Raw genomic sequence first — 222,845 nt, 5'->3', positions numbered from 1 at the left:
ACCGCATTGGTACTCGCCAACAGAGGTCTCTTGCAACGGCCTCAGTCTGTGGAACAGGATGCGGGAGAGAATTTTGTACACGGTATTGAGAAGAGTCATGCCCGGATAATTGCTACAGTCCAAGCGATTACCTTTTTTGTAGATCGGGCATATGAGACCCTCCAACCAGTCCGAGGGCAATTCTTCATCAGACCACACTCTCAGCATGGTCCGATGGATGGCACGATACAGCTGTTCGCTCCCGACTTTGAAGAGTTCGGCGGGAATGCCGTCCTTCCCGGCTGCCTTGCAGTTTCCCAGCACTTTTACTGCTTTCTTCACCTCGTCCATGGATGGTGGATCCACAGCTTGACCATCATTCTCAATAGTCATCCTGCTTCTTTCGACTCTACTGTTTCCCTCGCCGTTCAACAGCACACTGAAGTGTTCCTTCCAACGCCTGGCCACCTCTGTTTTATCGGTTATCAGGTTACCCTCCCTATTGTTGCACATGACAGGGGCTGACACGTTTCGATTCCTGGTTCCGTTGACCTTCTTGTAAAAGTCCTCGCATCGTGCCTGGAGAAGCAACTTTCCGCCTCCGCGAGTATACGCTCCCAATGCTGTCGTTTCTTCCGGCGATGGAGTCTCTTTTCAGCGGCTCTAGCATCTCGATATTTACCCATGCTCTGACGAATCACAGGCGTTGCCAACATGTGATCCCTGGCGCTTTTCTTCTCCTCCGTCACTCGCTGGCACTCAGCGTCAAACCACTCATTGGACGAAGCTGCCGCAGTTGTACTCAACACTTCTCGCGCTGTAGTGCTGATCGAACTGTGGATGTGCCTCCACTGTTCATTCAGGTTCCCTTCAACTCTTTATTCAATCCGTTCATCAGCCTTCTGTGAGTACTCTGCAGCCACTCCTTCAGTTGATAACCGCTGAATGTTCAACTGCATCCTCCTAGTTGCCTTGGATTTCAACACGTTGGGCAGCCGGGCACGGATTTTGGCTACTACGAGATAGTGATCCGAGTTAACGTTCGGTCCTCTGAACGACCTACGTAACGTTTGAAAAGTGCCGTCCATCAATCAGAACGTGGTCAATTTGAGAGCAAAGCTCTCCATTCGGGTGCATCCAGGTGTGCTTACGTATGTTCCGGCGTGCAAAATAAGTGCTACAGATAGCCATCCCCCTAGCTGCAACGAAATTAACAAGCCTCAGGCCATTGTAGTTCGTAGTAGAGTGGAAGCTTTCCCTACCAGTTACGGGGCGGAAGAAGTCTTCCTGCCCGACATTGCATTTGCATCTCCGATAACAATCTTTATATCGTGTCCGGGGCACTCATTGTATGTCTTTTCCAGGAGCTCATATAACTCCTCTTTTACGTCATCGGGTTTCTCGTTGGTCGGTGAGTACACATTTATTAGGCTGTAGTTGAAGAATTTGCCCTTAATTCTCAACACGCATATACGGTCACTGATCGGCCTCCATCTAATGACACGCTTCATCTGTTTTCCAATTAGCACGAAACCGACTCCTCTTTCTGCTTTCACGCCGCCGCTATAGTAGATGTGGTACTTAAATGAAGTGTCCGCAATAGGATCTACTGCTCGGAATTCGCGTTCTCCCGATTTCGGCCACCGCACCTCTTGGATAGCTGCAACCTCCACATTCACCTTCCGCAGCTCTCTAGCCAGGATACTTGCGCGTGCCGGTTCGAGTAGAGTCCGTACATTCCAAGTACCGAGTTTCGTTCGCCTAGTTCCGTTTCGTATTTATATTTGGATTGTTCGTAGTATTTAATATTCGGTATGCTGCCTGACTAGGGCTGCGATACCTAGTCTCGCGACGGAGATCTTTGATATAGCTGGCGAGACACCGCGTTTCATGATTCAGCCGCCCACTCCGGATCAGACGCTGTTGTACGCCGCCCCTAACATGGGGAAACAGCCGCGTATGTTCCCCCTTCCCAGTTAGCATACGACCATAGTTTCCACCGGGGGTTGGCTACCCGATCTCCGCTAAGGTTACTCGTATTCCGGTCGGCACCACGTGGAGGTTGGGATAGGAGTTGCTGGACAGAGGACCTGCGGATTGAACGAATCCAAAAACGAATCGTCCGTATTGTACTACGTAAGCTTCCTTGGCGTGATCCCACTAACCTACCTCCGTAACCAGATAGCTGCCTTTTGATTGGTATTGATACTCTCGAGCATCGCAGGAGATTGCATCAAGCTTGCATTTATAGCTAAAGGACTCTGTGGAGAAATCGAATCACCGAAGCTTTTGTCTCTCGTGAACGTTTGAGCTTCATAACGCGCTCTGCGTTCAATTGGATTTCGAAGACCCCATACCATTGTACATCATTTGGCTATATCTACGGCTACGTATCGCAAGTCGACATGTGCAGGGACTACGATGAGCACCTGTACGGTGATGTAGCAGAGGACGGAGACAAAGTGGCAGTAGACTTTGTTGTACGAACGGATGATGACAGAATTCCAGCGAGGTTTCTAGGAGGTTAAAGAGAAGATCGGGCGGCTAAAAAACAACTAAGCAGCTGGAGCTAACCAACTCTCCAGCTTGGGCGCTGCACTATGTTATTACCAAATTTAGGAAGAGGAGGTAGAACCGGAGAAGTAGATGAAGGGTACATGAGAGAAACAGGTTCCAGAGAAAACAGGATCAACATCTCACCACGAAACGAACTCAGATTAGCGGTGATGGAATCGAGGTGGTAGACGAGTTCATGTACCTGGGTTTACTGGTAACTGACAACGACAACGAAACCCAATGAGAAATATGAAGGTGCGGACGAAGGAAAATATCATCATCATAGTAGGAGCCAGCCACAACCTATGCAACTTGAGGAAAAAACAAGTTTTGTATGTATTTTCCAGCATAACTCTTGAATGCATGAACCGATTTCTACCAAGCAGTTCCTTTCACAAAGGAGGTGGTCATAGATTTATTTATGAGGTGGAGGGACAACCCCTGGAGAAGGAAGGGGTAAAAAAATCATGATTTTTGGTGCCTTATGGACTTTTTTCAACTAGTTCGATGACTTTCGGGCACTTGGTTATGTTTGGAAGCTAGAAGTTGATTTCCGGAGACCGAAACATGGTATCTGAGGCCATTTTCAAATCTAATATGGCGACTTTCGATTTCTGAGAAGTAGTATTAGTAGAAAACATTCATAAATCCCCCAAAAAGTTATATTTTCGGAACAAGGATGACGCTTAGATACCGGAAATCTGTGACATTTTGAAATTTAAGATGGCGACTTCCGATTCCTGGAAATCTGTGAAAATGGATTATTTACTGCAATATGCATATTTTCGGAATCAAGATGACATTTAAAGATCAAATATTGATGTTCGACGCTTTTTTCAATTCCAAGATGGTGATTTTCGGTTTCATGAAAGCTTGTTAAATTTGAAGGTAATGCTAAAATACTTTTCTATATGGATATTTTCGGAGCTTATACGGCGTAAAGGTCCATTCGTGACCTCCGGTTTGGGCAACGCTGTGTTAAACATCACTGATGAATCCAAATTCTAGAACCGGGGCTACACCCAGATGTCTGATGTCATTATGCAATCCAAGATGGCGTCTGCCGGCATCTAAGAGCTTCTGAAATCTATTTATATATAAATGGTGAGGTGAAATTTTTTTAGGAAAAGTAACTGATGTGGATGGAACGGGAGATGTGGGATGGCTGATTTGGAATAGAAAGTGCTTTTTGAATAAATAGTTGGTAGGGCATAGGATTGTGTTGAAGAATGGTATAAGCACAGACAAACAGACGTACCTCTTCGATGAAAAATCCTGAAAAATCTTCGTCCTTATTCGAAGCGTTGCACTCATGCGCCACCATGTGAGCTTATTGCCTACTAACTTATTCTCGTAAAACGGTTTTTGTGTTTGCTAATAGGTGCGTATGCTTGCTTAAATCAACACCTGTGACCTAGCTGACGGTTTTTGTCTTTGATAATGAATATGCACGCTAGCTTATAACGACACTATCGGCATTACAGCCCACTAAACAAAATTTCAAATTAATCGTTATTTTTCTGGTCGATGAAACCGTCATCGAGTGGCACGTCTGTTAGTCTGTGGTATAAGTGTTGATGAAATCAATGCGTTAAGGTTGAGTGACCTAGTAGAAGAGAGAGAAAATAAGAAAAATAGAGAGTTAGAGGGATAAAGAAACAGAGAAATAGAAATGAAAAATCAGAAAAAGAAAAAGGAAAGAAAAGCACAGAAAAAGAAATCAGAAACAACAGCGAAGTAGAGAAAGCGATATTGTGTTAGAATTGAAATGAAAATGATTGAAAATTTGGGAAAAAGAAACTACCAAAAAGATGAAAATGAATTTGTTGGGTAATTATTCGCTAGAGATAAAATTCTTTCACGTTTTAATTCTCAACATATCTCGTGACTCGATCAATAGGGACAAGTTTCGAGTTCAACCAGCCCTCAGTAATTTCTAGGCCACCAAACAACAAGAATCACGAGCAAGATTGGGTGTTCAGCTAGTCATTAAAAAAACCACAGAAACAAACGTTTTTGAACTTCTCAATTTTTTTCTTATTTCAATACTTACAAGCCCTAACGTGGAATAATACATTTTTGATTGAAAACTTCTATTGAGAAAAATTCAATACTGTCAGTTATCAGCAGAATTTAGAGCAGTCCTTGTTTTAAAAAACCCTCTTAAGGCCAAAATGGTATTCAAGCCAAAAACTTCCGACTTCGAGCCAACATTTCGAACTTTTAAAGGCACAAGACTCGGTAACAGTTAGTGCGTTACCTGTGAAAACGCTATTTCATGTTTGCTGCGGTAAAGCGAACATAAAATAGCGTTTGCACAGGAAACGCCATATCTATTTCCGAGTCTTGTGCTTCTGAAAATTCAAAGTGATGGCTCGAAGTTGGCCATTTGTTGCTTCAACACCGTTTCAATTATACAAGTCGCTGTCAAATAACGATTTTTCGGACGAATGTTCTTCAAATTCGCCCACTCTAAACTGGAGGTAGTAGTCAACATGCGGGAGGAAAGACTTCACTCTCGTTGTGCAGCTTATCTTCATCTTCTCTTCTCGGGGTGGAAGCATGTTTGCATATACATATATGTCCCCCCAATAACATCATACTCACTTTCGTTCTCTCTCTCTCTCTACCGTACGCCGTGACTCTCTCACCATGCTCTCGCTGGTGATGCGTTTGGGGATCTCTGAGCGTATTGGTGTGACTCCATCAAATCGTGTCGGCTGACGCCGTTGTCTTCGTCAAATCTGCACTCCAATCGCTCAGTCCGAGTAAGAGAGTTGGGGATTTCAGAGTGAAAAAGTCTTGCGAAATGATCACGTCTATCAATTAGCCAAAGTACCGTATCGCGTTCGGTAGTGGTTCGCTGCTGCAGATCTGCTGTGCTTGTGATGTGTTGTGTGCTGGTTGTGTGGCCTAGAGAGGTTTGCTGCTGTCGAAGAAAGGGTCAAACTGTGTGAACTGTGGATGCTGGAAGCTTAGTGAAGTAGTTCCGGTGGAAGCCCATCACGGGGGGCATTCTCGGCACCAAAAGTCGCAACCAGTAGCTGCTCATCTAGCGGGAGACCTTTTTCGGTTGGCCCTCACACCTGAGGACTTTTCCCTTCTCGTGATTTATCTAGGCCACACCAATATTTCGCTCTCGCGGGTATCGTGTGCTCCGATGAAACGCTCGGTCGCTCGGTGCAGGAATACAACCCCAAAAATCCAGCGAGTAACAGAAGCTCGTGTCATTTAGTAGATAGGGTAAGAAGGCTGCGGTTGTTCAGTGTTCTGTTCTCGGATTTGTTATGGTTGATTGACAGTGTTAAATTGGCAGGATGGAATAAGTGAAGTGGATTCACAAGCGTTTCATCATTTCTTTGAATCGACATCAAATAGCTTGGATTTTTGCAGTAAACTGCTGTGCATAGCAATTGTCCAATAAAGTGCTTATTCCGAGATATTGTGTTGTTGTTCTGTGCAGTCATAATCGTTCTGTTGGATTTTGTCTTACCTACACACCGAGCACATCAAGATAAAAGAAAACAACCCTCAGTGCGGATTAATAACGTAGCAAATGATTTAAACTGGTTCACTGTATTAAAAAAAAAACACTTTGTCAAATATGGCCCACCGTGTGTAAAATTCTGTGGATAAAGTTACATGTTGTTGCATAAAGGCTAAAAGAGTGTTAACCACACGCACCTAGCGTCGAGGTGTGATGCAGTTTGCTCACAGTGTCGCGTTCTGCACAGTTCTGCGACTCTACCATTCGTAGAATTACACCTAGAATATGATATAGGTTGAAATCACTTGACCCGGACGTAAACACTGCACACAGCGAAACAAAAATTGGAGAGACAGCGAGAGAGCGAGAAAAGGAGGCAAACGTGGTAAGAATCGAAAAATGAACAAACAAAAGTAGTATATACAGTCATGGAGAAAATGAATACACTTGTAGTTTTGGTTAATTTTTCATATTTTGGGCACTGATTTCAGTTGTTATATGATGTTATGTTACATCATTACGATCTGCAGACACTCTCTTTCAGAGAGGAACGGAGAAATAACTGGAATTTTCCTGTGTCGGTAATTCTGAAAATTTTTTGCGTGAGTTAGTGCTTTTTAAGGTGGCGATAAAAATAAATACACTATTGAAATATATATACAAAACATTCCAAATAAGCTTTGCTTCTCTACATATAGTTAGCAAAGTGACCTTTTGCGTTACAAAACTCACTTTCAATGTTTTGTGGCGTGTACTTTGTTTTGTTAAATCATGTTCAATCTTCGTGGTATGATTACCACCAGTTTTTCACGAGTAGAAGCTGGGCTAGCATTTAACGCTGCCTGTACATCGTTCCATAAGTCAGTTTCATTCTATAGATGATGCTTTGCAACGTAGAACTTAACAATCTTCCATAGATTTTTGATACGGGTAAAGTTAGGAGTCTATGCTGGCCAATCCAACAATTTTATATTTTCCTCTGAAAACCATCTTCAAGTTTTCAATGCTGCATGTTTAGGATCGTTACCCTCCAATGGAGAGGCATGTTTTCTTTGGCATACGGAAGCATCACGCTACGTAAAATATCTACATAGTCATCAGGATTCATAGTCTATGTTATAAAATGAATGGGTTTCACACCAGCATCAAAAAACTGCACCACATCATTTTATGGTCACTTCCAAATTTGACTATTTTCTTGGTTAATTTTGCGTTGAAGACAATATTTACCGATCTTCCCACCAGCTGCTGACCGTTTGGACCTAAAAGGTTAAATTTCGACTCATCCTACCAAGACACGATGTGCCATTTAGTTGCCCCCTAGTCTAAGGACTTTTTAGAAAATTCAGTTCTTGCCAAGATGTGTCGCTTTTGAAGAAGAGTTAAGTTTCCTGTGTAACTAGGTGGTCGATTTTGCTTCCGTATGCCGAAGAAAATATGCCACTTTGCTGGATCTTTAGGCAGTATAACCATCCTAAACATACAGTAATGAAAACACGAAGATGATTTTCAAACGAAAATATAAAATTATTAGTTTGGCCAGCGCAGTCTCTTAATTTAAATTCATTTAGAAATTCTATGGAAGATTGTGAAAGTCTGGGTTGCAAAGCATCATCTAAAGAATGAAACAGACTTATGGAACGTCGTACAGGCAGCGTAAAATGCAAGCCCACCTTCTACTCGTGAAAAACTGGTGGTAAACATACCACGAAGATCGAATATGGTTTTACAAAACAAAGGACAAGCCACAAAATATTGAAATCGAGTTTTGTAACATAAAAGGTCACTTTGCTAACGATCTGTAGATAAATAAAGCTTATTTGAAATGTTTTGTATAAAGTTTTTAATAGTGTATTTATTTTTTTCATCACCTTAAAAAGCACTAATTTACGCAAAAAATTTTCGGAATCACCGACACAGAAAAATTCCAGTTATTTCTCCGTTCCTCTCTGAAAGAGAGTGTCTGCAGATCGTAATGATGTAACATAACATCATATAACAACTGAAATTAGTGCCCAAAATATGGAAAATTAACCAAAACTGCAAGTGTATTTATTATTTTCTCCATGACTGTATAAGCGCTAATCTGCGGGTATTTTAAAATCCGCTTATACTCTCTCGGGCACACGGCTAGATGCTGGTTAATGGTCTTGGTTAAATGGCCAAGATAAATCAATAAGTATATATTATATTTTTATCATCAGAATTCTGCATGCAGTTGTGTCCAACAGGATGATACCTACTAACGTAAATGCACAAAGATGTTGTTATGAATTCTTCATGGTATTAAACTAACATAACGTGATTTTACAAATCCAGTTTTTTCTCTACGTCAGCGAATCCAAAGGTTACACTGTTTTGCACTTTTTAAAGTAGTTTTCCTATGATTACAAAAAATGTGTTATGTGATATTAAAAAATACTGTGAAAGTGTAATCCAATTTCGATTGTTTTCTTCCGATGTAATTAGTTGGAATTCATGCGGAATCCGACTGAATTCACCTAATAGTGTGAACGCCCAGTGTTTAACACTGATTGTTCTTCTTACGCGAACAAAAACTGTGATTGCACTTGTCAGAATTGAATCTATTTCAGCGATCTTGTTGTTGAAACAAGTAACGTTTTAAAATCAAATTATGCCCCTACACTTTATTACAGCGATTGATCGAAATGTAAATTAAATTCCCATCAACTCTCTTCGTAAATATTCTCTCCGTTAGCTGAATGACTGGCACCAGTCAATGTATTCGTTCGTATGCACGGCAGAATACGTGCCAGCTGGTAGCGGCCCTGCACAAATCGCGAACGTTGTTTGGGTATGGATTAATCACACCGTGGCAAAAACACTTTCTGGTTGTAGATAGGCTTTGCGTTCTCTGTTCGCCGGAGAGCCGCTAAAGCTGTTGTTGTATGTTTTATTTTTGTTTTAATGTACATCTTTTTTCCGCTGGCAGAATGTCATAAACTTCAGTCGGCAGTACTGCAGCGACTTTGTCTGGTATTGGTTTTTTGGCAGCATGATTCATTGTACTCAAGTTACTATGCAGATCGATGACGTGAAGTTATGATCGCACAGCCTGACTGAACACTGCTGCATGATTTCATTAGAGGACACACCAGGTTTGAAACGTGCCTGGATTACATGATGTTTGGTAAAGCAATGACATTTAGGAGACTCTAAAATTGATACTCGGGCTTTGAAAATCGAATTCGATTTTTTTTTTAAGAAGCAAGGTTCCGGCTGACAGCTTCAACGCATCTTAATGACTGATGGTATGCTGAGCACTGTTTCACACTCCTTAGTCGCACATATCAACCATCTTTCGCTGATGGGTACATTTATAGTTTGAACAGTTTGGACATTGTCACCTAGCGTGAAGTTTTTCGCCATGTCCCCGACAGCCTGCGGTTGGTAAGTTGACGCAGAATTATTAATATACATTTTTATGGCAGACTTTTATGCGCTTGTCCTAAATGAATAATGTGCTTGGTCTGGGAGACGTTTGTTGGCTTAAGGGTTCTTGGTGTATATTAAGATTCCATGCGAGAAAAAAAACACAGCTGTCGCAATAAATGTCTTCATTTCTAATCTTTACTAGTCTAATTAAGGTGAAACTGTGTGTGCCGACTTAGAGCCACCATTTTGAATTTTCAGAAGCACAAGACTCGGAAAAGGATAATGCGTTCCCTGTGGAAACGCTGTTTTATGTTTGCTTCACCGCAGCAATATTGACGAATTTCAAATCCGTTTGGTTTCCATAAAGCGATCAGTCTGTGCTTTCAAAATGCCTTGTACCCGGTTACAAGAAAGCAAAATGTTTGTTTTTTTCCTCTTACTCTGTTTACGGATCGTGATGTGATTTAAAGGTTCATTCAAAGATTTTGAAATCATCAATCTTTGCATACTGTATGATGGAGAAAAAAACACCTGGCAGCTTCTTGATATATTTTTTCTCTACTTCGTATGGGATGAACTTGAAAAATTGGAGTTGAAAGAAACTAAGAACATGTGAAAAATATACGACATCATGTATTGTTACTTGACTGGAGAAAAATTTCATTGCTTTTCAAGTAACAAATTTGTTACAAAATGGAGAATTTTTCGATATTGCTTTTAAAGTAAAAATAAGTCTATAATTCTTATTAGTTTTAAGTTATAGTTAACAAGTTGAGCAAAGTTTTTTTTTACAGTTTTGCATAAATGTAACCATTAGGTACAGATTCTTTGAAAGATATAAGTGAATTTTTGCGTGAGAATCTACTTATTCAACATTATTATCTACCCGCTCTCTGCATTCTTAAATCTTTGGAAGTAGAAACATGTTTGGCTGCCATGGCGCATAAGCTGTGGAAATGCTACATGAACACTACGTTGATCGAGCGCTTATAAAACCAAGAAGAAGCATTGTTTTCTGTCAACACTCCCAATGTTCCGGTGTCAGTAGGATTTCCATCTGAAGTAACCTGGTGTAACGAATTTATACACTCAGCTGCATCAAGCAAACAATATCAAGTAGCTATGATCTACAACGTGTTTCAGAGGTTACTTTTGATGGGAATCTGACTGCGACGCCGGTGCACTGGTAGGGGTACTGGGGGTAAGCCCGGCCCCCTACGGAAAATGATTCTTTAGCAGCACTTGATGGCGAATATTGCTATTTTTCTTTCACAAAATCATTACCCAGATTGTTTTCTACAAGATATGAAGGTTTTCAGTGATTTTAAACTGTTATTTTACAAGGAATAGTGAAGTTTTGAAACTAAGATAAAAATGACGTTTAGCAATCAGTGCGGGTGAAACCGGCACCCCTTGGGGGTAACACCGGCACCTAAGTTTGTTCATGAATTAACTCGAATTAACTGAACCAATTTGAATTCGGAAACCGCCGAATGGCAAATCTTACATTTCTGTATGTTACTGTTGAATTTGGTTCTTGTCGGTAAGCTGGTTCTGGGCAGATTACCGGAACAAGTTCCGGGGAACATTATGTATAAACAATGAAACAATTTGATACTCGGCAAGCCTATCATGTGGCACTTTAAATCATATTATTAACTAGTTTCATTGAAGTCAGTATCACATTGACCACACCGGGAAAGCCGACAGTTTTGTGACTTGATTCAGTACATTTGGCACCTCTAATAACCCTTGGAATCATTCATAAATCACAGAAAAGCTTGAGTGCATGGTTCTAAGTCGATTAATTAATTTATTTATTAGCGAGACATCGGTAATAGATGAGAAATATGTGTCAGTAACATCCAACTAGCCTCAGACCATGTCGGGCTCACCCCACTCACTGGGTGATGGTGTTACCCCGACAGCACACATTTTATTTAAAAGAGTATTTCTACAAATTTATCGCTTCAATTTACCTCAGATCGAATTCCTGTGATTGCTAACAATACAGGCAAGAAATTGTAGAGTAACGAAAAATTATTTTAGTCTTTTCAAATGAATGAAAGCTTAAGTTCCACTCACGAAAAACTACATCCGTTTACGCATCAGCTGCAGTAGCGTATGTTTTGTCTATTATTTTGACGTTTGACGTTTCACGGTGGCTTCGATGTGTCTTAAAATGTCTAAAATATTAAATACCAACACTTCACATATTCCAAAACACAGTTAATTAGCGTTTTCTAGTAAAATCCTAAGGGTGACGGTCTTACCCTTAGTGCCGGGCTTACCCCCAGTACCCCTACTGTTGCTAAAAAAAATGTTTTCAGCATTTGATAAGACACACTCAACTTTGAACAGATATAGAATTTATTTTGAACATCCTACTTTTTTGATGTCTTCGGCAAAGTTGTTAGGCATCGAAAAACCTACCATTTGAAGTCATGATACGTATGGTTCAGGCCATTTTCAGCTCCTTAGAATGGACAATTTAAAAAAGTTGGTTTTTTCATACAAATCTTAATACAAATTTAAAATGCGATGCACCAAGCGAAGACATAACCAATCGATTTCCGAAAAATTTAGGATTGTCTTGGTTCTGGCTTTCTACTATAAAGTTTCGTTTTTTTTTTCATATAACGACACCTCACTCTAATGAATACATACCAATTAATTCTAGTTCTATTCATTTTGTTGAATAAGAGAATATTTTCAACGGATCCTAGTCTTAGTTTCCACGACCGACTTTTTGTGACTGAGGCGAAAACAACAACAAATTATCAGGTGATGAGAGTCTACCGACATTCATTGGAAGGAGTTATGCTCATAAGTGCAGGGATTTCGCACAGAAGGTATGCAGAGAGATGTTTACGTTCACTAAACTTCAATAACTAAACTATTACAAGTTATTGACATACGCTAGAAACCAATAAAAAGTATAGACTGGCCTATAATACTTGTTGGCCTATAATGCTGGGATGACTGTATATTATAATGTTTTAATTTGGTATTTAATAAGATGAGTAGAGGGAAAAATTCTCGAGTTCCCGTAAATCGTTATTAAAGTTTTGATAGGCTGAATTAACCACTGTCGAAGATAAAAAAACACTGAGAATAGTTGATGAAATGCTATTGCAAAATCCAACAAAAATCATCATAGATTTAGGAATATATCGATTGTGTTTCCGGGTAAATTGAAAAAGCTTGAACAGTTCCATGCTCAATATTAACATAATCTCAATAATATTTATACACCACCCGCAATAAGTTTGAAATCACTCTATTAAGTATTCCAACGCTCAGGTTAAATATTGCAGCACTCCCTAACGTTTGTTTAAAAAAATTGACTTTTTCGACTGGTGATAAAAAAAAACTAAGACAAATTATTGAGTTTGATGAATTTGCCATGGAAGGTAATTATATTAACTTACTTGCAAAAAAATCTGGCGGCCTTCCGGCGTTAAACTGGAACATTCGCCATTGAGAATGAAAATATGGGTGTGGGCATGTTTTTGAATTCTTTTTATGATTTGTTTAAAAATTCCTCTCCAGTTTTAGAAACGAATTTGTTGGAGTAGATCTTCCCTTTCAGGTTTGCCCTAGAATTCGCGAACGCAGCTGAGGGACGTTGGGCGGGTTCACCAACTTAGGTACCACATCGATATCTCCTCCAAAGATGGTTTTGAGTAGTGACCCGACGCCAGATCCGGCCAGAGCACCGCGTCTTCACCTTTATGGTATTTTCTGATGACTGTCTTCCGGTAGACACTCCGTAGTATAAAATATCCCTGTTCGAGGGCAGTCCGGGGCGAAAGAAGAGCGGCTTTGACATCCCCTTCTCGCTGATTGTCAGCCACAGCAGCACCTTTTTGAGGAACTTGGTCTATGAAATGAACTTTACCTCGGAGCTCACTTCCTTCGTAGGGGAAGTACAATACGAAGTGCCCTGCCAGTCGTTGCCTACCAGGGTGAGATAGCTCTCGTCGTCCATCACAACCGCCACGTCGCGATTTGCCGAGAAAGTCGACTTGACCATCTTATTCAGCCGCTTCCGCTGCATCATTGCCTGCAGCTCCGAGACCAGTGGACGAAACTGCCGTTTGCTGACATGTATGTTCAAGTTAGCTAGGTACTTTTTCACTATTTCGCCGACCTCGCGGCCAAGCCCACGCAGCGATGTAGTCACTTTTCCCTCGGGCTTATTCTTCAGCAACCTTTGTAGCTTCTTGTTGCTAAGAGTTGTTGGCCGTCCAGAACTGGGCTTTCTTTCGATGTTCTGATTGTTGTCCAATAGTGCCAAGATATTGTAGATGCCGGAACAGGCGTATTCAGCTCCCATAAAATGCCGCGCGATGCAAACTGTTTCCAAAGCTGCAAAAACGTGATCGAAATTATTTTGACCCAAACAACTTGATTTTAGAGCCACAATGTCTTCAGTAAAGTTGTTCCATTAATTATTCTCCATGTTAAAGAAGTTACAGTTTTATGATTAATCCACTTAACAGTGTAAAGCGAATTTTCCTTTTTTCATTTTTGCTTATAAAAATTCATCGTGTTCGGCAGAGTTGTAGCACATTTCATATCCGCCTATTTAAATGGACTTATGTGGAGCTTTCTACAGATTGCCACTAAAAATAAGTTTTTTGATATAACTTTTAGAAGTGATTTCCTACAATTCTTCAATGTTCTACAATGTTGTTTGCTATAATAAAAAAAAAAACAATGTCTGCGAAAAAAGTTTCTTTTTATCTCACATATTTCTCTGGTTAAACAAAGCATTAATTTAATAACAGATATCTTCAAAATTTGCAATTATCTGCAGACTAAACCATTTCTATATGAAAGTATAACTAAAACATCATTCAATCCAAATATAGACATTTGTTTCTCGCTGTCTCCTGTGTTTATATCTGTAAGTGAATTGGTGTACTAATTTAATAGAAATCCTCAATAACTAAATAATTATAAGAGATAAAAATAAGCTTTCTTTAGTGAACTAGTGTGTTTTATTGTACTGAAAAACATTGTGGAACATTGAAAATTTTTAGAAACTCATTATAAAAAGTTATATAGAATATGATTTTGAGGGGCATTCCAAGGGAAACTTCACAATAGTCCATTAAAATTGGTAGATAGAAATATGGTGTCTTCGACAAAGTTTCTTCTTACAATATGTCCTAAAACTTTATTCAGTAAAGTGGATTTTATATGCAAAAATGAGAAAAATAAAATTCGTTTCTCTCTTTTGGGTACAATAATCACAAAATTCTAACTTTCATAACATGAAAAATAATTACCAAAACAACTTTGCTGAAGACACTATGGCTCCAAAATAATTTTTTTGAGTAAAAAGTAATTGGTGTGAATTAGTGCATTATTTAAATAGAAATCATCAATAACTATAAAAATATGCTAAAAAATAAAATTCCTTCGCAGACATTGTTTTATTATAGCAAATAATATATCAGAACATTGAAAAATTGTAGAAAATCACTACTAAAAGTTATATTGAAAAACTGATTTTTAGTGGCAATCTGTAGCAAACTCCACATAAGTCCATTTAAATAGGCAGATAGAAGTATGGTGTCTTTGACAAAGTTGTTTCTTATAAAATGTGCTACAACTTTGCCGAACACGATGAATTTTTATAAGCAAAAGTGAAAAAAGTAAATTTCGGATTAATCACAAAACTGTAACTTCTATAACATGGAGAATAATGAATGGAACAATTTTACTGAAGACATTGTAACTCTAAAATCAAGATTTTGGGGTCAAAATAATTTCGATCACGTTTTCGCAGCTTTGGAAACAGTGTGCGATGTCCGTTGTCGACGTAATGGGGTACGGTTTTTTGAACGCATACACTTCTGAACGAAGTAGCCTCACTGTTTTTACCATTACGCTTAGAATTCGAGTTGTCAATTTTTTTCTGCTGACTCATGAGTTACTATGATTGATGCTGCATAGGTAGTTACGTCATTGCATGTGAAGGTAAAAACATGAAAAATCGGTTATTTTGTACGTTACTTTAAACGTTGAAAAGTTTAGAATCACACAGAATAGGTAAATAGATATGTTGTGTTTTCGACGACCTAGAAAGTCACGGTCTTCAGTAAATTGTTCGTGAAGTCAAAAGTTTCTGTTTGGTGGACAGCTTAGACGATCTTGAGAAGAAGGGACATTGACAAACATGCAGTGATCAAAGTACTTCAAACTGCATGCTCACTAGTACCTTTCTGCGGCTGAATTTTCGCAGACTTGTTGCAGACCACAAGTCTTTGACCTCTTGAATAACTTTGCTGAAGACCACAACTCTCTTGGTTGTCGGAAGTATAAGATAGGATTTCATATAACTGCTCATTATGGGTACTGTTAAATTTTTCTGTGTGCTGCCATATTCAATGTTTCAATACTCAGTGAAGTGATTCCAAACTTACGGTGGGTAGTGTACATAAAATTTCCAAGTGCTTAAGCTTTTCCATATTGTTCGACTAGAAAAATTTTATAAAATGTTCCAAATTTTGCCAAAATGAAAAAGCTACTCGATCGATTATGGAGGTACTTGTTGTCTCAAACAAACATGTTAGAGCTTTCCTGTCCTAACTTTATTGGTTGATTGTATTATGTAAACCAGATTTTTGTGTTCAAAACTTGTGTAAAAACGTCACAATTCCGAACTAAGATTTCGGTCTGATGATTGAATAATGTTATTTTTCTAGTAAGCATTTATTTCTTTGTATAATCCAATTTTTATGCATTTGTTTTCTAATTAAAAAAGTTTAAATTAGTTTTGAGTTCTCGAAAAGCCATCGATTGACAACTTTTCTCAATCTTTCTTGTTATTACCCCGGGCTGAGTTTCCCAGAGCAAAAGAAATGGAAAATACTGGCGCTTGAGCTTGAGCTTGAGCGTGAACGACAGCACATTTCGTAGTTGCTTCTACGTCATGGATCTGAGCTAGTGAAGTATCATAAAAAACGACCTTACGATGGCTAATTTGAGATTTATTTACCACCTTCAACGTGCCACAATTCAGTAGCTTCCGCTTTTGTATATATCAACTAGCTGAATGAACCCGGCCTTGCTCGTGTAAAAATTTCTGCTGTTTCTATAATTTTCTATATTTCCATATATTTTTTCCAACCCATCATTTCAAATAATATTTCTATTTTAGTTATAAACTTACTTATATACCACCTTTTTCGTTGATTAACAATCGATGCGGAGGCATTCCAGCTAGGTCGAATAAGTTCAAAAATTCCGTTGGAAAATAGATTGCCTCATCAGCATCTTCAACGGTATCGATTAACCTACAATAAACTCAAATTAGACTGAAATTGCATAATCACCTCTGATAGTTAAAATTATTGCTTGCTATGTCTTCTCGTTCTACTTTTTTGTGTAAACAATATCAATATTATCCTTATAGTTGAACATCAGTCTTCATAAATTAATTAACAATTTGGAGATACGGGAACTATCTCAACATTTTCCTCAAGTTTTGAATAACTTCCAATGCAGAAACACAGCCCTCATTATACCAAACGTTCGAACACAAATTTTCGGTTTTGGGGAGTCAGCTCTGACCTATGAACCTAATATCAGGGAGTATTTGAATATTTTTCTGCTTGAATTTGAAAATAGCTTTGGACACCCGTTGTCATTTTCTGAACATAGTTCTCTTTCTAGAAATATTGACATTATTTAACCATTTTACTCAGTTTTACACAGTTCGACAGAAAGCAGAAATCGCGGAGTTGATTCCAAAATAACGTTCCAATATTACGTCCAAGCCTTCTTCTGTATTCTAGTAGCCTTTCCAGTAAATGTAATCCGCCATGTACGATTTAAAAAATTGCGCCGGACATGAATATTTGGATTCTGGACGTCATCTTGATATCGAAAATATACATAATGCAGAGCATATATTCGTTTTTCACAAAATTCTGAAACCGAATGAATTTTGAATTTAAAAAATGTCGTTGGACTTTTATTTCTGGTTTCTAGAGGGCATCCTGGTTCCGAAAATACCAATGTTTGGAGGTTTGTAAACATTTTCTACAATTGTATACAGCTTCCCAGAAACCAAATGTTGCCATCTCTGTTTTGGAAAAACATCGGACATCATATTCCGGTCCCTAGACATCATCTTCTGGCCATGACCGACCGAGGGCATGAAAGTTATCGCACCTTTTCAAAAAGCTCCCATAGGGCACTAAAAAACCTGACTTTCTTATAAATTAAGACCCCCTCCCTCTTTGATAGCTGCCCCTTTCTCTTTTCGACATCATGTTCCGGTCTCTAGAAATCAATTTTAGATCTCAAGACATGACCAACGGCCTGAAAACTATCGTATTCATTCAAAAAGTTCCCATAATGCATGAAAATACTTGTTTTCCTGACTAATTAAGATTCCCTCCTCCTTTGGGGGTTGCTCCTTCCTCTTCCCAATATTCCTATGACCATTTCCTCTGTACAAAGAACACGTATGCCAACTTTTTCAAACATATTTTCTATCCAAAACGCTAGATTTGACTCTCCGTTATTAAATTATGCGAGAAATATGTCAAGTAATCGTTCCAAAAACGGATCAAAGCAGGTTGGTTGTTTTAAAACACTTCTCTAGAAACATCATGCCGATTCCGAAAATATCAAGTATTGCCAAGTATATAATTCCATTATTAATTTTCGCAGATTTCCAGAAACCGGAAGTCGGCAACCCAAGTTTCAAAGTATCGTCAGACACCGATAACCGGCTCTTAAGATTCATTTTTGCTCCGAAAATACCAACATTGAGGGGGGTTTGTGAGCGTTTTCCACAGTTTTAAATGGCTTCCTAGAAACCGGAAGTCGCCATCTCGAATTGAAAATGGCATCGAACATCATGTTTCGGTCCCTAGACGTCAACTTCTGGCCTTCAAATATGACCAAGAGCCCGAAAATCATCAAATTTCAATGAAAGGTTTCCATTATGTATGCAAATTTATTACTTTTGACCCTCTACTTCTTTAAGGGTGACCCCTCCCCCTATCCAATATATCTATGACCACTTCCTTTGTACAAAGAACACGTATGCCAAGTTTGGTTAAAATCGGTTCAGGCCTTTGAGAGTTATGATGGAACATACATACATACATACATACAAAACTTCTCTTTTATACAAATAGAAGAAGATAGATAGAAGAAGAAGATAGAAGATAGAAGATAACGGCACCAGCTACGTCGTTACGGTCAGTTGAAGAAGGATAAAAGCAAGTGCTATAATCATTGTTGCCAGAGACCGAGTTTGCATCTGCATCTCTAACGACCATAGCGGAAAGTAAGGTTACATTGTCACCATGATAAGTGATGGTGTTTTAAACTTTTATCCTTCCCTCTACACGTGCTTATATATAGACGCTACTGCTTTTCTTTACCGAGCCTCGTTAGTTATCCTGTCAAGGCAATTATATCTGCCTGAAAGGTACTCTATTCATTCAACTGAGTGTAATTTTTTTCTGGAGTTTAGCGTGAGGGAAGGGTCAAGATCGAAGGGAGCCTGAGAATAAACCCATGCGTAAGGGTCCCTCTCACATTGAACGGTCTGGTTCTACAAAGATTCGAGCTTATGAGCAATCGCTTGAGGCTAAAAGCTCCCCTACAGAAAATGTGAAAAATGCTGGATCTGAAAAAGTTTTTGTTAGAAAACGTTTTTTATTTTAAGAGTAAGGAAGCTTGATTTACAAGCTCACTGAAAACATTTTTACTCGTAATCAAAATAGTGCAGTGATACAGTTTAGTGTGAAGAAGATAATTCAATGCAAATAACAATAAAATCAATATAACCAACGACCTTTACCTGAAGCCTGTGCTGTATTGAAAATATTTAAGTGCACCTGCTTCGTGAGATAACCCTTTGGAGGTCAAATTAAAGCTTAGCGAAATTGTGCACGAGTTTCATAGAATCGATGTTGAAATTACAATCTTCATGATTTAGGTTTTGTTTGATCCCTGGAATACCTCATTCAAAGATTGTAAGTCATTTTCTAAAATATCATTTTCCAGTCTACTACCTAAAAACACCCGGACCCATAGAGGGTTACCTTTCCGTCGCTATCATCTACAAATCAGTAATTAGCAGACTGGATTTGTTGCTGACGCATTCTTCTTCGCTCGGCTCTCGCTTCATTTTAACTGAACTATGTATATTCAAATGACGCTCTTTAGGAAAACACACACCCGACATGGTCGCAGCTGTGTTGTACACGTTCTGTCAATGGAAAGGAGAATCACGGCTCTTCCTAGCGTGTGTTCTATGCGTATCGGTTTACTACATACCCACATGTCGGCAAACCTATGCTGTCTTATACCTCCGGCTAGTACAGGGATCAGAAATAGATTCATTCATCAAGTGGTAGGTAAATAGCCAAGTAAACAATACTGCTTCTCGATTCGAGTGGCTGGCGAGCCCGTTTCGTTTACCCACCACACAGTCCGAGTGTGTTTCGTGTGACAAGCATGCCACTACTACCACACCACGCGGGGGACCTGTCACTATACCTAGCTACCACTAATCCAACTCAATTTTGACTCAACCACTTGAGCGGCTCTCTCAGCTTTCGCTTTCGGAACAAAAATCGGTGCGATGAGAGGCAGCGGTCCCGATTAAGGTATCAATCATGAAAGCGTTGTTTATTGCTGCGGAAATAGGTGTTTACTGTATCGAAACGCATTGGAGGATTTTCGTTTACTATCGTATCACTGTGAGATCTTTTATGGCCACACATTGTTTTGGTTTTCTTTCGAAACAACTTATTTTATCCTCATAGTCTTATGTTTCAAAACACTTTAAATGAGTGTAAAATTTAATCCTCTGGGTGCTGTTCGGTCTCTGGTTGCACTATTCAAGCATTTTCTAGGAGTTTGAAATTGCTTTCGATCAATCGATTGAATGATTTTTTGCTTCGCAAACCTTCAAGTGATTTTCTCCGTAGTGGGTTGAGTGTGAAATGTGTTGCATTGGGAAATTCTTGTACTGGCATTCAAATGGGCTGGTAAGAAGCGTTTACAACGCTATAACGATTGCAATGATAGTGTTATCTAGTAATATGAAAGTATGCTTCTCGTATCTTATCTATCTAAAGCAGTTATACATTTGAATATTTCATCCTGCATGAATGTTGAATCCAAAGTGACTAGAATGAAATGAAAAATAGTGCCATGAAACATCAAACCAACAAAATCATCATAAACGGAAACCATCAGTCTCACTTTGGCAAAAGCACTTTTCCAGTTAGCTTCATGGAAAAGCAATTCAAGTTGAAATAAATTTTCAACGATTGATAATCGAGTATGTATGGCGAAGCTGGCAGTTATTTTTTATTTTATCAACTTGAGCGCGTTACCCGTTTACCCCGTGCTACATATGTGCTCTGAAACGACGAAACCCGTAGGATGGTTGGGATTCAGTTTCACAAATGGCAAACAGTGGCTGCTGTGATTTCACATACGTGTTTGTGTTTGCTGGCGTCGGCGGGCGTCTGGACCTGGATGCTAGTCGAGTTGATAAATTAGCGCGCATTAGCGCTAATTACTGGTTCATATATTAAAAGCATAATCCATGCACGGTTTTGTTGTCGGTTTAGAAAAACAAGGTATAAATCAACTGGTGAATAATAGATTTTATTCTGGTGAAATATGGATGATAAGAGCGTGTTTTGATTCAACATTTCGTGATCATTGAAATCACATTCCAACTCTCCTCGGTGTTAGAACGGTTATGACCGTGTTGAATTTTTCATCGGTCCCGGAACAGAGTACACTTGAAAAATCGTAGACTTCCCATGAGGTAATTTTTCCAACACGTGAAGCACACCAATGTGGGACTTCTAATCATCATCTTTTTACAGCTTCCACCAGAAAACCTTCACAATCAAATCAGAATTGTAGATACGTAGTGCTATCTGGATCGCAGGGATAATTTCGCGTTTCAGAATAATCCGAACCAGGATCTGAAGTGCTCGGTTCATTCTGTATGTGATACAGCATACTGCTGGCGCATTTATTTATTCGGGCATTTTCTCCTACAATAGTGACTCTCACGTGACTTGAATTGCTTCCGCTTTTCCGCGCTCGCGCATCCCAGCCAGGCTGCGGGTTAGGTGTATACTACGTCCTCGCCCAACATATCTTATCCTGGCTGCATGAAATTGATTTTTCATTCCCGTTTTCTTCATCTGGTTGGGGACGCTCGGCGTCACTGTGGATGAAATTCAAACTTATCACATCGCAACTTTCGTTCCGTTGTTGTTGGTGATTTCACCAGAGAGCGAGAGTCTGGGGAGCTTGTCTGTTGCTTAGCGGTTAGGAATTTATTCGAGTCACTGCGGCGGTAGCCGTGCGCTCTTGCATGCACGACAAATACCTTTGCATTCATTGTAGATTGCTCCTGTGCCAAAAAAGCTGAATATCGCTTCCTGAATACCTACATTCATCATTCTAATGGACGGTCAAAGATAGATCTAACGCTGAAAAGGGGTGTGATAAGGATATATTCAAACGTATCATGTCCATGCAGTTTAATTAGGTAAATTTTTATTACTAATAGATTCATATCTTAGAAGGGAATGCTCCGAAATACGTGAGTTTCTCGAGCGGAAAACTTGAAAAAATTCACAGGAGGGTTGTGTGCAAAGCCACGACCGCAAGGATGAAGTAGAATACTTTTACAAGAAAGAAAACCCGGCTGCTTGCGTGTCAGTCATTTTTTAATTTGTTGTTCAATTCAATATCGGATAAGATACCGATCTCATCTTGGCGTTATCACTGACAGTGCGAATAAAGTATTCCTTGTGATGAAATAAACTTGAAAAGCTGATTTAACACTCAAAACTAGACGGCTCATGTGTTGTCAAAATGAGTCAACTTTTCATTGAATGCATTTACTAGTGCCCGCTATCGCACAGAGACTGCATTTCACTAAAGTGCCTCACTGCATCAGCTGCTATCGGTGCTACACCCGCTGCAACTGCTACGCTATCCGTAGCCATGCTAATGTTTTGGCCGCTATACGCTGCTTTTGGTATCCGCTGTCCCTGCATCAGCTAGCCCAGCTGCTATCGATGTTGAAATCCGCTGCAACTAGTGCACTATCTATTGCTATGCCACAGCTGTGGCCGCTATCCGCCTGGTATCTTGCTGCTGCACTGCTACTGCTGCTGCTAAGGGAAGACTGCTGTTGTCGCTGTCTAGAACTATTATGAGCGGCTTCGACTGAAACAGGCTCTTATATAGGGATGAAAAACCTATCGATAGTAGTAGGAAATCATCGATAACTATCGATAGCCATTTCAGTCGATAATTCCCATCCTTAGGGCATCTTCAGCGGTGGTCTATTTTTGAAACAACTTTATACTAGATTTACACCAGCGAAACCTGAATAGAACCAGCTAATATAGACCAACTTTTCGTTCTCCGCACCGGTGTTGTATATCTTGTTGTTTTAAACCGCTGACATCTGTCACACTGTCAACAACTTAATACCCCATGCTATCAGTTAATGAGACTTAAAAAACACACAATATTCAACAAACGGAAATTCGATAATTTTTACGCACAATAAACGATTACTTTGGCAAGACACTTTATATCCACAAGACTTTATGGATTTGACGGTTTGACCCGAGCGTCAGTGAAATTTCTCAGGATAGATCGGTATGATCGAAAATTTCTGCCACAAATAGGGTTTCGGAGGATAGTGAAAAATATTTAATCGCGTAGATGTTCATCTTCCGTTTTCGTCTCATCAATTCACAGTGGTTTAAAATAGCAATGTCGCGAACTTAATTCTATAGTGCCTAAGTGCTTTACTTTAGAACTGTAGGGGAGACTGGGGAGACTTGATCCCGTTTTCTTAATTTCATTATATTTGTAAGAAAACACATTCAAAATATGTTTCTGTTGCGGATTTGGATGAACCATACTAGTGTCTGATTACCATAAAAAAAAAAACTCTTAGTTATAATGCTTTAGAAAGCAGTATCAGGGATTTTTGTAAAACATGCATAAATGAAAAAAATTTCAGACTAGGGGAGACTTGATCCCTCATTTGGGTACATGTTGTTTTTCGCCTAATGTTGATGTAAAATTTAAGGAATCGTTCGTTTATTATGTAAACACTCAAGGGTCATTTTATTTCACAGACAATTTATTGCTACTGAAATGCTGTTGGTTAAAAATGTTTCTAAAATATGTTGTTAAATGGTTAAAAAAGCTATTTTAAAAAATTATTCGGAGTTGTCAAAAAAATTAAAGTTTGCGACATGCCGTTTTATTATTCTGCTGTTTCTCCTTAGGTTTCTTCCTCTGCTTTGCCTTGAATTCTTGTTCGATTTTTACTCGAACCGGAGTGTCCGTCAGGATCTCAGTCTCCCCACGCCTTCTGCCTTTCCTGGTATTTTTGCGGGGTGAAGCTTTGGGAAATTGTTTAATTTCTTCTGGTGTTTTGATTCCACTCGGAAAAGGTTAGAGGTAATCTGAGGGTTCTTGTTCGATGATCGGAATTGATATTTGAGCAAGAGCAAAACCTACTGGAACATGTTGAAGCCGGCATTTTTTTCGGAAGCTTGGGTGTTTCGATTTTTGGTACACGTCGCGTTCTGGACTGCTTAGCGCCAGTGGAATCAGCAGATGATTGTTCTGCGGAAGCATTCCCTGCTTGTTGATCAAGTGAAACGTTTATGGTTGATGGATGCTCGACACCTGCATCATAAACTGCTGCTTCGATACTCGATAAAGGGTCACTGTTGACTTCGGCACAAAGGGATCATGTCTCCACGAATTTGAAGGATCGAGTCAACCCAAAAGAACTAGTTTAGCAAACTTATTTTTTGAATAGTTTTCTATGGGAAATCGGTTTAAACATTACAAACTCTTTTAGTTTACATGTCTATCAATCTTATGTTTATGAATTTCATATTTAAGGGGTGATCATAGATGATTCATTTGGAATCTTAAGTTTGAAAAAAAAATCTCTGGAGGTGCTTGGACTCGATTTTTGTTTTAATCTAGTATATTTTAGATCCTGAATTTTCTATACCAATTTTTTATAACAGGAATACTGTTTCATGTAAAATAACACATTTCTCTAGTATATTTGAACAACATATGTTATTTCACCAGTGAGATACCATGAGGGGATCAAGTCTCCCCAGTCTCCCCTAGTGTCTTCGAAGCAATTGTGTGTATTGAAATTGCCCATATGATGGTGCTATGCAACAATAGCCATAGCCTACTATGCAAAAAATAGAATTTCTAACTTTTTTGTTTCTGCATGAAACTAAAAGTTGTCTTCGGCAAAGTTGTAGATAATTTCATTACAAACAACTTTGCTAACAAAACTTTTGTTCTATATACTGTAGATTTTGAAATAACTTAAGTTTCGTATGACTATGTCCGTAAAATCTGTTTTTTGCTCCTAACTTTTTGGTTTGATTTTTTTTATCAACACACTGTTTCGGAGAATTTTAGGCCTCATCATGCTTTAAAAATTCTATGAAGACACTATGCTAAAATTCCTTTTGGTTTAAAGGCTAGAAGCAATATTAACAAAAATTTACCCTATTTTCAACTGTGGATTAGAGAAAAAGGGGGACGCCCGGAAGTACACACTCACCGCCATTTTGAAGCTTCAGGTTAGTACTATGGAATGGGGAAAAAGTTACTCGTCCGACTCGTCACAATTTTGAGAAAGAGCGTTAAATGTTTTCCTTCAGCGGAACGAGATATCTTCATAGTAACACAATTTTGGACATTGTGTGTATGTATATATGATTGCATATGTAAGTGTGTGTCTCTATGGACGTATGTGTGTGAATGTATGTGTGGACATATTCGTGTAGGTGAGTATAGATATCTATAAGTAAGAATATCGTTATATGTTTTGCATTATTCAGAATGCTGTAGAAAACCTGTCGAAAATTTCACTACCGAAGTAGTCCGATAACCTGCTGCAATTTTCATTGAAAGGTATAATCATATTCTCTGATATCATACGTGAGTTTAAAAGCAAAAAGCAAATTGGTATTAGTCTCTATCTCCTGCTTATTAGTTTTCACTACCGCTTGCTGACGATACACACACTGCATGGCTTTTTGCGATATCACAACCAATCACCCAGATTTATTACATAATCCTAGCAGTATTTAGAAGTTATAATCTGAATACGAATCATACATACACTCATTTTTCACACATATACAATTATAGAGCCACACACTTACATACGCAATCATATATACACACACTCAATGTCCAAAACCGTATTACTATGAAGATATCTCGTTCCGCTAAAGGAAAAGTACGCAAAATTACGAAAATGTTGAACGCTCTTTCTCAAAATTGTGACGAGTCGGACGAGTAACTTTTTCGCCATTTCATAGTACTAGCCTGAAGCTTCAAAATGGCGGTGAGTTTGTACTTTCTTGGTTTGGGTTTTGAGGATATTGGGTGGCATTGCGCAGCTCGATTCGAACGATTTTAGCTACTTTCGAGTAGATCACATACTGCCAGTTATGCTTCAAGCTTAAAAGGAGCAGTCATTGTCATTTGTCTTGCGGCTCATCCAACCCGCAAAGTCGAAAAATACGAAAAACGAAACATAACGCCCGCCAGCGATCATTTAGTTTTGTTCGAGTTACTCGAAACGGAATGCGCAATGTCACCCCAGCATTTTGGACGTTTTTAGTTCAGTGTCTTCGAGGAACATTTTTCTGGCCTCTTAAGTTCTCCTTTAGTCCCAATACAATTAAGGCGATTAACAAATAGCCAACATATTTGTCATCCTGGTGGCTGATGGCTGCAAACCAAGTAGTTGAACCTACGGTAATGGTCTTTCAGAATTCCCCCTTTTGCTGGTCGGTTTCCTTGAAGCCAAAAACGACAAACCTGTTCATATTTTTCTTCAGAAAAGCCACAAAAATGAATTGTGAATTGTCATAAAAAATCTTTGTTTTGTTTATTCCCCAACACTCGCAAAACGCAAAGCCAAAAATGAGGTATTCAAATAAAATATGACATTTTACCCACCTATTGGCAGCGTACAAAGGGTTTTAGAACGATCTATTTTTTGTTCCAAAAAGTGGCAAAAATAGACCAAAACGTATACCAGTTTCAATTTTTTTCAATTTAGATCTGGTATAAAACAAAATTTACACCACCGGTGCAGCAGTGAATTTGAGTTTGTTCCAAAAAAATAGGACAAAACAACGATTTGGACCACCGCTGAAGATGCCCTTACTCTTATACAGACAAAAAGCAAATTTGAAATGGCAAGGTCTATTATTCTGTCGACCGTGCTTGGGAAGCAATCATATTAACGACTTATCAGATCAGTCGAATTTTGCGCTTCAACAAGGATTGACCATTCTCAATAATATAGTTGCTTGTCATGATTTGGACTTGATAGTTTTTGAATTTTAATTATGCGAAAAACTTATTTTCATGCTGATAATGAAAGCTTTTCGGATGTTGTGCTCATGACTGAAGGAAAAGATAATTCAGTACGTTCTGAGACACGGAGATGAAGCCAAATATATATCTGTTCCAAATTTCTTGAAAGTGTAAATTGATTTAAGAGAAAATATTAACTCTTCAATTAGGTTTTTATTTCATCCTGAAAAGGACAATTTGTTGTTTAATTCAATGTCTGATAAGATGCCGATCACATCTTTGCGTTTTCACTGGCAGTGGAAATAAAATATTCCTTGGGGGAAAATAAACACCGGAAAGCTTTCCAGAACGTTCTCTTTATTGGATGCATTTGCTAGTGTGTCTGCTATCGCTCAGAGACAGCATTTCACTAAAATGCCACACTGAATCAGCTGGCCCTGCTTATATTGATGCTGAGACCAACGTCAACCGCTGCACTATCCCCGTTGTCACAGTACTGGACGCTTCCGTTGCCATAGGTATCCGCTGCCCTGCATCACCTGGTCCTGTTAACGATGCTGAGACGCGCCCCGCTATCCGTCGCCATACCACAGCTGTGGTCGTTATCCGCTGCACTGCTACTGCTGCTGTATCCACTGCTGCTGTTAAGGGAGGACTGCTCTCGTTGCAGCAGTGTTGCCACATTTCCATCTGAACTGGAAGCAGAAAACTCTTTTTTATCTGTACTTTTTCCGGAAAAAAATCTGTACCAAAATCTGTACCACTGGTCCATAATTGTTATTTTGTAAATTTAAAAAAAAACAACTTCAACGATGTTTGTTCATTATTTTCAGAAAACTATGACTACATTAACTCTTTCAATATTAATTCTGATCAACTAGCTCGATTGTCAATAAAAGTTTCGCACACTTAAGAATGGCTCTCGAGCTCGGTAATGAAACACTGCCTATATTTCGGATATTTTGTGCCAATATTTCAGTTAAGTTGAACCGAGATTAACGAAATCATGTAATAGCTGCCATTTTAACCGAGTAGTGTCATTCTCGGCAGCAAATTACCGAGATTTGGCAGTAAATTCTTAGTGTGTTGATTGCAAGATCGCATTTATTGTATTGTTGCAGAGTCTGTTAAAAAGTATTGTCTAATCTTTTCAACTATTTAAAAAATCAGTACTTATCTGTACTTTTTCTCGAAAATCTGTGCGGTACAGAATCTGTACCGAAAAACCCGAGAAAATCTGTGCATTTCCAGATAAATCTGTACAGTTGGCAACAGTGCGCTGCAGTCTAGAATTATAATGAGCGGCTTCGAGTGAAACAGGCTTTTATATAGGCCAAATTGCACATTTCAAATGACGAGGTCTATGATTCTGTCGACCGTGCTTGGGAAGCAATAACGACCAATATCCAATATAACGACCAATCAGAGGCCGAATTTTTCGTTTTGACAAGGCTTGACTTTTTTCAATAGTACAATAGTTTGAATAATAAAATAAAATTATCTTCATTTGGGAAGAATCTTAGAAGATTTTCCAATCTATTGCTGCAAGAACGAAGGAAATCCATCGAATACTAACCGATTTATTAGCATTTGAAATTGGACATTTTTTTCACTTTTCGGTTTTAGATTTTCATTTTACATCCCTATGTAGCCAAACTTCCTGAGAGAAGTATCCTACTTCAAAATATATATATATCGACGTTAGATGAGCTGAAATTCAGTAAAAACCTGCCAAAAGTAACGTAGATCCCGATTTATCGAGTCTACAGCATTGAATCACGACTGACCTCACGTTGTTGTCTATTAGAGTTGTCACTAGCTTGAAGGGAAATCCACCTTAGATTGATTTTAAAAGTCAAACGAAACTGACTGTGCGTGAAATGAATGTGAGAAAAATCGTTCGAATCGTTTCAGCAGTATATCTATCCCAACTACTTACCCGCAACGGCAGTCTGTATGCTTTATCATTATGTTTCTGATCTGATTCGTTTGGATTTAATTATTAACAATAACAATTAAACCCGTATCTCGGCACAGCAACACCACCACCGACAATGTTGGTGAACACGGCATGAAATTTATAACTACTTCAACAGATTGCTTTCAAATAATCTCCGCTGTTTGATTATTTCTGCTGCTTTCAAGCCAAGCAGTTCCGAGTAGGTACGTAAATAGTTGGAGGCAATTTTGTGATTAAAATCAAATATCACTGTGCTTCAGGGCGGAACAGCAGCCCTGCCTTTCTCGGAATGATTCGTAAATGAGCTTTATCTGTACGGTTCGGTGGAGAGGCAATCAAGCAGCGAGTAAGCGTTTTTAAACGCAGCACAAAGTTATATTTTGGAGCTGAGTCGTGGTGGGTACTTGAATTTAAACATGTCGCTGTCTACCAGGATAAGCGCTTGCTCAATAAAATTTTTAATATCATTTTTTCTAGAAATGAAAAAGGCTGCGTTTCGCAGAAACTTGTTTATCTGATTTTTTTTTCCAAACCCTGCCAGTTCAGCTCGAATATTAAGGAATTTTCTAACTAGACCATTACGAATAACCGGCTTCTAGCGCCGGGGTTGGTGCGCTCGGGACTTGTCGAGTACCGCAGTATCTAATTGTGCGGCGATCCTTGTACGCACCCATGTTATGCACCAGGTAGTTCGAAACATGCTTCGAAGGTTTTCGTGGGAAAATTTGCCGATTGTAGCGGCAAACAGTGCTCTGTTTGCCGCACCGCAAGTAAATCAACTGCCCAAATTGGTGGACACATAGTACAGCTCGGACCGAGAGTCAATCCGAACTGGTTTTTACTACTGGAGTGCTACGCTCAGATTCCATCTTTGGCAGCGTGATTGATGAGATGACGGATTGGATGAGTTCGGTGGAAAGGTTGATCAATTAGATTTCGTAATCTCGTGCGGAGTTCTTTGTGTAGAAATATTGCTATTGGCAGTCTGCCCTTGGCTGGATTTGGTTTCGCCTAGAGCGGAGGAAAAACAATTAGTCGTGTGTTGGTCTCGTGGGAAAAATGGGAAAAAGTACCAAGTATCATGAACTTATTCTTATACGATTTTTATAGAAATTTAACATTTATTGTTTACAATCGATCTAAAGTAGATTATATTTCATTTTAATTTTTTGCAGATTATTGGCTTGAAGAAATGTAACTTTCTAATATGGTAGATTATTTACGAACGCATAACAACAACGGTGCAGCATTTTGAAGGCAATATCGTTCCCAGTCCTAGTGAATAATAAGCTGATGATGAATAAATTATTCCCTCTAAGGTCAGCTTAGAACCACCGTTCACCAGTGCGAGGAGTATTATGAAATCGAACACCCAGTAGTTCTAATTAGGGCGGTGATTGATGCACTGAAATGAAAACCAGCTTTTCAACTGAGTGAGTGCCACAAAATATTGAAAATTTAAGCCTGGTGGTTTCGAGCGCAAACATGGCTTCGCCATCGACGTTGAATACCGAGACCGCCGGCAAACAGCAGCAATCGCCACGCAGTGCAGCCGCGCTGAGTGCGGTTATTCCGACGGCCGTCAAGCTCGGAACAATGGAGGTTCCGAAGTCACTGCAGGACGGCGAAAAATTCCTCAAATGGGATGAGGTAAGTGCAAGTATCTTTATTACCTAATTGTATACTAATTTGTATGCGGGGTTTAAATTGCCATACGAGAAAAGTTACACTTCAGTTAATTTTACGTTTATTACGTTATGTTTACTGTGGTTATCGATGTGAACAACATGAGTGACAATGGAATCGAAATAGCTCTCAGGCTCGTGATCGTTTTAAATATAGTGTCCGCAAATATAGGCTCCTGCAGGCGCTTGAAATAGTTTAATCTCTGTGGACCCATGATGCACAGAGCCGCCCTTTTATTTACTGGGCCGGGAGAGAAGGGAGAACATAAATATAGAAAGAGTAAGTGCTCTTCAAAGCTCGCAGCAGATGCTTCTGAATAACCTATACAGCTGAGTTATTCAGCCAGCACACAGTTGCTATAGCAATTCTCGTACTTACTTTCATCCATTCTTCGATCCAGCGAAGCCACTAACTTTTCATATATGCATAGTAGATTCCTCGTACGATTATACATTCTTAACGTTCGTTGTACTACTTTGTTGATACAACATATCTTTTATTCACGACCAGCGTGGTGGGAGAAAGCTGAAAGTTCCGATCCTCTTGTCGTTTCCTTTTTCCGCTCCACTTGCGGTTGACGGTCCAGACAAACGTTACCAACTGTGTGTTTGAACGAAACCGGGATAGGCAGATTAGCTGCGTTGTGTGGAAGATTCATTCGGCCTTGGCAGGATGTTTCACGTTCAGGATTTTCTTGTTTGTTCGTACTTTGTGTCCCTTTAAAATCCGCTTACACATACACTGTGAAATAAAAACAAGAACGAAATCAGATCAGGAGAGAAAAAAACGCTTTTCCGTATTTTTTCCTACCTTTTCTACCTTTTTAGATCTTGGTTTTGTCACTGTCACCAATAATTACAACGAGAGGACAACTTTGTCGCTATTATTTGTTTCTTACTTATTTCGCTGCCATGAGGTTGTCGTTGTTTCTTCCACTGAAAAGAAGGTATCTAGTATCAGCACTTAATTCTGGCGAAGGAATGAAAAGAAAATGTACTATTTGCAACGATTGGTTACATCGAATGTTTGTCTGTCAGTTGGAATTAAAATATTCAACTCTCTTTGTTTAATTATTTTTATCTGACCATCAGCGATCTAAATAAAATAATTAGTGTGTGTGGAAAGGGTGAAGCTCATTGGAGGTGGTTTTTAATCGACGAATCTTTGAAAAAACTGATGGGCTGCGTATTGTGTTGATTGAAATTTAACCTGGATCTCGACCTCAAAAATCTAGTTGATGCATAAAATCCTATTGCAGATAAAAAATCTGGAGCATTAAACTCGGTTGAGATCAGTTTTGCTATGAACACAGTGACACACTTCTTCGTTGTCGAACGATCCAGTGCACAGTACAATGCCTTCATCTTTCGTCTTGATTAAGAATAATCGCTGCATCGTGAATATATATACTAAGGTCGCTTTTTACGCGGCTTTTTTACGCGGATTCCGGAATTTACGCGGTTTTTTTCACGCGAATTCCGGAATTTACGCGGTTTTTTTACGCGGATTCCGGAATTTACGCGGTATTTTTTTTTTGCGCGGATTTCGGTTTCCCTTCACTCGGAATGCAGAATGAACGCTTGTTTTTTTACGCGGATTCCGGAATTTACGCGGTTTTTTTTACACGGTTTTTTCTTACGCGACATGTATCGCCCGCGTAAAAAGCGACTTTAGTGTATTGAAAACCAAGCTTAGGAAAATGACTGGAGAGCGACACTATACTGACGACTTTTCTCTCTCTTCACTCTACAGCCTCATGCATGAGCTATTCATGAGAGCTCACATACAGCTACAGCTTAAACAAGGCAAAGAAACTGTCTTGTGTTGCGTACGACAGCTCATTCTTGCGCATGTATTTTGTTCGTTCGGACATAACAGCCTAGTTTGCTCATTTTGAGGATGTCCTGTTCCTGTTGACAGCCTGCTGATCGGCTGCGGCTGTCGTCGACTTGCATTTTTTCGTTTCTCCTTTATCACAGGCCGGTGGCATATTGAATACAAAGCAAACCGTTTCCATTGTTGATATTATTCCCCACGTAGGTAAAAACGTGCTTCGCACCATCTCTCTTTCATTCTTTCATCGGCCTTACTGTCGTGATCATAATCACCTGACATTCCACTCGGATTCGTGTTGAAGGATGTCGGAAGATTACAGGCTGTCATTCGCGACAGCTTGGAAATACCAACAGACATATGAAGATGAAAAATAACAGTCCGTATGGAGTTGCATGTGTGCTGTCGTCAGTTGCTGTCGGACTGTTCACCGAACGTGTGGGGAGCAGAGAGAGCTGTGCAATACAATGAGAGGCGGATCAGTTGAAAATTTACTGTCATTGTCTTGTAGTCATTTTCATAACACTGTTGAAAACAACAATGGGCCCAATTTACTTACCTGTGGTACACCTGATAGGATCTTAAATTAATTCATAACCATTCTGCAAAAGAGGCAGCTGCACGATTGAGCTGGAATTTAGCATGTAATCTGTTTTCGAGAAGAACAGGCAATTTCCTTTGGCACCCTACTGTTCATGTCATGCGTTAAAAAACAATTCGAATGTTGTTTCCAAATTGACCATTGACTGAACTATGTAACAGTTTACTTAAACAGCATGTGTGTTGTACGCTAAGCGGCATCGCAAATGAAAGCAGAAAAACACTTTTCTTTTTACGTTATTCTCCCCTATTCTCTCTTTTTGATTTTCCCACGCGCTCATATCTCTATTACAACGCAACTCGTGTTGAGAATGAGTGAAGTAAGTGAAATCAATATTTTTCTAATCCCGTCTTGCTACATAAAAGTCATTGATCTCACAACCAGTGCTGATAAAAGTCATTTTCCCCAGCAAAATTCTTCGAAAATTACAGCCAATCATTTTCAATTTTCACTTCCAATGATCGCAGCACTCTTTCAGATACACTAGGTTTTTGTCCTAGTAAGGTGCTGTTATACTCAGATGAAATAGATCGGGCGCATCGTTCACGGTTACGGATTGAAATTTGATGACAAATCCAACCAAATGATCTTCACTTCAAAGCGAAAAAGAAAAACAAATAGTTCACTCAACCAAAATGAACCTGATAAACTGATTTTGTTGTCTTGCTTCCATCACATGAAATATAATAATTGACACCTTTCACTTCACTTCCATGCAAAAAGCGGGAAGGGAGAACTCTGATAAGATTGTAAAAAAATAACGTTTATGGATGCTTTTTTTCACTTTCACTCAAGAGTGTCAACAAATATCATTCCTGCTCACAACTTTTCTTTCTTTAAATTTATGTTCTCAAAATTCACATTTTATTATCAAAATAGGTTGAATTTCTAAAATCAAATTTGCAAAAATTCACTAATTTAACTCTGCTTCCTAATCTTTTTGAAAAGCATTAGATAGACATCTTCATGAAAAGGTTCCCTTCTTGAGCAAAGTTGTTTAGAAGGTCAAAGAGCTTTAGTTGGTGCACAGTTTGTATCGATATTCAGCCGCTAGTGTACATATAGTTTTGAATACAGTAATCACCCGATTTTATCACCCTCCTGATGCTGTTTGGGGTTATAAATGAGAAAAGTGAGAAAATCAGGATTTTATTACTATTACTACTTCCGATTGAAGATGTCAAAAACGCATTTTCATGTAGTAAAATACGTGATCAATCATCCACAAAAAAAAAAGATTTAGAGAATTCACTTTTTTATCAGATCAGGTCTCCAGCAAAGTTTTAGATTACTGTGCCACAAATAAAAAAAACCTAAATTAATCCACCTAGCGGTCAGATCCAGCCTTTCTCATTCAAACTTATTATTTGTAAAAGTAGATTTACATGAACGCTTCAATCCAATAAATGTGTATTCACTTTTTGGGTTCTAAAATAAAGATGTTGTAACTGAAGTATAAAATATGAAATTTGACGTAATGTAAATGCTCAAGAAATAGCGAAATAAAAGAAATGACTCTTAATTTCGAACAATTCAATCACGAGCGATACCGGGAACATTCAAATAGTACGATACCACATTTAAATTATATTGAGGCCACATGTATTGATCAAAGCAGGTATAGTTTCAAATAGCCTTTGAATTTCTTTTCTTTCCATAACTTTTGAACCACATATCAAATTGTTATGAAGTTTGTTATTTGTAAGTTTGAGAGATGACTCGTTCATATGACACTAGTTATGTTCAAATAAGTCGTGTAATCTTTGAGATAATAGACTTTCGTTGTTTTATTAACAATTTAATACATAATGGTTGCTTGGTTCGATTATAATTGAACCACATATTCAAGCTATATAAAATTCAAAATTTATTGAAATCGGTTGTGTGGTTTCTGAGATATTGATGTTCGTTTTACATTTTTCAACATAACCTCTAAAATAAAAATCCAATTACATTGAAATTTTATAGTCTTATGGGGCAACTAGAACTTTCGTTTGCATATAATTTCATTAAAATCGGTCCAGCCATCTCTGAGAAAAGTGAGTGAAAATAAAAATCTGCACATACACACACACCCACACCCACACACACACACACACCCAACCACACCCACCCACCCACACTCTCTCTCTCTCTCACACACACACACCCACATACACACATACACACACACACACACATACATACATACATACAGAAAATGCTCAGCTCGGCTCTTTGCAGCACTTTCATATCTTCGGTTTTGCAAGTGATGCTATACCTTTCCAGAAGAAAGACAAAAAGTTGAAAAAACTAATAATTAGGAGTAAAATATTCGTGCTGAAGAAATAGCGAAATGAAAGAAAAGACTTTGAATTTCGTACACTTCAATCACGAGCAATACCGGAAACGTACGAATAGCACAATACCAAATTTAAATTTTGTTGAGGCCATATGTTTTGATCAAAGCAGTTACAGTTTTAAAAAGTCTTCGAATTTCGTTTCTTTTCATAACTTTTGAACCACATAACAAATTGCTATGAAATTTTTTACTTGTGAGTTTGAGAGTCAACCCGTTCAAATGACACTAGCTATGTTTAAATAAGTCGTGTGATCTTTGAGATAATAGACTTTCGTTGTTTTTATAATTTATTACATAACGGTTGGAATAAAAATATGATTATAGTCAAATAAAATGGGAATCTATAGGAAAGCCAAACTTTTCATTTGACACTAAGATTGTTGAATTTAGTCCAGCCGTTTTTGGCAAAACGAGTGAATTTGAAAAGTCACCGGAACATGTTTCTTTCCATAACGTGGTTCAACGTGTTAAATCACTATAAAATTCATCAAATAACCTTAAACTAGCCCGTTTATTTGATACCAATATTGTTCAAATCGGTTGTGTACTTTCTGAGATAATGAAGTTTCGTGACTTTCATATTTTGATACATTACAGACAAAGTAACAGACCGATTACATTGAAATTCAATAGGGTGTTATGAGGCAGCTAGACCTTTCATTTGACACTAATTTCGTGGAAATCGGTTCAGCCATCTCGGAGAAAAGTGAGTGAGTTTAAGTAGTCTTCGGAATATGTTTCTTTTCAAAGCTGGATTTCACATTTTTAAACATAACAGGCAAAGTAATAGTTCGATTGCAAAAAAAATCAATAAAGTCTTATGGGGTAATTAGACCTTCCAAATGACACTGATTTTGTGGAAATCGGTTCAGCCATCTCAGAGAAACATGAGTGAGATTAAACACTCTCCAGAACACGTTTCTTTAAATAACTTCTGAACCACACGTTCAATTTTCATGAAACTCAAAAGTTAAGGGTTTTTTAAGTAGTTCGTTCATTTAAAACCAATTTTGTTCAAATCGGTTGAGTAGTTTCTGAGATATTGATGTTTCGTGATTTTCACATTTTTAAACATAACCTCTAAACTAAAAATCCGATTGCAATGAAATTCAATAGGGTCTTATGGGGCAACTAGACCTCTCATTGGCAATTAATTTCATGAAGATCGGTCCAGCCATCTCTGAGAAAATCGAGTGAGATTGGGAGAGCGTTACATACACACACACACTCACACATACAGAAAATGCTCAGCTCGTCAAACTAAGTCGATTGATATACGAGATTCGACCCTTCGGAGCACTTTTATACCTTTGGTTTTTCCAGTGATTGCTATACCTTTCTAGGAGAAAGGCAAAAATGCAAGAACTTATGAAGTGACCTAGTGTAGGTTATAGGTCTTGTTGTGTGCAACATTCGCTCATACTAGAAATTTTCCAAACACCCCCAAAATCTGAAGTTATGATCAAAATACGGTTTTTGCTGGGGTCCGCATATAATATTCTTCAACTCAGTCATTTATCAACCGATTTTCAATGGCTAAGCAGTTTTTGAAAGGGAACAAATAGGGCTTTCAAAATATATACAGTTTTTTACTAGTATCAATAGTATATGTTGAGTTATTTGAGTTTAAATCTAATTTTTTAGATATTTCCACGCAATTTTTCAAATTAATTTGAAATTTGCCGTCTATTTTTGTAAGAAACATACCACAAATATACTATAATTTAAAAAGTATATTCAATTCCGAATCAAATGAAAGTAGATTGGGGAAATCGGTTGATATTTGGCTAAGTTATATATTTTTTAGGAAAACCAGAATTTTTGGCTTCTATCGCACAATTATTTCACGGTGCTACAAATGATGCGAAAATGCATGAACTTTTGATGTGACTTAGTGTGGGTTGTAGCTTTAGTCAATTGTTACTTGCGCGTTTACTTGAAGTTTTTCAAATTCCCCGAAAATTATAAGTTATGGTCAAAACCATGTTTTTTACCTTAGCTCACATTGTTATGTTTAATACGGTTATTTTTCAACCGATTTTTTATATTTTGGCTGTTTTGAAAAGGCGTTTTCATTTGAAACATTAAACATTTCTAAAAATGGTTTTGACCATAACCATAACTTATAATAACTTATAATTTTCGGGATATTTGAAAAACTTCAAGTAAATGCGCAAGTAACATTTGACTAAAGCTACAACCCACACTGAGTCACATCAAAAGTTCTTGCATTTTTTTATCATTTGTAGCACCGTGAAATAAATGTGCGATAGAAGCCAAAAATATTGGTTTTCTTTATAAAATATACAATTTAGCCAAATATCAACCGATTTTCACAAAACTACTTTCATTTGATTCGAAATTGAATAAACTTTCGAAATTATAGTGTATTTGTTGTATGTTTCTCACAAAAATAGACGGCAAATTTAAAATTAAATTGAAAAACTGCGTGAAAAAGCCTATAAAATTAGATATAAACTCAAATAACTTAACGTGTTTTATTAATATTAGAACAAACCTGTATATATTTTGAAAGCTCTATTTGTCCTCTTCCTAAAACTGATTTAGTATTGAAAATCGGTTGACAAATGACTGAGTTAAAAAATATTATATGCGCTGAGGTCCAAAAAACCGTATTTTGACCATAACTTCAGATTTTGGGGGTGTTTGGAAAATTTCTAGTATGAATGTTACACTTCGAATATTACACTCAACAAAACCTACAACCTACACTAGGTCACTTCAGAAGTTCTTGCATTTTTTTTTCATTTGTAGCACAGTGTTTTATACGCCTCCATCAGCATGCGGGAAATTTGTAATGTTATGATATGAACTTTTGAACTATTGAAAAATGTCGAGACATATTTTGAGCTCAGATTTCGGCCAATGAGAACTGAAAAGAAGGCCAATATAGGTATTTTCGGAACCGAGGATTTATCTAGAGACGGGAAAACAACCCAATATATCAAGATAACTTTCTCCGGTTTCTGAACAACCTTCTAAAATGACTCAATGCCACCCAATATAAATATTTCTCAAACCAAAATAGTACTAGGACCGGAAATCAAATCTAGACACCATTTGAAATCCAATATGGCGATTTATGGTTTTAGAAAATTATCAAATAACACCCATTATGGTTATTTCGGAAACCATCAAATAGCCTGAAATGACCGAATTCCACCCAATATGAATATTTTTGGAATAGAGATAATGTTCAGAGACATAAAATCAACGTTAGACATCTTTTTGAAATCCAAAACTTTCGGATTCCGAAAATTACCAAATACTAAATTGTTTGGTTATTTTGAAGATCGAAATAACCAGCGGCCGAAATCCGACTTCACAGATCATTTTAAAATCCACCATGATGACTTAAGGTTTCCGAAAAACAACCTGTAATAACCGAACATTACATAAATTGGATATTTGAGCGGGGGCCTAGTGTGGTTGGTAACGTCTCCGCCAACCACGCTCGACGCCTGGGTTCGAATCCCACCACCGACATAGGTGTCGATGGTTGTGAGGTGGCGTGATCCACTCACAACCAACCCAACTGGTCTAGATTCAATCCTAGCCGACACCGGGAGATTTTCTGAGGCGAAAAATCTCTGGGATCACGCCTTCCATCGCATGAGGAAGTAAAGCCGTTGGCGCCGGTCCGTTAAAAACGGGTCGTGAGTTAGGGTCCTGGGTGTGGAGTCGCCTCCCTGGGCGTCGGTGATTGGCCACAACAGTGGCGGAAATAGACCGACGGAAAATAAGCGAGAATAAAAAAAATGGATATTTCTGTAATCAACTGATCTGTAATCACCTCAAGACACCCTTTCGGAAATCCAAAATCCGGTTTCCAGAAATCACCAAATATCAACCAAAATGGCTTTTTCTTTAATCGAGATGATGCACACAGGCCAAAAATTAACCCCTGACGACATTTTTTAATCCGAAATGGCAACTTCCGGCTATGGAAAAAGACCAAGAATACTCATTTCAAAATCGAGATGATGCCCGGATACCGGAGAATGAATCCAGAGATCCGGCTTTCGGGAAACAGCTTTCAATGGCCAAACGCCACCCAATATCGGTGTTTTGGAGATCAAAATGTTGTCCAGAGACCAAAAATCAAATCCAGACGCCATTTGAAAATCCAATTTGCCGATTTCCGGTTCTTGGAAAAGGTCAAATACCACCCAATATGGGTATTTCCGTAATGAATATCATACAAGGGAGCCAAAAGTTTACACTAAATGCCATTTTGAAGTTCGAAGTGGCAACTTCCGGTTGCTGGAAATCAGCCAAAAATTGTTATTCCGGAATCGAAATGATGCTCACAGACGGTAAATCAAATCCAAACCCCATTTTTAAATCCAAGATGATGACTTCCGGTTGCTGGAATACAGCTAAAAATGACCAAATACCAAAGAGTATGGTTATTTCTAAAATCAAAATGATGTTCAGAGTCCAGGATTCAATTTCATTCCCTAAATCCAAGGTAGCAATTTCTAGTTTCTGAGGCCAGAACAGCCATAAATGGTCAAATATCATGAAATTTTTCCAAACCGCAAAGATATACAAAGGTCGGAAATCGACCCCAGAAGGAATTTTAAATCTTTTCAGGGCCACCACACAATTTCTAGAGAGTTATTTTATAAGTTTTTGGAGTGAGAAGTGGGTTTCGAACTTAATTTTGATGATCATTCTCAAATGAAATAATGCATGTAATGTGACAAACAGCATTATGTTGAGGTAGTTATCGAAATGGATGGATACCCTTTTCTTAGCAAAACAAATACACTTTACAAATTATTTTGAATCAAAATAACAGATTTCAAATTGTTTACGTTTGGCACCTGGGTCCTTTTGCACGTGTTGCTTGACTGAAGATTAGCACAATACTTCAGCTATTCCTAGCCAAAATAATAAACTCAGTATCAGAACGTTCCTTCAAGCTTCTAACTTGTTTATCTATTGCTATTTTCTCGAATGTACTCGTTAGATTTTTGTTAGGAATTGGAACATCGTAAAAACATAATTCGGAAAAACAGATTTTTGGGCAGAATACATATATGGTAATATTAATATTATTTGATATTATGTATGTTAAAAGAGATATGCGGTTGCCGTCGTAAACTTAATGGCGCAGCAACGCGGGCCGGGAATCAGCTAGTACCCTATAAAATGAGTATTTTCGGAATCGGAATGATGTCCAAAGACCAAATACATATTGATATCCCAGTCGCCTACGGGAAAACTCCCGAGTCGGCTGGGGGTACCCACACAAGGTTAAAAAGTCATAATTTTTCATTTCATTTTCACTTTTGTAGACTAGTATAATCATTCACTGTTCATTGGCTTAGAACTAAAGTTCAATGTTAGTAAATTTCAGGGTCTTATTGCTAGAAAAATCAATAGTCGATTAAGACACTTAATCAGTTTGAAAAGTAAGTTCTTTTCGAAGGGCAGTTATTGCGGTCAATTTTTTCCCTCAAAATCAACTCAACTTAATTGCCGAAATGCCAGAAGCCAGAAGCTGCAATTAAGCCAGAAGCCATTGATACAAATTTTAATTGCTTTGGTTGAATGGCAGAGGTCATTGTCATTGTTGTTATTTTTTTCACAAACTTTAAATATGCAAAAAATGGAGTGAGTTTTCACTTTCGAATATCAAGCCCTCAATACAGTAGAATGAAATAATTGAGTGCGCCGTTGGCTCGGTAAGCCAGAACGAATTTCGATCGGAATTTATCGCTCGATCTACTTTGAACTTTTTCCGCTTCATATTTCACGTCATTTCGAACCGGGAAACGTATCCACCATTGACAGCTTATTGTAAACCATTCTTTTTCTCCAGCCGACTGGTTTGCACACAAAGTGGAACCAATAAACACACTTTACGAATTACAATGCTCAGCAGCAAATGCTCGCAGGCGGTAGGAATGTTCTCATGAATATAGCAAAAATAGAAAACCACTGTATTGTACTACAAGATTAATTCCCTCCTGGAGATTATATAAGCGCGGGAAGAACTACGAATAAACAACCGACATATATTTTTTTAGTTTTTACTATTGCTTCTCCAAGTCTACCGGGACCGGTACCTGGTTGAAACCGGAAAAAAAAAAAACAGAAAACCACAGCAAACGTTCCATCATCATTCGAATGCAATGTTTTCATCGTTCAATGCAGACCGTGCACGCGGATAAAGTTTCTCCATCGATGAAAATCCGCACACTGATTAATTGTGCTCCAATAAAGTACTCTTAGTTAGTCTTAGTTTGGTTCCATGCATCGCATCGGTGTGCAAATGATGCGCGTAAAAGCAAATTATATAACTATTGAGCTAGAGCGACACGCAGATTAAGTTTCGGAAATCGGATCGAACTACTGCGGTTATTGGAAATCCGACAGTTGACAAAGTCCGTTGCCTATTCGAGTCGATAAAGGTACGCTCGCTACCTGGAGGTATTCAAACGTGCGGCAAAAAGTTTGCGAACTCGTCCGGTATAAGCCGGACATGTTATCCCAACATAAACTATGTAAAGCATAACTAAGCTTCTGCAAAGTATAACACTGTTGTTTAAATCAATATAATGGGGCAAAAACTTTTAGTTTAGACCGCATTGAAATGTACCGTGGAGTACTTTTGATTACAAACAGACCTTTTCATGTACATGTTCCGTTTTGACTCGAAATTTTAATCTCAAAATAATATGCCTTTTTCAATATTATTTCTAAAGGTATCAGACAAAAATGCGGCATCATCGAGTTGTTATCCAGGAATTAAAAATTGTTGAAAATAATTTCATCGGAACTTGTTTGCAAAAAAAAAACGTTTTATAACAAACCAATAGAATGTGCTTCTGAACTAAAGTTTTCAAAACCAAGTAAGTAAGCCGCTTGCAGACAACAGTGCTGTCACAAAGATCGGCGCCGGAGCCGTCAGTTGGTAGCCGTATTTCGGATAATTGAAAACTGCGGTCGGTTGCATCAGACAGAACGAATAGAATTTCACACTCACTCGCTTCAGTCATTTTTATTTTGCACTTGACGTTATTTATAGTGGTGTAGTTGTACCGCACATCATATTGTTCATATTGTTCATATGTAAAATCGGTGCAGCGTGTGATGACTTTGGATTGATGCTTCAAGTCACGCATGACAAAAACAATCCCAAAGCTGTTCCGTTACATGTGGTTGTTGATTTCAACTATCAGTTGTCGCGGGGTGTTGATGGAAAAAATACTCTTCCAGTTTAGGTAGTTTTTTTTTGGAAAGATGGATAATTTTTCATTTTTTAGTTTAGTTCTTTTCATTTTTAAACCTAAATTGAAAATAAATTAAAAATGGTTGCATTTAAAATGTTAAAAGCCTTGTGAATTATCACGGTAGAAAAAATTGTCACTGCGATAATCGCTTTCCTTGGCTTTTGACGTTGCTTAACTAACTGTCTAAATACATTCTTGAACAAACAACTCAAACGAGTAATTTCTATTGCCCGAATATCAACTTAGGACCCAAATAACTAATGGTAAAAGGTCCAAAAAAATCGACTTTCTTTTTCAAAGTTTTAAACTACAGCCTTTCTATTACATACTGTTATCTTGGTGCTTTTATTGACCAAAACACGACAAATGCATTATTTGTTCATACAAAAGATGCGTTACAGCTGAGACGTTTTCCAGACTTTAAAGCTAATTAAAAGGTCCGATAATATAGCACAATATTCATGGGGATTAACACCATGCAACTTTTGCTTGTGCGTTCCAAGAATGTTGCTGTATAATTTGAAGTGATAATTAACATAAAATAAGTGAAATGTGATGTAATATGTGTGAAACGAGTTGTGCTGAAAAGCAGCAAAAAAATATAAGAAATTATTCTTAATTTTGAACCCGAGTTACGTCGAGTTACGTCGGGAACGTTTAATTAGCATGGTATATTTTTGCATAAAGAATGAAATAAAAGAACAAGAAAATAAAGAAATATTAGGCAGATAATTTTTCAATAAATATTTTAAAAATGTATAACTTTCGGATCAATGCGAACTTATCTTACTGACGGTGAATGTACCCGCGTGAACTCAATAGAGCGAAGATTGTTTTAAGTTTCATGGATGTACATAAATCTATTAAATTAAATTGTTTCATTTTATGACTAGGTACTTGTCTAACTGCGAGCTTAAAGCTATTTGTATAGGATGAATGCAGCAGCCTTCTATTTAGAACTTCCTTGGTGGCTTTTCCTTCATTCAACACAAACGGTGTTTATAATATGCATAACCAATCTAGCGTTTTGAAAGGATGCCTCCTGCAATAACCCAGCACGATCCGGCCTTCTGCAAGAGAGCAATCTGTTTGTCCAGAGTATTCATGCATTGGTGAATAGTGCTGCTAGGCGGGGTTGCTGCTACCTACTGGTAAAGGCATTTTGCCTTTGGCTCTGGCCGCATGTTTCGTATCTGCAGTTTGATGAACGTCTCTATGTTTTTCTGCTTCTCACCTTTTCCTTTCGAGTATAAGCTTTAGTTGCACAAACTGATCACATCTGGAGCCGTGCAATCTATGCAAACACTTGAGAAGTACAACTACCGGTAGACAGATTTTAAATGGCAATGGAATATGTACAGTTGTTCGAGTCAATTGCAGTATGCAAAGAGAAAAATCGAATGAAATTTTTCCTCTGATAGAATAACTGCTCCTATATTCATCTCATCACGCGTTTTTGATCAATTTATCGTCAAATTTAACCATATTTTCAACGTTAAACTTTCAGCCACTTGAGAAAATCAAGAAGCAAATAGATTTACTTTCAAAAATTAGTAGAAATTTGACGGTAAATTGGACAAATGAGAGAAATAAGATGAATATAGGTGCACCAAGCTGTTTAGATGAATAATGGAGCGATTACCCTACAACTTGTCTGACGGTTTGTATTTATCATTGTGATCTAGAACAACTGATTCCGATACGTTTATAAATTGCTTGAGAAATTTGTTGATATAATTTACCTTATTTCGATTTTTGTTTTGTTTTATTGTCTTCATACCGGTGAAAAAAAAAACGGTGAAAGCCTTATACAATTCATGGAATGCTAAGTAATCCAATCCGGTGTTTATTGTGAACATCGAGCCTTATGTGCTGACAGAATTTCATCTACCTTTTACATTTTATTGTTCCACTAGTGATAGCAGTTACAGCCGAGATTGGATGCGAGTAGCAATGGGAGCGTTTCCCAGTTGGGGGTTCTCTCTGGTGGAGCTACTTGTTATCACAACGTTGTCGTTCCGTTCTGCATCCAAGCTATGCAGTCCAGTATGGTTCATTGATGGATGCACTTTTCAATTCTCCGCCGAGACGGGCATCCTTGATTGTGCCGTCCGTATCTGCGCTGCTGTGTTTGACCGATAAGCTCCAGCTGGTCGATGCGTAGCACATATTCGTCCCTTCACTCTTGTGTGTGTTCTGGTTGCTTGCGTCACACAAGCTAAACTTATGTGTGAAATATGAATGGAATTCAGATTAAAAATCGACTATCGTTTGCTGTTGCTCATGTCTATGTGTTCAGTTTTGGTCTATATGTTTACCATTGCTGTCAAGTTTTCAAAAAGTTCTAATACGGTTTTGGTAATTGAATATTTATAAAATTATTAAAAAGCAAAATACTGCTCAATTTAAGCTCTGTAACATTTGATTTCGTATCTCCAAACAAAATAGCAAATCAAGTTGTACACTTTGTATCCTCTCAATAAAAATAATCCTGATGAGAAATTCATTCGACCAAGCGGTGAATGATACGGCGGATTTGCTTCTACTTTGTGTAACATGACGCGGGAAGTCGGTGTAAATGGATGCCCATTTTGCAGCCCCCGTCTCGGTCCGTACATAATCCGGACCGTCCATTTGTACTGTTAGGTCTCTTACCTGGTAGTGAACTTCACTGAAATGGATAGCAGAGGCGCGCGTTGTTCGACCTGAACCCACCGACACGTTTCAATGAATCCGTGTTTTGCGGTCCGGTCCGGTGTGTGCGTGTGTGTGTTCGGAGAAAAAAAAGGATGCACATTAGAAGTTTGTGGTGTTTACCTAAGGCAAATGTTTTTCGCACGTGTTGATAGAGAGTGTTTTTCCTGGTAACAGTTTTGTTTACAGAATGGTTTTAGCCAGTACTGTGGACACGTTTAAGAAGTAATTTTGTACATTTCTGATCTGTTTCGATCGTTTGCAGTTTCATTATATAAAAGATTTATTTTGTTTTTGTGTTATAGTTTACTAATTAGAAGAAAGGAAAAATACGAGTATAAGTGTTCAGAATTCCACCTGAATTTATGCTTTATTCTTTTGGTTTCACGACTCTTTGCATTACATCTGAGTACAGGCGTTTTGATGCTTCGTAGCCTTCTAGTCCAGGGGATGCCATTCCGGCTGATAGATAAATATATATTGTAGCATACTTTTCGACAAGCTCCCACTGACATCCAACTCAGTGTTTCCTAGTCTACTGAACGCCTATTCCGAAACGGTAGAGTGAATAATGAATTATCATTGAACAGCTCGTTTATCGTTGCTTTGACCTTATGTCCGTAGAATAAAAGCTACGATGAAGCATGCCAAGAGCCTTCAATTCTGCTGTGGACAATGGTGTGACCTGGTGCCTTCCGACCGCTGTTGATAGCTTTCTGTTGTTTTATTTTAATCAATCAGAAGTTCGGTTGGTTGGGATTGGTCACACATCGTACGGTGTCCGTGGGACAGCCAAGGATTTCTGCACCTAGTTGAGACACACCTCTCCAGATGGACTAGTTCGATATCATCCCACATCGGTGACAGTGAATGCTTTTTGGGTGGACGAGTTCAGTTTGTGCTGAATGATAATGGAAAGCGAAAGAACCGAGAAGAGAATTAGGAAACGGCATGTGTGTCCATTACCCTGCATTAGCTCGAAAGTGCTTCGAAATTTCGTCCTTGATTTTTGTTGAATACCTCGGAATATATGTATGCTGAGTGGTGATTTTAGTATCGATATTGCATGAAACAAAACTTCCACCTTAGTATCTGATTATCTAATTGAGTTGTTATAATTTTTTGTTCGTTGTTTTTTTTTGGAATTTTCCGTTAGTGAAGAGTAATTTCTGGCAATCACGCATTACATACACTTTGTTTAAAATATTGTAAATTTTCAATTGCATGGAAAAGTTCAAGAGGTCATTTATAAGACAGGATCGCAAAGTTAATATAGAACTATGACAGCCTGACTTGTATCAATGTATTTTGTGTCAATAAGTTGGTTAATTTTATATTTGAAAGTAAAACTCATTTTTACTACTACAAATAAAAATATAAGGTCGTCTTCAAAAGTTGTTGGTTCTAGTTTTTACAAAGCTAGGAATTAACCGAATTCCAACGAAAGCCAATTCCAACACTTCTGCAGTAAGATACTCCAGTAAATCTGCCTTATCGACAGGTCCTCCAGCACCAACGCGTATAATTTCCATTACGCAGCAGACGATGAATTCGAATTACCGTGATTTAACACCTTGCACGAGATGAACAACCAGACAATATAACTTGCAATCCGATTAAACGATTAAACTGCTACCTGTATGATAAAAACCCATGTGATTGTTTTAAATACCTACGGAGATAACTAAAGCCACAGCGTGGCTTGCACAGTGTAGGTGATAGAATGAGGGTATTTGAAAAAAAAGACGGGCTGTAGATATGGTAGGGAACCTATTTTAAGCAGTTTATGCATTTTTCCGAAAAACGAATCGAAATACTCATAATTTTCTCTTTCTTTTTTCTCTATCAGTACTTATTTTTAGATTATTAAACTGATTTAGCAAACTTTAACAATGGACAATTGAAGTTCCCAATCGAGGGACACTAATTCAATCACCACGAATCTTTTGACAAGATGAAAAGATGGCACCAAAGACAAGCAGCAAAGAAGCCTAGTTCAGACTAAAAGTTAAAACTATGTAAATTGGAATTGAGTTTTTTTTTTCCTGTGTGGACTCATCACTGCTACCAGAGAATAGATCTATTGTGATATTGCCCAGGTGTTTTCTGTACTCCGCACTTCATATTATTAGCAGTATCACCATTGAAGTAAGTGATACGCTTATCATTCATGTGTAAGTTTTACCTCTCTGTTTCAAACTTACTGCTGTACTATACCGAGCCTTTGTCCATCCTAACAATATCGCCTAGTTACAATTCCCTCGAGAGAACTTTCATGCGTTACTCATACCAGTTTTATTATGTTAGGGACTTATTTTTGTCAGAAGGAGAGTTAACAGGGATACTGTAGAATTCAGATTGAAGAAAGAGTACGTGGTGGGGAGCCTGAGAATAAACCCATGCTAAAAGTCCTTTGACAACCAAATGGCCTGGGATTCTACTAAGATTCGGACCCAAGACCATCCGCTTACCAAAGTGAACTCTGTAACCTTGCGACTACGGAGCTCCCCTTGAGTTGTTTAGTAATACGTAACACAGAGAAAATCACCTGTTTTATACAACGGAACAATCCGGGATAGTATCTTAAAAATTAAGTTAAAACAAATACTTTTGAACATAACAAGAAAACGAGAATCATCCAGAAAATTAACAGACTTGTGGGTGTCACTATTGCGACAACATAGCAAAGCACCTCGGAATCTCCTATTTGAAGTTGTAAAACAGCGTGGTTGGAACTGAATTGGAAAAGAGAATTGTTTCAATAATACCTCTTTTTATCACTATTAGCATCCTTTTTGGTGAGTGGAAGAAAAAACAATAACCACTTCAATTAAATAATTTCAAGGCGCTAAAAAGTGCCATTGTTGTGTCACAAGCAATGTCGCGAAGCCAACTTTGTTGATATCTGGAAAAAGTTAAATCCACATCTTCTTTCCGCTAAATCATCTTCTTGCAACACAGAACTGTTGTTGGGCACTCGAGTGAGCATAACAACACCAACACATTGTTTAGAAAGTCAAATCGTTCGCTTACTTTAGTGTCGTCTGTGTTGAGGAAAAAAGCTAGTGATTGGTTGTTTTGTTTGATTCAGACTCAGATTAAGAGTTTCGTCTGATGTTTGGCCTTGCTTTCAGCTCTGATCGGTCGAAATATACGTTTGACAAGGCTCTATATTATTCAACAGTACAATAGTCAACATCACGAAATCACAATTTTTCGCATATTGGTAAGAACGACGGAAATTCGTTAAAAAAAGACAGAGTTTTAAGCATTTAAAAGTGGACCAACACTTCCGCAGCAAGGTACATTGCAGTCCTTTCGATAGGTGCTCCTGTACCAGCCCGCATATTTCACGGGTGCAGGCCGAGGCTTAGGATTGGCTGTGCGTCTTCTTCAATGATAACCACCTAGGTACGTGGTAGAAAAGTAATCATGAGAAATACGTAGAATAAATGTGACTGGAATCGATTTTAAAATATATACCCGAATCGCACGAAAAACAGTGGACGAATGAATCATGATGAGATGAAATAAACCTCTGCTAGTGTCTCAAATACTAGAGAACTAACGCAACAACTAGGCGGGGCTATGTACACGGTTTTTCAAAGAATAAAAATGAACGTTGCGCGCGAAGAGGGTTAGTTTTCTATCAATTGTTCAACCGTCAACAAACTCGTTATTTAGATGGCATCAAGAACACAAGTGGGCTGCGGACAAGTAAAAGAGCGGCCAACTTGGTACTATTGCTGTTACTAGGAAAAGGTCCGAAGCTAAGGCCTTTACAAAATACACTAGCTCTAAATGAATTGTGTCGTTCTTCCTGTCAAGTACGTGTACTCGCGTGAACAAAGCAACAATAACAACAACATATCGTTTACAAAGTCGAAACGTTTGATACTTTAGTGTCGGCTGTGCTGGAGAAATGTTTGGATTGCATCTTTGCGGGTACGCGATTCGTTGATCTATCATTCAATTGGTTGTGAATTTTAACTTCTTTACTATGAAAAAATGCTTGAAAAATTGTTTTCATAACATAGAGAAATTTTTTTTCTATCCAACGAGATACCAATGACCACAATCTGTTTATTGGAAACAGAGTTGTGAGCATTTGAAATCTTTCATTCTACCGTTTCACTTTATTTTCAATATGCCAGAATGGCACCCTATTAAAGTAAGGCTTATTCTACGTCAAAAAAATAACTGTTCATTACATATTATACCCTGTAATTCAGAAGTTTTTTCGGTCTTTTGAATTGTTTAAGCCATGGAAATAAATCTACGAGAATGTGACCATATCTATAACTTCTCTTTGTACAAAATATTAGTTTTTCACGTAAAAACTATGTCAACATTCCGTGGCAGGGGTGCAAACTGAAATTCCGAAAACATCGTTTTTCAACGTATTCCCTTAATTTCTGCAGCAATCTATTGTAGAATCAGTAACGCGTCTACTAAAATGCGAACAAGTGTGATTAAAAATAAAGTGTGACTATTAAAAATGTAGGGCTTTGTTTTGAATGCAGGGTTCGACCAATAACAGTGGAAAACAATGTCATATACCACCTGAACCCCAGACGCCATTTTGAAGTTCACGATGGTGATTTTCGGTTCATGTAAGTCATGGAAGTGGCCATAAATGACCAAATACTTTATTGTCTCACATGTCATTATGCTTTATGTTGTCATTTTTTTTTTGTTCATTACTTTGGCTTTTTGTTCATTACTTTGGCTGGTCTTTCACTAATCACGGAGTGCAACTAGGGGCATTCTACCTAAACTAAGCTAAGCTATAACTTTGGCTGGTTTTTCACTACTTTCCTAATGAATTACTATTGGGATTGGTTGGATATTATATACAGTCGAAACCAGAAGATTTTTGTTAGAGTGCGATAGCGGGAGAGAACGATAGAAAAAGAGAAAGATAGATACAGAAAGATGCAGAGAGTTAGAGAGAGAGTTAAAGAGAGAGATAGAGGGAGAGTTAAAGAGAGAGATAGAGAGAGAGTTATAGAGAGAGAGATAGAGAGAGAGAAAGAGAGAGAGACAGAGAAAGAGAGAGAGAGATAAAGAAAGAGAGAGAAATAGAGAGAAATAGAGAAAGAGGTAGAGAGAGATAAGAGAGATAAAGAGTGAGATAAAAGAGAGATAAGAGAGAGATAAGAGAGATACAAGAGAGAGATAAAAGAAAGATAAGAGAGAGATAAGAGAGACATAAGAGAGAAATAAGAGAGAGATAAGAGAGAGATGAGAGAGAGATAAGAGAGAGATAAGAGAAAGATAAGAGTGAGGTAAAAGAGAGATAGTGAGAGATAGAGAGAGAGATAGAGAACGATAGAGAGAGGCTGCGTATGAATACTCTCATTTCTCTTTGAGCGATTTTGTTGTTAAGTCCAAAATTTATTTATCACTTCAAAGTTTCCGTACAAAAAATAAAACAAATTCGACTCAAAATTTGTGTTTATTTAAATTTTCCTGTTTAACAAAACTCTTTAGGGTATATTCTATGCGAAGAGTTTTTATTTCCCTGCAGCTTGGTTGTATACACCTTACCGTTTACAAATGAAACTTTTGAAAATCCACCTAGCTCTTTTAATGATTGTATGTTTATGAGCATGCAACGTGCTTCATATGACGGAAGAGAAAATGATGTCTAGCCTATTTTAAGAGCATACAAAAAAAGTAGGAGGGTGGTATTCAAGACACGACCGCATGACGTTGGACTACGGTATTCTTATATTCCATTAAAACAAATAATAGAGAGAATTGCAACTCTAGTATTTGCTGCAATTTTATCTAACAGTGCATTTCTGGATGCTGAGACGTTAAAACGTTATAAATAATAATATATACTAAAAGAATGGATATCTTTTATTTAATCGCTGTCATTTCATACATATTCGAATCAACCCTTTGTTTGCTGCACTACCAAGACAATCATTTAATTGAGCGAATTGGTAAAATTTTCCTATCTAGGCAAAATGCAAACTTTACGAAACTATCTGAAATTGGAGCCCAGAACGATTCAACCGAAAATTTTAAATTTGAAAATTGTTTGACATTTAATCGATAAAACTCATGCTAGGTTAGTTCCAGCCCAGCATATAACTTCATGTATTTGAAAAAAAAAACGTTTGGTTCAATAACTCAATATAGCAAGAGCTAAATCACACGTTTTTCGGTAGTTGTTATCAAGGTTTGGGCGAGTGACAGGAAAATATCTTAACTTCTTCAGTTGTGATTTAGAGCATTTCTAATTGTTTTGTTATTTTTCACGATAGCGACAAGTTTGTTTCTTTCTCTGTGTGCGAGAAACAAAATCAAAACCGCGCACCGAGAAACAAAAACGAAAATTTAATGAATGCTCATTGAGAAAACTTGCAACTCTTTTTACCAATAACTTATGATACTCAAAAGAACCCGTTTTGATCTAAATCAAATTTCTGGTAAATAAGTGTTGATCATTCATAGGTAGTAATTTTTCCTCGATGAATAAAGACTGGCTGAAGAAGTTAGAATCGCTGCTGTAAAATCAAATTCACAACGGTGTTCGTTAAGACGTTTTAATATTTTCAATGACAATAATAATCTTCGATAAACACCCGCTATAGTTATTCACACACATGCTATAACTATCTAAACACGCGTTAAAACTATTCATACACACGCTGTAGCTATAGCTATCCATACACACGCTATTCCTTTCCATACATCCGATACAACTATCTAAACACACGCATAAGTTATCCAACCATGTGCTATTACTATCCATACATACGCTATAACTAATCATTACACACGCAGCAGCTATCCACACACAAGCTATAACTATCCGTACACACGCTGAAGATATACACGCAATAGCCATAATATGCTACACATGCTAGTGTCTTACACACGCTATAGCTAGCCATACACACGCAACAGCGCCATCCCTATCATCGCAAATGTCATAGCAATACAGATGCACATACGCTATATGTGCACACTGCACACACACCCAACGTTTTCACCCAACGATATCTGAATTGGATTACCGCTGGTGGGGTCAAACTCAGATCGAAGGAGCACCGAACTGAATGAAGAAATGCAGCTTCCCACTACCTCCGCCGCTGCTGCCTGATACCACCGCTCTGGTTATGCTGCAGCTCAGTTTGGCCGCTGGAATCAGCCACCGCTGCTGATTATACAAGACCGGCCTGGTGGCCTTTCACTTGTTAACTGAGACTGCTATGAGTCGACACAGGCTATTATATAGCCCAAAGCAAAAATCCATCCGCGAACAAACAAGAAGCGAGCTTGTGATTGGTTGAATGTGCACGCCTTTTAACACAACTTTTAACTAGTTAAGTATCGAAAACATATTTAAATTATTATATGACAATCTTGCGCAATATTTCCCCTATCAATCAAGCCATTGGTGTTTAGAATCTGTTCAGTGGTAATGATAAAAGAAGCATTTTAAAACGGTGTTGAAACACCTGTTGCAGCTACCGAAAGCGAGCTCGTTATTGGTTGAAAGCTGTGAGACTGTTTACAAAGTCAGATCGGTTGTATCCGTTAGTGTCGACTGTGCTTGTGAAGAGAGGTGGTGATTGGTTGCTCGGTATGATTTAGACAATCGATGTGATTTATCAATTTTTCAATAGTGTATCTCGAACAATAGGTTATTTTTGTTACATGAATTCAACCGTAAAAGAATTTCTGATCGGTTGATGCCAAAACCTCGAAATTCTGAAAAGAAATGACTGATATATAAGCGCTCAAAACCTGACCACTTTTCCCTGGTTTTCCCCGGTTGAATTACTAGATTTTCATATTCAGGTGCCTAACTTCGATATAGACGTTAGTCCAACGTCAAAAAATTGCGTAACCATACAGTACTGCTGTATTTCAGTATTTAGCTTATATAGACTATATATAGGGTTACAATGGTATGAGGATTCCGAAAGTTGTAACAAAAGCGTTTTATAAAGTCTATCATGTTATAAGCTTTGTAAATTATTGTGTAATGTTCAATGAACTAACGTTTGGAATCTAAGACAATCCCTAAATCCTCAACTTTTATAATTTGCTCAAGTTTGATTTCCTAATCATATTGTAGTGTTTCATGTTGTTGTTTTTTGACAGAATAATATTAGGTTCTCTAAGTTGGTCTCGAGGTTCGATGCTGGCCTAACAAGCCAGTTGTCGTAGGTTCGAGTCTTGGCTCGGGAGAGACTGTTAGTGTCAGTAGGATCGTAGCGCTAGCCCCGTAATTTTCCAGTACACTAAACAGTTGGTAGTGAAGTCTGTGTATAATAAACAGAAGGTCAAGTTCCGAATCGGATTGTAGCCTCAAGGCTTTGCTTTTTTTAATATTAGGTTGAAATTTTTTACATTTAACTCTAGTAATCTTTTTCTACACCATGTGTAGAAAATGTGTTTTACATTCTGGAATGCATTGATGTTTTCTTTATTTCTGATTTCCAAAACGAACTTCATATCGTCGGGATATATAAACACTTTTAGTTATTTGAGATTAGAAAAAATGTCGTTAACGTACAATATAAAAAAGGAGAGGTCCTAAGTAAGAGCCTTGGAGAACACCAGAAGTAAAAAGAATCGGATTTGAGATTTGTCTGCAAAACTTAACTATTTGTTGGCGATTGTTTAAATATGATTCAAGCCGTTTCAGGAGTTCTGGTTCAAGCCCAATTTTTTACAATTTAAAGAGTAGCATTGATACAAGCAAATGCTTTGCTAAAGTCTGCGTAAAGAGCTTCTACGTGGTTTCCATTATCAATTTAAATGAATTATTTATAAATTCAAGTAGATTGGTCGATGTTGAATGGCCCTTGATGAAGCCATGTTAATTCTCAGTTATTCGGTTTTTAATTTGGAGAAATTATTTTCCGTTAACAATTGCTTCGAGTAGTTTAGGAGTGCAAGAAAATATGTCTATTCTACGATAATCACGTATGTCGGATTTCCGGCCAGTTTCGAATATGGTTACTAGAAATGAGCTCCTTTATTTTTTCGGGAAGCATTCATATTCCAATGGTATCCATACACCAGTGGTTTCTGAGGTACAATATTTGAAATACAGAGAAAACGTATACCCTTGTAATGAATTACTCATCAGCCTAATTATTTTTACGCGAAAAAGTATGAATGATAAACACAGTGTTCATTATATGACAGTATCTTTCGCAGAAGTTTTTTTTCAATTTTTTTTAATTTGGATCTTATTCGTAAAAAAAAGAACCAAGCTAAAAGCAACATCGTATTTGTGCAGTACACGAGGGTTGTTTGAGAGTAAATGAGTGAAAGATTACACTCAATACTGTAGTTAGCTTTCGTAGTTTTTCATTGCATGGCAATAGAACTTATACGGTAATTTAACAAAAAACGGCTGTTACAAATGTCACGTAAATTTACAACCAACCAAACTGCCCATATTGAAATGCGTGCCCGCTCTAGCTTATCGTTTGCTCAAGTGCTCATTTGAAGTTCCCAAGATATAAATTTTTCCTTCTAAACGGAGGGATATTTTCAAAACATTCATCCTTCTGAAGCCAATCATTGCGGAAATATCATACTGCTAAGTATAGCACTTTGCGTCATTCGTTGCACGGCGCTGAATAGGATCATTTACAAAGCAGTCTCACAGCTATTAGCACTGTCGGAAATGGATGGTAATTAATTTACCAGTGCATAGTACCTCTGTACACTGCTCTTCTAGAGAGTGGTCAGACTGCACTGCTGGGCGTAGTCGGTGCAGTTTGCCATACAACCGTGGCGCGAAATTTACGATCGATCAAACTGGCAACTCACATAAACCCGACTAAGTTCCTTTGATTGCTCCCGAACTGTTTCGTAGAGCATTTACGCCAAGTGATTGGTAGTAGATATAGTGGCGCACCAGCTAGGAAAACGGCTGACTTTCTGATCGGTACTTGATGACTCCGTACAGGGTGTCACAGCGATCAAGAAGATATGTTTTATGGGGCAAGCATGAACGTAAATCACGAGTCACCCTTCTTCGCTCCTGGCGTGCTGCACCCGATTAATTTTGGAACACACTCGCACGGAAGGAGCGTGGGTTGAATGAAAACGTGCAATCGTGATCTTCTCGCGCACTGGCTGGCCAACGGTGCCAGTGGCGTGGCGGCGGTGGTGGTCGTAAAGATATTATTTGTTTGTAAACTAATTTCCTTTCTAGAAGCGACCGGCTGTCCGTCAGGTGCTGCTTCTGTTGGTGCGATTGGTCGGCATCAAACTGTTTAGCCAATCAGCAAATTTGGTTTAGAAAATGGCAAGTGGGTATTTCTGGGAAATTTTCCTCTAAACTATAGGCAGGCTGTTTGATCATCCCATGATTTCAGCAAGGTACATCTCCATAAACCTTGACGGTTTCTCGGCGACTGACGAACTAATGGTTAGGAAAAATAAACTAGAAGCGCCAGACGGGTGGGATTGGATCGCCGCCAGCCCCGTTTGGTGTAGTTACTGTAATTTCGCAGATATGTTTTCTCTAGCGTCGTTGATTAAATTATGAATTTGAATTCAGATGACGGCAGCTGCTAGGAAGCAATTTCTCAAATGGGTCAGAATCAGCTATGAATATGTGTTACAGAAATTCAGAAAATATGGGCTAGCCATTAATTTTACTTAAGTAATTGGTTGGGAGGATTCAATATATTTATTAGGCTATTTTGCTCTCAGTTTCAATCAATGCGATTACATTGGTTGCATTTTACAGTATTTTGCTCGACAAATAACAAATAACTTGTGGCAGTAGGTTAACCTATTAGTCAAAGTGCATTTAGTGTAACTGGATTGTTTTTGCTTTGCAAATAATAAATTCATAGTTGCGACTCAATATCGTTAAGTGAGTCAGGTAATTTGAAAATAATTGACGTTTCGAGCCAGTCAATATCGAAATCAATTAAAAACTGTTAGCACCAATTTTGTGCAGTCTTGCAATGAATATGTACTTTTCGCTCTCTCATTCCCAGCACAAGTGGCTTGTTTTCACACTTTCGTTACGACTACTCAAAACAATTTGCGACCGAGGCATAACCAACCGGTAACTACACAGTTGAGTAGTAAATATGCGGGAAAAGCGGCTCAAGGTTAAGTAAAATATTCGACTTAATTCACGCTAATTAGATTCATTTTGAAAAACGGGAGCAGCATCAGCAAGAAACGCCCAAGACATGATACTGTTGTGTATGATTTTTCAACCTGCTAACAGAGCAATTTTACTCAACAGCGAAATTCAATTTATAGTGAATAATGGAAATAATATTTATCTTCCGTTAAGTGGAAGTAATTTCATTCGATCCGTTTATTTTAATACTATATCCAGCAGCTTCATCAGATTAGCATTTGATCATAGGCATTGAAGAAATTGATAAATTACATTCACATTATCATACAGCGATTCAAGCGTCCTTGGGTCGAACCAAATTTGTGGTCGCATTTGTATTTATTTCTGTGTAATTATGCTAAATCGGCGGCAGTCGACTCAGACTAATGGTTAGTATCCATAATTTCTGTCTGAAATTGATTGTAATTTTTCTTTCCGGTACATTCTGCGTCAGCTTCAAAGCGTGTTGTTTTGAATGAAACATTCGGCGTCGGTTTTTCAGCGTGTTTTTTTTTCGGCAGCCGCAACGAGAATCAATTCGACTCTGATCGGTTGGGAGAATACGGGTCCTGGCTCCCCGACTGTTGAATTATAAATGAGTACCGAACATTTCGAATACTTTTACACCAACGATAGCCAGCGAAAAAAAAAATAATGGTAATGGAAAATTGTTGTAGAAACTCGAATTAAAACATGGAACAACCGATGGTGGAAGTTGTCACTTGTCACGCGCTTTGTGGCTCACAGTGGAGTCGTTTTCTAGCGGGGATTTTTTTTCATCAAAGCCGTGTTTGCGCGTATTGTAAAATTGAAATTTTTCGATCTTTTCAGTTTATGCATTTAATGGGGATTCGAGAAAGGCATGACCGAAATCGGTCGTACAAATTTTCGCTCGCGTGTTATATAGGAAGAAAACTGCTTTAATGTTGTGCGTGTTCGTTATAAATGTTATCGCGAAGTGCGTTTATTTTTTTTAAATTTACAAGTGTTTTTTGGAAGAGTTTGCGGCTTGTTGTGTTATGTTTGTTGCGAAACATCCACCAATTGAGTGTACTAATGCCGTAAACATCGATTGACAAAATGGCTGCAATAGCATATAGAGTGGTACTACGCCACCGTCGCTTGCAGCTGGTTTTAGTTTGCTTCTCATCACTTTGTGTTGTGTGTGTAGAAAGAGTTGAACAAGTTGGAAAATTGAACGTCGAGAGATGATGACAAATTCATATACCTAGTTTTCGGGAGAAAAATTGGACGAAACGGGAATCGAGTGTAGTGAAATCGATTTAGTGCGTTATATCGGTGAAATTATGATTGTTCTAGCGGAATTGGTTAAATTGTTCAGAAAACTTTAGATTGTGTTATTGTCTCGTGGCTCTTTGTTTCGCAGTTTCGTGGTGGTGGTGGGCATATCTGGATAGTGTGTATCAAATTACCGGGACTGCTGCTCGCACTGGCCCAACGATTCACAGATGTGAAGGGAATTGGAAGATAAGTATCGGTGTTTGTGTTCTTTTACATGCAATCTGAAGTAGAAGTGGGCAAAACAGTTTTTTACCGAAAGCGGCTCTGAACCGGTCACTCACCGTCTCAAAAAACGCCTCATAGTTAACAATTATTCGCGAGATTGATGGATCGTGCTGTTTCGGTAAACTTCGGTCTCGGGCGAACCATCCGTTTTAGCGCGCAAAGAACCGTGGTTCATTTTCTTGAGCCGTTCGATCAATCGCTCGAGCTCGGCTTACCGAAATGTACTATTTTCCGTAATGAGCGCGTGCTAAAAATCTTTGAACGTGATAAGCAGAACGTTAGTAAATATGAATGAGCCAGAATCGGTCAGTTAAATATTCCGCTCCACTTACATATCGATTGTCTAACTATATAGTCAAATATTTATTTACCGCGCGCGAGATTAGGAAATATATGATCGTTACCGTTTTGCAATTTATGATTTTTCTAGCTTTTGCGCAAGTATTGTTACAAATAAACTTTTCTCTCAGTTCACCATATTGTAATCTTATAGGTGGAAATGAAACTAGCTCATGTATACTCGGATTGTGATTGATTTGGCCCTTTGTAAATAAACACTGTTTGTATTATGTATGGTTGTATATTTGCATTTTTCAAATTATAAGGCTTTGAATGCATGCAACTCTGCCAGTTTTCATACTTAATAGGTGTCACAGGTTACTCATCGTATCAACGGACTCGTTCAAGCGCTATATAGAAATTGTATATTTTATGATACAAACCACGCACACGTGTACGTGGCCCCAACAACATACTTATTGCTTGTTGGTTTAACTCGATTCCATGAACGAAATTATAAATTTTGTATTTCTTCCAAGTAAACCACACACATTTTTCCATGGTCTTTCGTGTTTTAATCGGTCTCAAATCATGAAATAGTTTTTTTTAAATAGACGAACAGTATACGAGAAATTTATTAGGCATAAAACCAGATGTGCTGGTGACCAAATATCTGGATACTCCGCGTCGATACCATCCATGAGATCGTATTTTCTACAGATTGATCATCAACGCGTAATAGTTGTTGGTAGCCAAAAGGGTCACTTCAACACAACATAGGAGTGGAGGGGCATTAACGTGGATACAACTTTCGTGATTCGTAGCTTTAGTAACATTATATAGTTGACTAATATAAATCAATGAATACGTTTCGGTTTCACGGTTACATACGGTTACAGTTACATTATGACCTCGTAAGGAGATGTCCGAACATTTGAGTTGTCTTAATTCAATTGTAGGTCCGGGATCAACTCAATTATAGGTCCAGTGTGCGTTTTTCAGTGTTACATCATCAAACAGAATGAGTTCGGAACCCGTTTTAATTTTCGCGGTGAATATAATTATTTCATAGGCTCGATATTAGTTGTTATGAACCCGGTGCTAGAAATCAGCGCATCGTTTACCAAAACGAACCCAGCTGCAAACCCTTCCCTCACCTCCAACATCCCAGTGATTTCTCGTGGAAGTGCAGAGGTGTTCTCGGCTTCCAACAAAGCGAGTATCACGTCAACATGTTCCTATACATACTCCTTCTTTGACCTGCATTCGGATGCGGCCGGCGCTGGTATTGCCTTATATAGAGATTAAGGTCACCAGTTTTAACACATTGAGGATGGATGTTAATCCCAAACATCATCCGCTGGTTCTCTGTGTTATTACAGCTGATCTGGCAATAACGGAGTAGCAACCGCGGGCGGTCAATCATGCTCATGCTCATGCTCATGCTTTTCAGTTTATGCATGCAAATTCTCAAAATATACACAAAATCGTTGCCCAGCAATTTAAGTATATTAAATAATTGTCATTTTTAATTTGACTGAAACCTTGCATAGATGTTCTTTTTACTTATAGCACAAAATGATGGAGACATCATTTTGTGTCATCTTGTGCTAGTAGTAATTTGTTTAGTAACAGCTAATTTATGAAGATGGCTTGTTTGAGGCCGTATTGATGATCAAACATTGTTTGTTTGATTGCTAAATAGTCATTTTGTCCTTCTGAAGAAAATAATTTAAATTGAGGAAAAAGTAGGAGGGTGGTATTCAAGACACGACCGCATGACGTTGGACTACGGTATTCTTATATTCCATTAAAACAAATAATAGAGAGAATTGCAACTCTAGTATTTGCTGCAATTTTATCTAACAGTGCATTTCTGGATGCTGAGACGTTAAAACGTTATAAATAATAATATATACTAAAAGAATGGATATCTTTTATTTAATCGCTGTCATTTCATACATATTCGAATCAACCCTTTGTTTGCTGCACTACCAAGACAATCATTTAATTGAGCGAATTGGTAAAATTTTCCTATCTAGGCAAAATGCAAACTTTACGAAACTATCTGAAATTGGAGCCCAGAACGATTCAACCGAAAATTTTAAATTTGAAAATTGTTTGACATTTAATCGATAAAACTCATGCTAGGTTAGTTCCAGCCCAGCATATAACTTCATGTATTTGAAAAAAAAACGTTTGGTTCAATAACTCAATATAGCAAGAGCTAAATCACACGTTTTTCGGTAGTTGTTATCAAGGTTTGGGCGAGTGACAGGAAAATATCTTAACTTCTTCAGTTGTGATTTAGAGCATTTCTAATTGTTTTGTTATTTTTCACGATAGCGACAAGTTTGTTTCTTTCTCTGTGTGCGAGAAACAAAATCAAAACCGCGCACCGAGAAACAAAAACGAAAATTTAATGAATGCTCATTGAGAAAACTTGCAACTCTTTTTACCAATAACTTATGATACTCAAAAGAACCCGTTTTGATCTAAATCAAATTTCTGGTAAATAAGTGTTGATCATTCATAGGTAGTAATTTTTCCTCGATGAATAAAGACTGGCTGAAGAAGTTAGAATCGCTGCTGTAAAATCAAATTCACAACGGTGTTCGTTAAGACGTTTTAATATTTTCAATGACAATAATAATCTTCGATAAACACCCGCTATAGTTATTCACACACATGCTATAACTATCTAAACACGCGTTAAAACTATTCATACACACGCTGTAGCTATAGCTATCCATACACACGCTATTCCTTTCCATACATCCGATACAACTATCTAAACACACGCATAAGTTATCCAACCATGTGCTATTACTATCCATACATACGCTATAACTAATCATTACACACGCAGCAGCTATCCACACACAAGCTATAACTATCCGTACACACGCTGAAGATATACACGCAATAGCCATAATATGCTACACATGCTAGTGTCTTACACACGCTATAGCTAGCCATACACACGCAACAGCGCCATCCCTATCATCGCAAATGTCATAGCAATACAGATGCACATACGCTATATGTGCACACTGCACACACACCCAACGTTTTCACCCAACGATATCTGAATTGGATTACCGCTGGTGGGGTCAAACTCAGATCGAAGGAGCACCGAACTGAATGAAGAAATGCAGCTTCCCACTACCTCCGCCGCTGCTGCCTGATACCACCGCTCTGGTTATGCTGCAGCTCAGTTTGGCCGCTGGAATCAGCCACCGCTGCTGATTATACAAGACCGGCCTGGTGGCCTTTCACTTGTTAACTGAGACTGCTATGAGTCGACACAGGCTATTATATAGCCCAAAGCAAAAATCCATCCGCGAACAAACAAGAAGCGAGCTTGTGATTGGTTGAATGTGCACGCCTTTTAACACAACTTTTAACTAGTTAAGTATCGAAAACATATTTAAATTATTATATGACAATCTTGCGCAATATTTCCCCTATCAATCAAGCCATTGGTGTTTAGAATCTGTTCAGTGGTAATGATAAAAGAAGCATTTTAAAACGGTGTTGAAACACCTGTTGCAGCTACCGAAAGCGAGCTCGTTATTGGTTGAAAGCTGTGAGACTGTTTACAAAGTCAGATCGGTTGTATCCGTTAGTGTCGACTGTGCTTGTGAAGAGAGGTGGTGATTGGTTGCTCGGTATGATTTAGACAATCGATGTGATTTATCAATTTTTCAATAGTGTATCTCGAACAATAGGTTATTTTTGTTACATGAATTCAACCGTAAAAGAATTTCTGATCGGTTGATGCCAAAACCTCGAAATTCTGAAAAGAAATGACTGATATATAAGCGCTCAAAACCTGACCACTTTTCCCTGGTTTTCCCCGGTTGAATTACTAGATTTTCATATTCAGGTGCCTAACTTCGATATAGACGTTAGTCCAACGTCAAAAAAAAGCCAAAAAAAGCTACCCAAACAATGGGCACGAAGAAACAAAAACTAAAAAGTAAAATTTTTGTGCTTGATTGGAGTGAAGTCCTCGGGAAAGGTGTAGATTGTTTTGTCCTTCTAAAATTAATGTGCACTGTTATTCAATCAACCCAATGACATTTCCATCATTTGGAAAAAAGTCTATACATAAATCAAAACAAAAACAGAAGATAAATAAACTTTTTTGAAAAGTGGCATGAAACGAGATAAAATTTTCGAGGAATCATCAACTTTACCAACAAATGTAAATTATTAGTCGCGCAACTAAGCCCTCACTCGCTAGAAATTGGCGGCTGGAGTGCTTCGATAGTTAAGTAAAATTACGAAAATGCTGCTCTAACCGTCTTTTAGTGACGGTAATTTCGATATTGACTACTGTCTGCGTTAAATGAGACAATGAAATGTTATTTCAAACGCAGGAACAGCTTGCTTCGGTCATTTTCAAGCGACTGCATGCTTTGGGTTCTATATGATTTAAGTTCAAGGGACAATGAGCGTCGTTCTTCCAACTGCTCTAGTGGCGAAAAAGAAAACATTTTCTTCAACACATCGTGACGGGTGATTGGAAAATTGGATTCGGAACAGCAACCCAAAGTAAAGGAAGTATTCGAGACTGCCCGGTCATGCTTCTGCGTCGTCCGAAAACAAAAAAACGTTTTCGTGCGATTTATTAAAAGTGATTCAAATGTTGATTATAGCCAAAAAGTGTCTTCGAAAAAGTTTCAAGATAATCAAAAACACATCTTTTGATGTAGAAATATGTGTTATCAATCCACCTAAATGTGAGATAGAAAATTTATCTTATCATCAGATTTAAACAGACGCGTGGTGTGCTCGGGAAAATTTTAGATAAGTTTAAAACAAGAAAGTTTGTCGAAGACACCTTGTTTCTATTTCTCGTGTAACATTTTTTTTTACGAAGCGGCAATAAAAATCCCAATTATTGTAAGCACAGATGTTTCTGGATTTTGGAACCTTCTACCATTACCATTACTTTTATGCAAACATTAATGCATAAATTAATGATAGTTTAATGTAAAATCTAAGGATATTTATTTTATTGTATGGACCAGCCACAACAAATAATTACGTAATTGAGTGATGGATGAGGTTAAAATACCCGTATAATTTTTATTTCAGGGAAACGAAAAAAGCCAAGTTCAGTATAAACATTTTTGGATGGCTGATAACTTTTTGAATTCGGAAAAATCTAATAAAAAGCTATAACGAAAATTTTGCTTTTTAGTGCTGAACAAAACGGTGTCCCAAAACTTCTTGGTTTGAGATCATTTAATGTTTTGCCGAAGACATCAAGCGTCTATCTCAGTCTAATGAAAAAGTAAATTTTCTTAGTCACTTTTAGTTATATTGATCACCCATTACCCATCCCTATCACATCAAAAGATGCGTGTTTGAATATATTGAAACTAAATATGACACTGGTTGAAAAAAAGCGCTGCCCTAAAGCTCGAAATAGCTGCCCTAGAAAGATTATAGCTTTTTAATCATTCCTGCGAATTTTGGTGCTCCTAGCCATTATCAAAACGCGTCAACTTACGTGAGAGTTCGCATAATAATTGCTAGCTGGGTTTGTCGCTTCAACGTTACGTTTACGAAAAAAACTCATTCAGATCCCTAAAAAAATTTTAGTGGCTTGGAGCACCGAAATTCACAGCAATGGCTAAACACCTAAAATCTTATTTTTTTTCTAGTTTAAGCCTTAGGGCCACATCTGTGTTGATCAGTGTAATCGACATTCGAATCACTATTTATTTATTTGCACAAAACTGGCAAAATAAAATACTGCGAACGCCTACAATATGAGCAGAGGCATGAAAAATTGATTTTGCTGCATGACAACGCTTGGCCTCGTACTGCTAAAGTCATTGAAACTTACATTGAAACGCTCAAATGGGAAGTCGTAGTTGCGTACCTAATACGAAGCAAAATATTTTCGAATACGTTTGATAATACATCAAGATTTGGGTTTAACTGATTCAATGAACACTATAAAATTGGAGTTAAAAACAAGTGAAGAAACGAAAAAAAAATCTAAGAATCGAATTAAGCGGAAACTTATTGAAAGACTTGAAACGATGTAAGAGTAACCACAATAAATACAATATACAGTAAAAATGTGATTTTTGATTGATTTATGTAATTAACAAATAATTAGCAGAAAATTGTTTTTAATTTAAATCAACAAAAATGGAATCAAAGCGGTAATTTTTTTTTTCGAATATCAAAAAAATCATAGTGTCATGAAATCCTGATTTCCCTAATTGTTGGGGTTTCAATTCTTGTGACCTAAATAACCTAAATTTCCTGAATATTTTTGGTTATCCAATTATTCATTTTTAACTTTTCGTTTATGTTAATAGTTTTTTTTGTTTTTTTACTCAATTATATCATTGACTTCACTGTCTCAGAGCTTCATTTTTCAATTATTTAGGTTTTAAATACTCGGTTTTATGGGAATAAGTTACCAGTTTTTTCGAATTTTTGGTGCATCGAATATAGTGCTAAACACAGATGGGGACCTAAAGCTAAAGTGGAAAAAACAAATGAAAGAATAATTTCGAACGATAACCGGGCGCCTACTTTCACTGATGAGTCGGTGGAGACGCTAGGTTAATCATTCGACGGTGTTTTAAAGCTCGATAGTAATATGTATTCGAGTTAGAAACTTTCTCCTACAAAATTGTGCAATAAGATGAAGTTTACATTTTCCTGTAAAGACACATTAGGGTGACCCAAATTTTTAATGAAATCCAGTATCTAAGTTTCTCACCTTTGCAGATAGATTTAAACGATGTTCTACAATGTTGTACCCCATCAAAAGTATGTAAGTAGTAAAAAAATCGGGCCTTAAGCTCAAACTGGAAAAAATAAAAGATTATTGCTTTTTAACAATTCCTGTGAATTTGAAACATCGTCTAACTCTATCTGCAATGATAAGAAAGCTAGATGCTGGATTCCATCGAAAATTTGGGTCACTCTAATTTGTGATTACCTAAAAATATGCGCTCCATCATATCGCACAATTTTATAGAAGGAAATTTCTCGCTAGAATATTACTATCGAGCTCTAGGACGCTGTCGAATGATTACCCTAGCGGTTCATCAGTAAAAGTAGACACGTGGTTATCGTTCGCTTTGCCGTTTGACGCGTTTTCGAAATGGCTAGAGGCACCAAAATTCAGAGGAATGGTTGAATATCCATAATTCTTTGTTTTCCCCATTTTGAATTTTAGGCCCGCGCCTGTGTTGATCAGTATATTCGAAGCACCGAAAACTCGAAAAACTGTAATCTTAGTCCTTAAAACTGAATATTTGAAGCCTTAATATCTGAAAAATAAAGCTCTGAAATAGTAGAGAAAATGTTATAACTAAGTAATCTGAAAACTGAACTCCAAAAAAAAAGCTACTAGAAAAACGGAAGGTGGAAAATGAACAATTGGATAAGGCGACATCCATAAATTACGTAACGCTCATAGGGGGAAGAGGTGGTATCCTTGAGCGTTACGATTTGTTACATAGGGGAGGGGGGAGGTAAGATCAGCGCTATGTAACAAAAAATCTCTGGAAGACTAACCAAAAATATTCAGGAAAATTGTAGGTCATTTAGATCTAAAGAATTGAACAATCAACTAACTATTGGGGAAATTAGGAATCCAGAACCCTACGACACAAAACAAAAAAGAACAGGATTTTTTTCTTTTTATATTTGAAAAAGAAATCACCTCTTTGATTCTCTTGTAGTTAATTTGAATTTGAAACATTTTTTCTGTCTATTATTCGTAAATTAAATAAATTTATTATTTATCATATCACATTTTCACAGTTTATTGTGTTTGTAGTGGTTACTCTTTCATCGTTTTAAACCTTTAATTATGTCTCTGCTCAATCTATTCGGTTTTATATTTTTTTGTTTCTTCACTTGTTTGTAACTCAACTTTTGTAGCGCTTATTTTGTCAACTTAACCTAAAACTTTTTCAATGTGTTATCAAAAGTATTTGAAAATACTGTGCTTCGCGCAACTACGAACTTCCATTTGAGCGATTTTATGTAAGTTAAAGCGGCTTTAGCAGTATTTGGCCGAGCGTTGTCATGCAGTAGAATCACTTTTTCATGCCTCTGCTCGTAATGTGACCATTCACAGAACTTCATTTTGCCGTTTTGTGAAATTAATTAAATAGCGATTCGAATGTTGATTAAAGGGTGTTACGGTCCAAATTTGGCCAAACAAAAATGAGTGTAAATCGAGCATTTTTTTATTGAATATTAAAACATGATTTTTTATTAAGTTCAATTCGTACCGAATAAGGAAAAAATGTTAAGCTTCCTTTTTAGCGAATGCGAATTGCCGAACTTGACTCCTTATATCAAGTACTGTACAGCCGTTTTGTTCGCCGCAGAACTTCAACTAGGCTTGAGCTGCATCTCGTTGACAACTGGCTTTTGTTTCTTCTTGAGGTGCCGCTTAAAGATAGCCCAGCACTTTTCTATAAGGCGGAGCTCTGGTTTATTAGGAGGGTTAATATGTATGTGGATGTTGTTCGTGGCATACCACTCCATGACGTTTTTTGTACTGGCAAGATCCGACCAAAACAGAACGGAACAACTGTGGTGCTTGAGCAAAGCCAACAGACGTTTTTTTTTCAGGCACTCCTGCATATAAATTCTTCAAGACTTCCATAAGTGTTCCCGTAAGTAAACGTAGACCTCGGTGAGCAATTTCTCTGCGGCCAAGGGCAACTTTGAGCTTCAGGTCAACATTTTTTTTCGCTTGAGTAATCTTTCATATTTTTCCAATTCGAGTTTTAGGCCAAAAAATTCATTTTTTAAGACTCTGGGTTAATTTTCTGAAAGGGCGTAAGTTCTGTAATAAGTTTTATCCAAAGCATTGTAACTCTAAAACCTTTGGAAAACTGCCTGAGAATGAATTGGAATACTAGTATTTTCTAAACAAACTTGAAGCTATCACAAAACTTAAGTTCAGGGTTGAGAAATAAAAGACAAATTTGTGTTGAAGGTTACATATCTGAAAAAAAAATCAATTACAGCATTTTTTAAAATAAAATTACATTTGAGTTTTGAAAATTTCTCCTCCCATGGAAAATACTCCGTTTGCTAAGTCAAACAGGGGAAGCACTCCTTTATTCATCTCACCACCCACATCCATTTCATCGCGCTTATTTGTCCAATTTGTCATCAAATTTTTACTATTTTTCAATGTAAAAGTAATTAAAATTTTACCTTTGATTTAGTCGAGTGATTTTACCTTGAAAAAAAAATTGTAAAATTTGAAGATAAATTTGACTAATAAGAGCGATGAAATGAATATGGGTGTTGAGTTGAATATTGGAGCTGTTCCCCTACGCATGAAAAGTTTCATTCAAATCAATAATTTGGCATGGTTTTGTTCAACAATAGAATATTCAATAAAAATAAATTATTAGGTTCCGGAAGAATTCGTACCCTACTGCCAGAAACGGAAGAAACATAGCTTTTCGTGTTTTTATTTGAATTTGGTGAACTCAACTGAGACATAATCGTACATTGAACATTCTTGTTCTGTATACAGTTTCGACTCAGTAAATTATATTCGAGAGATAAATTAAACCGAAAAGAAAACCGTAATTCTCAATTTGCACATCACCACAACCCGGTTCAATCACGATTTGATTGAGCAGAACAGGAGATATTAATAACTTCAACCTAATTGCGATGTTGTGACTCGTCCACTTTCAGCAGGTCTTTACCCTGGTACAGTAGAGGGATTCACAAAGACGCGTTATCTCTGCGCAAATGGCCTATTAACAGTTTAGTATCTTGTTATCTTTATCACTATCTGGTTGGTGTCATCTACCTGTTGTTTATAAAAAGCATCCTGTACAATTTGCTGACCATAGCAGACATCTCCGGGTTTTCTGCGAATTAAATACTAATTATAGTAAGGTTAGATTGATGTAACTGCAACTGTAGTTAAAAAATGTAATCTGTTATTTTATGGAATTTTCACCTCTTTCTGAGGCCGTTTCAGGTGAAAAAGAAACAAAGAGGTTTTTTATAATGCAATAAAACTTCGCCTCGTTCTTTGTTTCATATTTTCGATTTTTCTTTCATACCGTTATGACTATTTGTTCTCTCAGTATTCACCCCGAAACGCATGAAAACTGACAAACACGGACGCGTATACTTTCACACGAAAAAAAAAAAAAACATTGGACGTACAAATGGGGATCGATAAGTGATTACATTGAAGCCATAGCTGTAACTCATTATGCTTTCGGAGAAAAATATTTACGTTGTAAACATACATGCCAACAGTAATATTCGTATTAATAATACACTGTTACATTTGTAACAAACGGAGCCTTGACTTTTAATTAATGATCGTGTTAATGACAACTTCGACTGATTAACAAATGTGTCGAAACCTTTTGTGCGGGGTCTGTGGTGCACATGCATTTACAGGAAAGATAATAGCTTTTGTAGTTTGATGTTTCGTGAATTATTGTATACAACCATGCGACCCCATAAGCCTGCGTCCCATGGAGGCGCGCTCTGGTTTGTAAATTAATGTGAGTTTGCTCATGCAGAAACGACCTTTTGAACTGATTCATATGACTCAAAAAGCTTGGTTTAAAAGTTTGTATCAAGAGAAATAAACCATCTCAAAACTTCAGTCCTGAAAATTTGGAAACTTCACTAGAATCAGCAGCTAAAATTCTTAACTAGCAGAGAAACAATCTGGTCAGGCATCATTTTACGACTATCATCTATAACACTTCGTCACAGAAGCGCTAATGAAATTTTGCCACATGCGCAGGACAACTACATTTCCGATGGCTTCCGGTGGCTCAGAATAGAATAGCTATTAAATTTCGACCGACACGGGGCAAGGCGAGCAGAGCTATCGAAGATTGTTGCAAAAGCTTTTGATTCAACGAGCTGTCAGGTTTTATCTGCAGGAGGGAGGTTGTCACAGCCAATAATTTATTTTATCTATTGGATCCTTCCAACATCTTGGCTACACACCGAAAGGGGTGTTCCGAAGGATGAGGAAAGATTTATGACAAGTTTTGTCGCATTCTCCAACGAAAGACAAATAAATATGTTGATCCCGTAGGCTTTTATCGCATTACAAGGACCGAAAACTTCATTCTTTGGTAAATAGGAAAACTAGTATCCCATGTGTGTGGGATGTGTTTGCAATCCATTAAAGACCTTCGACGTGTTTTTTTTAAACGTTTATTTATATTTTATATCGTTGGGATAAAAACGCAACACAAATAAGTAAAAATCAATAATTGGCAGATTCGAACCACAAAACAAAAGAAATGCTCAATAATTCATGTCCAGTTTAATGATATTCGAATCGCCAGATACCCGGTTTAAAACGCTTCGTTTCATTCATGACTCGTGTGTAACCGATTCTATCTACACGTGAACACGCGGATTCAGCTCCCGTTTTGTGGAAACATATGTCTCTAACCATCCGTGTTCCGTAGTCGTGTTAGGCTCCTCCGAGGGGCTTCCCACCATGAACAACGGTTTTCAATGTTAAATATTCATATTTGTGGCGGAAGCTCTCGGTTGTATGCTCTTTTCACGCACGCACCGCTGAATCCGTGGCTGATATGAATATTCCGCGTGCATCCGTCATTGCATGCAATCGGCAGTAAGTTGGATGCACGGACAGTCGACTGTGCCGAGGATTAATAGCGAGTTTGGGCCAACGATATGCATAATACACACCTAGTGTGGGTTGAGTAGGGCCTCTGCATCGGAACTTTGCAGAGAGATACGAGTTTGATGAGGTCTATGGTTCTGCGGTGCAGTTTATAACGGTAGTCCCGGGTGTGCTGCGTTCGTTGCATTATGATGCGACGAAGTGGATTGATTAGATTAGGCTTCTGAAATGTGCAGCATAATTTGTGAAATTGCGTAAGCCGTATTGGTTGCTGTGTTTGCTATTTGTTGAGAATTTCATTCATTTGGCCAAATATTGAGCTACAGTAATGATATTGTTTTGTTGTTTACCAGGAGTGTAATTCAAATTTACTGTTTGTTTTATACCCTATCTGTTTTTGTGTTGGCTGAACAATAAAATATTGCATCATTCAAAAGAGGTTGTTGGACATGCGTTAAGTCTAGTAGAGACATAATATTGGACACGTTCTGGGGAAAAATAAAAATAAATTCTCGAGCTCAAGCTAAATGTATAACCTTTTCTGTATTACTTGCATAAATTTGAATTTTATTCCAGGAACTTTCATACAGAAGTTCAAGGTATGTTTTTAACCAAAAGTAAGTGGAAATCACTTTACTTAAGTAAATTAGAATAAGATTAAATATTTTGGCAGATCGAGACAAAACTACATTTTCCCACGGCTGTGAATTACGATTGCACCAAGATTACGATTATTTCAAACATATCTTTCCAGTAGGAAGAGATCCTTCCACTGATAAAAATATAAACAAGTCTCATTCATATATAATAAAACAAAGTCTTACAAATTCGTCAATTTGCTTTGAAATACTGCAGTCTTTCAGTACGGTTAACCAGTCAAATTTCTCCGAGTTTATTGTTGAATGTTAATTGAGCCGGTTGGTAAAACACAAGCACTAAATTGGATAACTGCCATTAGTTTACATTCTGAATGCGGTTGTCGTGAAATAGCTTCTCTTCACAGCCACTGCCTGTCTAAATTTCTTTCCGCAAGGGTGTCTACCTTGTATCTTGCCTCCCCTCCCTCCAGTGTGATCACATTCCAATTGTTAGTAATCTAGTTTAGAGATGAACTGAAATACAGTCGAATAAAGGAGCAACTTTTCCACCTCTGAGTGGTTTTGATATCCAGCACAAGTGCATACATAGATATCAGTATGTGTGTGTGTGTAAAAATTTGTGCAGTTTTCCTTGCCTACCTTGGGTACTACTTGGCTTGGTTTCATCCTCATACCGTTGGTGAAGGTAGAATATTTTCATCGAATACTGTGAGTAGGAGAATTTTGTTGGCTACGAAAATAGATTTCTCATGCGAAAAGCAACTAAATCTCATTTTAATACCAAAGTTTGGAACATTTGAACTAAAGAGAGTTGTTTTTTATTTCAACAAAACAAAAATTCTTTAAAATTTTATTTTTTTTGAATCTTTGTTTTCAAAAAAATCCAAAAACTTCTTGTTAAAGGGATGAACCTTCCTAAACTACCACCCCAACAGAAGACTACTTTTGTCCATCGCTCCATGGAGGTAGATGCGGGTCAGCTGTCAGCCATCTGGTCCGGTGGGTTTATGAATATTAAACATGTCTTTGGTATTACGGTTTGCAGCCCGTTTTGTTGTTCCTATCGCTCCGCAGGATACAGTTTGACATGGCTTCGGACAAAATAGCACTTAGAAATTTATTCGCAATGCACACCACACCAAAGCGGCTCTACTGTACGTTGGTTCCGAGACGGGAAGAAATATATCTCACTTTGCTCATCGGACCCTGCTTTATTATTCAAATCACATTCCGCATAGAGTATCCGTTGTCTTCCTGTGAAGGTACGAAGAATGACATAGTGTTTAGTGAAAGAGCTGACTGTCGTACAACAAATGCACCTAACATTATTGGCTCGAAACGGTACATTGAAGATGTTACCGAAGACGTGTGAGCTAGATTTTTCTAGACTAATGGATTACATGAATGGGACAAATGAGCTATCGATTAAGTCATAAATTAAATGATTTGTGTGACTACTTTGAATCTACAATAAGTATCTTGCCATTCGAACTACGTTGAAAACTAAAAATACTATTCCAAAACCAATGAAATGCGTAAATTGTTGTATATTTACCTAAAATGCATCATAAATCCCGCCAGTTGGCAGTGAGTTGCCCCATAATAAGCTTATTAAATTAATCGAGGCGAAGCAAACAGATTGGAAGCAGCGTCCAACTTTTTTTCTAGTGAATTATTTCTGTTTACGTTTCGCCGATCTTTTACCGACATTGCGATGGAAAACAAATAAATTCGCTCCCCGCCGTATGCGATCATATTAATAAACAGAATCGGCCGCCGGTGGTCAATCACTCAGTTGATTGACGACCCCGAGTCGGTTCGGTTCGAATCGATCATGAACGAAACCATTTCGGCTAGATTGAAATGTACACGCATTGCTGGCTCTTAAAATGGGGTGAAAAACCTGCATCTGAGTGGCTATTTGACCGGGAGCGCCATTTATGGAAGGTCTTTACTCTTTACACCATTCATCAATCTCATCAAATGCGGTATACCGAAGAAAGCAACGAAACGATCTGTATTACTGATGTGTGTTCGCAGTGGTAGTAGCAGCTGGTGCGTTTGTAATTTTTTATGTCTCTAGCAAGCAATCATACCACGCAAGGGAAGGATGCGGACGCTGCGGGAGTTACTTGAGGTAGGTAAGGCGCGCGCCTGGTCGGCCATTCATGCAGCAATATGCTCCGCTTAGAGTGCTACAGAGAACACTGAAAGGCTTTCCCGAGGTCAAATCACGAATGGATGCAGAGTGGCGAAGCTGAGCTGAGCTATCGTTTCGTCGTCATGTCGGCTGCCATACGGCATGAGGAATATTAAATTAATTGAGCTAAGTAAGTTTGCCATCTCCGGTCTGTGCCACTCGGTCAGTCATCCGTACTTTCCAGCGCGGTCGGTTATGGCATCTTGAACCATTCAAGTAATTAACCGACAACCGAGCAAATGAACCAGACTATATCGGTTCGGTTGCTTAGCTGCTGAGTGTAATTGATTTGTGGACACTTCTCTTGATTGATGACTATCATCAAATGATTAGGTGTTCCCTGGTTAGTTATTGTTAATTCAATGACGATTCAATTGAAGCGTGTTGGAGTATGATTTGCAAGTGATATTAGATGCATTTTAATACGCGAAACTTTTGCTTAGTTGGATTCTCAATACAGGAAAAACAAAGATGTTTTTATTCACTTGTAAAATCGTTCAAGAGGCAAAAAACATTTCTTCGAGAGCATAGCTACAGAGGAATTTGATTTTGTTTTCAAAGTCTTCAAAGATGTTGTCTGTGTGTAGAGCTGGTGCTACCGATGTGATTTCGACTTTTACCCCGTGAAAGAGTCGTAACTGAACAACCAACTTCCATTTTAGAGTCTACTTTTTCCATTTTTACGCTAGGGAAATGAGTCAACTGCATAAACATGTATGGGAATATCCGACCTTGAAATTTCCTCTGTTTTCTTCACTAGTAAAAAAATAGTACGAGGGTGGTATCCAAGACACGACCGCATGTTTGACGTAGGACTACGATAGTTTTATATTTCATTTAGAGAATTCAGACTTTGTTCGATTTGACCACGTTTCACTTTCGACACGGTTCGACTTTGGCACACATTAGCCAAAAACGATCGGTTATGTTTAATCATAATTTATAATTTTCTTGTTTTGCTTTCAACCAATTTAAACTCATCAACCACCAAAAGAATGCCATTTTGTTCATTATGTTGCCGCAACCGAAACCAAAATAGACATGATCAAAGGAGCACTTAATACCGTGCTATACCTCTAATTACTCGGAAGGGTCATATCAAGTGTCTAGGTCGTTGAAAGCTTCATGCGGACCTGTCCCCGGTGCGTTCCGGATACTTTCAGATTATTGAGCTTAAATCCATCAAGCGACACCTCTAACAACTTACAATCCCAAAACTAGTTCATTGATGGCCACATATTGTTGAGGTCATATGCCACCAGAAAGTCATAAGAAGAAAAGCGTTTACTTTCAACATGGTCCGATATTGACAACTGAAAAAATTCTGATTATTTATTTAAGGACATCTATTTGAGAAGAAAAAAATACTGTTTTCAACATTGATGAATACCTTTCATCCTAATGCTTGTATTCATATGTTTAGTAATAGTTTCTTGCAGATGCTGATGTAATATTTTTGTAATTGAAAAATACGAATATGAATGTTAAAAACCTAACGTCAAGATGCATATAATTTGGGTTTTTTCTATACCACAACCGCGTAATGCAACTAGGATTGTCAAATTGAATTAAATTTATTTAACTGGAAACATATAACCATCAGTACAGCTTAAACGAGCTATCTGAACTATCTGTTTAAAAATCTTTACGAAGCATATTGGTTTGCTATTGTCTTTTAAATAGCCTATAGTTGGTCATTTAAATAAATCTGAGGAAAAACAGAGTGTAGAATTCTAAAAGACAGCAACCCAATGCAACTTCTAATTTTAGGAGATTGAAAGAAGTTTTTATCATTAAACATGGACATGAAAATCACTACGGTTGCAGTTCAAATGCCATCTACTCGTCACGACAACCAAAACGAAACGAGCAACGGGATAGCAAGCTTCTGATTAGTAGAATGTCCACGATTTTTAACTCAACTTTTGTTTAAGAGATATTTTAATTATTGTATAACAATCTTTCGCAATATTCTACCTGTCGATTAAGACATTGGTGTTTGAAATCTGTTCAGGGGTAGTAATACAATAAGCACTTTAAAACGATGAGAATACACCTGTTGCAGCTATATAAAGCGAGCTCGTGATTGGTTGAAAGCTGCAAAACTGAACTAGAAAAAGTGGATTTCAACTGAACTTTTTACTAATTTACTGTTCAATGTACAATGTGCAATGATATGTCAATTATTGTATCACATGCTTTGGAAACCGTCGTCGTTCGATCAAAGCATTGGTGGTCAAAATCCGTTCAGTTGTAATCACATATTGGATGCAACATCCAACATCGTGATATACTGTTGCGTACAGAATTATTTTATCCCCGGCCGCACAGCGTAGTGTGCGAACACGCACCACTGTACGTCGACAGCAGCTACATTGTTTCCACTTGGCTTGACTGCACATAAATGGCAATCGAGTGCTACTGCACTGACGACGAGCGACCGTCTTCTCATACATGGCTCGGTGCAGTACTGTTGCCTGTGTCAGCATGTTTTCCTTCAAGACATCAGTTTTAATAACATTCTCACAGCAGATCGTTTAATTGTCTGATGGAGGAGGTTGTTACGAACTTTCCGAAAAAGCTTCACTTTCAAGACATCAAAATAGTCTAGGTTCATGGAAGCAAATATTAGTTGACCTATTGGGACGGGGAGACTCTGTCAAATTTTTTTTTGCCGCTGAATAGAGGTTGTCATAGCAGGCAGTTGGTGTCCACTCATGAAGTCTGTGCCAGGAGTGCTCGCATGTGATTGGTACATTGTTCGCGAAAATACGACCTTGAAACTTTTCATCAATTTTCACTGTTTAACAATTAAGTAACAATGATATATGAAGAATCAAAAAATTGTCCATCATTTTATCAATCCAACGACATATTGATTATTGTGATCCATCATGTGGTTACATCAATATTACCGTTTAAAATCTTTCATTCCGACGTTACATCTTGGTTTTTAGTTTCCTCAGAATGTATCTCGATATAGTGCGGTTAGACGTAGTCCTACGTCAAAAAAAATATAGTGATAACATGCGTGCAGTCATATTTTTGAGTTTTCTCTTCGTTTTATTTATCAATACTTTCTCAGTTTTCTCAACAAAATGTAGAACTTATGCTTCAGGTTTACCCAGAAATTTTCTATGAAACGCAGCTTAGGGAGGTTGGGTGGGTTCACCGACTTAGATACCACATCGGAATTCAATGATCGCTTCGAGTAGTGGGCCGACGTTAGATCCGGCCAGAACACCGATTCTTCGCCCTTGTGGTATTTCCTGATGAACGATGCAACTTGTGACAGGCACTCCGTACTATAAATTTCCCCGTCCACGGCCAGTCCAGAATGAAAGGAGAGCGGCTTTAACCCCTTTTCCCTAATCTCCTTTTTGCTGATTGTCAGCCACAACAGCACCTTCTTAGAGAACTTAGTGTGTGAAATGAACTTCACCTTGGACCTCACTTTCTTCGTGGGGAAACAAAATACGACGTGCCCTGCCAGTCGTTGTCATCCAGGGTGAGATCTTGTCGTGCATCACCACCGTCGTCCAGCACCGACACGTCGAGCTTCACGAAAAATATCGAAGAAAATACTACAAGGTATACAGCCCTAGGGTTGTATGAAATGGTGACGTGGGACTAAATACTGTAATTAGGGGATTTTTTGTTCCAAAATATACAGAATCCGCAGACAGAATCAATGTGTTTGCTCGGTGACTTACGTAATTTTATTTTCAGCCTTAAAAAATATATTCAACAACACTCGAAAAAATATCGTTTATATTTGGCGATATTATGCCTGTAGAATTTTTTGTGCATTTGACAAAGCACAAGCTTATCGTTCTTGTTGAAGAAGCACCAAGAATTTCTCGTGATGCGTCAAAGTCAAAATTAACACTATATCCTCAATAACCAAATCCAATAATACTTACGTTATCATAATTAATGGTTTTGTCTTATTTCACTTCGATTAAATCAAATTTATAATATGGATCTTACTTTCAAAATAATATGGGAGCCATTACGAAAGTTTATTAATAGGCAAACATAAGAAGATATGTTGAACAAAATCATCAACAAGTTTCAGCAAAAAATCGTAGCAATCAACAATTCCATTTTTGTTTTTGGCTTGGCAATTTTTTTCATTTGCCTACAATTACATTCGCTGTATTACGAAGACAGCTAATAAAAGTTTTTATATGGAATAGTTTAAAATATAAAATATTCATCTAACAATTTTGAAATGTAAGAAAAAAATCGGAATGAATCTTAGTAAATGGACCAAAAATTCACAAGCATTCACCGGCTCTTACTCTCCCACAAATTTATATATTTGAGAATTCAATTTTGCGATGCTATCCGGTCACGATTATTTGGTGGTTATCGAATATAAAATATAATAAATATATAATCGTTGCGAAAATGTACAATTCTTGTTGAGTAATTTATGGTAATCATATTAATGAGATAAACTGTCAATCACCATCAGCAGCAGCATTGCAGTTTTTCCTCGATTGCACACGAAAAGAAATGTACGAACAGAAGTGTACCACTGCAATTCGAATGGTACCGCGCGCTGCAGTACGAATGGAAGTGTACCGCTGAAATGTACGAATAGAAGAGTACCGCTGCAATCATAGACGACGAGAGACCTACTGCTTTTTGCTGCATTGGCACTGTTAATTATACCCGCATGTTTTCTTTCAAGACATTAGTTTTTATTACGTTTTGACAGCAGGTTTAGCAATTGTTCAAGTATGGGGGTTGTTTCAAACTTTTCGGAAAACTTTTACCTTCGAGACATCACATTAGTTTAAGCTCATGGAAGCAAAAATAAATTGACCTATTCCTTAGAGCTGAATGATCCCTTAAAGGCTTCCCGTTAAAGGCTCTATAATAAAAATCAATCAAAAAAATTGACCTATTGGGACGGGGAGACTCTGTCAATTTTTTTCGATATTGACACAGAGGGGAAAGGATGGTGTCCATTCACGTCGTCTGTGCTAGAAATGCTCGCATGTAATTGGCATGTTCATACGCTTTCTCGATTCTCTCATCGGGTTAAATAGGTAATTATCGTCTCCCGATCCGATCGAGCCGTGGAACGAAAATTTTTGGTTTTAATCACCTTGTGAGCAATGTTGCCAGTATGCCAGTTAAATCCGGATTTTGCCAGATTTTTGTTGGCGCGCCAGACAAACAGATAAACCTCAGAATCTGCCAGATATTTGTAAATGAGCCAGATATTTGCCAGATTTCATCCGCGTCGTCTCGCAAAAAGGTCATTACTGCGAGATGGGCCGTGCCTGGCCTTTACCTACCTACACCCGGCGCACTGTGAGGCAGAACCCAGAAAAGTCGCGACAAAACTAAAAAAAAATAAATTCAGTTTTCATGCCTCATTTTATTTTCTGCTTACAGTAGACATGTTATCGACTGAAAATCATGATAATTCACTTTGAAAAATAATTTAGAAAATGTGCTATAATATTGTGAAAGTGAGGATTTACAAGGCTTGTAAAATGGAAGAAAAAATTTTTCACAGATATTTTCCAATAGGGCATACAAATACATAGAAATTAATTAGCTAACTCATTTGATCCTTATAAAACAGAGTATAAACTAATAGGTAATGTGATATTATGACAGTTTTGTTGAAAATAGGTTCGTAGCAGGCATAGTGTGTAGAACAAGTTTTTTTTGTAATTTTTCCTCATTTTCGGCAATATGAAAAACATAAAGTTCTACGTTGTTCTGCTATGACACTATTATTGTACTAAAATACATGGTATTAGCTAGCACTAAACCAAAAATCAGCTGCTACTAGTTGCGACTTACTGAGTAATTCAAGTTTTCGCAACGATTGTTTTCATGTCAATTCATGTAAAAAATCGTCAATCAGCAGTGTCCGTATCGATGTTTGTCCTTCGATAGGCTTTGCTGAATGCCGGTGTATGCAACACAACCGTGATTGTGTTCGGGGGTCTTTCGAAACTGACGTCCAGTAGTATTAAGACCCCTCGGTAATAACTATTAGTACAAGGAAACAGTTTGTTATTGGGTGAACAGTGTTTTAAACGGAAGTAAGCATTTAGTATTCATGTTAAATAGTATAAAATTAAACAAGAGGAGCTCTTAGAAAGGGAACATGGCCAACTAATCTTCAATTGAACAATGTTCCTATTTAAAATATTTTGTTACAGACGACAACATTGAAATTAAACTTTATATTCATTCTCAAACATGATGACACATCATAGGTTGACTAAAAACTATACAAAGTCAACTACAAACTGTCACTAATTCATTTCATGATGACTCGAAAGTTCGAATATATCTGAAATTGTAACATATGTACTTAAGTTCCAGTTAAAATTCATTACTGACATTTTGGGTTTATGAATAATGAAAATAATTTTATTTCGTTAACGGTCAGTCCTACAGTTGTAATATGTTCGACAACTTTATGTCAATTGATGATATAAACAACTTTCCCGAAGAAACAAAATGGCTAGCACCATTTATTCAGAAGATTTCAGAAGATAGATGTCAGCGCCATCTGTAGAAAAAAATAAAGCTACCTGAATACATTTTTCAATAAGATGTTTTTATGGTGAACAACATTGCCGAAGATATGAACACTGTGGAACACTGTGGATTTTGTTTTTTTTCAAATGGCAAATATTCGTTGTTACTATGTGCATAGCTTGCAAGCTTGTTTCGAATCTATTTATATTTGCAGATTTTTTTCCAAAATTTGTGCAGGTTTTTTGCTTGTTTAAGAGAAACTTTGATATCGGCCAACATACATCAGCGAACAAACCTTCGATGCAAATAAACCGACGAACAACAGAACATTGAGTTGACAATGACAACAGCAGGCAACATTTTGTTAAACAATGAAAAACCTATTTTACTGTCAACACTTGCGACTCGGAAAGAAAGGGGGATAATTGTTTAAGCGATCGCAATCGCTTCTCTTTTCCGATAATTATCGTCTCGCGATTCTTCCCTTTTGTTTTGACACTTGGATTCTATCAGCAAAGAGTGAATCATTGGTTTGTAGAGCTATTGGAAATTCCATCTCTGAGAGAGAATGAATTATCTCAGCGAATCTCCGAATTGGTTCACTTGGACTGGCATATCGTACGATGAATCTTAGAACCGACTGAGAGACGAAGTTGACTCACACGCTGAAAAAGTTCGAATGTTTATCGCTGATTTTATCGCCGATCACCATCATTGGTAATTGGTTCATTATTCGCGTAAATTTGTTGTTGAAACTTTTTATCAATTTTACCGCTCAGCAATAAAATTAGAGTGATAACTAGCATATTACAAAATTGTTATACATTTTATCCATCCAACAACATATTGGTTGTTGTTATCCATCATGTGGTTATACTGTTATTAACGTTTGAAATCTGACGCAACATTTGCCAGTTTCATTTCCAGTTTTACAAAATGCATCTCAGTATAGTAAACAAAGACGTAATCCCACGTCAAAAAGCACAGGTAGTGATACATGAAATTGTCGAAATCGATTTTTTTTTTTCAGATGCCATATGTCTTAGGAATGCATGAAACGTCGAGATTGAGGGACTTTTCGGAGGAGACCAAACTTTTGAGCCCTATCGCTAAACGATATTCGAAAGTCAATTTCTTTTTCATACATCTCATTGCCATTCTAGTATCCAGTGTCCACAAAGTGTCGCAATATGTCCGTTTTTGATGCGGCGTCGTACCGTTCTTTGACTGCGCCCACTTCTGAACGGAGCTGCATTACTGTTTTCTTCATCATGGTTAAAGATTAAAAGATAGAACTGTCAATTTTTTTTTGGTTCTGTCCCTTTTCTTGATGCAAACGATATTATGTCTTTTAAATCTCAAAAATTGCTAACGGTCACTTTATCGACTGATTGTTGCATTTCTGGACATTTCGAATGACTCTTACCAGACCAAAGCCACCCTGCAGACTGCCGATTGGACTCCTAATTGTAGTGGGGGATCCATGTTCCATCCATTGTCACCAATTGCCACCAAAACTCTTTCATTTTGTGCCTAATACCAGATGCTTCGTCGGAAGTTTGACACGCTAAGAAACGATTAATTGTTAAGAATCGCGGCACTCATCTCGCGCACATTTTCTTCATTTGTAAACATTCATGAATGATATTATCAACGCGTTCCTTTGGCATGCCTATGGTCCCAACCAGCTCTCCCATTTTAGCTTGGCGGTCGTTTAGCACATGTTTTTTTGATTCTTTCCCACGTGTCTGCCTCATTTGGCAGATTTTTTTAACTTTGAGCTGCAATATTTCAGAGCATAGTTATCACTCAATTGATAGGTAACTAAAATTTGTAGGATTTTGTATCATGATCGGGACAGTCCGAGAATGTAGCATGATCGGAACAATCTTTCATATGCGAGGTTGCTCCACTATTCATCACAGTATCATCAACCACTCATACCTACTTACGATTGCTATCATGCCTTGTGTTCTAGCAGTGTTAATGGAATCAAATATTCAACAAAATATAGGACGTTTTTCAAAAAAAAAGCTTATATAACATCTGCATTACATGTAGGAACACATTTTTTTTTTTAAATATTTGCGTTAAAGTTAGAATTATTAGTGGAATGGGAAGGCCTGTTTTATCTCATAAGACGAACTGCTTACTTCTGAGACTTCACCGCTTTATTTTGCCTATACTTGGTATAATATTTTTTTCTTGAGAATGCTCAATTAAAGATGTTAAACACGGTTTGAGGCAATTAAGTTGTCTAACATTAAAAAACACTTGAAATCAAATAGATCTGAAATAATCCGTCCGAATATGAAACATATTTTCCGATCATGATGATACAAATTCTATAAGCAGATAAAACGATATATTTGAAAAAAAAAAATCACATCGAATTTGCTATAAATTATTATTTTTGAAAAGTAAACAGACAGATTGTTTTGATAAACCTAATTTGTTTATGGTTTTATAAGATGTTAATGGTGAAAATGTGAACATATTGGCACAATTTTTTATTAGCGCAGTGTAAATATTCGAAGTTCAATACAAATACTACCCTATTTGCACATGTCAAGGAGATTCTGCAAACTTCCCAAAGCTCTTAATAGTTGTTGCCATAGTGAAAGCTCCTATGAATAATTCTGAGTTGAAAGTATGCCCGAATGTAAAAATTTAATAATTGATTTTGGTATATGCTTAATCGCATTGCGTACTGTTTAAATCAATTTTAACTCTTTCAAGTCATGATTTGTTCAAGAATTAAAAAGTTTTTCGGCTAAATAACTAAACCAGCAGTTTTTTAATTAAGTATTTTAAGCCTGTCAACTTCGTTGCACGGATTATTTCTCAAACAACAAAAATTTTACCATCGTCACGAATTTGCAAATTTAGAGCATCGAGAAAAATCTGTAAAAAAAATTTAATAATTATCTTAAAACCGTTTTTTTTTTTAAACGTCGACTTCCGACCGTTATTAGTAGTCATTTCTTTCTCATAGTGAGAATATGTTTCTTACTTTTTCCCATTTACCATTTTCTGAAATTTAATTTTTCCTATCTAACTAAATGAAAAAAAAAGTTCCCGAAATTCATTTCAGAGATTCAACTCGAGCGATCTAAACTGGTTTAAACTTGTCGTTTTTACAGCCCGTGTGAACTTTAAATCTAGATTATCTAATAATGAAAAACATTTTGCTGCTTGCCCCATTTGTTACCGCCACGAAAGGTCACTCGGCGCAACACCGACCGACACCGGGAGAGTCGGCCTTGCTGCTATGGTTTTATTCCACTAAGCTGGCAACTTTTCGGAAGAGTTCACACCAGCTTCCGGAGCGGTATGTTGCGGTTGTAAGTTGGATGAGATTAGAACGTGGCGACTTTTTGTTATCAAAAAATGGATGTGAATTTTGCTGTCCTCTGTGGAGTTTAGGGTTCAGTAGGGAGGAGGATTTACGTGGTCTGTTCGGTTAGTTTATTTTGCATTCCATTCTGTGTTGGGTAAAAGGATGAACATGTGGTTTGCGTTGGTCCCAGGTATTGTCCAGGTTCTTTTCAATTGTTTCACTCTACTGGTTTTTGATAGACCTCTATCATATTCAAAAAGATGTGTACAAGTAATAGTACGCCAGCTTAACCTAGTAGAGCAGCTTTGAGGTCCGCTCTTTGAGCATTGAGTGCTTTTGAATGCGATAATAGAACAATGTTTGTTTCTGTCTTGTGAAATTGCAATATGCTTAAAATACTCCTCTGTGGACCAGAGAGTCCTAATTGCATTTGTGCGTTTGTCACTCGGGCAGATTCTGTATCCATATGCAATTATTTCGTGTGGTTGATTTTCAATGCACCGTGTTCTTAATAATTAGCAACATTCATGGCGACGATGATAAAATTATGTCGATATTTCCAACAATGGTCACCACCATCGCAACACACGTTGCCCGTCCATCGCTGGTAAACAATAATCAACCGTACTCTCTGGTGTACAGTGCAACAAAATGTCACCCGTCTGCATCCCATCGGTTCGAGTTACCGGAGAATAGCATCACTCAACTTTCAATAATGCACATCAAATTGACATAAATGCAACCATTTAACACATCCCGCGTCGTCGGTCCGGAAACTCCGGTTCGGAAGAGCGGCGATTCCCACCAGCAGCGTTTGCTACTTCACGACGTCACTGGTGGCAGCCGTCAGCAGTCATAAAATTTAATAAATTTTTAATTTCACGCCCACTGCTTGTCGCCGAAGCTATGGGCTAGTGGGTCTCGCTGCAGTTTACTATCACTTTGCTAATATTATCACAATCCAATAAACGATAATTGCAACAGCTGTACCATGTCCAGATTTGCTGATTTATTTTTCGACCAATTCGGTTGAAGTCTGTTTGGCTGTGGATTTGTTACTTTATCTTGAATGAGATTTTATTTATTTTTTGTTGTTGAAAAATCATTTTGGATTTCAGGTTGTTTAATATAGGGTAAAAACTAGTTTGTTTTGATCCAACAAACTCTGTCATTGCCTGCAACAAGTCATACCTCGGAATTTCATTACGAGTTTTCCTGGCCAGCAACAAAATAGCCGAGTGAACCGAAGAGCATCGCAAACAGTACTGTTAACTTTAGCCCACTGTTGACACAACCCTTCTGCATTTGTTTCTCTAGTTTAGAATGAGTTGCATGTGGGGGACCTGTCGTTCTGGTCAACCTACCTATATAGAAGCGATCACACAGTGTCCTCAATGTTGCAAAAGACCATACCAGTCAAAGCCACTGCTATGCATCACACTCACACACCCCCTTCGTTGTTACAACAAAATGTTGCACCAGCGCTTCTCCACCTCAGCGAACCGACACCCTTCGAAGGTCATCTCGCTCGTAGTCCCTACCGACCTAGAATACACTCTACGGCTGTGAGCATTCAGAAGACCACCCGTCAGTAAATGTTAGTAGACTACCGGTGCCGCACTGAGCAAATGACGAAAAAAACTGAACTAACACAATTGACGCCCACTGGCTGTCTATATTTTGCTGGATGCATTAAACCATATCGTCGCTGGTTCTCCTGAGATGGGACCCAGCCGCGTTGCAAACAACCATGCTGGGTAAACATTGCTGATTTATGTGTATTCACGAAGAAGGAAACCAGTGTTTTTTTTTTCTTCACAAATAAGGAAACCAGTGTTGAGTGCTCTTTGTTTTTCCAACCGGGAGCCGCTCTTATTTTTTTTTCGTTTTCGATGCCATATCGCATATTGATTTATATGGGTCAAACATGGACGCGCCCACAATGCGTCGTTGTTCTGTTGCAAACTTGTGCACAATCCGGTTGCGCATATTTTTTTCCTCGTTTCCGCGGATCATCCTGTTTGCTTCGAACTTTATCGGTGACCCCGTTTAGCGGATGTATAATGCGGTTGAGTGTTCCCGATCCTACCGATGACAGCATAATTAATCACAAGTAGTAATATTGTATCGGATGGAATTTTCCCTGACTGCAAATGATAGCTCTGGAAGGATTGCGTATCGTATTGCTCATGCGTTGAGCATAATAATCGTTCCTCCGTTAAGGCATTTTATCAACGAAAGTAAAGGAATTGATGGTTGGTATGGTATTTCCAGATTATTCAGGGTAGGTGAAGCGAGGAATGGTTGCGGGTTAGATTAACATTAGTTCTGTAAGATTTTATTCGTATGGTAGAATAGCTTTTATATTTAAAAAATGTGATTTTACTCGACGGGAAAAGAATGGCTGAACTGGACCATCTGCACTAAAATATTTAATTAATTTATTCTATCGTCCCAGACTATCTCCTGCTGTAACTGCTACATTGTTAGTCTACACTCAATACACATCTACTTTAGTGTTATTTTTTCCCAATGTAACGCTTTCTCTCATCCACTTTGGCCTATGTGATCGTGTGCTGCTGCGCTGCAAAGAGTCGATTCTACTCTACACGTAGTTACCATTTTTTTCAATCTAGGAGAGGCGTCGAACCTGAGAACAGAAACTGCGTCGTTTTTTCCATCCTCCAGAATTCCGTAGAGCTTACTGGTGCTTTCACCCTGCCAATATATTACCTTCATAGTTTTGCGTGTAATTTCACTTGATGATGCTTTTAAGTTTCAATTGTCTGCAAACAAAAGCTAGGTAATCCACTTGAATTTCCCGTTTTCCGTCGTAAAGTAGCTGGGCTGGCATCGAGCGAGCTGGAAGAAACATAAAATATCACTTTTGATGGTGGTTATATTGTCCGTTTTCTTTCTGCTTCAGCGAAATATTTTTGGAGTCAAACACATTTCTGTGAAGTATCCCATCACATTCGCATCCCGAATCATACACGACGACGACGACACTGATATGACACCCGGGTGGATGGAAAACTTGAACACTCTGTTCGGTGCGCTTTTATTGGGAATGTTTTCTTTATCGTCTTTTTTCCACTTCGATAAACTTCATCCGGTGTTTGTGTACCCAAGGTTGTAGGTCAACTGGATTCGGGTGAAATGAGAGTCAACAAGCATACGGACGCCCGGTTGAGTTACACATTCACCACTCGCATGCTACGGTAGAGGTGCACGGTAGGTAGGTAAATGGCCTCCACTGTGGGGACACTGTATCCGAGCAGATGAAAAACTGGCAGCTGAAAAATGCTATCATAAGCAGTCATGTTGATAAGTTTATTATTAGGTGGTGTGTGTTGCTATATGTGTAAAATTGAAGCTCAATGGGCTATCAAATATAGCAAACTGTATCACACAAGTCTGTTATTTTCTGTATTTATTTGATCTAGAACTTATTTTTAATAGAAATGGTTGATCGAATGATTCTCGTGCTAGATAACGATTATTGCATTTATTTCAAAGTTTTCTATTTCATTTGTTGTGCTATTTGAATAAAAATCAAATCTAGCAAGACAAAGCTTTAAACATTCAATTCGTTTGAGCGTTTTTCGCGAATATTATATTTTGGCTCATCGCATCTCAATCATATGAAAAAATAATAAATAAATATTAAATTCCATCCTTTTTATTTGCAGGATTCCTGCAATGGAACTCCAGTGACGGTCCGTGTTGACGCCAAGGGATTCTACTTGTACTGGGTGGATCAGAATCACGAAATGGATCTACTGGACATTGCTACAATTCGGGACGTTCGGACGGGCCAATACGCTAAGAAACCAAGAGTAAGTTGAAGTTTGATGCTTAAATAATATAAACGCGGATTTCGAAATTCACGCAGTTTGTAAAGGTTTTCAAATATACTTTTATTGATAGATAAAGTTCCGAGTACATTTTTAAAATTCAAATCTCGGCTATTCAACAATTTTCTCTGATTGACTATGTTTTGTGGACTCTATCTTAATTTTCTCGACTGCGTTAATGTGAAATAAATCTGCTGTTTCCTCTTACGAAAGTATTGCGTGTCATCATGAAAAACTTTGTACAAGTGTATTTTTTAAAACATTTTCGATTTTACCCGGAAATTCCCAACTCGAGAGGTCTTTTTAAATAGAAATCATGCAATTTTCAGCCGAATTTTTCAGGCGTCACGCACCCAGGCTTGTAGTTTCCCCTCAGAGAATCACTAGCACGTAGGAGAATATAATCCACTGCGAGAACAACTGCCCTCACATTGGTGAGAAAGCGACGCACCTGCTTGAAGAGAGTAGATCGCTGTGTGTATCTGAGGAGTTCGCAAAAAACACCTCTGTGGAATCTGGAATATTTCTTTAGAGCAGTGGTTCTCAATCTGGGGTACGTGTACCCTCAGGAGTACGCGAAAGCCTTCAGGGGGTACGCGAAGGAAAAATCAGTAATGGCGGACAAAGCAATTTTTTTTCATAATACTTTATTACTTGTTCAAACTTGCTCTTAAAACATGCCTGTAGCAATCAAACAAACCAAAGTTCAATTTGAAACCTGAACAAGACTACTGCAACATGATCTACCACTACTTTCTCCCGCTCTGCGAGAACATTCCAAGCTAGGGGGTACCATTGATTTGAAAAATATCGCTAGAGGGTACGCCAACAAAAAAAGGTTGAGAACCGCTGCTTTAGAGAGATAGTAAAGTGGTGTGAGTTTTCACACACAAAAGGACATTACGCACAATAACTACACAATAGAGTTCACTGCAGTGCTTTTACTGTGTGTTTTTCTAGCATATATTAAATGTGGGGAGCCTCTGGATAAGAAAGTAAATTGCGTTGTTTGCTTTGCAACTCGAAACTAGAAAAAAATCTATTCAGCATGTTTTCTGTTCGAATGTTATCGAATTTATCTTAGCAGTGCTCATGCTCACCGCGGTATACTCCTGTTCATTCTCACTCTAGTGAGAAGAAGAACTCACCACTCTTGTTTCGCTCAGCTGTGGTGTAAGCAATAAGTTTGTTAATTTTCCTGCGAGCGGCGCTTATATTGGACAAGAAGTTAGCGATGAATATCCACTCTGTTCTTTCACATATTAAGCAAAATAGCAAGCCTGCACGCATCTATAAATTCACAGCCATGTCCAAACCGCACTCTGCACTGAATGATATACTTGAAACACGACACCAGCTATGGTGTAAACACTGAATTGTGAGCAGCAGGGTGCGAGTTTTGCATAGAAACACGATATGACGCCTTTCGCAACCACAACTCTGTGTTATTGTTAGACAGACGGCACGAAGGACGACACTTGAAACACCGGAGCCAGTGTCAGTGTTCATACTTCGGAGCCGAGGGCTTTAGTTTCGTGAAAGCACCGTAGCCGAATTTTAAATATTCGTAGAAATAATTCGCTCACTGCCATATGGCTCCGCTATGCCCCATTCCGGATCAAATCGTTATTTTTTACGTGAGACCATTGTTTTCACGAAGCTGAAACCCCCTGCTCCGGTGTTTCAATCGTTGCCCTGCGTGCCATCGATTTAACACTAACACTGAGTGGTAGTTGCAAGACACATCGTGTCGTGCTTCTCGCAAAAATCTATCAAATCTATAATACACTGAATTTTTTTTTACGTGATTTTTTACGCGATATTTTTTAAATGATTTTCCAGAAATTACGCGTTTTGTGATATGGGGAACATTTTTATGTAAACCATGATATAACACACATAATACACACACACACGCGCACACGCACGCAAACACACATACACACATACACACACAATCACACAAACAGAGATTTTGTCAAAACGACGTGATTTCTTTTACACGATTTGATTCTTTTTTTTTGCGTGGACGCATACATCACGTACGAAATTAAATTCAGAATCACGTAAAAAAAAGAATTCAGATTCCATAAAATCTAGAAAATCAAAAAAATTAAAAAATCTTTAAAACCTATAAAAATTTATTATTAATAAAATACAGGCCTTGTTCGGTTTTGGCAACACGTCCAAATAAAAATTTTTTCATGATGCCTACCGGACTAAGGAGAAAATTCAATAGCCAATCCGAACAGCGTCGAGGATGCCTATCGCACTGAAGCGAAAATTCAATTCAACGCTTGGCCGGTGGCAACACGTCCAAAGTTTTTATGTTGCCAAAATTAAACCGTGCAAAAACGAAACATCACAAAATTGAACGATGTTTGTATTCAAAATCCATAAAATCTACAAAATTTGTGAAACTTGAAAAATCTACGAAATCTATAAAAAAAATATAAAATTCATAAAATCTGTTAAATTTATAATATCTATGAAACATATAACGCTTATAAAATCTATAAAATTTATAAAATCTTTAAAATCTATAAAATCTATAAAATCTATAAAATCTATAAAATCTATAAAATCTATAAAATCTATAAAATCTATAAAATCTATAGAATCTAAAAAATCTATAAAATCTATAAAATCTATAAAATCTTAAAAATCTATAAAATCTATAAAATATATAAAATCTATAAAATCTATAAAATCTATAAAATCTATAAAATTTATAAAATCTATAAAATCTATAAAATCTATAAAATCTATAAAATCTATAAAATTTATAAAATCTATAAAATCTATTAAATCTATAAAATCTATAAAATCTATAAAATCTATAAAATCTATAAAATCTATAAAATCTATAAAATCTATAAAATCTAAAAAATCTATAAAATCTATAAAATCTATAAAATCTATAAAATCTATAAAACCTATAAAATCTATAAAATCTATAAAATCTATAAAATCTATAAAATCTATAAAATCTATAAAATCTATAAAATCTATAAAATCAATAAATCTATAAAGTCTATAAAATCTATAAAGTCTGTAAAATCTATAAAATATTTAAATTCTATGAAATATATTAAACCTATGAACACTTATAAGCTCTTTTATAGATTTTATAGATAGAAAATCTATAAAATCTCTATCGAAGCAAAGCAAAGCCTTGTACATTGTTTTATTTTGCCGTTTTCGTGCGATTAATTAAATAGCGTTTCAAATGTTGGTTATAGCCATAATGTATGTTCGGAGAAGTTTCAAGATATTCAAAAATACATATTTAGATGTAGGAAGATGAGTGATCAATCCACCTGAAAGTGAGATAGAAAATTTACTTTTTTGTCAGATTGGGATAGACGGATGGTGTCTTCGTTATAACTTTTTTCTCGAATTTTTCCGAATTTTCAAAGATTCTACAAAGTTATCAGTCATCTCAGCATGCATGTTTATGCTGAACATTGTTATTATTTATCTCCTAGAATAAAAAAGTTATTTGGCATATTTCGATATTTTTGGGGATACTTTCACCTCAACCATCTCAAAATTACGCAATTTAACGCACGTGGCAGTTTCAATTAAAGGTACACACTTTAGTATGTAAGAGTATGTAAGCAGCCTTTTCACCTGTTTTTCAAAGCTATTTGGTGCCGATTTTTGTATACAAAAATTTAAAAATTAAACAGTTTTGAATTTCGAAGTTGGCCCTAAACGATCTTGAGCTAAACATGCATGCATGCTTTGATAAGGTTACAAAAAAAAAGAAAAAATGTTAGAAATAGATTAACTAAAAATTGAGTTTTTTCTTAATTCAGTTATATGGTCGGCGTGCGACCAGACCGAGCCAAGCGCCATTTTCATTAAAATTGAGTTATTAGCACCAGTGGATGTGCAAATTGATAATCTATGCTCCATTAAAGAATGAAATCATTTGAACAGTTCATAGGCGTGTTATAATAAAAAATCTCTGTGGCACTTTGTGAAAAGAACGAAATTGCGTTCGACCAGAGTGAACCGTAAACACAGACATGGCATCTAAAAAAAGTGATTGTTTGTGATTTAAAAGCAAACTTTGCGATTTATTCTAACCACTAACTGATTTCTCAGCTCCGGACAGCTCGTTAATACGACTGACATCAGAATTAGATAAATAAACAGCCAGGTGGTTTTCGTAGAGCCGAACTTCGTTTCAATGAGCACATCACTTTTTTTCAAGATCTTGTTGTGCCAGACCGAACCAAGTGCATTTTATTTTCATTTGATATTTTTCAAATAAAATTAAATTTTTTCTTGTAACAAACGTCAGGACTGGGTTAATATACGTTAAATCAATAAAATTAGGCTATACCCGCTTCAAAATACCAGAGCATTTCATATTGATACTATCCTAACACTTAGCACTTGGTGCGCTTTGGCACCAGGAAATACAGCAACAGAAATAAAGCTTAGCTTGTCTATCAGCTGTATAATTTTTGATACAGATTGGACTGAGAATTAAAGCAGCGTTGATATCTATGTATTACGTTCGACTAGTTAGAAAAATTAGCTTGTTTAATAGTCAAGTTGATATGTTGTAGCAAATACGTTTGACTAGACCGAACTGAAGACCATTTTTTGAAATTTTTGTTCGACCAGAGTGAACTGAGTTCATAGGTGTCAAAAATGAAAACCAAATATTTTATCAATTATTGCTATTTTTCGTGTATTTACGATAACAGGACATTTATTAAGCCCTGTTCATTACATGTTAGCATTGAATTAATAATAAGTTCAAACACGATTAATTTATGGGTGGTCAAACTTCAAATGCTAATTACACAAAACAATGTGTTTGGCGCTTGGCTCGGTCTGGTCGCACGCCGACCATATATTCAGTATTGTAAGGGTGGATGCAAATAGTAGCTTTTTTTTCAAATTCAATTTCTTCTTCTGCGATTTCAAAAAGGACGAGCATAGATTTCGCGTGTTCCGAAAAAAATTTAATGTCCGCTTTTGGACACTCACGTGCTTCTGTGATAACAGGATCTGACGAAATGAGCAATCAATGCAGAAGATCCTCGTTAGCGCTTTTGCGGGATATCTTCCTAGTATGATATTCTCGATATCTGAAGATAAAAAAGTATACATATACAGAGAAATGGGAAATAAACTAAAATATTCACCACTGAATATTTTGGTGCCCATAGGGCATTTCTCTCAATAGCCTCCTGAGCCTGTTCAGAAAACTGCCCTATGGGGACCAAAAAGTGCTTCATTACTGTCGAACCATGATTGATCTACAGAAAAGACTGGCAACCCTCAGCGAAGTACTAAGTGCTTGAATTATTGACAAAGGTTTACTTGTAGCAGTAGCTAATGATTCCGCCATTTTTCAATGCTTACGAATGTATCCGAGAATATTTCTTGACTTCTGTTCAGCTAACGATAACTGTAGCCTATCACCACAGAGAGTACGATTGAATATTTTTTGCAGTATAAAGCATGCAACAGCCTACTATTCTGCAATCACGATTTAGTTTACCTAGATATTTTTAAAGACTACTGCGCTGAATATTTTTAAAACTACATACTACTATAAATCAATCGAAAAGGCTGCTTACATACTCTTACATACCAAAGTGTGTACCTTTAATTGAAAGTCTAAAGATAGTTATTTCATCGTATGAAACTACTACGTGCGTAAAATTGCGTAATTTTGAGATGGTTGAGGTCAAAGTTTCCCCAAAAATATCGAAATATGTCAAATAACTTTTTTATTTTAGGAGATAAATAATAACAATGTTCAGCATAAATATACATATTAGAATGACTGATAACTTTGTAGAAGGTTTGGAAATTCGGAAAAATTCGAGAAAATAGTTATAACGAAAATTGTGATTTTCAGTACCTCTTCATAGAAAACTTTATGTTGCTCGTAATATATAAGAGATAGAAACATAATGTCTTCGGCAAAGTTTATTGTTTTAAGATCACCTAAAATTTTGCCGAAGACACCTTGCGTCTATCTCAATCTGACAAAAAAGTAAATTTTCTACCTCACTTTTAGGTGGATTGATCACTCATCTTCCTTCATCTAAAGATGTATTTTTGAATATCTTGAAACTTCTCCGAACATACATTATGGCTATAATCAACATTTGAAACGCACTGTGCCTTGGTGCTACATTCCGTATCGGAACTCGACTTCTGTTTATTATACACACACTTCGCAGCCTACTGTTAAAGTGTATTGGACAATTGCGTGGCTGGCGCCATGATCTTACTGACACTAACAGTCTCTCCCGGGCCGAGACTCGAACCTACGACGACTGGATTGTTAGGCCAGCATCGTACTTCGAGAACTATTAAATCTGTTAAACTTTGTAAATTGCAATAAAGGTTTTATATGTCAAATGTGAAATACCTGGAAAAGTAGCAGAATGTATAAAATCTCTGTAATCTAAGTATTTTTATAAATCTGTGAAATCACAACATACTCTTTATTGCCCATTTTGATCTGGCTGGAGCTTTGCACAGATGTTCCTATGAGCTAAAGATGTTATTTTTATTTTTATAAATTTTATTCGAATCAAGATTTATTTCTTATGGTATATGTAAAAATGGAATTGATGATCTAGATATATAAAAATGCAGTACGATCTGTCTGTCTGTCTGATCCCTATGGGGCATTCCATTTAAAGTGTGCTCATCTCATGTCAATGACCTTTGTAGATTTGGCTCAAAGTTTGGGGTGTTTGGTTCCCCACAAAAGGAGAGGGATCATGTAAAGACAAATTGTTATTGTGTCTTTGAGTATCGCTTGCACTCTTGATATTAGATTGCCAAAACCGTTTTAGTTTTTGACCGATTTAGGATCTGTTTTTTTTAGAAGATGGGTAAAAAAATTCTAATATGTTACAAGTTCTTAGAATTTTGATATTTGGCTTTAAAACGAAATGGCATCGAAAAAATATCGAAAATTTCCGATTTCTGAAAGTTTAAAATGGCGCCACTGTTGCTCCTTAAGGTGAAAAGTGTTCAAACCCAGGGAAATTTATTTTTGCGTAAAAATACATGAAAAAATCATACATAGGGTCCAAGTTCAAAAAATTGTTGCACTGTTTTATTAAAATAAAAAAAAATGGGTGGGACGAAATTTGCTGGGTATGTTCTGAAGAACGGTTAGTTTAATCAGTGTGACGTCTTCGGCAAAGTTTTTAATAATAATTATATGAAAAAAAAATCAATGATTACTCATCTAGGTCTCGGTGCCGTCTTTAGACACGTCTTTAGACGCGCACCTCTAAAAAGCTTCAAGCGACAGTTGAGGAAGAATTAAGCAGTTTCTCAATTTTTCCAGTATTTTCCGTTAGCTTAAGTAGAAATTATCATAGTGAATTGATTTTTGCGACCACACACACACGTCACTCTCATTGACCAAAAATAATTCAATTCAAACTCATGTTTCTTCGTTGTTCGATCTCTTATAATACCAGCGGAGTGAGAAACTATTCCGCTACATATCCCCCGAGGAATTGCCCCTCGGAATGATGGCTGACACTATTGCCAATTTCACAACTGATGAAACAAGAACAACGCTTTCATCCTTGTGCGAAGTTGCGGACGGGTGTGAGGGGACAAACCTCCTTGAGCGAATAAATTGCTTGGTCCGCTCGAATGAGCTTTCGCTCGACTCCTTCTTCCGGCTGGCGTGTACTGTTTTTCCCTTGGCGGAGCACGTTCTGCCCAGAAGTTAGCTCATTTGGTTGCGACGAACTTCTCGCTAGTCTTCGCTGCTCGTCTTTTTAGGAAAACGAGCAGTAAAATCGATTTTTTGCTACAGAGGAAACTTATTAAAGATGATGTATCGTCATCATTTTCAGCTTATGTGTAGTCGGTTTTTTTTTCTCAGTGTGTAACATGTTTCTGTAAGCTTTTTTGTAGTAATGAATAGTAAAATGATGAAGCATCGTGAACCCGGTAGCAATTTACTTTCATGGTAGTAATTTCCACTTTTCATTCAAATTTCCCTCACATGTTTGCACTCTATTCAATCCCACTCGAGTCTCGTGGTTTCTTCCTCTCCACATTTGTAATATTTGGGAAACTTGGTCAACCTCTCAACCGAAATGACTAACCAACTGGCTCAATTGTCTTTTTTTTATCCATTTTCAACTTTTCAACTGACGAACATATTCATTTTTTTTTAAACGGACTCGTTCGTTACTAAAACTGATGATTCGGTATCACAGCGTGCAGCATGCTTTTCCGCTCAAACGATATGCTTTGACCAATCGTAACTCCGGCATGGATGGCAACTGGAGGAAATTGCTTTATGCTATTTCCGTCAACTAATGCACTTAGCCTGAAGATGAAAGCCAGCGAATGGGAGTTTAATTGGATTTCAGTACTGGTAACATACTGTGTGGAGCGTGTCTGCCACGCAACGATTAGCGCTTTCCCCCCGATGCGGATGTGAGAACGTTGAATATAACGCTCGAATGTGTGTAAATGTTTTGAAACAAAATTAAAATATTTTCCCCAGCAATGGAGTGCGAAACAAAATCAATCCTTTTGATCGAGAATACAGTTTTCGATTCAATTCACAATTTTTACATCATTCCAGGTTCAGCAGCTGAGTTATTTCAGTATTTTTAGTATTATTCTAATTGAAAGTTAAATCTCAAAATCACTTAACTTTATAGAGGATCAATAATTTATTCCTCGCATAAAAGCCTAAGCTGCTTTATGCAGCTTTGCATAGGCTTAGCCTTCTTAGTTTATAAATTTTCCAAACAGGAGATGGCATTCCCACCGTGGAACATTAAAGTATTGTAGCGAATGCAAAATGAATGGAAACCAAGTACGAAAGCGATGTTGTGGCACCATTACAGTGGAGAATGGAAATCAGCTGGTTGAAGTGAAATGCTAGTTAATTACTTCCATTCGAAAGCACTCCCTGCCTGCCATCTGCGGGCGAATGAATGGATTTAATGCTTAAATTTGTGTGAACTCTACCGCAATGAAAAATAGACATCTATTTTAATCCAATCAAATTCTATTTGGCGAGATAACTTTTGCCGAATGGCACAACTTTTGTGACTAAGTGGAAAATGCTTTAATTGGGAATTTATGGCTAGGTTTATTGGACGAAAATTTTCCCACCGCAAACATACGGTCGAAGAATTAGTGAGGCTTTTGATTCCTTCAAACAGCGCGGACTTGGTTCGATGGTTGCTGTGTGGTCGGAAACTAATCTCGTTACTGTGTGAAGCGAAAATATTTAATGATGTGACAACAGGTCGTTATGGATTCAAGCTTTCAGCACGCGGTCTTGGAACGAAGGTAATTTGTCACTTCCATGAATTATGTCTCCAACAGGTTCATCGCAGGCGATGTGTTTATTGGCACTTCAGAATGACCCTTTCTGGATTTAGGTTTTTGGATAAAACATACTGCTAATGGCTTGTGCAATAAAGTATTCGAGTGCCACCGGTAATTGTAAAAGTCATATCCACAGATTTATCGTGATAGAAAAATCAGAATTACATCAACCGCTATCTCTATAGCATTGTAAATGGGGGGGATTAGCATGGGATCATAAATTTGTTTGCCATATTTGCCCCAGGCAGGAAGATAAATTCGCTGTTACAAGCTTTCGACTATTTGTCGTGTTTGTGTATGTATGTATATTGAAATAAAATAAGTACGACAATAGATTCCTCCGCAGGGGAATATATCATAAATTTACATCATAAATTGTATTGGAGTCGATAAATGGTTCCCGAAAGCCATCGCTTGTGTCGCTTATCTGTCGGCAAACCAAATTTGATAATGTTATAACACTTTTGCTCAAACTGTGTATAAAAGGTTACATCCGCTCTCTTTCTCTCCCATCCACAGGACATCAAGCTGCGCCAGATTGTGACAATGGGCTCCCAGGACACATTGGAGGAAAAAACGGTCACCGTGTGCTACGGAGCTGACTTTGTCAATGTGAACTTCATGAACTTTTGCTGTACGCGGAAGGAGATTGCGCGGGTAAGCCGATAGCTGTTTTATTTCGCTTGGTAATTTTAACACCCACCGGTTGCGATAAAATAAACGGACCGTTAGATTGCATGTAACGGGTCATGAAAATGACTGGCAACTGGGGACAAATCTTACAAAGTGGTTGTAGCGTCTCGTAAACATAGTTTAATGGGTTGTGTGTTTTCTCGAAAATCTGCAACACTTACGTGGACACCATTCAAGCAATTATCGGTTTTATGTATCAAATTCAGTGAATGGTGTTTCTATAAAATTGATGGAGACGCTTGATCATTTACACTGTCCATTCTAACCAGATTTCTCCTCTGCCTCGGCGTTTCGGTTGGTGAAAATATTATCCATCAACGCATTTCGTGTGTTTACTCTGTGCGTTCATGCATAAATGCGAACGCTTAAACAAACACTTTCCGGGTGATTCGCCAAGAAAAAGTACAGTATAAACAGTTCATTCGACTGTATTGATTTTTACTCTTTGTGTTTTGTCGTGCGTTTTAAAACCAGTAGCTTGTAAAGAATTCCAAAGATATTGTGGAATTTGGTTTTGACACAATATAAAAAAATTTGACTCGAGAGATTTTGAGACCTTCAAGTTTCATATATGCTATAAGTGTTTTTTTTTTTGAATACCATAAACATAAATATTAGCTTCAGATAAAACTATCTATATTTTTTTATATGAAGACGAAGAATAACATAAGAACATTAATTTCAACAAAAATATTTTGTACTTGACGGCAGAGGCAATGTTAGTTGAGCTTAATTAATGCTACTAAAGCTTGAAATTTCCAAAAAACAAAGAAAAATTTATCTCTTTTAAGTTCAGAATTGCCGAAAACCTTGTTCTTTTCTTGCGAAACTCATTCCTACAAAATGTTTTTTTTTTCAAAAATTTGTATTAGAGGGCGAACTTTTCCGGATAAACTATCACAGCAGGTACAGAGATTTTTTTCCAGCCATTAATTTTCTAACGATGTTGCCTCTAAAAAGAAAAGTATAAACGCTCATGGCTAAACTCCAGCACGTTTTCTATGTTCGATCTAAAGCTGGAGCCTTCAAAGCAAAAAAATGCGTACCTGGCTGCTTCTCGGCTTCTATTTTTCATCTTTGTAAACTCATTTCCTCCAGCGTAATACGTTTGAATTTAATTTTTCATTAAATCGCTGATTGGAAAGGAAAGTTCAAATATTTCATGTGTTTTTTTTATTTATTTCTCTTTTGCACCTCAGTACCACCAGAAAGTAACACTGGACCACATGATAAAAAGTTTCAGATGATTCAAAACAACACACATGAAAAATTGTATTTTTATATATATCCATAAAATCCTTGAGAACCAGTGTTATTTTATTTGCTCTCAACTAGCAAGAGCTTCATCATTGAGCAACCGCAATCGACATCGCCGATGATGATGATGATGATGCTGCGTGAAGCTGTTTGATATACGAGCATGTAATTTCATATCGTACACGTGCGCGTATTTGCCTTCTCGTATATTGATTACCTTCTGTGCTCTGCGCCTCATCAGCTACTCGCAAGTGTTACTCGAAATACATCAAGCCTGTCATCTGATCGACGTTTATTATAAACATACGCTGATGGATTGGACAGCATAGGGAACAGTTTGCTCTGCCACTGTAACATTAGCCGTGTCGAGTCGACGTTCGATTGATACGGGTCTAAGCGCGAAATGCAATTTTTGCATCCGTTGCCACGTTCTACTACTTGCCGATGGACGGGTTTTTCATCGCGCGCGAAAAAAGAACACCGATCGATTATGTCACGATAAGCCGACCGGATCGTAGATGTATTGTGAGAAAGTTTGCTAACCAAATGGCGTGAAAATTGCACAGTGAGTCAGTTCCAGCCAGCTTTGTCGTCGCGTTTAAAAGTGGAAAGATGTGGAAAGATTGCAACATCTGTTTACGCTAAGTACAATAGATTGGGCGCGGGATGAGATCCAGCCATCAATCATGCCATGACAATGGGCGAAATTGTTCCCATCTTTGGAATCAAACAGTACGTGATGGATTGAGTGAACCGAACATTTTATCATGATATTTGGCTTTGTTATAAACCCTTGTTTTCATACTAACTACAGTTTTGTCATGATGCTGAGACAGTTATTCAGATTCGTTTTGTAATTTACTTTCATTTTGTTGTTTAGTTTTTTAATTCATTTATAAAATTATTTCCTAATTGTGTTTTGAAATTTGATCATAATTTTGTTTCCGTATTCAATTTTATCTTGCCAGAATGTTATTGTATCAATAAAAATATCAAATCAAGGCATAACTCAATCAGATAGAAAAAGTAGGAAAAAGTATGAAAAGGTAGGAAAAAGGTGGTATCCAAGATACGACCTCATGTCGTTGGACCGCGGTATTTCTATATTCCATCAAAACAAATAGTAGACGGAATTGTAACGCTATTATTTCCAGTAATTTTATCTTACAGTGCATTTATAAATACTGAGACATTAAAGTGGTATAAATAACAATTCATACAAAACGAATGGATGAAACTCTCTTATATTAGCACCTCAACTTTACACTCATCCGACTCAGAAAAATTTTTGTTCGTAGCTTTACTGTTAAGACAAACATTTAATTTAGCGAATTTCCTTTCTTAAAAAACGGCAAACTGAACGGAAATATTCAAAATTTCAATCATTCAATCATGATTCAAAGTATTTCAAGATGCTTTGTTATTTCTCACAAAAGAGACAAGTTTGTTTGATTAAGCAAGAATGAGCACGGGATGATTACAGTTGTCTTGTCATTCTCCGCACACATTGCATATAAGCAAACAAGACAATAACGACCGCCACCGCTGAAAGCAAACGAGACGCAACGAATCCGGACAATATTACTAGCATGTCCGGTCATGCTCAGTAATGCTGTGCAGTCCACCGGTTAGTCCGAATGCTGTGGTACACTGCGATCGAATGAGTCGCCTGCTTAGCCTTGCTGCGCTCGAATCAGTTGCTGCTCTGCCGGCTGCAAATCTAGCCAGTTTCCAGTTTCATCTCGCTGCAATAATCGGTTATACAATGAAGACTAAATTTCTGTAAGCTGTATACGTGACTACTAGGCAGAGCCAGACAACGTCATTTTCCATTGACTATTATAAGGTTAAAATGACGCTTTGACTGACCCGTCGCTTTCAATTGAAAAGCATTTGTATCATTTTCGAGCCCTTCGTGAGTCACATGAAAACTACTCGAAAGCTCTTGCCTTAATTTTGTGAACTGAAGGGCTTGAAAATGAAAAAAATGATTTTCAATTGAAAGCGGAGATTATCACCGTCACTTTCATGTGATGATTCTCAATTGAAAATGACAATGAGCACTGACGGAGAGGAACGGCTTCCATACAGTACCTTACACATATATAGGGAAGAGGAGAAAAGAAAGTCGTGACGATATGAAACGGAGGACACCAGTACCAGTGAAAAAAATCCGAAATATTGGTCGAAACCTGCGTGACGTATTTATTGGATGCCATTGGCGTTCCAACTGTGTTTTGCGGTGTGAGAAAACTATTATAAAACAACGCGATGCGGTGCTAATTTCAATTGACACGCTAAAAGAGAGGAAACAGTCTCTTCCTCCGCCACTCTCTCCGTCAATTGAAACAGTCAACAGTTTTATTTGAAATGACGCGATGAACACCAGATGGAAAAGAAAGAAAGAAGTGATTCCATAACAGTATTCGAAAGGAATCAAATGAACCGTTCGAAGAAAAATGACAGCGAGAAATATTCAGTTTCATTGTTTTGCTTCGAAAATGTGGAGCCCTCCTACATTTTCGGTGTGGCGTGTGCACTAGAGCGTGTAAAAAACAACAAAAAATCGTTTACAAGGACAAATCGGTTGTATATTTTAGTGTCGGCTGTGCTGGGGAAGAAGGTTGTATCAGTAGTATATCAGTAGTGTATCAATCATTTGGTTGTTTTTGTAACAAAAACTAAACCGTGGAAAAAATTCTGATCGGTTGATGCTCCTCGAAATAACTGGAAGCACTTGAAAAGCTCAGGATAACAAATCAAAAAAGAACATGGCTCCTAATGTGGCTTTAGAAACAGGACAATACAAAAACGACCAGAAAACAGGCCGTAACAGAAATTAAATACAAATTGACATGAAAACCGTTCAAAGACGCAAAGAAACGCCTCTAAAACCAGAAAAACAGCAAAAAAAGAGATTTCGAATTAGTATCTAGCAACTTAAAAAAGCAACTATAACACAGTGCAACATTTTTTGCTTTGGCTTCTATGTATGATTTTTTAATGTATTTCGAATCAAAAACAAATTTTCCTGAGTTTGGACCAATATCGCCTTAGTAGAAAACAATGCAGTCTCAGGGTTGATATTTGTTGACACTCTTGAGTGAAAGTGAAAAAAAGCATCCATAAACGTTATTTTTTTACAATCCTTTCAGAGTTCTCCCTTCCCGCTTTTGGCATGGAAGTGAACTGTCAAAACACCTCATTATATTGCATGCGATGGAAGCAAGACAACAAAATCAGTTTATCAGTTAACGAGGATTGTCAAGGCATCGGTCAGTGTCAGTGAAAAAGTGTTTCGGTGAGGGTCATTTTGGTTGAGTGGACTGTTTGTTTTTCTTTTTCGCTTTGAAGTGAAGATCATTTGGTTGGATTTGTCGTCAAATTTTATTCCGTAACCGTGAACGATGCGCGCGATCTATTTCATCTGAGTATAACAGCACGTTACTAGGACGAAAATCTAGTGTATCTGAAAAAGTGCTGCGATCATTGGAAGTGAAAATTGAAAATGATTGGCTGTAATTTTCGAAGAATTTTGCTGGGAAAAATGACTTTTATCAGCACTGGCAGTCATACAAAATTTTTGATAAATCAGAAATTTTCGATGTTTTTTCGACGTCATTTTATGACTCTCTGCAGAAACGGCTTATAGGACAATTTTGCGATTAATCACAAATGAAATGTCAAAGGCGTAATTCATTTTAGATGAATCAACTTTATCGGAGACGCAATGATTCTGTCTCACAGCTGAGGCGAGATTTTTATTTTTTGACCGGTCCTGTTAAAGAATGCGACCTCTCTCCTTAAAGGGGGAAGATCATGTCAAGACAAATTGTTGTTGTTTTTAGAGTATCGCTTACACTCTTGATATTACATTAGACAGATTTCAAATAAGTTAATTTTGCGTCGAGATAAGCATGTTTAAGTATTGTAGGGGAATTGGGGTAAAATTTACATGTTACTGACATTTTACGTGGATCAGACACCTACCAATCGATTTCTGAGACTTTTTTTTCTCAATATGAGCCATAATTTGACTGCCACACTTAGATCTTAGCGGATCGATTAATGCTGTACATACTTGATATTATTTAGCTTTGTAAAATATATCAAAACCATGCCAATATTTTTTTTTTGCAAAATCACCGATTTAAGATTCTGTTTTTTTTTTTCAAAAGATGATCAAGAAAATGCTGCTATGTGGTCAAACTCTTACAATTTTGATATTTGGCCTTAAACCATGATGGTGTCAAAAAACATCGGTTTTTTTTATTTCTCAAAATTGTGCCATTGTTGCCCCTTAGGGTGAAATTTGTCCATACTCGGGAAAATTTGTTTCTGCATCAAAATACATAAAAATCATACATATAAACCAAGGCAGAAGTAAAAGTAAATTTTTGTTGCACTGTGTAATACAAACTCAATACAAAATCATATAAAACTTAATTTAAAATGCATGAAAATTCTCGTAAACTTAGTTTGAAACATCTGAAACACTTTGAAAAGCTCAAAATGGTTTCAAAACTTCTCTGTAGGATTAAAAATTATTTTGATTTTGATTTTCTGTTTTGGCCTTTTCTGGTCTTTATTTTTTCTTCACAAATAGATTTTTCTGGTCTTTAGAAGTACCTTTCGGTGCTTTTGAGCTTGATTTGGAATCATTTTCTGTTTTGATTTTTTTGGCCTTCCACAACAAAAATATTTTCAAATTAAAAAGAAAACGTTTAGATAAAGCTAAGAAACTCCTCTAAAGCGATTGTATGTCGTTTCTCCTCAGAAAATCACTAGCGTATAGAAGAATTTCCTTTCACTTCGAAAATAACTGCTCTCTCACTGGAGGGCAAAGCAACGCATTTGCTTGAAGAGTGCAGCGAATCCTGTGAATCTGACCTTACCTTACCAATCATACGAGAGCCCTGGTGTCGCCATGTTGGTAGGTTATGGGCTGTGCTACGCCAGTTCCCCAAGCGTCTCATCACCCGCAAGTCTCCTTCGATCTGGTCGAGCCATCGTACACGCTGCGCCGGTCTATTTCTGGTGCCGGCAGCGTTGCTGAAGAGAAGTGATTTCGCAGGGTTGTCGTCCGGCATCCTTACGACGCACAGTGCAACGTTCCATAGACAAAAATAAAGAAAGTGGATTTCTTATTGAACCAATTTTATATGCTAACATGTGTTATGCATGGTTGAGACACACTGTACTGATATTATTGACCTCGCAAGTTTACCCATACGATTATGAAACGCATCTGTTAAGTGGTTTCAACTATTCAAGTGACACGTTATTTAAAAAAAAACCTTAGTTTTCAAGTTAATTTTTCAATATACTCTATATCTTTCCAAGTTAAAACAAAAATGGCAACGGTAGAGGTATGTAACTACTACATTTCAAATGTTACTATTGAGACATAACGTAGCGCATGAGGAAGTTAAAGACTTCTTGGTCATGATTCCTTTATGCTTAGAGAAAAAAGATACTTTCGATTTAAAATCGATCGTCAAAAAAGTACCTCAAAGTAACTCTCTGAATTTCGCTTCTTCCCCTTATTTGCCCTTATTTACATCTATCGTTGGAGAGAACGCATTTTACACTCGAAATTTTATTATGCTTGTATTCCATTCATTCAACAAAAGGACTGTATGAGCTCTCACCACTTTTTCGCCGAAAGAATCTTTTGTTCTCCCCGGTACTGGCATAGCGAGGGTGCCTTTTCATGACAATCGTACAGTACCACCCGCATACGTGCAACGGTTTTTATGTAGATACATTTTCAATGAATTTCATTGTTGCCCAAGTTGGAAACTGAATATCTTGACTAACGACAATCATTTTTTTACATTGTACCTAATATCGTAAGCTGTGCTGTGTATAGTGCGTCTGATATGCATTACTTGCAATGTTAGGTACAGGCTTGTAAATGGTCACCATTTTCATTTGATCTTGCTTCCTTAGCGTGCGTCACAGTCGGCTTTCGCTCGTAAATGTAAAACAACCAAACCATCGCCGCTCAGCTCACAGAAAGAAAAGGATAGTCAAACGACACTCGCGTATCAAAGAGAAGCACACTGTCGATCGTTTAGCGATGTTACTTCGGCCTATTTTTGTCTACTTCGTTCATTTGCGTTGGGAAATATCACTACAAGATCAATGATATAGGGTAGGGAACATATTCTAAGCAGTTTTAGGAACCGCCTGTGTATTCAGGCGAAATACTCGAAATGCGTTAGGTGAAACTCAAACAGTAGTATATCAATCTGTTCGCTATCGTTTTCTCTGTCAGAAATTGTTTTCAGTAGATATGATCCAGTAGATATGATGAAAGCTAGTACAGTAGATATGATGAAAGCTAATACAGGTCCATTTGCCGAGATTATAACTCAGATTTTTAACATGATTATTCAAACTGATGTTATCCGAATGTTCTGAAAATCGCCAAGGTTTCGCCAGTATATAAATCTGGTGACACCCATGATCCATCCAACTATCGTCCAATCTCAACCCTTTCTGTTTTTAATAAAATTCTGGAAAAGCTTCTAACCAGCCGATTAGTGCATTTTTTGAGCGCTAACAATGTTTTTTACAATTTCCAATATGGGTTCCGAGAAGGCTGTGGGACCACAATCGCTATTACCGAGCTAATCGATGAGTTGATCTTGGAAATTGATCGTAGAAAGATCGTGGGAGACTTATTTATCGATCTTAAAAAAGCATTTGACACCATAGACCACAATATTTTGCTTCGAAACTTGATCGATATTGGATAAGAGGTATTGCCAACGATTTGATAAAAAGCTATCTGACTGATCGGAAGCAATTTGTTGTTATTAATGGTGTTAGAAGCAATTTACGACCGATTGATATTGGTGTTCCTCAAGGAAGCAACATAGGCCCCTCGCTATTCTTGATATTCATTAACGACCTGGGAAATTTAAAACTTTTTGGGACACCAAGATTTTTTGCAGATGAAACGGCGTTGTTTTATCCTCGCTCTAGTATTCAATCCGTTGTAAAAGACATAGAATTAGATTTGGGAAAACTCATAGAGTATTTTAACGGTAATAATCTTTCTATGAATCTGACTAAAACGAACTATACGATTTTCCACTCGTCACGGAAAAAAATCCCACAACATCCTGATCCACTTGTCAATAACTTGAACATAGAAAAAGTAAAAGATTTCAAATACTTGTACGCCTATTTGTGCCGAAACAAGCATTACTACAATTTTATTATGCTTGCGTTCACTCCATCTTACAATACTTAATTATTGTTTGGGGCCACGCAGCTAAGTCAAAACTTAAAAGAGTTCAGACGTTGCAGAATAGATGTGTGAAGATAATTTTCAACCGCCCACCCTTATTTCCGACATTGTTGCTTTATACAAGCTTACCACACAGAATTATTCCCGTTCTTGGTTTGCGTGATTCTCAATCAATTATGTACGTCCATAACACCTTGCATAACCGCAATTTTCATCATAACGTTACTTTTTCAACTAGAATTAACCTTCAGAATACTAGACAGGCAAATGCATTGTTGAGAAGCAGAGCATGCACGAACTTGGGCCTAGGGCGCATTACATACTATGGTCCATTGAAGTTTAATGCTCTTCCTAACGAATTGAAAGAAATAAACAACAAAATACACTTTAAAAGCAAGCTGAAGCAGTATGTATTGAGAAATGTGAACGAATACTTACTTTGAATGTGTCGACAATTTTGCTTTTGTAGGTTTTATCTGGCTCCTGCTGGTTTTTTTCCTACATTTTCTTTTATTATATTATTATATTATAGATTATAACTTATAGATTATAGATATAGATTATTTTCTTTGCCACAAGCGTTATCACTAAATAAATTAATAAATTAATAACTAATTATTAACTAAATAAATTAATTTAAATGTTTTTTTTTTCAGTGAATCCCTTCAAAGGAACACAACATTCCACTGGGATTGCACTTTGTTTCAAAGGTTAATTTTCCCTTTTCGCATAATGTTTTATAAAGGGTCCATTAATAGGGGGCTCTCTGTGTGAGTCTCTTGGTGTGGGGGTCAGTGGAGGGTATATATTAAAAAAAAAAAATGATTCCAAATTAGTCCAAAAACAGGTACCGCTGCTAAAAAGAGAAAACAAAGAAAAATTAAGAAATATATCTAATTTTACCGTAAATGGGGCTCTCAACATGTGCTCACCAGTGTTTTCTGAAATGCCTCTTGATATATACTCGACTCATGCTCAGGCAGCCAAGAATCTCTTAAAATGTGCTTCCGTAACCGATATCGTATCTAGCTTTCCACGAGCGGTAATGGCGGACAGTGCACGCAGCCCATTGTGACGTTTTCTGTAGGTCAGCGAATTTTCAATCGCAGTAACGAAGTAGAAAATATAACAACGTCGTAACGTAGCATAGTAAAATTACCCGACCGTCAGAATGGGCTGCGTGCACTGTCCGCCATTACCGCTCGTGGAAAGATGGATTGAAGTTGGCTGATTTTAATCTTCTGAATTTGACAGTTGAACGACGAGGGGAACGGTTACATGTGCTTAAATGCTTCTACCGATCATGAAAAATTGTTTCTTGGCACGATGTTTGCATGTGGTTTTCATCAAGTCAGTTGCTTCGTTAACTTTAATGAAAATCTCTTTAACCTAGCATTCACAAATTCAGAGTACCTGGCCATTTGTTTACTGTGACTATGATCAAGTGAAACCGGTGTTTAATGCCATTTACTAGGATCCTGAACTGCAAACCGACCCATTTGACAGCGCTTTATCAGCCTTCTACGACAAGCTCTAGGTTAGGGTAGCAGCAAAAAGGGTCATGTCAAATTTCGAAAACCGACCATGTACATTTTGTTCATTGGCCCAAAACATGATCTGTGCAAAATTTTAGCTTAATCGGATAGATATAGGGGTGCCTCAAAGCACTCAAATTTGTGATTTTTTGACCCTCGAAAATATAATTTGAGAAAAGCTTCAACTTTTATTCGATACCATATGACCTAGAAATGTATAAAACGTTGAGATCTGGTGTTATCCCGAAAATTTTTTTTTACCGAAAATCAACTTATCAAGTTAATGTGGAATATTTTAGAACTGGCTTCTAAAATTTGTGAGTCATTATAGAAGCCAGTTCTAATTCCATCCTAGTAAAAAATAAATGAACCACCCTAATGAGAATCAAGTTTAAGATGCTTTACAAATAATTTACATCTGGTTTGGAACGAGCTGTGAAAAGAACCAGAAGCCAGTTTTAGAATATTCCATATTAAGCATTCGGTTACCCAGAAAACGGCTAGGTCCCAGGAGGCCGATTTTCAATAGAAAAAATTCTCGTGATAACACCAGATCTCGACGTTTTATGCATTTTTAAGTCATTTGGCATCGAAAAAATAAGTTTCGATTTTCCCAATTTCATGTACTCTTCCCTTGGAAGATTTTCGAGGGTCGAAAAATCACAACTTAAAGCGCCTTGAGGCACCTCTAAATCATGTCCGATTGAGCTGAAATATTGCACATATAATTTTTTTGGGCCAATGAACAAAATGTACATGGTCGGTTTTCGAAATTCGATGATCGATTTTTTTTTATACAGTCATTGCCACCCCAACGTACCTGCTCAGTACTGCTCCAAATAGCGTTGAAACAAGACGCATTGCGCAAGTGAATTGTACAGTTCTAACTTAGCTATAAGTTCTGGTGAAAAGTTCACGGTAAACTACCTTAAAAGCGGTAATTTTACAGTTTCGACTGTGTATAGTATCCTGCAAACCTTAACAGACACTTACCAGGAAAGTAATGGAAGACCGGCCAAAGTAATGAAGCACACAGGATGTTCATTCTTTATGTCTAAATTGAATTTTTAGCCCAGTGGTTTGGGTATCAATAAAAATGCGAACGGATGTTAGAAGAAAATTTGGATTCTATTTCTTTTAAAACGGATGTATTTTGATTACAGAAAACATTCCTCAAAAAAGTCCTCTTTGTAACCAAAATACGCAACCCTATGAATATACCTCAGTGCGTGAGCCCAATTAAAGGTTTCCTTCGGTTTCTGAGTGCTTTGGTGTACAAAAATAACTGGAGACCAATGAACTACAAACAGTTGATTTATGGAATCAAAAGATGCATTGGAGAAGTCGATGTGAAAGATGCACGCCGCTCTTATTCTAGCACCATGAAAAATCTTCGGAATCGGAAAGCCGATTACGAACCTTTCTCAAATGTTCATTAATTTTTTTATTAATATTGAATTTATCTTCATTAAAAATAAATCAGTTTTTCTCCTAGTACATCTACCTTTTTTGCCTGCAGCAGGTTTTTTCTAAGTTTTCAGATATCACCCGTTATAAAATGCCGGTTATTGAAAGTTGCTATAGAGGTGATATCACGAGAAAAGTTGCATTTTTATTTAAAAGATGATTATGTTAGAGTTTTTTTTCTTACCAAAGCCCGGGTTCAGAAGACTAAACTCCTTTTTTGAATAAACTTAAAGGCTTTTGTTTAATATGTTAAAAAATACGCCATCGTTTTAATCAACAATATCCTGTAAATGCATGTTTGTACGAAAAAATTGTTTTAATTTCCAATCAAGTTTTACGATCCTATTTTAATATTTTGTTTTATTTTTATATCAGTAGCATTTCTTTCAAATCGAAGAAGGTCGAGGCAAATATTACATGTTTTCGGCAAGAAAGGTCATAAAAAGACATTTGCCCTTCCAGATGATGGATTCTCACACAGATTGAGCTAAAGTATAGCAATTGTCTCAAGGCTGAGTTTCTCGTCACTTTCCTTGATTTTACCAACGATTTTACCGAATATTAAAATAGATTGTTGTCTCATGTTTTTACACAAGTTTGATCATACTGGAAAAAACCAACATATTTATGGTATATTCGAATGTTGCACGGTTGTTTTCGTATGAAATTTTCAGATATAAGGAAAAAAAATCTAAAACACTTGATTGATTTTACCCTTACCCAAGTTAGACGTGACAGGCTTCTCACAGCCAGCAAGGAAATCAACAATTTGATAGTCAGTTTCATGATAGCCTATTTCCTTGGATAACATTAAACGACTCATTCGAGTTATTATGGCAGCATTTAGCTCTTATAGCTTCCAGAGCGGGCTTCAGCCCGAAGGAAATAAATTATCCGTCAACAATGTCGTACGATTTACGACCATAAATGGCTGCATAAAGTCTTCGAGCCCAACATTTCCACATGCACCGTTTTCTTCGGGTAGTATTTGCTGTTTTGTACATTCCGATGAACGCACGTACGATGATCGGTATGGGACGAGATGATATAACAATGTAAACTGGCAACCCTAGATTGCAGTGATTGAAATAAGAACTAGTTACTCCCCCGTCATGTTAAATAGGAAAGAGAAAAAAATCAGTGTACGGTTTTAAAACCTATCCTATGTTTTAGCTTAGTTGAAGTTGAAATCTTTATTTTCCCCAAATCCTACTCACTGCAAAAATCACAAAATAATATTCCTGTACAATTTGTCTAGCAACGATATAAAATCAATGCATTACTGAGCTTTCATTTTCCGGTAGTCGATTAACTGCTGTGTCATCAAAGGAGAATGGAATTGAAAGATTAAAAATAATTGTTTTTTTTTTGTTCGAAACAAATGGTATTATTACGCATTCGCAACGCCTTAACTGGCATTTATAAATCTTAAAACATTTAATTTAACGCATCTACGCGACAACATTTGAAATTCAAATTAGAACGGTAGCAAAAAAAAAAAACAAAAGTTTTAGCAACACAGGATGGTAAGCACCGACCTCGGTGGAGGCAAAACCAACAGAAAGCTTCGAATAAATCATTCCAGCGAAATCATTTCTAAATTTAGAATTAGCATCCTGCCTGTTGTAAACATTTCCCTGTGACGTTGTGTCACATTTAACTTCACCGTCGGATTCCCGTTTTGGGGGTCGTACTGCGAAGCGAAGCTTTTTCATCGGGGTGGCAATTTTAGTGATCGATTGTCATTTTTTTCGCGCTGTGAAATTCGCGGGTGCGCGATTACAATCACAGGAAGAGGGCGATAAAAGTCCCTAGGACTGGAACTGTGACTCTGCAGTAGAAGCCGTAAAAATGAACTGTTGCATGAGATTTTATGTCTCGAGTTACGATAATTGACCAAAATGGAACGCTGATGATGGTTTGATGACGGCATCCATTTGACAGACATTACGAGCTAATTCGGTTTGTCCTGACAGATTGTTGACAACATCTGGTGGCAAGGCTATAAATTATGTAATAATAGAGAAAGTGTGAAAAGTGGCTGGCAATCGAATCAAGCAAAAAAATTACTACTAGTTTTGAGAAGTTAATCATGATCAAAATCGCGAAATGTAAATAAGTTATACGACGTTTGAGGTACATCACATAAAAAATCATTAATTCAACGTACCGTCTGCCGGGGTGAGATTAAGCCACGGGGGTGAGATTGAGCCGAAACGGGAAATGTTTGTATGTTAAATTACTTGAGATTTACAAAACCTAATACCTCAAATTCAATACTTTATGAAACATGACATATTTATTCACAACTTAAAATGGAATATAGATAATATCAGTGAACTGTTTCGCTTAAAGAATGTTTCAAAGTACAGGGTGAAAAACATGCGCGAATAACGTTATCCAAAAATGTCCCAGGAAAACCAACCCGATCAAGAAATCACAAGAACTTACTGCTCAGTTGGTACGTTAGGATGTCGTCTCCAATGTGTTGAGGAAATATTATGCATTGAACCTATGCCGGCTCAGAAAATAATGTTTTTCCAAACTGTACACTTTTCGAGCCCTTTTGGGGTGAGATTGTGCCAAGCTATATTGAACGGCACAGTGTGCGTAATTCACATTCACGACAAATTTATATCAGAATACACCAAAACACTTGCATTGTTTACATAGGGTATTTTTTTTATCCCCACAGCATAAGGTATGTTGTCTAGCTATGGTATTCTTTGAAATAATGACTAAAAGCTTGAGAAGCTTACTGTTCTCAATTGTTAGATAGAAATTTTCAATTATTGATATTACTTATGGATAGAGACAGTGGTAATTCGCGGCAAAAAAGTTGAAAACTCGCGGGTGGCAAAATAGAAAATATTCGAATTTCGCGGTAGTTTCGCGGCACGCTTTTTTTTTTTCAGAAAACACTGAATAAAGTATTTTTTTCTCTGGCAAGAACAAGAAACAACTGTTTTATTTAATTAAATGTACGGTAATTTAACCGCACAATCTATAATTTCTTTGCATTACTAACTAAAAGCACTTGCTGTGTGAAATTATTTCAAGTTATATTGTGGTGTCTGTAGGCACCTATTATTCATGTTATACTGGCTCACGCTGCATTCCGTACCTACTGAAGTCCGGAAATCGATAAATATCTAATTGCCAACCGGGAAAATTCAGAAAAACGTCGATTATTTTAAAAAAGATGCTGGCTACGCCTCCCTCATTCATCTTGCAACTTAGACTTTATGGCTGCACTCTCAGGAATTCTCAGGAATGCAGGTCACCAATCGCAAAATTCAATTAGGACTGACAAAATCGCGTTGCGAGAGAGCGGTTGTAGTACTGTTCCATGTTATTGGTTACGTAGAAAACGACCTTTCATTGCCATCTATGTGTCTATTAATCTTTAGCTTTGTCCTTGTTGCTGGTTTTCATGAATTTCGTAGGTTGCAAATCGAAATGTTTCATGATTGTCATAGAATGTTGCTGTTTTTCATTACTTTCGCGGCATTTCGTGGGTTTTTGTGAATTTCGCGGTCGAAGCTAGATTTCGCGGAATTCGCGGCTTCCGCGAAATCGCGATTTACCACCCTCCCTACTTATGGAATGTAACAAAATTTTGTACACCAATTCTATATAAACTGATGACTTTCAAAGAGAAGAAAGAGGGTTGTGGGTACGTTTCCAGAGGTTTTGAGATCTCCAATGGAATATACAGTTGTCAATGACACATAATAATTGAAACGAAAAGTCTTCTCAAACTTCACGCCCTAACGCTTCCCCTTTTTAGGCTATTGGAGACGCCACTATGTGTATAAAGACTGTCTATAAGCCACGTTCTCATAACTAATTACTCTATGCATCAATTTGATCCAGCCATACATTTTTATATAATTCATATGATACATAGTTTCTGATCAACCCCCTAAAGCCCCTTAATAGTCCATGTTGTTTATGGTCGTCCCTATACTTACTGTTTTATCATGTTAGTCATGTGGATTGTTCGTAGACACACTACTGTTCATTTAACAGGTATTAAATTCAACTTTTTGTTTTTGGCACAATCTCACCCCATAGAAGGGGTGAGATTGAGCCAAAGTTCATGTATTATCAGCAAAATTATAGTTTATTGTAACTCAACCATATTTGATATAGTTGATAACAAAACATTCTAGAATGCATTGGTGTATTTTGGATCGAATTCTTTGCTTAAATGTGTGCGTTAGAAGCTTGAGATCAAAAAAACATAATTTTTTGGCACAATCTCACCCCGGATGACGGTAGTTTGAATGTGATTTTTTGCCCCGTAGAGAGTTTGCACAACTTCTGTATGGCGTTAATTGCTCTCGTTTCAAGTGGTAAATTATGCTCCTCGGTGAAAACAGTCCTAGCAGGCACTTCAGTAACTCGCATACATATTGCATAATGTATCGTGTCGCAGGTAAGCGAGTTTTGCTTGTACCGTCCCATCATTGTACGCAGATCGAGTTTAAAAATAGAATTTTGAGCGTGTCATTTTTTTCCACTCCCAAAGGTGTGGAAAATCGCCTTGCTGTGTCATCAAGCTAAAGAGAAAATGCGACTGCCTGAGTGTATTGCAGATGCTGCGGTATGTTTCTCGGCTCTGTAACATCCACAGATTATCCAGAGGGCATTGGAAGAGTATACAGAATGATGAAGAGTGGAGACAATGGAAATGAAAAAGTCGCCATAAATGACACTGATGAAAATTGCACCTCGGGTAAGGAAAGGAGGGGGTGCGTTTAATCGTGAGCCTCTTCGAAGCCCTTATTATTAGCAGAGGCGAGCGGGGTAAAGCCACTTCGAGGTTTTCGAAAATACAATCCTATCATCCATGAATAGTAAACATTAATGGTTAATCTTTTATATTCTAAAGATTTAACTGAGAGAATGTAGTAGGATTTACCTTCACGTTCAATTTTATCTCGGTTGTCACATGATGGAATGGTAGTGTGCGTCATATTTATATAAAAAGTCGTTGTAATATAAAAGAACGGATTTGTGCTGAATGAATCCATATCATTTGTATGAATGTGTGTATGGGTATTTTCTATAATTTCTATTCTATTTTATACTATGCATAGTATAAGCCTCAGTTATTGAAAATTTTAATGAGTATTGATAAATAGATAGTAAAATTTTAAATATGATTGACGCATCGCCGCATGGCTATCGTTCTGAAATCCATTTTTTTGTGTGATTTCTCATATAAGTTTAAAATATTCGAAACGTTCAAGATATCGATCTTCACAGTTTGTAAGCATACTAGACAATACCCAATTCTCTTCATTCGATGGCATTCTCTCAACGCACAGTGGGGAATCGCTGGCCATCAGCCAAAGAATTTATTTTTCGTTAGCTGTTTCATAATATTTTTCCTTTATTGCTATAACATTCAAGTGTCTAAATCCGAAATTTGGGCGCAATATCATGAAATCTGAATTTTTTATGACTTTTCAAAGCTTGGCGAACTGACGTTTTTTGTCATTTTTTTGAAAAAAAGTACATTACTTTGAAACGCTCTGTAGCTTTAATGATAGCTTGGATTTTTTTGACGTCAAAGAAAAAGTTGTTGTAAATATTGTGCAAAACAAACCCTTTTCATTAGATATTGTAAAATTTTGTCATAATAGGCCTGACACTAGAAAAAATTAAAAAAAACGTAATTTTTTGTAGAAAAGTAGCTTAAAAGTTTAGTTGCCGCAGTTTGCCACGGTTGTGACTACATTCAAAATTTAGGTAAAAACGTAAGCTTTCAAATGCATACTGTCCGCTACTGCGCAAACCTGCGCAAATTGTCACTTTAGTGAAATTCATGGAAATTCATGATATAGAACTCAATTCGTAAGAATAAAATAAATATTCGGGTAAAAATTACAAAATTTATCAATTAAAAGTTATAAAATAAGTGTTAAATAAGAAAATAGAAAACAAATCTTTATGAAATTTTAATCATGTCAAACTTTATCACTTTCTGCAAATTTAAAACAATATTAAAAACATTCAGCCCTTTTCAATATATGATCATGAAACTCGCTAAACTGATTGAAGTGTCAAATACTAGCAGCAAATTCATACCATCAAACTCCGGCTAACAATAGCCCGTTTGAAGATTGCTTTTGCTTCACACTTGTTTGCATAAGCACACATTTTGCTTTATGAGAAAAAAACAAAAAACAGTCGTCGCCCTCCGCATCTTTCGTATTCATTTAGAACGTTGTGTCATTCCAGTGTCTTGGTTTTCAAATTCATAAATTCGTTGAATTTTATTATGGAGCCTTCAACTTCAGCGGCACCACCTAATTCAATGTCTAGTAAGTTGTCAATTCATGGTGTTATACATGTATTTAAATGTCCTCTTGCAACCATAGAAACCGGATTAGGAAGATAACATATGTATGAAACAATGAAACATCGAACATTACTAGAAGAAATGAAAATTGCAGCGAAAGACATTTCGCCTGCTGATAAGTATAATGAACTTCAAATTTTCTGGGAACAATTCAACACGAGATTTTAGCGATCACAGCGAAAGATGATGATGCTGATGATGATTTTTTCAATTTGTAATTAGTTTAGTAATTAGTAAAAAAAAAAAATATATATATATATATATATATATATATATATATATATATATATATATATATATATATATATATATATATATATATATATATATTTACACTAAAACAACATAAGTAATACAATATATATATATTTATTTATTTATTTAGGCAAAATTTGTTTAGTTCGAGGGTTCGTCCATAAATTACGTATTTTTTCAATGGGGAGGACGCCAGATGGCACTACTAGTGGTCAAAAATCATATAATTCTATAAAAAAAGAAAAAAGTGCCGAAAAATATTAAAAATTGAATTTCGTGCTTTATGGACGTCCCCAAACAAAAAATGGATGCCAAATTCGTGTTCAGCGCCCCAAAATTATGTCAATACCAAGTTTTTGGCGCATTTATCGACACTTTTTTTGCTTGGCCAGCCCTTGTATGGAGTCGCCCCACTGTGCAACGTGTTAGCACCTTGTTGATTCACCTTGTGCTACGATGTTTGAACATATCCTTAGCAGAAAATTTATAACCTCATCCACCAATAATGAATGGAGGACAAAACCGGTGCCGATAAAACATCGTTCCAGCACTGCCATTATGCTGCCTTCCAACAGTGAACAGCAAATCCGCTCCACTTATATTGCCAATGGCACTTACCTTCCCATCTTTTGTATAATGTGTTCTACAAGTCGATACACCATCCTGGCAGAAACACTTCACGAGGAAAAGTGTTATGCAGCCGATAAAAATCCTACGCCCTCCTGTCATCGCTGCGGCTGCAACGGTTTCTGATGATGCAACTGGTGGGTTAAAGTGGGCCGGCTGTGCCCGAAAGAGGCTACAGAAAAACCTTTCAATCAGATGAAAAGCCTTCCGGATAGTGTTGAATTTCCTCTCCGGAAGGTGCTCAAACCACGGGTGCTTTTGTCTGCTTGTTGCTGCACAGCGTTAAATCCTAATTTAAACATTCCCCCGCCGATCCAGTCTCCGCACCACGCTGTTTGGTGTCGTTCCAGTCACGCCGGTAATCGGCCAGTTTGAGAACACGTTTGATTCCACGTTGCACGGACGGATTTATATTTCACCCTTTGTTGCACCAGCGGATTTAGTATGACATACGGCTGTTACGTTTTGCCTTTCTCCTAGAAAGGTATAGCAATCACTGGAAAAACCAAAGGTATAAAAGTGCTCCGAAGGGTCGAATCTCGTATATCAATCGACTTAGTTTGACGAGCTGAGCATTTTCTGTATGTGTGTGTGTGTGTGTGTGTGTGTGTGTGTGTGTGTGTGTGTGTGTGTGTGTGTGTGTGTGTACGTGTGTGTATGTGAGTGTGTATGTAACGCTCTCCCAATCTCACTCGATTTTCTCAGAGATGGCTGGACCGATCTTCATGAAATTAATTGCAAATGAGAGGTCTAGTTGCCCCATGAGACCCTATTGAATTTCATTGCAATCGGATTTTTAGTTTAGAGGTTATATTTAAAAATGTGAAAATCACAAACCATCATTATCTCAAAAACTACTCAACCGATTTTAACAAAATTGGTTTAAAATGAACGAGCTACTTAAAAAACCCTTAACTTTTGAGTTTCATGAAGATTGACCTTGTGGTTCAGAAGTTATTTGTAGAAACGTGTTCTGGAGAATGTTTAATCTCACTCATGTTTCTCAGAGATGGCTGAACCGATTTCCACAAAATCAGTGTCATTTGGAAGGTCTAGTTACCCCATAAGACCCAATTGATTTTTTGCAATCGGACTATTACTTTGCCTGTTATTTTTAAAAATGTGAAATCTAGCTTTGAAAAGAAACATATTCCGAAGAATACATAAACTCACTCACTTTTCTCAGAGATGGCTGAACCGATTTTCACGAAATTAGTGTCAAATGAAAGGTCTAGCTGACTCATAACACCCTATTGAATTTTACTGTAATCGAACTGTAACTTCGTCTGTAATGTACCGAATTGTGAAAATCACGAAACTTCATTATCTCAGAAAGTACACAACCGATTTGATCAATAGTATTATCAGATGAACGGGCTAGTTGAAGGTTAACTGATGAATTATGATTTAACACGTGGTTTCAAAGTTTGGCTGCCCTATTCGTTCCCATTTCATTTGATTATAATCGAACTAAGCAACCGTTATGTATTAAATTGTTAATAAAACAACGAAATTCTATTATCTCAAAGATTACACGACTTATTTGAACATAACTAGTGTCATACGAACGAGTCATCTCTCAAACTTACAAATAACAAACTACATAACAATTTGATATGTGGTTCAAAAGTTATGGAAAGAAAAGAAATTCATAGGCTATTTAAAACTATACCTGCTTTTATCAATATATGTGGCCTCAATATAATTTATATGTGGTATCGTACCATTTGAATGTTCCCGGTATCGCTCGTGATTAAATTGTTCGAAATTAAGAGTCATTTCTTTTATTTCGCTATTTCTTGAGCATTTACATTACGTCAAATTTCATATTTTATACTTCTATTACAACATCATTATTTTAGAACCCAAAAAGTGAATACACACTTATTGGATTGAAGCGTTCATGTAAATCTATTTTTACAAATAATAAGTTTGAATGAGAAAGGCTGAGTCTGACCGCTAGGTGGATTAATTTAGGTTTTTTGACTTGGGAAAAATAGTTTAATATAGTATTAGTATTAATGATTAGCATATTACTCTATATTATAAGATATATTGAATCATTTAATAAGCCAGTATCCATCACGTACCAGCACGAACGAACCAGACAATAGAGATTACAAAACAGCCATTCAACTCAACAGCAACATTTAATATCGCTGAACGCTACCCGCTAGATTGGATTGCTGTTTCGCGTGTGCATGTTGCTTCAACCTGAACTGTTGGCCGATACAAGTGACGAGCTACCAAATCTCCAGTGAGCTAACGCTAGGAGCAGCACAAATGACAAAGGAAAAATTTTCTTCCACTTTCACAAACAATAAAAAAGGAAACTTGGTGCTGGGAGCTGGGACGCAATTAAAAAGTTTCCTTTGCACGCTACAAGATAAAGTCCTATTGTACGGGAGAAAAGTTTTCTGTAAGCTTCATCTTAAATAATTGCCAACGCTTATATCTCGATTGTCTGGGGCATAGGCGCGCACGATATTGCTAGCTGGACCCCTCTAGAGTCAACAGGGGGAAAACTCGTCGTGGAGGACACATTCTTACCTTATCGCTTGAAAATTAGTTGCTATTAGCTTTTGGTAGACACTTTTCCACTGTAAGTCTTGCTCATGCGAGAATTATGTTTTCAAAAGCGCGTTAAAGTTAGTTTTGATGTAAACACATTTTAATTGTTTTTGACGCGCTTTATCGCAACTGTTACTGACGCAAGCCGTTTTTTCTTCATTGCAGCTTAGCACGCGATGTGAATTGCTATAGTCATTTATTCCGACATCTTTGCACTGCGACTTAGTAACACCTAGCGTTGGGTTTATTACCATGGCATATGAAAGTTCTGTTCATTTATTATCATGCCACATAAATTTGCTTGTATCTGTTTTTATTTAGCTTTGGATGAAAAATATAGGATAACTTGTTTCGCCTTCTTCTTAAGAAATTCATTTCAACCACTCCATTACTATATTGTGTTCAAGTTTTTGACATTTTGCTAGCGTTGTTTGGCGGGTATTTTCGAAGTCCGGACCGTTGAGAGAAGTTTTATGAAAGATTTCACCATTTTTGTTCTTAATTAAGTTCAGAGTTATTTGACCAATTGCTTCGAATTTGACAAAGCTGATAGATATGTAAAATCTAATATTGAAAGAGAATAATAGAACAATAAAGACGTAAAATTGAGCAGCAACAAACAGAAGAGATGTATAAACGTGAAACAATATAATAAAAAAAACACAAGAAAAAACACAATTATTGATTCACTAAGCAATCAATATTTGTTAGAAAACAACTAAAATCATCCATTCACAAGCAGCACACATGCACACATATACGAACATACAAACATTTTATTTAAACAGGATCATAAGTTTTCTAGATAACAAATGTTCTGAGTTTTCTGAAAGTTCGATTGCAATAAAATTGACATTTGACATTCAGATAGAGTTAATCGGTCCAATCATCTCCGAGAACTTTTGGAATACTGATAAGAGGGGCAGGTTGATATTACAAAAATAGTGGTTAAACGTGCTCAGGTCACTTACTTCCAATACGGGTTGCCTTGTAGTAGGGATGCGAAAATTGGAGATTATCGAAGAGAGCGAACAGGCGAGAACAACGTACATGAAGTATTTTCCTGCCATCTTTAGTGATATCGTTTACCGTGCAACGCACGTGCTGTTTGAGTAAACAGTTGCATAGTTCAGTGAAGGGTCATTCCGAGAATAACATGCGAATTGTTGTTCATCGCATGACAAATGAGCAATTCCACAAAAAACGGGCAAGCATATTCAAATAATTTCTAGGCGATGAAAAAGTGACCTAAACGCTATCACAATCAGTTTTCATTATTATTTTTATTAAATTTCCTTTTAATTATGTTTATATACGGTTTACTGGTGCAAAACATTTAGACATCATTAATCCAGGAATCTTTTATGTGGTTTACACATAAATAAAAGACAGATGTACGATCAATTGCCTACTCTTGGTTCCAGAGGTATCATTCGAAAACGTGAATTCCGATTGAAAGAGCAAACTTGAGCAATGACAAACACTCTCAAAGTTTGAAGGATATTCCAATTAAGGGGAAAAAGTGAAATTCAGAGAGGTACTTTGAGGTACTTTTTTGACGATCGATTTTAAATCGAAAGTATCTTTTTTCTCCTAGCATGACCAAGAAGCCTTTAGCTTCCAAATGCGCTACGTTATTTCTCAATAGTAGCATTTGAAATGTAGTAGCTACATGCCTCTGCCGTTGCCATTTTGGTTTTAAGTTGAAAAGATATTAAGTATAATAAAAAATTAATTTGAAAACTAAGGTTTTTTTTTAAATAACGTGTCACTTGAATAGTTGAAACCACTTAACAGTAGATGCGTTTCATGACCGTATGGGCGAGCTTGCGAGGTTAATAATATCATTACAGTATGTCTTAAACATGTATAAAACATATCAGCATATGGAGTTGGTTCAATAAGAGATCCATTTTTTTTTGATGATCTATGGAACGTTGCGCTGTGAGACGTAGGCACCCATTCCAATACAAAAGTGGCAAGAAATTCATTCGTTTTTTGGCCGCACTGAAAAACTGATCACTTGGATCTACGTCACAATGTTATACCACGGCAGTGGAGACGTCATACCGATCAAACAATTTGGTCCTGAAAATATTTGTAATCATCAATACCTTCCCAAAATAGCATTTTTAAATAGCTTCTCAAAAATGAGTTGTGTTCCAAAAAATTAAATCAATAGCATAACATGGCATCTTTTCCTTGTAGAAACGTCTATGCAAAGTTTCAGCCAAATCAAAAATGATAATTGAAGAAAATAAAAAAAACTGGGACATTTTTTGTGTGCAAATCAAAATGGACTATTGAAAAATTCTACAAAAATGAGCAACCATTTTAACCAACCATTTCTAGTTTGATTGAAACTTTGCAAAGATGGTTCTATGGGCAATAAGAGCCATTTGGTGCTATTGGTTATTTTTTATCACGACTCGGTTTTTAGAAACTATGTAAAAATGCTGTGCAGAAAAAATATTAATTATTAAATATATTTTCAGAACTGAAATGGTTTGTTTGATTGGTGTAACGTCTTCTGCAAAGTTAGTTACAATGATAATAATCTCATTTTTTGAAAAAAAAAAAACCTGAATTAATCCGCCTAGTAGTGCAGAAACCTTTGTTATACTAACTATTACTACACATAAACTTATTATGCCAGTAAACCATAAATCGTTTAAAATTTCATTTAAAAGATAGTTTTCCAGAGGATGAATCAAATACGATCATTGAATCAAACCTCGACGTAGTTTTCACAAATATTGTGAATGTCATCACTGGAGTCTGCATTATATTTTTTCGACCCCAAACCATTTTTTAAGCTGTCTGGGATAGAAACAATTTTAAAATTTTTGACATAACCGAACGCCCAGCAACAATAAAGATAACAATGATGCAGATTTCATTCTAGAACAGTAAATATGTTTGTCAGTTCATTGCAATACTATAGATATACATAATTCCTCATAATCCAAGCTAAATTACCACAATGGCTTCGTTTTTAAAAATCACAAAATCTAGAAAAAAACATAGTGATTGTAGATCGTGAATTAGCATCGAATATTTCCTACGATTTGCAGCAAAGTTCAACAAACTTGCTCTCAAAAAATATAGTTCAGAATTATACAGGAACGCGTTAAATGCTTTGTTACCGTATAAAAGTTACTTGAATCATACGTGTGATTTTTTCAAAAAATCAACAAAAATCTTGATAAAATCTGTGAGGATCGAATGCGAATAGATTTCATTGAAATTCATATAACTACTTTTGAAAGTTGTCAGTTTAATTCTATTCCACATGTATGATTTGAAAATGAAGGTTTTTCGCAAGACTTAAGGATTCTGGCTTTTTAAAATGTATTCGAGAACGTTACTCTTTTTCAAGGCCTAGGCTGTATGGTAAAATCCAAAACAATTTCAGAACTTTATAAAACTTGCTGCGACGACGAGAAGTGGAATAACATGGATACTCTGTTTGCACTGACTTTTATATTAGAAAGCAATATTTATAATACACAAAAGCGCAGTGTATCAGGTGAGTAAGAACCCGAGTAAAGTTGAATATCAAAACGATAACATGATGTGATGTCTTGTTATCAAGTAAGCCAAATCCTATAACATGATATTCCATATTTAGATAACAGAGAACAACAAAATGAATCCAAAAATGCCATGATTTGTTATTCAGATGCCCTGAGGGCTGTTATCCTACTTTATTCGGGAAGCGGACTTAAATAAGCATTCCGGTTCCCTCTGGAATATATTGAAAACTGTTACAAAAGGTTCATTAATTTACATCAGTTAGGACGCACTACACAGAGTATGAAACACAGCAAAGATATCTTTTACTCTTAAGCGGGTATTACACGAAGCAAATATTTGCTATTTTTGGTACGGATTTTATTTTGCGCAAATAAAATTCGTAACAAAAATAGCAAATGTTTGCTTCGTCTAATACCTGCTTTAGTTTCTTTTGAGAAATAAATATCGGTTGAAAAAAGAGAGAGCGAGAGAAAAAGAGAAAAGGGGAGATAGAAAAAAAAAAAAGAAAGATAGAGACAGAAATGATCCAAAACGTACAATATCTTATGTTTAAACATTCTGATTTAAATATTCTAACATTCGAGCAACTAATAAAAAAACTCGCTCAGTATGATTTTTAAGGAGCTTGGGAGCTTCCATTTGCACTTGTATACACCAATAGCGGATAATGCGTTCTGTAAGAAAGGTGGGATTTTTTCTTGTTTTTCTTTGTTCGATTTTGATATACCACACAGATGAACAACATATTTACACATATACACGTGCATACACACATACGCATATATACTGTCAGTGTTCATTAAGTTGAACTGAGTCGATTAATATATAAGACTTGGCCCTCAACAGATTCATTTGGTGTTCAAAGTTAAATATCCTATGTAAAAAAATACTCTTCGATCAATATCTCGAAATCTAAGCCACTAATCAAAAATCCACTCGGTAGCATTCGGTTCGGTAGCTTTCGTTTGCGTATAAGATCATCGAAATCGGATTTTGCGTTCTGTAAGAAAGGTGCGTTAGTATTTTGCGGCACATACATACAGACAACATACATACACACACACATACACACGAACAGACATTGCTCAGTTCGTCGAGCTGAGTCGAATGGTATATACAATTCGTCCCTCCGGATCTTGGATCTATTTTGCGTTTTTCGACCGATTTTATAACCTTTGTTTAGTATAACAAAGGTAATATAACAAAGAAAAAACATAAAAAAGCAATTGTTTTTTCGAAAACAAAAGTTTGATGAAAATTTAAAATTAATTATCTAAAAATGGTTATTTAAAAAATATTTTTCTGATGATCGGTGAATTTTGAAGAAAACAAACCAAGGAATCCAGAAAAAATATTATTTTTGACCGGAAGTGTTGCCAGATAGATTATTTTTATATTTTAAAAACTAAATTTGCATTTCTCGGCAAATGCAGCTAATTTTCTTTCAAATTTGATGGTTTCATCGTATTTTTCAGAAAATTTTACGTGAGAAACACTTATCACTCCGTGGTAATATGGGCCAATCTCGAGATAAAGCATTTTTACGAAAATAGTTCTGAATTTCGTAATTAATTTTTCGTAAAAATGTTATACCTCAGGATTGGCTTATATTACCACGGCGTGGTAAGTGCTTCTTACGTAAAATTTTCTGAGAAACACGTTGGAACCATCAAATTTAAAATAAAATTAGCTGCATTTGCCGAAAAATGCAAATTTAGTTTTAAAATACAAAAACAATCTCTCTGGCAACACTTCCGGGCAAATAAAATATTTTTTCTAGATTCCTTGTTTTATTTTCCTCAAAATTCACCTATCACTATTTTTCGGGTGTCTTACCTCTATAAATTATAAAATAAATTGATTACGAAATTTACAACTTCTTTCGTAAAAATGTTATATCTCGAGATTGGCACATATTACCTTGAGATGATAGTTGTTTCTTATGTGAAATTTTCCAAGAAACACGATGAAAATATCAAATTTTAAATAAAAATGGCTGCAATTGCCGAAAAATGTAAATTTAGTTTTCAAATACAAAAATAATTTATCTGGCAACACTTCCGGTCAAAAATTATATTTTTTCTGGATTTCTTGGTATATTTTCTTCAAAAATCATCTATCAGTATTTTTCGGACATCTTACGTCTATGAATTGTAAGAAGAATAAAATATAGATTTTTGACAAAAATTGCGCGACTTTGCAATAAAGAGGTGGGTTCTGGAGAGCGGGGGGTATTTCAATCGACACCAAAATTGGGATTTTTCCAAAATGACAGTAGATGGATAATTCTTCCAACTTTGAACAAAATCTGTGATGGTCGTGTCCAAGTGGCATGTACGCTTCGTATGGAATGACCCATATTTCAAATCGTATTAAAGATCCCGCATGGCCTGGCCACATTTTACGTGGCTTTGAGCTTGCAGTTAGATCGAGAGACAACGTCTGTCGCTCCCGAAGGTAGCAATGAACTATTGTATACGGTACATCATAACAGTTTCCTGCTTTACGTAGCTTTCCTGTCTCTCGTGCCTTGGAAATAATATTTTTCAAAGGCTCAGCACTGTTTTGCTTCCGTTTAGAGCTCAATAGAAGTTGAGAGGGTGTTTAAATTGGTGAAAATCACATTTGAACCGGAGTGATCCATATTTATAGAGAACTATCTTGTCTCGGTCCCTATGATGGAACACTTAGAAAATAACTAGTTTTTGCAGAAAAATCGTTATCAACCATCAACATTTTGATGAATCGTGAAGAACTTACCTGGATCTTTGTGTATGAGTTATTTTTTGCACGAGAATTAGCGATTATATGACATATGAGCCTTATAAATGATGAGCGTGCTACTTACGCTAATTGAAAAAAAAAAAAAAACGACAAATATTTTGATAGATTCTGGAAGACAATATGTGAAATGCCTATAAAAAACACACCAATCTAGGAATAAGAACGATGTTTTCTGTGTTTAAAGCTAGCAAAAATGGCATATTTTACTGCAAAAATGTTACATGCCTTCCAACCGTTAGTTTAACTGAGTTAAATAACATGAGACACAAAAGTGATCCGTAATTGTGGGAGATCCATAATTGTGGGGGGAGTGTATTTTCCTGATATACCTTTGCCGGAATAAAGTGTTGATACTAGACACCTTTTTTCCTTTAGTCCCTTAGTTAGTCCTTTCTTGGTAATTATAGAAACAAAGAACAAAGTTAAAAATTGAAAAACGGAAAAAATCGGAAAACAGAATGGTTTCTCTCCGGGGTTGCAGTAAGATATGTTTTAATTTGTTAGATCAATCTAGCAACAAGTCTGTTTCTGGATGGTTTCAAAGATTAGTTTTTCCCATCTCATTTCAGGGAGCCATGCATCAAAGTGGTCAAAGTTTCATATTTTTGACCAATGAAAAGCCAGCATGTATTTTTCGATATAGAAATTTTTATAATGCCAAATGTCTAAGAAATGAATAAATCGTCGAGGTCTGATGTTGTCTCTAATTTTTTATGCTGGTAAGGAAAGTTATCGAGCTAAACATTTTTCTTGAAGTTTCTGCATTTTTGAGACATTTGGTTTAAAAAGAAATCATTATTTCGACAATTTCATGAACTACTACTTTTCATCGGCTAAAAAAGTGATACCTTAAGAGCCACTTCGCGGAGACCGCAACTAGGTCTTGTTTCGCAGTTCTCCGATTGGACTGAAACTTCCAGGGTTTGTTTATCTATATAATAGAATAATGTTTTGCATAATGTAAAATTTTTTAAAAAGGGGTAAGTGGGGTAAAAAAGCATGTCAAAAATTGATGTCCAAAAATTGCTAAAAACGTAAAATTGTCATAACTTTGTGCAAACTGAATCGATTGTCATGAAAATTGGCATGTTTATTATACTCTATAAAGGCAACAAAATGAGGGTTATTGGAAGTTACTATCAACAATACATGATGAGATATTCGCATTTTTCTAAAAAAATAAGGTGATTTTCACAGCAGTTTTTCTCTTGCCAACAGATCTAGGATTAAAATCCAAATAATACGTTTTGTAGTGCAACTCAAGAGCTTTCATAAGATATATTCAGAAAATGCGCCGTTATAAAGATGCCTGAGAAAATCCATTTTTTCTATAACATGTTATTGACCATCATATCGAACCCATTGTGCGAGAAGCGAAACTCCGGTTTTGTGTCCTTGTTCTTTATGCACTAATGCACTAATGCAAAAGTTTGAAGAAATTTAAGTTTTTGGAAAAGGGGTTAGTGGGGTAAACCGGCTCTTCAAAATCTTGTATTCAGAAACTGCTCAAACCGTAAAGTCGGCTTATTCCCGAAGTTACACGATGAAATGAGAAGTTATTTTTGGAGCTAACAGAGGTAGAATGAATGCCAACAAAGCCTTGCGATACGTTTTGTTAAATTTTTTTTAATATGGTCTTTGAATAATTCAATAACCAAGGGGTCAAATGTAGTATAAAAACAAATAAAATCTATATTTCATTATCTTTATTTTAAATCTGTATTATCATCATCTAAGCACTCGTCGAGCATATTAGTAATTGCACTCAATGCATTTTCAAAAAATGCATTTTTTCTTGTGGCTCTGGTATCAGCAAAAAACCTCATGAAAATCAATGTTTGAGAATTGATTGATTCATTATTACCAACCAATATCACGTGGCTTTGTTGACATTCGTTCATTCCCTTGTCGGCTCCAAAAATAACCTCTCATTCCATCGTGTAACTTCGAATGTAAGCCGAGAGTAATTATTTTACGATTTGAGCAGTTTCTAAATATGAGATTTTGAAGAGCCTGTTTACCCCACAAACTCCTTCTCCTTTCAAATTTTGCAAACTATTGCATTAGCGCATAAACAAACATAACCTGAAAATTATAGCTCAATGGAAGAACAATGACACAAAACTGAGTTTCGCTTCTCGCACAATGGGTTCGAAATGATGGTCAATAACATGTTATAGAAAAAATGGATTTTCTCAGGCATCTTTGTAACGGCGCATTTTTTGAATATATCTTATGAAAGCTCTTGAGTTGCACTACAAAACGTATTATTTGGATTTTAATCCTAGATCTGTTGGCAAGAGAAAAACTGCTGTGAAAATCACCTTATTTTTTAAGTAAAATGCGAATATCTCATCATGTATTGTTGATAGTAACTTCCAATAACCCTCATTTTGTTGCCTTTATAGAGTAGAATAAACATGCCAATTTTCATGACAATCGATTCAGTTTACACAAAGTTATAACAATTTTACGTTTTTAGCAACTTCTGGACATCAATTTTTGACATGCTTTTTTACCCCACTTACCCCTTTTCAAAAAATCTGACATTATGCAAAACATTGTTCTATTATATAGATAAACAAACCACGAAAGTTTCAGTCCAATCAGAGAACCTCGATACAACCTCCCTTGTAAAGGTGGTTGCGGTTCTCGCGAACTGGCTCTTAATAGAATAAGCCGTAATGCACAACCCTAACATTAAAAAAACTTTGAAGATCAAAGGTTTTGGGGAGGCTTTAGGAGATATTTGGTCATTATATGATCATTCTTAGGAAACGGATGATACAACCATGGATTTAAAAATTGCGTCTGGATTAACTTAAGGTCTCTGGGCATCATCTCGATTCCGAATTTTTGATTACGGAAATACCAATATTAGGTGGAAATTGGATATTTTAACCTGTCTTTCAGGAACTTGAAGTTACCATCTTGAATTTCAAAATTGCATCTGAGGTCGATTCAAGGTCTCTGAGCGTCATTTTGGTTCCGGAGCTATCCATACTGGTTGGTTCTCTGCCATTTTTGGCAGTTGCGAAGACTGGAAGGCGACAAGTTCAATTGAACAATGAAGTCTGGAGTTGATTGCCGATCTCTAAGCATCATCTCGATTCTGGAGATACCGATATTAAGTGGTATTCGACCATTTTGGGCTGCTTTCCATAAACCGGAGGTCACCATCTTGAAATTCAGAATGGCATCGGGGGTCGATATCCGGCCTCTGGATGTCACCCAGGTTTTGAAAATATTCATATTGGATGGTATTTAGTCTTATTTTCAGTTATGATTGGTCTAAATCTGCGTTCGAAGCAAAGCTCATCATAAAATTCTTTCTCTCCGCATTTCAACCAATATTTCAATTCAGTTACATTTTTACACGATTGTTTAGGACGTTTTTCAAAATAACGCGATTTTTTCACATGTTTTTTGCACGGTACGTAGAGTCCGTGTACTTAACTGTATTTTTTCAGTTTTTTCTTGGCTTGGTTCAACATAAAATTGTCTATTCTATTAGTTTATATAAAATAATAATTCAAAAGTAAATCAGTGAAAAATCAGTTTCTACGGTAGGTGGTTATTTGTCACTGTTTGTGGACGAAAAAAAAATTTTACCCTACTTTTCCCCGCTTAATTAAACTTTTGCGAAATATTATAAAGTAATATTTCATACTCATGATCATTTGACTTGCGTTGAAACTATTCCCGATAACTTAGACAGAACGCCAACAAAACGCACCGAACCATCTGGCGCAGATTATCTTGGAATGAATCGTTCCGGATGAAAACTTTGCCAACGGTACGAAAACTTTCAACATTCACTGGCAAAGCAAACAGAAAATGCAATAGCCATGTTATTAAATGTTAATCAACTTTCCTAAACTGATGAAAGTGCAGTGAAACATCATTCAATTTGAACTGGCAGAATAAGTTTGCCTAGGTGAAAGGTATTTTCCATTCAGCAACAATTTTCTCCTTTAACCCAATATATAGATCGGTGGAGCAAGTGAACCCGCCCGAACATCCAGCTGTTCAGGCAGGTTAGTGCAGTCAGCTGTGAATGAAACATTTGCTCCCGGTAACGCAAACAACAAGCTTCAAGTTAAGCTGTGTTCAGTTATTTTTCCAAATCCCTTTTCTCATCTTGTAACAGAAAACACCATAGTAAAATTTCAGACTTTCCGTTCCTGTGATGGTTGGCCTCCTGGCTGCAATGTAGCACCAAAACTGACAGGAACGGAAAATGAGGAGCATTCCTGCTGGATTGCCAGAAGGCTCTTGAAATGTCTGTATTTCTAGCTGCACTCAGCATATATCTATGCGCTTGCCGTCGACACTAATGAAAAACAACGAAACTCGCTTCCCCTGTTCAATTTCCACTCAGAAACTTTTTGAAGGTTATTGTGATCCTCGTTAACGAAACTTGGCATACTGTACAGTTGTCCTGACATAGTGGATCTGCTGTGGGTTGGTTTCTGCGATGCAGTTTGTTAGTGCAGGCATTTTCGCTTGCTCTCCATCTCACTCTCTCGAGAACAGAATAAACGAAACATTCCAAGAAAGACTTGGTGCATTGACGTAGTAATTCACCCAGCAGTGTGGGCGCGGAAACCGAGTCAAAAGATACTCACTATACAACCTTACGCTTAGACACAAATCTCTGCAAATCACGTGGAGTAAAAGTTTTCGATTAACCGAGCCAAGACAAATCATTCTGTTTGGAACTTTTCTTGGCTCTTCTATCTTTCACCGTTCTTATCTTGCCGGGCGTCCGGTCTAGTTTCGCAACTCAATGTGCACTTCACCGTTGTTTTTCCAACTGTTTTTGTACGTTTATTCTCATCTCTCTCTTCCTTTACTTGTTCCTTTCGTTCCAGCTCTGGTGCGACGAGTTGATTCGGATGGCGTACAATCTGACGCAGCTGAACGGGCCAGCGATAATGTTTCTGCAGAAAGCGTACACTAAACTGTGCCTGCAGGTCGACAAGAGCGGGAAAATTCCGGTGAAAAAGTAAGCAAAATTACAGTTTATTGATTCCGAACCATGGCTGTGGCCTGTTCACTATTGCTGCATTCGTCTCGGTTGGGTGGAGAAAAATCGTATGATAAAACTTTTGTTCCAGTGCAATCTTTCATCGAGCCACAATATTGAATGTCTTGATGTCAGCATTTTTTTCTTTTTTTTTTTGTGGTAGTTTAGTTCTAGTAACAGCCAGAAAATTCTGGCTCGGTTGCAGTGAAAATATGGTAATTGAACGAATGTGAGCCCTCTCTCGGAAAACAATTATACGATATGAAATTATTGTTCCTATTGGTTGAACAAACGAAAAAATGGAGCAAACTCATTTAAACATTTCATGGCGTAAAACGAAGTAGAAATTGGTGTAATTTTCCCTAGAAATCCATTAGCAGATGAGGTTAAGTTTAAAGCTTGCTTGTTCTCTTTTTTTTCTCCTCTTGGCTACCATTTGTTCAGCTGTCAACGGAATATGGCGGGTGGATGCCACTGCATTTGCTACTACTGTTGCAGGTGCAGAAGTGGGTGTATTTTGCGTGAGAGCATGTATGTGTGTTTCCTTTTCGTTTGTTACCTTGGGGTTCAACAGCACAGCCAACCGAATGGGAAAGTAATTATTCGAAAGCAATCAAGTTGAGGTTGTTTGTCAAATTGCTGTCCACGTTTTTTGCAAAGAGAATAAAATTGTGACTTTGTCGCTGTTGATTGTATATTCATAACAACAAGTTCACGGTCGTGGGTTTTTCATCGGAAAGAAAATGTGCAGGTTTATTCTCAATGGTAACATTACATTCTACAGTTCTAGCTATCGCACGATGTTTAAAAACATAATATTTTTGTTTATTGTTATTGATTGAATTATGTTTTCAAATGACCTGATTCATAAAAGTGAATCGATCAGACAATAAATTCTTTATTTTGTCAGTACGCAACTTATCAGTATTGGTTACTGGTTGCACTGTTTTAACGATGTCAGCTCTCTGAACATCGGTCGATGCTTTATAAGTGTAGTGGTTTGGAGCTGCGTAATACGTTCAAAATATGCTAGAGCATCAAATGCGTTATGACCAACACACATGCATTGTACTGGTTCCAAATTTAATCAGTTAAAGCGCTAATTTCGCTCATAAATGATCTGGTTAGGCACATTCCAACTTTTGCGTGTAATAATAGGATAATGTAATATCTGGAGAATATGGTGAGTGAGGCAGGTCTTTCATATGTGCGTTTCTAAGTAAGTTTTAACGGATTTGGCGGTATGAGGCCGAGCTTTGTCATACAGTAAAACCACCTTTTCGTGCGTCTGCTCGTATTGTGCCGCATATTTCAGCGAATTGCATCAATTCAAGCCGATTGTGTTCTCCAGTGATGGTGCGTTCGATTTCAACAGCATATAATATATAACACCTGGTGCCATCAAATACACAGCATAACTTTTGCAGTGCACATATTCGATTAGTCGACGCCATAAAAGCATGACTGGAAAGTACACATAAATGTTGCTGTAATGAAATAATTTTCATTACCCGTCACGATGCGATGAAGAAAACCTATCCTTTTTTGCCGCTGGAGAAGTTGTTCATAGTTGTTTCTTGGCTTCAAATTACAAGGAACCCAAACTGCTTGTATTTGAATCATTCTCGAGGCATGCGATTGCTTGGAAATGGCTAGGCGAATACGTCCAAATACCGAAGCAAGCTGTTCCTGAGTTTGGCATAGATCCTCACCGAGCAACTCTTCCAATTCAGCGTTGTCGAAAGTACATTACTTCGCGCGGACAATCGTCAACATCGAAATTACCGTCTTCAAAGCTTCTTATTTCAACTCTCGATGCATTTTAGTCACCATAATAATTAAATGAAATGATGATGTCCATGCAACATTTCCAACATGAAAGAGTGTTGGACACCAAAAAAGATCAAATATTAAACTGAAATGGAACCCAAATTATACGCTTAACAGCTTCAAAGTATTTTTTTCTCTCAAGATTGTAAATGAAAATTAAACAATTTTCTAAAAGTCATCCATTGATAAATATTCTCTATCTCTTGTTACTATTCAGATATATCGATTAATAAAAAAAACTTCATTCGTTTTCTTAAGTTAGTCTAAATAAATTTTTGAAAACTGAAGTTTGCAAAATCACTGACCCAAGCAGCTTTTTACGCCGGTCCGTTGACTTTTAGCGATATATACATTAGTAAGCAGGTCAGGTAGGCAATAGGCTTAGTAAGCAGTTAACACCGGTGTCAAATTGTTTTTTATATTTTAATAAACGGACACTTGTACAGAGCAGGTGTTTTCATTTATAGATCGTTTGTTCCTTTGCATTTATCCTCTCTGTATCGGACGCTGAACCCCATCTTCTAGGCGGATTTAGTGACTTTGTTTTGAGTGAATACTGTACAACTCAATACAGAGCTGCATATGGTGACAGCTCCGGGATCAGAACCCACGCTATTTCTTACTGATGCCTAAAACCATTGTCCGGCACGATATCCTTCAAACATCTATTGAAGAAATTGAGCTTCATGACCGCACATTCCGTAATTACTCCTCCGTGATGGATCTTGCACAAATCACCATAGTAAGATGACTGATTTGGGATTTATTTACCATCCTCAATGTACATCAATTCAGTAGCTTCCCTTTTTGTATAGATCGATAACAGTGAAGGCTACGTTGCTTAGGGAGGGAAAGAAGAAAGTGTTACAATTGTTGTTTGCCAAAGACCAAGTTTACTTCTGCATCTCTAACAACTACAACGGAATAAAAGGTTACTTTGTCACCGTGGTCAGTGACGGATTTTTATACTTTCACCCTACCCCTTAACACGTTGATATAAAGACCCTACTGCTCTTCTTTACTGAGCCTCGTTAGGATACCCTGCCAAGTATTGGTAATCATGAAAACCTGGACAGGTATTCATTCAATTGTGCGTGACTTTCTTTTCTGGAATTCTGGGAAGAGTGAAGGTAGAGGGATAAGGAGGAAACTTTGTAGCTTAGTACCATAGAGTCCGCTTTGACCAGCGTGTGTACGAGGGCTCGAATGTTAGTGGAATCAAGCCATTTGATGTTAAAAACGACTTGAGCATGGGTTTATTCTCAGGATGCCCCTCAATTTACTCTTCCTTTACGCTAAATTGTAAAATCCCTTGGTTTGACTTCCTCTTAACAAAATAGGTCCTACTTATAGTAAACTGGATAGAAGAAGATATTTGGCAGGAGAAACGAGGCTCGGTAAGAGCAATAAGCGTGTAAAAGAAGAGGAAAATCATATTACACACTAGCACGGATAAATAATAAGCATGCCTCTCCGTGATAGCGGTATTGCTTATAATAGAAGCAGCAGACACTCGGGAATATCTCACAATAGAACACCGATTGGTCGCAGGGAGCCAGTCATTACAGGAAAAAAAGAGGATGAGAGGAAGCCTGAGAATAAACCCATGCATAAAAGTTCTTCTGACACCGAACGGTCCGAATCTAACTTTGGATTCGAAATTTGATCATTCGCTTGTCAAAGCAGATTTTGTAACCTTAAGGCTTTCGTTTTTTATATACGAGAAGAGAAAATGAAGATAAAGAGAACAGAAAAAATACAACTTGTATTCAGATAGTTATATGAAAGAATTTAGCTTTGTAACCGTTCTTGTGAATTTAAATGCTCCTAACTTCAGAGGCTCAAATGAAGTTTTCCCGCAAGCAAACGTAGAAGCGATGAACTCAGCAAGTAATTACTCTGCAGCCTTTTGACGCACTACCGAGCTGGTTAGGGGCCCTAAAATTTACAGGAATGGTTAAAAAGCTATAATATTTCATATTTTACAAATTTAAGCTTTGCTCTTCGAGCTACAATTATTAAGTTAAAGCTTGATAATTTTTTTTAGAAATGAAAAAAATCATTTTATTCTTGGAAAGCAATAAACCAAAACTGTATTCAAAGTTTTATCAATATCAATATCGTTCGGAATAGTATTCGATTATGTTTAGCCCTTTCAAAGTGGAATTACTTCGAAAATTTTTATACATTCAACGATGATTGAATTACAAGGTCATTTGCAAATCCAAGATAATACAAACTACTAGTGAAGAGCAAAGCGATTATAAAAACAAATTTGTCCAAAGTAGGTTTCATATCTAGTTTTATATTTATAAGTCAACAAACGGTCTTCGAAAAAAGAGTCTGCTGAGTAAACTGCATTGGAAAAAACATCTCAGTCTAACGTTTCCAACATGTCGTACCTGAATGTGATGGAGCATTGTCGTGAAGAAAAATTATTTGGTACTCTAGTCTGTGAACTATTGCAATTAAGCTTCAACATTACATGTGCTTATATCAGAGTTCTCGACATAGTCGTCAGAATAGTGCTGAATTGAATTGTGCAAAAACCACATTACCAGTGATCGGCATGGTTTTTATTCTAAAAAATTCGTCACTAGCAATCTGTCGTGGTTTTTTTTCAGTTGTTTTCTCGCTCAAAGAATGCGGGATTGCGAGTAGATGCTGGGTACATGGATTTTAAAGCTGCGTTAGATCGTGTAAATCATGACACCCTTCTACGAAAGTTGGATGAACTAGGGCTCTCTGCCATGCTTGTGAGATGGTTCCGATCGTACCTGACCTGCAAAGTTGTGTGTATCTTCTGGAGTACCGCAAGGAAGCAATCTGGGTTCACTTTTATTCTGACTATTTACTAACGACGTTGCTACTATTTTACCTCGAGGTACACGGCTCCTTTTCGCATACGATGTAAAATGTAAATTTTTGATTGTAGCCTGCCTTCGATACTGTCTGGAACTACAGAAGTTGCTTGATACTTCCAGTGATTGGAGCAGCCGTAACATTCTTACCTTGTGTGTAGGAAAACCTTCAGCAGAAAGCTTCAATCAATTAGCTTTCAAGTGCGTAAGCGTAAGTTAAAGGTAGTTTTGGATAGCCAGCTTACATTCCGAGTACATTACAAAGATGCCATTCCAAGAGCCAACAAGCAGCTGGGATTCATTTTAAAAATTGCCGATAGATTTCGCGATCCACTGCGCATAAAAGCTTTGTACTGCACCCCGGTATGTTCGATGCTCGAATCAGCGGTTGTCGCGTGGTGTCCGTTCAACAAAGACTGGATTGATCGCATGGAAACTGTTCAGAACAAAATCATGTGTATACTACAAAGGTATCTTCCTTGGCATAATGCTACGAGACTGCCACCCTATGAGCATCGCTGCATGTTATTGGGGATTTGACGTTGGAGATAAGGAGAACTAACGCATAAATTATCTTCGTTGCGAAGGTCCTGACAAATGAAATCGATTCGTCTGTTATTCTCGCGGAATTGAATCTCTTTGCTCCGGAAAGGAATCTGCGGAGACTTGGAGGCAAGGTTTAGTCGGTACGGCCAGTATGATGCGTTTAGGTTCATGTGTCAACGAGGTTGAACGAGCTTGCAGAACTGTTCGACTTCCACGAACCTATCAATTTTTTTGCGTCACCTGAGAATTCGCTAATAATAATTTATTGTTAATCGTCTTTAGTTGTTAATTTAATTCAGAAATTCATAAACAAAACATAAATATAACACATTTGAGTATTTCAAAATGAATTCATTTTTTATTCCAGAAAGTGATATTATGGAACGGGGTGAAATTGATCAATTTTTATAACAATTTCCAATTAACTAGCTTCATGTACATTTTTCCCGAAATAGTATAATTTTAAAACAAGTATTGATATGTGCTCCAGTAAACCGCTATTGGTGAAATTTCTATTGTCTACTTCATGAAATACATTCGATAATTCTATAAGGTACTATGAGGTAAATTGGGGTGAAATTGATCACCATTGAGAACCATACATTTTTTCGGCAATGTGCTTTTTTGTGATATGCTAAAGATAAATGATGATTGCTGTACTGAAAAAACGAAAATAACGATATTTCAGGTTGTAATTTGTTTATTTTGGTTCACGAGCTGCTTGTTGCTAAATTTGCCCTCATTTGATCGTCGTTAGGACAATTTCCATTCGGTTTGTTGCAAAACCTCAAACACTAGCTCTGAAATTAAAATCTTTGTGGTTTCCTGCGAAAATATCAGTATTTCTTTAATGGTATGGAATAATCATTATCGAAAACTACATTTTTTTAACTTTTATCAAACTTCACTCAATTCTCCAAATTTAACGTAATTAATCTTCATGGTCCCCAAATGGTCCCCGTGATTCTGTGGTTAGTGATGTCGGTCGGCTAGCTCTCTCACACGGTTGTGATATCGGGTTCGATTCCCGATCAGGTCGAGGATCTTTTCGAGCTGGAAATTTTCTCGACTCAGCACTGGGGCACGGTGTATCATTGTACTTATCCTACAATATGCAAAATGTGCCAAAACAATATCGATAACGAATTCTCTCAATTAATCAAGTTGATCGAGACCGCATCAGCCCCCCAGGCTAGCGTGCGATATTGTAATCCCCAACTAAGATTACTTCAAGTAAACTCAATACTTTTTTTGTTATTTGGAAACTTTTTTGATCAAATTTGATTGAGTTTTGACGGAGCTAGAAGAATTTTTCGGAAATATGAAAAAATTGCACCGGGCATGCAAGGGTTAACTTTGACAGGTATGTGAATCATGCAAAAGTTGCGTTTTAGGACACGTTAACATTGCCTAGTGTTGTAAGAGCAATATCTTTTGATTAGTATTTTTGCCTTTCTCCTAGAAAGGTATAGCAATCACTTGCAAAACCGAATGTATAAAAGTGCTCCAAAGGGCCGAATGGCATATATCACTCGACTCAGCTCGACGAGCTGAGCATTTTCTGTATGTGTGTGTATGTGTGTGTGTGTGTGTGTGTGTGTGTGTGTGTGTGTGTGTGTGTGTGTGTGTGTGTGTGTGTGTGTGTGTGTGTGTGTGTGTGTGTGTGTGTGCAGATTTTTATTCTCACTCAATTTTCTCAGAGATGCCTGGACCGATTTTCATGCAATTAATTGCAAATGAAAGGTCTAGTTGCCCCATAAGACCCTATTGAATTTCATTGTCATCGGATTTCTAGTTTCGAGGTTATGTATCAAAATGTAAAAATCATGAAACATCATTATCTCGAAAACTACACAACCGATTTGAACAAAATTGGTTTCAAATAAACGAACTGCCTGAAATACCCTTAACTTTTGAATTTTATGAAGATTGAACTTATGGTTCAAAAGTTACGAAAAGAAACGTGTTTTGAAGACTGTTTAATCTCACTCATGTTTCTCAGAGATGGCTGAGCCGATTCTCATAAAATCAGTGTCAAATGGAAGGTCTAGTTGTCCCATAAGACCCTATTGATTTGTTTTGAAATCGGACTATTACTTTGCCTGTTATGTTCGAAAATGTGAAATCCAGCTATGAAAAGGAACATATTCCGAAGACTACTTGGACTCACTCACTTTTCTCAGAGATGGCTGACCTGATTTCCACAAAATTAGTGTAAAATTAAAAGTCTAGCTGCCTCATAATACCCTATTGAATTTTACTGTAATCGGACTGTAACTTCGTCTGTAATGTACCGAAATGTGGAAATCACGAAACTTCATTATCTCAGAAACTACACAACCGACTTGATTAATATTATTATCAGATGAGCGGGCTAGTCAAGGGCTAACTGATGAATTATGATTGAACACGTGGTTTCAAATTTTGGCTGCCCTATACGTTTCCATTTCATTTGATTATAATCGAACTTAAGCAACCGTTATGTATTAAATTGTTAACAAAACAACGGAAGTCTATTATCTCAAAGATTACAAGACTTATTTGAACATAACTAGTGCCATACGAACGAGTCATCTCTCAAACTTACAAATAACAAACTTCATAACAATTTGATATGTGGCTCAAAAGTTATGGAAAGAGAAGAAATTCGAAGACTATTGAAAGCTATACCTGGTTTGATCAATATATGTGGCCTCAACATAATTCAAATGTGGTATCGTACTATTTGAACTTTCCAAATTCATTGATTCCTTGCGATGTGTTTAAAATCTGCAAATGCACGACGAATCGGCCATAGGATATAATCAAAGTCAAGTAACAAATCGTTTAAAATGATTGGTTTTATCGAAACGACAACATCCTCGAATTTTGGCTTCTGTACATCGCCTTAATTCTGAATATATTCATACTGGGTGGTATTCGGTCATTTCCAGCAGATTTTCTGGCATCAGTCAAACACCGGAAATACCCATATTGGGAGGTATTTAGGTATTTTGGTTGTTTTTCAGAAACTAAAAGTGGTCGTCTCTAAATTCAAAATGGTGTACAGGGTCAACGTTTGGTTTCTATGCTTTATCTCGATTACGATCCATATTGAGTATTATTCGGTCATTTTCGACTGTTTCTTAGAAGTTGCCATTTAGCAATTCAAAATGGTGCCTGAGGTCAATTGTTAGCTCCTTGCATCATTCTGGTTCCAGAGATAGGGTAACCGCTCCTATATTCATCTCAGTACCTATATTCATCTTATCATACCTCGTTGATCAAATTATCATCAAATTTTACCATATTTTCAACGTAAAATTTTCAGCCCTTCCAGAAGAGGGAGGGGTGTCGAACTATTATGGACATTTTTGTTACCCCTAAAAACATTCACATGCTAAATTTGGTTCCATTTACTCGGTTTGTTCTTAGCCTATATGGATCAGACAGACAGACAGACCGGACTGCATATTTATATGTATAGATTACAACATCAATATTCTAGAACCTTAAGAGTGAATAAATGTAAAATTGGATTGAAGCGTTCATGTAAATCTATTTTTACAAATAAAAGTTTGAATGAGAAAGGCAGGGTTTGACCGCTAGGTGGATTAAATTAGGTTTTTATCATGAAATTTCATGTGATCAATTTCACCCCAATGATCAATTTCACCCCATTCTACGGTACGAGGTAGAATATACAAGTAATTTACATGATTACTTGTATCTTCAGATCTTTCTAGTTTTAGATAAATCTGAGACTTATTTAGAAGCTAGTGCGCAGCACTGGCTTGCATTTCATTGACGATTTAGGCCTTGAAGTATCTTAAAATAAAATACATACTTTATTTCTACAAATGAATCAAAACCAAAATTATTTGTTACCTCAGATTTTTGAAGCTCTGGGTGAATCCTAGACTTACCTAGAAACTAGTATACTACATTGGCTTGAAATTCATCGACCTTCCTGAACCTTCCTCATCGATTAGATTTATTAACAAAATATCCGGGTCTCCTCAATACATTTCACAAGTTCAGTTCTTGAAGTTTTACGAAGTTAATAGAGATATCTTACGCTGTTTCTTCTATTTTTTTATTTTTAAGAATATACGGATGAATCAACAAATAAATTCCACAGCATTTAATTGAGAGGTAAAGTTACTTGATACCAGCTTTTTGTTAACTTAGAGGTTATCAAGAACTTCTAGCGAGTAAAGGCGCTATATCCTTGGTTTCAAAACCCGAACATGAGGGGGAAATACCCATTTTTTCAAGTACTGGCTGTTTTAGTGTAGACTAGACTAGACTAGACTTAGAGGTTATCAAGAACTTCTTGATAGCTTGAATAGCACTAGTTCACTGCTTAAAATTTATATTTGGGCTTTACAACGGGAAAAACCCAGCTAAGACATCGTACAATCTCTCGTTAAATTTGTGAAGTCTTATGTTTCCAGCTCTTGATACAATTTGTTAGAAATGTGGGTACCGCTCCAAACTGTTAATTGTTTGTTTTGGTTAACTACGAGACTGTTCGGATTTCTCAGAGTTTTCGAAGCATGTGAGCATGTAGAAAACGATAGAAAACTAAATAACTCAAACTTATTGTTATGAGTGAAGGAAGAAAAAATGTGAAAACTTCATTTCGACACGACTTAAAATAAGTCAGTTTTGAAGCATTCGGATGCCTATGTAACTTCTTTTTGATTGATATCGAGGCCACGACCCACAATCAATTTGCGTGATAGATTGCACTTACTTTTAGTTATTGAACTACTTATTTCAGTTCGAATTGATTCACGGGCTTAAAAAATATAATAATTATATTTTTCAGCATTGATCTTAAAACAAATTCATCGTATTAAGTGAATAATTTGGCAGTTCTATTATTAAGATTCAACCAAAAATTAAAAATGAAATAATAAATCCTTCCTACAAAAGTTACAGGACAATGAGCTGCAAGTTGCGTTTAATGAACCCTTAGAGAGTGTCTCGAAGACAGAATCGTTAAAAAAGGACACATTTCTAAATATTGATTGAGGTTGAATATTAAATTAGTGAAATATATATTGATCTCTTTCATAGCTTGAATTGTGGTTCTGTTCGTTTACCCTTATACAAAAAGGTTCAAATTACAACATCTTTCAAAAAAGGATTTGTTTCTCCCTTTCGATAAAAGAGGCTGTAATATGAACTTTTTTAAATAATGGTTGGGGAAGCTACTACAGCAAAGTAACAATTATGAACGCGACCAAAAGTTGACAGAATTCGCACTGCCCTGATCCATTATAAAATTAGTTGAGTTAGAGAGCACACGCAACGATGCTCGCCCAGATAAGCTTGTTGCGATGTTTCCAGCAATTTCGATCCTATTTAATTTGGGTTCCCCCCTCTCTGTCGCTCCGGGAACGGAAACCCGCTGGTGCTCATTTACCCGTAATCAATTACGGAAGCAAACGCGAAGGCAAACTTTTTCTCCGTCCCTTCCACAGTAACTTACAGACTTTGACGAGGAAAATCACTCGAAAGATGGCAAATGGGAGTACCACCGAGCGACAATTGTGTATCAAATTAATCTTCTGTGAAAAAGTTTATTTATGACGTTGAACCCGAAGCGCGTAAATTTTTTCGTGGAATAATATTTGTAGTAGTTTGTTATGTTGGTAGGCAAAACACGCAGAAAGTGAACAATTTCGAATCAATGTACAGCTCCAGTGCTGCTGCAAATCGGCTCGTCGGATAAAAGGGTTTTTTTATTTGCATTGTAAATGCCGTAGGGAATCGTAATCTTTCCTGTTTTACTGCATGGAAATTTTTCGTATTACCTTTTGCAAAGCATCCCTAGGATGAAATGAATTCCGACTTTCATATTGGAACTAGACCGGATTATTTGCGGGAATATTTACGCTTTCGTACTTAGCTCCAATTGCTTACTTTCGGCTGTAATTTATTTGACCGGCCACAACAGTGAGTTGGTGGTTTTTGATGTTCGGCCCTGCTGATGATCGTTGATGTTTGCATCTCGGACGAAACGGAAGGTGCCGGGTGCGGAATTGGGGAAGGGAAAAGTCAACAACTTGCACTCAACTCGGAAGCAGATTAAGGATGGGATGGAAAAATCAGAATAAGCATGAGTGGTCCTACTATTTCCTACACAATTTATTTGAAAGTCCAGCTTATCGCATGATTTATGATTTCCATTATGTACTTATGAATGGCACGCAACTGTAAGGCACCGAGCTGAAATGAGAAGAACTTGATTTCTGTGCTGAATTTATGAGCGGTCATAAATCACTCAACTTAAATGTAACACCGGAAAATTAGAGATTTTATTTCCAATTTAACGCCGTGCTGGGTGAAGTTTGTTTAAAAATTATTTTTATGATGTTTCCATTGCTGGCTGGCTTCTTAAAAACTTGCCGTGGTAGCTTGGGGTTGAGACGAGATTAACAGACAAAGAAAAAAAAAGGGACACCCCCAATTCCATTCACAATCAGGGCCCAAGCAGAAGAGCCGGAAAAGCGCTGTTGATGGAGAAATATGTCCAGCATTGGGACACTAAGACCGCATATGGATCTGTTGGGAGGGAAATAGAATTTGTTCTGTGTTCGGGCTGTGGTAAGGAGAGAAATGTTGCAACGTTGGTATATATGTTTCAGTCTTTTTAAGGCGCTTGACTAGAGCAACGAAGTCGAGTAAATATGTGGATTCAGTCATGACAAATTGATAGCACGTTAGCCGAGCGTCGTTACGTAAGTTAGCTTTAAATTCATCAGAGCGAAAAAATTGTGTGTTGAGTAATCGAGCAGATTTAGCGGTTTCATTTGTTATAATGAATAAACGTGAAATAAATGGCTCACATAGTATCTCATAAAAAAGCCAACTTCACCCATCTATTAATCACGTTTTAATCGAACCAACTTTTGTACAAGCGTGTCTGCTTTTGTAAGGAAGCTTAATGCAAAAGTTGATGCTTGCGTGTTCGGCGATAGTCTGCATTGCATATACACATCCCAGAAACCGCTGCTATATTAGAATGACAAGAGTAGCTCTCTTCCGGAGAAATTCAATTAAGCTCGCCTTCTAGTGGTGTTCTACTTTCATTTCCTCTCGAGATAAATTGTTTCTGTGCTGGATGACAATGTTGACTTTCCGTGTAACCGTTTGAGGCAACGAACGGTCCTCTGTGGGTAAAGTGGGTATTAACCAGACTCGATAAATCCATAAGTCGTTGCGACTGCTATCTAAATCATTCAAACGTTCGACCGTATGTATTCTAAAATGTCGATTTTCTCATTGACGGTTAACTGAAGCGCTTTTTATTGCCATTCAAAATCAAGTCGTGTCTGAATTCAAAATGGAGGTGCCAAGTGTTTGGTAATACCGTGCAAGAGAAATTCCACCATGAAAAAAAACCATCATCCTAAAATTAATCGCGCCTAAGCCGCTTTAAAGGTTAAGGACATTTTAAATTACTTCGACTCACAGTGGTTTAAAGTAGCAATGGGCTATCTTCATAACAAATTTTAAACATGGTGGGACCTAGAACCACCGTGCGACTGACCAAAATTTCGAACGGCTTTATGTTGCACACTTGCTTGTTAACTTCTCTCTAAGGCGTGAATTTATACAGCACCGTTGTAATCGCTTGCACGCTGTTTACGGTCTGCTTCTGGCACCAAGAGAGCACCAAACCTTAATGGTAGTAGCAAGCACTTTGCCCACGAAATGTTTATCTTTTTCTACCGTTGTGTCTTCGCACAGTTTTCCGGCCGTGATTCATAAGACGGGTGGTTTTCTCTACCATGGAGTACGAGACGGTTTCAAAGCTTTCACAAGCCCGCCGTTCCACTGTAGCAGAAGTGCTATGACAGGATGATAATCTACCGGATTTTGATATCACTATTATGAGACACGAAAGGAAATACTGACGTAAAATCGAATGTTACAAACTATCGTTGGAGAGAAGTTCACGATTTTTCCCCTCGATAGATAAACTGCCTGTTCTCAAAAAGAACTACGACCTCTCAAAATGGTTTTCATGGGTGAACTTTATTACTATTGCAAGTATCACAGCAGAGATAACGGCACATATAACCAGATTTGATGCCATTCAACGCATTTACTATCGGGGTCATGTAGAAGCTTAAGAAGGCGTTCATCGATTGAGAATGGAGTCTTTAACATAAAACAAACAATTAACTGACTGGGTTGACTGGGTAAAGCCGTACCAGAAAATCCCAATTCGGTAAAATGTGACTTCCAATCAATAACTGGTACGAAATGGATAATTACTATAGCCCTAATGTGGCTGAGTGTTAAACATGGAGTAAGTCCAAAGGGAAAAATTTCATCATTTTATTTCAAAGTTTGTGCAATCAACCAGTTAGGTTAAGTTGTTTTTTAAACAAATGTAGATTACATTTGAACACCAAAATTGTTTTTTCAGATGTTGTCATTATGTCTGTTGGCCGGAACCAGCATTTCAAGTAGAAGCGAAATGTTTATTCAAATTTGTTACACAACCGTAGTATTTGCCAACTTTCTAACTTCAGCATCTCTTTCAGCCTAATTTTTGCGGTGTATGCTGTTTGCTACCGGTTTTTTTCTCGCTCCAGTCTCTCATTCGCTCTTGTTTTCTCTGTAAAACCTGGCATATCATAGGCGATACCAAATCATCGTTACCGTCGAACAACAAATACAACAGCAGCAACAACAAAAACGGCAAAGTTTCCTTTTCTTTCTTCTAGAGGTACTTCGAGGTAATACAATTTGCATAATCCATTCGGATGCGCTCCTGCCACTAACCAAGGTTAGGTAAAGGTTATATAGCCGACAAAACAACCGCACACCTCCATCGGAGCGCACGGCTCACTCGAGTGGTGTGTCACAACATTGATTCATCACCATTTTCCTTTTGCCCGAAGCCACCTGACCTGAAGAAAAAAAAACTGTTTTCCTTTTGTCATGGCGGAAAATTAGGAAATGGTGCGATATCCGCATCCCGTCAGGGCCAGAGAAGTTGAAATATTAAAATGCAGCGTCACGTCAAACCGTCAGTGAAACGTTAAATAGCTACTTTTATATCCGAGCAAGGATTGTGGTTGCTGTATCGGTGTGCCGGAAGTGCCGGTGTGAAGTGCCGGATACCGACCAGATGAATTTTCTTAAGAGACTTTATTTTCGCGCGTGTATGAATTTGGAGCTTGCGATTTGCATGCTTGCTTGCACTGTGATAGTCAGTCTTTTCATACCAGAGACCGCTGCTGTCAGATTTTTTTTCCGAAAAAATTCAATTAAGCGGCCTCACAAGTGGCCTCGAGGTACGCGGCTGGTCTGTGCAAGTTACATGCTTGAAATTCGGTAGACGCGGATGTGTTCTGAGCACTTTTACTTAATCAGTGTTTTCGAGTATCCGTCTTGGCTTTCGCAAGGACTTCAAGCTATTTTTGTTACTGAACGTCATTTCGCACGACTCGAAAATAATTGAAATCTAACCTGAAAATTGATCTTCTCACCTTCGAGGTGCACTATTAGTAAACATGACAATTACGAGGCTAGCGCAACGATCCAACTGACTCTAACAGTCTTCCCCCTGATATTCGGAAAGGTTTTTCCGTGTATAATCATACATGATTTTATAGCAAACTTTTAAAAAATAAGTAATTAAATCAATAATGTGATTTAATAACACTGCACACTATTTCCAAAGCTGCGAAAACGTGATCAATATTATTCTGACCCAAAATAATTGATTTTAAAGCTGTACTGTTTTCAGCAAAGTTGCAATTTTATGATAAGCCACATAAAATTTCAACACATATCGATTAAATTGTTCTGGCCAAATGAAGTGCGATGCATAGGAAGTCTCAAGAAATCTGATCATCTAGTCGTTCTAGATAGTACGTTGCATTGAACTCGTTCTAGCAGCTCTGGGCTATCCGCATTGTTTGCCAGAAGATCAAAAATAAACAAATGTTGCAGTAGACTCTTTCTATTTCTCAGAGTGGGTTGCTGTATGAGGGCGCTTTGGTGTTCATAGTGAGGAAAACGGATTGGATCATCCCAAGGCAACATTCTCAGTGCATACCGAACGAAATAACGCTGGATTCGTTCAATCCGGTTGATCTGAACAGCGTGGTAATGTGACCAAACGAGTACTCCATACTCAAGTATACTGCGTACTCGTACAAAGTAGAGCGACTTCAGGCAATAAATATCAATAAACTGCTGCGTATTCCTTTTGATAAGGTCCAGTACAGCATAGGCTTTAGCAGTCGTAACTGCAACGTGCTGAGCGAAACATCCCTTTGTAGCCGAGCTTACTGAAAGACAGAGTTCCACGTCAAAACTTTGCCGAAGACACCATATTCCCATCAGCCTATTTAAATGGACGTTTGTGGAGTTTTCTACAGAATGGCCCTTTAAAATAATTGTTTGTGAAATTTTCTATAGAATTCCCCTTAAAATAAATTAAAGTCAATAAAATTTTTGATGTAGAATTACGTCTTATGACATATATAGGGGTACAAATAGAAAAACCGAAAACATCTAGAGCGTCACAAAAATTGTCCACTTTCAATTTGGAAAATCATCTGTGCGCTCGGCCAAAGGCAGAAAATTATAGTTTGATTTTTCGAACTATTGTATTATTCAAAATTTTCGAGCCTTGTGAAACGCCGATTTCTGATTAGTCGCTTGATGCTTGCTTCCCCTAACACGGTCTTAGAATATTATACCTAGTTAACCGGGAATTCACTATTTTGGCTATATAAAAAATGCTGCTAAAATCAGTCAGTTCACTAGTGGATTGCTACTAGCACGGACCTAACTATGTACCAGCGGGTAGCGGTAGTAGCGGCAGCGTATACCAGCAACGGTGACTGCAGCGGGAATACTAACAGTGGTAACAGCGTCAGCGGTAGGTGCAGTGGAATTACTGTCTCCAGTAAAAAACTACCGTTGTGGGCAGCGGTAGCTACATTGACCGGTACTTCCTCCAACGAAAAGCTGCCTTGTTTGGTAACACACTAACGGAGGTTTTCGACTGTGTTAACAGAAGAGTGCCTTATTCCGACTGTCAAGAATAGCACACAGATGCGATGTTCATCATATCTGATATTGATTTGAACAACAAATTGTCCTTTTGAGGACAAATATTTGCTTAATTTACAGAAAGAATATTTTATAGTACATTTATTTTACTTCATTTAAATTATTAGAACAAAGTCGGTTATGTACTAAACTTCATGTCCATGTCTTAGCATAAACTGAATTTTCTTTTCCCTCTGCGATATGCAACACCCAAACACTGTGAACACTGCGCTGTTGTAAATGTCAAGCCTTGTTGAAACACAAATTTCGATTGATCTGATTGGTCGCTGAATGCTTGCTTTCTCTAACACGATCGAGCCTGATTCTGCTCACACCAATTATTTTACTGATGGATGGTGGGAATAACGGTCGTAACTCAGTGGCAGCTGATATCAGCAATTGACAATTGAAAGTTTTTACCTACCGCAGGCCGATTTGCATGACGTGTGAGATAATTTTTGTTTTGTTGTTATGTCGGTAGCATTTTTTACCATTTTCTGAACTTTATCAGCTACTAAGTTGCTAATAACAGTTAGCAGATTTACAACAGAATACAACAATACGCGCGAGTCGCACACAAATTTTAACTACTCCTCAATCAAATGGCGTTACAATGCACAATGGTCCAGAAACCAAATTTAGCGTTGAATTTGGGCCTAGAGCTCTATAGCTATTTTAGAGAAAAACTTTCTTCTACAAAGTTGTTCGTTATGATAAAGCGCTTATTCAAAAATTATCAAAAATTAGGGTGACCAAAATTTTCGATGCAATCATTTACCAACATTTTTATCTTCGCGGATAGAAGAAAAACTTGTTCTACAATGTTATAGGTCCATTAATTTTAAGAAACATTGTAAAAAAAAATTTCTTCATCTTCGAAAACAACCGATTTATATTAAAAAAAAAACGCATTTTGCGTTCTAACTTTTTTGTTTCAAGTTTCACCTTAAAACTGTCTTTGAACGACTTTTAGAGCTTTATAAGAGAAACAATTTGCAATGCTGATATCGTGAATATTTCAATTCTAATCAAAGTTATTAATGTTTTTCATAAAAAGTATGCATTTTTCATTTGTTTGTCATTCTTTTTGGGGCAAATATAAAAAATATCACTTGGTCTCATTTTGTAGGGCATACTTGACTCTATAAATCGAGAAATTTTGAAAAATATGTTATTTTTTAAATTTGAGTAAATTCAATTTAGATACATGACAAAAATTTAAATAATTTCATATATTATGCTCGCAAAAGCACCCAGATTTATTTTTTTTGGTATTTTTTCTTATAACTAGAAATAATTACCTTCAATTTGCTCCTAAAAGATTAAAAATCGATCAACTGGTTCAAAAGTTATGAATTTTTTTTTTTCAAATTAAATACATCGAACACAGTCGTTTTTTATGGTCACCCTATTCCGAAGTTGGTAACGCAAAGTGCTTCAATTGTGCTCAAAATCGCAGAAATGGATCTATGTTGGAAATAATCAAACCCGTATTTTTTCGTTGGGTTGTTAGAGGTACTAGCTCCGAAATAGGGTGACCATAAAAAAACGACTATATTCGATGTATTTTATTTCAAAAAATTCATAACGTTTAAATTAGTTGATCGATTTTCGTTCTTTTTGAATTAAATTAAGGGTAATAACTTCTAGTTATAAGGAAAAATATCAAAAGAATAAATCTGGGTGCTTTTATATGCATGACGTATAAAATTATTGAAATTTTTGTCATGTTTCAAATTAAATTTCTTCAAATTCAAGAAATAATATATTTTCCAAAATTCTTCGATTTATAGAGTCAAGTATGCCCTTCAAAATGAGACCACGAGATATTTTTTATGTTTGCCCCGGAAAGAATGACAAACAAATGCAAAATGCATATATTTTATGGAAAACATTAATTACTTCGAGTAGAATCGAGATATTTACGATATCAGCATTGCAAAATGTTTCTCTTAAAATGCTCTAAAAGTCGTTCAAAGACAGTTTTAAGGTGAAACTTGAAATAAAAAAAGTTAGAGCGCAAAATGTGTTTTTTTTTAATATAAATCGGTTGTTTACAAAGATAGAAAAATTTTTTTTACAAAGTTTCTTAGAATTAATGGAGCTATAACATTGTAAAACAAGTTTTTCTTCTATCCAAAAAGATAAAAAAGTTAGATACTTGATTGCATCGAAAATTTTGGTCACCCTAATTTTTGATAATTTTTCAATAAGCGCTTTATCATAACGAACAACTTTGTTGAAGAAAGTTTTTCTCTTAAATATTGCTATAGAGTACTAGATCCAAATTTTCCCCTAAATTTGGTTTCTGGACCATGCAATGTGTGTAACACAATTTCTTTTCATCTTTCTTTCAACAGGTTCAACATAAAAACATATCTATCGTATTTTCAAACCTATTGCAAGAAATGCATTGACATGAGACAGACTGTCGAAATCCTACTTAACCTTGCGGTCGAGGTTTATAAACAACCTCTTCAACTATTCATAGTGATTTTCTAAAATTTTTCAATGCTCTACAATGTTGTTGGCTGTAACAAAACACACAATTCTACCGAAGAAGGTTTGTTTTAATCTCTTATATTTCTTCAGCTGTTAAAGACTTTTATTGAAATAATGCACACATTTACTAATAGGTGTCTACCTGCAAACCCCAAACATGTGTTGTCAAACGGTCGACAAAAACAAATAGTTGGAGGGTAGTATCCAAGACACGACCGCATGACGTAGGACTACGGCTCCGGAGAAATCGTGGCAATTGTGATCCATATTCATATGACGAGACATTACAAGTATTGAGATGATTGTACAAATTTTCAATATATTCGTTTATTCACTAAGCGAACTTGCTTTGCAAACTGCTATCGTTGTAAAACTGTAATACAAAAATCTGGCGTCCGTATGTCACCGGTACGGTCTTGGAATGAAAATTATGGTGAAATGTTTGAATGGTACCTTTTGCATCAAGGTTTCGTCAGCTACTTGAAAGAGGATGGAACGTAGTAAACTAGGAAATGGCAAGAAAAGCTGCACCGGCCGCGGCCGAAAAATAAACACCAAGAAAGAAAGGAAGAACTCGATTATAAACTTTTTTGCATGAAGTTTTGTAAGGGAAAAATATAACTACCTACTTAATTTACATAATTTTTAGGCACCAAAAGGTACGATTATCCGATGATTCTTGTTCTTTGGATATTTCGGGCAGAACTTCCAGCCATTTTTAACACTTTTGCAGTGATCAAGTACACGCAAAAGTTGGAGTGTGCGTAACCAAACCATTGAGCGAAATAAGCGCATTTACTGATTAAACTTGGAACCAGTACAACGCATGACGCATTTGATGCTCTAGCGTATTTTGAATGTATTAAACAGCTTTAAACCACTACACTTATAAAGTATCAACCGATTTCAGAAGGCTGGCATCGTTAAAACAGTGCAGCCAGCAATCAATACTGATAAGTGAGGTACTGACTAAGTTAAAGAAATTATTGTCTAAATTAAAGAAATAATTGTCTGATCGATTCACTTTCATGAATCAGGTAATTTGAAAACATCATTAAATCATTAACAATAAACAAAAACATTAGATTTGTCCAAAAAATTTTGCATTTAATTATGACTCTGGTTTTATTCACATGCATTCGGTTCCGCGTTACTGGCACCAGTGTCAATAACTCTGTGGCATTAAGGCTCGCTATTGGCTGTTTCGGTTGCTGAGGATTTTCAGGGATGCATGAGCGAAAAGTAAAGAACGGTTTTTTGAGCGCCTCTTAACTGATCGTTCGCCCGAACCCGAAGTTAACCAAGACATTACGATTTTTGTGTACAAGATACATATTCTAATTTTGATCTCGGTCAATGTATTCCTTGTACAACTGCGAAGTCGGAGCGAATTCTGTGCGAATTGAAAGGACACATTGGATGATTAAAGCTTGAACTTTTGCGTGTACAATTTTTGATCGATTGAAGCCAAAATCTCGAAAATAAGATATAAAATGTCCTTAATATAATAGCTCAAACCATCACAGTTTACTCCATGGTTGAATTCTTGACTATTAAATTCATATCCTACGTCAAAAATTTCTGCAACCCAGTTGGAAAAAAATAAAAGATTGTAGTGGTTTCGGTTTTTCAGATATCACTCTTGGTAGCAATGTATTAACGGCTTCGCCAGATGAGAGAGAGAGAGAGAGAGAAGAAAGTATTTGGGGATCGTCTTCATTCATCAATGAGTTATCGGCGTTGGCGATGTACATTAGGGTGGGGCAATATGATCGATTTTCCAGAACCAATTTTTTTGGTTGGGCTTTGGGCCTTTTGGGGCCCCAAATAATCTTAATCTAAAAAAAAAAAAAAAAAATAAAAAAAATAAGTTTAAGATTTAGATTATTTTAAAAAATAAAAATTAAAATAATCTAAATCTTAAACTTACCGGAAGTCGATTGGTTGTGTCTCCGCTTGGCGCATTGCTTTTCAAATTTATATAAAAATTCGTATGGAAAACCTACTTCTTTGCTTTTCTCTTACTAGAGAGCTTATTTATGCTTCATATATGCACTACATTGTATCACAATATAGTGTTTTAGATGCCTAACAACTTTGCTGAAGACACTGAAGACCTAGGATGTCCCAAAGAAAAGTTACAGCTGTTCAAATTTGAGTATGTCAAATTAAATGCTGAAAATCATTTTTTCGGCCTGCACTACCAGTGTAGCGGCGCAAATAGGCTTTCCATCAGAAGTAACCTGTCGTATCGAGTTTTTTACACTCAGCTGGACTAAGCAAACAAATTTAGGTTAATATTATAGGCGCAGGTAGAATCTATAAGGGGCCATCCACATACCACGTGGACAGCTTTGGGGTGGAGGGAGGGGGTTTGGCTAATGTCCACGGTCCATACAATTTTTTTTAGAATTTATATGCTCAGTTGTCTACGGAGGGGGAGGCGGGGGGGTCAAAATCGTTAAAAATCTGTCCACGTGGTATGTGGAAGGCCCCTAACATGTTGCAGAGGTTACATCTGATAAAAACCTGACATGTTCAACTTTGAATAGTAAGCTATAGCAGCTTTCAGGGACTTCTAAACTCTTTAGTGTCTTCGGTAAAGTTATTAAGCAAAAAAAAAACCTACCTTTTGAAGTTATAAAACGTATGGCTTAGGCCATTTTGAGTTTTCTAGAGTGAAAAATGCAAAAAAGTAGGTTTCCCCAATTCTTTATATAATTTTAAAATGAAATGCGCCAAGCGAAGATAAACCAATCGACCAAATTCAGAATTGTTCATAGTCCCAAGTAAAACAAAAAAAAACTTGGTTCTGGCTCTGTGCTATCAAGCCTGAATTTTTCCGTATAACGACGCCCCACTCAAATGAACATAGACTCCCATGCGTTTAGGTGTGAATTTTTTTGAACGTTTTTTATCCAGTCTGTGAGGTGCGGTGTGCGCTGCTACACTTGAATCGTATGCTCGGTTTTTTGTCAACTGAATTCTTATGCTTCCGCAGTCGAACTTAAATTTTCCGTCGACTTTGGCCAGCGTATTGTTTTTTGACTTTTATTTTTAAAGTATTGTTACTTCTGTAAACAGCAGAATAACCATGTTTTTGTAGCATGAATTGAACAGGGTTAGTTGTTTTTATATAAAACGGCAGGCTGATGTTACGCTGTTCTGCTTTTGCCGGTTGTAGTGTTGTACTGTTTAGTCTATGTTTTTTCCTTTGGTGTTTTCGAAGAATTTTATTCATGAATACCTTATCATACCCGTTCAGTTCGGCAACTTTATGTGTCTTATTCCTCCTGTCCACGAAGTCTTCTCTATCCATCGGTATATTGAAGAGACGGTGGAAAGCTACTTACTTCTGGGTGCCGTAATGGTTGGAGTCGGTTGTTGGCTGTTGGCTTCCGGTATATTCTGATAAGTTTGCAGCAAAGTTCTTCTTATCAATAATTATTTGAATGAAGGAGCATCTGTAACACGTTTTGAAATAATACTAATCAATATTTAGGGTTGTAAAACTTTTTTAATGGTGCAAGAAACTGTTCTGGTTGCTCTAATGATATTTGGCAGAATTGAGTTTACATGTTGCATGATCGTTATTCAACACTAGTGGTTGCTTCACCCCTTGTGCTTTACATTCACTTACGATTGATTAAAAGTGACAGATGCACAATATGACAATCTAACTTTCATGACTTTCATCTAACACTAATTCAATAACTTTCTGGTAAAAAAGTGGCACTGAAAAGATTCAAAATGACATCTATAAATTTTTGGCCTCTGGTAAAACTCTGGCTTTAGAAATAACCACATTGGCTAATTTTTGGCCATTATATGCTGTCTTTCGGAAACGAGAAGTCGCCATACAAGAATTAAGAATGTCGATTTTTGGCTACTTGATATCATCCCGGCTCCGGAAACACCCATATCACGTAACATCTCGATTACGAAAATATCCAATTAAGTAGTATTTAACCATTTCAGGCTGTCTTACAGAAACCGAAATTAACCATGTTGGATTTTAAAATGGTATCTAGGATCGATTTTTGGTCTCTGGTCATCTTCTGGCTCCGAAAATAACCGTATATGAGGTTGATTTTTGGCATCTGGATATCATCCTGGTTCTAAAAGTACCCCTTTATGAATGAGTTTTCGAAAGCTACTTTTGAAACAATACTTAACATTCTTCAATAGTACAATAGTAGTCAACATTATTACAATTATTAGAATTTTTCGCTTTGCGGTGGATACGTTACGTGGTAAATTTTGCAATCGATTACTGCAAGAACGAAGGAAAGTTAATCGAGTTATTAACAATTGAGATTTTAAAAAACCTAAATTAATCCACCTAGCGGTCAGACTCAGCCTTTCTCATTCAAACTTATTATTTGTAAAAATAGATTTACATGAATGCTTAAATCCAATAAATGTTTATCCACACTTTGGGTTCTAAAATATTGATGTTGTAATTAAAGTATAAAATATGAAATTTGACGTAATGTTAGTACTTAAGAAATAGCGAAATAAAAGCAATGACTCTTAATTTCGAACAATTTAATCACGAGCGATGCCGGGAACGTTCAGATAGTACGATACCACATTTAAATCATGTTGAGGCCATATATATTGATCGAAGCAGGTAAAGTGTTGAATAGTCTTTGAATTTCTGTTCTTTCTAAAACTTTTAAACAGCATATCAAATTGTTATGAAGTTTGTTATTTGTAAGTTTGAGAGATGACTCATTTGTATGACACAAGTTATGTTCAAAGAAGTCGTGTAGTACTTGAGATAATAGACTTTCGTTGTTTTACAAATTAAAACATAACGCTTGCTTAAGCTTGATTACAATCAAATGAAAAGGTAGCGTATGGGGCAGCCAAACTTTGAAACCACGTGTTCAATCATAATTCATCAGTTAACCCTTAACTAGCCCGTTCATCTGATATCAATATTGTTCAAATCGGTTGTGTAGTTTCTAAGATAATGAAGTTTCGTGATTTTCACATTTCGATACATTACAGACGAAGTTACAGTCCGATTACTGCAAAATTCAATAGGGAGTTATGAGGTAGGTAGACCTTTCATTTGATACTAATTCTGTGGAAATCGGGTCAACCATCTCTGAGAAATATGAGTGATTCCAAGTAAGTTGTCTTGGAATATGTTTCTTTTCATAGCTGGATTTCACATTTTTAAACATAACAGGCAAAGTAATAATCCGTTTGAAAAAAAAATCATTATGGTTTTATGGGGCAACAAGACCTTTCATATGACACTAATTTTATAAAAATCGGGCCAGCCATCTCTGAGAAACATGAGTGAGATTAAATAGTCTCCAGAACACGTTTCTTTCCATAACTCCTGAACCACATGTTCAATCTTCATAAAATTCAAAAGTTAAGGGTTTTTATGGTAGCCCGTTCATTTGAAACTAATTTTAATCAAATCAGATGTGTGGTTTCTGAGATATTGATGTTTCGTGATTTTTACACTTTGATACATAACCTCTAAACTAGAAATCAGATTACAATAAAATTCAATAGGGTCTTATAGGGCAACTAGACCTTTCATTTGCAATTAATTTTATTGAAATCTGTTCGGTCAGACCATCTCTGAGAATAGTGAGTGCGAAAAAAAGTGCACATACACACGTACACACCCACACACTAACATATACACCTATACATGCTTATATGCAGAAAATGCTCGATTCGTCTAACTGAGTCGAGTAGTATATGACATTCGGCCATTTGGATCACTTTTCCACCTTTTAATTAGCCAGTGATCGTTAGGAGGAAGTCAATATGTTAACTTTCATTATGTGATTTCACATTTTCATGAACAACGGACAAAGTTACAATCCGATTGCAATGAAATTCAATAGCAACTTATGGAGCAACTAGACCTTTCATTTGACAATAATTTTGTGAAAATCGGTTTAGCCATCTCTGAGAAAAATGAGTGAGTTTAAACAACCTCAGGATAACTTTTCTTTACATAACTTTTGAACCATATGTTCAATCATTACGAAATTCAAAAGTTAAAGGTTCTGGGGACAGCCCAATCATTTGAAACCAGTTTTATTGAAATCGGTTGTGTGGTTTCTGAGATATTGATGTTTCGTGATTTTTACATTTTGATACATTACCTCTAAACTAAAAATCCGATTACAATGAAATTCAATAGCAACCTATGGCGCAACTATACCTTTCATTTGCAATTAATTTTATGAAAATCGGTCCAGCCATCTCTAAGAAAAGTGAGTGAGAAAAAAAAGTTGCACATACATACACACACACACACACACACACACACACACACATACATACAAACATACAGAAAATGCTCAGTTCGTCGAAAAAAGTCGAGTGGTATATGACATTCGGCCATTGGGACCACTTTTATACCTTTGGTTTTTGCAGTGATTGCTATACCTTTCTAGGAGAAAGGCAAAAATGATTACTTATTTCGATTTTAAATTTTCATTTTACACTCTCTCGCAAAAGCTTCCCGAAAGACAGACAATTGGAGCAAAATTTACATTTACCGAAAAGTATTGATACTATTGGTAGTTTAAAGCAAAAACCGAGTAAAAGCTGATCGCTTGCAGTTAGAACTTTGAATCGAAATCAAAGAACCGAGAACAATGTAAGGGTTGGTGGTCGAACCTCATTTTTTCCTGTTTTTTTTTTTTCAAATGGTAACAGTTAAAAAATTGAAAATAATATTTGGTACATAAATAGAATATAAGAATCCATTTTGATAAAATAAAAATTATTATTTAAGAGTTAACTGGACGGTGGCTTTTTCTCATATAATTTTAAGGTTAGGTATCTTCTCATGTGACAATTTTGAGTGTAAAAATCTTAGCTTCCACCTAATGAGTGTAGCTCGAATCGCTACTCCATGCATGCGTCCGCGGTGCAAACAACCGATCAAAGTTTCACTCACGTAATTTTAATGATTTTCGAGAAAATTATCTTGTAAAATGCGGGCAAACTTTTAGCACGGAGTTTCACCTTAATTTTAACATACCAGACTGATTAGGCAGAATTTTGGATTATTCTTCTGCAATTTAATAATAACTATGTTACAACCGCGACTTCAATTTCTTTGCTGAGTTTTTGCATTTTTCACAATATTTAATCCACTTCTTCTTAATGTTCATTACATAGGTTGTTCTTATAAATCAAGTAGAGTAAACTAAATATGTAGATTGTTTAAATAAAATAAGAATTAACCCAGCAAACAATCAGATTGAATAACGTTGATGCAACAGCGAAATGATTTTATGGGAAAATGTTCTGTTTACGTTAAATGTGTGAGAGCTAGCCTTATTGCTGAAGCACCGTTCTCATGCACCCACAAGATTTACGTTTGCCGTTAGAGTCATTAAGGTACGCTCACTTTATTTTTAATTGAAAAAAAAAAAAAAAAACGTCAAACTGCTGTACTAAACTAAATCAGTCTTGTGTATTCAACTTTAATCCGCGTTGTGAATGGAATTATGGCTAAACAAAAAAAAAAACATCACACTGAGGTGGTTGTACTAAAACTTTACCATTACGTTTTACACCCCTTTTTATGACCACCAGCATCAGTGTTTGTTGAATCGACTGACTATAACCACTGAATTCTATATAAACAAACAGCTGAGAAAATGCTTACTCATGGACGTTTACATTCATTATTTCTGAAATACTATTATTATAAGAATGGCGCTCTATCTATAATTTGAAAAAAAAGCAATTAAATCGCCGTTATTATTAGAGCATCTACACAGCTGTCACTTCTACAGCGGAATTGCGTCAACGAAATCTATTCACAGACTACATCTTCGTGAACGCCCCTAACCGCACACCGACAAAGTTTATCCTGACCACAATCACTAGCAGAGCTACATTTGCATACGGAGTGGTCACTACGGTCGAGAAAAGGATATTGATTTCCGGTCACCGCCACATTAATCATCGCAACGAAAAACAAAGCTGCCGAAAGGAAAAATCATTCCCCGTCGTCGAAAATCGGAACAACCGGCTATTTATTGACGCACTATACAGCCATATCGCGTCCCAAATCTGCCGCAGCACTTGGGACGGGAAGTCGTTGAAATGCAGGAAATAGAGAAATAAAAACCAAACCCCTTTCCGGTTTCTTCACATCCGACAAAATTTTCCACTAATGGCACCCGCCACCATCGCATCGGTGCCAATCTATCAGGGTTTCTTTTGCTTCGTGCAGGCTTCCAAAAATTGCATGCGCCAGCGATCGTTACCCCCGTCAGTTGTCAGTACTAATCGCCGTTTTATTATGATGGAAACCGTCAGCGAAAAAGCGATAAATTTAAATTGACTTGCATTTTCGCTTGATCCGCGAACTGATTCAATTGTTTTCACTGAATAACACCGTTCTGAAAACAAAAAAAAAAATCTTTCAATGCAGCATGCAAGTGACATCCATTGAAAAGGTGATGCGTTGACATTTAATTTTATTTTATGGAGACACTTGGTGGTTGTAAAGCATTTATAATACAAGTGAAAGAATAAAGTTGATTTTAATAGAGCTTGTCGAACGTAGGTGTGTTCTTGATGGACACACATCATAACCAGCTTCATTTTTTTCTGTTGGGTTTCGTAACAAATTCACCACAAGTGGCAAGACCCAATATAGTGGAAAGAAAAAGGCAAATGCGTGACTTCTTACCATGCAGGTCAAGAAGAAAATCCCGAAAGGCACACCGATTTGAGAATGAGCTTTGCTGGCATTATTTTCCTACTTGTTTATTTTCTAGGCCTGCGGCAGACTAAGTGCCTTTATCGTTTCGTCCTGAATAAAAAAGTCGACAGTCACGTTGAAGGTCTATTGCACTCTTATTGGTTGTTTTGAACTTTTTTGTTTCTTTGTTTCCAAAAAGGCCATTGTGGCAACTACCACAACACCAGTGGCCAGTTAGTCCCGCCGAGCATACGATTCGGGAAGTCTTCCGAAACGGCCAAAAAGAGAGGAAGTAATAACAATGAGTACAAAGCAGTTTACGAAACTTTCTTGCCCCCACCGCAAGGGGATTTGCTAACAAGCTGGTGATTAGATTTCCGTTCGTTCGTTCTTTTTTCTTTGCTTTTTTTTGGTCAGTTGTTGGAAGTGTAATGGCTTTTTTTTCGTGTGCGCAAGGGTGAATTTCCCCGGGAAGATTGAAACATTTTTTTAAACGGCTCTTTAAATGGCAATCTTCGTCAATACATTTGAGAACTCCCTTTATAGTATGATGTTGAATTTATTTCGAAGTAACTCTATTGTATCTATTGTATCGAGAAAAAAGAAGTAATTTTTTGTGTGGTTTAATTTTTCTCACTTACAGCATCATCAAAACATTTGCCACCAACAAGGACGACCGACGACGTGTGGAAAAGGCGCTGGATGTTTCCGGGCTGCCATCCGGAAAGGCGGACACACTGGCGCTATCCAAATTTCAGTTCGAGGATTTTTTCAACCTGTACAAGAATCTTACCCAGCGAGGCGAGGTGGAGAAGGTGTATGACGAACTGTGAGTATAATCTCTGAAAGTGGGCGGGAGAGTGCCGCCGGCAGAGAGGATTAGAGGAAAAACGATTTTTAAAAGCTCTCGCTTGCTTCGCTCTTTTGGTATGCAAAATCCGTTTGGGGTTTTCTTTGCCATGTAAGAAAAAAGGTAAATATTCCCTTAGGCGACTTTACGGCCGATCCTTGCCCCAACCGGGCAAATACAGGCGAGTTTGAATGTGAAGCTGGGGATTCATCAAAAACTGTGATAGATTTTGGAGTCAAGCAATCGGCAGATAATAAATGCTATTGTTGCTCTACAGGACGCCGTTCACTTTTACGATGGTCAGATTTTTTTCTATCGGATTGAATGGTAGATGGCAATAATTGCAGAATTCGGCTTCGAACATTTACAGGCTATTATTGTGCGATGATTGCCAAGAAACCAGTCATCCGCGACTAAATATACAAAGAATGGTCTATTCATATAACACACACACACACGATTTAAGTTGCTCTATAAATGTGGTCCTTCGGTTTTCCTTGCAAGTAATTTTTTTTTTGATATGCTTGAACTTGAACTTGAAATAATTTCACCGGAAATTTCAACATATTATCAATTTCAATTCGGGCTCATCGAACAAACCAGATCGAGTCTCAAAGCATAACTGGTTACGAAATCGATTTTTAATAGTCGTTCTTATTCTAGTTCATGGCCGTATCCGCTATTTGTACGAAAATATCGATTCGAATGAATTGAAAAATGCAATACAAATAGTTTAATGGGAATACAACAATGTTACATTTGAACTAGTCAGATCGTAAAAAACCAAATCACCACAAAGGAAGAATTCGAAAAAAACTAAAATCAAACAGAGCGGATAATTTGTTAAACAGTCTTTGGAGACTAACTATTGCGCCAAAAGTGCTATAGTGAGCTCGTTGAGCAGGCAGTCTCCAAGAGAACGGACAGTCTATGCTGCCTTGCCAAAGGTCTGTGGTAAACAATGCCATGACCGTGTCTCTACGGACGGACAGAGCCTCCAAACGTATTATTAAGCAGCGATTTTCATAGTCTGGTAGACAGAAGCAGTTTTCAAAGAGCATGTTGCAAAAAGCACTGTGGAACTGGCTTTAGTCTTTCCCGACCATTGTCATAATAAGGAGTCCAAACAACCGAGCGGTCCTCTAATATTGAGCGATACAATGATTTGAGGCAGTAAATATCCGTGAATTCTTCAGCGGCCCTGAAGATAAATTCCAGAGCTCTCAAGGTTTTCTCGTTGGCAAACGAAATGTGAGGCTTGAAAGTGAGCTGGGAACCCGAATTTACTCCCAAGTCTTTACATTGGTTTACGCCCTCGATGTCTCTTTCTAGCAAAGCGAATTTGAAATATATACTCTGTTTATTCCGCGAAAATTAAATAATAGAGCATTTAGATGTAATCACATCCATATGATTCCGATGGCACCCATCGGAAAAAATATCTAGTTTCAACCGCTCCTGTGAATTTTAATATCCCTAGTCGCTTCGAAAATGCAGTTAGCCTTAAAAGACCTAAATGAAGTTTTTTCGTAAGCAAATGTGGAAACGAGGAATCCGGGTAATTACTCTGCTGCATAGGGCTGCACTTCCGAGGCGGCTAAGAGTACCAAAATTCATATGAACTGTTGAAAAGCCATAACCTTCCATTTTTCCAATTTCAGCTTTAGGGCAAAACCAGTGACGTCCCAGAGACCAGTGTAATTTGCAGCTTCCTTGAGACTGGTCGGCATTATTTGAAAAAAACTTGAAAATAAAACATAAAGTTGTGTATGTTTAGCAGTTGAAGGATAACTATGAATGTTTCCTTGCATGAGAAGCAAGTGAAGGAACATTTAGAAAAAAATGTATTGTTGGTTTAAAATTTATCGTTACCTAAAAATAGCTAGACATGGCTCTAGCTTGTTTGAGATTATGCTTCGAGTTTGATTTCTCCACAGTATTTGAAAACTTTTGGACATACATACTTTACTCTAGCCTTTCTTGGTAAAAAAATTTGTTTGTCAGTGAAAACTTTGTGAGAATAAAAATATAAGTTTCATGTGGATTTACAGAGCATGCTATTTAGACTAATTGTTTGCTCGAAATACTTGGACTTTCTTGACATTATTCCAATCAAATTCGTAGTTTTTATGTTGATATTTGAAAAGAATCTTTAATATGCGTTTTTCAAAAGTTATTCTTGCTCTCAAAAATCTATATGTTGAATGAAAAAAAAAAAAGCTTTGACTGGTACTCAACATATCAGGCAACAGTCGAGAAAGACCGATTTGCTCTCTGAACTCTGTAAATAATTTCATTTACTGAAAAACTCACATTAGTTAGTGAATTGAATTGAGTGTCGTTTTCTCCATACTAAAAAATGTGCGACAGCATAGAGGGAGACATTGTTATCGACAAGCTAAATATGTCATTTCGTGTTATTAGTATTTTTTTGAAACTTGACTAATTTTTGAAAAGGGTTCTTGTAGAAATGGTATTGATGATAACACATTTTTAGAGTCAGAACGGTTTGCTTGAATGGTGTGACATCTGTGGCAAAGTTGTATATAATAGTTATTTCTTTCCGAAATAAATATAAGGTAATTTATCATGATCGGAACAGTAAAAAAAAAGAAACCTTGATCGGAACAATTTTTATCCATATTTTCTTCGCTATTCGACAAAAACAATATATGCAACAAAAATGGAAATCTTTTCGATAGAAAAACTTTTTTTCTTGATAGTGCCCATTTTGGAATGTTAAGAATATTTTTAGACAAATAAATCGCGTACCTAAAATCTGAAATAAAATGGCTGTCTCGATTTTGATACATGTTTTGTGCCGATCATGATTCATCGTGTTCCGATCCGATGAAACAAATTCTATGACTAGATAAAATGATATATTTGAATTAATTCATGTCTGAATGGCTACAAATTATTGTTTCTGTAAAATAGACAGATAGATGGTTAAAAACACAATTTGTTGATGATTTAATGCGATATTAATGGTGAAAATGTGACATGAAAATTTATCTACCATGAAAATTGTTCCGATCATGATACATTACCTTACACGGTAGTTTGAAAAAAAAAAAAAACACAAACTAAAGAAAAATAATAATTATCTCAAAAAACTTATTTAAATTTTTTTTATAAAAATTAACCTTTTATAACTAAACATTCTTAGTTGTCTTATCACAGTAAACCGAGAAAAGAGTTGAATTTTCCAGAAGAAATAAAAAATTTCAAAAACCTTTTGTTAATTGGTAGCTATGTTGTCTTCGGCAAAGTTGTAGACATCCATTTTATCTTTTCAGGAAAAATAAATACCGTGAGATAATGAAAGAAGAAAGAAATATAGATTAATTACTTCATGAACTAATTACATTTTTTTGTTCTATGACTTACATTTTATGTTAAAAGTAGGCAATGATTTTTTAGAGGATGCGAAAAATTACCACGGGCTGAGGATGTAACTTAGACTCAGAAAAAATTTCCCTCGTCCGCTATACAAGTGTGAAAGCAGGCAGTCGTTCAGTTACAAAAATAACTTCCACAAGGCAGTATGTGTGATTGATCGAGACGTGCAATAGTAAAGGGTGATCGATATTAGTTTTAGGGGAAACTAGCTCTCCCAGTAGTTTAATTGGCCAAAACACCATGCCGGAGACGTCGGAGATTGCGTTTCCCGTCTGGACGAGGGAAATTTTTTCTAATTCTAAATCACATCCTGAGCCCGTGTTCATTTTTCACATCCTTGAAAAATCACAAACATTGCCTACTTTTCAACTTAAAATACATTAATTGTTAGATAAATAATAAAAATAAAAAAAGATTCTATTGTTTTTCTGCGTAAACTGCACAATTTAAACTGTTAACAGTGACAGTTAAAAAAAAGAAATATGATTTTCTGATATTTTTTCAGTGTTATTTTGAGGGACAAAATTTTTTTCTACAATATTGTCGAAGACGCTATAACGATCGAACAAACCCATTTTGACTCTAAAAATTTGTTATCAACGATGTACATTCAACTCAGGAAATACTTCCTTATTTAGATTTCCCGTTAGCACAAAGAACGTTGTAGTTATTCACATATAAATCAAATTTACTGACCCAAGTGCCTGCGAATGATGAAATTATTTTTAGACCCAAAACAGTTTGTTTAATCGGTATATTGTATTCGGTAAAAATGTAGATAGTTAATTTGTCCTTCTAAATAAACATACACTCGATAAATATGACTGAAGAATTAAGTTTTTTTTAATATTGTTAATTTTTTAATTTTTTTGTTTTTCCAAATTTCTATTTTTATAACGACTTTATATTCGTCAACACTCAAATTCAATAAAGCAGACAGTGTAGGTAGTAGTACATGTAGGACGCGGTGTATTTTTTCCAGTCTGTATCATATTTTCCAGTTTACTTTTTATTCACTTCGCTAACTACTGTTAGCTTCAATGAACTTGTTTTACAGTGTTTTTATTCTAAAAGAACAAACTAATCGTCTACAACTTTACCGAAAACATCATAAGATTTCTTCCACTTAGTATTTGGTCGTTCCCTTTTATTTACTGCAGCGCCTCTAGGTGTCGTACTGAGAAACTGATGAAAGCGTTTTGATCTGGAAATTTTGTCAGGATTGGTACATGCGTTTAAAAGTTATCAAAGATCAAAGAACGCAAGAGACGAGAATTAACTACCGAAATCGACTGTAAATACCGTGCTCAATGACTGTGGATCGCGCTTTAAAACCAACCGTAGAAGTGGAACATTGGACCGGAAATTACGAGAGAAGGTCATCAAAGCAGTCCGGAATAATCCTGGGGTCCCCTCGGTGATTTGGCGAAAAGGTTCAATGCAGCACATAGTACAGTTCGTCGAATCTGTATGTGTGAAGGATTACGGTCGTATCATGCCAGCAAACAACCCAACAGGACGCTGGAACAGAACCTGGTTGCCAAAACCCGAGCAAGAAAGCTATACGAGCAAGTCTTGGCAGAGTACATCGGCTGTATTTTAATGAACGATGGAACATATGTCAGAATGGCCTTGGACAAATTTCGGGTCGGAAATTTTACCTTGCTAGCGTAAGGGGAATGCTCCGGGTAGGTTCAAATTTGTTTTCGCGGATGAATTCGCCCGCAAGTTGATGATTTGGTAAGCAATCTGTAACTGTGGAAAGAAGACAAAAGTTTCCATCACTGGAGCAAACTTAAATGAACAAATTTACAAAGCAAAGTGTCTTGAAGAGATAGTTTCGCCGTTCATCCAGTCACACGAAGGCCCCGTGAAGTTTTGGCTCGATCTAGCTAGCTACCACTACGCCCGGGATGTGTTGGAATGGTTTGTCCCATTCAGTTGGAATTAGCTGCCGCACTTGCTGGATGCTTGTTGGTTGTTGCTCCTGGACCTTAATTTTCAAAATTGATCAGAGAAGCTGGATCGAATTAAGGTCGGGAGACTGTGTTAGCCACTCGGTAACCTTGATACGCTTTTCTTATGTGAAACCAGCTTTGAGGGTTGCTGAAGATCTCCGTATATCGTATATCCGTGTATCATCTGCGCTCCAACTTCAGCTTTTGAGCAGACGTTGTCAGTTTTCGCTTTAACCCAAGTGCCCAAGTTAATTTCTAGACGGGCTACGGTAAAATCATTATGAACCATTATAAACACTTTTTGAGTATTTATTGAAGGTTTTCAGAACTTCGACTGAAGCCTGCCAAATGGTGGCATTGGGCACTAGAGGGTTAAAATGGCCAAATAAACCTGTTTGGTCATGATTCCATCGATAAACTTAGGTTCTCAAAGGCAGGCAGTAGCCACCTTGACTCTACCTGCAGAAAAAAAATCATTCTCAGTTGGTTGAAAAATCAATGTCGATAAAGTAGCTCACCAACGCCATGCTAGACTGAAAGCCGCAAACACTCATTTTCCTTTCTTTCACCGGTTCTCCGCCGTACTACTAGACCTGAAAAGCATTACTTTCGTCTCGTCTGGCCAAATCATCTTATTCTAGTTCACTTCCATCGTTTTTTGATAACTTTTGCGGACAATCATGGCCTCTTAAGTACTACTCTGCCCTTAAGACCTTGCTTATAAAGATGTTTACGTACGGATTGTGGTTTCAATTGAATAGAAAGCCGCTTTCAATCAGTTTCGCAATTTTCGGAGCTGATAGTTCCCGGTCCAGTTTCGCATTTTCCACGATAGCTCTGTCAATAAGATCTAATTTTGAACTCGAAACTGAATTTTGAGTACGAAAACTTCAAGAGTACCAAAATGACAGCTAAACACAATGTTTACATTCGAGAAAGTTGCAGAATATACACCAAAACAATATACACTAAAACTTTTAAACACTTTTTAAGTTTTAAATTACACTTTTAATTTACTTCACTGTTTTAACCGTAGTATCTGTTTTGGGATGGATAATTTTGCTGTGTAATTTTTAACTCTTTGTTATGAATTATCACATACAATCTCAAAATAGATATAAATGCCGTATTTTCAATGACAACGTGATAACTTAATTTTTTTTGCATGCATCGAGAACATTCGTTGGGAATGCTGCATAGTACCGAACCTATAGCAATTATTGGAAGACATTTTGTTTCTAGGAATTTTTTTTTAGTTTTCCCAGCTTATCCCTGTAGCCTATTCCAATGAAAAGTAGGCGTAGAAAAAGGAGGCACTATTTTCCAGCGTTTCAAGCTAGAAATGTGCCACATAAATCCTTCCGTTCACAGTACTTCCACCTGGAATCGCTCCAGTAAAATGCACACAACCCATGATATCGAACATTCGCTCATAACAGAGGATCCTAACTATCCAGTACGGGGATAACATTAGTGGTGAATTACATCAGTGTCGTATAATGCATAGACTCCTGAAACAACCGTGCATTACGAAGAATACTGGATTACAACGGATGCCGAGATTTGATAGAAGTTCCTCCCTGACTCTGATGTTAATTGTACACAAATAACTATGCGCCTCCATTAGTGCAATAGGCAATGGAAGCGCCTCACACATGTAAGGGTGTGAATTAATTAGTACTTTTTATTCATTTCCAAACAAAAGGATTGACACCAGTGTACAAAATATCATACGCGGAGAATATGTTTTAATCCTGGATACAAAGAACCGTGCCAACCAGTGTTACATCGAGAGCTAAGCCCTCGTATGCCTACAGCACGAATACGCGAATGAATCAACATACATCTGCTGACAGTGATTGATTCCACTCTCCCACTCCGGATGAAGGACCGTTTTCATTACCAGCGGTAGTTGTAATTAATTTAAACTTTTATGCTAGATCGTCTCGCGCTGGAAACTGTCGCGTTGATAGCGACGCAATCTCAACAGGCACTTGGGAAATGAATGATTCACTTTTCCACCCTGCTCGCTCTCCCCCGACTCGACTTGACTCGACAGCTTAACACCACAGTCGCCTAATTTGCAGAAGCATTAATCAACCTTTACTTTTATTTCTGTTCCCTTACTCGCACCCCCGTTGCAGGGTCGGCACATCCAAACGACGGCTGATGTCCACATCGCAGCTAGTCGACTTCCTAAATAAAACGCAACGCGATCCCAGGCTTAATGAAATCCTACATCCGTATGCAAACACGGCCCGAGCAAGGGACATCATCCAGGAGTACGAGCCGAATAAGTTCAACGCTCAGAAAGGTCAGCTAAGCTTCGATGGCTTTCTGAGGTAAGTTCACGCGGAGGGGAAATTGTGGCTTTAAATCGCCTGGTCGCGACGTGGAATGTGGTGGGAGCAAACTTTTCCGTATCCCGTCCTATTTTCGTTTCCCAATGATGTGGAAAAAGTTGCTGGTTAGGGGAAATTAAAGTTTAATACTACCAAAACGTTTTACTTTTTTTTCTTTTCTGAGAGTTTTCATTTTCTTCTGTGGCTTCTACAGATATCTAATGTCGGAGGATAATCCAATCATGGCAGCTAGCAAGTTAGATCTGTGCGACGACATGGATCAACCGCTTTCACACTACTTTATCAATTCATCGCACAACACCTACTTAACAGGGCACCAATTGACGGGCAAGAGCTCCGTGGAGATTTACCGTCAAAGCTTACTGGCTGGATGCAGGTTAGAAGTCATTGATCCAAACGTTCACCCCAAATGTAGATTTTTCACGTAACACATTTCTGCTTCCCGCTGGCTAGATGTGTCGAGTTGGATTTCTGGAACGGCCGCACTGAGGAGCCTGTGATAGTCCACGGCTACACTTTCGTCCCGGAGATCTGCGCCAAAGATGTGCTAGAAGCAATAGCTGAAACAGCATTCAAGACATCCGAATTTCCTGTGATACTGAGTTTCGAAAACCACTGTAACCCGAGGCAGCAGGTTAGTTAAAGGAGACATTTTTTTAATGATTTGCGAATATTATTTGCTTCATGTAATCAATCTGTCAATCCAAATTCAATCACTGTACTCATCTACCCGTGTTTGTTTGTTCCGCAGGCAAAAATAGCAAATTATTGTCGTGATATTTTTGGAGATATGTTACTAGATAGGCCCCTAGATTCCCACCCCTTGGGACCAGGCTCGGATCTGCCTCCGCCGTCGTTGTTGAAACGGAAAATCATCATTAAGAATAAGAAAAAGCACCACCACCACCATCATCATCACAAGAAAGGAAACGCCACGAGCCCGACGGCAGCACCGGCGGCGGCAGGAGCTGTGCCAACGAACAGTGCCATCAACAATAATGTCAGCAATAACGTTAACGCAAACACCACTTCCGCTACACTAATGGCAACCGCAGCGGCCGGAACGGCAACTCTGATTACCACCGGCAGCGGCAATAGCGGTATAGTGGCAGGTACGCAATTATATATGTTTTATTGACTTGCATCGGCATGAATCCCACACGTGTTAATTTCAGCAGGAATTTTTATGAATCATATTTTTGATACTGGCATTCTATTTTATGCAGACGTTTGAGTTCAAATTACCACAGAATTTTACGCCTATATTAAACCGCATGATTGCACTAATCACTAGTCACAAAATTCAACCATACCAATAAACCACGTATTGAAATGATAGTCGCATATCAACTTGAAACCAAACTAATTCTCGGCTTCGCTATCAACTTTAAGCTCCACTCAAAACACTCAACTTAAAAACTAATTTTTTTTCACGTTTCTTTCTCTCGAAATCGTCTGCGCCCCTGTTGCTGCACCTTGTGCACACATACTTCATGCTACATGCAGCCAGTGCAAGCATACAAGTGCAACAATCCCAGGAGGAAAATAGTGTCACATGCATTACGCCCAGCACCAATAGCAACAGCGTCAACAACTGCAACAGTAACCCCCCTACCGCCAACAGCACCACCAGCACCGCCCCCGCTAACGATGCTAGTGCACAACCAGCAATGGTGACCGGAAATGGTGATGTACCGCACCATGCACCTCCACTACAGGTAACGATCATTGTTTCCGCTGAAGCAAAGACAACTGAACTAAACGGTTAGCGAATGCTGCTGCTGCCACTGGCAGGACCCTCAAGTGGACGCATGAGAGCTTCCAATGCTAATGATGTTTGCGTTCACTGACATACATTATCACGTTTCGTACTCCTAGCTACCTTTTTTTTTGTGTGTTCCATTTCAACCTGCTCCCGCAGAGAGAATGCCGGATGTGCTGTGAGGGATTCGGCTAAAAGTGGATTTGAGATCCACTCAGTTCAGTTCAGTGTTGGTTTTTATTGATTCCAACACGAGGCATCATATGTTGTTTTGGAAAATTCCGAACGCCCAATCCATGCGGGTGTTGAATTTGAGCGCTTTTTTCCGCACTTGGAGTTAAAATAAATTTTGAATAACGATAATGTTACATGACGGCGCATCGTGTTGTTTTATGGTGCAGTTACAATGGATAGCAACAACGTGTTGAGCTATATTTTCGCGATTGTTCGACATATGATTTTATTTGTTGCTGGCATCTTGTTTCAATTTATTTACACAGAGGGGTTAAATAAATACGAAATAAAACATTTTGCGTTTGACAAATCTTCAATAACATCATAAATTACATGTCAGGAGTGTGGGTGAAGTGAAATTTGAATTCCTTTGAAGGATAAAATTTTCGATGTTTTATGTAGATATATGCAATTTTGCGGAACAAACACTGAAAAGCAATGTCAGTAGAAGTAAACATAATAATATTATTTTTCTTCTTCTCTCTCCAGAACAGTCTCTCAATTCACCATTGTAACTATTAATTGCATGAGTTCCAGCTTTTTTGCGTTGTTAGTTAGGTTGATTCAAAATGAAGTTTGCTACTTTGCAACTATGTGTGCCGCTTGGGCACTGTTCAGTAGCGTTCTGATAGGATTTTTTCATTCGTTCATGCATTTTTATTACTCATATCAAACATCTACACTAAGTAGTTAGAAACACATGCGAAATTGGTCCATTGGTTGCTACTCAGAATTGTTTCTCCTCACTGGATAGTTTTTTTTAAGGAGCGCTTGTGCTTATATTTTAAGTGGTTTAATGACGAATTTCATTTTCATTTTCACCATTATACTGCATATTGTTTTGCTATACCGTTACCTAAAATTTGGTTATGCATTTCACCACTTTGATGTGCCATTTATTTAATACAAGTTAGATAAAACTGTCTGTCTACCTACTTCTCTGTCAAATATAATGTTTAAAATCTTGAAATCAACTTTAAATCAAAACTTGTTTGTTGACAATATTTCTCATTGCATTATCAGGAGCCAACATGAATGAATCATGAAGCGAAAAACAATTTAATTTTGTATAAGTTTAATGAATGGTCTCTATGAGTAATTGATCGCAATAGAAAATGCAAATGCCACAAGGGAATGAAGCTTCTTAAACGTAATCGGCAGATCCGATGGCAGAGAGTAGGAGGCTTTTATTCTCCCATTCTGCTTTGAATCTCTTCCAACTTTGAAAAAACAACCATAATTTAACAGATACCCATTTCCGGATCCCGTAGTTGGGGAATATTTAAATATTTTCTTCAGCTTTTCGCAGTTTTTCAGACACCGGAATGTCCTGGATATCGAAATGAAATCGAACACCGAAATTTCCGTTTCTAGTTTGAGTCTCAGATCTGGATTTTAGCATTTTTTGGTTATGGTCTTCATTTGTGGACGTCATTTCTTGAAACTGGAAGTTGTCATCTTGAATGAGAAACAAATTTCTGGTTTCTAGTCGTAGTTCGAGGTCGGGTTGGGTGGTATTTGAACATTTTTATCACCTGGATCCATAAGTCGCCATCTTGCACTTAAAAATGGCGTCGAGTATCGATATCGAGTCTCCATACGTCATTTCTAGCAAGGTTGAGGGTCGATTTCCGCATATTTCCAGAAACCGGAAATCACTTTTTTGAATTCCAAAATGACATCGGAGACATATTCTCGGTTTCTTAGAGTCTTTCTGGTTCTGGAATTACCAAAACTAAGAAGTTTATAATAAGCCATAGAACTAAGCAAGTAATAATCGGACGACGCAAACACTAAGGCGGTAAAGCTTTCAATTTGAGCGTTTTCATGTAAGTTTCAACGACTTTAACAGTATGAGACCGAGCGTTGTCACGTAGTATAATCACTTTTTCGTTCCTTCACTCGTATTAAGGTCTCATTTCAATGGTAGTCGATACCGTTCCCCAGTGAAGTCGTCGTTCGATTTCAACAATCGATATTAACAACACACCCCTGGTCCCACCAAACATATAACATAATCTTTGCAGTGTGTATATTCGGCCGAGCCGACAACGTAGAAACTTAACCAGGTATTCTCCGTGAGTTTTTCCTTTGTGTCGCTGTAATGATTCCATTTTTAATCACCCGTCACCATCCTTTTGCCGCTGGGGCAGTTGTTCACAGACAAAAAAAAAAACGCTCAACGCCCCTTGGTTTCATGCCTCATACACCAAACACCAAAGCAAGCTGTTTCTGCTTTTGGCATGAATCCTTTGAAGCAATTCCTTCAACTCAGCGTCTTTGAGGGGTTTTACCTTCCTTTACGCGAATAATCTACATCAAAATAACCGTTTTTGAAACGAGGGAACCAATCACGGTACGTTGTTTCACTTAGAGCAGCATTTGCGTAAATCTTTTTTAACACTCGTTGCGCTTCAGTCGCTGTTTTCTTTTAATGAAATGCGAAAAGTAATACGTCCCACGAAGAATTGGCACAAAATCGGGTATTTTCACACAACTAAAAGTATATGACAGCAAAATAAAATCATTAACGTGGCAAAGCGGTTTTTTATCATATGTCTCAGCTTGATTGATCATGATCTAGGTACATTAAAATCGACTAGTACTTACGGTTGGTGCCATTTATTGACAAATAGCAGGAGCTTAGTTGCGTCGAGAGAAAGTGAGGTATGGAGTGTGAAAAATTCAAAGAAACAATGAGCGAATTGAGAGTGAGAAAAAAGAGATAGAATAAGAGAAAGAAAACGATAAATGACAGAAGTTGGTAGACAGATTGAGAGAGAGGAATTCACTGGTTTGAATTTATTGAATTTAGCAACTTTGCTCAAATATCCAATTTTACAAATTCACTAGCTTGCATTTTTACGAACAAGTTTATAATTCATGTTAGCTTCCATTAAAAAGATGTGCAATTTCGGCAATCCACAATAAACGGGCAACCAATTGAATCAACATTAGAGCACTCTATCCATAGAAACGTTTATGCAAAGTTTCAGCCAAATCAAAAATGACAATTATAAAAAATACATTGAAAATGGGACATTTTTCATGGAACTGCTCAGATGTTACTTTATAGTTTTTCGAAAAGCATCATGCAGGTTTATTGTTTTTCCTCGGAGAATTACTAGCGTGTAGGAGAATATCATTCACTGCGAAAACAACTGCTCTCGCACTGGTGTGCTAAGTGTCGGATTTGCTTAAAGAGAAAAAGCAAATCGTTTGTATCTGAGGAGCTGAGATCTGAAATATCTCTCCAGAGAGATAAAAAAGTGGTGTGAGCTTTTTGACACGAAAGGTCATTACGCACTCAAACTACACAAAAGATCTCACTGCGGTGCTTTGATTGTGCGTCTCTTGAGCCTATATCAAATAAGTAAGCATTTACTAAAAAAAACCCAAATTAATCCACCTAGTGGTGAGACCCAGCCTTTCTCATTCGAACTTATTATTTGTTCAAATAGAATTACACAACACTCCCATTTAAAAAAAAAATACACCTTGAAAATTCCTGCTGGATTTATTTTCCACTTTAACTAACTTATTTCTGGTAACCAACAGCACAATTCGACCATTCAAAACCTAACATTCACACACATATGAGCGAACATTAACACTTACACATGCAAATACCATGAAACAAATATGTTTCATATACATCCCGCGAAAAATCCACTGCAAACTTTTTCTATTGGTCACCCTTAACTACACACACTGCTGTGCAGGCGTTGTTTATGCGACTGAAAGGAATGTCTCATCACACACAGGAGAGTCAGCTGACGCTGATAACTCTTATAGACCTATACTGCCGGTACCCGCATAGCTGTCCCATACTGATTTTGGTCACTTTTGAGTTATCATCGGGAATCGACCTCACTGTTATCATATTTTCTGGGAAAAAATTAAAATTGATACTTTTGTATGGGAAAACATGGAAAAAATCCCAAGTTGTTTTTGTCCCATATTAAAAGTAACCGCATTACAGTCCCACTGCATAGAGGTACAAACTGCAAACATATATAATTTTGCTCCAGATTAGTGTATATCGGATTATTTAAGGCATATAGAAGTATGTCATTTAATAAACTAGATTAATGTTGTTTTTCTGTGGTACAATCTACGTTGCCAATGATACTGCCGGTTGCTGGTTGTATTTGTATGTGATGGGACAAATTTGCGAGTACTTTTGAAATGTACCCGCATATTTTGTCCCATTTTGTCTTTTTTCAAGTTATATAACGTAAAACCAATTCCACCCATGGTTTTTCGTTCTCAACGATAAACTTGTGGTGCCATGAAACTGTTATGGTCATTGGTTCTGGATATTATTGCTGGAAATCCGAAAATTCACGGATAATATTGATTCGCCGTTTTCTCAACATGTTGTTTTTTATTATGGGACAGTTATCCGGGTACCGGCAGTATATGATCGAGACCAAAGCCAGTCTGGGTCATGCCTGCGAGTGCAACACAACAACGGGTAGGTAGGGCTAAATCTTTTCGAATTAATTTCAATCTTTAACAACGGCTTTTACCCATTAACATTCAAGTTCATTAAAGGCAGACAGTGTGTGCAGCCGGGGAAGCGAAAAAAAGCGAACTGAAAATATTATACAGATTTGGAAAAACATACTGCATCCAGACGGGACTTGAACCCGCAGTTTCCCTGACTACTTCACTGGTTGCCGGAATACTTCCTAAAATGGCCAAATTCTGCCTAATCAAGTTATAGTACAACATCAAATTTGAAAAATGTTAAGGTCACATATTTTGATCGTTGCTTTAGTTTAAACAGTCCCCGAGCCACTTTTCTTTCCATAGCTTTTAAACCACATGCTCAAACATTATGATGGTGTTAAAGACAAGTTTAATTGGTCCATTGAATCCAACTTTGTTCAGATCGGTTGTGTAGTTTCTGTAGTACCTAATTAAGTTTTGTGATTTTTACAATTTGATACATAACGGACAAAGTTAAAGTCCGATAACAGTGTAATTAAATAGGATTTTATTGCGCAACTAGATCTTTTATTTGAGATGAGACTAATTTAGTGAAAATCGGTCCAACCATTCTGAAAAAATTGAGTGAACTTAAGCAGTCTTTGGGATATGTTTCTTTTCAAAACGTGATTTCCTTCTTTTATACATATCTTTTACATTTTGAACAACATGTTCAATCATTAGTTAAGGATTTTCAAGACAGGCCGTTCGTTTGGCACCAGTTTTGTTTAAATTGGTTGTTTAGTTTCTGAGATAATAAAATTTCGTGATTCTCACATTTTGATACACGGTGCCTAAACTAAAAATCCGATTACAATGAAGTTCAATAGGGTGTTATGAGGCCAGTAGACCTTTCATTTTCAACTAATTTCGTGAAAACCGGTCTAGCCGTTTCTGAGAAAAGTAAGTGAGTTTGAGCAGTCTTTAATATATGCTTTGCTTTTATAACGTGATTTGACATTTTTATAAATAACGGACAAAGTTACACATCGATTAAAATGAAATTCAATAGCAACCTATGGGACAGCTAGGCCTTTCATTCGAGACTAGTTTTGTGAAAATCAGTCCAGCCATCTCTGAGAAAAGTGAGTGAGTTTAAACAGCTTCTGGAAAACATTTCTTTACATAACTTTTGAACCATATATTTATTCTTTATGAAATTTATAAGTTAAGAGTTCTGAAGATAGCTTGTTCATTTGACATCAGTTTTGCTAAAATCGGTTGTGTAATTTCTAAGATGTTAATGTTTCGTGATTTTTACATTTTAATACATAACCTCTGAACCAAAAATCCGATTACAATGAAATTGAATAGCGACCTATGGGATAACTACACCTTTCATTTGAAATTAATTTCACGGAAATCGGTCCAGCCATCTTTGAGAAAAGTGAGTGAGAAAAAAAAGTTGCACATACACACACACACGCACACACACACACATACACACATACATACATACATACAGAAAATGCTCAGCTCGTCGAACTAACTCGAGTAGTATACGACATTCGGCCCTCTGGAGCACTTTCATACCTTTAGTTTTTTCAGTGATTGCTATACCTTTCTAGGAGAAAGGCAAAAATTCTGCCGCCAGTCATATTTGCTCTTCAAATGCTGTAGAGTTTATCTCAGCAGCGCAGACCGCGGCGGGTGTACTTTTATGTATTTACACTAGAGTGATTCACCACTCTTGTTTTATTTAGCTATGGTGTATGCGGCAAGTGTGTCAACAGTGTCAGAAACACACCACAAAGCAGAGGAAAGAAGTGTGGTGAAAAAATTACTACACGCAGCATTCATGATGGACAAGAAGTGAGGGATAAATATTCACTCTGAGTTTTCCATATATTGAAGAGAATAACAAGCCTTGCATCATGCATACCTTTTCAAATAACTTTTTGCCTTTCCTCTAGAAAGGTATAGCAATCACTGCAAAAACTACAGGTATAGAAGTACTCCCAAGGGCCGAATGTCGTAAACCACTCCACTCAGTTCGACAAGCTGAGCATTTTTTGTATGTGTGTGTGTATGTATGTACAACTTTTTACTCTCACTCACTTGTCTCAGAGATGACTGGACCGATTTTCATGAAATTAATTGCAAATGAAAGCTCTAGTTGTCCCATAAGACCAAATTGAATTTTATTGTAATCAGATTTTTAGTTTATAGGTTATGTATAAAAATGTAAAAATCACGAAACATCTTTATCTCAGAAACTACACAACCAATTTGAATAAAACTCGTTTTAAATGAACCTAAAAAACCCTTAACTTTTGAATTTTTTAAAGATTGAACATATGGTTCAAAAGTTATGTGAAGAAACGTGTTATGGAGTCTGTTCAATCTCACTCATGTTTCTCAGAGATAACTGGACCGATTTTCACAAAATCAGTGTCATATAGAAGGTCTAGGTGCATGAAAATCTCGAAACTTCATTATCTCAGAAACTACACTACCGATTTGAACAATATTGGTATCAGATTAACGGACTAGTTGAGGGGTAACTGATGAATTATAGTGATTGAACACGTGGTTCAAAAGTTGTGGAAAGAAAGCCATATTTGAAATAGAAAAAAAACGTGTTATGAATAATCGAATCTAAAATGGTGTTATATAGAATGATATATAATCGAGTCCTTATATAATCGATTCCAACCTAAATATAAGTACAGTGACGTTTCGATTATACCACAATCAAAAAAAAAAAAAAAAAATCGCGTCATATATCAAATGCCCCGGGCTTTCCAACATGAGGGGCTCCCCTAGTACTGGGCCAGACGTGAGGACAGAGTGGAGTTGTGCGACAGAGTGGACCTTTTTGCCCGCCACCTTCCAGCGAAGCGTTTAATCACTTCAAAATTTAAAATTTTCTTATCTTTATTTTTTTTTTTTAAAGAAAGCCCAGGGCCTCCCAGCATCCTACATAACACGCAATAGTGATAGGGTAACGAGGGTATTTTGGCCAGCTTTGGGAGGTGTTCGCACAGTTCATTAAAAACAAACACAATTTTTCAACATAAATACCTACTCTATTATACCATTGTTAAAAGCTAAGTGTCTATTTTCATATACACCGTTCAGCAATGAAATATATTGAAAAATATCCTAGAAATATCAAAATTTCTACGAAGTACTAAAAACATATTTTGGTCCACCAATTTTTTACTTTGGCCCACCTTTATATCTACAGACGTGTATGAAAATAGTTCGGGCGAATTATATTTAAGATAGAGCACAAATTGTGGGTATGAGGAGAACATCCATCTGCTGTGATTTTTTGTAAATTTTAGGCATCTAAAAATTGAAATAATTTGGCTTATAGCGGTTTGACAGGCATTCTCATCTAATTTCATATCATTAAATACGATAAATTAAAAAGTAATTACCTATAAATTTTCACAAGCTGCTTCTTTGTTCACGTGCAACGGCCGAATGGTAATCAAAGAGATGTCAAAACTTGGCATGGCCAAAATATGTTTGCTTCAGAAAGAGGAAAACGTATTTCGGCCATGCGTTTAACCACTTTTTCAACATCTTCCAACATGTTAAAGTATACAAACTGTTTCTATGACATTTTATTGATATTACTACAACAACGAATTGTTTCAAAAGCATACATATTTGTTACAATAGCTTCCGGACGTTGACTTGTATATTACCACTTCCTATTGACTTTGGGTTGACTCAGCCATGACTTTGAATATGTATGAACTAATTCCAAAATAACACTACCTAGAGCCAGTTTTTCGCCGAAAATTATAGTGTAGTATGATTCTTAGGTGTGTTATTCAAATTGGCATGCATAGTTTTCTAATATTCATTGAATTTATCAGATAAAATGCGTAAAATGTTACCGGGTGGGCCAAAATATGCATGTGGGCCAAAATACCCCCGTTACCCTATGTTGTTGCGTGGTTGGAAGTGCTGCACTCCAACTATTTGCTTTCATTCTACACAAAAAGAATTTAATTGTCATCGTTCCTGGCTGTAACCCAGGAAGCAATACGAAACTATTTTTTAAATTTTTACGTGGCTAAAAGTGTAGCCGTTCACCTTTTACCAACATTAAATGAGATATTCATTTGCCTTATATATTCAATACGAAAAGCAATGTCTTTGCGTTTTACGGAACTGAGATAATGATATAACTCGAAAAAAGGCGGGGTCACTTACAAAACGCGAAGCGTGATAACATCTTTTACAACCATAATACCCAAAAATACTGTGCATATTACTTCACCTGCTAATTAAGACATTGGTGTTCAAGATCCGTTCAGTGGTAGCAAGATTAGAGGCATATGAAAATGATATTATAACATCCGTCACCGCTAAAGTATGCGAATAGAAAGCGCGGTCGTGATTGAATGAATACTGCTTTTCCATTTTCAGTTCATTTTTTAATAGTTTGTAAATGAAATGATAAACCCTAATAGGTAAAAGTTTGGGGAAGGCTCAATTTGTCGATAAAGACATCAATGTTCAAGATCACGCATTTCAAGCGGAACAAAGCACGTGTAATTTTACATTATTCAGCTATACAAGCAAGCATAATTGGCTGCTGCGTACCTTAAACGAAAATCTTTGATTTGCTACCTAATTGTTCATTGTTTACTATTAAATAGATGTACCAATTTATTTAACATCACTGTATTCGACTAAAATATCGCACAGACTGTAAACTTATTTTATAATATTCTCACAACTAAACTAGCCTACTAGTGCGGGTTTTTAAAAAACTTCTAGCCATGTTCAAATCTAATTTGTCGTACACATCATTGAACAAGCGAATACATTTCTCCAAGGGATTGTTGTATCCATAATTGGTTCTGGGGTAGCGTGGTAGAGTATAGTTCCGGAAACGACGAAGAGGAACATTTATTTGCATTTGCTCGAGTAACGCAGGACAGTCAATTACTCCTTGAAGCACATCAAAAACAAAAAGGCACTGCGCTATCCCGTCTAGCTGATAGCGACTCCAAACATATAAGTTGACATTTATCAGGGTAAGGGGGAGGCCCGACTGGGTCGTTCCAAGGAAGTGACCGTAACGCAAACCGTACAAATTTCTTCTGCACGCGCTCAACAGCGAGATTTTGTCCTAGGCAGTGCGGGTACCAAACAGGCGAAGCGTACTCCAGAATGCTGCAGACTAACGTGCAATAGAGTAACTTTATAGCAAAAATGTCTGTAAATTCAGAAGCGTGACGACAAATAAATCCCAGTACAGAGAAAGCTTCAACAGCCATTATTCCCATATTGAAGTTGAGCTCTTTATCAATGGTCACACCGAGATCGCAGATAGACGAGACACGTTGGAGCGCTTCAGCTCGTATACTGTACTGGTGGTGAACTGGATTGGCAGAGCGAGTAAAAGATATAATTTTGAACTTTGTACTGTTGACACGCATACCGCTATCACCGAACCAAATCAGCAGAATGTTGATGTCTTCCTGAAGGGCAGTGTGGTCATCCGCAGACGCAACTGCACGAAATACTTTCAGGTCGTCGGCGAAAGAGAGCTTGAACGAGGATATGAGCAGGTACAGATCATTCACGTAGATGTTGAATTACAGCGGTCCAAGGACACTACCTTGGGGCACGCCAGACGTGATACAAAATGAGCGGGATCGAGCTCGAGTGCGATAGGCAATCGTCACTTTTGAACTCCGATGTGAACTGGATAAAGGGAAGGTTGATGACTTGTGAGGGAATGTGGGCGAAACGGTTTTGACGTGATACTGGTGATGACTTGCTGAAAACACTTTCGAAGTAAAGGGCGAAACGGTTTGCTGCTTCCAAATTAGAGCTGGACTGAACACAGTTAAGATTTACGTTGGATGGAATGCGAGAAGATGATTTTCGTTTCTTCACGAAATCCCAAAAGCGTCAGGGATCCTGTTTTACACTGGCCTGAATCCTTGATATATAATTATCGTGAGTGGCCTGTAGAACCGTTTTGCACAAAGATTCAACATCGTGCAGTTTTAGTCTGTCGCTGTTAGATTTCGTTAGGAAGAAACAGTGGCGTGCTTTTCTTAGTTTATTCCGCAGAAAACGCAGCTCAGGAGTCCACCAGGGTTGGTTGAAAGTTGAGTTGAACAATCGTTTTTTTTTTTTTCGTGGGACGAAATCGTTACGAACTACGTGAAGTTGAACATAGAAGGATGTAAAAGCGCTGTCAACTGAATCAGTTTGCAGTACAGAATTCCAGTTAATCTCATTGAACGCCAGTTTCACTTGATCATAATCACACGCATTAAAGTCAAAACTAAAATTGTCAAGCAGTAAAACGAATGGCATGTGTAGGGGTTCAAACCGTGACAATGGCATGGGCGGTTCAATTAAGTCCAGGTGCTCTGGTGAATTTGTGAATGCGAGATCAAGGAGATTTCCATGAATGTTAGCGAAACAATTGACTGGATGAAAACCACATGTAAATATCGTGTCGAGAGGAAATTTTCCATGATCGGTAGAGATATTTGAGGGAATGTAACCGTTTACCTCGTCGTCCTATTGTCACCTCAAATTAGGAAGATTAAAGTCACCCAACGTCAATACAATATCGGTTACAGAAGCGCGGCTTAAAAGATTCTCGGCTGCATGAGCATGAGTCAAATACAAATCTAAAGGCATTTTAGGAGCAATGTAAATGGCGATTATGTAGTGCAAACAGTGCACCGACTCTATGCGAACCTCGTCCTGCTCAAGACGTGAACAATTCGTCAGAGAGATCAATTCACAACGAAGATGATTTTTTACCGCAATCAAAATGCCTCAACTATCCTCTTTCCAACTGGGTAATGAGCTACGGTCATAATGAGGATAGAGCGAGAACAAAACAGAGAAATAGTAAGAGAAAATGATAGATAAAATTTGACAATGTTGGAAACATTGTGGGTGAAAATGAGTCAAAGTGAAAATTGGAGCAATAAAAAAGCTGGGGTCGTCTGAAAAAGACGAGACATAGCATAAAATAGATATAGTGTTACAGAAATTTAGAAAACGAGTTAGAGAAAAAGAACAAGGAAAAATAATGTGACAAAATGTAGATGGAGATAGATTAAGAGTCTGTTAAAATGAGCGAGTAGAGAATTGTCAGATCCCAAAGGTGAGTGTGTGTGAGATTGAAAGCAAATTTGTGCGAGAGTGGAAAAAGTATTGAAGAAAGTGAACCTGAAAGAGAGGAACGGGTCCAATAGAAAGGAATAACAGGAGAGAGAATAAGAGATATTGAGAGTGTGGAGGAAGGAAATAGTGAACAAAAAGGAGAATGAAAGAACGAAACATGCAGTAAATTTTTAATAGAATAATAATCTTGATAAAATCATATATTGTAGGGTCATAATGCTTGGGCAATTTTTCGTATAACTGAAGCATGGTGGAAAAAAGGGGAGCTCGCAGTCGCAATGCTACAGAGCTCGCTTTGAGATGCAATTGGTCATGAATTCGAGTCTTAGTAGATTCAGAAGCTCAATGTCAGAGGGATTTATGCATGGGTTTATTCTCAGGCTCCTTCCCATCCCTCTACTCGACATAACACAAGATAGTTACACGCAGGGAATGAAAACTTCTTTAGGTAGTTATAATTGCCGATACTTGGCAGGGTGAATAATGAGGCTCAGTAAACAAGAGCAGTAGAAACTATATATAGGCGTGTACAGGGAAGGGTAAAAGTATGAAAATCCGTCACTTATCAAAGTAACCTTCCATTCCGTTATAGTCGTTAGAGATGCAGAGGTATACTCTGACAACAACGATTGTAACACTTCGTTTTTTTATTCCCTAACCCATAGTAAGGACGTAACCAGCGCTGTTATCGATCTATTGGTCGTATAAGCCTAAGCTGTAATTAGAGTATGGTAATTGGTGACCAAAACAAACATTTTGAATATATAATTGAAAAATGAGAATGATTAACCCATTCCCGGCGGAGAAAAATCAGTTTTAACCGAAAAAAAAGCTTCAAACTATTATTGATCATCAACTATATGTACGATTGACACAAACTGTATTGCAGATTGAGGATGAATCTGTTTTCTAACCATACTAAATAGTTTTATCGTGCAAATTTTCAAGTATAATTGCTGAGCTTTAATCAAAGTTTGAATTGAAACGTTGTATGACAATAGCTGCAACATTAAATACTGTAACAAAAACAAATAGTTTTAAAGCAAGAAAAATGATGCAGTTATGATACTGGTCCAATGAGTAACAGTGAACAACGTTTATGTGTATTTCGATCTTAGATTGACGTCCTTGCGGGGATTTGAAGAGGTTCAATTACCAAAACGCATTAATGAACAGCATCTGTTATTTATGAGATGCGACGAAGCACAAATCTTTCTCTAACCATTGAGAGAGTCTTAACGACCCTTAAACACTGATACTTCCATATCTTATACAAGACTAAACATATCAAGTCTCTACTTTGTGTAATTAAGAGAAAGAACTCTTTAGCAAATGGAACTTTCACTGACATACCTATACATATTATTTTGTCTTTCCTATCTTATGAACCAATAACCTGTTACCTTCGCGGAGAGCAGCAAATTCGCCAGAGCTCGAAGGAAAGCACCGGTTCGTCCGATACCGATAGTTCTAGTGACGACGAGTCGATGCCGGGTGTACCAGTTGGGCCCATTGGATCCACCGAAGCGGATAAAGTACCGCAGACCAAAGAGACTGAAGCGGGGGCGGAGATCTCCGCCCTCGTAAATTACGTTCAACCTGTACATTTTAGTAGTTTTGAGAATTCCGAAAGTAAGTATACGGCACCGCCAGGCCGGCGCGGTCCTACACGCGCGGAGAGGGTTAGATTTCATTATTTAACCCCCCGGGCGATGGGCGGCAGATGGTGCAAAAAAAAAGGACCGCCACTAGATGTAATTAATTTTTATGCTCCAATAAATTCCCCGTTTCGCCTTTCTCTGTTTGTTTTTGTCTATTTCCGGCGGCTCTGCACAGAGAAGGGACGCTACTACGAGATGTCTTCGTTTGATGAGAAACAGGCGACCACGCTGCTCAAGGAGCGACCGATTGAGTTCGTCAACTACAACAAACATCAGCTGTCGCGTGTCTATCCGGCGGGAACACGTTTCGACAGTTCCAACTTCATGCCACAGGTGAGTGCCCCGGCCACGCTGCTATTACTGTAGCAGATGTTTTGGCAGCACATTAAAGAAATGGAAGATTCGTGTTAGTTGCGGGTGTGGGGGCGCCGGTCGACTGTATTCATTGGCATCAGCTCTAGTAAACAGGTAGGATGGCAAGCAGTTGGGAAAGATTAAAGATTTTGACGTGTATCGCTGCATGTTGGGTGGTTTAACATCCACTGCTAGTAGGGGATGAATTTAGGAACAAACATTGATCATTAATAAAAGTTTTATAGGACTTTTAGATATACTTCATGTATTATAAATCAACCTCATTTTTCTCATACAGTTATTTTGGAATGCCGGCTGTCAGCTCGTAGCACTGAATTACCAAACGCTTGATCTCGCCATGCAACTTAACCTGGGTCTGTTCGAATACAATCATCGGTGTGGGTTCCTGCTGAAGCCGGAGTTCATGCGACGAAAAGATCGCCGATTGGATCCGTTTGCCGAAAGCACGGTAATTATCTTGTCGATGTCGTACTGCATGCGCGTGAGACTACGAATTTGTCTAATATTTGACCTTACAGGTGGACGGGATAATCGCGGGTACGGTGATTGTCACGGTACTGTCCGGTCAGTTTCTGACGGATAAGAAAGTTGGCACCTACGTGGAGGTAGACATGTTTGGCTTGCCGGCCGATACGGTGCGGAAAAAATTTCGTAGCAAAATCGTTCGCGACAACGGAATCAATCCAATCTACGGCGAGGAGCCGTTCGTGTTTAAGAAAGTTGTGCTGCCCGAACTGGCCAGCATTCGGATAGCGGCATACGAGGAGGGTGGAAAACTGATTGGACATCGCGTGCTACCGGTGATAGGTTTGTGTCCCGGTTTTAGGCACCTGACGCTGCGAACTGAGGTGGGTCAACCGATACCACTGGCGACATTGTTTTTGTCCATCATTGTGAAAGATTACGTGCCGGATGGACTGTCCGAACTGGCGGAGGCGTTAGCTAATCCGATCAAGTATCAAAGTGAGCTGGAGAAGCGGTCGGAGCAACTTGCTGTCCTGCAGGAAGACATGGAACCGGTTGAGGAGGATTCGTGTAAGAGATTTTTGAAATTTTTCCCACGTAGCTAGTTACTATTTTTATGTTGTCAAAAATGTTTATAAGTTATTTTATATCCTGCATGGCTTGATGGACGTTATCTGTATCGGTGTATATCATCCTGCAGTTGTAATTGTTTCCCTAGGTGCGCGAAAGGATACGCTTAAGACTGCAGACCTGATCCCCGGCAGTCCAAAGCATAGAGCTAGCATTCAGGTGTCGCCACTGAGCTCAATGACAGCGGCAGCAGGGTCCACCGATAGTGACCATGACCATCGCGAAACACCGCTGGAAGCGATTTCGAAAGTGGTCGCCCTACCGGTGGCGCAACCTTCCCTCGATCAACCAAGTCCGCTGCTGGTTAAACAGGGCACAATCCAATCGGACAGACTTCAACCATCGGCGCAATCTTCCACTGATCAGTTAACCGGTGCGGGTAAAATTGTTGCTGATCCGTTGGAGAAGATCTTCGAAGATAAACAAGTTCGGAAAAAGCGGGAAGCACTGGAGAAGGAGCTAAAGGCTCTGAAAAAGAGCCACGACAAGGAAAAGATTAAGGTGACTGCACAGAAAAGCGGCGATCTCAGTGACGGCATCAAGAGAAGTAAGTTCGGAATGGGCAATAAGCTGGTGAAGAGGTTCAGCAGTAAAAACATGGCCGACATGAACATAAGGATACCACCGTGCTCAACCGATGCGGACAGTTGCGATAACAGTGCGCACGCGGAGAAACTGAAGCAAATCTGTCGAGATCATGCAAATAGCTTTCGGGATGTGTTGGAAAAGTATCACGAGGTGATTTACAACCTTGCTGAAGATTTACTCCGACAGTCACAGGAAAACCAGATGAAGCAGCTGAAGGTGAGTGAGTTTTCGATTAACAGGAATGGCGTTACTCATGGGTCGGTTTACAGGTACAACTAGAGCGCGAAACGAGCGAAGTCATGCGGCAACTGCAGTCGTCCAGGAAGAACGAAGTGAAACAGTTGGCGCAAGTGCACAAAGACAAGGATGAGTTGGAGAGGTAAATGATTCACAGATGATTCTGACCAAATTTTTTGACGCAAACTTCCCACACATTTTAGGATGAAACGAGAGGTGGATTCCACTTTGGTAGAAAAAGGTGTAGCGGAGCGTGTTCGACTGACGGCCACCTACGAACGAAAACGAGACGACCTTCAACGGCAGCATGAGCTGGTGAAGCAGGGCCTGGAGGACCACCGGACAAAGGTATGAGTTTTTCTTATTTTTACGTGCCAACGCAAAAACGCGATTCTTGCAGGCGAAAATCATGTTGGAGAAGGAAGCTGAATCTCACGCGTGCATATCGGAAACATTTCTGGCTCATCTGAACACCAGTAGTAGCACTACAAGCTGCTCAACGGTGGTCACGCTACCACCAACGTCACTTTCCAGTGGTAACATCTGTAGCAGTGCGGGTGGAGTTGGAGCCACGGCCATTACGAAGTCCGTTTCCTCGTCGAATGCCCACGAAAACAATGTTAACAATACTCACGTGCAGCTAGAGTGATATGCTTAAACTAGTCATTTAGATTCTAGAAAAGGTACGAAACGGTGTAGATGAAGACTATACATGTATATGGTCTATTTTGGAGTTTGACGCCTAGAGGGCAACTTGGTTCAAAGCAGAACAATTTCTGCCTCCTGCCTGACTGAAGGTTTTTGGAATGCATTGTTTGGTCATTGTTTCTGAGTGTTCTTCGCGACCATATCAGTTGGCCTAACTAGACTTATTTGCTCGGAACGGTTCGGCGACAGTTGGCCGTTTGCGATAGACGGTTTTTTTTCTTTCGTTTTAGTTTCATCTTAGACCAGTAGTAGTAGCGAAGAACGTTGAACGTTCGGGGAAATATTGGTTTTACCGTATAGTCGAAGCAGCAAACAATAACATAGAAGGAGAATAGGAATTTTCACGAAACATTGAATAACTCGCTGACGGGTAACAAACGAGTAATATCAAACTAATAAACAACATGGAAAACATATTTAAAAAAAAATATAAATTAGATTTTGGAGCAAACTAGTTAGATACGAGAAATAATCTAAAGAAGAAGTATTTTGAATCATATTTGGATTAGACGATTGCAGAGATGAATCTCATTAGTAGTCAATAGGATTGGTGATTGGGTTCCGATAGAAGAGAGTCACGCATTTAGGAATTTTTATTTGCACATTTTTGATTGAATTCTGCATGATTAGGGTGATTTTTCAAGAGATTTTTTGTTGAGAGTCAAGCAAAACATCTAAGAATCTAAAATCTAGCCCCTCAAAAAATAGTCTAGCGGCGTCAAATCGCATGATCTTGGTGGACAACTTACTGAACCAAAAAGAAAGATAAATTGCTAACCAAATTCATTCCCTCAAATGTCCATTGTTATGCGTGCTGTGTCATCCTGTTTGAACCACTCGTCAATCAAATTCAGCAGAACTTCCAATTCGGACAATAAAAAGTTATGGACTTTGGATCAATATCGTTTGCCGTTGACAGTCACGTTTCGTTTAAGATTGTCTTTTGATGAAAACGGCACAATGATTCTACCAGCCCATAAACGACACCAAACTGTTGCGAGTCGACGATTCAATGTCCACTGAAGAACATTTGTTGCGCAATTTGATGATACTCATTTTTCACAGAGCCCGATTTTATAGAAAAAAATCTACGGTTTTCAACCCTCTAGCGCCCAAGTTAATTTTTAGACGGACTTCGACAAAATCCCTATGAATCCTTATAAACATTTTTTTAAAGTATTCATTGAAGCTTTTTTAAAGTGTGGCTGAAGACCGTCTAAAGGCGGCACTGGGCACTAGAGGGTTAAATATTTAACAACCGCTAAATATCAACCGCTGCCGCTGCGTCATTGCCTGCAGCTCTGAGTGGACGGGAATACCGCGTACTGACATGAATGTTTATGTTCACTGGGTACTTTTTCACTGTTGGGCCGGTTGCACCGAACTCTCATCCAAGCATCCTTTGGAGCTTCTCGTCGCTCAGGGTCGTCGACCATCCGGAACCGGGCTTGCTTTCTATGCTCTGATTGTTGTCCAATAGTGCCAAGATGTTGTAGATGCCGGAACGGGCATATCGGGCGTCGACAAAGTGCTGCACGATGTCCGTTTTCGACGCGGCAGTGTACCGTTCATTGAACGCACACACCCCTCTACAATATAGCTTCACTGTTTGCCCATCACGGTTAGACTGATAGAGCTGTCAATATTTTGGGTTACTATGATTGATGCTGCATGGGTAAGCTGACCAACTGTACGGATTTTTTTTTCGGACGGTCCGGATTTTCAGGAGTGGTGTCCGGATTTTTTGAACTTTTCGAATTTTGTCCGGATTTTTTGAACTTCACCTATAGAAACAACTATCAACTCTTTTTGATCAAGTTCAAATGCACCTCCAGTTTTATTAAGATCTAACTGCGGAGTTTCTATCGTTAAAACGTAACAGTTTTTTATGGGATCCTTCCTAGTTAAAATGTTGACATTCGTTCAGTGTAATAACACAAAAAAGACACACAAGAACTGTCAAAATTGTTGCATGATGTCATGGTTTTAAATTAGCCACATTTTTTTTGTTACTGCCAATGGTTATTTGTCCGAACGGAGCTAGCAATTCAACAAAATCCGTAGATTCTTGTGGATGGGATTGAAAGTTACTCCTTTGTGGACTGATGTGGAAATTTCAATGCAGTTCATTTTAATTTGCCAGAGAATTGGCATGGAGTCCTTCTTCCAAAAAGTTTTCATCCAGTTCACTTTCGTGGAGTCCTAGAGAGAACAACCAAAGAAATCAAAAAAGAATCAGTAGCGATGAACGATGAAGAAAAATTTTCAATTTTTTGACGCACAAGCTGTTTCCTTCTCCGAGGTCGCCAAAATTGTTAAATTTATGTTGTACCTTCCGGAAACAATGGCTGCCGTCGAACGAGCATTTTCGGAGACTAACAACATTTGAAAATCAGAATGTCTTCAATTACATATTGAAACTTTTAGGGGTCTGCTGTTTGTGAAGGTGAAGAACTTATTAAGGAAAAATCAATCTAGAAACAGGTTTAAATTTATAATTTATTATTCTGTTTGGTAATGTTTGACATAAGTCCGGGTTTTATTACTTATTATCCATAAAATTTGAGTTGGGCAAATGGTGTGAAGGTAAACTCATAAAAAATCGACAATTTTTGTATTTTTTAAGGGAAAACGTTATCTAAAATTTAAACTTTCTAGATTTTCTAAACAATTTCTTCATGCATTTTGCATGTTAAATGTCACAATATTTTTACCAATGTTCTGTGTCAATGGAATATAGAAATGTACGGAGATGGTTTAAATCTTGGCTTTAAATGGTTTTTTTTAGTTAACAGTGATGACGTAACAAAAACAACATTCGGTAGATTTTTTCATAAGTTTTGACAGTTTTGAGCTGAAAATGCGTTGCTGTGCCATGAAAGAGTGCAAAATACCGTTTCGAATGGCACTTTTTTTTTGGTGGTACGCAAACATTACCAGAAAATTTACTGAGAACCTATTCGTTTTTAAGCATAATGTCCACGAGTGTATAGCTGCTACTACTCTGGTAAGAATTTGAAAGAATTATGATGATCAGAAATGTTCCAAAAATGAATTCAAGAAAGACAAACTTCACGCAAAAAAAAAAACAATATATGGTATAAAGATTTCACATTAAGAAAAATCACATCATTCTGTTTGTAACATGACTCAACACTAAAGTCGCATTTTACACCCAATCTTTCAAGTTACCATCTAGTGTTGTATGTAGCACCTTAAGCCCAACCATCTGCACACGAGGTGATCATTTTATCAACGTCCAGGCTTCACGGCCGTAAGGAACCACCGAGTGGATCAGCGTTCTAAGAGGTCGATTTGCCAAACTACGAATCTTCAGCTGACTTTGTAGTCAGATTTCAACACGCTAATTTTTTCACGGTTTTTTAAAAGATTTTTACGCAGATTTTCGAATCATCACGGTTATTTACGTGTAGAATTATCACGGTCTTTTTTGCGTGGATTTTTTGGTGATTAAGGTGATTTGGGAACCAAAAACGTCTAAAGGTTTATTGAGGATATGTCCGTTTTTCCGTTTTTTTTTGTGTTTTACTAATTCCACATCGTCGCTGCGATGTCACCACATTTTTTGGAAACCTTGGTTAACACATCCCCCTTTAGAAAATCTATAACAAGCGTCTTAGCAGAGTGATTGAGAAATCAAAGAAATAGTGATCGGTTTCCGTTATACTCTACTAAATTTAGTAGAGTATAACGGAAACCGATAACTATTTCTTTAACATCCCCCTTTGATTGCGCGCCCTTGCGCTTCATCTGTAATATTCAAAAGAATCATCCTATCATAACTTAGGACGTCCAATATCGTATGTCATTAAATATATTGTCGTCATTTTTATTGGGAAAGCTCAAATTCATATCATCCGTCATAATAACGTTTAACTCAGTTATTATAAAATTTTTCTAAACGATTTCCGTTCTTGATCGCCGTGGTCCATGGTAAGACTAACTCACCCCACATGGGCTGCCAGTGATTTGCTTTTCTGTCATACGCTTGCTTGCGATTTCCATGACTCTTGATTAAGTTGTCCTTGGCATTTGCATGTAGGTCATATATTTTTTTTTATTCCACCATTGGCACTGTAAAATGTGATTTGGTTTTTCAACTCTCCTCTTTCCTCCCAAGGAAGTGAAATATTTGCTTAATTTCGTGACTTAAGACCTCAAAAAAATGGCGGAAGGTTTACAATTTCTCATAAAACTCTGTAAGATGAGTGCAGTAGTTATGAATATATCTTCCTATCATCGTGGGTTTTTTAAATTATTTCAAGCTATTAACAAGATTCTAAATGCTCCGATAATCAGTGCTCAGATTAGGATTGAAGGTGGGTGGCCCTGCGGAGCATCCGGAATGACCGGAAAACAGAACAATTTTTAAGGCTGTTCCTAGAGCTTTTCTTTTTCCTGAATCCCAAAAAAAATTGGAATGGAAATGAATAACTGATTAGGACACATTCCTGGCTTGCCACTGTAGCCATCTGAAGAATCAGGAATGACCGCCATAAAGCAAATTTAGGTTCCTGTTTTTTTAAGTTTTTCTTGGTGAATTTTTACGCAGATTTTTGAATTACCGTGGTTTCTTCTACGAGATACGTATCTCCCGCGTAAAAATACCTGACTGTAGTTTGAGGAATTTGCAACACTTAATAATAAATTTTGAAACCTTGTCCACAGCAAAGAGTTTTCACTTCAAATCATCATCTATTGTTCAGTTTCGTAGGAAACCTGTTCTCAGGCATAATCTGTCAAAGCTCATGGCGCTTTACTGAGTCATACGCTGCATTGGAACGCATTGATACGTTCATCTCTTTTGATTTATTATGGATTTTTTTTTTGTTTGTGGCACGCAAACATTAAGTAAATTTACTGAGCTAAACTTTGGGTCGACTTCCTGCTATCGGAACCCTTTCTACAATAGCGCGGAAAGCCCAGCACAAATCGGTATAAGCGCTGCAGCCTGGGCGGCCCTGCAGTCACCGCAAGGAAAACCCTAACATTATCTAGTTCTATTTAAAGTTGATGTGTTTGTAATCCAATAGTAATAAAGCAATCAGGAGTATGAAATCAGTAACTTAGCAATAGCGGATAAGGATGTCTTGTAACTACCTTTAGGTAATTGAGAATACCAAAACCAAAACGCAACGCACTATTCGAATTGAATGTTTGACTTTTTTCGATGCTTGTCTTCAACAGTCAGCATCGCTAAACAATAACGATATTTATTAATCTGGAATTACACACATGCATGCAAATAATAACAGAGAAAACAGAAGTATCCCTCACTTGCCTGTCATTTCTGCCTTCGTGGATGTTGTGTGTGAAAGGTTCCACTAAAAATTAAAACAATTAGTAACGAGACAAATATATACATAGTAGAGGCGCGATTAAAAGTTGTGGAAACTAGTTCTACTCGGTAGAAAGTAAAAAAAAATGAAAGGAATATTTTAACCAGTAGGGAATAGAGAAAACGTCATGTCATTGGTATTATTCGGAATAACGTGTAAGAATTTTTGAGTAGAAATTATACACTGCAGAGGCAGATTCAATTGTCTCGTGGTTCTGTGGTTAGCGATGTAGGTTGTCTAGCTCCCGCGTGATATGGATATTGGATTTGATTCTCGAATTCCGAGGGTGGATGATCTTTTATTTAGTTTGAAAAAAAAAGGTTTAGGGTATAATGCATCGTTGTGTTAATCCCACGACATGCAAAATGTGCCAACATTGATATTGGATTCTTTCAACTAAGCATTTTAAAACCGTTGAGCAAGACCACGGCGACATTATCAATGCAACAGACAGCGAACGAACAGTTAGCATAGCTTGAAACCCGCTCTGGAAGGGAATGGAATTTATTGGGATTGATTTTTTCTCTCGAATATTCATCTCGACTGTAATATTAGCTTTAAGGAACCGTGTAAATAACATTATTTATTATTGTTTTTAGAATGACCTGTCGTAACGCCCCTCGTTTCAGAAATTCGAATGACAATCAATAAAAGCACTGGCATTAAAAGCGTTCATTTCTTGCACTATTTCATTTTCTCTATAAAATACTACAACTCTACCGAGAATGAACACTATATTCGGGGCTCATTTCTGACTGCTGTACAACTAAACTGATTATTTTAGCTAAACAATAGAATAAATCGTTTCAACTTTCGAACGAATAAAACACCTACGATGCTGTGAAAAAACAAATTGAAATTTGTCGCTATCCAAAAGTTTGGACTTGTAAATTTGAAAAAAATAAAGGAAAAAATTGAACTTTTTCTATCTCTATGTGCCTTGTGTATGAAATAAAATTTTCACTTTAAAGAACAATTATCAAAACAAAAAACCCAAATAAAACCCACATCTATCAACAAGGGAGAACACAACACCGATATAATAAACGCTGTGTGGAACCGTATTTAGACAAAGTTGGAGAAAAATTATAGCATTAGCAATTTAAGATATAACTTGAGAATCGATAACACCATTCCACTTGTGACACTAAGGTTTTAGTACGTTGATGAATGTGTTATCTAGTTAAGTGATACGAAAAATGCGAGGATCGTTATCTCATCCTTTGAACCATTCTCACCGATACTTTCCCATCCATCGCTCCGAATCTCAAACATCTTATGATTGTACTGAAAATGTTTCCCCTTCACGACACAGAATCAGCAGCTATTTTTAACATACAGTACCGTTTAGACATTAACATAACAATACGTGGAAACAGAAAACATTGGGTTTCATCGCCAAGTAGAACAAGAAAACTTTTGAGACAAACACTTTTACTTTACGACCCAATGTGGCTAAACAGGACAAGGACGCGGAGTAAGCTGTACATTTCAAACTGCAAATAACAGTATCTAATTGTGACAACAGAAAAAAAAACTAACTAAACGCAATGTTGGTAATATTAGAGCAGTGATAAAAAGTTACATTGACTCGCCACGTTTGGCGATAGCATGGAAGTTACCTACTGTACAAACATTATATTGAAATCTTACTCGATCAGAACATTAACAGTTTTGCACTCGCTGGCTGGTGCAGGCCTCCGTGCCTGAGAAACAGTATAAATATACTATTGGAAACCAAGTAAACAAACAGTAAACATACAAACCCATCTACTATACAGATACTGAATAACAATAAAGGAAACAACATGGATCTTCTTTAAGTCTTAGTGAAATTGATTAGGTGTTGACTAGTGTTATGGAATTAGAAGGAAATGCATTAATTATGTAATTACAACCAAATGAGGAAAAGTCATGAAATATCGTTGTGATGCAAAATTGTAAGAATAAATACATCAAACAGACAGAAACCTGCAGACAAAAGGGGTGGTTTGCGTTTTAAAGGAACAAAAAGAAAAATCCATTCCTAACATGTCGTTAAAACTGTTCGGACGAACATAACTGAACATCTTGGCGACCATGATCCCAATGAATTGTGCTCGCGATTTTATTTTCAGTCATTTTACCGACTTAGGTTAACGTAGGATTGCGACAGTCTGTCTTATATGAATGTATTTCTCGCCATAGGTTTGGGATTAAACTTGATTGTGGGTAATCAATTTATTGGTATGAAGCGGTAAATTTCAGTAATAATTCTCTTTAAATTCTCGTTTTTAAAAAATGATTGGTAACCTTCAAGAGGAGCGTTGTTTAATTGACTTGAAGTCATTCGAAAATAACGTTGAGGGTTGCTGAAACAGCAGTTATAGGTAAAGTACCCACATCGCCGTTAGAACGAAACAGCGTGGGTGGAATTGAATAATGCTTGATGAAAATGTAGGGTAGCGAACGACTTAGGCAGTGGTTTTTGCAAGAGATTGCTGCAGGAAACCTGCCGAAACTGTTCGCTACTCTATGTCAAGTTTTAAATTTGAATTAGACGTTGGACTACTTCAATTGAAAATATGTGGTCGTTCCTCAAAAGACGGTTGTTTTTAGTTATAACAAAGCTGTGGAATAATATATTTATGTCCCCTGTTCTGTTTTCTTAGGGAGCAGAAAAGTTTTAATATTCGGCAGAACACCTCCCTGGGCAATGGTGACTATTACGCAGCAGGCGATGAATTTGACCTATCGAGAATTGAAGCCAAGCGCGATATGAACGGAACTTTGTCTTTCTCTTGACTATGTGTAGGGATACCATCCGTCCTGATTTTGCAGGACATGTCCTGATTTCGAGACCCGTTTAGAGCGTCCTGATTCATTTTTCATATTATAGCATTTGTCATGATTTTTCTGAATGATGCCAGATATTCAGAAATGGTGAAGATTGTTCAGTACTCATCTTGACCCCGGAAAGAAACGGACTCATTTCGAACAAATTTTTCCTTTGGTTGAATCTTGACGGGAAAAATTGTCTAGTCGTTGAACCCGTAAACGTCTGACAGTTGTTAAGTATAATTTCAATCAGTTTACGTGTGCTACATTTTTAGGTATCTACCACATACATAAGACATACGTAACACTCCAAAAAAGTTGGAAATCTTCCAAAAAAGTTGGTCCAAAATGAGCTACTCGAATTGGTACCACCCTCTGAATAAAATCACTGTTTGAGTAGTTTATGAAGGCGGTGTACCTGCGCAGCCTTGCATTTGTCTCGTTCGTACTCGAAAAATGCTGCATTGATTTTATAAAGAACATTTTGACAGTTTTTTATGGGATTTTCTTTGAAACTCGATAAAGCCGAAAAAAAATTCATTTTGTTCATTATTTGTCGAGCAGTTAGACAGGATGAGGTAAGGAGTACTATGGGGCAACCAGAAGAAAACGCCAGTTCACACTACACCGCATATCACCTGATATCAGGGGATTCGTGCTATCGAGGCCTTATCACCATCCATATTATCTGATATCCCATACAATCGAGCTGTCAACGGCTACATGCTATCGCGGATATCATGTTCGAAAACCAATGATAACCACATTTCAAGCAGTTGGCAACACGGCCAACAGACATTTGACGCAACCCTACAAATTCGCAATTCGCGTTGCATGCGAGAAAAAAGGAAGGAAATATTTTTGCTATTTCCATCCCGCACTTGTTGACAATTGCATATGCGAGTTCGCGTTGGTGCGAGCCAACTCGCTGACATCTTTATCCTGATCCCATTGCTTTTGTTGTCTTGTTTTAGCTTTGACCTGTTTTTGTTTTCTTCTCTTTTCAATTACCAAAGCAAATGTCAAATCATATCAGCTCACAATGTGAACGCTCGAGGTGATATCCGATATCACCTGGCGATATCAGGTGATATCCGGCGTAGTCTGAACAAGGCATTATGTATGTGTATCTACTAACGCCTAATAAATCAAAGTTGCAGAATTGAATCGTCCGAGAAATACGTTAAATAAATTAATGAGTGTTTTGGCATATGTTGCAGTGCAAATCCCAGATTGTGGATTCATTTATCGATATCTCAAAAAATGAAAATAGCTTAGATCAAATTTGGGCAAGAAAAAAAGGTGCCCTGATTTTTAACTCCGACCAAATGGTAACCCTAACTATGTGTCCTTCGCCACGACCACTAATTGTAACCTGCAATTTAGATTGAACGGAGTAGCGATGTGGTGATGAAAAAAAAAAAACCTTAATTAATCCACCTAGCGGTGAGACTCAGCCTTTCTCATTCGAACTCATTATTTGTTAAAATAGATTTACTCCAACACTTGAAAAACACACCTTGATAATTTCTGCTGGATTTGTTATTCATTCTAAACAAGAAATTTTTGGTAGCCAACAGCACAACTATACCGAACATTTAAAATATAACATTCTTACACATATAAACATATATAACCACATATACATGCAAATAACATTCAATTCTTTCAAATATATGATGCGATTTTTTTTTATTGTGGTATAATCGATTGGTACTCATATCGCAGTATATGATATAAATATTTAGATTATATCAACTTTAGTCAGTGGATTTCAAATAATGTATAATCGAATGTTGTTACTTATACATTAATTTGAATGATCTTATCAGTGAAAATAAAATTCTTTAACGCAGTTGATATTACCGATCGTTTCTGAGGGGCATCCAATGAATGGGCATTATACCCAGTGGCCAGAATCCGACCTCAAACCTCATTTTTAATCCAGATGACCACTTCTGGGTGCCTGATAATCATAAAATCCATCATAAAATTGCCGAACCGCCTAATCTGGGTATTTCTATGGCGAAGATGGCGACAGTTTCCGATCAACAGCCTGAAGTGACAAATATTATCCAATACTCCAGTGCGTCTTGAACTGTCCTACAGATCAGACGTTTTTTCGGTTGCTTGTGGACTGGTCTTTGACTGCCTATAGCTTCAAAGTTTGTGTTTTGTCAGTGTGTCTTTTAAAGACTACCTGAAAGTTATTTCCCATCAGTCTTTCTCAAGACTACCTACTTTTGAATTTAACATTTGTTTTGACTTTTTTCGTATCACCTGAAATGGCTGGACGGAAAAAGAAACCTCGCATCGCTGCGGGGAGGAAAAGAGAGGCATCTCTTTCTGACGCTTCGAGTGTCTGTAGTGACAATCCTTTTGATATTTTGCTTGAGCATGAAGCTGGTGAAATGGAAGTTACCAATAATGAAACTATACAAAATATAAAATCTTTAAATAAGGAGAAAGTTCCACCTATTGTGGTAACTATTTCTTCTGAATTTAATATATTCAAAAAGGAACTTTCAACGTTTGTTTCTGACGTTAAAGTTACCTATCAAATTGGCCGTAGAGGTGAATGCCGCTTATTAGCCGACTCAGTAAAGGGTCGTGATCGTCTTGTTCAGTATTTAACTGACAATATGTACAATTTTTTTACATATGACACCAAGAACGCCAAGCCGTTCAAGGTTGTCTTGAAAGGTCTTGCCAACGATCAAACCGTTGATGAGATCAAACTTACTTTAACAGAATTACTTGGCATAGCCCCTACCCAAGTAATTCTAATGAAACAAAAATCACGAGGCGAAAACAGTCAGAGAACTGGAATTTCCCTTGTTAATTATTAAATTCATTTTAACCGCAATGAGGTTAACAACCTAAAATTTTTTGAAAAAGCACATGCTTTGTATAATGTGCGTGTAAAGTGGGAAATTTATAGGAAGTATGGCGGAGGTGAAAAGCATATCACCCAATGCCGTACTTGCCAACGTTATGGCCATGGTTCCAAATTCTGTAACATGGACCAAAATGTCTTTATTGTGGAGACTCTTCTCACAAAAAGGACACATGTCCTGTGAAAGAGAGTAAAAATTTTCGCTGTGCGAATTGTAACGGTAACCATATGTCAAATTTTTATCAATGCCCAGTCCGTTTAGCAATTGTTAAGGCAAGGCAAGGTAAACAAAATTCAATTTCTCAATTAAAACCAACTTCAAAACAAAATTCTCCAAGCGTACCAGTGACGCATAGTTTACCTACTCCTTTGCATACCCGTTTAACATATGCACAGGTTACAGGTAGTTCGAACATTATACCGCCTAGTGTTGGTAGTTCGAAAATGACCGTTAATATGGGTAAGCAAAACACGCTAGAAAATAATTTTACACCTATTACTCCAGCTAATATTGCTGCCGAAAATATTTTTTCTAATGTCAACTGCCTGGGGCCTATTACGGCAGGTAAACTTTCTTTTTTGCAACAGGCAATGTTCGATCTTATGAACGCCATGTTGCAGGCAAAATCAATGTTTGAAGCCATTCAAATAGGCACAACATTTACTATTAAAATTGTTTCTAATTTAAAATTTAGCAATGATTTTAAATAAAACAATTAAAATATTAAATTGGAATGCTCGCTCATTGAAGGCCAATGAGAATGAGCTTTTTAATTTTTTAACAGTAAATAATGTGCATATTGCAATTATTACTGAAACATTTTTGAAACCTAACATAAAATTAAAATATGATCCCAATTACGTGGTTCATAGATATGATAGGATTCAGGGTTCCGGCGGTGGAGTTGCAATTGTTATTCATCGCCGAATCAAACATCGTGCTCTTCCCCATCTTGAGACGAAAGTTATTGAAACATTGGGAGTTGAAGTTCAAACTGAACTTGGGATTTTATTTATTGCCGCAGCATATTTACCATTTCAATGCACACGCGAGCTCAAAAATTATTTTAAAGGTGATTTACAAAAACTCACCAGAAATCGTTCGAAATTTTTCATAATCGGCGATTTTAACGCTAAACATCGTTCATGGAATAATTCTCAAAGTAATTCCAATGGCAAAATTTTATTCAATGATTGTTCTTCAGGATACTATTCTATTTTGTCTCCGAATAGTCCTACATGCTTTTCTTCTGTAAAAAACCCTTCAACAATTGATTTGGTGCTAACAGATCAAAGTCATGTATGTAGTGATTTGATCACACATGCTGACTTTGATTCTGACTATCTTCCAATAACTTTTTCTTTATCACATGAATCAGTTTTAAACCCTATGAGCTCTGTTTTTAATTATAACAAGGCTAATTGGGAAAGATACAAAACTCATATTGAGAGAAATTTCAATAATGAGCTTGATTTGCAAAACGAAGTGAATATTGATTCCGCTTTGGAAGCATTAAAATGTGCAATTGTTGATGCCAGGAATTATTCTGTTCCAAAGGCTCAAGTGAAATTTGATTCATCAATAATTGACGAAAATCTTCAACTTCTAATTCGTTTGAAAAATGTCCGCAGACGTCAATATCAACGTTCTCGTGACCCTGTTTTTAAAACTATTTATAAAGATTTACAGAAAGAGATTAAACATAGATTTACTCTTCTGAGAAATCAAAATTTTGAGACTAAAGTTGAAAAATTGAAACCATATTCAAAACCATTTTGGAAGCTGTCGAAGATTCTTAAGAAACCTTCAAAGCCTATTCCAGTTTTAAAAGATGGTGAACGTTTTCTTGTATCCAATGAACAAAAGGCTCAAAGACTTGCTCAGCAGTTTGAGAGTGTTCATAACTCAAATTTGAATTTTGTGAGTCCAATTGAAATGAAGTCACACGTCAATTTGTTTTAATTTCTTCCCAGAATTTTTTACCTGCAGAAATAATTGAAACTAACTTAAATGAGATTAAATCAATTATTAAAAATTTCAAAAATATGAAAGCACCTGGTGACGATGGAATCTTTAATATACTAATCAAACATCTCCCTGAGAGCACAATGGAATTTTTAGTGAAAATTTTCAATTGCTGCTTCAAAATTGCATATTTTCCCAAATTATGGAAAAATGCAAAAATTACTCCCATTTTAAAACCGGATAAGAACCCAGCAGAAGTTTCAAGTTATCGACCAATCAGTTTGCTTTCTTCAATAAGTAAACTGTTTGAGAGAATTATTCTTAACAGAATGATGTCACACATCAACGAAAATCCAATTTTTGCAAATGAACAGTTTGGATTTCGCCATGGGCATTCCACAACTCATCAATTGCTCAGAGTTACTAATATGATACGAGTTAACAAATCTGAAGGTTATTCCACTGGAGCTGCTCTTTTAGACATAGAAAAAGCATTCGACAGTGTTTGGCATAAAGGTTTGATTGCGAAATTGCAAACTTTTAATTTTCCAATTTTCCTAATCAAAATTTTAAAAAATTATCTTACTGATCGAACTCTGCAGGTTGTCTATCAGAATTCAAAATCTGATAGATTTCCTGTCAGAGCAGGTGTACCTCAAGGCTCAGTCTTGGGTCCAGTCCTGTACAACATATTCACTTCAGATCTTCCTGATTTGCCTCCAGGATGCACAAAGTCATTGTTCTGCGATGACACAAGCATTTCCGTAAAAGGAAAAAGTCTTCGTGTCATATGCAGTCGATTGCAGAAAAGTTTAGATATTTTTTCTTCCTACTTGAAAAAGTGGAAAATCTCTCCCAATGCTTCTAAAACTCAAATGATAATTTTTCCGCATAAGCCTAGGGCTTCTTTCCTCAAACCAAACAATAATCACGTTGTCAAGATGAATGGGGTTATTTTAAGTTGGTCCGACAAGGTTAAGTACTTGGGACTAATTTATGATAAAAAACTTATTTTCAAAGAGCACATTGAGAGTATACAAGCCAAGTGCATCAAATATACGAGATGTTTATATCCTCTCATTAACAGGAATTCTAAACTTTATTTAAAGAACAAACTTTTGATTTACAAACAAATTTTTAGACCAGCAATGCTTTATGCTGTACCGATCTGGTCAAGTTGCTGTTCAACAAGGAAGAAAACGCTCCAAAGGATTCAGAATAAGAATTCAGAATTCTGAAAATGATTTTGAAGCGTCCTCCTTGGTTTGGTACACTCGAATTACATAGACTTACTGGTGTTGAACCATTAGAAGCTATGTCAAATAAAATTATTAACAATTTTCGACAAAAATCGTTGCAATCCTCAATTGCTACGATAAGCTCTCTTTATAGCCAATAAGTTAGCAATTAAGTTAGTTGTAAGTTTACTTCCCCTTTTCTGACAAGTAGGTTTAAATCCCTACGAATGATAAGTCCTAATTGCGAAAGCAAACAAATCCTAACAATTAAAATTACAAATTTCTAACAGTGTTGAGAAGTCACCATTTGTGATTGGACACACATACTCATTATTTACTAATATTTATCATAAATACTTAAGCTACTAACAAATCCCCCCTTAAAAAAAAAAAAAAAAAAAAAATTATCCAATACGATTTGGGGTAGCGGTATGACACCCGAAGGCCAGAAATCATCTTCAGACGCCATTTTAAATTACTAGACAGTAGCTTCAGGTTTCTGGAAACCAGTCTAAAAGGGACAAACACTACGCAATGTGCGTTTTTCAGTACCTGGGATGATGCTCAGAGGAATCAACTCCTTATTTTATTTTGAAATCCGAATTTGCGACTTCCTTTTTCTTAAAAACATCCTTCAATTGCCAAATATAATCCAATAAAGGTATCTTTGGATTTTAGAATATTGATGTTGTATTTGAAGGAATAATTGGAGCATAGTAATTGAAATTTGACGTAATATTACGTACTGAATAAAAAGTTTTTCTATCATAATGACTCCTAATTTCGAACTTTGGTCAAAGCAGCTAGTTTTAAACAGCCTTTGGGTTTTGGTTCTTTGTAAGTTTGAGGAACTACCCGTTCGTTTAACTCCTGTTTTCTTTAAACAAGTCATGTAATCTTTGAGAGAATAGACTTCCAATATTTTTTAAATTTAACACATAATGAATCAAATAAAAGTCCGATTACACTGATCAGACAGTCCTATTTTGTACAAATCGGTTGTGTAGTTTCTGAGATAATGGAGTTTCATAACTTTTACATTTTGATACATAAAAGACAATGTTACAGTCCGAGTATAATAAAATTCAATAGAGTCTTATCAGGCAACTAGACCTTTCTATTGCAACTTATTTCGTGAAAATCAGTCCATCCATCTCTGAGAAAAGTGGGTGAGTTCAAGCAGTCTTAGAAACATGTTTCTTGTCATAGCCTATTTCCCATTATTATACATAACGGACAAAGCTAAAGTCCAATAACAATAAAATTCAATAGGATCTTATGAGATAACAAGACCATCCATATGACACTAATTTTGTGGAAATCGGTCCAGACATCTCTGAGAAAGTGAGTGAGTTTAAACAGTCTTTAAAACACGTTTCTTTACATAACTTTTGAACTACATATCCAATCATTATGAAATTATTTTACAAACGGTTCAAAAAAACAAGCCTGTTCTTTTGATACCAATTTTGCTCAAATCGGTTGTTTAGTTTCTGAGATAATGAAGTTTTGTTATTTTCACACTTTGATATATAACCTCGAAACTAAAAATCCGATTATAATAAAATTCAATAGGGTCTTATGGGGCAACTAGACCTTTCATTTGCAATTAGTTTCATGAAAATCGGTCCAGCCATCTCTGAGAAAATCGAGCGAGATGGGGGGACCACACACATACAGAAAATACTCAGCTCATCGAACTAAGTCGATTGATATACGAGATTCTACCCTTTGGAGCACTTTTATACCTTTGTTTTTTTTCCAGTGATTGCTATACCTTTCTAGGAGAAAGTCAAAACGTGTGATTGTCTTAAATACCTACGGAGAGAACTAACACAATAATGAGGTGGCGTGGCGTAGATGGTAAAATGAAAAATTCGAAAAAGAGGACAAAAAAAAAGGGCTGAACGAATAAGAGATGTCTAGCTTCTACTGTCTTGGGCAGCCGTTCTCCACTTTCCTTGTACACCAGCAGATCGTGCATCTTCTTTCACCGCGCATATCTATTGCGTGCGAGGCCTACACACTAAAAAAAAAAAAAAAACCCTGTATTCGGTAAAATTTCACAGGAATCTCAACAGCTGAACGTTTGGTGAAATCTTCGGAGTTTCTGAAAATTACCGAACAGTGAAACCACCAACCGAGGAGTCTGTAATTTTCATATTTTCAGCCAGATTCACAATTTGGCATTTTTACAGATTGTTCGGTAAAAAGTTATACAGATTTCGGTGATTGTAGAATTAAGCAAATATTTCGGTAAAAATTGACAAAATTATGGTAAAACTTACAGATTTTACAGGACAGTCGTTGACTTGATGCTTTTTCGCAGGAATATCGGTATTATTTCACTTTACCAATGGATTATTGTTAAAAAAATTACCGAACGACTTATTTTTGATTAAGTGTGTACCACGGAATCGACGGCCTGCCTGATAGTTTTGGCGTTTGCATGTCCAGTCCACTGAAGCCTGCCCCACTGTATCACCTTCCCTATATCAGCATGTTTGTATACCTGGTACAATTCGAAATTCATGTGTCTGCACCACACTCCATCTTCCAGTTTACCGCCAAGTATCGACCACAGAACTTTACGCACAAAAACTCCGAGTACTCGTCGATCAGCTTCCTTCAGCGTCCTTGATTCATGTCCGTAAAGGGCCACCTGAAGTATCAGCGTCCTATACAGCGCTAGTTTTGTGTGAGTTTGCAAAATACGGGACCTGGCTGGTTACGTAGTCCGTAGTAGGCCCTGTTTGCAGCTGCAACTCGTCGTTTCACTGCACGGCTCATATCGGTTTCACATGTCACAAGCGTACCAAGATAAACGAATTCATCAACCACAAAAAGTAACAAACAAAAAGTAACAAACAAAAAGTAATAAAAATTATGACGGCCACACGCTTGTATGTGTTTCTGCAGGAGAACATACAGCCAAGCACCGCAATGCATGTGTTGGCAAGACTTCACTCGCTGCATTTGTATTGATGCAACGATCTGGTTCATTTTTGTCTCCCTTCATCCACACATAATCAGAATCTCAACCGTCAACCTCAAATGTCCAATTAAAAACACTTTCGTTTCGTCCCCCAGTGTTAACTTGAAATGGAAATATGTAATTCTGTCTGACCATGACTATGTGCTGTAAATAGCTTGCAAGAAAGCGAATGTTTTTATTTTTCTCTAACGCAGTTTACAGATCGTGATGTCATTTTAAGGCGCATTTCAAGTCTTTGAATTCATCAACGTTTGCATACTCTATGACGGGGAAAATGTTGCTTGGCAGCTCTTGTCATATTTTATCGCTACTCCGTATGCATACAATAAGCGAACTAATACACGCCCACCGGATGAATTGGAGATTGAAAAAACTTGTAACATGTGCAACTTATGCGACGGTGTGTGATTTTTTTTGACTTGAGGTGGAAAGGGAGCAGTCGTTTAGCATTTGTTCATCCGCATAGTACAGCCGCACGCCTCAAGAAACAATTTTTGACTAAATGAGCGCTTTTATAACTAATCTTATTCAACTGACGGCTGAACATAGGTCGAATATTGTATTTCTAAGTGTTTAATCAGTTTTAATCAGTCGGTTTTGGAGAACTTAATCAGCTACTTGTCACATTCGGCTTCCTAAATAGCCGAACAAGGGCTTGGTAAGAAATAACTCAGCCATTTGAACAACTTTTATACATGCTGATCGATTCTGTAGAAGCGATTATTCATTCTTTGTACAGCTTGTAGAACAGTAGCTGGCTAATAGTCTAAAAAAGCGCATGTATGACAACTCCATGGACAATAGGGGACATTTCGAAATTTTCCGTTGTTCCGGATTTTTCGAGGGGAACCGTGGAGTAAGTCAGAGACACAGGCTAAATTAAAAATGATAACGAAACCTTGCTTGCGACATATCAAACTTTAAGTTTTTGCAAAACAACTCTATTGGCGATCGGTATTTGGCCATTTTGGGCATGTTTTGGGCACTACTGGCCGAGTTCCGGAAATCGGTTCTGGAAATGGTTCCGAAACCTAGCTTGCGGCATTTCAAAGAACTCGGACAGGAACGGCCATTAGTCGTCCAAGTGGCCAAATAATGATCGTTAACAGTGTTATTTTGCAAAAACTTTGATATATCGCAAGCAAGGTGCTATCGTTTTTAATCTAAAGGGTACTTACCCCACGGTTCCTCTCGATAAATCCGGAACAACGGAAAATTTCGAAAGGTCTCCTACTATCCAAAAAACTAGAATAAATTTGTGATCTTTCGAAAAAGGTTCGATCGAAATCGGTTCAGATCTTACGGAATGACAGGTAAAAGAATTTAACTGTCATTCCGTCGGGTACGCAAGTGTTAATTAGACAATTTTTTTATTGTTTAGGCGATTCGAAGACATCTAAATCTTTCGATTTTTTGCATTTTTGTGTGTATTTTCAATCGTTCATTTTTATATTACTGTTAGTGAAAATTACCTTTTTAGTATCCAATTACTTTACTGCCAGTCTCGAATCTCGAACTCATGCTCTTGAGGTTGCTGGTAGAACGCGTTGCCGATTCGTCTATCTTGACATACATGTATACGTATCGATGTAACCCGTACATCTAGTTCCAGTTTATTTCATAAACAATTTTACATTGGCTGTATATATATATATATATATATATATATATATATATATATATATATATATATATATATATATATATATATATATATATATATATATATATATATATATATATATATATATATATATATATATATATATATATATATATATATATATATATATATATATATATATATATATATATATATATATATATATATATATATATATATATATATATATACTGAATTGTAGCTGAACAAGCGTTTCAGCGTTTGCATCATATCATATCATATAAAGCTGAAAAGGCACTTCTTCAGAAAGACAGAATGTACAATTTTAGCCATGGAATTGTCACAAAGGCGCTTATTTAAACTATAAGCCAGCTATTGTTGGCTGTGAAGGAGTTTTTCTACAAGCTGTACAAAGAATGAATAATCGCTTCTACAGAATCGATCAGCATGTATAAAAGTTGTTCAAATGGCTGAGTTATTTCTTATGAAGCCCTTGTTCAGCTATTTAAGAAGCCGAATGTAACAAGTAGCTGATTTAGTTCTCCAAAATCGACTGATTAAAAGCTGATTAAACACTAAGATATACAATATTCGACCTATGTTCAGTTCAGTCAGCTGAATAAGATTAGTTATAAGAGCGCTTTTTTATCCAAAAAATGTTTCTTGGGAAGGATCTAGAAGCGTTTATTCAACCAGTTTGCTCAGTGTTTAATTGATGTTGTCTAATAGCTATTTTTTAAATCGAAATAGCGCTTGACCAGCTAACAATTAAATAATGGCGTGGGGTATTTCACAAGTTTTTTTAACCTGAATTTATTGTTAGTTTAGCTGATAAATCAACCTGAGCGTTGTGGCAATCCATTTCACCTGTATGCAGACTTTATTCAGCTATTTTAAAAATTATTAGCTGTTTTATTCAGCCCAATTGTTTGTTGGGCGGTCCCCGCTTTTAGAAGTTCGACCGGGATACCGTCCTTTCCAGGGGCCTTGCCGTTTTCAGCTCACTAATGCCTTTTTCACCTCCTCCTGTGTTGGTGGCTCCACAGCTTGTTCGTCACTCATGATCGTCATCCTGCTCTGCTCATCCGGCACCTCACCGTTCAATAGCGAAAATGCTCCTTCCACCTGGTTGCAACCGTCGGTTTATCAGTAAACAGGTTGCCGTCCTTGTTATTACACATGACCGGCACAGGGAAATTCCTGCTTCTGACTCTGTTGACTGTTCTATAGGAGCTCCACACGTCGTTTCTAGCATAGCTGACCTCTGCGCTGGCGAGCGCCTGCTCCTCGCATTCGCGCTTCTTCAGACGGTGGACTCTATTTTCGGCAGCTCTTGCCCCCCTGTACCTCTCTCTGTTCTGACGCGTAGCCGCAGTGAGCTTGCGGCTCCTAGCACCTCCTCATTTGTCGCTCTCTGAAACTCTGCATCGAACCAACCGTTACGCTGTCTTCCACGCTTCGTACCTACCACCTCTCTCGCAGTCGTTTCGATGGCACCGTGGATACTGCTTCACAGCCCATTTATGTCTTCCACTCCTTCCCCCTGCTGTTCTACGATCCGTTGATCCAGCTCTCTGGCGTATTCTGCTGCCAGGCCATCAGCTTTCAACCGCTGAATGTTGAAACGCGTCGTTCCCTCTGTGCGAGATTTCAGCACGTTCGACAACCGTGTACAGATCTTACAAACGACGAGATAATGGTCAGAGTCAATGTTTGGTCCCCGAAAAGACCTAACATCAGTAACATCCGAAAAGTGCCGACCGTCAATCAGTACGTGATCGATCTGGGAGCAGGCTTCTCCGTTTGGATGCCTCCAGGTGTGTTTCCGAATGTTTAAACGTGGAAAGTAGGAGCTACATATCGTCATTCCTTTGGCCGCAGCAAAATGTATCAGCTCAGGCCGTTTTCATTGGTTGACGAGTGGAGGCTGTGCCTTTCAATGACCGGACGGAAGAATTTTTGCCTCCCAACCTGTGAGTTTGCGTCTCCGATGACGACTTTTACGTGATGTTTTGGGCACTCGTCATAGATTTGCTCATAGAACTCATCTTTGACTTCATCGGATTTGTTGTTTGTCGGTGCGAAGATGTTGATTACACTGCAGTTAAAGACCGGATTACTCTTGTTCACTGATTTCCCAGCACTACAAAACCGACGCCGCGTTCCGCTGTAGTCGGAATGCCACTGTATTAGATGTGGTACTCGAAGGAAATGCGTGCAACAGGGTCTACTGCACGAAATTCTAGAGGCGTCGCGTGGCTAATTTTGTCACATGTGCACCAAACACTGATTCAAGTCCTTTTACTAACATGAAATAAAAAAAACAAACCAAAGTGTTTGATGCTTCAAATTGAGGGGTTTCGCTAGTATGCTTACTTGTTTTTGTAGGTAACAATATTTCGATAATTGCACATGCTTGGATATTAGGGAATAGGGGGTATCTGTGCAGTGCACATGTTGCACAGGTGGACCCGACGCCACTGCGTAGTTCCCTTTCTCCAGAATTTGACCACCGAATCTCCTGAATCACTGCGATTTCGACTCCCTGCCGCTGTAGTTCTCGAGCAAGCAAGACTGCTCGCGCCGGTTCATTGAGAGATTGGACGTTTCAAGTACTCAATTTCCAATCGTTTACCTTAATCTTTTTCCGTGTTAGTAGCCTTCTAATTTCGTTTTTCGTGGTTGAAAGAAAGGTTTCGGTATACTACCATACCAGGGTCGTGATGCCTACATCCTGCTGATGGGGCTGCCTTCTTAGGTGTAGCAGCACTCCATAATTCAGCTGCCCACTCCAGGTCAGACGCTGTTGTACGCCGCCCCTAACACAATCGCGTACGACCCCCTTCCCAGTCAGCATACGATCATAGTTTCCACCGGGGGTCGGTTACCCTATCTCCGCTAAGGTTACTCGTATCCCGGTCGGCACCTCGTGGAGGTTGGGATAGGAGTTGCTGGACAGAGGTGAATGACCACATTAGGGTCTCACGTTACACGTGTCCAACCATTTGCCAACCGCGTTTCATCGTTACTGAGACAATATTTCGTTTTGTAAAAGAATATCGTTACTACTTACATCTATAACGTCAGATCATCCCAAGCAGCACACATTGTTGCAATCAAGCAAATGCAACTCTCAATGCAGCATTCAAAGATTGTAATAATTCGCATCCGTTACTTTTATTCAACTTGTAAATAAACAAAAAAGAGCAAAAGGTGGAGCCTATATGCCACTCACAGTGCTATGTGAAATCATCATCAGCATCGATAACCGCTGCAGCATATTAAGTAAAGAGAGGAGAAATATAAAATTATTTTGTTTACCTTTAAGCTCTCATTATTATTCGGTGATGGTGTCGCGAAGTTTCATATAACTACATACATTATAAAAAACCTCATATATCGAAATTTTTCTCCCCTTACACTTTTAATAGGTATACCGGCGATTAAAAATTTACCGTGCAAAAAATGTTTTTACTTCGTAATTAATCGCGCGCCTCTTATAAAGTATTGTAGAAGAAAATTTTATGGTTCAAATTCGTCAAATTATAAACAATGTTTTGGGAAAAGATAGTTCAGAAAACCTTGCTCAGTGAATATGCAGTGTTAATCATGCGAAATATGAAATAATAAAGCCATATTTCCAACAGAAATCATTTATCATTCATTTATATTTAAGATGGCTGTTCATTGTGTGGTAATTCTAGCAAATATATGGTTCAATAAGATGTTGCTATACATTTTCATCACTAGTTCGCTTTCCTAAAAAGAAAACATTTGTGAAACAACAATATGCGACATCATGTAACATTACCGTTTTTTAAAAGCATCATGAAATATGCAGTTGGAACTAGATTGCAGAGAACTTCTAAGCAATTTCTAGTGTTCTATTACGAGAATGGTGCACGTAAATAACATAATGTTGCTCAATTCTTTTAAATTATTTCAGAGTAACCGGAAAAGTTTCTTGCACCGTTAAAAAAGCCATAAAACAACAAATATTGGGCAGTCTCATTTCCAAACATGTTGCAGGTGCTGCTTGGGATAGAGATCATATGCCGAAGCTAGAATACCATAATTTACGATTATAATAATGAAATACCAATATAAGCTTGATAATACAGATTGTACGATTAGATACAAACGTAAAACATACACAAATCCTCTCATATGTAGCAAGATTCAAAATTATCAGAACTTGCTTAGAAAACACAACCATTCATCAACGCGGACTTTCGTCCTTGACCACATGTAACAGAAGCCTTACCCATCTATCTATTCATTAGCGCACGTGCTTTGACTTTCCATGTCAAACAACGCACACCCAATAACCTCATTGATTGTGTTTCTGTTTACAATCGCATTCTGCGTCTTTTCGCTTGCTTTGTTCCTATCACAATAGGCACGCTTACATGATTCATCTGTGGTTACGCGAATGATGCAACAGTACAATCGCATTTATTTAAACTACCATGCAAAGGTCGATCGTGATATGGAAGAATCAGTCATGCTAATTTCTTGTAATTATGGTCAATATAATCTGTTCCGTTTTTAAATATTTTTCTAGTTGAATATGTTATCGGTATGTCTAGCATTAAGCTCGCAACATATAAGCGATTATCTTACCTTACAGTAATTGCTTTTTTGGCAATTAACCCATTACCTATTTATATATCTTCTTAGCGTAAATATCGCAGATCTAGCAGTGTACGAATTAGCCTCTAAGTCGGGCTTGAAAAAGTAACCTGTGCATGATGATCCTATTTGATCATCTCGATGATCATAAAACTAATCGTCGATCCACATGCCAAACCGATACCAAGAAAGGCGGCCATTGTCGAAGATGCAAGCTCCTTCTCCGATTGATCAACTGCCTTTGGCGCCCCGATCAACGCGATATTAGTAATATATCCGTTAGAGAGCGCAAATCCGGCCATCAACGCGATGAATATGTAATCCGAATGGATTAGGACGGGGAAGTTGTGGTGCGGTTTAATGTTGCATAGTAGCATGATCGGTACAAATCCGATTCGAGCGATTGACAGAATGCTAATCAGGAACGGACTGTTAGAGGGCTGATAAAGAAAATCATTATTGAATGGTGCTGTACAATGGACTGATTTAGGTGATACTTACCCACTCGATCATACCCGCACATACCCTACCAATGTAATCGCCGGTATTAAACAGTAAATAGTTCACGACCGGTAGGAAATACACATTCGACCATAGATGGGACTGACTCTGTGATCCAACCAAGATCGTCACCGCCGGGTAGATCGATAGTGTGATAACAAAAACCAGCCATTCGGCAAATCCAAACAGCCAAATTTTCCTCAGTACTCCAATGAACGTAGGATTCTGCCGAGGAAGCAGCTCTCTGGACATCTCGTCTACGTCTAGTGAGCTCTTCATCAGCGTTCGTGACGAGGTGTAATATTTGAAAAATAGTGTCTTCGCCATAATCAGGTACAGAACAAGGGAAAGCAACAGTACCAGTGTACCGATGATGAAGAACACAAAGGCGGTTGTTGTCGGAGGCGCTCCGAATGATAACGCGATAACATCTACGGCGGCAGTGAAGATTCCTCCCAACGATTGACCACTAACCACGGCCGTCATGTAATCCGACGTGAACTGTCCGGCGATTCCGAACAGAGCGCCGGACATGATGGCGGAAAACGCTGGAAGAAACAAAATTGATTATCAGTGTTAGTCATTTGCAATACACCAAACACTCACCATTGACGACAACGACCGAGCAAACTGTGATAAGAAAGAATGTGTCCTGCCACTGGTCGGTGTCAACTTGAACTAACGTCGTCGTCCAGATGAAAATTAAAAACATCATAACCAGCGAACCGGCCATTCGCACGTGCAGCGGAACCCGGTGACCGCAGCAAGCGTTCAGTATCAAGAATAATGTGCTCGGTACCGAGGCCGCTATGCTGAGATCCGACTGGAATTCTAACTGGCGAGGCGTTAGCACGCTGGTGTCGTTGCTTGATATGTTACGGAATTTATATTGCCAATACTAGAATAAAGTAAACAGTTATCGACGAAATTTTAACAGAATTAAGTATGAAAAAAATACCTCTTCAGCAGTGACAAAAAAATTCCACGGCAGCAACGTCGTCATTCCGAGCAAATAAAATACTGCGTAGGTGAAGTTGTACTTATCAACGGGGGCAATACGGAGGCTGCCGTCGTCTGCTCTACGGCTTCTTGCTGCATTCTTTGTTCCCACCGTCTTTGTCGTGGGAATATTTTCCTCCGCGCCAGCATTGATCGATCCCGCATAATTGCTGTCGTCAACAAATGCCACTTCGCTATCGTCTTCCTCCTCGTCCTGCAGTGGCAGCAAAGGTCTGTGGGTATTGCCAGTTGCATAACCCATTTAACAGGACCGTAATAATCCAAAGGATCGATCAAATTCAAAACGAAACTTTCACTTCGTGGTAATAATTTTCAACGAAACTTTGCGCACCCGAGGAGAGATGAAATGCTCCAAGCCATCGACAATGCGATCGCCTTCTAGTGATAACAACAGATTTGCAATCTTCTAGGTCATACCTACTAACGGGGTGGATGTAAAATGAAAAACATCAGCAGTTTGATAAATGCAGTTCAAAACACAGCACAGTACACAGAGTAACAAAGCAAAGCAACTCCCAGCTGACTAATGAACGAATTTCAACAACACTGCCTGCTTTAGGTATTCGGTTTATTCGCGTTGAAAGAGATTTCGAAGGCTGTTCGCACCTACGTGAACTCTCGTATGTAATTGTCAAAATGTGCGTGATGACAAAAGCAAAAATATTTCCTTCTTTCTTTTTCGCACGCAGAAACCAAACAAATATCAGCAACACCGTCAACGCCAATACAAATGACACACACTTATCATTGACAGTAACAGTGGCAGAGTTGCCGGAAAATTATTTATTCTTGAAAATAAAATGCAGAACAAATTAACGATATATTATAATGAACACAAAATTCCTTTTAAAATAATCTAAACGATGACTTTTATTGATTTTTTTCAATTTTACTACTGCACACCAGTGCATGAATCTTAAATGAATAAATTAATCTGTGTCGTGCTGTTCCGGCAAGCAGACAGACTCAATTTCAAACGCAGCGGCTGTAGCGTTAACGGCGGCTCTGTTTAGTTTGCTATAATAAGGGCGGCTAACAACACAAGCACGGAGCTTTACAGAGTACACTAATGTTATTTTTTACGATGGAGATACGGGCAAGGGCAGAGTAAATTTCATCTGCGAATAAAGATGGAAATAAAGAAATCAATACAAGGTTTAGTGAATAATACAATATTCAGGAATTGAGCAATTGGACATTTGTGCGACACTCTTAAAAATTGCGTTAATTCTTAAATCTTTGTTAAATAGCACACGTGCAAACACCGCGTGAAAGAGTAACTTCAGCGAAAAGCTTTAGATGAAATGCACTAGATGTCACTGATCTAGTTTGCCATTATCATCTTGTACACGGAAAACGAAATCTACCCAACCGGAGTGTACAAACTACCTGAAATGATGTAAACCTTATAGAACGTACGTGTTGGGTAGTTTTGCAATGCTATTGCTGAGTCATTTCAACTTAATTTACTTTAAACATGATTTTACTCAATGATGGTGTTTTGACAAAAAGTCAATAATGAGTAGTTTAAACCCAATATTGGATGAAAAATCAAACTGGTTGAAAATTCATAACCCGCGTAAAAAAATTGATTTCGCGAAAGTGGCAGAGATATCTTTGATATTGGTAATTTTGGTTATAAATTAGTGATATTAGGTGAAGAATGTGCTTTTGTGCTTCTGTTTTTGAATAATAGCCGCCAATCAAGAAGAAGATTAAAATTGCATTGTGAGAATGGAGCTAGGAACGGAGGCACTTAAAGGGGAATCTAATAAAGCCAGTTAGGGGTAAACAGGGTAAGACCGCCCTGCGGGGTAAGACCTCCCACCGTAGTTTTACTACCTAGTTATAAAATAATTGAAAAATTTCTTTAACGTGTCTATAACAGTATAATTACAAAACATTTTGCACGTTTTTCTTTTTTGATAGTGCACGAACGGTCGCAGAAATAATCAAAAACAACCTTTCAGCTGGCAACCAGTCAATGCGCTATTGTTTTGCGGCAACGGGACTTAAGGTTTTTCGGTCTAAAAATCTATTGTTTTGTTCGTGAATATACGTTTAATCGCTTGCCTGAATCTATCTTCTTTCGGAAACATCGAAGGCCGTGAGTAATCTTGTATTTTGACTACTTTTTCGTTCAAATATGAAAATGTTCCACTGGGGGTAAAGTCGCCCACTATACAAGGGGTAAAACCGCCACGAATCCAACTGCTTGTTGTTTTACTTCAAGACCCAAATGCCTGGACACTACAAAGGGAATATTTACAGGATCAGTAAAGCAACTTCAAGCCACATAAGACATCGATGTTAATCGACCATTTTCGATTTGGTTTAAGCTTTTCTAGTAATATATTTTAACAAGACTTATTTTTGAAAAAAGTAAACCTGTGTGAAAATGGTGTTAATGAACCAAAATAATTTTAGAGCCAGGACGGTGTGTTTGATAGGTATGACGTCTCCGGCAGAATTGAAAATAGTAGTTTTTTACTTTCGAAAAAAGTACACACTCTAAAAAAATTTAAAGAAAAAATATAGAAATAGAATTAAAAATATATTTTTCTTAAATATTTTTGGAAAAAACATGTTTTTGCCTGTAAAATCTACAAAAGGTAAGCTAAAATTTTATGGTTGTTGGATCATGGAGTAATAGAAATATTAATAGCTCAATTTTTGTGAAGAATTTTTTTTACGGTTTATTTGGTGTATAGAGTCGTTGGTAATTCTGTTCTTCAAAAAAAAAAAAAAAAAAAAATTGAAAATATAAATAAAAGAAATAATAATTATTAGTATTTTTCTATACATAATAAGTCTTCAAAAGAATCATACAGATAGGTTTAAAGAGTTTTAATTTTTAGCTTAAAGATAGGTATATTATGAATTCAATATCTTGAAAAACCCCAATTCTGAAAAATCTATTTATTTTGAAAACCAAAAAAGTTACCTAAACATTGATTTGAACTTGAATAATCAGAAAACAAAATAAGTTAAAACTTAGAAAAAAATTTTTTTTTTTCAGAGTTTTCACAGTGTATATTTCATTTAAAAAGAAAAAAATACCATCTACAACTTTTTCAGAGACACTATACCGATAGAATCAACCGTTTCGGCCCTAAAAATATTGTTTATCCTTAAAAAATGGTGGGCGATCTTACCCCGCTGGTGGGCGGGCTTACCCCGCATGAAAAGATCTGCACATTTTCAATGATTTTTTAAAATTTAAAAAAAAGCTGGAAAATAAACAAAAATATTTCAGTTCTTATTTTTTAAATGCGGGTATTGAATAGAAGAACCTCTGAGCGAAGAAAAAATGAAATTGCAGCCGCAACTTTTTTTTGTATAAACAGAATTGCTTAAGGGGGCGGTCTTACCCCGCTTACCCCTACACCAAATTAGAAGGTACGTGAGTAGGTTTTGAGATAGATTTAATAGATTATTATATAATATTAATTCAATCGAATGAAATTAACTGAAACCTACCCAAGGCATAGTTTAAAAGATTGAACTAAACGTTGGGTATTTTTTACGTATTATTACTCTTAGTGCTATATACCTTCTATTGAATTAATCTAAAAACCACTCAAAAGTGGCTCCCTGCACGGAACGACGCCGTTGAGTGAAATCGACATGAAAATGGGTACTTTTCGTTTTCCGTGTATATTTTATTTTATTGTGCGACCAATTGTTTTTGTTCGATTTTTCGAATCTAAATCTGGACGGACACCACCAGGTGGGGTGATAAATTCATGTTTCCGTTACTAAGATCAAGAGATCATTTGCGATTGTTTTTAGTAATGCTACGTTTTCGGCTTGTGTAGAACGCATGTTTTCAATATTTGTTTGTAACAAGTCAATTAGCCAGGAATCGAATGGCCCTAGGCTAATGAGCTCAATTAAAAAAAACCATCGTTGCAGACCATGAGGAGCTACTTATATTGAATTAACGAAAACTTTGAAAGAAAAATTTAACAAAAACATAAAACAGATCATATAAACATCACGTAGAGAAAAATGAATAAACAGTAACGTGTTCAGTTAATATATTTGATTATCGTCTAATTATAAGTTCGAAACCAAGAAGAATAAAGCTAAAGCAAAAAATGTTGATTTGTTTCAATATATTCTGCAAGGAAGAATTGCATGCAGATTTTTACTACAAATTTTTTGCTCAGAAAATTACACTCTTTAAGCTGATATATAAAAATCTGAAATCCGTGAGTAACTAAACATAAAAAACCCAAATGTGCCGTGATATCGTTGACCAGAAAAAAGCGACCAATAACACTGGTCGACAAAAGCGATATAAAGTGCTGCCCGAAAGCTAGAAATAGGTGCCCTAAAAAGACTGTAGCTTTCAACGATTCCTGTGAATTTTGGTGCTCATAGCTATTATCAAAACACGAACAAAACACATTTTTTTGAATGTGCATAAAAAGATGATCATGCGTCAAATTGATGCACGACTTTTAAATAATCGATAATGTAAGTTTTTCTTCATAAATTAGTGATGAATGGTCATTACGGTTAGGAGCCATCCACATACCACGTGAACAGATTTTTAACGATTTTGAACAACTGGACAACTGCCCATATAAATTCTAAAAATTTTGTATGGACCGTGGACATTACACAGACCCCCCCAAGCTGTCCAAGTGGTATGTGGATGGCCCCTTAACACAACAATAAATAATGAACATCAGAATTTAGGTCTTAATTTGTTAATTTGTGTTCTACCGTGTCAAATAAATGTTGTGTGCACAAAAAAAATCAGAATTTACTTTTTCTTCGCAGTGTTATCGCACAATTATCTTTCCTGAACATCAACGAAAAATTTATTGTAAAAAAAATGCAAGTCTTCGTTTTTATTATCTGTCAGAGGCTAGAAAAGAAATCATGATTTTGTGTGTCTTGCATAGTTTTGTGTATTAATATCTTAATTATTACTTAAGTAACAGATAACAATGACTTCTCCTTAAAAGTCTTCTCTAAGCTTCAATTAACATTTAAGCATAAAAAGTCATATGTTATCACTTCGAATTTTGTGTGGTTAAAGTGGTAAGGTGATTTAAGGGGGAGCTCCGTAGCCGCAAGGTTACAGAGTCCGCTTTGGTAAGCGTATGGTCGTGGGTTCGAATCTTAGTAAAATCAGGCCATTTGGTTGCTAAAGGACTTTAGAATGGGTTTATTCTCAGGTTTCCCACCATGTTATCCTTCCTTCAATCTGAATTCTACAGTACCTCTGTTGACTCTCCTTCTAATAAAAATAAGTCCCTATTATAATAATGCTGGTGTGACTAACGTATGAAAGTTCTCTCCAGGGAATTGTAATTAGGCGATATTGTTAGGATGGACAGAGGCTCGGTATAGTAGAGTAGTAAGCTTGAAACGGAAAGGTAAAACTTACACACAAGCACGGATATGAATGATAAGCGTATCACTTACTTCAATAGTGATACTGCCAATAATATGAAGTGCGGAGTACAGGAAACACCTGGGTAATATCACAAAAGATCTAATCTCTGGTCGCAGTGATTAGTTCACACAGAAAAAAAAAGTGATTTAAACATTAAACGTTACGATTTTTTTTTGTACTATTTCACGTTATTTTGTGAGTGATAAATACATTATTCATCATTGAGAAAACGACAACTTTTACAGAAATACATATATTCTCTCGACATTTACGAACATTTTCGTGTAAGAATATGTTACAGCTTCAATTTTTGATCTAGAACGATTAAAGCGATGATGTTTAAAAGTGGCGTTAATTCGAATTCTGGACCTTTAAAGAGGAACGTAAAATGAGGTTGAACTGCACGCGAAAAGCGTGGTTATTTGATAAGGATTTCACTAGATGTCACCTTTGAAGTTTGCTATAAACATCGTACATGTGAATGCTATAAAAATGGATTAGTGAGACATTCATTTAACGCTGAATATACATTTACTATGCGATCTCATACATATTTTGTGGTTCTCCACATGCAGTACGCCGGCGCTGAAGTCGAAATACAAGGCGCAGCGCGAACACGGCAGCAGATGGTGCTAGTGTTACTAACGTAAAAGTACTTAAATCTTCCGAACGATCATTTTATTGAAAATTTGTTCGAAGTGTTATGTCTGTTAGTCTGTGGTATCAGCCAGATCAAAAATAAATGACTGAAATGCTTGCCCTATGTTGCGTGGAATTGCACAGGTTTTTCAGTTGATCCACCAAGGACATTGCAGCGGCAAAAGTACCGGGCAAATCCGCCTGCATCAACTAGCTTGGAGTATTGGAACCGAGCTATGACAATTCCTTACCTTGATTCTCTTGTAACCTAACTGGAAACCCGGTTCGGTGAAGATATTGCCCCTGCCTACGCGTTGTCCTTGCTGCATCCCACTAACGTAATACGCGTGTCGTTGGAAGAGTTCAAACGTAAAACCGAAGCTTTCGTAATTTCTTACGAAATTGACAATTTTGTTGGAGTGGTGGAAGTTTGGTATCAACATTGCTGCAGCATGAGAGTAGACCGTAAGAACTTGGAAGAGCTGGATCTTATAGACCTGCTAGCTGAAGCCCGTTTTTTCCCCTACGACTGAGAAAGCAATTGAAATTGCACTTACTCTACCATGTGGAACATGCACGATCGTACGCTCGTTCAGCACATTGCGTCTGCTTGCTGAGTGTTGCTGATAGTGAGTGTGAAATGAGACACTTGAAATGGTCCGGTGTTAGATTCTGGAACTGAAAATCTTCACAGGCTCGATTGACGTTGCCGACTCCTGAACCGCTTCCGGAACATTGACGTTTGATGCCTGAAGATTTTATTGAGAATCTTGACTGTGTTTTCAAACCTCACGTCCTTGGGAAGCTTTGGCAGGATGTAGTTGAGATAGCGGCTGTGCAAATGAGTGTACAGCTTCCGGAGAAGTAGACGTACTTTCGCCGCATCATTCAGCTGGCCTGCATCGTTCTCGAAGAGGTCCTGGTAGCGGTTATACCAGCGTCCGATCGCAACTCCGTTTTCTTCGTCGAAGGCAAACTCGGTGATGTTCGATGAAAGGGACTCCAAAATCAGCACCGGAGTTTGATACTGAGGCTGCTGCTGGGCTGCCATCTGCTGTAAAAGTTGGGCCATCTTGAGAATTATATCTTGAATTCCCGGTTGCGGCTGCTGATCAACTCTATCTTCTGCCATGTTCGTGGATTCTTGAGATCCTCGTCGCCAAAATGATGTGTCCAAAGGTTTAAATGAACTTAAGAGTTTTTACTAAAGAATATCTATTTATATTCGAGGTTGGACAAAGAATAATCAAATTTTCCTCTCTGATGTCAAGGACAATTTTTAACTGGTTGCCTTGATGTATAAATCACTAAACACTAGTATTTATTTCTATTTTTTTAAATACCATTTTTTTACTTCTAAAATTTTGAAGAACCTCCCCCCCCCCTATTTAAAATTCTTCGATCAATTGGTATAATGTCTGTGCCAAAGTTGTAAATAGTAAGTTTGTTTTTCTAGGAAAAAATATACACCGTAAGACTAAAGCAAAGTTAAAAAAAATAACACAGAAATATAATTCAGGTTGGACTCGATTATCCGGAGTTTTGAAAAACATTTCGCTCCAGATAATCGAGCCATGTCTTATTTTTTTATTTTTAATATCTCTCATTTAGAACAGTGAGTTTTCTATTATAGTATGTTGTACACAATACATGTGCCGATGAGATAAATTAAAAAATGTCTTTAGACTGTTTGTCGGCGTTTGTTATACATATATACGTAATGTTGGCGCCGCAACGTCGAGCCACCCTACAATCTTCGATCGAGAGTGGTATAAATCGTTTCCCGCGCGACGAAAGTGCATCGCTACATAATTGGCGTAGAGCTACCAGCTCTCTCCCTCTCTCAACTACATTGCTCATTGTTATAAATCCTATAAAAACCCAATCCCCGCCAATATTAAAAGATAGACAAAGTTAAATTGTTAAAGATAACACCCGCTTATTATATCTTCCGAAATCCATTTTAAACCGTTGGCTGTTCGTTCGTTCGATTGCGATAGTCACCCGCGTTACAACCAGAGTACTCGCAAATTCACGTAATAATAAATTATGTTATATTGATTATCTCTAAGATGTAAGAACCAAACAAAATAAATAAAAACTACCATTAGATTGACAGCTTTTGCTTCGAGAGATTAAAGGAAATATTTTCCAGAAAATATAATAATATTTGATTTGATTTCGGTATTTATCTGTTTTATTATCTTAAATATTAAGAAGAATTGAGGTGTTGCATATACAGACCCTGTTCGATTTTGACAACAATCATGATTTTTTTTTCTATTTCCTAAGTGACCTATAACGACCTAGACGCTCGATATGGCCACTAATGGGCTACTTTGCGGATTTCATTGATGAGTTTTGGTTCAATAATCCAGGAGTATCCGGAACACCATCGAAACAGGCCAGCTTGTGGTTCTAAGTACTGCATTGATCATGGCCATTATATTGCATAAATATGTTCCGGCCATAAATTCGAAACCGGTTGACCAATAGTGGTTGTCCTCATCGGCAACTAAAAACCATAATACCTTGCTTTTGAAGGTTGTTGAGTAAGAATTGGTTGAAGAAACGACGAAAAAACAGCTAAAAACCAACTACCTAAACAGAACGGGGCATTGTTGTTACAATTTTGAACAACCCCGAAACTCCCAATGACCCTGAAGACAAAAGTACATTATAGAACTGCAGAGAAAAAAAAATACTCCGGATAATCGAGCCATTTCGAGTCTCCGGATAATCGAGTCCGAGCTGTATAAATTAAACATCTCAAAGAACTTACTTTGTAAGAATATGATTTTTCTACTAACATTGCACTGTAAGACAGTGGTTCCCAACCGGGGGTCTGCAGCCGGCAAGGGGGCCGCGAGGCTTATCTGGGAGAAGTCGCAAAGCTCTTGGTAAATTTGACCGGTAACAACAATTTGTTTCCAGATATCTCCCTGGAAGCAGATATTTAACTCTTCTGCGTATTAGAACAAAGGCGTGGAACAAATTAGACTTGGAGACTACAAAACGAAACCTTGTATTGCAAAACCCGTATCAGAAATTATTTTGAGGGGCCGTGAAGCTCTCTGTGCGTCGTAAAGGGGCTCGCAGAGCTTTTTGTATATAGCGAAAGGGGCCTCGTAGTCAAAAAGGTTGGGAACCACTGCTGTAAGCTATAAGTACTTGTAGAAATAAAACTAGAAAAAAAAACTTAAAATTTGTCAAAAATACTCTAAGGTACGCTGCTAATCTGAAATGAGGAGGTTTTTTTTTCAACTACACTTTTTATCAATTTAATATGCCAATTATTGTATCACAAGCTTTGACAATGTTCGCCAGTCAATTAAAACATTGGTGAGTAAAATCCGTTCCGTTGTAATCATACTGGATGCAACATCCAACATCGTGATATACTGTTGCGTACAAAATTGTTTTGTCTCCGGCCGCACAGCGTAGTGTGCGACCTGTGCGACACCCTCTGATTTTTGCTTCTATACGACAGAAAAGAAGAAGGCAATTCGTTTGTTTTCCAGATCACAACACGATGTCTACGCGATATACAGCCCAGAAATGGTGATGTCGGACTAAACAATGTTATTAGAGGGGTTTTCAGTTACAAAAAATAAAAAAAAAAATAAATAAAATAAAAAATTATAAAAATTTTTTTATAAATTTGTATTTTTAGGAATTTACTCTTTCAATATTATTCCGGTTACGATTATTTAGTGAATATCGAAGACAAAATGAAATAGAAATAACTTATAAAACAACCGTTGCAAAACTGCTCAATTCTTGCAGAGTAATTTATGGCTTTTATGGCAACCATATTCATGAGATATGTAAACTGTTAATCACCTTCGAGACATCAAATTAGTCTGAGTTCATGTAAGCAAACATATATCATTCCCTTTTTTACAGTGTATATCAATTTTTCCATTAGAATTTGACAGGGTACGCAGACTTCAGTCATTGAGTCTTCTAGTGAATACAACAGTAACAGACATAGAATACAATTATGTGTTCACCGGCAGAAATTGAAGCTTATGAAATGAGATTAAAATTCATATTCTATAAGTTATTCGAACTAGACATTTCAGCTCTACCTGTGGGTAGCGACCGGCAATCTATTTCGTACCAAGCCAAAAACGACCTAGTTCTGTCCACACACATGTCGCCGTTGATAAGTTCCATTTAGCAGCATTTTACGACGGTTTCGTCGAAAACCTTCCCTGCCAATGCTTGTCAGTGTGAATTAAACATTCAATTAAAATAGTAAATTGCGGAATTTCGGTTTAATTTTGTCACTAAGCGTAATAAACTGAGATTTTGCCTCACTATTCAGTCGCACGATGCGATACAGTTTTTCGCTCACAATTGTGAAGCGATTCGGAACATCGGTGCTTCAAAGTGCACGTGGTAGTCGTGTTCGTGTATAGTTCCAGGGTTGTAGAAGAAATATTTTTGTGGCAGGAGTAATTTGAATTCCACCGCAAACGAATCCAACCCGTAGTGCATTTCGTTCGGTGCCAGGCTACTCATGGCGTTCTTGGAAATAGCCCGACATTAAGTACATTTTAAATTTAAATTGAAATTTAGAGTTTTATTTAGTTTTCCACTTCGTAGCGAAGCGTAAACCGATCGAATTTCACAGTCGGCGATGGATGTGTGGTTTATTTTTTCCGAAGTAGTTTGAAGGTGTTGCGGCGCAATTGCAAATTTAGATTCGTCTCTTCGATATAACAGAGAGAGGAGAATTGTTTACCCTCGTAGGCGACGCTGATTGCTCAAAGAAAGCGAGAAAAAAAACTAGTATAAGACCAAAATGTCCTATTCATAGTCCCAGAGTTAGGCAAACAACCTTTTTGTATTCTTTTAAAATAAATATTTGCTGCGATCCGATTTCGAATGTGGCGTTGCGGTGCACCTATTCGAACAAATCGCGTCTTTAGTACGCGGATATCCCATCAAAAGTTCGTTACGCGGTTTTTTATCTTACCGCTAACCACTGGCTACGTATGAGATTGAAATATTTCCCTTGCGGGGACGGAATACAATTTGCGATCCAATTTCGCGTCTTGACAGTCTAATTTAGAAATAAATCAGCGCGGCTATTTTTTTCCGGTTTCGTGAATGAATGCTAAAAGAAAATAACAAGACCGAGTTTCTTGAACGTTTTACTCTAAAACACAAACTGAGTTTTCGCTGTCGGCAGAAGGAAATATGCGTACCCGTTGATGTTAGAATGTTAAGAAAGACTGTTTTTGGGGGCGAATGATTGTGTCAAGCCTACAGCCGAGCAATGTGAGTTTTTATCCGATTTATTCCAACCGGTGAAAATAAATTCTGAGTAAGCTTTCTGTTCCAACTTTCGAAAAAAAAAACCGAAAAATAAAATGTCTTGACCTGGCAGTGGACAGTACAAGGAATATGAATTATCGTCATGTTAATCTCACGGTTCTTACTAAGTACTTACATAGTGTCTCTTTGCGAAGTTAATGATATTGACGATCCAGTTAAATCATTTAGCGAAACATGAGTGGTTGAGGCAGTGGTTATAACTAATATTACCGCTGGTGATTGAGCCTTCGTCCCCTTCATGAGCTACACCACGTCTACGTGCACTGATGCGTGTTCGTAATGCTTTGCAGAGTAATTGCCGAAACAAGAAAACACATGTGACGGAATGCAATTTTAAACCAACAAATGCTGTTATCCGTGCTGGATTGTATTAGTGATTGACAGCGAAACGAATAGCTAAGTCCGTGTGAACAATGAAGTTCAAGAAAAAGTCCTATAAATTTGTCAGCAGTAACTTGTATCAGTCATGTGTCTTCATCCACGTCTGCACCGATAGGCTAATGATTTCTAGCCATTTAGGTTCCAATCCGCGAAAATCTTTTTCCCCTGGGCTACCGCATCCGCCGACCAGTTTAACCGCTAGGAAACCAACTGCACTGATGGAATCTTCCGTTCCATTAGCCCTGGATGAGCGGTGACATAGTATACTAGCGTTCTCATATAGCATACTTACGGAATACGTACCCAATCACATACCTACATGTACACGTACTGTGCTGTGTGCCGGAATCTATCCAATTTACTCCCGGATGCTTTGGCAAGTCGATTTCTCTAGAGACACAGAACCACACGGTTAGAGGGGTAGCAGCAAATGCTGTGGCAATTTTCAACCATTTCGAAGCTAATGCTCATCCAAGGAATCAGAGGGCTCTCTTGAATGAAACCTTTGGAAGGAAACGGGGAATGAAAATTTCCGGTGAAACCCACGACTGTCGTAACCCTTAAATTTAATGTCCCACTGTTCACTGTATGTGGTGTTGCCTTGTTGTTTGAAATCGGATTTTGTAGACGTTAACGTTGTCTCATTAGTGCGTGAAGCCGGTGTGGCTTTATTAGCACAGGGAAAAGTCATGCGGACGCCCGGTAGTTTTATAAGTTTGTGAAATTGCTATGACCCTGTACAGAGATTGGAATGCTTAGGTAATCGAAATTGTTTCGAGCGGCAGCATATATTTTTACTGAAAGAAGCGACTTATGCAGGGAAATGAGATACACGTGCCTATCGGAGTGATCAAACTGGATCAATATTCCGGACACGTTTGGTCAATGACGAACCGAAGTGACCAAATATCGTACTGTTTGCATTGGTGATGTGCAAAGCTTACTTGTGACAGTAGAGCGGAATGGCGCCGATGCACAGTGGTGTGAATTTATGCAAAAGCTGGCAACAACAAATTGTCTCTAAACTAACGGAAGAGTGTGAATTTTGTTGCCCAATAACTTTATCGATACTTTGACATTATAAAGCTGATGTTTACCAACTCCTGAATAATGAAAACTGGACTATTTTCCAAAACTAAGCTTTATAGGATAGTCAGTCAATGCAACCCGGACTTATAGCAAACATTGATTTTCATTTTTTCGAAATTTGAAATTCGGCTGGGTCTTTATAGGTATTCGGCCAATTTAGGTTGTTTTCCAAAAATCAAAAGTTTTCGCATTGGATTTAAAAACGGCGTCAAGAGTCGATTTTTGGTTTCTGTGCGTCATATCATTGGCGGTCCCCGTGGTTCTGTGGTTAGCGATGCCATGCAGACAGACAGACAGACAGACAGACAGACAGACAGACAGACAGACAGACAGACAGACAGACAGACAGACAGACAGACAGACAGACAGACAGACAGACAGACAGACAGACAGACAGACAGACAGACAGACAGACAGACAGACAGACAGACAGACAGACAGACAGACAGACAGACAGACAGACAGACAGACAGACAGACAGACAGACAGACAGACAGACAGACAGACAGACAGACAGACAGACAGACAGACAGACAGACAGACAGACAGACAGACAGACAGACAGACAGACAGACAGACAGACAGACAGACAGACAGACAGACAGACAGACAGACAGACAGACAGACAGACAGACAGACAGACAGACAGACAGACAGACAGACAGACAGACAGACAGACAGACAGACAGACAGACAGACAGACAGACAGACAGACAGACAGACAGACAGACAGACAGACAGACAGACAGACAGACAGACAGACAGACAGACAGACAGACAGACAGACAGACAGACAGACAGACAGACAGACAGACAGACAGACAGACAGACAGACAGACAGACAGACAGACAGACAGACAGACAGACAGACAGACAGACAGACAGACAGACAGACAGACAGACAGACAGACAGACAGACAGACAGACAGACAGACAGACAGACAGACAGACAGACAGACAGACAGACAGACAGACAGACAGACAGACAGACAGACAGACAGACAGACAGACAGACAGACAGACAGACAGACAGACAGACAGACAGACAGACAGACAGACAGACAGACAGACAGACAGACAGACAGACAGACAGACAGACAGACAGACAGACAGGCAGACAGACAGACAGAAATTTCAAAGCATAACAATCAAACAGAACATTACGCGCAGTCATTACGATCCATACAGTTTTATTTTCAGTTTATTCCTCTCAGCTGCTGTCTCCCTCTTTCCAGTATCAGCTAAATGAGCGCAATTTACTGTGCAAAACGTGATTTAAAAAATATTATCGGTGTCCTTCGATTTGAAAATGAAGAATAAAAAACTGCTCGAAGTGCCCTTAATGAAAGTTTTCTCATATACCGTATGTGGGCGAAGTATCATTTAAGTCATTTCGAGCAGTTTTTTAGAATCAAAAGTAAACGATAAGCATTTTAAAAAATCACGTTTTG

General features: G+C 37.4%; 2 protein-coding genes across 3 annotated transcripts; one reads left to right on the top strand and one right to left on the bottom strand.

The window, feature by feature from the left end:
- The first annotated feature begins 5,295 nt into the window (after positions 1-5,295).
- Positions 5,296-187,188, top strand: LOC129733170 (1-phosphatidylinositol 4,5-bisphosphate phosphodiesterase classes I and II). Of its 2 annotated transcripts, none has more exons than XM_055694793.1 (19): positions 5,296-6,407; positions 29,981-30,455; positions 86,178-86,324; positions 96,231-96,368; positions 128,946-129,079; positions 157,266-157,451; positions 164,977-165,174; positions 165,389-165,571; positions 165,649-165,829; positions 165,947-166,307; positions 166,702-166,913; positions 180,232-180,445; positions 180,650-180,807; positions 181,127-181,297; positions 181,368-181,884; positions 182,033-182,748; positions 182,802-182,911; positions 182,973-183,117; positions 183,170-187,188. In XM_055694793.1, the coding sequence occupies exons 2-19, from the start codon at positions 30,291-30,293 to the stop codon at positions 183,416-183,418; spliced, it is 4,185 nt and encodes a 1,394-aa protein (XP_055550768.1). In that variant the 5' UTR covers positions 5,296-6,407; positions 29,981-30,290; the 3' UTR covers positions 183,419-187,188. The 2 variants fall into 2 exon arrangements, with proteins under 2 accessions (XP_055550768.1, XP_055550767.1); XM_055694792.1 differs by having other exon boundaries at positions 182,015-182,748.
- Positions 187,189-206,884: 19,696 nt separating this feature from the next.
- LOC129727552 (equilibrative nucleoside transporter 1) lies at positions 206,885-209,248 on the bottom strand. Its single transcript, XM_055685481.1, has 4 exons — positions 208,465-209,248; positions 208,113-208,404; positions 207,507-208,054; positions 206,885-207,445 (listed from the first exon to the last, which is right to left on the bottom strand). Exons 1-4 carry the CDS (start codon positions 208,765-208,767, stop codon positions 207,131-207,133), a joined length of 1,458 nt encoding a protein of 485 aa, XP_055541456.1. The 5' UTR covers positions 208,768-209,248; the 3' UTR covers positions 206,885-207,130.
- Between the last annotated feature and the right edge of the window lie 13,597 nt (positions 209,249-222,845).

Source organism: Wyeomyia smithii, chromosome 3 (assembly GCF_029784165.1).
Source record: "Wyeomyia smithii strain HCP4-BCI-WySm-NY-G18 chromosome 3, ASM2978416v1, whole genome shotgun sequence".
Taxonomy (NCBI): Eukaryota; Metazoa; Arthropoda; class Insecta; order Diptera; family Culicidae; genus Wyeomyia; species Wyeomyia smithii.
Note: the sequence above shows the minus strand (reverse complement) of the source record. Positions and strands in the feature narration are given on the sequence as shown.

Bases quoted from the DNA above. Each gene is read 5' to 3' on its own strand.
- LOC129727552 (XM_055685481.1), bottom strand. From the start codon at position 208,767: ATGGGTTATGCAACTGGCAATACCCACAGACCTTTGCTGCCACTGCAG. The intron at 208,405-208,464 runs GTATTTTTTTCA...ACTTTATTCTAG, and splicing joins TTTTTGTCACTGCTGAAGAG to TATTGGCAATATAAATTCCG. The intron at 208,055-208,112 runs GTGAGTGTTTGG...TGTTTCTTCCAG, and splicing joins CTCGGTCGTTGTCGTCAATG to CGTTTTCCGCCATCATGTCC.
- LOC129733170 (XM_055694792.1), top strand. From the start codon at position 30,291: ATGGCTTCGCCATCGACGTTGAATACCGAGACCGCCGGCAAACAGCAG. The intron at 129,080-157,265 runs GTAAGCAAAATT...TCTCACTTACAG, and splicing joins GGGAAAATTCCGGTGAAAAA to CATCATCAAAACATTTGCCA. The intron at 165,175-165,388 runs GTAAGTTCACGC...TGGCTTCTACAG, and splicing joins AGCTTCGATGGCTTTCTGAG to ATATCTAATGTCGGAGGATA.